The following is a 276,968-nucleotide window of genomic DNA, read 5'->3' on the forward strand; positions in this document are numbered from 1 at the left end:
TAAGCATGATTGATAGAGACTGGAAGAGTAGATATTTACCTGACACTCCTGTCAGATCACTCAATGAAATAATTGGCGATGAAGACGAGTTAAGAGTGTATGCAGTGAACGGTGACGTCCTCCCGTTTGATGGTTGGGTGGCCCTAACAGTAAATTTGATGGGGAATGAAGACCCTAATCTGTCAATCACTGTGCCTTTTCTTGTCAGCAGTCTTGCTCTGGAGAGACCACTGTTGGGTTTCAACGTGCTGGAAGAGATGATACAAGAGCAACCTGAAAAGCTGATTTCAACTCTAGTCGTCCTACTCTGTAATGCCTTGTGTATACCAGCAGAGAAAGCAGAGCTAATGGTGAACTTCATCCAAGCCAGCAAACCCTCTGTGCAGTACGGGCACCTACGGACAGGCAGACAGGACACTGTTATCCCAGCAGGTCAGGTAGCCTGGGTCAAGTGCCAACTTTCTCCTCACATGAGTACATCTAACACAGTCTTCCTATTTGAGCCTGATGACAACAATGTGCAGTTGACAGAACTGGACGTGGGTGAAGGTCTGTTGGAGGTACAAAACCCAAGAAAACCCTATGTAGCTGTACCTGTGGGTAACAATACTAAACATATAGTAACTCTGCCGAGAAAGACAGCACTTGGTAGCATCCACTGTGTTGAAAAAGTGATCGCCATAGACTCACCTGAAACGCCCAAGCCCACAGTGACGGTAAACAGTGCTGTATCAACACCTGTGGACGCCCGTCCATCGTCATGGCAACCTTCCATCGACCTCAGTCACCTTGATCAGACGCAAAGGGAAAAAGTCAACAAAATGCTGTGTGAAGAAGCTGGAGCGTTCGCACGTGACAGTAATGATATTGGATGCTTACCAAGCCTACAAATGTCGATCACCCTCACAGATGAAATTCCCGTGCAGAGAGCATACTCAGCAGTCCCGAAGCCACTGTTTAAAGAGGTAAAGGAATACGTGCAGGAGTTGCTGATGAAAGGCTGGATAGTTAAGTCCAAGTCCCCATATGCTGCCCCGGTTGTCTGTGTTAGGAAGAAAGATGGCAGCCTACGGCTTTGTATTGATTATCGCCTCCTGAACAAAAAGACTGTACCCGATCGACACCCGCTGCCCAGAATACAAGACCTGACAGATACACTGGGGGGCTATACCTGGTTTAGTATACTCGACCAGGGAAAAGCTTACCATCAGGGTTTCATCGCCGATGATCGCCACTGTGACTGTGACATACTAGAACTGCTCCAAGATTCAGCACCCAAGGACGACTTCCTGGAAAACAGCCAGGGAAACCAGGACAGCATATTACAGTCTCCGATAACACCAGAGACCCTCTCACCAGACACGCTATCTCTATCTCCAGCATCTCCACTTCTGTGCTTCTCAGAGAGAATGGAAAAACTGGTCTATGCTGGAACCAAACTATCCCACTCTTTTGCAAGCCCACAGATATCAACCAAAAAACGGCAGGCCCCAAAACCACCAAAGCCTGCGGGCCCCGCTCGCCCTCCCCCTCCTCCTGCAAGAGTTCTTCGGGCTCTGCCACAACGACAGGGCTCACACCCTCCTTCTGCTCGAGGTGAACTAAAAACAACTGATACCAGCTCTCAGTGATATGTGCCGGGTCCCCGCTATGATAACAGTAACTTTCTCAAATGTTTACAGAACAAGCGGGAACCCTGTGTGCCTGTATCTTTCTCTATTGCTGTTCGATTACATGATAGAAAGTCTAAGGCCTTCAAAAGCCGTACAGCAAACCCATCTAATCTGGTGCCTATTACACGCCAAACTAAGACTGCTGTGCGGACAAAAAGTAAGACTGTTAAGTTAGCACTCTTAAACATCTGCTCACTTAAAAATAAATCACTTCTAGTCAATGACTTAATAACCACATACAACCTGGATTTTATGTTTCTAAATGAAACTTGGCTAGAAGACAACTGCAGTGCAACTGTCCTCAATGAAACATCCCCTCCTAACTTTACTTTTATGAGTGTCTGCAGAGCGGGTAGGAGAGGTGGGGGAGTAGCTGCTCTTTTCAAAGATGTCTATCCATGTAAGCAAATATCATTTGGTAATTACCCGTCTTTCGAATATCTGGGTATTGTGTTAAAAGGTGCTCCACGCATTTTAATTATCAATGTTTACAGGCCTCCAAAATACTCTTCAGCTTTTGCTGAGGACTTTACAGAACTGTTATCAACCATTTCCTCAGAGTTTGACTGTTTTGCTATTGCTGGAGATTTCAACATCCACATAGACAATGCAGAAAACAATATGGCAAAAGAAATCAAAACTGTTTTAAAAACTTTTGATCTGACTCAGCATGTACATGGACCGACACACAATCGAGGAAACACTCTAGATTTACTTATCAGTAAGGGTCTAAACATTTCATCGATTGTTATTAAGGATGTAGCACTGTCTGATCATTTCTGTATTTTCTTTGATATATTGATCTCTCCTGCCATTGAAGCTAGATCTGTGTCTGTCAAAAAGAGATGCTTAAATGAGAACACTAGTGTACTATTTATGAAGGCTATATCTTTAACACCAAGCATATCTGCTGACTCTGTTGATTTTCTCCTTGATTCTTTTAACTCAAAAGTTAAAAGTGTAATTGATGATATTGCTCCTGTGAAGGTCAGGAAGAGTGGTAGACAAAAGGCACCTTGGAGAAACTCAACAGCAGTGCAAAATATGAAAAGACAATGCAGAAAAGCAGAGCGCATGTGGCGGAAGACAAAACTTGTAGTCCATTATAACATCTACAAAGACACCATCCATGCTTTCAATATGGAGCTAGGCAAAGCTAGACAGACTTTCTTCTCAAATATTATTAACAGCAACTTAAACAACACACGCACTCTTTTTGCTACTGTAAAGAGACTGACAAACCCCCCGAGCCAGATTCCCAGTGAAATGCTCTCAGACAGCAAGTGCAGTGAGTTCGCTTCTTTCTTCTCTGAGAAAATCAATAATATCAGAAAGGTGATCAGCACATCCTTGAGTTGCACTGGGGTCAGACAGATCAGACCACAACCTGAGAAAGTAGTTACTATGTCTGATTTCAAAGAAATTGATGGCAAAATTTTGGAAGAAACCGTACAGCACCTTAAAACATCAACCTGCGCCCTTGACACACTTCCCACATGTTTCTTCAAAAGTGTGTTAAACAGCTTAGAAGCAGATCTCCTAGAAGTGGTAAATGCCTCACTTCTCTCTGGAAGTTTTCCAAACTCCTTGAAAACTGCAGTTGTCAAACCCCTCCTAAAAAAGAGTAATCTTGATAAGACTATATTAAGCAATTACAGACCGATCTCAAATCTTCCTTTCATAGGCAAGATAATTGAAAAAGTTGTTTTCAATCAGCTGAACAAATTCTTAAGCTCGAATGGATACTTTGACATTTTTCAATCTGGTTTCCGATCGCATCACAGCACAGAGACAGCGCTCATAAAGATAATTAACGATATTCGCTTAAATACTGATACAGGCAAATTATCAGTGCTGGTGCTACTCGACCTCAGTGCTGCTTTTGACACTGTTGATCACAACATACTTCTTGACAGGCTGGAAAACTGGGTGGGGCTTTCTGGGATAGTCCTAAAATGGTTCAGGTCATACTTAGAAGCGAGAGGTTATTATGTGAGTATAGGAGACCATAAGTCTGAGTGGACATCCATGACATGCGGAGTTCCTCAAGGCTCAATTCTTGCGCCACTCCTATTCAACCTGTACATGCTTCCAATGAGCCAAATAATGAGAAAGAACCAAATCTCTTACCACAGCTATGCAGACGACACACAGATCTACTTAGCCCTATCGCCTAACGATTACAGCCCCATTGACTCCCTGTTCCAATGCATTGATGAAGTCAACAGTTGGATGTGCCAAAACTTTCTTCAGTTAAACAAAGACAAAACTGAAGTCATTGCGTTTGGAAACAAAGATGAAGTTCTCAAGGTGAATGCATACCTTCACTCCAGAGGTCAAACAACTAAAAATCAAGTCAGGAATCTTGGTGTGTCTCTAGAGTCAGACCTTAGCTTCAGTAGTCATGTCAAATCAATAACTAAATCAGCATACTATCATCTAAAAAATATTGCAAGAATTAGATGCTTTGTTTCCAGTCAAGACTTAGAGAAAATTGTGCATGCTTTCATCACCAGCAGGGTGGATTATTGTAATGGACTCCTTACTGGCCTTCCCAAAAAGACCATAAGACAGTTGCAGCTCGTACAGAACGCTGCCGCCAGGATTCTGAGCAGAACCAGAAAATTTGAACACATCACACCAGTCCTCAGGTCTTTACACTGGCTCCCAGTCACATTTAGGATTGATTTTAAAGTATTATTACTGGTATATAAATCATTTAATGGCCTAGGACCTCAATACATTGCAGATATGCTCACTGAATATAAACCCAACAGATCACTCAGATCATTAGGATCACATCAACTAGAAATACCAAGGGTTCACTCAAAGCAAGGAGAGTCCGCTTTTAGCTATTATGCTAGCCGCAGCTGGAACCAGCTTCCAGAAGAGATCAGGTGCGCTCCTACAGTAGCCACATTCAAATCCAGACTCAAAACACATCTGTTTAGCTTTGCATTTACTGAATGAGCACTGTGCTACTGTGCGTCCGACTGTTTGCACTGTATTTTATTTTTATTTTTTACTCTAAACTGTTTTAATTATTCTTATTTCTTTTGATTATTTTAATTTCTTCTATGTAAAGCACTTTGAATTACCATTGTGTATGAAATGTGCTATATAAATAAACTTGCCTTGCCTTGCCTTGCCTTGCCGAGGGTTCACGTCACTTGACTGCCTTCATCACCCCGTGGGGCCTCTACGAATGGGTCCGTATCCCATTCGGACTCTCAAACGCCCCAGCAGCATTCCAGCGGAGCATGGAGGAGGTGCTAGGCACACTCAGAGATGAATGCTGCATCCCATATCTTGATGACGTGCTCTGTTACGCCAGAACATTCGATGAGCATGTGGAGGCTCTCCGTAAAGTGCTCCAGGCTCTTCAACAGCACGGAGTAAAACTGAGGCCTGAAAAATGTGAACTGTTCAAACAAGAAGTCAGGTACGTCGGGCGCCTTGTGTCAGCTGATGGTGTCAAGATAGACCCAAGGGATTTTGAGGCAGTAAAAACCTTGACAAGCAAGACACCACAGACAGTGGGTGAGATAAGGAAACTGACGGGCTTCTTAGGATATTATCGCTCCTACATCCAGGACTTTTCCAGGATCGCAAAGCCAATCTATGAGTTGCTCCAAATCAAGCCAGGGAAAGCCCAGAGTCCAAAACGTGGAAGCACCACCAAACGCCCACAGCTGCCTTCCCGTGAGCCTGTTGACTGGACTCCTCAACATCAGGAAGCCTTAGAGCAACTGGTAGATCTCCTTATAACTCCACCTGTTTTAGCCTATCCTGACTTCAACCTACCTTTCACGCTGCATACAGACGCCTCAGACCAGGGCCTGGGGGCTGTCCTCTATCAGCGCCAGAATGGAAAGCTGAGAGTCATTGGCTATGGCTCGAGAACGTTGACACCAGCTGAACGTAACTATCACCTGCACAGCGGAAAACTGGAGTTCCTCGCACTGAAATGGGCTGTGTGTGAAAAGTTCCGGGACTACCTGTACTACGCTCCCCATTTCACGGTGTACACGGACAACAACCCCCTGACCTATATCATGAGTACAGCAAAACTCAACGCTGTTGGTCATCGGTGGGTGGGAGAACTCTCAGACTTCCGGTTCGACATCAGGTATAGGCCTGGAAAGTCAAATGGAGATGCAGACACACTATCTCGGCTCCCGTTGGACATGGGGAAATATGAGGTGGTTTGTACAGAGAAGCTCTCGAACGAGGCAGTACGTGCTACATGGGATGGGAGTCAGGCAGCAGAACGGAAGGATGTGGCCTGGGTTGCAGCACTTAACATGCGTTCCCTGGATCCTCCTCCGCAACCTCATTGTCACCTGCCAACTATCAGCCATGATGATCTTGTTAAAGCTCAAAGAGAGGATCAAGCAATAGGCAAGATTATTGAGTTAAAGGAGTCAAACACAAAACTGACGGATGACATACGCCAAACTGTAAGTGGAGCCACCCGAAAGCTGCTGCATGAGTGGAGTAAGTTGCACCTCGAAGACGGCCTCCTGTACAGAAGGACGACCCAGCACAAGCAGTTAGTCCTCCCTCTGAAACACAGGTCAATAGCGCTGAAGTACCTACACAATGAAATGGGTCATGTAGGCACAGAAAGAGTACTCCATCTTGCTCGGGAAAGGTTTTACTGGCCCTTTATGGCGAAAGAAATTGAAGACCATGTCACCCGAAAATGTCCCTGTATCAGATCTAAGAAACCCACAACACACACTCGAGCTCCGATGGGCAGTATCACATCTAATTTCCCTTTAGAGCTTGTGTGTATTGATTACTTGCATCTGGAAACCAGTTGTGGAGGATATGAATATATCCTAGTAGTAATTGATCAATTCACTAGATTTGCTCAGGCATACCCCACGAAGAACAAGAGCGGGAAAACAGCTGCTGAGCGTATCTTCAATGATTTCATACCCCGGTTGGGATATCCATCCAAACTTCATCATGACCAGGGTTGTGAATTTGAAAACAAGCTATTCCAGTCATTACAGCGGTTGGCAGGGGTTGGCCACTCGCGGACATCGCCCTATCACCCACAAGGCAATCCAGCTGAGCGGTTGAACCGCACCATCCTCCAGATGTTAAGAACATTGACTGATAGTGAAAAACTACGGTGGAAGGACCACCTCCCGCATGTTATTCACGCACACAATTGCACCAGACATGAATCCACCGGCTACTCACCGTTTTCCTCCTCTACGGCCGTCACCCACATCTCCCAGTCGACTTGCTGTTTGGATTGGTTGGAGAAAGGGAATCATACTCCCCTAGAGGATTTGCAGAGAAATGGGCTGAAAAGATGACAGAAGCCTACCGCATTGCTAGCGAGAATAGTAGAAAGTCCAGTGCAAGGGGAAAAGTGACGTATGACAAAAAGACAAGAGGGGTGGGACTGCAACCAGGGGACAGAGTTCTGGTCCGGAACCTTAGTGAACGTGGGGGACCAGGCAAACTAAGGGCATACTGGGAGAAGACTATATACATAGTCGAACGTCAACTTGGCGAGAACCCAGTGTACGTTGTCTGCCCTGAAACTGGAAACAAACAGAAAAGCAGGACACTGCACCGTAATCTACTGTTGCTGGTGAACGACTTACCTGTCGATGTTACTCCATCTGACACCAGATCTATCCCTGAGAAGAAAACGCATAACAGACAAAACCAAGACAGAATGACAGACACTCAAAGACAAGCAGACACGAGTGAGGAGAGTGAAAATGATTCAGATGATGATTCCGGCTCGGGATACTGGTTAAGGAGACCAATCGTAAGAACAGAGGAAAGACCTGTTTTCTACCAGGAGCAACTCACCATATATCCAGAGGTTCGGGGGTCAGGACCAACACCTGTAGGAAGAGAAAGTCATACTGTACCTGAACACTTACCAAACCCTACTGAGACAAGACGCAACGGTGATGAAAATCTACCTTTATGCACTGAACCTGTGGAGGAAGAAGAAAACAATGGACACCAAGACTCTGACTCAGAAGTTCGACCTATGACCCCTCTCGTAGAAAACACTCAGTCAGACGTTAGAAGGTCCGCTCGTGAGAGAAGGCCACGCCGTTTCCTCACATATGAGTCATTAGGTGAACCATCAGTTCAGGCACACACCACAGTTAATTCAATGACTGGTTACACAGCACCTTATGTACCGGTCATAGAAGCATCTCATCACACTACACCTGCGCACTCTCTCTTTCCATACATACCGCCTTATTGTATGCCATATCCGTATCCACTCCATTACCCTCAGACACCATACTTACCGTATCCTTACCAAGCTCCAGCCACATACATTCCACCTACTATGCTTGTTCATTGAATAGAGATTTGAGAATCAAATTTAAGAGTTTAAAGAGTTAAACAGTTTTGAGATAAAGATTTTTTTGAAATGTCAGGAGCCATTTTTTTTTGTCAGGGAGTGTGTGTGATGCCCAGTAAATTGTTATCACATTTGTGGTAGTTTTTGTAATTTTATAAAGTTATGTTTGTGAATTTTGTTCAGGAGTAATTAACCTGTTTCTACCATTCATTTGCACTAATATATTTTAATTAGTGATCAGGAGTAATTGTGGAGTTTGTCAGCAGTGGGCAGTGTGGCGCTTATTGTGCTCTCGGGGCGTTACGTCAGTTTGTCCCGCTTTGCGGTCTTTCTCTTTCTGCTGAGCGAGACGAGAAACGGACGCAGACTTTGCCCTGTCTCATTTATTTCTCCTGTTTCAGGTTGGTAGATTAGTAAATTAAGTTAAATAACTGAAATATAATATGTTTATATGTCGCTGAATATTTCAAGGTCCGTGTAACAGGGCTGTTTAGTGAAAATGTGGACATATATGTATATAGCAGTAGTTGAATGTTCGCGCCGGTGACGTCATCTGTGATAACTAAAGTCACGTCGAACAGAGTTTTATTTTTAGCACTTTGAACATTTCTGTAAAGTCTAAGAGTTTTGAAATGTATGATATTGTGTAATATGTGAAAAGCTAGTGTTAAAACCATACGTTATATATTCTAAAAGTGGTTTAAAAAACAAGTTATAAGTCTGTCAGCTCATGCATTGTGGAAGAGTAAAAAATGATGCTAGTTGAAAATGGAAAATGCATTTAGGAATTATATGCAAGTGTTAACATAAGCTATGTTTTAATTTAAGTGGAAAAGAGACAACTTACAAGGTAACAGTGGTTATTGTCATTTTGATTTATTTGATCATACACAATTTATATCTCAGTAATTGCTGAAAGATGAAAAGAAAACAAATTGTATTTTATTTTTGAAATTTCTATTTCATGAGAAAACATTGTGTGTTTGAAACCAAGTAGGATTTTAATTGTGATTGTGTAATAAATCCTCTTGGCTCTCTTTCTGCTGAGCGAGACGAGAAACGGACGCAGACTTTGCCCTGTCTCATTTATTTCTCCTGTTTCAGAGCGAGAGCATATAAGCTGTTTACATGATATCATCCGGTACCTGTAACATTAACAGCCCTTTTATGCTGATTCCAGGCATACAGCATTGATATGATGCTCTGCCTTTGAATGGACCTTAAACCCAGAATCTTTAAACATAGCTTTTTTCCAGTTACAAAATCCTGACTGGGAAGTGAAGGCAGATTCAGGTGTATTGGGCAGAGAAAAATGCCTACAGGCAAAACAATAAGCTGAATCTTTACTTATAGAATATTCAAGCCATGAATTGTCCTTATACCAGAAGCTGTTCAAAGCCCTTTTCCTAGTACCACACTGACTTCTGGGAAAAGTTTTCAAACATGGCTATACAGGACCCTCTTCTCTGGATCTAGAGATGTCGGAAATGCAAAATAAATAATACTATAATAATATTGTCACGGGGTGACAAAAATCAGAATGGGACTAAGTCCCTTGCGAATGCAGTTGATTGAGAAATCCCCAGTGACATATCCGTTCTATGCACTACCAATCTGTTGCCATGGCAGCAAGGCCAATTGGTCCCTGTAATTGGATCAATTACAGGGAGCGCTGTGAGTGGGACACGCAGCTACATGGGGCTTTAAAACAGAGAGGAAGGAGACTGAAGAGGTGGTTCTCCTCCCCGCCTGGGGTGGTTCTCCTCCCGTGTGGTACTGTGTTTGTCAGCGGGTTGTTCTTTTTATTGAAGCTGGACGTGGAGTGGTGAAGATCGAAGCTGAGGGCGAGAAAGGAAGGAGTGAAGGATTTGTCAGTGAGGACCTAATGAATATCGTCAGCGGTGGGAAGGACGCAAGTGAGGAGTATTGGATCCGTTGTTTATATGCACTAACACTGAAGTGGTGTTGAGAGTTTGGGAGTGTGTGACACGAGTGAATTATTACACCGAGTGAATTGTTGATCTGTCTCCAACTTCAGTCCTCTCTTGCCGAACGTAACAACCGCTGCACCATCCTTCTGCTTTTCCTGGAGCGAAGTCAAGCCCTGGCCGAAGACAAGATTCGACCTGGTGGGAGAAAGACCGGTGGTGTCCAACCAAGTGGAGCGTCTCGCTCCAAGTGTCCTCTCCATCTGGGGGTCTCCACACGTCCTCCATAGGAAGCATCGGCCTGAAAACGGAAAGGAAGAAGGTACCCCAGCTGAGTGTTCATATACTGTCGCACCGTTAATCCTTGTCATATTGTTCCAGTGACCTACCTGGACGGCGCGAGGACCCCCTTGGGCCCCCCTTCAACGAGCCCCCGGCCCGCCACGATCGTTCCTCTCCCTCCATCCCAGGAGGTCCAGCGACGCTCGAACTGCCCTGGCCACAAGAAGAAGTTTTAATTAGGACTTTATTCAATTGACCAATTTTAATACAATAAAGCACTGTCATTCTTTTTATTTCCTTGTCTGTCTGGTCCTTGACACGTTCCTCGAGGTGGTTCCCGGAATCCAGGGGTGGGTGCAGTCTGGCTTGGCCCGCCCCGACCTGTGACAATATATTGTTAAATAATGTGTCACATCTTTATGGAAATGTATAATTAAGGGATCCACAAGAGATACTAACAGCTGCTAACTAAACTGTGTAGTTTAAAGTAATTAAATGTTTGGCCTACCACTGGGTCCTTTTAGAACAGCAAATCTGGTGCTAGATGCAGTTGAGAGGGGCTCCATGACATCTCCTGGCAGCTCTGGCTCACTGTCTTGCTCAGAACCAGAGGTGTCCTCCCTTGATACATCTGTTTACAACACAAGAACCATTAGTGTATAATCACAATATAAATTCCAAAGCCATCAACAACCAGTCCAGAACACACATGAACCAACATTTTAGAAGTCCAAACCTGTATGACCTTCTTCTGCGGAACAAAAAAGAAGATATTTTGAAGCATGTTGGTAACCACACAGTTTTGGTTCCCATCAACATCCATAGTATAGAAAGAAAAAATACAATGGGAACCCAAAACTATTTGGTTACCAACAGACTTTAAAATATATATATATTTGTGTGTTCATTTTTGAGTTTACTATCCTTAATCTGACAAAATCATCTCAACTTAAATTCCTGAATTGGGTATGTGATTGACTGCCTGTGTCTGGTAGATGCTCTGACCTGTTGGTGGTCCTGAAGTCTGACCACACTGACTCTGACTAGCCTTAGGTAGGGAGCTGCTCTGGGATCCAGTTGTGATGCAAGGGCTGGGGTCTGTTTGCACCTGATCTGACTGTTTTTGCTTTTTTTTTTAAATAACTCTGAAATCTCCCCCTTTCTTTTCATGTTTAATTGACCATGTGCAAACATATGACCGCCTATGGTTACATCTAATCATCCAATTACCAACATTTTTATCTTAACTCTTTCCCCGCCAGCATTAAAAAAAAAGAAAAAAAGAAAGTTGTCAGCCACCGCCAGGGTTTTTGGTCATTTTTACAATTTCATGGCACCCCAGAATATTTTGTTGTATTAATATCTGAACATGCAATATATCAAAAAGAAAGAACATACACCCTCTGCTTTTAGACAAAAAAGTTGTACATCCTTTAAGTAAGTTTCATAAAAAAGCAACATGAGCAAAAAGCTGAGAAAATCAAATTTTTTATAATGACTATACATCCAGATCAGATTCAGAATGATGATCAAAACACAGATGAGTAGATAGTCTATCAACAAAGTGATTGCTTGTTTCTGCTTCTTCTTTTCCTGCGTTTTGATCTGGAGGTACTAGTTCAGGAGATGCGTAATAGTGTCCCCTAACTTATAACAGTGAAAACACAGAAAGCCATAAACTCAATGGCGGGGAGAGAGAGAGTAATTGAAATTACATTCATAACTGTAACTTACATTAAAATCAACTAAGTTACCAATTTGATCATTGCTAGCCCTATTCTGAACTGAAGTAACTGAGCTACCTAATCGATTTCAAACTGTCAAATGCTAACTCGCTGAACACTGACAGCTGTAGGCTACTTCCCCACATTAGCTAAACATATGTATACAGGGTTGCCAACTCTCACGCATCTGGCGTGACACTCACGATTTCAGCATCAATCTCACACTCTCACGCACACGCAAGAAATATCACGCCAAAATCCATTTTCTCCCCTTTCAATATCCGTTAATTTGAACATATAACACCCAAAATATATTAACATAAATAGTAGATGTCATTAGCATTGTTCCCTCACCATCACCCAATCTCCAACATATCTATATTTGTTTAAACTTTTTACATTGACCACATACAGTCCAAATCAAAATTCAGTTTGATATAATTCAAGTTGTTTCTTTTTATAACTCTTTTTAAATTCCAAAATATTTTTACGGATTTCATGGAAGGAGAGCTCGATTGCTTGCAGAGAGGCTTTAAAAGCTGCTAGATCTGCTTATTTTTCAACCCTATTAGAAGAAAATAAACATAATCCTAGGTATTTATTTGAAACAGTGGCTAAACTAACGAAAAAGAAAGCTTCAAGCCCAGAAGTTTCCAAGCAACACAGCAGTAATGACTTTATGAACTTCTTCACTTATAAGATCGATAATATCAGGGACAAAATTATAACTAGGAAACCGTCTAATACAGTATCGCATCAGGAAGTGCATTGTAGTCTCCCTGAGGGAAAATTTGATTCATTCGTTGCTATAGGAGAGGAAGAATTTTGCAAACTCAGATTTGAGTTTTTGTCAAATCATCTAAATCGACAACGTGTATGTTAGACCCTATACCGACTAAGCTGCTGAAAGAGATGCTTCCAGATGTCATAGATCCTCTTCTTAATATCATTAATTCATCTTTGACTCTAGGACACGTACCAAAAACCTTTAAGCTAGCTATGATTAAACCGCTTGTTAAAAAACAGCAACTTGATCCTACAAATCTAGTCAATTACAGGCCGATCTCTAATCTGCCATTTCTGTCAAATATATTAGAAAAAGCAGTATCCTCACAACTGTGTTCTTTTCTTGAAAGAAATGATATCTGCGAGGATTTTCAGTCCGGATTTAGACCGTACCATAGTACCGAGACAGCTCTCGTTAGAGTCACAAATGATTTGCTCTTATCATCCAATCGTGGTTGTATCTCTCTATTAGTATTACTTGATCTTAGTGCTGCATTTGACACCATTGACCACAACATCCTTTTAAATAGACTCGAACATTATGTTGGCATTAGTGGAATTGCACTAGCATGGTTTAAATCATACTTATCTGACCGGTATCAGTTTGTAGCAGTAAATTAAGAGATGTCTTATCAATCACAAGTTCATTATGGCGTACCACAAGGCTCAGTACTAGGACCGCTGCTGTTCACTCTGTATATGCTACCATTAGGAGATATCATTAGGAAACATGGAATTAGCTTTCACTGTTATGCCGACGATATATTTCTTCAAAACCTAACGAAACCTACCAATTCACAAAATTAACAGAATGCATAGCTGATATAAAAAATTGGATGACTAGTAATTTCCTACTACTAAATTCAGAAAAAACAGAGATTCTAATCATTGGACAAAAAACTTCCACACGTAATAATATAGAGTACTGTCTAACACTTGATGGCTGCTCTGTTAAGTCTTCGTCGTCGGTTAGGAACCTGGGTGTGCTCGTTGATACCAATCTTTCATTTGAAAGTCATGTGTCTAGTATCTGTAAAACCGCTTTCTTACATCTTAAAAATATATCTAAATTACGTCATATGCTCTCAATGAATAATGCAGAACAATTAGTTCATGCGTTTATGACCTCAAGGCTATTGTACAAGATTATTGTAATCTGGGTGGTTGCCCTGCACGCTTAATAAACAAACTACAGCTGGTCCAAAACGCAGCAGCTCGAGTTCTTACCAGAACCAGGAAGTATGACCATATTAGCCCCGTTCTGTCAACACTGCATTGGCTTTCTATTAAACATTGTATAAATTTTAAAATATTGCTGATCACTTACAAAGCACTAAATGGTTTAGCTCCGCAGTACTTGAGCGAGCTCTTAACACATTATAGTCCTTCACGTCTACTGCAATCTCAAAATTCCGGCCAGTTAATAATACCTAGAATATCAAAAACGACTGCTGGCGGTAGATCGTTTTCCTATTTAGCACCAAAACTTTGGAACAGTCTTCCTAACATTGTCCGGGAAGCAGACACACTCTGTCAGTTCAAATCTAGACTAAAAACACATCTCTTCGGCCTAGCATACACATTATAGACTTCTATAATTCAATGTTAGGCTGCATAGTTTAGAACAGCCGGGACCGGGAACACTTCCCGTAAATCCTGATGTACTTGGTACATCATAAGAAGGATGGCGTCTACGCTAATATTAGTCTCTCTGTCTATCCCGAGGATTACCGCTGTCCACTGGAACCAGGCCGTATCCAGATCTGATGAAGGACCAGTGCCAGGACACGACGACGCCGCTGACCAGAAGTGTCAACCAGTCTCTCCTCCTCTCCACTCCGACTTCAACCAACCGGAACTGGACAAATACTCTGATTCATTCTGAACTTCTGACCTGTAATGCTCCTGAATCATAATCATACACTGTTCACTCATTGGCCAGAGGAGAACTGGCCCCCAACTGAGCCTGGCTTCTCCCAAGGTTTTTTTCTCCATTCTGTCACCTGATGGAGTTTTGGTTCCTTGCCGCTGTTGCCTTACCTTCTGGCTTGCTTAGTTGGGGACATTTAATATTCAACAATATTATAGATCTGCCTTAACCCCCTGGGGTCGGCAATCACGCCGGCGTGATTTGCGCGTTTTTTTTCACATAGCAGCTGAATAAACTTAAAATACTCCGTCATTTGTGGTCATACAGACTTAATAAAAATGAAAAAAGAATCTGTGAGATGTCTACTTTTGTATGTGTCCACTTACAATCAAAACAAAACGTTGTGCTTTTGTAAAATAAAGAAATTAAACAGGGTGTGCTTTCTGCCTCTCCGTCTCGTGAACTTTTTTTTCTTGAGCACGTCTCTAAACATTTAAAAAACTCAGCGAATACTTGTCACACATTTGTGAGCTCTATATATTTATAATCATTTAAGTGTGTAGTTTTAAATTATCTGATTCAAAACGAAAACAAATATTCTCTGTTTAAGTAATTTGTATAAAACCAACAAGATATTCAGTTTCTCTAACCCTTCCTCATTAGTTTTAATGTGACCACACCCACACGCGCAAAACATATAGAGATGCAAATCGTCCATGTGTCGCGCGAACGCCCCCATTACCTCAACAACAAAGCGGCAAACTTTATCAGTCCTCTTCAGTCGTCGAGTTTGGAAGACATGCTGTGAGATTATTGGGTTTACATCTGAAGAAGAAGATCGCGATTTGAAGACAAGAACGATTTTAAGGTAAGAAATAATCCTGAATTATATTAGTTAGTGTTATTGTTGCATAAACTTCATATTGCCATTGAACTGTTGCTCGATGCTTCAGTGAATGTCCCCTGCACGCGCTGTGAGAGTTTGAAAACGCAGTCGCGCGACGTGCGTTTGAAAAGCAAACCATGATTTTACTCCAATCTCATTTCATAACGTCATATCGATGTAAACATTTGAAGTAACATATGATAATCAATATGTTTTTCTCTAGTGTAGTGTTACTGAAGTGTTCCTTTTTAACTATGCCTGCTATACTGTTCTTATTATTTGATTCAGCCCTGCTGCAAAAAATACTTTCTTAGTTAGTATTTTTGTTTTGTTTCCAGTCCAAATATCTAAAAATTCTTAAACCAAGAAGTGTTTACTAGAGAAGTAAAATGACATAAGAAATTCTATTTTGTTTTAAGATAAAAAGAAAGTAATTTAAGTAATTTTTGCTTAAAACGAGCAAAATTATCTGCCAATGGGGTAAGCAAAAAATTCTTGGTTTCCATTTGAATTAAGATTTTTTTTCTTGTTTTCTATTCGAATTCAGATTTTTTTGCTTACCCCATTGGCAGATAATTTTGATCGTTTTAAGCAAAAATTACTTAAATTACTTTATTTTTATCTTAAAACAAAATAGAATTTCTTATGTCATTTTACTTCTCTAGTAAATGCTTCTTGATTTAATAATTTTTAGATATTTGGACTGGAAACAAAACAAAAATACTAAGTAAGAAAATCATTTTTTGCAGTGGGTATATGCCTACAAGGCACACAAATATATATATATATGTATATATATATATATATATATATATATATATATATATATATATATATATGTGTGTGTGTGTGTGTGTGTGTGTGTATTTTGTAAATTTTAAAAAGGAATTTTCACCAGAAATCTAAAATGTATTCCCACAATCATGCAGCCCTGGTTTCTTCTTGATATCAGCATGCTCACAGCTTTTTTATATATATATATATATATTTTTTAGGTAGCTACCCGTCCTGCTGACTTCAACATGAGCATGAGGAGGTAAAGTGAAAAATCAAACACCTTGGAAATGACAGGTATGCACTATGTTTCAGGAAAGGAAAGGTGTGTGACTGGTTAAGTCTCTGTCTTTAGTTCAGTGTGTTAAATAATGTGCTTTTTGCCATTTGTTGTGTATCTTTGGATGATGTTGTGTTGTAAATAAATTCAAACAATCAAAAAGCCATTCTTTATTAAATCTCCTCATTCTTTGTGCAAGGTAATGTAATGATAGTGCCTGAGAGCTCCTAATAGGGCCATTATGGGAGGCTCTTTGTCTCTCTCAGGTGTGAAACACTCAATATTCATGGTGGTTAACGCCTCCTCGCATAAAGCTTTCTTACACAAAACATGTCATACAAATTTTAAATCAATATATTGTCTTATCTGAATGAGTATTCAGGATGATTTTCACATAGTTTTGGAGCAAATATTCTAGGCTACGTGATACAATTTTCAAAAGCCTTGCGACGAAATAATTAGTTTGTCTTTCATGACATTATTTCAGTGACTTTTTTTTGGTCATTTTCACAAACCACGCATAAATGTTATTATCTCAAAACTACAAACTTTTACATACATGCTGCTGACATATTATTGTAGCAGAGTTTGTGCTGAATGCAGTGTAATAATACTTTAGTCATGAAAATGTCACAAGTAACAGAAATAAGCACAAATGTTAGAGCATGTCAGAACACCTCCAGGACCCAGAAAACACCTCAGACCCCTGAGGGTTAAAGGTGGACGATGATGAAATTGTTTTTTGTATTATTTTCATGTTATCACTGTGAAGCTGCTTTGATACAATCTGTATTGTAAAAAGCGCTATATAAATAAAGGTGACTTGACGTGACTTGAATGGTCACTCTGCCTGTGGTAAATGTACTCAAACTGGCCTGTATCTCAAACACCGAATGACCTTTCCTGAAATGAATGCCCCACTTAGGACAGACCATCATCACTTAGATGAAGACCATCATGTTGCCAAGTCTCCTCTAATAGAAACAAACATTGACATGGTTGGTGGTTTTCCTCATGACTACATGCATCTGGTTTGTCTTGGGATGATGCGGAGACTTTTAGATCTTTGGCTGAGTTCAGGGCCACTCCGTGTTCGTTTATCTTCCCGGCTGAGTCAAGTAATTTCAGATTCTCTTGTGGGGTTAAGATTTTACATACCTTGTGATTTTGCACGTAAACCAAGACCACTAACACATAGACTGAGGTGGAAAGCTACAGAACTCAGGCAGTTCTTGTTATACACTGGTCCAGTGGTCCTTTGTAATGTCCTGGCCTCACCAGTGTACAGCCATTTTATGCTTTTGTCAGTTTCTGTTTATATTCTTCTCCGTCGGAAATTTTGCTTTCTGTTAAATGACTTTGCTCATACATGTCTAGTGTCTTTTGTTGAACATTTCGGCGTGTTATATGGTCAGGAATTTCTTTGTTACAATGTGCATGGATTAGTGCACCTCTGTGAGGACGTAAAGCAGCATGGTAATTTAGATGAATTTTCTGCTTTTCCTTTTGAAAATTTCTTGGGCACTCTTAAAAAGCTTGTCAGAAGACCTAGCAATCCTTTGGCCCAAGTCATTCGCAGGCTATCCGAAATAAATGTTTACATGGTGAGTAAACAATGACAGACCTTTCATTTTGTGACTTGCCTAGTTAAATAAAGTTCCCATTGACTTTCCCATCAGTTCCCATTGACTTTCATTGTGTGAAAATTCAAATAAAAGTCATAGAGGTTTGAAATGAAATGAGGATGAGTAAATTATGACAGAATTTCAATTTGTATTAAGCATTTAATGAATTGTTGATAAAAAAATAAAGTACAGTGGTTCTCAATTGGTTTTGCCACAGGACCCCCCTTTTTCTGTGATCACTAAGCCTCGACTTATACTTTAAAAAAAAAAAAAAAAAAAATGTGTGTGTGTATATATATATATATATATAATATATATATATATATATATATATGAGAGTACCAAAATTAGAATATATATTTTATTTATACAATAAATATCTTATTTACATAATTCACATGGTTTATAATGAAAGGATTGTTAAGCGGATTCTGACTTTCTGAGTGTGACGAAGACTCAGGCTGAGTAGGATCCATATGCAGCTTTATTACAATCGGAGCAAGCTCAGTGTACAAACAGGCGTGGGTCAAAATACCAGGGCGAACAACAATATCAGAGACAGAACAACAAACGTGGTCAAGGCTGGCAAAAGTTCAAGGCAGGCAGATAACAGTAGAAGTGGGAGTCCAAGTAAAACAGAGATCAGGGGCAGGCAGAGAAGAGTCGTAAACGGTAAACCAAGGCAGAGTCCAAACACAGGCAGAAGATACAATAATCAGATAATGCTCAGAAATGCAGCCGGGGCAAACAAGACTTCGCAAATTGTGCATGAACAGGCAGGGTTTAAATAGTCTGGTAATGAAGATCAGGTGTGCAGTAATCAGTCCCAGTCTGTGGCTTCTTGGGAAATGTAGTTCAAAGCCCATGCTAATATTCAGGAGAGTGAGACCTCCGGTGGCCGACAGAGGGTTCTTCACTGGCGTTCGTGACAGAGCCCCCCCCCCCTGCGAGCGGCTCCTGACGCGAGAGCACATCCGACGTCGGGGTCTTCCTCGAGGTCGTGGGGCTGGTCTCTCCGGGTGGGTCCTATGAAATTCAACGATGAGATTGGGGTCGAGGATATCATCCTCATTGACCCAGGACCTCTCCTCCGGACCGTACCCCTCCCAGTCTACCAGATACTGGATCTGGCGTCCCCGACGTCTGGAATCTAGCAAATCTCGCACTTGAAATGCCTCCTCGCCATCCACGATCATGGGTGGGGGGCCTGAGTCACCGCCTTCCTCCACCCTCGGACCACCGGCAGGTTTCAGCAGAGAGACATGGAACGTAGGAGAAAAACGATAAGTGGCTGGTAATTCAAGGCGGTATGACACAGGATTGATTTGTCTCACAATTTTGAAAGGACCCACATACCTGGGACTGAGTTTCTTGCAGGGTAAGCGAAGACGGAGGTTTTGGGTTGACAGCCACACCCACTGTCCAGGAGTGTAATTGGGACTGGGGCGGCGATGGCGGTCAGCTTGCTCTTTACCCCTGTTTATGGCACGTTGTAGGTGGACATGCACTTGATTCCAAACCGCCTCACTTCGTTGAAACCAGTCGTTCACAGCAGGTACTTCAGACGGCTCTCCGGACCATGGGAAAAGTGGGGGTTGAAACCCCAGAATGCACTGAAAAGGTGTTAATTTAGTGGAGGGTTTGAGAATTGAGTTCTGTGCATATTCTGCCCAGGGAAGAAAGCGGCTCCAGTCGGATTGATTCTGCTGACAATACATTCTGAGGAATTTGGTGAGCTCTTGGTTTAGTCGTTCTGTTTGTCCGTTGGACTGGGGGTGGTAACCTGACGTGAGACTTATATTGACATTAAGTAATCGAAAGAAGGCTGTCCAAAACCTTGATGTGAACTGGGAACCCCTGTCGGAGACAATGTCTTCCGGAAGACCATAATAGCGAAATACAAAGTGGAAGAGGTGTTCTGCGGTTTCGAAGGCTGATGGGAGCTTAGACAGTGGTATTAGTCGACATGCTTTGGAGAAACGATCAATGACAGTTAGTATGGTGGTGTTACCCTGAGAGACTGGTAGATCGGTGACGAAGTCAATAGCGATGTGGGACCATGGTCGTTGTGGAATGGGTAGGGGTTGTAGTAATCCTGCTGGTAGTTGTCTGGGGGTCTTTGCTGCAGCGCAGGTGTGACAAGAGTTCACGAACGTGCTGGTGTCTGTCTGTAAGGTCTCCCACCAGAACCGGTTTCTTAGTAGTTTAACTGTGGTAGTGATGCCTGGGTGGCCAGAGCTTGTGGAGGAGTGCACCCAGTGGATTACCTTTTCTCGTAGTCCTAGGGGAACAAAGGTTCGGTTGAGAGGGCATTCCGGAGGTGGTGGGTGCTGTGCGTGAGCCTGAGTGATTTCGGACATGATGTCCCACTGGACTGGAGCTATAATTAGAGAGGGTGAGATGATGGGGTCAGGAGAGGGATTTTGAGGATTGGAGTCATATTGGCGGGATAATGAGTCAGCTTTGATGTTCTTTGATCCTGGATGATAAGTGATTGAAAAGTTAAATCGAGTGAAGAACAGGGCCCATCTGGCCTGTCTGGGGTTTAGTCTTTTGGCTGAGCGTAGGTATTCCAGGTTTCGATGATCTGAAAAGAATGTCTAGCCCCCTCTAGCCAGTGACGCCATTCTTCAAGTGCTGCTTTCATAGCTAAGAGTTCACGATTGCCCACATCATAATTCTGTTCAGCGGAGGAGAGTTTTCTAGAGTAGTAGGCACATGGGAAGAGTTTGGGTGGATTACCTTGGCGTTGAGAAAGTATGGCTCCAATGCCAGTGTTGGATGCGTCAACTTCCAACACAAAAGGAATGTTGGGGTCAGGATGATGCAGAATGGGAGCAGAGGTAAACCGATTCTTTAGTTCATTGAAGGCTTGAATGGCATCGGTAGCCCAGCGAAGCTTGGTGATTCCCCCTTTTACCATAGCAGTGAGCGGAGCGGCAACAGAGCTGAAATTTCTGATAAATCTTCTGTAGAAATTGGCAAATCCCAAGAATCTTTGTAGTTCCTTTACTGTAGTAGGTTGAGGCCAATTTAGAACTGCTCGTACCTTCCCCTCGTCCATAGACACTCCTTCAGGACTGATGATGTAACCAAGGAAGGAAGTTGAGGATTGATGGAACTCACACTTTTCTGCCTTGGCATACAGTTGGTGGTTGATGAGACGTTGCAAAACTGCCCGGACCTGCTTGATGTGTTCCTCCATGGTGTCTGAGTAGATCAAGATATCATCAATATATACGATTAGGCACTGGTTTAGCATGTCTCTGAATATGTCATTGATGAAAGATTGGAACACCGATGGACTATTGGACAGACCGAATGGCATAACGAGGTATTCGTAGTGCCCGCTACTGGTTGAGAATGCAGTTTTCCATTCATCCCCTTCTCGAATGCGTATGAGGTTGTAGGCGGAACGTAGATCGAGCTTAGTATAAAATTTGGCAGTTCATAGTTGTTCCAAGGCTGCAGGAACCAGTGGCAATGGATATCTGAATTTGACCGTTATATCATTTAGACCACGATAATCAATGCAAGGACGAAGACCCCCATCCTTTTTTCCCACGAAGAAGAATCCCGCTGCTGCTGGTGAAGTGGATGGACGAATGAAACCCTTAGCCAGTTCTTCTTCAATGTATAATTTCATTGCGTTAGCCTCAGGTTCGGATAGTGGAAATATTCTACCTCTAGGAGGTGTTGTATCAGGCAATAGTTCGATGGCACAGTCACTGGGTCGATGTGGTGGGAGTTGTGAGGCTTTGGTTTTACTGAACACCTCCATCAAGTCAGCATACTCAGGAGGTACATGTGGTGTTGTGTTGAGCTCGTGGGTTGTGGTAGTAGTTTTTACCGGTATCAGGGTGATTGGCTTCAGGCATTTGGAGTAGCAGGTGGGATCCCACAATATGATTTGTTTTTCACGCCAGGAAATTTGTGGATTGTGGTCCTGCAGCCAGGGTAAACCAAGGATGATTGGGTTGTGTGGAGAGTGGATGACGAAGAGACGTGTTGTTTCAGTGTGTAGGGCTCCAACTTGTAGAGTCAGGTCAGTGGTGGTGTACAGTACATGGCCAGTCCCCAGGGGACGCCCGTCTAGTGCGGCCACTGCCAAAGGAGAGTCACAAGGGATTAGTGGTATCTTATACTGTCGAGCTAAACCTTCGTCAATAAAATTGCCAGCAGCCCCAGAGTCTAGTAAAGCCTGAGTGGTGATCGTTTCAGACTGACAGGTTATTTTAACTGGTAACTCGACACAATTATTGGTTTGTATGGCAGAAATCAGCAAACTCACCCTGCGGTTGTGTGTCTGAGAGGGTCGAGTCGGGCAGTCAGCTCTCAGATGTCCTGCTTGGCCACAGTATAGGCAAAGGTGGTTTCTGATGCGGCGTTCACGTTCCTCTGTGGAAAGATGAGTTCTCCCGATTTGCATGGGTTCAGAGTTGTCACTAGGTTGATTAATTTGGCTGAAAGAGCATGTAGGTCGGTTAGGTCTCCGAGAGCGAATAAGGTTGTCAATGCGAATGGCAAGGTCAATGAATTGATCTAGGGTTCTGTCTTCATCACGACATGCAAGTTCTGTCTGCAAATCAGAATTTAATCCTTGGCGGAACAGCAGTTTTAATGTGTCTTCCACCCACGTAGTTTGTGCAGCGAGAGTGCGAAATGTCAGAGCAAATTCAGCTGCAGTATCTCTTCCCTGACGAAGTGCAAGTAGTTGTTCCCCAGGATTCTTCCCTCCTTCAGCATGTTCAAACACTTCTCTTAAACGTTGAATAAAGTTAGTGTAACTGGTGCGCTCTAGTCCCTGGTTGTCCCAGACCGCTGTTGCCCACTCCAGTGCTTTTCCTGTGAGCAAAGAACACACTAAAGAGATCTTACTGTTATCTGTAGAGTAGAACGATGGTTGTTGAGCCAGGAAGATAGAACACTGCATAAGGAAGCCTTTACATTTGTTTGGGGCGCCATCAAACTTCTCTGGAAAGGCTAAACGAGGATTAGCAGACTGTGCACTGTGGGGTATTTCAATCGGTACCTGATTCGGCTGAGGCGTTGGAGCGGGTTGATTGAGACTTTGTACAGCTTTCACCAGCTCCTCAGTCATTGTGGTGAGTCGACTCAGTTGTTGATGGTGAATCGCCAGTTGAGTCGCTTGGGCAGAAAGTTCGCTGAGAACTGCTGGATCTGTAGGTGGCGAAGTCTTCTGTGACGAAGACTCAGGCTGAGTAGGATCCATATGCAGCTTTATTACAATCGGAGCAAGCTCAGTGTACAAACAGGCGTGGGTCAAAATACCAGGGCGAACAACAATATCAGAGACAGAACAACAAACGTGGTCAAGGCTGGCAAAAGTTCAAGGCAGGCAGATAACAGTAGAAGTGGGAGTCCAAGTAAAACAGAGATCAGGGGCAGGCAGAGAAGAGTCGTAAACGGTAAACCAAGGCAGAGTCCAAACACAGGCAGAAGATACAATAATCAGATAATGCTCAGAAATGCAGCCGGGGCAAACAAGACTTCGCAAATTGTGCATGAACAGGCAGGGTTTAAATAGTCTGGTAATGAAGATCAGGTGTGCAGTAATCAGTCCCAGTCTGTGGCTTATTGGGAAATGTAGTTCAAAGCCCATGCTAATATTCAGGAGAGTGAGACCTCCGGTGGCCGACAGAGGGTTCTTCACTGGCGTTCGTGACACTGAGTAGCACTTCTGATTGGCCAAGTCGTTCCAAACCTGTATGATGTACTTCTGTGGAACTCAAATGAACGTGTTTTGGAGCATGTGAACAATATTTTCAGTCTTGACTCATGTTCTTTTTCTTTCTTTTTTTCCATAGGCATGTTCCATATCGTTTCTTTTTTAGAAACAAATGAGGTGGAAGTTGTGCCCAGCGGTTGGGTAGATGGTGACCAATGTGTCTGGCCTCGCCTAAGAGGGGAGAGCCTCACAAAGGCTGTGAAACTTGCAATGAAACCCAAGAAAGAGTGGAAAATCTTTAAAGTAAAGCTTCTCTACACAACAGGTAGTTCTTTAATGTTTAACCCCAATAAATATATTGGATACATAATATTTAAAGTCTCACTATACATTTTGCGCTTTATCAACATAATTAAGAAAAATTATGCAAAAGATAGTGTTGATAGTGTTTAGAATATCTGTGGATTTGATCAATTTTTCTATTCTTATACAATGTTATAAAATTTATAATTTTTTTATAAATTATGCTCACGTTTATTCTGTTTATGTCCCTTTCACACGGTAAACCCGGTAAAATTACAAAATTACAAGTACAACTTTTCCACTAAACACAGAAAGCGTTCTGCGCGTTCAAACACGCAATAGCGTTCTGTCTTTTTACCAGTAAGATACCATTCACACATCAGTACCAGAATACTAGTAACCTCTGATGTCAATCGTTCGAAATGACCTTTAAAGTGTTAGTTCACCCAAAAATGTAAATTGTCATTGATTCCTTGTGTCGTTCTGAACCCGTAAGACAATTTGTTAATTTTTGGAACACAAATGAGGATATTTTTAATAAAATCCGAGAGGTTTCTGAACCATCCATAGGCAGCAACGTCATTGCAACTTTCAAGGTCCAGAAAGGTAGTTAAGTATTTGTTAAAATAGTCCATGTGACTACAGTGGTTCAACTTTAATGTTATGAAGCGACGATAATACTTTTTGTGCGCAGTTTTGGGGTTATTGACATAGCAGTCTACAGGTGGTCAGAAACCTCTTGGATTTTATCAAAAATATCTTCATTTGAAATGAAAGATGAACGAAGGTCTTACAGGTTTGGAACGACATAAGAGTGAGTAATTGATGACAGAATTTAAATTTGTGGGTGAACTATCCCTTGTGGGTAAACACTGAACCGTTTTTTTTAAACACCTAAATGAGAAGTGCTTTAGTGAACAGCTTTTAGTGAAACTTAAAAAATAAATAAAAAACAGACCTTTCCCTACTTCAGGTTGTCTATGAAAGTATCTATTCTGATTTTAACGACTCTTAATCTTAAAATCTTAAGTGTAATTTTAATGAACGTCATCTGTCGACGTGATATCGGCTACTGTTTTGGCCAAGGCTTGCTCGAATCACTATGGATTGCGTGCACGACCGCAAGCACAAGCAATAAGTTCACTTCATGGCCACAGAGCCCATTCACTTCCTAGAGCCCCTTTAAAAAAGCACACATGATGTTCCACATAAAACGGGTTACTTTTGATTAAATTAATAATTATATCTTTCCAGAAAGACCTATTTAAAACCTACACTAAAGTTATTTGTGCCCTCCTGGAAAATGAAAATCACTGGACCCTTTTTGTAAGTATAGGCCAAATTATAACGTTCTGAATACGCCAGGCTTGGTTCAGTAGGAAACCATACCAGACTAAATACAATATAACTAATATTTCTTACAATTGACTGTTAACTGTTACTGTATTAGATCATTCTTTTAATCTCCTTTTTTTATCTTTAATCTCCTAATTTTCTGATCTTATTTTGTAGTTCTGTGACCTCACAAAACAAGAAGTCACATACATGGATCCATTTGGTGAAACCAATGGCAAGAAAAACAGGATTCTGAAGAATTGGAGGTAGTAGATTAACAATAAATAACAGTAAGATTTTGACAGTATCCCTATATTTCAAGGCTGTAAACATTTAGTCCATTTGTCCGTTCTGTTACATGACAACAGCGTTTTGGGAGCCTGAAAACACAAGCTTTTGAAAACGGATTTCAAAGTGCATGGTTTTGAAAATGATACCTTTACTGTCTCATAACAATATTTAATGATGCTTAAAATTCAGAACAAATACCTAAAATTAAGCTTTATTTTTTTCAGTTCTTTTGCCAAAGCTAAAGGATGTGCCCTGAAATGGACATGGAATGATGTGCCCCACCCACGACAAGAGGATGGACATTCTTGTGGGGTCCATGTGCTAATGGTAATTTTTTTCTAATTTTCTAAAATTTGTCGATGTACTTTTATTTTTATGCATTCTGATAAAGTATTTAAAATTCACATTAAAATTAATATATATTTTAGTTTGCTCAGGCCCTGCCTGAGGGAAAAGGTTTCGTGGATGGATATGCAATTCTGTTCTCCTCTTTAGGTGCTCCCTTTCATAAAAACTAAAGCAAAACATACAAATTATACATTTGGGGGGACATGTTCGGTTCACTTAGTTTGTTCGTGACCATGAGTTATTAGATCAAGTCAAGTCACCTTTATTTATATAGCGCTTTTACATTACATTATTTTACAATGCAGATTGTGTCAAAGCAGCTTTACATTGATCGAGGGAACATAATTTTGGCTGCACAGCAGCTCTAGAAGAAAAAAAGTGTACAGCTTGAATAAGATCTGTATTGATTCATTATGTTGTAAAATATCATTAGTTATTAATTTAGTTCATTTATCTATACAGCAGGTCTGGAGAAACAGTGATGTCATCATCCAGCTCACTTCAGTTCTCAAGGCAGGCAGATCAATAATATTGTTTAATATCAAGTGTTCCCATCTAAGCAAACCAGTGGTGAGAAGCGACAGTGGCAAGGGTTAATTAATTAATATTAATTACATAATTAGTGGGAATGTGATATGTCATGACAACAAGATCATGTCTACATTATGTTCAAAGTGAAGCAGCACTGCACAGACTGAACGGTTTTGGATCCTTGCTTCTCCTCTTCCTTGCCAACTCGTGACAATAAGGCCCCGTTTACACGATGGGAAAACGCAGATATTTCTCTGCGTTTTGGCCTGTCATTTACACGAAAACGCCGTTTTTATCCCAGAAAACGATCATTTCTAAAAACTCCGGCCAAAGTGGAGATTTCTGAAAACGCCGGTTATATGTTGCCGTGTCAACTGGGAGAAACGGGGTTTTAGGTTCTCTCTTGTCGATTCTGAGGATTCTGATTGGCTTGCATGGCTTTATCCTTCTCCCTACACTGCCGCCCATAGGTTTAGCATAGTTATAAAGGCGCTCGACGGCGTATTTATGCGGGTTGTGTGCACGATGTTATTATTGAAAACGGAGGGGGAGAAATATTCGTTTCTCTAAATACCCGGCTATGTGTAAATGTGGCCTAAGAATCTCACTACTCATGGACAAATTAATATCTCATGGCCAAGACAAAACTACTCATTTGATTCTCAATATATGATTTGCATATAATATTTGATCATATTTTTTTTGCAGAGAGAGGTGTAAAGTGCACAGTGTCCTGGTGAAAGAGAAGGTAAATAGAATAATCTATTTAATACTGTAATTAATTACAAACAAAACAAGCATTGTTTCACTTTTAGGTGTGCTGTCAGGAATGCGGTGCACACAGCCATTTAAGATGTCAGCGAACACCATGTGGCATCTGTGTAATTTGTAAGTAATTTCAATTCCAAGAACAAACAGCTATTCAACACACTGTATACAATGTATAGGCTAAAAGGGCAAGTTGTGCAAACGGTAGTAAAACTCGCACAAAAATCAAAACAAGTATATAATGTTACATGCTATATATCAAAGCAAATTTAAGGATTTTTTTTTAATGAAATGGGTAGTTTGAATAAGGGTATGTAATGCATGTTATGCAGTGCTGTACATTTTTTTTTTGGAACAGTCTTTTTAATAGTCTAATAGTGCTTCAACTACTGAAGGTATTTGACCTCCGGTGATGCACTTTTTTTCATTACAAATTTTGTGTTTATGTTATCTTTTTACATCATAGCTCTTTACTTAGGGAAAAAAATACAATTATGTATTTAGACTCAGAAAGTCTCAGAAAGTTACAAGTGTATGTTTCGCAGAGGCAAAAGGGGAATGTTATTAGTTAATATGTTTGGGTCTGTTCCTTATGTATGACTTCAGAACTCTTGGTAGAGTCCACAAATTGTAGATGTGCAGTATAGAGGATGATGTATCCCAGTAAAAGTTTAGTTGTACACCCATTTTAATGTTTTCTATAGATGTAATAATTAGTCCTCCTGAGATTAGAATGGCATTGCTGTTTATGCTGATGCTTCAATTAGCAGGTGAGGGAAACAATATCTTCGGTCATCTGCAAAGAGAAAGCAGACAGAGGAAAGAACAAGACCTCCAGATGATGAGAAGAAACAAGAGGAAGAAGAGAAAAGGGAAACTCACAAAACAGAAAAAGTGGAAGGGAGAAAAAAACAATCAAAGGGTACAAAAAGAAAGGCAAGTGATGCATCAGATAGGGAAAAAAAGCAAGACAGCAAGGAAGAAGGACAGCCACAAAATGTTGACACTGACAAGGATGCAGGTTTTAAAAATGAGGAAATTGAGGCAAGAGACAGTGGAGATTGTCCTTTGAATAACTCCACAGACGACATTGAAGGCATCAAAGTGTTTGGACGCTCCCTCACTGGTCAGAGAAAGTCCCTGTATGTCGTCACTAATGAAGAACTTCAGCGCAGAATAGAAGGGGAAAATATGTCCTCTAATGTTTTCAGAGATCTGCTAGGATTAAATTCATTTTTAAATTGATTGGGTCGATATATTAAGTTATCAGTTGTGTTTTATATTTGTTTTCATCTCTCTATTAGTTTTATTTTAGTCCTAATGCACTACTGGTCATTTTTCTTAAGGGGCGCAAAAAAAAATCTGCCTGAATTAGTCTTCATTTTCTTTGGAAGATTGAGGACTAAGACAAGCATTTTTAGTGCACTAACAGAAGGAGAGGCTTCAGACCTAGCCACTGGTTTAACTAAATGCCTGTGTCAAAATGTCAGTCCAAAGTTGGTCCGTAAAGACATAAGTGACCACAATGCAGAAGTAACCAGGTACAGTACTTTTTTTTAATGCAGAGATACTGTATTGGTGATATTTGATGTAATTTTATTAACTGTTTCATCTTTTTCTTTTCATTAAAGGGCAACTCTGGCTAGTGTACGTGCCGACTTGCAATCAAGCCTGGATTCTAGATCGGCTTTCAGTTTATTAACCCACACATTTGGTCCACAGGCAGTGGATGGAGTGTTAGCTTTCATCTCTGACAGTCTAAAATGAAAACAGAACAAAGAAATGTCATGCAGCACCAAACTGTTCGTGAAATGTTTAGGTTGTTAAATCTGACAATAACCTTTTATGTTTGACATTTTGTTTATACAGATGGTTCATCTCTTCAAAATGTACCCAATTAATCGAGAACTAATTGAATCAGGGGCCTTTTATTTCTGTAAAATACTCTTATATTTGTGTTATATTAATAATTTTGTCAAATAAATGCAAATCAATATCCTCATAAGTAAAATAAATTTCTTACATGTTTAATATGTGGAATAATTAAAAATGTTTTATTTGATGAATGGAGTATTATTCCTTCTTAAGAACACAAACATAGCCACATTGCAATGGTACTGTAACGGTAATAATTAATAATAGATCTAAACTATAAAATGTACATTGACTGAATATCTTTTTATCACACAACATGCATCACATTGAAAACAGCTTTGCAGATTCTTCCGAAAACAGTATTGTTTTGAAATTAACATCAAGTTAAACAAAACATTTGGCCACACTAAAACCAACTCTTCGTTTGATCCCAAAATTTCATACAAGATATTCTGCACCCAATCCTGTATTCACATTTTCTTTCATTTTCTTACTTTTTTTGGGTTGTCTCTTTCTTCTTTTAAACCCTCCTGAATTGGTGTCAGAAATGCAGGTTTTCTTGGAAACCTTGGAAGTCTTTTTTCTGTTTTTTTGCATTGCATGGGAAGAGTGGCTGTATCTTCCTTGAAGTGTCATGGTACAATGCCTTTTCACCAAAAGTGTGCCATCTTTTGACAATTTCAAGAACATTGTAAGGTATATGCCTCGGACTCTGGGTCCGTATGAATTAACTCAAATGATCCACAGGGAATTTTAATAACTAATCATGAATATGATTAATATTTTGCATATTACAGTTACATTAAATTATCGAAATTGAGAGGATGGGGCCACGCGCGCCGAAGCACACGCTGAGGTTGTAGAGAGAGAAAGAGAGAATGGTCACGTATGACCATATAACAGCACAAATCACAGACCTTTGAGAGCCATCAAAAATGCATCGAACCTTAAAACATTAAAAACTCGTTAGAGTGGATACTTGCAAAAGGATCGTTGTGTGCGTAATGTGTCTGAGGAGGAACGCGCGTTCTCGTGCTTAGGCGCGTTCTCTGATGAGGCTCGGACAGGGTGCGTGCTCTCGTGTCTCCGGGGCACGCTGGCCTAAACTTGGAGTTTTGAAGAAGGCCTCTTTTGGAAGGGAAGTTGCTGAAGGAATAGTTCACGCTAAATTCGTTCACTCTTAGGTGGAAACGAACAAAGGAGAATTTGAAAATGAAACAAAAGAAACTTTATAAAGAAAATAAAAAAGAGACGGACTCCAGAGAGGAGTCGATCGCGGACTTCACATGATGAAGGCAGGAAGCAAGAGAACAGAGAGCGCTCTGAGGAGGGGCTTGGCTCTTTAAAGAATGTATGGGTCACGCCTTCTTTTGCGCGCGTGGCCAATAATCTGCCGAGATGTGGAAGCGGGAGTTTTTCTTTGTTTGCCGGGAACATCCCTCTGGCTCGGATTACCAAAGCGTTTGACTTAGAACTTTTCGGCCCCAGAAATATGAAATGTGTAAAACAATGTACGTTACTACATTCTGCTATCGGAATTCGACTCCGTTAGATTTAAAGATTTAAAATGGTCTCAAATACATTCAGGTTACGGTTACAGGAATACAACGTTTGATTATTATACATTAGTCTAGACATTTTAAAGTTTGATTCATACATACTGATATTGAAATCAATTCCACATCGGTCGTGACACATAAATAGCAACACAAAAGTATCAAGTCCATTTGTTGAGGTCTTAAGTATGATTCTGTTGAATAAAGTCTCTTGGTGTGTGTGTGCTTCTTTGGGAAAGGAATGTTTTGGTGTCATATTACATGTCTCTTTGTGTGTGTGTGTGTGTGTGTTGTAATGGAGAAAGAGACAACGCTCTCATCTGGTCACACAACGAATGAAGTGTATTAAAGAATCAAGATTCATTGATCGAAAAGCAGCAGTCATTGTTGCTACAACATCTTCTAGTCTCCGGAAGTATGAACTTGTGTCTTGTTTCTCAAAATACACATCAGCATTGTTAGATTGATTCACAGAACAGCAAATGTTTTCATTAATTGTCATGCCAAACAACTGTTGTGCTAAAATAAGGCAGGGACATATGCCATGATATGAGAATGTGCAACAGGTACAAGAATAGGTTTCCAAATCTGTGTGATATGCATACTTGCCAACCTTGAGACCTCAAGGTATATGCATACCTTGAAGTATATGCATACTTGCCAACCTTGAGAGGGGGGGGGGGGGGGGGGGGGGGGGTGTAAGCAATGTTAGATATTCAAACAATGTTAGTTGGGGGGGGGGGGGGTGTAAGCAATGTTAGTTGCTTACATTAACTAAATGAGCCTACAATAACAGACATAAGCCCTTGAAATAAAAAAAGGCCATGTTTTATAAAAAGGTTGACAAAACTAAATAAAAACATAGAAATTATGTAAGATAACGGTTATTTAGTTGTAGATTACATTCTCATATCCATTTTTTTCCTTTTTCTGATGTCACAAGGAATAATCTGTTTTACTGCTTTGCACGATTCTTTTGTAGTGTGGTTTTGGTGTAGCCTACTAAAGTGTACTAAAATAAACATTCACGAGTGTACCTGACTTCTTCTCACCGCTGATTCCTGATGGTTTAGAGGACAATTACACCGAGTCGCACCCTGTCTTTTCAAAGAATAGTACACCGGCGAGCGCGAAGCTCGTGGGGAGGCGCGCGCGCAGTCAGCAGAGGCGCGCGCAGCGGAGGCTCGCAAACATAGACATGTATAGAAAGCTCGCAAACCCATAGACGGCTCTGACCGTTTATATACTGTCTATGGCTCTGACAGCGCATAGACTGCTTCTTTTTCCGTTCTGATTGCCGCGCTTGACTTCTAGGTGTGTAACCTTTATTATTGTTCGGTCTGAAACGGCGCCCAGTGACGGACGGTGTAGCAATATTGTTGTACAGGTGGAAATCGGGAGAAATTCGGGAGAAAGGTCGGTCCGGGAGATTTTAGGGAGGGGCTTTGAAATTCGGGAGTCTCCCGGAAAAATCGGGAGGGTTGGCATGTATGGTGATATGTTCCTCTCCCACAAAGGCTTTCGACGTCGATTTCCATCTTCACCTCAGAACAGACACTGAAGTGACCTTTATCTTGAACAGCTCTTGCGTGAGCTTCCAGCTGAAGAGCACGTTCAGGGAATGCATCATCCTTATTTTTGAGTATATCTAGCAACACCAAATGTTTGCATACTTCACCTTTCAAACCCATAAGGCAACTGCAGAAACACTCTGCTGGGCAGGTTCTGTAGGAAAGTGAGGAGTCTTGTTCGGATGGCACATTATACACATATATTTCCAATGATTCTCTTGTAATGTGGTCAATCCAGCCTTTTACCATCATTCTAGTTGCTTTGTTAAATGTTTCCTCCAACTGCATGGCAACACAGTGTGCCATTCTTCCAGCTGATTGCAAGTGTTTAATCACCTGAAAGTAAGTCTCTGTCTTGCAAAGAAGGACGTCAAGCAAGTCATCCAAACGTCGATTTCTTATCCCAGATAAGAATTGGTATTTCAGTCGATGGAAGAACCTGAATAAAAGAAAAACAATTTAGAAATTCTACTAAAGTAGTTAATATGCTATACCATGTGTCAAAATGATTGATGGCTTCCGGTTGACCTTGACCTTTGACCTTTTCCAGTCCCGCCTCTTCCGGTGTCTATTGTTGTGGTTTGACCTATTGACCCGCACCCCTCCAATCGATCATGTGTTTTGACAGGTTGTGCATCCGGTGGCTATTGATAACGATTGAGCAGTTTACCCCACCTATCCGATCAATCAAATGTTTTGACAGGTTGACCATCCAGCCTCTACTGATAACGGTTGAGCAGTTGACCTATCTATCCGATCAATCAAGTGTTTTGACATATGCTTTGTGCGTTGTTATGGTAGAAAGTTTGAAGCAGTTGTTATAGGCCATGTCTCAACACTCCAGACTGCATTGTGGTTTCCTGTGTAATGTGAGACAAAAAAGTCTGTCACAGGCTCTCCCCCCTCCCTATGCATGCAAGCTCTGACGTTTGAAACATGCTGTTCGCTCACTGTGACGAAACAACGTTACACAAACACACTCTATCCTTTAAAATATCATGTAAATGAAACTCGAGTTGAAAAACGTACAGTTCTTTATAAATGTATAAATGAAATGATTATAAAACAATTTAAGTAAAGTTGAAAACGTATTTAAAAGGTTATAAATGAAATAGTTATAAAATAATTTAACTAAGGTTGAAAAACATTGTTCTTTAAAAGTATAAATGAAATGGTTATAAAATAAAAAACTACTGTTTTAGTTTTAGATAAACAAAATAATATAATATAAAAGCACAGAGTGGCTCTCTCTTACAGCACCGCCTGACGGTCTCTGACTCCTAGGGTTTATTCAGCGATCAGAATGAGACATTGTGTTGGGGGTAAAATTATTTAAAAGTTTAAAAATGTTTTAAAAGTTGTAGTAATGTTATAAATTAAAATTCCTAACCTATAGATGTCCATACATCCTATGAATGAGTTAAAAGTTGTAAAACACTGTTTTTCATGAATGAGTAAAGGAGCTGTCGTACTTTTTACTGTCTCAAAAGTAAAGGAGCGTGCGTCTGTTTTTTCTGTGTGTGTGTGTGTGTCAAAGCAGTAAACAATCATTATCTCTGGTACACAGGGGGTTGTATTTTCTGTGTTTGTGACAGTCATTTGTTTGCAAAAATGTCCAGCATCTGTGTTTTTTTTAGTCCGTTTGACAGGTTGAATTAAATAATAGCTAGTTAGTTAGTTAGCCTACGTCCTGTCTTTCAATATAAATAAACATCTTACTAAAAATCATCTTACACTTTTAGAGAGTTGAACATATGGCCGTCCATACATCCTGTTTCATGTTTTTTCCTGAATGTTTCCTGAAGTCTCTCTCTCTCTCTCTCTCGTGTGTGTTCAGCGATCAGAACGAGACATTGCAAATATTTTGTACAAGTATAAAAAGTTTAAATTAGATCTTTTAAAAAATAAAAAGATTGTTTAAATTCAATTCAATGAACTAATAAAAACAAATATTCTACATCGATGGTCTATGGAAAAACTTGACTTGAGCAAAATATGATAGCGTGCCGCAACTTCCTATTTTTGTTAGACCATCTGTAAATGTCTGTCATTTTCTTTACTACTTCAATGTATGATTGTATAACGTTGAAATAAAAATGTATTTTATAGTCATGTCTGATCTCATTTAAAAATGGTAGGCTATTACATAATCTAAATAGCGTTTGAAATAATTTTTACAAAATTATACACTTACTGCCCCAAAATATAGTCATAAACTAGGATAATATACTATTAAAATGACTCGTGCGAATACCGCGGTTTAATGCATATCAAGGGTTGTATCGCGGGAAAAATGACAAAGTGGGGAGACAAAGGCAAATATTTTCTCTCAATCCATGATATTTTCATTAAAGATTATGAGGGGGTGAATTGTTCGCAACAAGTTCCGTAAAAAACATTTAGAAAGTAAGGCTTTAAGTTAACTTCTACCAAATATTAAGATGTTAAAGTTCAGTTATAGACCTTTAGCGCATTCAAAATATATTGAGTTTAAATTAAAACGCAATATAAATATTGCATAACACACGCCATCGCCAAATGTCTAATAACTTCAATAGTTATTAAGCACCGGCTGATTCAAGTTTTTCTTCAAACGAAAGTAATTTTCTGATAAATCATCTTACACGGACGCACTGTGTTTTGTTGTACGCGCAGATTATGAGGGTCGCTTACAGAAATATGTTTTCTTGTCTTTATTTCGTGGCATTTTTTATTTAATAATACATAATTTAATAATATAAATGTTTTCTTTAGCTGTAGATTAGGCGGTGCAGGCAACACCTACGATCAATGTGTGATAGATGTACGCACGACATTTCTAGCAGCTGACGACATTCTAGGAATACATGGTTGTTTTTCAAAGTGATAAGAATAATATGTTAAAAATGGGTAAACAATTTCAAAACGGTGTGTTTCAGAAGAAATGCAAACAAAATCAAAAATGTCGAAAATGTTACATGCTAATGTGACCTACGGAGATCAAATGACAAAGGTATTGACTCTAGGGTGCTCGACTACGCCACCTGGGGCCTTTCACGCCAAGATGTCTTTTAACTAGACCTCCAGCACCTTGATTTAGACAAGAGGGCTCTCACACACAGATACTAAAGTAATGACAGAGACGTGGTATTTCAGTATAAAAGTATGAAAATATTTATTATTAACCTGTTAGCCTTCAGCGCCACTTTTGAAAAATCCCCAGAAATTGCATTCTCAACCGAAAACAGATTCAGTTCATTGACGCTTTGTACTAAAAGCACAGGCATGATCTCATTTGAAAGCTGACACCTGGCACTTTATTGGAAATGTAGAATGAATTATTGTCATAATGAAAAAAAAAATTATGAATAGCTTCAAAGTTGTGTAAGTTATTAGAAATTTATTTTTATGAAACATCTTCATGAAAATTAAATTGAAGTTGGCCCGTCAGCACTCTAGAAATGCACTCCAGCTAAAGACACATGTCTGACCATGTTATATTTAAAATTTGAAGGTGATAAGTCTAAAACTCTGTATTTTGTTAAATGTTTTTCAAGATCATCTCAAATGACTTTATTTTGAATTGACTCTAAAATGCAAACTTGTGTTTATTGTCATCTATTAGCATCTATTCAGTCTATTGTCTCTATTGTTTTGTGGTGCAAACGAGACCCATTCAGTGACAGTCTCTCTCCTGCTCACATTTACACCTATCCAGCCTGCTTATGGCCATAAATATGCTTTTCCTTTGTCTCCATTATAATGCCTAACGACTGGCTATTCACGGTTTTTCACCCCCTAATTTCTTTCATAATCTTCACTTCACATTTGAAACTGTATCAAATGCCTTTCTTAAATAAAGAAATATTTCAGTAAGCATTCCGATTTAGAAAAAAATCATAAAAAATAACAGCTAGATGGCAGGTGCAACTAGAGAGCTAGCTAGCATGTTAGCTTAGCACACCATCAATACACGACAATTTATGAGATTAAAACCATGTGTGTGCTCCAAACTTACTTTATAGCGCAAGTCGAGTGTTTTAAATAATCTTCTATGATCTTATTTGGCTTCAGAAAAGAAAATCAGACAGAACATATATTATGTTATCGTATTCTGCACAATGCTAAAGTCTATATCGATTAGCATTCCATTATAAATATAATCTTTTATTATAAAAATACCTGACATGACTCGAAGAACACAGGTAAATCAAATATCATTGCAATCATGTTTATTGTCTTCAAAACATCTTTATCTGCATGTTACAGCGATCTCTGATAGCGTTGTTTATGTGAGTGACGTCCTGGAAGGTCACAGGTTATGGTTCTTCTTCGTGAGTGCACTGTGCACCATATTTGGAAAAATTCTGTGCATAGATCGCCCTCAGGCTGCTGGATGGATTGAAAACACAGTACATCAGAGTATCCAGCGCTCTTTATGTTTAGATCGACGCATTTGGATATAAATTCAATAAATATTATTCCTGTCTATAGAAATATGATGTAAACCTATGAGAATCTATCAATATTTCTCCAAATCTGCACATTTTTGAGCCAAAAGCCCTGAGGGACGTTGTTTTGTCACGCGTTCTCATGACAACACGGGAGTTTTTTTTGAATGGACGCGGCTGATGCTCATAATTCATATTAAAGGTATCGACTCATTTTCTCAATACATAAATCCTGACACAAATTAAGACATAACTGTCACTATAAGTTTCTCAGAATACAATAGTGGTCAAATACTGAAACGTGAGACTTATATCTTTTTAATGATGTATAGTTTGTCAAGGTAATAACATTAAATCTGATAGTAACTTTGAACTATATAAAAAAAAAAAACGCTTCAGTGCGTCCTCGCTCTGGTGAAGGCTAACAGGTTAAATAGTTCAGTAAAAAAACAGTCTGGGGTTTATCTCTCAAAATAGTGCGAGGCGATACAGCTTAGGCCCCATAGGCCAGCCAGAGGAGGGTAGTGGCTGCCACCAGGAATATCAAAATACAAACAAATAATGGTTTAAAATGGAGCAGCTGTTCAGGAGAGGTTACCTGTCCTGGAAGAGAAGTGAAACCGACACACCACCCGTGCTGCTGGTTCTGTTGCCTATTCACACAGACACGCGCACACACACACACACACTCATAGGCACAGGAACTACAAAGAGTGATCACTGCAAATAGTGAGGTGCACGTTACCACTACAAATACTGTGTGCAATGCGAGGAGAGGAGGACTCAAATCCAGCGACCAGCCCCACGAACAGCTCCAACACTGGTTCTCCGGAGAAGAGAAGGAAAGATTGGTGTTACTATCAAACTAACTGGCTAGATCCGGAATAAGCAAAGCTAAATGTTAGCCTTACCACCATACCACAGCAAGCTACTGGGGCAGCCAATACCACACCTATTACAGACACACACAAAAACAAATAAAATAAAAAGAACCAAAATAAAGCAAAAGCTACAATCACATTAAATTCACAGGAGGCAAAGCAGCAGTGACAATCTTTCTGAAGGGAGAACAAACACAATTAAAATCCATTGTGTACAGTAAATACAACCTAAACCCGTATCAGTCAATGATAAATGATACAGTTACAATAACCAAGATTTCTTTTTACCTCTAGGAATACAACACTGAACACAAACGGAAATGGGGCTCCCTGGTTACTTCCCCCGTATGCGAACCTACATGAAAACACACACAAGCATAGTTCACATACAAAATAGCTCATTATACATTAAGGCTGTTGATTGGTCACATTCCCAAGGATTTACAGTGAAAGTCATATTTATCGTAGATCAACTTACTGTAAACATACATATATAAACACACTACATGGCGAGCATTGCTCTATTACTGTGAGCCATCCGGCCAATGTTACCTCCACACGTCTTCCAATAGACATGACAGACCACGCGTGCAAAGCGTCTTCCACCCAAGACCTTCGGTAGACCAACAATATGCTACCCGGAAGCGTCTGGTACACAGTCAAACATTGTTATTGTTGTTAAACAGTTCCACTTCACGCACAGCTAGCCAGAATAACACGTTTGCAATAAAAATGGAGTGTTGACACATACCTTTCATAGGCGACAGCACAGTGAACACAGTGTAAAGAAGATGTACGAGCCGAGGGATTCTTAGTTTTCCACCCGATGTGCTGGTTTTATACAAAATGCCATTGACGCTAATGCATGACTAGCCACTTACAAGCTAACTAGAGGGCGTGGCTGAGGGGAAGAGGGCTACGGTGGGAAAACAAGGACAAACTTAATACAGCAGTTACTCTGCCGGTTACACTAATATTTGGTCTCGTTTTAGAGTCGGTTTGCTCGTGTGAGCTTTGATGAGGCCAAGATCACTAGCACTATTGTTCAATAACAATGTTTAATATAACCAAGAATCCAACTCTAATGCGACTGAGCTCGTTTCACGTATAACTGTTGATATGATAGTTAGGTAATTTATCTAACAATTGAAATGTACGAAAACATTTTGGCATTCTGCCGATGAGGCCAAAAACTGCTTGCCACATGTTTTTCATAAAAAGAAGAAAAATTATTAAGATATAAAACACAACATCTGTTTTCTGGATCAGGCCTAAAAGACCGATGCCTACCACTTATCAACTGTAATTCATTAGCTTAGTCATTGTTTAGTGACAATGCACAACTTTAAGTGTAATAGTTAGGCGAGTTTGAAGCGTAATAGTTTTATAGGTAACAGCAATACTCGTCTTTCATGTCGATGTTTCGTAGACATAGCAGAAAGATGTTCTAAGAGAAATATGATTTGTTTAGTCTCTAAACACTCTCATGTAGAAGGACCGTCATTTAATTCTTTATGCTATATTTTTTCATAAATTCCTATACGTTTGACCATGCTCGGCTATAGTTTTTGCAAACTGTACAAAAACAAAAAGAAACGAGATGTAAACGACTAGTATATAAAATGTTAATTACAAACATTCAAACTGATCACAAGTGGCTTTTCTGTATTTGTTTTAAATGGCTCATGTTGTGTGGAACTTTGTTTAACAGCCTCAAGCTTTAATGAATATGCATCTCTCAATGCAATAGTCAGATGTGATTCTGTTGTAATAGTTTAAGTGTAAAACAGCACACGCTTACTTTTCGTGTTAATATACTTTGTGTGATTCCACATCATAGATGAAGGGAAGGTTGCGCTCAACAAAATATCAATTTAGTCAAACAGAAAGACTATCGCTTAAATTCTTAATGGTCATTTATTCCTATAAACATTGCATGTTGACGACTCTCAAAGAAACGTCTTCACCTAAAACACATACAGTCCAACATACAAAATGTGAAACAGTGAAGTAATAAAACCATCATTTGCACACTTTTGTGTATTTATTATATAAATATAAATTCTTTTGAATCTTATATGGGTGTTTTGGACTTTTGAATTCGTGTTTTAAAGTTAGTCCAAAGGCTTTACAAGAGCGTGGAACTATGCATCACTAAATATTTAAGCACAGCTATTTACACATATCTAACTGTATAGATCGTGAACATACCATTATCTGTTTATTCAGAGAACTTCCTTAGCTCATTCATCTCTTTAATTCTGTGCTGGATGTTGAAGTGTTAGTTAATAACAAACAAACAAAACTTTAAATCAATACGCAACCATAATATCGATCAGTAAAATATGGTATAATTACAGTTTGAAAATGACTTCCGTAATGTAATGGTGTGACAAATTCATAATTCATCAAACTTTGTTAAAGAGATGAGTTGCTTCTCAATCAGGTGCAGAGAGAAATTGAGCAAGGGATGATCCATATGTCATTAAAGTGGGGGAGGTTGGAATATTAAATCAACACAGTATGGAAATTGTAATTGTTTTACCCAGCATTTAGTATTTGTGTATATTATAATTACACTACTTTTCTATACTGAATGAGTTTGATTAGAAAGATGTGTTGTGTTCTTTTGTGTTACTGATTTGGTATAAACCCTACCTTTTTCAATCAATGGTATATTCCTCACGTGTTGCACTCTTCAGTTTGCGGGAAGCACTCTGAAGAGAGTTATGTGTCTCCGTTAATGGGCAGCTCAAACAAGGTCTTAGAGCATATTAAATAGAGGTTACATTGAAATCAGAACATATATAGAAATACAGATACAGAAATATGGTGGTAATACTGTTGGTGACTGTTGTGTGTTAAATGGATGTTTTTCCATGTTTAATATAGTGCATAAACTGTATCGCTTTAAACGTGCGATTGTGTCATGTTTTTATGAACGCTATAACATCTGAAGTATCAGTTGATGTCCTATGTTAGTTTTCATGGGTATGAGGATGCCTGTTATTGTTGATCTGAGTTTCACTTAGTTCCGTTTTGATAACACGAGAGGTTAATCTGTGCGGCACAGAATTAAATGCGCGCCATTAATCGGCAGTGCATTTTGGGTAATGTAGTTCATGCCTTAAAGCATATTATGTGTGTTAAAGATACTGAAACTGTGAATTGTTACTTTGATATTGTAAGCTGCCTGCATATTAGGAATATGGGACAATATACTAACTGAATGATTGTATTTGCAGATTGTCAATCCAGAGCAGATGATTGTAACACTGTCCCATTTTATGCTTGCAGGTATGAAGTGTTTTCATTTTTAGGGGCCAAGCACTGAAAGTGCGGAGGCACCTATTGTTTTCGTTCCGGTTCTTATTAGGGGCCAAGCACTGAAGGTGCGGGCACCTATTGTATCTGTTCCCGTTCTTATTCTTCTTTTTCTTCTTCCGACTGGGCGTCTATGGCAGCCTATAGAACCGTTTGCGGGAAACTTATGAAAATTGGCACAGTGATAGAGGACAGCCTGAACTATCACCATAGCAAATTTGGAGTCTCCAACTCATTCCCTCTAGCGCCACCAGCTGTCCAAAGTTTCACTCATGTTTATGCCAATAACTTTTGAACCACAAGGGCTAGAAACAAAATTCTTTTTTCCTCTGATTCCTGAGCTCATGACGATTCGACTGCACCCTATGACGTCAGTTTCCGTCATAATAGTTTTCCCGCCATTTTGAATTTTCCGAAAAACCTACTTTTTCGAACTCCTCCTAGGCCGTTGCTCCGAATTTCACGAAAAATGAACCAGATCATCTCCAGACCTTGACGACCAAAAGTTATGGAATTCAAGTTGATTCGAATTACCGTTCTCGAATACCACGCAAATAAATTTTACGTAGCGCTTGCAAAAACAGACGTAAGGCTGTATCTCCACAACGCTTTATCGGATTCAGACCAAATTTGGTACATGTCATCACAAGCATGACCTGATGCTACATGCTGCGTTTCGGCGCAGCGCCACCTACTGGTCCGGAGATATTAAGAATGTATGTTTTTGCTTATAACTTCTGAACGGTTTGTCCAAAAATCACAAAAGTGGTCTCGTTAGATTCAGGGCGTCGTGCTGAGTTGACTGATATCCAATTTTCCCATATCGGTCATTTTGGCTGTCGGCCATTTTGAATTATGTGCTAAAATGCTGTATTTTATGAACGCATGAACGTATTGTTACGAAACTCAGTATGGGTCATCAGTACAACGCCCTAAAGGTACTCAAAAGATTATGAGACAGCGCCACCTTTTGGTCAAAAGTTATAATGAAATTTCCAAAAATGCTAATAACTTTTGAATAAATTTGCCTATAGTAATGACACTGATCTCAATAGATTCCTTGGGTTATGCTGAAAACATAGATACCAATTTTGCCATAGTCAGCCAAACTTCCTGTCCGCCATCTTTATTTTCTTTTAAAACCTACTTTTTCGAACTCCTCCTAGACCGAACGTCCAATTTTCACCAAAATCGGATCGTGTCATCTCCAGACCGTGCCGAGTAAAAGTTATGGATTTCGTGTTGATAGACGAAACCGTTTTTGTATACCGCAGTGGCAAAGTTGAGGCATGATGCCAAAATGACTATTCAGGCTTTATATCTGCAATGCCTTGACATATTGACACCAAACTTTGTAAGTGTCATTGTCACTTCACTCTGACCACATCACATTAGTTTCGTAATTGCGCCACCTATTGGTCGAAAGTGATAATCCATTAAATCATATTTTTAGTTACTGTATGTGATTTTTCAACAATTTTGCCAAAATTCATCTTTAAATGTCTTCAATTGCTTCTTGCTGCAGTTGGTCTCACGCTCCTAGCCACTTTGGCATGTGTTGTCGTCTTGCTTGCGCTTGGCCCCGGTGATTGCTGCTTGCAGCTATATTTATTAGGGGCCAAGCACTGAAAGTGCGGAGGCACCTATTGTTTTTGTTGGCGTTCTTATTATTATTATTCTTCCGTTTCTTCTTCCGCCATTGAAGTCTATGGCAGCCCTATGAACCGCTTGCGGGAAAGTTGATTTTATTTGACATTCTGATAGAGGACAGTCCCAACATTAAATACACCAATTTTGGTGTCTCCAACTCATTCCCTCTAGCGCCACCAACAGTCCAAAGTTTCACTCATGTCTATGCTGATAACTTTTGAACCGTAAGGGCTAGAATCAAAATTCTTTTTTCCTCTGATTCCTGAGCTCTTGACGATTCGACTGCACCCTATGACGTCATTTTCCGTCATAATAGTTTTCCCGCCATTTTGAATTTTCCAAAAAACCTACTTTTTCGAACTCCTCCTAGGCCGTTGCTCCGAATTTCACGAAAATTGAACCAGATCAACTCCAGACCATGACGACAAAAAGTTATGGAATTCAAGTTGATTCGAATTACCGTTCTCGAATACCGCGCAAATAAATTTTACGTAGCGCTTGCAAAAACAGACGTAAGGCCGTATCTCCACAACGCTTTATCGGATTCAGACCAAATTTGGTACATGTCATCACAAGCATGACCTGAGGCTACATGCTGCGTTTCGGCGCAGCGCCACCTACTGGTCCGGAGATATGAAGAATTTATATTTTTGCTTATAACTTCTGAACGGTTTGTCCAAAAATCACAAAAGTGGTCTCGTTAGATTCAGGGCGTCGTGCTGAGTCGACTGATATCCAATTTTCCCATATCGGCCATTTTGGCTGTCGGCCATTTTGAATTATGTGCTAAAATGCTGTATTTTATGAACGCATGAACGTATCGTTACGAAACTCAGTATGGGTCATCAGTACAACGCCCTAAAAGTACTCAAAAATTTATGAGACAGCGCCACCTTTTGGTCAAAAGTTATAATGAAATTTCCAAAAATGCTAATAACTTTTGAATAAATTTGCCTATAGTAATGACACTGATCTCAATAGATTCCTTGGGTTATGCTGAAAACATAGATACCAATTTTGCCATAGTCAATCAAAGTTCCTGTCCGCCATCTTTATTTTCTTTTAAAACCTACTTTTTCGAACTCCTCCTAGACCGAACGTCCGATTTTCACCAAAATCGGATCGTGTCATCTCCAGACTGTGCCGAGTAAAAGTTATGGATTTCGTGTCGATAGACAAAACCGTTTTCGTATACCGCAGTGGCAAAGTTGAGGCATGATGCCAAAATGACTATTCAGGCTTTATATCTGCAATGCCTTGACATATTGACACCAAACTTTGTATGTGTCATTGTCACTTCACTCTGACCACATCACATCAGTTTCGTAACTGCGCCACCTATTGGTCGAAAGTGATAATCATATTTTTAGTTATTGTATGTGATTTTTCAACCATTTTGCCAAAATTCATCTTCAAATGTCTTTAATTGCTCCTTGCTGCAGTGGGTCTCACACTCCCAGCCACTTTGGCATGTCTTGTCGTCTTGCTTGCGCTTGGCCCCGGTGATTGCTGCTTGCAGCTATATTGTTTCATTATTGTTTTATTAATTTCCAGAGTTTATCAATCTTATTAGTTCTACATAAAAAAAATGCCTTTGGTGTTATGCACTTTATTAAATGGAACAATTTAATATACTGTAAAGAAAATACATCTTGTAATATGAGTTTGCGGGAAGCACTCTGAAGAGAGATTGTCAATCCAGAGCAGATGATTGTAACACTGTCCCATTTTATGCTTGCAGTAAACACACAGAAAAAAAAGGCATTGCTCGTGTTTCTCTTTATTTGGGGCTGATCCTGTGGTGCGTCTTCTCAACCGTTACATTGGTGCCGTGACCCGGATCAGAGATCAGCGGCTGCAGATCACCGGGGACCAGTTGGGACCGATCCTGTTATCCAAAAAAAGAAAAGTGGAAGGTGATTAGGTTGAGAATCAACTCAGCCAAGAACACTAGATACTGTGCTAACACAACGCAAAAGTACAAAGGACATTTATTAAAATTAAATTAAAAAGAGAGACACTATAGACAGAATTTGTAACAAAAATGTCAGTGAATTTTGACTTTCAAGAATGTGATCAGACATTTCAGGGGTGTGTAACTGCTGATTGTGATATTAACAATGGGGAAAATATGGATAGTCGCAGTATTGTTACAGGAATAATGAGCACCCCCCAAACACCTGCTGGGAATATCACAGGGATAGGACGGGGGGGACAGCTGGCTAGTATGATTGAGCATAGGGCCAGGGTTTCTACACTGTCTCCATTAGCAATACATAGACCAGGTGATCGTGTAGGTCAACAAGACGAAGCTGCCCCAAGCTCCAGCCAAGGTCAATCTGAGGATTTAAAACAAACCCTAGTAGATCTAGTCAAACAACTAGGTAGTGAAATAGGAGCACAAGTAGCCTCAAGTTTTGCAAGCCCAAGGACTCAGGAGCCTAATGCTGCAACGACCCCTCCACAGTTTAGTACCACAGGGCAGCACCATGACTGGTCAAGAGTAAATTTGATTCTAAAGCCAGAAATAAAGGAACCACCTTTTTTCCGCGGTGATGCCACAGACAGATGTACCGTGACTGAATGGCAGGAAATTATGCAAATGTACTTGACCAAGAAAGGGTGTAGCATGTCTGACCGAGGTGCAGAGATAATGGACAGACTTCTTGGACGTGCCAAAGACATAGTCCGAATTGGTATTCGCAACAGCCCATTAGTGAACATAAGCAGAGACCCTGAAATCATCTATGACATTCTCAGACAGCACTTTGGAGAGTCCATCTCTACAACAACCCCTCTAGCTGATTTTTACTCAACTCTGCCAAGACAATCAGAAAGCAGCCTTGACTACTGGATAAGACTTAATAAAGCCATTGACCTCGCCAATGAGTGTTTGCAGAGACAAGGAAAAAGGGTCGAGGATCCAGGTCATGAAGCAGCTATGATGTTTATAAAGCACTGTCCTGAACCAGCCCTTTACACTGCTTTTCGGAGCAAACCGGTTGAGAAATGGACTGTCGGAGAAGTTCAAGAGATGGTTGATAGTTATCACAGGGACAAGCTTTCAACTAAATCTTGCAGAGCTCAGCGTGTAGCAAAGGTTGAAGAGGAAGATAATTCTGGTGCATGGTGCATGCCTCAACAGTCTGTTTTCCCAGCACCCCAAGCCTCTAACTCTGAACATGCTACAATGGATAGAGTGGTGTTCCTTCTAGAGAAACTGCTCTCCACTCAAGAGAAGAGCCGAGGGAGAGGGAACAATCGACCATCAACATCTGCTATCTCTAATGATCTCCCATGCAAGGTGTGTAACGAGCAAAGTCACACTACACAGTCACATTGTTTTAGAGATGGTCTGTGTTTCAGCTGTCACAAACCGGGCCACAGGGGGTTTGAGTGTCCAGAGAGGAAACCAGGCACTTCAAAGAAACCCACACCTTCTGGACCGTCTCACAGTTTAAACTAAAACGCCCATACCAGGAGGGGGTCAGTGTGGGCGAAACAGTAACTCCCCCAAAAGCCACAATCTTTGATTATCCATCTCAAATAGAGAGGCCCACTAGCAACAGTAATTTTGTGTATCAGAGAGTTGTTGGCAATGACAGCCTCTTCTATGCTTCAATACTAGTGCAGGGTTCTGTCGAGCTTAAAGCTCTGATCGATAGTGGGTCTATGGCCTGTACCTTAAGTGAAGTAGCCGAATGTAAGCTAATCGATGAAGGGGTCCTACAAAGAGAATCAAGTAAACCCTCTAAGATAATTCTTGTTGGGTGCGGGGGAAAGCAAACATCACCCAAATGTGAATATGAAATAAATGTCGACCTCTTCAAATGCAAAATGACAGTCCCCGTACTTGTAGTTCCTGGTCAAGTAGATGACATGATTGTAGGGTCAAATGCCATAAAGCATGTGATGCAACATCTAAAAAAAACACAGTGGTATTGGGACAACCTTTCTCAACCTGCCACAGATGATTCAGAAGGACTCTTGATGAACTTGTTAGCTAATGTAGATCGGTGGCAAGGCAAGGAAATACCCAAAAGAGTGGGTACAGTAATTCTAAAACAGTGTATTACTTTGGCCCCACGATGTGAGCACCTGGTATGGGGGAGATTGAAAGAGCAAGTACCCTTATCCATTGGCAGCACTGTTGTTGTAGAGCCCACAACGTCCAAATCTGCACCAAGAAATGTACTAGTTGCACGTACAGTGTGTCCCTTATGGGGAGACAAATGGATTCCAATGAAGGTAGTCAATTTACTAGATCGTCCTCTTACGCTTAGGCGAAATGCTAAAGTTGCACAGGTTTACCCTTGCCTAGCATTAGAAGATCTAGACCTAACTTGTGGTAATGATTCAGAGGTGATTCAATCCACATGTGTCATCAATGCAGCAGAGGAGCCAATGGCTGGGTCTGGATACTCAGTAAAGCTTCATGATTTGGGCCTACATCAAATAGATATCCAGTCATGTGATGTGTCTGAGGAATGGAAGAAAAAGCTGACCAACCTTGTGGGTAAATACGAATCAATTTTCTCCCGGGATAGACTTGACTGTGGTGAAGTGAGGGACATAGTACATCGGATTAGACTGAAAGATGAGAAACCCTTCAGGTTACCATACAGGAGAGTCCCACCCTCACAATTTCAGAAACTTAAGCAGACACTTGATGAAATGGAAGAGAAAGGGATCATTAGTAAGTCTAGCAGCGAGTGGGCTTCTCCACTTGTCTTAGTCTGGAAACCTTCAGGTGAACTGAGAATTTGTACGGATTTCAGATGGTTGAACCAGAGAACTGAAAAAGATGCTTACCCTTTACCTCATCAAGCTGATGCCCTTGCTGCCTTAGGTGGCAATTGCTACTTCAGTACCATGGACCTTACATCCGGGTTCTATAATATACCCATCCACGAAGACGACCGCAAATATACAGCGTCTACTACACCTGTAGGGCTTTATGAGTACAATCGAATGGCCCAAGGATTGTGTAATAGTCCAGCTACATTTGCTAGGATGATGACCTCAATATTTGGTGATCAAAATTACATGTCACTCCTGTGTTATTTGGATGACCTCTTGGTTTTTGGCAAGAGTGAACAGGAAGCCCTGGATCGTCTCGAGCTGGTATTCTCACGCTTGAAAGAACATAATCTGAAGCTAGCCCCAAAGAAGTGCTACTTCTTAAGGAAGTCTGTCAAATTCTTAGGCCATATAGTCACAGCAGAAGGCATTGCTGCGGATCCTGCAAAAGTTTCTGCGATTAATGAGATCACAGCAAAGGATCTTATGGGGGAAGATGGGAAAACGCCTTCCTACACCAAAGTCAAATCTTTCTTAGGCATGGCCAATTATTATTCACACTTTATCGAGAATTTTTCACGTCTGGCAAAACCATTATTCCAGTTAACGGCGGGACAGAGGGTTAAGCGCAGAGGTGCAAAGGTCAGTGCCAAGCCATACAGATGTCTCAAGCCAGAAGATTGGACGTCAGATTGTGAAATGTCATTGGAAAAACTTAAGAAGGCTGTTAGCACCACCATAGTTTTGGCTCATCCTGACTTTGACAAGCCATTTCTCTTATTTACTGATGCATCCATGGACGGCTTGGGAGCGGTTCTGAGTCAAACAGTTGATGGTGAGCTCAAACCAAGACCAGTTGCATTCGCAAGCAAATCCTTGTCCCGTTCTCAAGCCAGGTACCCAGCACATCGGTTAGAATTCTTTGCACTTAAATGGGCAGTGTGTGATAAGTTTGCGCATTGGTTAAAGGGGACTCACTTCACAGTACTAACCGATAATAATCCATTAACATACATAATGACCAAGCCCAAGCTAGACGCTTGCGAGCAACGGTGGGTCTCAAAGTTAGCACCTTTCGACTTTGATCTTAAGTACATTCCAGGATCACAGAACATCCCAGCAGATCTCCTTAGTCGTGAGCCGTTTGCAAAAAGGGTTAGAATAACCGAACCAGACAACAAGGCAAATCACATGAGTCTCGAATCTGTTCAGAATGCGTTCAAGCTATCTGTCAATTCTCAAGAGCAACATAATGGCGAGAATGAATGTAGAGTTGAACAAGAAGTGGGAAGGGAGGAGGTGAAAGCTATTATAGAGTCCAGCCTAGACTGGGATTCCACCTTACCAGTGCGCACAGCCCAGTGGTCCCAATTCTCAAGCCATATGTCATGTGGTCTGTCCACCCTCCCAGTGTTCACTGTTGCAGAAATAAGAAAGAAGCAGAGAGAAGATGATGTGGTGGTACGGGTGATTTACTTCCTCGAGAGAAAAAGACGGCCATCACGGAGAGAGAAGGCTCACGAGACAGATCAGGTGCTCCGTATGTTGAAGCATTGGGAAAAGTTGGAGATAAGAGATGGAGTCCTTTATAGGAGATCTAAAGATAAAGTTGGAAAGAGAAGGTTTCAACTTGTGGTGCCTAGCTCTCTGAAGTCAACAGTCTTAAGGGGAACTCATGATGATGTAGGCCATCAGGGCCAGACTAGAACCCTCCATCTAGTTCGTCAACGATTTTTCTGGAGTGGCATGGACGACGAGGTGAGAAAATATGTGACACACTGCAAGCGATGTGTTCTCAGCAAGACGCCCGAGCCAGATGCCAGAGCACCTTTGGAATCAGTAAAAACTTGTGAGCCACTAGAACTGGTGTGCATTGATTTTTGGTCTGCTGAGGGGAGAAATGACGACAAAGTGGATGTACTCGTTCTTACAGACCATTTTACCAAATTGGCACATGCGTTCCCTTGTCCTAACCAGACGGCAAAAGTGGTGGCCCAAAGACTGTGGAACCAATTCTTCTGTGTGTATGGTTTTCCTCGTAGGATCCACTCCGACCAAGGAGCGAATTTTGAAAGCAGACTTATAGCTGAGCTGCTGGAAGTATCCGGAGTAATGAAATCTCACACCACCCCTTACCACCCTATGGGGAATGGCCAAACAGAGAGGTTCAACAGAACACTTGGCAACATGATTCGCTCTCTCCCTGCTAGAGCAAAGGTGAACTGGCCCCAGATGATACAAACATTAACTTTTGCGTACAACTGCACGATACATGAGACTACTGGCTTCGCCCCCTTCTACCTCATGTTCGGCAGAGTTCCAAGACTGCCAGTGGATATCATTTTTGGGAGTGTGCTGAGAGATGATGAAGTGGTGGATTACAATGACTACGTCAATTCATTCAAGAAAGACCTAAAGGAAGCCATCGCGATTGCTCAAAGCAGCACAACACAGGCTCAGAAGAAGCAAGCTGAACAGTACAACAAACGAGTCAAAGGTGTTGCCTTGGAGATTGGAGACAAGGTTCTGTTGGCCAATCGTAGGGAACGGGCAAGAGGGAAATTGGCAGACCTGTGGGATTCAACTGTCTATGTAATCACTTGGAAGGATCCTAATGTGCATGTTTACAGAGTTGAGGATCCTGTCACAAAAAAGAACAAAGTAGTTCACAGGAACTTCATACTGCCTGTAAACTTCCTTCCGATCAGCCAGAATGATGCAGAGTCAACTGTACTTTCAACCTTGTCAAATGATGGAATAGATATAGAATGGACAGAGACAAAAGGGGCACCTGTGTATGCTGATGAAGACTATGATGACCAGAGGACAGCTGCTTGGGTGCTTCAGACCGAGGGCCCAGAGATCCAATCCTTTGAAGTCTCGGGAGTGGATGCACAAAGCAAACCCACACAGGATCCTGTGGGTAGTCAATATCTACCTACTGGTTTTTTTTATGAGGATTCTGAGAATAAAACTGAAACTGTAGACCCAGGTGAACAGTGCAGGGAACACTATCAGTCGGAAGATACTTTGAGCGACACAAGTGAACAGTGCAGGGAACACTATCAGTCGGAAGATACTTTGAGCGACACAACCGCATCAGCCTGCACTCTAAGCAGTATTAGTGCCGGTTTAAGACATTGCTCTAGTGTGGATAGTCCTGAAAGTGTTGAAGAGATTGCCACTAGGGAGGAAGATGACAGTGTAAGATTGAAGGGTGGTACCTTGCATACACGGTCTGGTAGAATGGTAAAGCCAGTTAGGAGATTGATTGAATCCATGAGTATGTTGATGGCTGAACCTGAAAAAAAAGAGACTCTTACTGCTTTGATGCAGATGCTCTCTACCTTTGTTGAAAGCTAAAATGTGATATGAAAAAAAGACATGAGAATGCAGTTAAAAGAAGGTAAATACAGTTTGTAAGAAAAGGGGGAAAAACATTTAACTGATCTGTGGATATATGTATATGGGCATTTATCTACCTGGCAGATTAATCTGCAGTCTTCACAGACGACTTCACGTCACGGTTTTAAGGTCATGTAAGGAAAAATGTGTCCCCTTTCATAACTTTTTCCCTTGTTCCATAAAGTTTGATGAAATTGGGAAGGGTGAATGTAATGGTGTGACAAATTCATAATTCATCAAACTTTGTTAAAGAGATGAGTTGCTTCTCAATCAGGTGCAGAGAGAAATTGAGCAAGGGATGATCCATATGTCATTAAAGTGGGGGAGGTTGGAATATTAAATCAACACAGTATGGAAATTGTAATTGTTTTACCCAGCATTTAGTATTTGTGTATATTATAATTACACTACTTTTCTATACTGAATGAGTTTGATTAGAAAGATGTGTTGTGTTCTTTTGTGTTACTGATTTGGTATAAACCCTACCTTTTTCAATCAATGGTATATTCCTCACGTGTTGCACTCTTCAGTTTGCGGGAAGCACTCTGAAGAGAGGTATGTGTCTCTGTTAATGGGCAGCTCAAACAAGGTCTTAGAGCATATTAAATAGAGGTTACATTGAAATCAGAACATATATAGAAATACAGATACAGAAATATGGTGGTAATACTGTTGGTGACTGTTGTGTGTTAAATGGATGTTTTTCCATGTTTAATATAGTGCATAAACTGTATCGCTTTAAACGTGCGATTGTGTCATGTTTTTATGAACGCTATAACATCTGAAGTATCAGTTGATGTCCTATGTTAGTTTGCATGGGTATGAGGATGCCTGTTATTGTTGATCTGAGTTTCACTTAGTTCCGTTTTGATAACACGAGAGGTTAATCTGTGCGGCACAGAATTAAATGCGCGCCATTAATCGGCAGTGCATTTTGGGTAATGTAGTTCATGCCTTAAAGCATATTATGTGTGTTAAAGATACTGAAACTGTGAATTGTTACTTTGATATTGTAAGCTGCCTGCATATTAGGAATATGGGACAATATACTAACTGAATGATGTATTTGCAGATTGTCAATCCAGAGCAGATGATTGTAACACTGTCCCATTTTATGCTTGCAGGTATGAAGTGTTTTCATTTTGTTTCATTATTGTTTTATTAATTTCCAGAGTTTATCAATCTTATTAGTTCTACATAAAAAAAATGCCTTTGGTGTTATGCACTTTATTAAATGGAACAATTTAATATACTGTAAAGAAAATACATCTTGTAATATGAGTTTGCGGGAAGCACTCTGAAGAGAGATTGTCAATCCAGAGCAGATGATTGTAACACTGTCCCATTTTATGCTTGCAGTAAACACACAGAAAAAAAGGCATTGCTCGTGTTTCTCTTTATTTGGGGCTGATCCTGTGGTGCGTCTTCTCAACCGTTACAGTAATATTTTATTTTAGTAAAACTATGCTTGGATCACCCCAACACAAAGTTTTGTGTTGTGGGTGAGACCTCGCAAAGATTACACCGATATTAGCTTTCTCGAACATTGCGTGGTTGCGCTATGCCTGAAACTTAGAAACCAACACGCATTTCCATAGGTCTGTCAAAAAATAAATCATCTGGTTTAGTTGTATTTTAAAACGCTGCTTTTTCCTAAAAACATTGTGTCCATATTAAGTCATATTTATCGGGGTGATATTTGTAGAAATAAGAAAAGTAAATTGATAAAACAAAAAGAACCAGTTAATGGTCTTGTGTCGGAATACAACAGGTATAAAGATATGTTTGGTTTTAACTTTTTATTCTAACTTTAAAGCTAGATTATCCTTTGAAAAGTGTAATAGAGTATTTGATTTTGGGTAAAATCTGGAAAACTACCTATGATCTATTACACGTTGGGTAAGTGAGGAGCCGTGTTTTCACCCATTGTCTATCCTTAATGATGTCATTGTGTTGAACTGTTTGGAGTATTGCAGTACCTATTTCTTTGCAAAACATAGCATTAGACATATTTTTTTACATTATTGCATGAATTGAAATTGTACCTTTGTAGAAATAAGAAAAGTACATTTTAAAAGAAGATTAAAAGGAAAAAAGTACCAATTAATGACATTGTGTCAGAACACAGCAAATATGAAGGAATGCTTTTCAAACTTTAAAGCAAGATTATCCTTTGAAAAGTGTAATAGAAATCGTATAGAGTATTTGATTTTGGGGCGAATGGTGGAAACTAGTGTCATTTAGCTTAATCTTTGGTTTTAAGTGAAATTAGATATTCTCAGGAGACCCATTGACCCCTGAAGTTATGACTTCTGAAGACCGCTCATGTGTAGATTAGATTGCTGTTTTGTAATTTACACATTTGAAATTAAAAGTACAGTCGTTTAAAATAAAAAGTATTTTATTAGCTAAAATCAATGTCTTGATTCATAAATATGTCCTCATTGGTGTAAAATTACCTCTGCCAATGATTTGGCTTATCCTCGTAAGCAAATAATTTCTTATCTGTATTATACGGGACTGGTAAGTCCATGGAGGGTTCCATGTCGTACCGCCATCTTGAAAAATATATATAATAGCAGAGAGGGGCAAAAAGCACTAGCCTACCTAAACGCGTTTCCAAAACATGTTTTCGTTCGGAGCCGGCTGACTGAAACCAGCTGATGCATACGAGGAGATCAGTGAGAGGCAAATTTGAAGGGCTACAATGCACGGTACTTCATAATACAGGATCATACTTACAGTATGCCGAGCCACAGGAGAAGGTATCCTCGTAGCCAAAAAGCAAAAAATATATATATATATATATATATATTTCAAAGGAAACGTGACCGGTGAACTCAAAACGATGGTAGATATCGCGATAGCTTTTCCCAGGTGGAAAGAGATAATGAAGGGACGCTGCTTTCTTCTCTACAGGCAAGTCAATGTCACGGTCTAAATTACAAGCTTTTTTCATTGCTTGGTTGTGTAATTCATTATATAGGCAGCATAGCATGTCTAGTTAAACTCGATGAAGTGCTATTGGAAGACATGTTGTTATAGCTTCTCGGTACATAACGGCTACCGTAGTTGCATCACGCATTTGAAAAGCGAGGTGCTAGAGAGCACTATTCGTTTGAATGCAAAATACAATTTCACCGCTAGATGGGGGAAATTCCTACACAGCGTACCTTTAAGGACTATCTTTAGGGTCTTTAACAAAAAGCCTACAAAATCGAGGGGGCCAAAGGGCATGCTTCCTGCTATAGTATCATACGGCCAACAGACAAACTGTCGCATCAACAAACGCTAACATTTTAAAATTCTACATATATTTTAGCATGTGTGTTTCCACACTGATTAAGGATAATTCGGGAGATACAAGATAAGTAAAAAATTATATATTCATCTTATACGTGTAATAGATCATAGCTAGCGTAGAAAAGTAAGATCATGCTTTGAATTTGTCATGGGCGAACAAAGCAGGAAGCAATTGCAGGTACTCAAAGTGTTTATTAATGACAAATCTAGTCACAAGAATCCAACAGAATGTAAGGGCGGCGACTCAGGCTCGTGCAGGGACTAGATGGTCTGTAGTGCGCTGGTGCAGTGCATGTGAAGAATCCCAATCCGGAGTTGGAGTGCGGTGAACCCAGTGACGATGAACACGAACGGCAGGAAGACAAGGCAAGGCGAACACAGACACGGCAACTGACAGGGAATACAGACACGGCAACAGACAGGACCTCAACAAACAATCCGACACTGGAACAGAGAATAGAGTGAGTATAAATAGGGAACGGAAATGAACAGCAGCTGTGAACGGTGAACATGATGATAATGATTATCAGCTGGAGCGCTGACGGACACGTGAGCGGGACAACGCCCACTCACACATAAACAAACATAGACACGAGACAAGAAGGAAACAATGTCTTCAACAACCGTGACACAGACTGCCTGATCCAAAACATTAAAAAGAAAAAAGAAAAGAAAAAAAAGGGAACAGACTGTCTGCCAATATATACTGAATGCTGTATTTACAACTTTTATTTCTTAAACTCCCAATATAAGCAAAACAAAAGAAAGTCCATTCCAATAACATTATAAAGATAAATAAATCTCACCATACAACTAAGGGGAATATGCTTCAACTTTTTATCAGCAAGGCAAGGGCTTATATAGGCTAACACAAAAAGAAAAGGGGAGAATTATATCGTTTCTCAACTATTCAATTCAAATTACACCATTTTACAAATTATTCTGCCACAAATACCCTCGAATAAAGTAAGCCCAGTAAAGTCAAGTCAGTCAGCGTTTTACAGCGCCCTGTAGAAAACAGTTTGCTTCTGCTGGAGTTTTGAACAGAAGAGGTTTCCCATTGAAGATAATCCTGAGAGTGGCTGGGTAAATCAGAGAATATTCCAGTTTACGTTGTTTGAGTTGTTTCTTAATGTCATCAAATTGACGTCGCTTGCTAAGCAAAGCAGCACTAAAGTCAGAAAATATATGAATACGAATACCGTTATACTCCAGATGGTTTTTTTCCCGGGAAAGTCGGAGAATTTTATGTCTATCAAGGAGACTAAGACACTTCACCATAATCACCCTTGGTCTAGTGCTGTCCTTGGTCCGATGCATTGGCGAGCGGTGAGCCCTCTCTATAGCTGGGGGAGTAGTAAAGGTTTCTTTCCCGAATAGCTGCTGGATCAGACTGGAAATAAATCCACATGTATCCTTGCCCTCCACCTCCTCGGGAACGTGAACAAAGCGCAGGTTGTAAACCCTGTTACGATTCTCGGCATCATCCACCTTGTCCCGCAGGTGAGCGTTTTCACTTTCAAGTGTTTTGATACGCTTTCCAAGATCAGATATATTATCCTCGTTGCCACCGACTCTTTGTTCAAGCTCCGATATATGTTCTCCCAGATTTGAAAGGGAAAGCTTTATTGTGTCTAAATTCAACTGTAGATTATCCATCTTTACATCGAAATGGGAAACCATTTCGGACTTCAATTGTTGCAGTGCCTCCAATAGGAATTTATTTGATGCAGATTGCTCCATAGTAGCACTTGCACAGATCAAAGCTGACTGCTCAAATTGTAGCGCTTGGTAAACTTTGTTTGTAGATTTTCAGAATCAATATAATACTTGTCGTAAAATTAGTTGAAGGCAGATAATTCCATAATTAGCAGACCAGTCCGCACCAAACACTCACGCCGCCGCCATTTTGTTCATTTGAATGCATGAATGCATGATCACAAGCTTGGATTCCAAATGGCCTGGCTCAGTGCATGACTCACACATTTTCTGTGAGTCTATTTTGTGTCAGCGCTTTGAGGAAGGAAAGTTAAATTTGGTACAGTACACTTTACATTTTTTTATTTTAATTGCAAAACGTACACATTTTTCCCCTTTTCTGTTCTATGACAGGGCTTTTTGATGGCCTGTTGGTAGGAGATAGAGGTTATGCATGCCAGAGGTTTTTGCTAACCCCCTATCCTGACCCCCAGACAGGGCCACAAAACCGCATCGATGTGGCCCTCAGTAAAACCAGGGTCAAGATCGAGATGACCTTTGGCATCCTAAAGGCACGTTTCAACTATCTTAGTCGTTTAAGAGTGTCACCAGAGCGGGCATCACAGATAGTGGCTGCATGTGCCATTCTGCATAATATAGCCACTATCAGAAAGGAGCGAGAACCACCACAAAACCAGCTTCTCCCTGATGAAATTGACCCCATCACACTTGACCACCCAGCTGGGGCAGCTGTCAGAGATGCAATCACAACACAATATTTTACTTAAAAGACACTGCAGATATGACTCAAACTGTTTTATTGGTCATCTGGCTAGGGAGGAAGAAAGAGAGCAAGAAAAATTACATTAATAGACATTCATAGTGTTCATACTAAAGCGTTACTTGGTTAAAAAAAGTTCACATACTGAGATCTGTTTTTCCAGCTGTTTGATTTTTTTTTATTTGGAGCCTCCTCAGCTCACAGTCTAGCTCCTTTAGCTCACAGTCTAGTTCTAGACTCCTTTTGTAAAGGGCGCTGACTGAGTCTGTTTCCACCTGAAACAATTCCACCACAAACATGATCATTACAAGTTGGAGGTTGATCAAAGCACAAAAAGTGGCATGACTTTCTACAAACATAGGACTGACTGTAATTTATGTCAAGGGTTTAAAGCATTACCTTGTTCAAATTCCTTCTGTAGCCCATTGAGGTAGAGGCTTCAGTTTCTGGGGCAGTTTGTGAAAAATCCTACAGTAAAAGAGATGTGTAAGGGCTAGTCACTTAATTATGACATTCAAATGTGTGACATAATAAAAAGCCCAGTGCATTCACCTCAGCAACTGACTCAGAACACACAGACAGAGTGTCTTCATCATTTGGTTCACCCTAATAAATAAAAGGCAAATATAAAGCATAGCTGTTATAAAGCAGATTATGTTTCTGGTGTTCTGTCTGCTGCATATACTGACCTCTGTGTGGGAGACTGTGTGCATGTGTGCTGGCTTCAACAGGGACACTATTTCCCTCTACTGCAGAACAGAGTCAGCCATATTTAACCCTTTTTAAAACATTAGTAATGCATTGCACACACATACCCAGTGTCACTTGCTTAGAGGAGCCAGCACCAGGGTCAGACTGTACAGCACTTGCAATGCCATCCATAATCGGCCGTCCCTTATTATTACTCAGCGCCAACTCCTCCGCCACAGTGTAATTTTGAGGAGGTGGCCCTCCCCCAGTTTTCCTGATTTCACACTTTTTTCTGTTTGCTGCAAACAAGTTTTTATGATTAAATGTTCACAAAAATAATAAAAGGTTGTGGTAAATACTCACCACTTTGAATTATATTTTTATATTTTGTCTTGATCTGCTGCCAAGAACGTTTGGAGTTGGGGTTGCATCTAAAAATCAATGAATAACAATCTTTCTTAGGATGTAATACATTCACATTTTACATACATCTACACACACGTATGTACAGTATGCATGCATGCATGTATATCAACACGAATACACACATGTTTATTTTAGCATTTAATACATTTTTAATATGATTACATCATTTTACATTAATTGTTTAACTTACGCATTAACGCAATCAGCAATCTTCCTCCAAGATTCTTCTCTTGCTTTGGCAGTAGATACAGTGTTACTGCGTGCTTGAAAAACACTTTTATATTCTTCATTTTTTTGAATAATCATCTCTTGCTCCTGCGCGGAAAAATATATAGCTCTCGCTCTATCCATTTCGAACGCGATTGGTTGTTCGGTGCCAACGTCACTTTGGTATGTGCACGTGCGCGTGGAGTAATCCAAAGCCAAAATCCACATAAAACCAGGCACCACACCAATCCTCTGCAAAGCTCGCCCAGTTCCTTACACATTAAAGGAAGCAGTTGAAAAGGAGCTCGACAGGTTGGAGAAAATGAAGGTGATTTCAAAGACTGAAAAGAGTAAGTGGGCCTCTCCGATAGTCACCGTGCCAAAGGCAGATAAAACAATTAGGATTTGTGGCAACAACAAGGTCAGTATTAATCGTGTATAGAAGAGCAGACATACCCACTACCTAACACTGAAGATCTGTTTGCTACCTTAGCAGGAGGAACATCATTCAGTAAGCTTGACCTTTCTCATGCCTACCAGCAGCTGATGTTAGATGAAGAGTCAGAGAAGTATTTGACGGTCAACACTCATAAGGGCCTGTACAAATTTCATCGCCTCAGCTATGGTGTTTCCAGCGCACCTGCCATTTTTCAGTCTGTTATGGACCAGATTTTACAAGGGCTGGACCATGTGACATGTTTTTTGGATGATATTCTCATCACTGCTTCATCTTCGGAGAAGCATTTAAAAAGACTGGATGAAGTGCTCACACGTCTGGAAAAAGGTGGTGTCCGAGTGAAACTGTCTAAATGTCCGTTTTTTTCAGAGCAGTGTGAAGTATCTGGGAAATTGCATTGACCAGGATGGCCTGCACCCCACTGATGAAAAGGTTGCAGCTATAAACAAAGCGCCTGAGCCAACAAATGTCACAGAGCTGAAGTCCTTCTTAGGTCTTCTTAACTACTACAGCCGTTTCCTGCCAAACTCCTCCACCATCCACCACCCTCTACAAAACCTGCTGAGAAAAGAGGCTAAGTGGGTTTGGACTTCAGAGTGTGCTAAGGCATTTGAAGATGCAAAGCAGCTATTACAACAAAATAAGGTGTTGGTGCATTACAACACACATTTGCCACTCCGGATTGTATGTGATTCTTCACCTTATGGAGTAGGGGCGGTAATTTCTCATGTCATGGAAAATGGAGAGGAACGGCCTGTGGCTTTTGCATCAATGACATTAACTGAGGCTGAAAGAAAATATGCCCAAATCGAAAAGGAGGCCCTTGCCATCATCTTTGGAGTAAAGAAATACCATAAATATCTATATGGGAGGAAATTCACACTGAGCACAGATCACAAACCACTGTTAACTATCCTGGGACCAAAATCAGCGATTCCAACTTTAGCACCATTAAGGATGCAACGCTAGGTTCTCATCCTCATGCCATACAGCTATGATATTGAGTACAGGAGATCAGCTGATCATGCAAACGCTGATGCTTTGTCTCACCTACCCATTCGACAACACAGGAGAAGAAGGAGGTATTTTTTACTTCTCACACGTGGAGGAACTACCAGTGGGTGCAAAAGAGAGCTACTTTAAAAGATCCTATACTGAACAAAGTGTGGAGCTACAAAATCAATGGATGGCCCAGTCATGTTCAGGAGGAGTCACTGCGGCCTTATTTCATACGCAGGCAGGAGTTGTCAGCGGAACAAGGATGCGTTCTCTGGGGCCAGGGAGTCATCATACCCCCAGGTTATCGACAGCGCTTACTGGAAGACCTTCATCATGTGCACCCAGGTATCTGCCGCATGAAAGCTCTTGCTCGCAGTTACATGTGGTGGCCTGGCTGTGATGGGGAAATTGAAGAGCTGGTGAAGGGTTGCTCTATCTGCCAAGCTGTTCAGAAAATGCCAGCAGTCGCACCGCTGCACCACTGGAGATGGCCGGAAAGAGTGTGGGAGAGAATTCACAATATATTTTGCTGAGAAGGATAAGCAGTATTTTTTTTTGGTGGTCATTGATAGCCATTCAAAGTGGTTAGAAGTTTTTCCCATGCCTTCCACCACCTCTCACAACACCATTGAAGTGCTGCGAAGCCTGTTCTCTGCGTATGGACTGCCAGAAGAGCTGGTATCAGATACTGGTCCACAGCTGGTGTTGAGGGAGTTTACACAGTTTCTGGAGAGAAACTGTATCAAACACACTGCTGTACCTGCATACCATCCTGCATCAAATGGAGCTGCAGAGAGGTCAGTGCAGATTTTGAAACGTGCGCTGATGAAGGATGTGTTGGAGGCGGAGGGAAAAGCTCCTTTGCCACCCAGTCATAGACTTGCAAATTTCCTGCTCATGTACCGCAGTACATCCCACACCGTGACTGGACGGACACCGGCTGAGTTATTTCTGAAACGCTATTTCTTCCAAACCCGTTTCAGTTTGCTTAAGCCCAAGCTTGCCAGACGGATTGAAGAGAAACAAGCCACACGGAAACATCATCATGACCGTGGTGGCTCATCTCTTCGTTTCTTTCAGGAAGGAGAAGCTGTCCGGGTCCGAAATTTTAGGGGAGGAGTGGAGAAATGGATTCAGGCAAAAGTACTAAAAAGACTGGGAGCTGTCACATACCTGTTACAAGAGGGTCAGAGGCAGCGCACAGTGCATGTTGACCACATGTTGCCATGGCGAGGAAAGGTTGAGACAATTCCACCAAGCTTGCCCTCACCAGTGGTTGAAAATGAGCCACCAGTAACCATGGACTGTGCTTTTCCAGCTGTTTTGCCCAGTGCACCAGTGAAGCTAATACCACCTACTGTTCTCACCAAACAAACTGAACAGGTTGTCGAGGTGCCATCACACACAGCAAACAAAAACTCACCTGAGAAACGGCGATACCCAGAGAGGGTTCGTGTACCACCTCAAAAACTGAATCTATAACTGGCACTATGTTGTATGTAAATGTAATTCTGCACAGTGAATGTAAGCTGCCAAGAGACATTTTTTAGTTGATAATAGAAGGTTCATATTTTGCCAAGATTGAGAACATTTTCAGGGGTAGTAGATTTATTTTGGTTGTGAGATTTAAATGCAAAGTTAGTTGTTTCTAATTAGTGCTAAATTTAAAATGGTTATTGTTCTAAGAAAAAGAAAAAAAAGCTAAAAGGGAAGGAATGTAATAGATTTGTGTGATTGACAGTTTGAGGTTGCCACCTTGTGGGTCATTATTGCAAAGGCAGTTATTGTGTCAAGTTTTGTTTTGACCAACGATTATTGGTGTTTTACCCAGCCAAGCGGCACCTGTAGTTGGCAGTCGGTTCTCAGAAGTAAGACAGTAAAGACGTGGTTCAATAGTGATTCTCGGCCTGTTTATTGTCCCTGCACAATATACTACAGTGCATATTTTAAGTAAATCCAACACATCATTTTCAGGTGTCGGAGAAGGAAGAGGCTGAACAGATTCTTCAGCAAGAAACCATGGCAATGGAGATACACTCGTCATCAGATATGCACAAGCTGTACCCACAAACATTGGCATCATACTTGAGGGACTAAAGGTTCTGAGCGTCTTGCTGTCGCCATTCTCCTGGGCCTTCTTTATGCCTTCAATCTGGAATATCCCAAGACATTGAAACTGATATTTGAATATATCCAGAAAGTCATCATGGAGCTAGACCCAAAAGGCATGACCAACAAAGTCAAGAGGCTCTATGACCAACTCTACATTAGAGCTTAATGCAGGGTTCCCACACATCCCAGTTTACACCTGTAAATGATGTCATGTTTGAGTGACTGGCTATGGTTCAGCGTTCTATAGTAATAGGTTCAGTATTTCAGTAGTCGAACCTGTCATGCCTTGAAGCAGCCCAGTTCAGATAAAATTGTGATGAGACTAGTTGAAACCTGCAACTCCTTGCAGTTTACACCAATGAGACGAGATGGGATGGTGTATTATGGCGTAGTATAGCAACAACTCTGTACTTCCATTCCAATTTCTGACTTTTCAACAAATGTTGTTTTATTTTTACAGTTGGATATCATTTGTAGCAGCATAAAATACAATGAGGACAGAGATAGTGAGATACTTAAAGGGGTCATGACATGAGAAACCAAATTTGCCTTGATCTTTTGGTATATAAGAGGTCTTTGTACCATTAAAACGTCCTGCAAGTTTCATAGCTTAAGACGTCCTCCCCATTATAAACGAATGATTTATTTAATCAAGCTCTAAATACAGCTCGTTCTGGATCCATGGTAAGAAGTGACGTCACGGTACGAAGTGACGTACCAGCGTTTGCATATAGACCGCCTCCAGCGCAAGACAACTACGCTTTAAGCGCAAGGCAACTACGCTCATTTCGTATCATTGTCGCGCCCGCGCGCTGCGCGCCTCACAAGCGTTCAGTCGACGGACAGCGAGTGGGTCTGTGTACAGGGAAATTACGATGCCACGCAGATGTGCTGTTCCTGGCTGTGGACAAACAACATCTTTGAATACGCTGCGAAAGATCCAGTCGTCAGGGAAAAATGGATGCACTTTATTTTTTGCGGACGTCTCAGTCACGGCAGTGTTAGTTTAAGCGTTTGTTCTATACATTTGAAGGATGACTGTTTTGAGAACAAATCCCAAAATGATGCTGCCTTTGCCAGAAAACTGTTGCTCAAAGATAAGTCCGTGCCGACTATTCTGGGCTCAACAACGACGACGCAAACTGTAAGTAATGTATTTAAAACTTTAAACTACTTTTTAAATACGCCAAATCCGCAAATGTTCTGGCTGGGGGCGTTAATAATTGATGCATAGGCACTGACGTTAGCCAATCATAACAGTGGGCGTTAACACTGAACTCTTAAAGGGGAAACACCCCCAAAACAGACTGTTTGAATCAGAGGATGAGAAACAGGGTGGGAAAAGGTCATAAATCACAACATTTTAAAAGTTTTTTGTAAAAAAACCTATAGTAATACTATAATTGCACCTAAGGGAACATAATAATAAAATAAAAAAACCCATGTCATGACCCCTTTAACACAGCTGAAATTCTAGTAGTGATGAAACTGAGAAAGTGTTGCATTTCCCTAATTTACTGCATTGTTCTCGGATAAGGCTGTTTCTAAGGTCAAGGCTGTTAAAAGGTTTTCTAAGGTCAATGTTTGCCAGCTCTTAGAAGTTAAAAGTGTGGAAGTCATGTGTAATAAGTTAAAGCTGCCGTCGGCAAGTTTGGCAGATTGAGTGGACTTAGACAAAATTTTGAATGTTTACAACTCTCATGCCCCTCCCCCACTACTAACGAGCACCCGCCCATCGTCAGTGCGTGTGTACCTGATTTTCTGTGAACGTGTCCGTCTTCAGCATCGATCAACACCATAGACTCAGAGGTAGGCTGCCCTGGCTAATCTATCCATAGATAGCAATAACCGAGGAATTGGAAGCTTGTTATTAGATTTTCTCTCTGCCATCATGCTTCGTACAATCTTCAGGCGAACTTCAGGCGTGTCGTGTGCATGTGATATTGTAACGTCCGCGTCTGCGCGAGGGAGGGGGATCTGTGATTTGTGCACGACCTGTGATTGACAGTCAGATCTCACACCCCCCTGTGCTGATTAGACCCGATGAAATAACACGCTCCAGGTGGAGTTAGAAGCTCAGGGGTTTTCTAAAACCACATTATTTATGTTGTTCTGTCGGATTATAGTGTCAATTTCACTGAATTTGATAAAAAAAAATTAGCCGACGACAGCTTTAATAAATATGAATGAATGAGGCATTTATATAGCGCTTTCATATGTTTTATTAAATCCATATCTATTTTTTGTTTATCTTTTTTTTACATTATTAATAATTGTTTAATAAAATATATATATATATATTTGATTGGAGCAAACAAATAATTTATAATAAGTAGTTCTTAAATGAGAAGTTTTGTTTTGATTAAATCTATATATTTTTGTTCAGATCAAAAATAGAAGAAAATACTGAGGCTGAAAATACAAGAAAAATATACTTTGTACCAAGTTTTATAAAATAGTTTTCATTGACAGAAAATATTGATACGGACAAGTTATTTATTTTTCATTGGCACAAGTTATAAAATATAGATGTGAACCATTATCCAAAAAATGTTAATTGGATGAATGAAAAAGAAAAAATCAGTGTATATCTCAAATATAACAGTAATATTTGTTTTCCTATCCTGTTTTCTAAAATATAAAATTGAGAATTCCTAAAAAAAAATTATTTAAAAAAAAATATATATTAAAAAATATTATTGCAGTAGCCAAAACTTCTGTGCTTGACTGGATCTTTTATATGTTTTTAATGTCCCGTTCTATTTAAATTCTATTTACATTTAAGGAACACTTCACCCAAAAAGTGAAAATTGGCTGAAAATGTACTCAACCTCAGGCCACCCAAGAAGATGTACAACCCCAGATCAATAAAAGTTGGGACATTTTGTAAAGTGCAATTAAGGCCCCGTTTACACGATGGGAAAACGCAGATATTTCTCTGCGTTTTGGCCTGTCATTTACACGAAAACGCCATTTTTATCCCAGAAAACGATTATGGAGATTTCTGAAAACGCCGGTTATATGTTGTCATGTCAACTGGGAGAAACGGGGTTTTAGGTTCTCTTACGTAGAGTTCTCTCCTACTGCGTCGAATCGACGCTGCGGGAAAGATATTTCTTTGTCGAGATTGAATATGTAAAACGCTTTTCTGTAGCATACAACCCTAGGCGGAGCAATACAGCTCGCCCATTGGCTGCTCCGCCAGAAAAGCACAGCCTATGCGAGGCCAGTGACGCTGACCAATGAGGGCGCTTCGCGCCCTTCTGCGTCATCTCCCGCCGAAACAGGCGTGGCCTAGGTCTATAAATACCAAGCATAGCTGCTTCCACTCCGATTTTCTTTACTTCACGAAGCTACACGCATCGTTGGACCGGATTCGAGCCACCACAGCCGTCTGACACAGCACCTCAGCAGGACGAGCCCTTACCTGAAGCCGCTGGTCATCGCCGCCTTCAGCCGCCGTTCCCTGCTGCGCTTCTCCGGCGTGGAATATCCTTTCAGTCTTTGTGTGTGTTTTGTGTGTGTGTTCGCCTACTGCGTCACACATTTTTTCCTCACAAAAGAGCACGAGTGTCTTTTTAAAGATGTCTCGCGTTTCCTGCGGCTCCTGCCGAGCCGCGCTCATCGACGGGGACCACCACGAACTATGTGTTTCCTGCTTGGGCGAGGAACATGCAGCTATCGCTCTCGGTGATGGCGGCTGCCATCACTGCGACATGATGCCAATCGCGACTCTGCGGACTCGCCTGGCATCTTTCGCTGAAGCTGCTCAACCGCCCCCTGTAGCGCCGCGCCGTAAGAAGCGCCGCGCTCAGCGGGTCCCGGAACCTCCCTCCACGAGGAGCTCGCCGCCGCCGCCGCCGCTAGCTCCTCTCAACGTTTCGCTCGAGTCGCTCACCGACGGACAACAGCCGCAGCACGCCGCTTTGTCCGTTATGGAGGACGACCAGCAAGCTGTATCTGAGGGGGATGACGACTGCTGTTCGCTTCTCGCTTCGGAGAGCGAGGGATGGGCGAGCTCTGTGGATCTCCCCTCCCCCGCCGTTCCGGAACGTCGAGGAGGGAAGATCAGCATCGAGACAGAGCTGATGCGTCTGCTCACACAGGCCGTGTCGAGCCTCGGCCTCGAGTGGTCGACGCCCGAACAACCTGCACTCAACCGGCTGGATGGCCGCTTCCTCGCTGGAGACCGCGCTGCGCCCCCCTCCAGACACGCACCATTTCTTCCTGAGCTTCACGAAGAGGTAGCGAAATCGTGGAAGGCGCCTTTTTCAGCCAGAGTGCGTACTTCTGCCTCGCCAGCATTCTCCGTAGTGGACGGTGCTCGAGACAGAGGCTACCACGCTCTCCCTCCGGTCGAGGAGGCCGTAGCGACTCACCTTTGCCCACCCTCTGCTGGACGGCGGGCTAAGGGAGTCCTACCATCGAAAGCTTGCCGCACATCGTCAGCTCTGAACGGCCGCGTGTATTCCGCCGCCGGACAAGCTGCATCGGCGCTGCACACCATGGCGGTGCTCCAAATCCACCAGGCTAACCTCCTCTGCAAGCTAGACGAGGAAGGCCCGGGCGCGATCAGTGTTCCGGACTTACGTAGCGCCACAGACCTAGCTCTTCGCGCTACAAAGTCCGCCGCACACGCCATCGGCAGGATTATGGCCTCAGCTACTGTTTCCGAGAGACATTTGTGGCTGACTCTCTCTGAAATGGCGGAGTCGGAGCGCTCTGCGTTCCTCGACGCTCCCATTTCAACGACGGGCCTCTTCGGATCCTCCGTGAAGGACTTCGCGGACCGATTCGCCGAGGTACAGAAAACTTCGCAGGCCATGAGACATTTTCTGCCAAAGCGCTCCAGTTCCGTAACAGGCCGCCCTAAACAGCCGCCTGCCCGAACTCAGCAGCGCCCCGCGCCCGCCGCACCGGCCCAGCAGCAACAGGCCCGAGAGAGACCACGGTCTCGCTCCGCCGGACGCCGCCCGCCACCGCGTGGTCCTCGGCCCAAGATTTCACTCAAGCCCGAGGCCTCGGCGCCATCCTAGCCCTGCTAGGAAAAAGACGGTGTTCGGGTCCCGCTGCGGCCGGACTTCCACCAAAGATTTTCGCTTGTACAGCCCTAAGTTCCGTGTTTGTACCAGTGTATTTAGCAGCCAACAAACCGGCCGTAAAGCCCGTTTGCCTGCACACAAACGCCGTTTTCACGGCGACCCAGATAAATCTAAAAAAGAGTTTAATTTCTGGTGTTCCGGCCAAGGCCGATGGTGTAATGTGTGTAACTGCAATGCCCACCCAGTGCCCATTCATTCACACAAGCACAGCCCCGTTCAACACAGGGTTTGCACACATAAAATCGGCTCATGCCGATTGTGCTTTGCATGTAGTGAGCGTGCCCACTATCCAGTGCCCACAACCACTACACACTGCACGTTCCGCGGTTTCTGTAAAAACGAAACTAACGAACGGTCAGTCAGTACACAAACACAATGTCCCCGGTGTTATAAATGTGCCCGCCACCAAGCGCCCACGTTTATTCACAAACATATCGAGCCCTACGGGACTCGTCCCGCGCGCTCTCTCTCGACACAGAGAGCCGAGCGCGCGCGGGATGCATACTGTGTTAAACATGCCCCCCACCTCACACGCCACGGCGTCCATGTCACAGCACACGGTTGCTCTCGTGTCGCCGCCATTTCGCGACCAGGGCCCAGATTACATTCAACCCCTAGTCACACGTGCAGATGCATGGGAAAGACTTCCCGGGGTCTCAGAATGGGTGCTAGAGACTATAAAAAGAGGCTATTCGCTACAGTTTCATCGACGCCCTCCCCGTTTCACGGAGAAAGTCGAAACAACGGTAAAAACAGAAGTAGCACATCTACTTCGAGCCGAAATAGCGAAGCTATTGAGCAAAGGGGCCATAGAGCCTTTATCTCAAGCTCAGAGCGAAGGGGGTCTGTACAGCAGATATTTTCTGGTACCGAAAAAAGACGGGGGTCTCAGACCCATTTTAGATCTCAGGCATCTGAACAAAGCGCTGACAAAGCGAAAGTTCAGAATGCTCACGACCAGAGCCATCCTCGCGCAGGTTCGCCGAGGAGACTGGTTTATGGCAATAGATCTGAAAGACGCGTATTTTCACATACAAATTGCGTCACGTCACAGGCGATTTTTGAGATTCGCCTTCGAGGGCCAGGCATATCAGTACACAGTCCTGCCATTCGGCCTGTCTCTAGCACCTCGTACATTTACAGTGTGCATGGACGCGGCGCTGGCACCCCTGAGACTCCGCGGCATTCGAATTCTGAATTATTTGGACGATTGGCTGATTCTAGCTCAATCACCTTCAGAACTCATCCGCCACAAGACCCTAATTCTCGATCACCTCGAGTGCTTGGGTCTGAGAGTCAATTGGGAGAAAAGTTCACTGTTTCCCAGTCAAAGGATCTCCTTTTTAGGACTGGAGCTGAACTCGCTGTCTATGACAGCTCGACTGTCATCACAACGCAGGCGAAATTCCCTGCGGATGGCGAAATCCTTCCGCAGCGGCCACATAGTGCCGCTCAAGAGATTTCAGAAAATGCTAGGCCTCATGGCCGCAGCATCGACAGCTTTACAGTTGGGCCTGCTGCGCATGCGCCCACTGCAGTTCTGGCTAAAAGCGCGTGTACCGCGCCGAGCATGGGTCCACGGTCGTTATCGCCTCAAGGTCAATCAGGAATGCGTTTCAGCCCTGACACCATGGAGAGCGTCAGACTGGTACCGGTCAGGTGTAAGCCTGGGGACTTCTTCGAGCCTGAAGGTGGTGTCCACGGACGCGTCCACCTCAGGCTGGGGAGCACTGCTCGAAGGCAGACCGTTTTTTGGCCAATGGGCAAAACGAGTCGAACTACCGCACATAAACTGCCTAGAAATGATGGCAGTGGACTTAGCGCTGAGGCGCTTCTGTCCTCGGATAAAAGGACACCACGTCCTAGTCCGTTCGGACAACACGTCGGTAGTAGCCTATATAAACCGCCAGGGTGGCGTGAGATCCCGAAACCTTTACAGGCTGACGGAACGCATACTGGTATGGGCCCAGCACAACCTGCGCTCGCTGAGAGCGATCCATGTGCCTGGTCGCCTGAATGTAGGACCAGACAGACTCTCACGGAACAATGTTCCGACAGGAGAATGGTCCCTACACACACAGACAGTGCGTCTGCTGTGGAAAACGTTCGGCAGAGCGGAGATAGACCTGTTTGCAAACCAGGAAAACGCTTACTGCCCGGAATTCTTTTCAAAGAACCCTGGTTCCCAGTCTTGATGCAGCTCAAGAGTACTGCTCCGTGGCCGATCCCGGTGAGGAGGGATCTCCTCTCGCAGGCCAGGGGCTCGATTTTGCATCCTCACCCAGAGCTATGGTCCCTTCATGTGTGGGCCATAAACGGGTACCCGCTAAACTCCCAAGAGGAGTGTTAGACACGATCGAGCAGGCTAGGGCCCCGTCTACTAGACGGCTCTACGCTTCCAAATGGTCGGTGTTCTCTGACTGGTGTTCAGACCAAGGTCTATCACCTCTTCAGTGCGGTGAAACGGAGGTTCTCTCCTTCCTGCAGGAGCTGTTGGATAAGGGTAGGACCCCATCCACGCTCAAAGTCTATGTGGCAGCCATATCAGCGTTCGTCAATCCGACGCTTGGCCATGCACTGGGCAGAAACGACCTGGTGGTACGTTTCCTTAGAGGAGCCAGAAGGTTAAATCCTCCAAGGCCTCCCTCAGTCCCCGTTTGGGACCTTTCTACAGTGTTGAACGCTATGAAAGGGGCCCCTTTCGAGCCTATTCACTCAGTTGACATGAAACATCTGTCTCTCAAGACCATGTTTCTTTTGGCTCTCGCTTCAGTGAAGCGTGTGGGGGATCTGCAAGCGCTCTCAGTAAGAGCCTCTTGTATGGAGTTCGGGCCCAACGACTCTATAGTCGTGTTGAAACCGAAGCACGGGTATGTACCTAAGTCCCTCAACACACCGTTCAGGGCTCAGGTCATCTCCCTGTCGGCTCTGCCGGCCTCTGAGGACGGAAATAGCTTTCTTTGCCCGGTCAGGGCATTAAGAGCTTACGTGTCCCGCTCCGCTGTTTTTCGACAGACGGAGCAGCTCTTCGTTTCGTTCAGTGGGCGCTCTAAAGGGCGTGCTGCGACGAAACAGAGCCTATCTCGATGGGTAGTGGATGCCATTGCGCTAGCCTACGCATCTAGAGGTTTGGAATGCCCCCTGGGCATCAGAGCACATTCTACGAGAGGCATGGCCTCGTCGTGGGCTTGGTATAGCGGAATCTCTTTGCATGATATTTGTATGGCGGCAGGCTGGGCCTCCCCGTCTACATTTATAAGGTTCTATAACCTAGAGGTTCCCGCGTTGCAGGCTAAACTGCTCTCGGTCTAAGACCAGGTATAGTGTTCCTGCCCCGCACTGCGGCCCAGGTCACTAATGTTTAAGCATCACTCACCGACAATGTGTCCCATGAGCATGCTATTTACCCCCCCCATATCTATTATTTACATATATATGTTATTATGCCCCTAGGGGCCCTATTATAAAGGGATGATGCTATCCTAGCCGCTCTCCCTGTATACTCTTGGTGTAGGCTCTGGCATGCCGGGGCGCGTGCGCGCGCCCTCGGGTGTCTGGGTCGGTCCAAGAGCACGCACGGCGTCTTACAGGGGTTCCCGCAGCGTCGATTCGACGCAGTAGGAGAGAACTCTACGTAAGAGAACGTACTCGGTTACTAACGTAACCTCGGTTCTCTCTAGGAGAGGGAACGAGTACTGCGTCTCATGCCGTGCATGCCCACGATGTGTCGCTTCTGTGACAAAAATCGGAGTGGAAGCAGCTATGCTTGGTATTTATAGACCTAGGCCACGCCTGTTTCGGCGGGAGATGACGCAGAAGGGCGCGAAGCGCCCTCATTGGTCAGCGTCACTGGCCTCGCATAGGCTGTGCTTTTCTGGCGGAGCAGCCAATGGGCGAGCTGTATTGCTCCGCCTAGGGTTGTATGCTACAGAAAAGCGTTTTACATATTACAAAATTAAGGATTAATTTTTGGGCTTCAATCTCGACAAAGAAATATCTTTCCCGCAGCGTCGATTCGACGCAGTACTCGTTCCCTCTCCTAGAGAGAACCGAGGTTACGTTAGTAACCGAGTACGTTCTCTCTTGTTGATTCTGAGGATTCTGATTGGCTTGCATGGCTTTATCCTTCTCCCTACACTGCCGCCCATAGGTTTAGCATAGTTATAAAGGCGCTCGACGGCGTATTTATGCGGGTTGTGTGCACGATGTTATTATTGAAAACGGAGGGGGAGAAATATTCGTTTCTCTAAATACCCGGCTATGTGTAAATGTGGCCTAAATCAAGATTCTGAGTACAATGTACTTACCTTGCAGAAAAACCACAGGAATTTCATGTTTTCTACATGTGATCACATGAGTTTCACACATTTACACCATGAAAATGTTCCAAACCCATGTTTCACATATTTGATGTGATTTTAACATGTGATTGCACATTTGAAATTCATGTTTTCCCCTGATTTCATGTAAAAAAAGTTTCATGTTTATTCATTCATTCAAGTCACATACCTTGTGTTCATTTTTATTTCTAGTCTCAAAATGTACAAAACATGTCTTTAAATGCAAAAAAACAAAAAAAACAAATTGAATGCAAGAAACTCTTTTCAATATGTTCTCAATGTTTAATTTCTTTCTGTGCTCATACGTTAATGAAAATAGTAGAACTCCTCAAAGAAACAAAATATAAATCTTCACAGCAACACACTACTTCATGAACTATTACTGACTGTGCCAAAATGTCCTTTGACAAATGATCAAACTTTATCAAATGAACAAATTATACTCTTAAAGTGTATTATTTGTGAGTCATGGATCTGAACTCATTTACACACTTTCGGGCAATGGTTTTTCTTATGAGTCTGTAGAGTGGATAATTTGGTGAATCTCTTACCACATGAAGAGCACTGGTGCGGTTTCTCTCCAGTATGAATTCTCTCATGATCTTTGCAGGTGTCCTAACTGAGAAAAACCCTTTCCACAGTGTGAGCACTTGTACGGTTTCTCTCCAGTATGAACTCTCTGGTGGGTTTTTAAGTCGCTGGATCTAGTGCAGCTCTTCCCACACTCAAAGCATATATAAGGTCTCACACCAGTATGAATACGCTCATGCTCTCGTAAAGTGGGGAGATGCAAAAAACTCTTTCCACAAAAAGAACAAAAGTGAGACTTCACACCAGTATGAACTATACGGTGTGCTCTTAAGCCTGACGCCAAAACAAATGTTTTATCACACTGATCACAGCTGAAGGATCTCACTCCAGAGTGACGACGCAGATGCTCTTTGAGAGAGCTTTTGGATGTGAAACTCTTTCCACACTCAGTGCATGTGAACGGTTTTCTCCAGTGTGAATTCTCATGTGCTTATTTAGGTATATTTTACATATGAAACTCTTTCCACACTGAGTGCATGTGAACGTTTTTTCTCCAGTGTGAGATATCACGTGTCTCTTAAGGTCTGCTTTATTTCTGTAACTTTTTTCACACTCAGAACATGTGAAAGATCCTTTGACTCCGCTTTTTTCTAGCACTTTTCTGTGTGAACAACTCTTCAGTCTTTAAAATGATTCTTCCATCTGCGTTTGTGAATTGATGAGGTTTATGAACCTGGTGCTGTCTGTCTTCGTTCACTTCCATCATGTCTAAAATCAATATTACATTCCCATGGCTCATAAAAAGAACAGAAAGAAAAGATTTTAGGGAGGCCAAAATTACTATTACTACCATTTTACTATTGAGTCTACTAGTATCTAGTTTTCATCTTTATGTTCATCATCAGTCAATAAAGAGAATGAAGGAAAATACCAACCTATTTGTTCCTCTGTATCTTCATGTTTTATTCTGCAGGGTTCTTCCTTAAACTCCATCTTTACAATGTCAGTAGTTTCTCCTGGAGTAATTCCTCCTGCTTGCGTCTTCTTCTTCTCCTGTGGGAAGATGGGAATATTCCCCAGCATTTAACCCTCTGGAGTCTAAGGTGTTTTTGGGGTCCTTGAGATGTTTTGACATGACCTGATATTTGTATTTTTTTCAGTTGCTTATAAACATATTAATGGCAAAGGTGTAATTACACTCTATTTAGCACGAACATGACTATCATAATATGTGAGCAACATGTATGTACATGTTTGCATTTTTGAGAGAATATTATTTATGCGTGGTTATTCAAAAAACTCAAACTTAAATGTTCTGATATAAGACCACAAACGGCCAACTTCACATATTCCAACAATACTTTTGACTAATGGATCTTGTCAGCTAGAGTATTTACTTCAAAATGATCTGAAAATCATCTGGGCTAATCGTTCACATTAAACAATAGATTGATTTAAATTTTGTAAGACACTTTTTGTTTGGAAAGGCAATATGCATGGGGGTGTGAATGATCCAACAAGGTCATGAATAATGTCCTCATTCACACCTGAGGAGACAAAGAGCTGCTAATGCTGCATACTAATGAGCCTTTCACTGAGTGTGTCACTGGCGCACAGAATGCAAAGAATGCAAAGACAACACACATATATATACATATACATATACATATATATATATATATATATATATATATATATATATATATATATATATATATATATACATACATACATACACACACATCTACAGAATTGGTTCAGAGTTGGAAACATCTTGAAAAAAAAGTGTATTTTTCCACAAACTGTGTAGGCCTATGCTTGCAAATTGTATAATATCCAAGGTAAACATTTCTAGTAATTGTGCAGTTAATTCTCATTCGTATTTTCAGAAAGTTTTGGATTATGTAGGCTATCCTCTCCCCAAATTTGTCACTAATAAAACACAAAAATAATTTAAAGAGAAGACATTTTATTTCAACGTATTCAGTCGATTTTTACTCATCTCAGTAGGCAATAGATATTTCATTCACACACACAGACACGCGCGAGCTGTAACGTTAGTAAACAAGCGCATGCACATGTGCCGTTCATTCATCAAACACAGAAACGCGCTAGCTGGAGTAAACAACAGCATGTGCCGTTCATTCATTCAAACACAGAAACGCGCGAGCTGGAGTTACAACAGCATGTGCCGTTCATTCATTCAAACACAGAAACGCGCGAGCTGGAGTTACAACAGCATGTGCCGTTCATTCATTCAAACACAGAAACGCGCGAGCTGGAGTAAACAACAGCATGTGCCGTTCATTCATTCAAACACAGAAACGCGATTCAAATTTAAACAGTCTTTTGCGGATTACAGACACCAGTTCATATCGCGATTAGAACAAAGCACTTACTGATGATCTGCAGCTGGATCCGTTGTTCGGCTACTCCAGCACGTTTGAGGTAAAATTTCCAGGATAATCACGATATTATAAGCAGAGCTATTCCTCACAGCGAGTGTGTTGTCCAGCTGTTGTGGGCGTTGACTGGTTTGCATGTGTTGCTTCAGATTATCTGTGTTTGAATAGCGCGCGCTCTCGATGGGCGTGTCACATTAGCGGAGTAATGAGGTGCCAGAACGATAATGAGCACGACTGATCTCTCGCTCTTTTTATATAGATTACATAAACAGAGAATATTTGTTTTAGATTTGAATTAGATAATTTAAAACTACACACTTAAATTATTATAGAGATATATAGCTCATGTCTGAGTGAATAGTATTCGCTGAGTTTTGTTTGAGTTTAGAGAAGTGCTTCAGAAAAAAAGTTCACGGAGACGGAGAGGCAGAAAGCACTCCCTGTTTACTTTCTTTATTTTACAAAAGCACAATGTTTTATTTCGATTGTAAGTGGACACATAAAAAAGTAGACATTTAACAGCTTATTTTTTCATATTTCTTAAGTCTGTATGACCAAAACCGACGGAGTATTTTACGTCTATTTTGCTGCTATGTAAAAAAAAAAGAGCAAAACGCGCCCGCGCGTTTGCCGACCTCAGGGGGTTAAACACTCATGAACGGCTGTGGGAGCGGCTTCACTGACTAAAGGTGTGAATTGTGGTCATTGTATGCCAGCAACAAGTGTCCCTTGTGAGAGGATTTTTTCAAAGGCTGGAGAAATTATCTGTAAATAAGAAGTAGGCTAAGTCCTTCCACAGCAGAGAAATTCATATTTTTCAATAAAAATCTCTAAAAAAGTGAGACATTGTGGCTTGATTTCCTTTATTAATATTCATTTTGCAGGACCAAAATAACATTATGCACAGTGAGGAGCCTAGGTTACAAGCTTCACATATTAGAAAAATACAATAATAAAAAAACAACAACTTTTAATGGCTCGTCAAGGTTGTTTCAGGTCAACACATGCAAGTGACCACTAGGTGTCACCGATGAGACGGGTGTTAGATTGATTCGAAGCCCAGAAACAATATGGCACATTTGGTTCAACTGTTTCATTGCTTCACGAAGCCTCGATCTGCCCACCACTACAATGCGCCATGTCAAAGGTTACTCTTTCGCCGTAAATCGATGCGTACATCCATCTGCCGGAATTTTATACAGGTATAAAATGAATTAAAAGAGTAAAAAGATGATACATACTGTAGATCAGTGGTTCCCAAACCTGTCCTGAAGCACCCCCAACACTGCACGTTTTCTTTGTCTCCCTAATCAAACACACCTGATTCAACTCATCAGCTCATTAACCCATGTGATAATGAGCTGATGAGTTGAATCAGGTGTGTTTGATTAGGGAGACCAAGAAAACGTGCAGTGTTGGGGGTGCTTCAGGACAGGTTTGGGAACCACTGCTGTAGATAAAACTTCTCATCAGGCAAAACACCAGTGTATCATTATCATATTTTTCACAACTTCCAGTTTTACTCTTGTTAAACTATTGAAGGGTCATGACACCCCAAAACAATTTTTTTGAGAGGTGAACAGATACTGTAGCCTATGCACATCGCTGAAAACACTAAAATAACTAAAATTCGATCAGTAAGTGGAAATTTGTTATTTTTGTGTTATTCTGAGCAATTTCTGAGAATTCAAACAACATGCATGAGAGCGTTTTCTGCCCTGAACGCCACAATGAGTTTAACAACGCTAACCACGTGGATCATATAGGCAAGAGCGAGAGCATTTCAAAGTCATATTTCATATACTCTAGCGCCCTATAAACATGAACCTGCACCGTGTATGCGCACATATTTATTCACGTCTTCTTCAAATGAAATGTAAGTGCACATAAGGACACTGATACAGCCGTACGTCTGATCATGAACGCGACGACACGACAAAAGACAATTATGTAGACCTAAAAATTCAAAGCACAATGGACAAAAAAGTAACTATGCCTTTATTCTTTCTGTGTTAAACTGTCATGTGTCATTTGGTCAGTGTCTGCAGTGCTCTTAAATGTACAGAAAATATTATTAAACATTTTAATGTTGTAAGGCTGGAGAAACTGGTTGGAGAGATAGACTGGTCCATGAAACAAAGGACCTTGCTGGAAATGAACATCTGAACTCCCCCATACAGTCTCACTCCCTCTCACGCCTAAAGACTCACACAAGAATATATATGTGGTTTAATATGAATGATTATTATGTTTAGTATCATTTAAAATGTCTCAGAGTGAGTGGTACAAATGTCTCATTTCCAACTTAGTTAATAAATCAGGTTTTGAGAAATTTAGAGAAACTGGCACACAAAGGAAGGTTGTCTCTAGGCAAATGGTCTCCTACCCCCAAAAGGTGTCAACTCTGAATGTAAATTCCCATTGTTAACATGTGAAAGAGGTTTTGGCTATTTAATGGAATGCGGCAGAGGAATCAGGGCTTTTTCTGTATCTAGACTGGCCCGTGATGGCTGGGAGTGACCGAGATTTCCAGCCTCATGTATTTGCATCAGGTTGGGTTCGCATCTCTTCTTTTTATTCATGTTTTATATTGATTATCTTTGAATTGATTATACAATTGACCTGATACCTGGTTTAATAAATTGTTACATTTGATTATTCAAACTGATTTTGACCTTGTTCATTTAATAGTCTAAAAGTAATAATCAAACATTCGCTCACTTTTAGTGATGCATAGATATTATCAAAACCTTTCATTTATGGAGTCAGATGAAATAACGAGTAAATACATATGAGAAATGTATTGCATTTAACCCAAATTACTTTGAGATGCTGGAAAGACGGAACGCGCAAGAAACCTTCCCCGTGCTATTGGAAACCCCCATTGGACCTATATAGCACGGCTTACAATATTCTATTGTGTTAGTTTTAAAAATCGTTTTTGCAGTTTGTTGTTATATAGGGTTATGTTTTTAAAATGCATCAAGGTGAAGGTGCCCTCAACTCTTTTGTCCTACTATAATCTTGAGTCTGTATAATGAGTTTTGCAGGTCTGTGTTTTATTAGTTGTTGTCTTCCCTCTCCCTCCCTTTGTGTAGTGTTCAATGTTTGTGACACATGACTTGCGCGCTTGTTGTACGAGTTGAGATTGCTGTTAGCCTCGATCGTTTCACTCAGGGGAAAAATGTCAAAAAGACAGGAAAGTTTACTTAACTTTTTCAAATACGCTGGACAGTCAGATCCCAAACAAGCAAAAATCATTTCCGCTGATCAAAAAGGAGACCACGGTATCGATATCTCATTATTTCGACATAATAAGGGGACATCCTAATCTGCATTAAGCCACATTAAGCGTTCTTAGCCTAATGGTTTTCTATGGGAGGAAAATGCTTAACCGTTCATATTATGCACTCATCTGATTTTTTGTACATAGCCTATTTGTTAGGATTTTAGTATCATAATGATTAGGCTAAAAATGCATGCACAATTATCCGTGAACTTTTTTTTGAACAAATGCCTTTCAACTTGTGTGTGCAAAATTCAGAATTAAATTAATGTGCAGAAATTTGTACAAATAGAGAGTAGGCTATGTAGGCCTACTATACTGTTGTAGCCATTAAAAAAAGCGCGTTTCATATTTGTTAAAATATTATAATGTTATTTTTTTTTCCCATTTATGTTGATTTATGAAAAGTGAACAGCACGACCGAGTAAGATGCGCAATGTGAGACATGGAGCGGGTCAGACATGATTTTGACCGTTGAAGTTGTTATAGAAAGCCTTTCTTTAAAGTGAATTTCGTTTTGTATAAATTGTATCTTAATTTTAATACAGTTTTCATCAACCAATTGCCTGTATTTAATGAATAGGCCGACGAAACAAATATAACGGAGGCGCCCGCGCGCTCACTTGCATTGCACGTAAACTAGAGCACATCCTAACTTAACGAAACTCAGTGTATGCCTCACACAGACATGACAAATACATCAAATACACAAAGCTTGAAATGTCTTTAAACTAAATAATTCAAAACGAAAAAAGAAAAAGGCTACTCTCTGATTATATAATTCATTATTAGGCTCATTTATGTGCATTTCTCTCTATAAGCGCGTTCACACGGAGAAGGCGATCGTCAACTTCATCTTTGCAGCCGAGTCGACACTTTTAGAGAAAATACTTGTTTATTAATAAAAATCAATACACGTGTCACCGGATTTACAGATGCACGCACACATATTATTTCTAAATAACGAGATATTGTGTTGAAATAACATTATTATTAATAATAGCCTACATATTTTAGAATAGGCCTATTTGATTGAATGCTGAATGTTGCGCTTGTTCAATTTAATAAAATTAAAACTTTAATTGTGATCATTAACATAACTGAATATTAAATATTTAGTGACCAAGTTTTGTGCAGCTCCCCGTCAATGATCTAGCAGCACCCACTCAGCACATGCTGTCCCTGCAGAGAAGCTACGTAGGCAGTGTAATTTTTTTTTTTGTTCCGTTTCCTCCAACCCCCGTTTTGAGTCGCCGGATCCACCCCCCCTCTGCGCTCCGGGACCTCCCACTTTACAAATTAAGCACTGATAGTACCAGTTTGTAACAATTATTAGTTATCACTAAATTGTCAACCAGGGTTCTCAAGTCTCACGCATTGGCCGTGAGACACATAGCCTGGGAAAACCCAGACCACTCTCAGTTGTAACTGAGTAAGGGTCTGGCAAAGCTCCATAGACAATTCATTTCCACAGGGGCGTCACCAACGGACGTCGGATAGATCTAAAACCAATCAGAGCGATGAATGTCATGACGTATGCAGAGCGACGGAGAAACATCTCGAGACTCTCAGCAATTCTCTGTTTGTGTTAACGAAAATGACAATTTTAAATCGCTTGAAACAGACGCGATAGCTGATTCGAACGAGTGATGTTGTGATGTTCCACGGCGGCATCCATCTTTGTAATGTACAAAATCTGCGTTACCGTCTCTGCTCTGTCGTCATCGTGTAAAGCCCGCCCCAACGTTTCTGATTGGTGCCGCGATTTCGACGGATTGGAAATGGGTTTCAATGGGCTCTTTGCTAGACCCACTTGCAGAGCAAATCTAAATTTGCCGAAAGTGGTCTGGGTTTTCCCAGGCTATGAGACACAAGCAATTCAACCAGTTCACATGCTCACACGCCACACCGTGTATTTCTCACGCTGAGAAAGCAATGCCAACCAAGTTGTCCTGTAAACTTTATATATAACGTTGTATACAAGGCGCAGACACACAAAGTGAAGTTTCCTGCCGCCCGCACGTATTTCGGCCAGATTGCGTTCGTTACTAGGCAACATGGATGCGCGAAGTCGCGAACACACGGAAGTTGACGGAACATTCTCGGCTACCGTACGTTCGTTACTAGGTAACCAACAACATCGCACGAACACACGTGATGGAGAAGGTAAGTTGGAAGAAAGCTTGTGTAACATTTTTAGCCTAGAACATTTAATATATAGCCCATATACATTATTATTGATGCAGTCAAAAGCTCTACAACTACTTTGCAACCTGGCCAGAAGCTTTGGCTCAGTTTGGCTAGCTTACGTTATCTGAAACTAAGGGAAATGTTAAGGAAGAAGTGAATGTATTTCTTCATTTTATTTTAAATTGTATATTATACTGTATTAATAGTCTTTCTAGTTACATTAAGCCAAGGCTACATGTATTAAAGCAGAGTGCTCTGGTTAATATTTTATATCCTGTCAAAATAAGCTGGAGTGTGTACTCTTGTACGTACACACACACACACACACAATGCAAAAATATATATTTTTTTTCCAAACAGTCTGGAGCAATTTGTTATATTTTTGTCATTTTTGTATATTTGTAATTTTGAATATAACATTAAAGAGTATATTTGATGTGATAAATTGCTCTGTCATTTATCAGATTTACCAATTGTTAAAATTTCTATTTGTGCTGGTTAATTATGAACAATGGGTAAAATTGAGTGGTGGGGGCGGGGCTCCATTAGGGCTCCTCCCCTAACCGCATGTGATCTCACTCCAAGCTTTTGATAAAACTTGAGAACCCTGTGTCAACACTTCGAAAAAAAAAATTTGGAAATACCCAAAAACTTTTTCAGCAACAGTGATCGCGCAAGACTTTTACGGGCTTTTCCCAAATCACTGAAGTGACCTCGACGTCCATGTTAGCGGTAGCTACAGCTTTGACACCAAGGCATTACCAACCAACAAGCTGGCCTCATTCGCCAGTGACGGAGCCACAGTAATGATTGGTGAGTTGTCTCTTTGTCTTTTACCTACACTGTTTACGTAAAATCAACAGTAACTTACTGACAACAAATATCCAGCAAGCTTCAGTATTTTATTCGACGGTAAAATGACTGTAAATCTGACTACAATAGTTCACAGCATGCTGTATAATAACTTACATTATATTTATACTGTACAATGAATTACAGTTCTTGTTTTTGCACTGTATTTTAAAATACTGTAAAGTTACTATGCAGTATAACTGATTACGGTAGTTTTTATATTCACATATATACACAATATATAACTAACTACAATCTGTTACACGCTTAAAAAAAGAGTGAAATATGAAGGCTTGTATGCAAAAAAATATTTCACACAGTTATATCACATTTGACACCATTGACCACAACATCCTTAGACTCGAACATTATGTTGGCATTAGTGGAATTGCACTAGCATGGTTTAAATCATACTTATCTGACCGTTATCAGTTTGTAGCAGTAAATAAAGAGATGTATTATCAATCACAAGTTCAGTATGGCGTATCACAAGGCTCAGTACTAGGACCGCTGCTGTTCACTCTGTACATGCTACCATTAGGAGATATCATTAGGAAACATGGAATTAGCTTTCACTGTTATGCCGACGATACTCAGCTGTATATTTCTTCAAAACCTAACGAAACCTACCAATTCACAAAATTAACGGAATGCATAGCTGATATAAAAAATTGGATGACTAGTAATTTCCTACTACTAAATTCAGAAAAAACAGAGATTCTAATTATTGGACAAAAAACTTCCACACGTAATAATCTAGAATACTGTCTAACACTTGATGGCTGCTCTGTTAAGTCTTCATCGTCGGTTAGGAACCTGGGTGTGCTCTTTGATACCAATCTTTCATTTGAAAGTCATGTGTCTAGTATCTATAAAACCGCTTTCTTCCATCTTAAAAATATTGTCTAAATTACGTCATATGCTCTCAATGAATAATGCAGAACAATTAGTTCATGCGTTTATGACCTCAAGGCTAGATTATTGTAATGCTCTACTGGGTGGTTGCCCTGCACGCTTAATAAACAAACTACAGCTGGTCCAAAACGCAGCAGCTCGAGTTCTTACCAGAACCAGGAAGTATGACCATATTAGCCCCGTTCTGTCAACACTGCATTGGCTGCCTATTAAACATCGTATACATTTTTAAATATTGCTGATCACTTACAAAGCACTAAATGGTTTAGCTCCGCAGTACTTGAGCGAGCTCTTAACGCATTATAGTCCTTCACGTCTACTGTGATCTCAAAATTCCGGCCAGTTAATAATACCTAGAATATCAAAATCGACTGCTGGCGGTAGATCCTTTTCCTATTTAGCACCAAAACTTTGGAACAGTCTTCCTAACATTGTCCGGGAAGCAGACACACTCTGTCAGTTCAAATCTAGACTAAAAACACATCTCTTCGGCCTAGCATACACATAACACATTATAGACTTCTATAATTAGGCTGCATAGTTTAGAACAGCCGGGACCGGGAACACTTCCCGTAAATCCTGATGTACTTGGTACATCATAAGAAGGATGGCGTCTACGCTAATATTAGTCTCTCTGTCTATCCCGAGGTTTACCGCTGTCCACCGGAACCAGGCCGTATCCAGATCTGATGAAGGACCAGCGCCAGGACACGACGACGCCGCTGACCTGAAGTGTCAACCAGTCTCTCCTCCTCTTCACTCCGACTTCACCAAACCGAAACTGGACAAATACTCTGATTCATTCTGACTTCTGACCTGTAATGCTCCTGAATCATAATCATACACTGTTCGCTCGTTGGCCAGAGGAGAACTGGCCCCTGACTGAGCCTGGGTTCTCCCAAGGTTTTTTTCTCCATTCTGTCACCTGATGGAGTTTTGGTTCCGCTGTTGCCTTACCTTCTGGCTTGCTTAGTTGGGGACATTTAATATTCAACAATATTATAGATCTGCCTTAAAGGTGGACGATGATGAAATTGTTTTTTGTATTATTTTCATGTTATCACTGTGAAGCTGCTTTGATACAATCTGTATTGTAAAAAGCGCTATATAAATAAAGGTGACTTGACTTGACTTGATTATTAGATGTCACGTCAATTATGACAACACACAGAAGTCCGTTTAAAAACTTTTATTAAAATTCATCAAACTGTAAAAACACTCTCCAGACTTGGAAGGGACAATGCAGATCCCAGATTTTTCCTGCCTATGAAGAACAAAACACAAATATTTAGTTGCACTACAGCTTGACAGACATGAGATAAACATCTTTTGTTTAATTTACAGTATATGGAACCACAATACATTCAACCAGGAGATGTGGCAAAGCTTAAAGCAACACCAAGTAGTTTTTCAACCATCCATAATATATTTCCAAGACCCTTGTGATGGTACATCGACTTACAATAGGTTGAATGGCACATCTGCCATAGCCTGACGGGCTCTGTATCGCTTTTACTGGCACTACGGAACTTTGGGGTTCGGGTAGTAACCCAAGCACAAAAAGAACTACAATATTCGACTGCTTTACGGCATACCTCACTTCCCCCACTTCCTCAAATTCCAACGTGAGAGCCCAAATAGCGTTTGTTTGCCGGCTGGTATAGCGAATGTATGTTGTTGTCATGGCCGAAGCAGCAACTAAACCGAAGGAGGCAAAGGTTTTGTCGGAGGAGACTAGGAAGAGAAAAAGGGAGAGTGATAAAATAAAAGGCCAGACGAGGATCAATATTGGTCCAGCGTTCGCTCGCTGGCGTCAGCTAAAGGAGGAGGAGGGGTGCCCGACTGATGCTGACTTGGCCGTCATGCTGTCGGACTAGTAATAGCTACATGATTAGACGGACAAAATCATCTTTTAGGATAACTATCCAAATGACTGCAGGCTGATAGTCATGTTTGTTTATTTATTTATTTTTCTGGTGAAAGTGTCTTGCCTCAGGCTATAATGCAAATCGATTTTTCAAATTTGCAGATTCATCTATGGTTGCTTGATATTATAATATTGACGATATATGGCTATTACCTACCACACAAACATTGAATTGAATTAGCATATCCATTATGTAAAACAGTAGCCAATAGGCTACTATAATAACGCTGGCTTGTAAACGTGAGCTACGCAATCTTTTGACGTTTGAAAAAAAATAAAACCCATAAAATTATATTCATATGACATGGTGACATATATGTACCTGTGATGAAGACATTTCACACGCAACGCAGGCAGTCTGCCCAAGATGTGAGAACTCCTGCAGAGTTCGGGGGTATCGGCTTGTCAACAAATGCACTTATATCCCCTGGTGTAACCATGACAGATTTTGCAACAGTAGTAGAAGACAATACTGTTTCCTAACTGTAGGGGGACCCCGAGAGCAAAAGCTACTTGGTGTTGCTTTAAAGGTGCATTAAGCAACTTTTCATGTTAAAAATACCCGTTTTCTAACCCATACATGCTTAAACAATTGCCTGATGGGCTGAATGAGCCCTTCTCTGATCACTGAGATTGTCTCTATAATCCTGTAAAGTAAAATAAATAAGAGGGATTCGGGCCGGAATTTGAGACTGGGCGTGACGTCATGCGCGTTCACAGCACGCTCACATAGCTTTGTTTGGCAGGTTTGTGTATTCGCCGGCATTCTCCGTAGAAGATGGATTGTAAGAGACCTGCTTGTATTTCATTTCAAACACCAACGCAAACTCCACGTAAGATAAAAAAAAAAAAACTTTTGTCTAGTGCGTGCACATCTCTGGCTGCAGTTTCGCTTGCCGCCAGAGGTGGCATAGTTCTGCAAAAACTCAGAATCGTGCGCTATGCACCTTTAATACCTTTAAATGAGAATGAAACTATATGAGAGTGAGTCAATTTTTGGGTGTACTATCCCTTTAAACTAAATTCTACGATCCTGATCTACTCGATCCATGTTACTAATCTAAAACTGCTCTAATTTTATGATTTTCAATGCGTTATTCAATAGCTGAAGTTTACTTACCTCTGTGTTAACCGAAAGAGCGATAGTCATCAGCACACTGCAATGTCGAACAACTGTACATACACACTGAAAGAAATGAAAAACATATTCAACACTGCATAGACCTACACAGAGATATTCGTTTCACAATGCATCCCCTTTCAGAATGACCCTGATCTCCTCGATCCATGTTACAAATCTGAAACCGCTCTAATTTTATGAATTTTTATAGTTCTTCAATAGCTGAAGATTAATTACTAGAGCCCTGCACGGGCCTCAAATCTAGGCCCTAGCCCGGCCCTGGCCCGAGACGTTCAGGCCCTAGCCCGGCCCGTGTCCGACAGCTCATCATAATTATCAGCCCGAGTCCGACCCGAGCCCGTTTTTTTTTTTTTTTTTTTTTTTTTTAAATATAGGCTACAAACTAACTATTTGCAGCCATTAAAATAGTTCCGTTTTGTTAGTTATGTTTCTTATCATTTCTTTATTAAGTTAATTTAGACAAATGTTCGGTTTCTTTTTGTTTTTTTTATTGACGACCAAGCAGCCGACAGCGAGTTAAACATGTTTGATCCATTTAGCCTCTCAAATCAACACTTTACTTGGCTACAATAAAATCCATAAAACACCTTAAGCATATCACACATAGACAGTTATAGTTTAAACGTTTATTATCATTTTTTAAAAGCTGAGGCAAACTGCTCTGCTGCTCACAGTCGCAACAGCGCTCGTAAACGAAATGAGCTATAGCCTACACAAATCAAATAAATGGCATTAAATTAAAAACAAACATGCACATTATCTTACCTCAAAAATCAAGTCTTCACTACAGAACATGGCCATTCTTATTTCCAATAGTTTCCAACAGACTGATGAAAATAAAGTCGTTTTCAAACGAAAGCCAACAAGACAGCCCCCTAACATGGCTAAGAACAGTTACAGAGCATCGTGAAGAAAAATCACAGCATCCACAGTGGAAGGTTTTAATCCAGTCAGCCCGAACTATCTTGAACTATTCCAGCTGCGCTTAATCACGCTCGCTATACTTCTGCTGCTGGCGGGGACACTAAAAACAGCGAGCTGGTCGCGCAAATCTTGGGTCGCGCCGCCGGGAAACCTGTGTGCGTGCGTGTGTGTGTGTGTGTGTGTGTGTGTGTGTGCGCGAGCGCGAGCAGACTGTCATGTGTCAGTCATATGTCAGTGTGATAGGTTTAAAACGTCTTTCTATGTTTGTTTTTCCATCGTCAACTTCTCATATTTAATTTTAATACATGTCAAAAATAGGCTATAAAAAGAAGGATAAGCCTAAAACAGGCCCGAGGCCCGGCCCGCGTGTGAACTATGACGTGAAAATTGGCCCGAAGCCCGGCCCTAGGGGCGTAAATAAGTCGGGGCCCGTCGGGCTCGGGCTGAAATGCAGGGCTCTATTAATTACCTCTGTTTTAACCAAAAGAGCGATACTCATCAGCACGTTGCAATGTCGAACAACTGTACATACACACTGAAAGAAATTAAAAACATATTCAACACTGCATAGACCTACACAGAGATATTCGTTTCACAATGCATCCCCTTTCAGAATTTCCTACTTGATACAATTAAGGTAAAAATGCTCCTGATTATGTGGCGAGCGGGACTTTCTCTCTTCTTCTCACTCACCCTTGAGGGCGTGGAACACTTTTTAACCTGTCCAACGTCTTAAACTTTAATAAAACACCGACTACGCCACCCAGGGAGTTTCACCCCGGGAAATAGAATTAGGCTAATTCGATAATTAAACCTCCAAATTTACATTAAAAAAACACACAGTTTCGATTCATGCATGAAGCTAGAGACGTAGTTCCAGTAAAAAACACAATTTTATATATATCATTAAAATAAACATCAAATATAAAGCACCATCCACACTAAATAAAGAAAAGAAAAATAAAGAAAAGGGGAGTGCTGAGGCCTTACCAGTGGAGGAAAACGGGTGTGGGATCTCAGGGGTTTAAAGTCCGCGTGAACCGGAAGTTGCAAACGACTTTTCTCAAGTGTTGTGACGCATTTCCGAGTGAAACGGAATATTGAACAGAGGGCAGGGTTTTACTTTAGCGCTCCTCCTCTCCATCTCTCGCCCATAGCAGAGTAACGGTTTGAGGCGAGGGGAGTGGCTAAGCGTTTAAACAACCCAAGTCGTCAAGCCTACGTCATCAGAAAAATAACCATTCCAGACCCGGAAGTAACTTTTCAGACTTTGATTAAAGATAACTTCGGCAAACAATTTTTTCCCGTGTATTAATTTGCACGGATTAATTGTTCACCACAAGGCTAGTAATATCCGCTAACAAAGTAAATAGGGTCAATTTTGATTTCATGCCGACTTTAAGGATTCCCTAATCACACGTACATACACACACAAAAATAACCAAACTCAAAATACACCAAAAGAGGGAACACAGCACACAGGAGGAAACCACCACCGAGGACACCGACGCCACCACTTCTGGCACTCAGCACTAAAAGAAGAGCATTCAATTAATAACAATAGAAAAATCAAACAATAAATAAATCAAAGAACACAAACATAGAAAAATACTTTTCTTTTCACACTTAAACCAAAGAATATATAAACTAATCAAAAGTCACTTAATCATAATCAAACAACCAAAACCACGCACACACACACACACACACACACACACACACACACACACACACACACACACACACACACGCACACGCACACGCACACGCACACACACGCACATAAACACAGACAGGCCACAGAAAGGCAAAGTTAGTATTTATGTCCCAGTCACTGAGATACAGACTGGTCAAACTCCCAATTTGCGCGACGAATCCCGCGCTGTAAAGTGCATAAAGGCGTTCAGAACCCGGAGTGAGCTCCTATAGCTTTCCCCAGTTAACAGTCTGTCGTTAAACAGAAATCAGTTGAGACAAACAATCCATAGAAACAAAACAGCAGCATGGCGGGAAGGGAGAGTCTCGTGCAGATAACGGCGCCAGCAAGTGCTTCACAGTCCCGTCAGGGAGCTGCACATCTATAAACCCATCGTGTCGTTAATACAGCTGCATGAAGCCAGTAAGCACAACACCACCCGGTTCCGTTACAGGGACGATCGGATTTATGACAGGAGAAACACTATCCAATAACCGCGACTGCACCACGAACGCGAGAGGACCCACAGCGGAAGTGCGCCTCTGACGCTAACAACATAGAGTGTCACGAGGGCCCACCCTCTGCCCATATAGCATGCAGTTCCGTCCTGATTGGTCCAGAGAGCGTGATTTGACACCACTACAATCAATCAACCTGCTACAATCACATTTAAATGTAATGCTTGAATTTCCCATTAAAAGTAATTTTAAACCAGTACTCACCATGATCTGCTCATGCCAAACAGTATGAAATTGTATGGGTTCATCAATAGTTACCTCTGGATGGATTCCAGGGTTGATGCAGCCTCAGGTTGGTACTCCAGGTTGAATATATAGAAAGAAGCGAAGAAGAGGGTTAACTGACTGGATGACCACTGGATGACCACCTTTCCTTCTACGCAGAGCATCTATTTTTTCGATGTCAGGATGGAATCTCCTAAAAAACAAATTTGATAACTTGACCTTATAGGGCCGAATTATCTCTTAGAACCAAATCAGAAACTGTTATAAGCACATCAACTGGTATAAGTCTGAATGACAACCTCACCCAGCATGATTATTCTTGGTGTAGTGGGAAGAGACAACTGAGCTTCAGCATCTGCATGGATACTGGTGACCTGCATGCAAAAGGTCAAACAGAAGGAGTGCTTATGTGGGAGGCAGCAATAAATCTTTATACATCTAAAAATATATATTCATTGGCCATTATATGAATCCAGTATAATAATTACATCAGCAAGAAGGAAAATGGCATCATCTTTCTCTCTAAAGAAGGTCATCATCAGCAATATGACAGCGATTGTTGAGTCCATGTTTTCGCCTTGGAGACGTTCAATGTCGGCAAGAACAGTCTTCACTTCTTTTGTCCAGCGAAGAAGCTGAAATTTTAAGAACTGGAGCACCCTCCTTCCTTTTCCAGCAATGCATTCTCTCAGCCTTTCGTCAAGCTCGATCCCAGTCAGTGAAGTGAAGTGCTGCATTAAAAACTTCTTCATAAACAGGAAAGGCCATTCTCTTTTCAATTCATGTACACTAGTGAAGGTGTGGAGTTTATTGCACTGCGCTTTACTTGCATAAGTTAAGACCATCAAATCATTCACTCTTGCACGGTCTGCTCCACTTGGTCCTTCCTGAGAGAAAATTTATTTAAAGGTGCATAGCATTCTGAGTTTTTGCAGAACTATGCCACCTCTGGCGGCAAGCGAAACTGCAGCCAGAGATGTACACGCACTAAACAAAAGTTTTCTTTTTTTTATCTTACGTGGAGTTTGCGTTGGTGTTTGAAATGAACTACAAGCAGGTCTCTTACAATCCATCTTCTACGGAGAATGCCGGCGAATACACAAACCTGCCAGACATAGCTATGTGAGCGTGCTGTGAACGCGCATGACGTCACGCCCAGTCTCAAATTCCGGCCCGAATCCCTCTTATTTATTTTACTTTACAGGATTATAGAGACAATCTCAGTGATCAGAGAAGGGCTCATTCAGCCCATCAGGCAATTGTTTAAGCATGTATGGGTTAGAAAAACGGGTATTTTTAACATGAAAAGTTGCTTAATGCACCTTTAAGTTCTTCTTTTTTATGATGTAGAGAGTCTATTGTCTCTCCTTCTGGTAATTGAGATGGCTGCCAGTTTATACATCCATAACTGTCAGTTTTAGCAACTTTGTCTGGCTGTGCTGGGTGGACATCATTAGTATCAGCAGGTCTTTTTGGCTTTCTGAGACGGGCAAGGGTGTTGTTTCGGTTAAGGTTATCCACTCTATTTTTCAGTCGTGAGGACAACGTGAAGTATCCATTGCCCATTCTGTCACCTTCATCTGTTCACCTTCATCTGTCATCAAAGCTACCAGGCTATTTGTCAACTACACTTTTAGCAATTACTGTACATTGACTCCATGTTGGGTTTAAGCATTTTTCTCTCATGGCATCTACATTTATTCTAACCATTCCATGTCTGTGTCTTCTGGGATTGTGTTCTGAGCGAGACATCTTTGTAGAGTGGGCCTAGTCTTCTCCCATGGAATTTTAAATGTCGAAGTCCATATTTTATTTTGCAAAGGAACGCTGCACTGTGGTGAAGTCATTATTGAGGAGACTTCGAATTCAGTTACTGGAGTTAATGTCAGTGTAATTGTGTCGCTTGCTGCATTGTCACTTGGCTGACTGTGCTGTGTACCACCACCACCTAAAAATAAAAACATAAAAAAGACCAAAAAAGGGGAAAGCACAGACAGAGTCTAATAAAGACAGAGTACAAATTTAAATGAGACAAATAAAGTTACCATAATAAAAGAACACGAACTTAGATTTTTTTTTATTACAAAACAACTATGCAAAACTTCAAGTAACATTTGAACTCTGAAAAGCAAGGCAATACATTTTTTTATTTTTTATTTACAACATTTAGAGAATACATTTGCAAAATGTTTTACCTCTGTTGTTAAATGCATGTAGAAGTTTTCTGTTATCAATCAATGAAATCATTTGTTTTAAATAATCCTCTGTTGTCATCTGAGGTCCTTATGCCAATGTTAGAGAGATGTTCAAGAAGACATGTCAGCGTCTCCTCATTCAAGTGGGCAAGTGTGCCCTTCATGATTGTCTCCATGTTGTCTTGCGATCTAAACAGATACAATGGTGAAGCACAACAAGTTTGTGATCCAAATGTATATCTATAAACAAATCTATAAACAGACACTGGTTGATAGTCTGCAAGCCTGTCGACACAAACACACACATAACGAGTCTCGCTGTCGTGCTGTACACAGTGCACACCAAGATCCAACACTGGCACTGACTGATATCTCTCTGAAACAAAATACACCTTTTCCTGGCAGACTATTATCAGAGCAATCTTCCCTAGCACAGATCCACCATCACTAACATCAAGTACAACACCCATTCCCTTCTTATATGTTGTACGTTTGTATGTGGTAGAAAGTGACAGATCCGCACACCGAATAAGCTCCCATTCAAACGAAATTTATTGGTGACGTTTCGGGCCTACATGGCCCTTCCTCAGACTAACAGGAAGTATGCAAACAGTTACCTTTTTTAAAGTCTATATCACGTGATCACACCATCACACAAATTGGATACACCCATCAACATACATTGATAAATACACATTTAAACATCGTGTCCAACACAGAGTAAGAATTAAACATTTACATATTTTTACATATTGATTCCCCCTATTAAATTGTCAAACATATATATTTTTTAACCATATATCTTATTCCAGTGTAAAACAAACACATTACAGATGGTATATCATTTAATCAGAAAATGACATCATTTAATCAAGGCAGCTGTTATTTCAACATTACATTATTAGTACAGAAAACATTAAAAAATTCAAAGAGACTATATGTATTACCATTCAAAAAGACTTTCCGTACGTCAAGAAAAACATCTATGAAAAAACCATCTATGAAAGGACAGAGAATCAAACACATTATTCAAAAATCCATACTAGGGTAAAAGTCAGATGGGGATTCGGACAATTTTTAAACTTGATCAGACAAGTAAAAAAGCATCTGTTATAAACTCAGCATTTCATTATTTATATACAGAGGAACAGCTTATTCAAAGAGACTATACCTACAAAAATAGAGACTATAGAGTTACTAGAAAAATAGAAATATAAATATAGAAAAATAGAGAATCTAAAAAACCACATAGATTATTCAAATCATCCATTAATTTAGAAACGGTCTAATATCAAAATCCTCATTGAGGCCTCTGGGCGCTAAAGTATTTAATGTATGAATCCAGAAAAGTTCCCTCTTCAAAAGTAAATTATCCACATTACCACCCCTTCGAGGACATTTGATATTCTCAATTCCCACATATTTTAAACTAGCTATATTGTGTTTGGCATTCATGAAATGTACAGCCACAGGGCTAGATGTCACACCATTTCTAATCGCACTCCGATGTTCTGAAATTCTAGTTTTTAATGCTCTAGTGGTCTTACCTATGTATGACAGTCCACAAGGGCATGTCAACATATAAATTACATTTGTAGTAGAGCATGTGATTATCTCTTTTATCTTATATTTACTGCCATTATGTGGATGGTTAAATGTATTAGTTTTATAAGTAAAATGGCATTGTTGGCATCTTCCACAAGGGTAGTTACCTGTAGGTAGATCGTTTAAGAAATGAGGTGTAGTCAAAGAAGGTACATCAGCTCGTACTAATCTATTACGTAGGTTAGCTGGTTTTTTAAATATCACTCGAGGAGGATGTTGAAAACAGGATTGTAATGTTGGATCTGAATTAAGAATGTGCCAATGTTGTTTAATGGTACCCTCTATAGCTTTAGCTACCGGTGAGTACTGGATGGCACATACTATTCTATTCTCATCTTTCCTGATCATTTTCTTTTTCAAACAGTCTGATTGTGATACATTTTCAAAACGTGTTGATGCCTCATCTATCCAGGATTCCTTATATCCCCTTTCTGTAAACCGTTTTTTCAAAATCGATCCCTGACGCATAAAATCATCATCAGAACTACAGATTCGTCTGATCCTATTGAATTGAGAGATGGGTAAATTTCTTTTAAGGTGAATAGGATGGTATGACTCACCATGTAGGATGGAATTTCTGTCTGTGGGTTTTCGATAGAGATCAGTTTTCAACCTGTTATTCTCCTTAACAATCAAAATGTCCAGAAAGTTCATTTTTTCTTTATCCGATGCAATAGTGAATTTCAAATGATCATTCTTGGAATTGACAAAGGAAAAAAATTCTTCTAACAGTTTTTCAGATCCTGTCCATAAGAAAAATATATCGTCGAGGTACCTCCTCCAGACTGATATGTAGTCCAGGTAGGGATTTTCTTGAGCGTTGTAAATATTTTCCTGTTCAAATAGTCCAACATATAAAGAAGCAAAGCTGGGTGACATTTTTGATCCCATCGCGACACCCGAGATCTGGAGAAAAAAGTCGTTGTCATATAAAAAGGCATTAGATGTCAGGACCTCTTTAGTCAACTCCAACAGACATTGGGTACTAGGAGTAGTCTCAGATCTGGAATTTAAAAAAGTCTGTGTAGCCCGTAATCCCTCTTCAAAAGGCACATTGGTATACAGGGATTCGATATCCATTGTCACTAGTAGATCGGATTCAGTAACTTTTTCGATTGACTTGATTACTTTTAAAAAATCCATAGAGTCTCTTGTATATGAGGGTAATGTCATAACCAAAGGTTGTAGAGAATGGTCAATGAAGGCAGATATCTTTTCGGTCAGTGAGCCCATGGCTGATATAATAGGTCTTCCTGGAGGTATATCTGTGAATGTTTTATGAATTTTTGGTAGAATATAGAGTACTGGCATAATCGGAAATTCAACCTTCATGAAAGCATGTTCCTGTTTGGTAATCATATCCCTTTTTAAACAGCTATCCAGGAGATTATGGATTCGTTTTTTAAATTCATTGGTTGGATTAGAGTTCAATTGTTGATAAAAAGTTGGATTAGCCAGTTGTCTTCGTATTTCTTGATCATATGTATCCCGATCCAGTACAACAATTGCCCCTCCTTTATCAGCACTTTGAATCACCACAGATTTGTCATCTTGTAATATTTTAAGTGCATCTCTTTGTTCTTTATTTAAATTATCTGCTACTTTATATTCTCTCTTGTTCTTTAAAATTGTGGTAACATCCCTTTCCACCAACCTACAATAGGTGTCTAGTGAAGAATTCCTGTATTTTGGTGGAATGAAGGTCGATTTACCTTTAAAATGGTAGGTTTTTCTAGAGGCAAACGTCTCGGGGATGTGTTCAACACAAGCAAGAGTGGGGTCCGTCTCCATATTTCGCACAGTAATCTCCGGTATTGATGGGCTTTTGAACCATTCTTTCAGTCTTAGGTTTCGGTAAAATTTCTGTAGATCAATAACAGTATTAAATTCATTTACTCCAGTAGTTGGTACAAAAGAGAGACCTCTACTCAATGCTTCGTATGTGGTAGGAGATAAGGGCTTACTGGATAAATTAATCACATTTTGTACCTGGGGTTCCGTCTGCTTCTCAGGAGCCGGCTTCCGTATTCCACGTCTGCACTTCCTCTTGTATTCTTTTTTCTTACATGTGTTTCGTTCGTGCCTCCTAAAAAACTCTCCGAGTTAGTGCTTGTGTAATCCGTATCCAATGATGATGAGCTAGCATACGTTCGATCTTGTTTGTGATAACGTTATTGCCATGACAGTTTTGGTCTCGTACTCGGCCGGTCCGTCGCAGGTGATCGCCATCTATAGACAGTGCCCCTCTGGTAATCTCCCATATCTCTCTCAAATTTTTTCTTTTTAAATTCTTTAATCTCCTTCTCCAATGTCTGTCTTATATTTTCACATTCGTTCAGCATTTCCTTCCGTCTTTCTTCATTTGTGATTTTCTCCTCTAGATCAAGTTTAAAACGTTGTATTTCCTCTTTTATCTTCTGTAGTTGGAGGGAGGTTTCTTGTATAGTTAAAGCCATCAAATCCAAAGAACATTTGTTTAAGATTTCACACCAACGTTCACAGAAAGTCTCATTTTCCTTACCCAGCATCGGAATTTTGATGATCCGTAATCCTCTCGGAATTTTTTTCAGTCTCAGATAATCACTCAATGTACGTTTGTATGTGACCATGGCTGTCTCCATGATGCTACCAGTCAAATTACTGAGTCGTACAGCTTCTTGAATGGCGAAATTATACATGTGGGCATTAAACTCATTAGCCTGACCTACTTGAAGAACAAGAGGAAAGACATTACCAGCATGAAGATACGCCTGAAGCAACTGGTGCCTTTCTGCCAGAGTACTGGAGAGGTTTTTGAAGTTGTGAAGCGTCCGTGCACACTGCTTAAAATATGTGTGCTTACTCTCAAACCGCATTGTCCAAAGACGAATGAGAGGACCAAATTTAAGGATTAGGTCTGGATAGTGGAGAAAGAAGTAGTGTTTTGGTTTGATAGGGTGTCTCTACAATTTCCCTGAGCCTTAAACACAACTGCCACACTTGGTCTTTAAAGGCATTTTTGATCCTTCACCGATCAGCTTGTTATTGGTAGTGTGATGTGGACTCGTAGGAGACGGTTAATTCTTGGAAAGATATCGCATGGGCATGCATCGAGCACCTCCACAAGTGATGGAAATGCCCTGCCATTTGATACTTTTCTTTCTAGCTGCTGAACAAACACCTCATGTTCAGAATCATCAACAGCGATGTTAAAGTGTGCACCGGCTGGCCAAAGTCTTTTTGCCGAAGGTGTTCGACTGAGGCAAGAAGCAGCGGCTGCTCTCATTAACCCGTACGTGTCAGCCTTAAAACGGGTGTTCAGTTCCATGATCTGCCTGTCTAGTATATCATTCCACAATTGTTTCAGGTCATAGTTTTCCTTGACAGGTGATGCTTTGCCCATGGTAGACTCAATCAACATATCGCCCAACTTAGCCCAACTCTTTCGTGCCCCAGTCGCGCCCCAGTACTCCTCCTTTATTGCCGGACATAACCGATGCCCCATCGAACCCAAATCCAACGCTCAAAGCTGGATCCAGTTGCAATGGCTCCAGTACTTCCAGGATTTTTGCTTATATAGCACTTGCGCTCATGTTCCCTGTCTCTACAAACCCCACAGCCCTTTCCTTCAGCAGGCCTTTATGTATGTATCGGATACAGACTGCCACAAGCTCTTTTTTTGATAAGTCTTTACATTCGTCTGCTAAAATTGCATAATGTGTGTCTGTCTCATCGTGCAAATCCGCCTTTATTTTGCGGATAATTAATGATGCGGCGATTTCCAGGATTGCATTTTGAATATCAGGGCTAGTGAGTTTCGCGTTTCTAGGCAATTCGTCCAGTCGCCCTTTTATATCTGGGTGATAGTTGGAGATCAGTTGAAATAATTTTAAGAAGTTGCCTTTGTTCAGTGCCTCTTCAGTTTCACGGTGCCCACGCAAGGGAATGTCTTGTTTTGCACAAAATAAAACGAGGTCTATTACAACTTTAACATGTTCTCTGTTGCTTTCCACAAACAAATTGTTGACAGCATATTTGGTGCAGCTGGTTAATTATATTTCCCCGTCCTGGTTTATGGCTTTGTCTGCATGTGCCCTGCTAGCCTCGTGTTTAACACAACACTGGGAGAGATGCTTCCAGTCTCTAAAGCCATTTTTTTATAAATCGGCTCTCAGTGGCTGCTTCAGGAAAATGGCGACATGGCATACAAAACACTGCGTCTCTCGAAATACTGTACTCTAGCCATGGGAACTTTTCATACCACCGGACATTAAAACTTCTTCCTTTGCCTGCTATAGTGGTGACTGGAAATGAACTGAGTTTGGGCTGGGTACCAGGGTCATCAATGGTGGATAAGTCGGATGGGGCTGTTACATCCTCAGTGCTGGCCCTAGGCTTAGCCGAGTCTGAAACAATGAACGCACATAACGCTGCCATAGTAAATCATGATTCATTCGTGTTCATTATTGCACATTTGTATATAGGCCTATTAATTAGCCTAATACATGGCTGTATGTACCTGTACACTGGTGTGTAGGTGAGGTAGACGTTAGAGAATGGAGCACTGCTGGTGATGGAGAAATTACTGAATTAATGTAATCACTAGCAGAGCTGTTCAGCTCCTTACTACTCGAGACTGATGGCTGAGGAGGCTCCTGAACATCTGCATTATCCCACCTCTTCCTCATGCGGTGGCCGTGGTCTTTTTGACCTGAACTTTAGTAAGTTGGTCTGTTAAATTTTAGTTTAACATAATTAGATAAACTTCAGTGTCCTTCTGTGAAATGTGCTCGTCGTTGCCAAAAACAGCCCAAAAGATGGGCTGTTCGCAATCTGACTGCGAAATCAAATGCGGTACGTGGGCATTTTGTCATCACCATGACAACCAAACAAGAATCAAGAAACATTAAGATTTATTTTTATAGATAAAGTATTGTGATAATCGCAACAGAATTCCCTCCTAATGCCTGGCTCACACTAAAGGAGTTTTAGGTCGATTTATGCCCGATTTCCCCCTCACGAGAATCAGAGAAAAAAATCTTGTCGAGGACCTCGATCGGTTACGATGTTCGGCGCAGATTATCTGGTAATGTGAGGCGTTCACAGATCGAATCTTGCCCCTCCTGATCTGCTCTCACACAAATCGGGCTCGCCCCGATCATATCAAACATGTTTGATATTTATCGGGATGAGCAAGATTGTGATTACGTCAGTACTGTCACAATAGCCACCAGCTATTTAACGTACCAGTAGACAGATTTCTTCCAAATAGCACCAATTGTATTTTCATTTTACAGCACAGATCTACACTGTAACAGGTGCCAATATCGCTTTTGACCTAGGCAGCCAATATTATAATGGTAAAAATTCTAGCACACTACAATAGTAATAAGGTCAATTAAATTCTTACCTGCATTTCTCGCTGAAGAACTGACAATCCATGTTGAGCCCGTCTCCCCAACCATTTTCTGATCCACACTCGTTTATTCTTCCGCTTTTGTTTTTTCTCACAACAAACGATCATTATTAATACAGCAAGTTTTCGTGTTACAGTATCCATTTTGTTTACATCTGCTTTACCGTTTCCGATCTGCTGCGTAGATCGCGTGAGGCGCTTCCTCTGGCACGATAATTTTAGTAACATTTTGTAGTGTGTGATGCGCCAGTTTCCCCCGAGAAACTTTGCGTTCCCCGCGCAAAGATATTTGCGTTCCCACGCAAAACTTTTGCGTTCCCACGCAAAGATACCTGTTGTGTTCTCGCGAGAGACTTCTGCGCGGCAGTTTGCGGCTCGCGCTTGTATCACAGCATCACTTGAGTGATCTGGTGCACGCACATTACAGGTGTTATGTTATTACTTTCTCTATAATAATTCCATGATCACACTCGGCACAAAGCTGTAACAATTAACTGCTCTGCAATGGAGGACGATCTTCAGCAGTTTATAAGGTCACGAGATGTTCCAGAAGAGGACATCATCCTCATGAAAAGGGACAAGGTGAGTAATGTTTCATGGAAGGTTTATGGGCCTATTAGCTTATATGTAAATGAAAGCTATTTTTAATGAGGCAACCAAAGGTGTTGACATGTATCCCTAGTGCAGCGGTTCTCAAAGTGTGGTACGCGTACCACTATTTGTACGCGGGCTCTCTCTAGTGGTACGCAGAGGTACTAAATTTCGATGAGTAGAACGTGATCAACTGCTAAATTCTTATTTAAAAAATAAAATAAAATAATGTAATCATCATAAATATCATCATATCAATGCTATAGCTAACACATTTGTGATTATTTTTAATAAAAAAATAAAAGCAGATAATCAGTCATTGAGTGTTTGTGTTCGCATGACACGCTTCACCATGGAAACGAATATATATAACGGTCGCCTTGAAACACGCTCTTTTTTTGTGAACAGGTTAAATATAAATGAATGTTAGGTGGATTAAACTTTAAACTATGAAAAGTTCAAAACTGTTATTGTGGCTTCAATCTGGCAAGAAAAGTTTCGATCAGGAGGAGAATGTTTCAAGTACAAGTACAAGAACTGAAGAGAATGAGTGAACCGAGCACAAGTGCTTACAGCAAGCGCTACAAAACAGTGAGAAAATACGACCCGAATTATATCAAGTTTGGATTTATTTGGAGCGGAAGAGAGGAAGAGCCCAGGCCACAGTGTGTGGTATGTGGCAAAGTTCTTAGCAATGAATGCATGAAACCATCGCATCTCAAACGGCATCTTGTAACTAAACACACGGAGCTTAAGGACAAACCAGTGGATTTTTTTTTGTTGCGAAAACGTGATGAACTGAAGCAGTCAAAATCCATCATTCAATCCTGTGGTACACCTATACTCAAAGCACAGGAAGCTTCATATCGTGCCAGCCTCCGGATCGCCAAAGCTGGTAAGCCGCACACAATAGGGGAACAACTGTGTCTACCTTTAGCAAAAGAAATGATGCGCATTATGTGTGGAGAGAAAGCTGCAAAAGAGTTAAACTTGGTGCCGCTTTCAAATGACACGGTGTCACGGAGAATAAAAGACATGGCTGACGATGTTAAAAAGACACTGATTGAGCGCATTCAAAGCAGTCAATATTTTGCCATCCAGCTTGACGAGACTACGGATGTCGCAGATTTGGCCAATTTATTGGTTTATGTGAGATATGAAAAGGATGGTTCAGCTCAGGAGGACTTTATGTTCTGCCAGTCACTTGGGACCAGAACTACAGCAGAGCACATATTCCAGGTACTGGACGCGTTTATCCAAGAGAACGGACTGGACTGGAAAAAGTGTGTGGGAGTGTGTACTGACGGCGCGAGGGCTATGACAGGTCGTCACAGTGGAGACGCGGCTCGCATCCGAGAGGTAGCACCTGAGATGCGCTGGACTCACTGCAGCATCCATCGTGAGGCGCTAGCAGTGAAGAAGATGCCTGGTGACCTGAAGTCCGTGCTGGACTCTGCTGTGAAAACTGTGAACTTCATTAAGGCCAGGCCGATGAATTCTCGTTTATTTTGTGTGCTCTGCGAGGAAATGGGCAGTGAGCATGTCCAACTCTTGCTTCATACTGAAGTGCGGTGGCTTTCAAGAGGAAAGGTGCTTTCAAGGCTTTTTGAATTGCATAAAGAGGTCCATATGTTCTTACAGGACACAACTTTCCCCTTGTCAGACATTTTCGAGGATACTTTGTGGCTCAGTCAGCTGGCATATTTGTCTGACATTTTTTCACGTTTAAATGAACTGAATTTGGGACTACAGGGACTCTCCATCAATGTTTTTGATGTGCAGGACAAAATCAATGCACTGCTTAAGAAGTTGGAATTATTTGAAATAAAAATCAAGACAGGTGATGTTTCAGCTTTCCCTGCTTTGGAAAGTTTTCTGTCTGACAATGACCTGACGCTTGATGGAAGACTCAGGGAGAACATCACTGCACACCTCGTGTCACTCAGACAACAGTTCCTTGATTATTTCCCAGTGATGCTTGAAGCTGAAGCTAGCCGCTGGATGAGAAACCCTTTCAGCATCGACACCTCTCAGATGGCTTCACAGGACTTAACTGTTGGTGAGCAGGAGAGTTTAATAGAGTTGTCTTGTGACGAAACATTGAAGGCAGCTTTCAGAACGCAGACACTGCTGGACTTTTGGATAAAGCAGCACAGTGAATACCCTGTGCTTTCTGACAAGGCAGTGCGTTTTCTCCTTCCTTTTGTGACCACGTATCTTTGCGAGAAAGGATTGTCTTCACTAGTTGTCATAAAAACAAAGTACAGAAGCAGGGTGGATGCTGAGCCAAACCTGAGACTGAAGCTGACCTCCATTGACCCAGACATCTCAGGACATGCGCACCCATCACATTAAGCTCATGTTTTGAAACAAAAATTGACGTAGTTTTAAACAACATGTACTTGTTTTAAGTACAATACATTTTCATTTAATCTGTACACTTTTTATTTCACTTTTAAGTACAATACATTTTCACTTAATCTGTTAGTACAGTTTATTATTTCACTTTTAGGTGCAATGCATTTTAATTTAATAATTAAAAAACTACCTGTATGTAGGCAGCACACAGTGCAGTGTTGATGTTAAAACTGTGTTGCAACAATATGTTTAAAGTGGCTGACAATAAATATTCTTAAATAAAACTACCTGTTTTTTGAGCTGTGCATAAATGTAGCTGAATAGTTAGGCCTACTATTTTACTGTATTTTAATATTGGTCATTATGGTGGTACTTGGAGAGCCAAATATTTTCTGAGGTGGTACTTGGTGTAAAAAGTTTGAGAACCACTGCCCTAGTGTAAACATGTCATGTCAGAATATCACCACAGACTAATTAATTTCACCTTTGTTGTTGAATCAGAATTGGTGTACAGTGCCGTAAGTGCAATTCACTAGTAATTATAGTATAGTACAGTTTGCACTCCCTTGCAAAAATAAGAGGGATCATTACAATTGCAATGTTTTTATACAGGGCTGTCCTGATAAAGCTGTTTTATGTAACAGAACATACTTGCACTATTCCACAATAACTTAAATGACACAAATAAGCATGTTAAAAATATGTGCATGATGTGTAAGATGGTTGACTTCAAACATGATCAGTGACTGTATTTTTTTGTGAGTTCATGAGGGTAGGAGAGTGCTTTTAGTGACAGTCCTAAAGGTCAGCGTAAAAGCTTTAAATTTGATGCAAGCAGCTACAGGTAGCCAGTGGACGGGTACAAGTAGGGGTGTGACACGTACAACTATCACAGAGGATACAAACAGTCAATGATCATCAACAAGCAACATATCAAAGTAACCAAAGATGATGTGAATTTATGAACTCTTTATAATTCAGTTTTTATTTTGTTCATATACATTTTTAGACATTGTTATTATGTATGTGGAATAGATGTAAACATAACTCACATGAAATATCGTTATCAGGGCAGTACTAAATAAAATGTAATAATTTTTTGCAATTTTTTGATCCCTCTTATTTTTTAAATGCTAAATTTTGTAAATTCTGCAGGGGTGGGTACCAACATATTCACTCAACTGTAATTACCAGTAGCTACAAGCTACATTAACTATACCCTGAATGTTAATATTGAGCCCCGTTTTAGAACCAGGATGGCATATAGATAACGAGACTTTTACTGTAAAAAAAAAAAAAAACATTCATAAATCTAGACTGTGTTAACATATTATGAGTTCATGAGTGCATTTATATTCTTTCAAGAAGCAATCTATAAAATTAGATCTTCTCTGCACTTTCAGATTGACAAGTCTGTGCTCTCTGTCATGACCAATGGGCAAATGGGAAAGTATATTCATTCATATGGTGACCGACTGGCTGTCCTCTCCTTCTGTCAACAAACAGCGGCCTGTTCGGATAAAGAATCTCTGTTACAGAATTTGAGAGATAAAATTGAAGCAAGGAAACTGGGATCAAAGTCAGCTAAAACTTTGAATGTTAAAGCATGTGTCTTCCCTAAGGAAAAAAATTGATTGGCAAGACACAAAAATGTATCTGCAGAAAAATCCTCCAGAAGAATTGAAATTGGATGGCTTCACTTCTGCCGTAATGGATACCAACAAGTGAGGACCAATAATGGTGGTGGCACTAGACATGTGACGGTTGAAAAAAAAACCAACTGTTTTACAAATCATGGAAATGGGAAGGAACCTTTTTTTCCCAAATGGGCAGTCTCCAAAGGGTGCAGAAATAGACTTCACTTTTCATGTTTGTGATTTTAAAAGAAACCAAATTCCCTTGGATAGCACTGTCGGATATCTGTATGAACAAACCAAGCTGAACATTTTGAGATTCTACATTTGCACTAAGCAGGAGGTGTGTCTCACAGATGTAGATTCCTTATCTGATGGAGAAGAGGAAAACAATGAACACTCAACATTAGACAGTGATACTGAGAGGCCTGCTGCAAAACTGTTGGCATGGATGTGACAGTGATTCTGAGGATTCAATCACACATTTATTGAATGACGGACTTGCATCTAAAAGAGACACCAAGAGGAAGGTTAGTAAAATCACCAAGACTTTGACTTTAAGTTATTTAATGTATTTTGGGCTTCATTTTTAAATACAGTGACAGAATTGTTGTAAATGTGTTTAATTTAGCTGAGTGGCTATTAATATTATTAAAGGGTTAGTTCACCCAAAAATGTAAATTCTGTCAGTAATTACTCTCCCTCATGTTGTCCAACCCTGTAAGACCTTCGTTCAAGACTTTTGTTAATCTTCAAAACACAAATTAAGATATTGTGATTAAATCTGAGAGCTGTCTCACTATTGGCCAGCATCACACACATGATCAGCGTCAGCCAATAGTGAGCCGGCGTTTTGATGTACAACCCAGAAGTGCTGCACTGTTACACTACGTGAACTCACTCAGAGGCACACACAGAAGAAAATTAATAGTTGAATAAAGTCGTTCTTTTTGTTCTTTTTTGCGCACAAAAAGTATTCTTGTCGCTTGATAAACTTATGGTTGAGCCACTGTAGTCACTATTTTAAACATCGTCTTACTAACTTTCTGGGCCGGCTTGTACCATAGAAGCCTATGGAGGAGTGAGACAGCTCTCAGATTTAATCAAAATATCTTAATTTGTGTTCTGAAGATGAACAAAAGTCTTACGGGGAACAACATGAGGGAGAGTAACTCCTGACAGAGTTGACATTTTTGGGTGAACTAACCCTTTATTTTAACCCTTTAAAGGTTGTGTAGGTAAGAATTGTCTAAAGAACTTTTTTTCAAATTGGCTTAAACTGTCTTTATATACCAATACATAATTAAAATGTAAGTACTTTGAAAAAGAGAGTATAAAAATTGAGTTACTCTAGTTAAATACACTAGAGTCATTCAGTTTTTTATACTCTCTATTTCAGAGTACTTGCATTTTAATTATGTATTGGTATATAAAGACAGTTTAAACAAATTTGAATAAAAGTTTTTTTAGACAATTCTGACCTACCCTACCTTTAATTTAGCTGAGTTAATCATTGAATGTTATATTGCATGTTCTTCAGAGAACTAGAGGAATGGAGGATGTTCCACAGAGTGGTTTGACTTTTGAGACCATGGGAGTAGAGACACCCAGCACTTCACACAGCAAAGGTAGGGTAGGTCAGAATTGTCTAAAAAAACTTTTATTCAAATTTGTTTATTGTTTTGTACATTTTTGTACAAATTTGTACATTTATCTGTAAATGTACCTAAAAAGGTACGTACAATACATAATTAAAATGCAAGTACTCTGAAATAGAGAGTATAAAAAACTGAGTGACTCTAGTGTATTTAATCTTCAATAAACACAGCACATCACAGCACATCACCAAATGTTACCAAAAGAACATGCACAGTCCAAAGACTAACAAGCACCTCAAGTGACAAGGAGACTGATGAATTGGGGAATCAAAGTGTGCTGCAACCGAAGAGTCCACAGTATTCACATGAGCTCTGTGATATACAACGAGGCTATGAATTCATTGACTTGACCAACCAGATTCCTCCACTACACAACAACATATTTGAAACCCTTGTAGATGATGATAAGGAAGACACAGTTGAGTGGAATGACGGTGATGAACTTGGACAAACAGATGAAGACCAAGCAATTGTGATGACATGGAATCTAAACGAGAACTTCATACTGGTAAATGTGGTTCTAATGTACCAAATGTCTCAGTATAGATGTGAAAAAGGGACATATTCAGACTAAAAGCATTAAATTGGAGTTATAACCTTAAAACTATATGTATCCTAATTATAATAGAAAATAAATCCAGGGGGCTTTTAAGATCACAGTACAGTCAATGTCCCCAGCTTTGTTCTTCTCACTCATCATAGGCAACTGTTACATTATCTACAGTGACACTTTATGTTTTTGTAACAATATTGCATGTTTATTGATCCTCCAGAATGCAGAGCTGAATGAAGCTGAAACTGTGGTACCATCACCACTCTCAAGTAATCCTGTACAGCTGGTAAGAGTCAAGTCAAGTCAAGTCATCTTTATTTATATAGCGCTTTTTACAATACAGATTGTATCAAAGCAGCTTCACAGTGATAACATGAAAATAATACAAAAAAAACAATTTCATCATCATCCACCTTTAAGGCAGATCTATAATATTGTTGAATATTAAATGTCCCCAACTAAGCAAGCCAGAAGGTAAGGCAACAGCGGCAAGGAACCAAAACTCCATCAGGTGACAGAATGGAGGAAAAAACCTTGGGAGAACCCAGGCTCAGTCGGGGGCCAGTTCTCCTCTGGCCAATGAGTGAACAGTGTATGAAGTTCAGAATGAATCAGAGTATTTGTCCAGTTCCGGTTGGTTGAAGTCGGAGTGGAGAGGAGGAGAGACTGGTTGACACTTCAGGTCAGCGGCGTCGTCGTCGTGTCCTGGCGCTGGTCCTTCATCAGATCTGGATACGGCCTGGTTCCGGTGGACAGCAGTAAACCTCGGGATAGACAGAGAGACTAATATTAGCGTAGACGCCATCCTTATTATGATGTACCAAGTACATCAGGATTTACGGGAAGTGTTCCCGGTCCCGGCTGTTCTAAACTATGCAGCCTAACATTGAATTATATAAGTCTATAATGTGTTATGTGTATGCTAGGCCGAAGAGATGTGTTTTTAGTCTAGATTTGAACTGACAGAGTGTGTCTGCTTCCCGGACAATGGTAGGAAGACTGTTCCAAAGTTTTGGTGCTAAGTAGGAAAAGGATCTACCGCCAGCAGTCGATTTTGATATTCTAGGTATTATTAACTGGCCGGAATTTTGAGATCGCAGTAGACGTGAAGGACTATAATAAGTTAAGAGCTCGCTCAAGTACTGCGGAGCTAAACCATTTAGTGCTTTGTAAGTGATCAGCAATATTTTAAAATGTATACGATGTTTAATAGGCAGCCAATGCAGTGTTGACAGAACGGGGCTAATATGGTCATACTTCCTGGTTCTAGTAAGAACTCGAGCTGCTGCGTTTTGAACTAGCTGTAGTTTGTTTATTAAGCGTGCAGGGCAGCCACCCAGTAGAGCATTACAATAATCTAGCCTTGAGGTCATAAACGCATGAACTAATTGTTCTGCATTATTCATTGAGAGTATATGACGTAATTTAGATATATTTTTAAGATGGAAGAAAGCGGTTTTACAGATACTACTGTAGACACATGACTTTCAAATGAAAGATTGGTATCAAAGAGCACACCCAGGTTCCTAACCGACGACGAAGACTTAACAGAGCAGCCATCAAGTGTTAGACAGTACTCTAGGTTATTACGTGTGGAAGTTTTTTGTCCAATAATTAGAATCTCTGTTTTTTCTGAATTTAGTAGTAGGAAATTACTAGTCATCCAATTTTTTATATCAGCTATGCATTCCGTTAATTTTGTGAATTGGTAGGTTTCGTTAGGTTTTGAAGAAATATACAGCTGAGTATCGTCGGCATAACAGTGAAAGCTAATTCCATGTTTCCTAATGATATCTCCTAATGGTAGCATATACAGAGTGAACAGCAGCGGTCCTAGTACTGAGCCTTGTGGTACGCCATACTGAACTTGTGATTGATAAGACATCTCTTCATTTACTGCTACAAACTGATAACGGTCAGATAAGTATGATTTAAACCATGCTAGTGCAATTCCACTAATGCCAACATAATGTTCGAGTCTATTTAAAAGGATGTTGTGGTCAATGGTGTCAAATGCAGCACTAAGATCCAGTAATACTAATAGAGAGATACAACCACGATCGGATGATAAGAGCAAATCATTTGTGACTCTAACGAGAGCTGTCTCGGTACTATGGTACGGTCTAAATCCGGACTGAAAATCCTCGCAGATATCATTTCTTTCAAGAAAGGAACACAGTTGTGAGGATACTGCTTTTTCTAATATCTTTGACAGAAATGGCAGATTAGAGATCAGCCTGTAATTGACTAGTTTTGTAGGATCAAGTTGCTGTTTTTTAACAAGCGGTTTAATCATAGCTAGCTTAAAGGTTTTTGGTACGTATCCTAGAGACAAAGATGAATTAATGATATTAAGAAGAGGATCTATGACATCTGGAAGCATCTCTTTCAGCAGCTTAGTCGGTATAGGGTCTAACATGCACGTTGTGGATTTAGATGATTTGACGAGTTTGCAAAATTCTTCCTCTCCTATAGCAATGAATGAATCAAATTTTCCCTCAGGGAGACTACAATGCACTTCCTGATGCGATACTGTATTAGACGGTTGCATAGTTATAATTTTGTCCCTGATATTATCGATCTTATAAGTGAAGAAGTTCATAAAGTCATTACTGCTGTGTTTCTTGGAAGCTTCTGGGCTTGAAGCTTTCTTTTTCGTTAGTTTAGCCACTGTTTCAAATAAATACCTAGGATTATGTTTATTTTCTTCTAATAGGGTTGAAAAATAAGCAGATCTAGCAGCTTTTGAAGCCTCTCTGTAAGCAATCGAGCTCTCCTTCCATGAAATCCGAAACACCTCTAGTTTTGTTTTCTTCCAGTTGCGCTCCATTTTTCTGGCTGCTCTCTTAAGGGCCTGAGTGTGCTCGTTGTGCCACGGCGTTGGACTATGTTCTTTAATCTTCTTTAAGCGCAGCGGAGCAACTGTGTCTAAAGTGCTGGAAAAGAGAGAGTTAAAAGTTTCTGTTGCAATATCAAGTTCTTCTAAGCTATCCGGGATGCTGAGATGATGAAACTGATTAGGAAGATTATTGATAAAGCAATCTTTAGTAGCAGAAGTAATCGGTCTAACATATTTATAACACGGAGTCGGCTTTGCAGCCTTGGCTAAATGTAATTTACACGAGACTAGATAGTGATCTGAGATGTCATCACTCTGTTGCAGTATTTCAACGGCATCAACATCTATTCCATGTGATAGTATTAGATCTAGAGTATGATTACGACAATGAGTCGGTCCTGACACGTGTTGTCTAACTCCAATTGAGTTTATAATGTCTTTAAATGCCAATCCCAATGCATCTTTTTCATTATCTATGTGTATATTAAAGTCACCAACAATTAGTACTTTATCTGCAGCCAATACTAATTCTGATAGAAAGTCCGCAAATTCTTTGATAAAGTCTGTATGGTGCCCTGGTGGCCTGTATACAGTAGCCAGCAGAATTTTCAAACGTGATTTATCGTTTACACTATATATTTTTACATTAAGCACCAACACTTCAAAAGAATTATATTTACAACTAGATTTCTTAGTGGTTTTGAAAATATTACTATAAATTACAGCAACACCTCCTCCTTTGCGTTTCAGACGAGGTTCATGTTTATAACCGTAATCTTGTGGGGTTGACTCATTTAAAGCAATGTAATCGTTTGGTTTTAGCCAGGTTTCTGTTAAACACAGCACATCTAGGTTATAATCTGTAATCATATCATTAACTATTAGCGCTTTTGAAGTAAGAGATCGAATATTCAGCAACCCAAGCTTTATCATTTGCTCATTTGTATTATATCTATTTTTTATTTGTTGAAGATCAATAAAATTTTTAACCTTAGATGGGTTTGAACGTATTTTTGATTTCCAAGTTCGGGAAACAGACACAGTCTCTATATGATGATATCTAGGTGAAAGAGGCTCTATGTGATGGGATTTATCTGACCTTGGTGACGTGAGGCCGCTAGCAGACGGTCGGTTAAGCCAGTCTGTCTGCTTCCTGACCTGAGGCCCAGATTGTCATGTTTTATCTCTAAGACTATGAGCCAAATTACTAGAGAGAAGAGCAGCACCATCCCAGGAGGGATGAATACCATCTCTTTTCAACAGGTCAGGTTTGCCCCAAAAACTTTTCCAATTGTCTATGAATTCTATATTATTTCGTGGACACCACCCAGACAGCCAGCCATTGAGTGAACACAATCTACTAACTATCTCATCATTCCGGCGAACAGTCAAAAACATTGCATGTCATGTGAAAGCCCTTTACATAATAGATAATCAGTCCTAATATACCTGCACTGTCAATTCAAAATACACAGAATTGCATATTTTTTGTAAGATTCTACTTTTGTTTGTTTAGATTTTTTTTTTAAAGATTACACAATAAGGAACAAAGAATAGACAAAGACTATAGATCATACACACAATATATAAGAACAAACTGTAACACTTTACAATACGGTTCACATGAACAATACAAAGAATGAACAATACTTTTTCAGCATTTATTAATCTTAGTTAATATTCATTTTTAAATGTACTAATACGTTATTAAAATCAAAGGTTGTATTTGTTAACATTAGTTAATGCACTGTGAACTAACATGAACAAACAATGAACAGCTGGATTTTTATTAACTAACATTAACAAAGATTAATAAATACTATAACAAATGTATTGCTCATTGTTAGTTCATGATAGTACATACATTAACTAATGTTAACTAATTAACCTTATTGTAAAGTTTTTTTAAAGTACATTTCTGAACAAACCATATAGGCATGTTTTACAGGAACAGTTTTAAATGAAAATTCTGTTGTCATTCTATGCAATTCCATGAAATTACGAAGAATGGAGCACTTTGCAGAAAATATACAGTGCCTTGCGAAAGCATTCGGCCCCCTTTAACTTTTCAACCTTTTGCCACATTTCAGGCTTCAAACATAAAGATATAAAACTGTATTTTTTTGTGAAGAATCAACAACAAGTGGGACACAATCATGAAGTGGAACGAAATTTATTGGATATTTCAAACTTTTTTAACAAATAAAAAACTGAAAAATTGAGCGTGCAAAATTATTCGGCCCCCTTAAGTTAATACTTTGTAGCGCCACCTTTTGCTGCGATTACAGCTGTAAGTCGCTTGGGGTATGTCTCTATCAGTTTTGCACATCGAGAGACTGAAATTTTTGCCCATTCCTCCTTGCAAAACAGCTCGAGCTCAGTGAGGTTGGATGGAGAGCGTTTGTGAACAGCAGTTTTCAGTTCTTTCCACAGATTCTCGATTGGATTCAGGTCTGGACTTTGACTTGGCCATTCTAACACCTGGATATGTTTATTTGTGAACCATTCCATTGTAGATTTTGCTTTATGTTTTGGATCATCGTCTTGTTGGAAGACAAATCTCCGTCCCAGTCTCAGGTCTTTTGCAGACTCCATCAGGTTTTCTTCCAGAATGGTCCTGTATTTGGCTCCATCCATCTTCCCATCAATTTTAACCATCTTCCCTGTCCCTGCTGAAGAAAAGCAGGCCCAAACCATGATGCTGCCACCACCATGTTTGACAGTGGGGATGGTGTGTTCAGGGTGATGAGCTGTGTTGCTTTTACGCCAAACATAACGTTTTGCATTGTTGCCAAAAAGTTCCATTTTGGTTTCATCTGACCAGAGCACCTTCTTCCACATGTTTGGTGTGTCTCCCAGGTGGCTTGTGGCATACTTTAAACGACACTTTTTATGGATATCTTTAAGAAATGGCTTTCTTCTTGCCACTCTTCCATAAAGGCCAGATTTGTGCATTATACGACTGATTGTTGTCCTATGGACAGAGTCTCCCACCTCAGCTGTAGATCTCTGCAGTTCATCCAGAGTGATCATGGGCCTCTTGGCTGCATCTCTGAACAGTCTTCTCCTTGTATGAGCTGAAATTTAGAGGGACGGCTGGGTCTTGGTAGATTTGCAGTGGTCTGATACTCCTTCCATTTCAATATTATCGCTTGCACAGTGCTCCTTGGGATGTTTAAAGCTAGGGAAATCTTTCTGTATCCAAATCCAGCTTTAAACTTCTCCACAACAGTATCTCAGACCTGCCTGGTGTGTTCCTTTTTCGTCATGATGCTCTCTTTGCTTTAAACGGACCTCTGAGACTATCACAGAGAAGGTGCATGTATACGGAGACTTGATTACACACAAGTGGATTCTATTTATCATCATTAGTCATTTAGGTCAACATTGGATCATTCAGAGATCCTCACTGAACTTCTGGAGAGAGTTTGCTGCGCTGAAAGTAAAGAGGCTGAATAATTTTGCACGCCCAATTTTTCAGTTTTTTATTTGTTAAAAAAGTTTGAAATATCCAATAAATTTCATTTCACTTCATGATTGTGTCCCACTTGTTGTTGATTATTCACAAAAAATTACAGATTTATATCTTTATGTTTGAAGCCTGAAATGTGGCAAAAGGTCGAAAAGTTCAAGGGGGCCGAATACTTTCGCAAGGCACTGTATCTTATGTCATTACTCAATTGTCAACTCCAGTGTCCCGTTGTTAACAGAAAATACATACAAATATTTTATTATATTGTTACGACTAGCTCGTTTTAAAGCCGCAACATAAAAGAGGAACCAATCAAACACTGACGTTTGAATAATGAAGATATTTTTATTTATCTTCAATTAGAATTATTACCATTCATACAAACATAAGTCTAGGGAAAATAAAACAAACATAAACTACAACAAAACAAACATTAAAGTTACATGACATAAAGCAAGTATAAGCAAAAGATCAATAAGAATGAGCTGTTCCTGTGAGAAGTCATCCCACAGAGAGTGCTAAACCAAATGAAAACTCAAACACTTAAATACTAAATTCTTAACAAGCAATCAATTAACAATTAACATGGGGGAGTGACTCAAAACTCCCACAGACTGCCACCATCAGGGAAGGAATCACTCAGGGTCGTTACAATATACAGTACTGTGCAAACGTCTTAGGCACGTTAGTATTTTCAGTAAAACAATGGTTTTAAGCCAGTTATTTATATATTTTGCTGTAGTGCGTTAGTATTGATAATATATAAATAAAATTAACATTTGTATTCATACAATACATTTATCTGTAAATGTACCTAAAAAGGTACATTTTGTATCTGTATCTAAAAAGCTCTGTGTGATACACAAGAGAATTCAACCAACCGGAACTGGACAAATTCTCTGATTCATTCTGAACTTCTGACCTGTAATGCTGCTGAATCATAATCATACACTGTTCACTCATTGGCCAGAGGAGAACTGGCCCCTGACTGAGCCTGGGTTCTCCCTGTGATGTGGAGAGAAGAATGACCCAATAGCGAGATGCGGAATAACAGTCTTTTAATAACAGAAAGTGGCTGTCCAGAGGATGAGAACAAATATCTTCAGCGATAAGGAATAACGAAAGATCTTCCAGAGGAATATAGACAGAACAAAACTTGATCCTCCGATGAGACAGCAGTGCGATCTCGGAGACCGAAAAACACCGAGGCGATGCCAGGCAATCAGGTAACTCACAGGAGGTCAGATCTCAGCAGGCGGAGACGAGCAGGTATTCTGTAACAAGCACAGCTTAGTCGCACATGTAGAGAGGTAGAACAATCTCCCAAGGAAACACAGGACAAGACAAGACAGGAACGAGAGGTTAGAATACTGACGACTCATACGTATTACTCATGAAATAATCTGGCAACGAGACAGGGAGAAACAGGGCTAAAAGAAGCAGACATAATTAGAGAAAGAGAGAACAGGTGTGGAAAGAATGACATAGTAATGAGTAGAGAGTGGACACAGCTGGGGGTGATGAGAGAAATGTGTGTGTGTAATGAGAGGTATGATAATCAGCGAGAGTGCATGAGTGTGTGTGACCAAAAGGGGAAGACAGAGTAAAGGGAAAGAGAGCCAGGATCATGACAGTACCCTCTTCTCAACGAGCGCCTCCTGGCGCTCCCGAGGCAGGAGACTGACGGGACCGGAGGAAATCATCAATGAGCGAGGGGTCCAGGATGTCCCGAGCCGAAACCCAACTCCTCTCCTCAGGACCGTACCCCTCCCAGTCCACTAAATATTGATGCCCACGACCTCGGCGTCGCATATCCAAAAGCTTGCGGACCTGGTAAACCGGCGTCCCCTCAACACGAATGGGCGGAATAGAAGGGCGAGAGGGCGCGCGAACGGTCGGTTTTATGCAGGAGACGTGAAAAACGGGGTGGACACGACGAAGACTAGGAGGAAGGGCGAGCTTAACAACGACAGGACTGATGACCTTATCGATACGAAACGGCCCGACGAAACGAGGAGCTAGTTTACGAGATTCTGATTGGAGAGGTAAATTGGACGTGGAAAGCCAGACCCGTTGGCCACAAACGTAGCGAGGGCTTTTGACGCGACGTTTGTTAGCGGTGTTGCTCATGCGCCTCCTCGAGCGACAAAGTGATGATCTCACCCCTCTCCAAGTGCGCTTGCAGCGATCGATGAACGCTTGTACAGAAGGAACATTAGATTCGGCATTCTGCGAGGAGAACAATGGGGGTTGATAACCCAGGCAACAATTAAATGGTGAGAGACCCGTGGCGGAACTGGGAAGCGAATTGTGCGCGTATTCTGCCCAGGCAAGTTGCTCTGACCAAGACGAGGGATTACGGTGTGCAAGACTGCGGAGACTGCGGGTGACAATTTGATTGGCTCGTTCGGCCTGACCGTTAGTTTGGGGATGAAACCCGGACGAAAGGCTAGCGGTAGCTCCGATAAGACGACAGAACTCTCTCCAAAATTGAGAGGCGAACTGTGGTCCCCTATCAGAAACCACGTCGGTGGGAAGACCGTGTAACTTAAAAACATGATCAACCATGATCTGGGCCGTCTCTTTGGCAGAGGGAAGCTTGACGAGCGGAATGAAGTGCGCGGATTTAGAGAAGCGGTCAACGACAGTTAAAATGACCGTGTTCCCTGCAGACGGAGGGAGACCGGTGATAAAATCGAGTCCAATGTGGGACCAGGGACGTGAAGGAACCGGTAAGGGACGAAGTAGACCTGCAGGTGGCGAATTACCGGCCTTGGTCTGGGCACAAACAGGACAGGAGGCGACAAAACGACGCGCGTCACGTTCCAACCTAGGCCACCAAAAGCGTTGACGGATAGAGGCGAGAGTGCCCCGCACGCCGGGATGGGCGGACAATTTAGAGGAGTGGCCCCACTGAAGGGTTGCTAAGCGCGCAGGAGTAGGAACAAACAGAAGATGCTTAGGACAGGCGCGCGGAACGGTAGCGTGAGTGAGGGCGCGCTTTACCAGTCTCTCGACTCCCCAGACTGCCGCACCCACTACACAGTTAGAAGGAATAATCTCCTCCTGTGCAGTGGTGGAAGTCGAGGAGTCGAAGAGACGGGAAAGAGCGTCTGGTTTAACGTTCTTCGACCCGGGACGATAAGAGATGGAAAAATCAAAACGCGTGAAAAACAGAGCCCAACGAGCCTGGCGAGCGTTCAATCTTTTGGCGGAACGAATATACTCCAGGTTTCTGTGGTCCGTCCAAACAATGAACGGAACTGGAGCCCCTTCTAACCATTGACGCCACTCTCCCAGTGCCAAGCGTATGGCGAGTAATTCACGGTTCCCGACGTCATAATTACGCTCCGCGGGAGAGACGATGCGAAAAGAAGGCACAGGGGTGTACCTTCTCATCGACCGACGAGCGCTGAGAGAGAACCGCCCCGACCCCCACCTCAGAAGCGTCGACCTCGACGATAAACTGTCTCGCGACGTCAGGGGTGAGCAGAATGGGGGCGGTAGTGAAAAGGGATTTAAGACGATCGAAAGCGCGCTGAGCAGGAACTGACCACACGAATTTAGACTTGACTGAGGTCAAGGCGGTGAGCGGGGCGGCCACCTGACTAAAGTTGCGTATAAAGCGGCGATAAAAATTAGCGAAACCGAGAAATCGCTGCAGCGCGACACGAGAGTCAGGAACGGGCCAATCAATAACCGCCTGGACCTTAGAAGGGTCCATACCGATCCCCTCCGCAGAAATGATCGAGCCGAGAAACGTAACAGAGGGAGCGTGAAAGGTGCACTTCTCAGCTTTGACAAAGAGTCGATTCTCTAATAACCGCTGGAGAACCCGACGAACGTGTAGGACGTGCACTTCGAGAGAGGGTGAAAAAATCTAAATGTCATCGAGATAAACAAAGACAAAAATATTAAGCATATCCCGCAGGACATCGTTGACGAGGGCTTGAAAAACGGCAGGAGCATTGACCAGACCGAACGGAAGAACCCGGTATTCAAAGTGACCGAGGGGCGTGTTAAAGGCGGTCTTCCACTCATCGCCCTCCTTGATGCGCACGAGATGATAAGCATTACGAAGGTCAAGATTAGTAAAAAACTTTGCTCCCTGCAGTAGTTCAAAGGCTGAAGACATCAGTGGCAAGGGATAACGATTCTTGACAGTGATCTCATTCAGCCCTCTATAATCTATGCAGGGACGCAAAGAACCGTCCTTCTTTTTAACGAAAAAAAAACCAGCGCCGGCAGGAGACGAAGAGGGTACAATGGTACCTGCATTAAGGGAGTCGGAAAGGTAATTCTCGAGCGCTTCGCGTTCGGGGGCTGACAAAGAATAAAGTCTTCCCCGCGGGGGCATAGTACCCGGGAGGAGATCGATGCCACAGTCGTACGGTCGATGAGGAGGAAGAGAAGTGGCACGGGAACGACTGAACACCTCCCGCAGATCGTGATATTCCTCCGGTACCCCAGACAAATCACCCGGCCCGTCCTGAGAAACAGAGACAGAAGACACAGGAGGAATAGCAGAGGTTAAACATTCGACATGACAAGACAATTTCCAAGACAACACAGAATTATTAGACCAATTGATCTGAGGATTATGCTGAACCAGCCAGGGGTGTCCTAAAACCACCGGACTAAAAGGTGAACAAAAAACAAAAAAAGAAATGGTCTCGCTGTGGTTCCCCGAGACAGTTAGAGCGAGAGGAACGGTCCTCCTCCGAATCCGAGGAAGGGCACTACCGTCTAGGGCATAAAGTGGGGTGGAGTCTCTTAAGTCAATGAGGGGAATACCTTGCTCTTGAGCCCACGCCTCGTCGACGAAATTCCCCTCCGCACCAGAGTCTATCAAGGCTGCGCAGGCGACAGAAGACCCAGGCCAGCGGAGAGAAATGGAGAGAGTGGTACATGACCTCGATGGAGAGTCCCTGGAAGAAGCGCTCGCCAGTAGCCCTCCGCTTACTGGCGAGCTCTGGCTTTTACCGGGCAATTATTAACAAAGTGATCAGGGGAAGCACAGTACATGCAGAGGCGATTGGTCACTCTCCTCTCTCGTTCCCTAGCAGAGATGCGTAATCCTCCGAGCTGCATCGCCTCCGGCTCCGTACCAATGGGAGACGAAGAAGGAACGGAGGGTGAAGGAGAGAGCAGAGAAAACTCAAGGTTGCGTGAGCGGCGGCGCAGGTCGAACCGCTTCTCTATCCGGATCGCCAGGTCGATCAGATCATCAAGATGAGTCGGCACCCCTCGAGCGCAGATCTCATCCTTTAGCTCGGAATTAAGCCCCTCCTGGAAGCGGGCCACCAAAGCCGGCTCATTCCAACCACTGGTGGTCGCTAGAGTACGGAATTCAATCGAGAAATCCGCAGCGGAGCGTCTGCCCTGGCGAAGGGAGGAGAGTAAACGTGAAGCCTCCTCTCCATACGCAGAGTGGTCGAAGACACGAATCATCTCGGCCTTAAACAGAGAAAAGTCAAGAGTACAGGCCGCTTCAGTCTCCCAGTTGGCTGCTCCCCATTCACGGGCTCGTCCAGCAAGGAGAGAAATTACAAAGGCAACTCTGGCTCGATCCGAAGCATAGGTCGAGGGTTGAAGAGAGAAGACAACTTCACATTGAGTCAAGAAGGCGCGACATTGAGTGGGCTCACCCGAGAAGCACGGAGGGTTGTTGACTCGTGGTTCCGGGGTCTCGCGGTGATCTTGAGAAACGGAAGCTTCATGGCGCAGATGATGGAGCTGTGCGGAGAGACCTGAAACCTGGGAGACTAAGGACTCGACGGCTTGTCTCGCGGCGGTAAGCTCCTCCTCATGCCGGCCCAGCATAGCACCTTGGAGTTCGACAGCAGATTGAAACTGGTTACCGCTCGCTGGGTCCATCGTGGCCAGATTATTCTGTGATGTGGAGAGAAGAATGACCCAATAGCGAGATGCGGAATAACAGTCTTTTAATAACAGAAAGTGGCTGTCCAGAGGATGAGAACAAATATCTTCAGCGATAAGGAATAACGAAAGATCTTCCAGAGGAATATAGACAGAACAAAACTTGATCCTCCGATGAGACAGCAGTGCGATCTCGGAGACCGAAAAACACAGAGGCGATGCCAGGCAATCAGGTAACTCACAGGAGGTCAGATCTCAGCAGGCGGAGACGAGCAGGTATTCTGTAACAAGCACAGCTTAGTCGCACATGTAGAGAGGTAGAACAATCTCCCAAGGAAACACAGGACAAGACAAGACAGGAACGAGAGGTTAGAATACTGACGACTCATACGTATTACTCATGAAATAATCTGGCAACGAGACAGGGAGAAACAGGGCTAAAAGAAGCAGACATAATTAGAGAAAGAGAGAACAGGTGTGGAAAGAATGACATAGTAATGAGTAGAGAGTGGACACAGCTGGGGGTGATGAGAGAAATGTGTGTGTGTAATGAGAGGTATGATAATCAGCGAGAGTGCATGAGTGTGTGTGACCAAAAGGGGGAGACAGAGTAAAGGGAAAGAGAGCCAGGATCATGACACTCCCAAGGTTTTTTTCTCCATTCTGTCACCTGATGGAGTTTTGGTTCCTTGCCGCTGTTGCCTTGCCTTCTGGCTTGCTTAGTTGGGGACATTTAATATTCAACAATATTATAGATCTGCCTTAAAGGTGGACGATGATGAAATTGAATTTTTTTTTTCTGTATTATTTTCATGTTATCACTGTGAAGCTGCTTTGATACAATCTGTATTGTAAAAACCGCTATATAAATAAAGGTGACTTGACTTGACTTGACAAGAACATTCAGCTAGACAAAACTAACATTATTGTATAGTATAAAAAGCTGTCATGACAATAAAAAATAGATAGAAAAAGAAATATACTGTATATAATCAAATATTTATGTATATAATGTTTATAACAAATAAAAAAAACATCTAAACATTTTGACCAGTGTGGCTCACATAATGACAAACACTTAAAAAAAAAATGTATGCATGCTTTGCTTTCTCGAGCACCAGGCACTTGTTGTGTGAATGAGCAGCCGGAGCACGTTAAGGGTTTTCAGATAGAACGGTGTCGTGTTAGCGGCCCCTAAGTTAATAACTAATGGTCTTTGCAATGGAAGTGAATCGATCAAAACTAACTTTATCTGGACAATAACTTTATTCTAGATCTGCTGTAAAGCCAAAACAATCTCTGTCACTGTAATCTTAAACTGCTTTGAACTCAGGTGGTGCTACACACTGGTGGTGGTTGAGGAGATTCCCCCTTCCATGTAAAGCACTTTGAGTACCCAGAAAAGCACTATATAAATGTAATTAATTATCAGTTTTGATGAACAAGCCATTGTTTTGTTTGAATAAGCCATCTTATTGTTTTGAGGGGAAAAAAGTCTGATTTGTGAATTGAGCCAAAGCGATTGAGAAAAACTGTAAATTAAATGTTTTGGGTAAGAAACTACATTTTAAAGACATACAATATACTGTTCTGATGGTCCAGCAAACAGTTATGACAATTGAAAGGACAGTTTAGAGAATGTTAAGTCTGTTTTGTCCAAAGCGATACCAAAGCGATTGAGAACAAGTGTAATTATAATTTTGATACACAGTATATTTTAAAAGTTGATTACTTTGTAATTTGTCGTAATTATATATAAATGTGCCACTTTACAGTGACACAAAATAAAATCTTGTTCAGATGAACTGAAATAATTGTTTGAAAATGTAATAATGTAATTATTCATTTATAAATAATAATTTAATAATACAAATAATAGTTCTAAATGGTCTTTACTTTTTTCTAGATGGGTAGCGAAATGCCTTCAGCACCAGAAGATTTGCCATCACATTCAAGAAACCATCTTTCTCCTACAATTTCATCTGGAAACTCAGCAAATCCAAAAGATGTGCATGCTTTAAGGGTAAAGGTTGTAGAAGATCTTTTGGCTGTGTTCATGGATAGCAGCATAATTAAATCTACTCTGAAGATGGAATTTGTAAATGAGAATGCTGTAGATGATGCTGGAGTCTCCAGAGAAGTTTATACTGCTCGTCAAGGCACACTGGAGGAATGTGATGAAGAGGATTTGCTTGACCTCTTCACAAGAATGGGCTCTCATTGCATCCCTCCAACAAACACCATGGAAGTTGCCATACAAACAATGGCTCATAAAGCAATTCTTCAAGAGCCCAAATATATAATAGATTGCTTCTCCAAAACCATGCCATTTGCACTGCTGAATATACCAGACAAAGTCTCCTGTCTCTCTATGACACAAAGAAGGCCACTGGCAAAAAAGTGGCACAGCTACTTCAAACAACACAGGTGATTCACTCTCAGAAAGAACAGATTGTATTCAATCATCTGCAACGTTATATCAGAAATGCTGACCAAAGCAAAGCAGAAAAATTTATACGCTTCTGTTCTGGTTCTTCTGTCATATGTGTTGATCAAATCAAGGTAAGCTTCAATGCAGAATCTGGCCTCAGCGGAAGACCAGTTGCTCATACTTGTGGAGCTACTCTTGATTTACCATATACTTACAGTTCTTACCCAGACCTCCGCACAGTTTGATAATATTCTGTCCAGTGAATACTTTGAAATGGACATTCTGTGAATTTGATGCTGCTCAGGAAGTTCATAGTCATTATAATCAGTTTTTGGAACTTATCAGTCTGTAGTTATTATAAACTTGTTGATAACAATCTGTGTGATTATTTATTTATTTGTTCCATGGGGAAAAGAACAGCATGCTACATTCAACAGCAGTCTTTGGATAACATTCCATTTAAATGGCCCCTATATTATTAATGTTTTACATTTGATTTTCATAACATTTAATTTACTTTTCAAATAAATTCGTAGTTTTCTAATAAGTGGTCAGATTTTCTCATTTAAAGCACATCACCAGAGCTGTTAGTACAGTTTTATTGTTATTTGTTAGTGTCTTATTGTTGCATGCATTTTGTTTACACAAAAAGAAAATACATTTTGCAAAGTTGCTGCAAAGAGCTGAATTGAAACAGATGGCTGATCTGTTTTTCATCTTATGCACTTTTGTTATTAGTACAGAAATACTACAGAAAAAAATACTCTGAACAATCAACTTTTTCTGTTAATTACATAAAATTCAACCACAGAAAAGTGGTCAGGTTTTTCTTTGAAAGTACATCACTGCAGCCATTAACACTGCTAAATTCTTATTTGATTTTTATGTCATTCCAGTCTTATATATATTGTGTTTGCACAAGAAAGAAACGTTAGTTAGTTACACAAAGAAATGTTAGTGTAATGGTTGAATTGAAAATATACTGGGAATGTTAACAAATGGTTGTAATGTTTTCCATTCTATGCAATACCACATTGATTGTTGTTAAAGGGTTAGTTCACCAAAAAATGAAAATAATGTCATTAATGACTCACCCTCATGTCGTTCTAAGCCCGTAAGACCTCCGTTCATCTTCGTAACACAGTTTAAGATATTTTAGATTTAGTCCGAGAGCTTTCTGTCCCTCCATTGAAAATGTATACACGGTATACTGTCCATGTCCAGAAAGGTAGTACAAACATCATCACAGTAGTCCATGTGACATCAGTGGGTTAGTTAGAAGTTTTTGAAGCATCGAAAATACTTTTTGGTCCAAAAATAACACAAAATAAGACTTTATTCAGCATTGTATTCTCTCCCGGGTCTGTTGTCAATCCTTCACAGTTACGCTGATGGCGTAAGACGCTGATGACGCGTTATCTGGTGCGCCCGAGCTTCATTTATAGACTGAGGGAAACGCACGCTGTAAAAGTGTCTCATCCGCGACATGCACATTTATGCACCATTAAAAAAATGATATCCACGCAAACAATGTAGAATAGCTTGAATATAGCGTGCGTCTCCCTCAGACTGTAAACGAAGCTCGGGCACACCAGATAACACGTCATCAGCGTCACTGTGGAGTCCTGAACGCAGATTCACAACAGACCCGGGAGAGAATACAATGCTGAATAAAGTCTAATTTTGAGTTATTTTTGGACCAAAAAGTATTTTCGATGCTTCAAAAACTTCTAACTAACCCACTGATGTCACATGGACTACTGTGATGATGTTTGTATTACCTTTCTGGACATCGACAGTATACCGTATATACATTTTCAATGGAGGGACAGAAAGCTCTCGGACTAAATCTAAAATATCTTAAACTGTGTTCCGAAGATGAACGGAGGTCTTACGGGCTTAGAACGACATGAGGGTGAGTCATTAATGACATTATTTTCATTTTTGGGTGAACTAACCCTTTAAAGGATAATTCCGGTATTTAACACCTTAAGTCTATATTGTAGTTTGTTTTGGATGAACAAGAGTGGTGGACAACATTTTTTTGACAATGGTTCCTCTCTCGAGTTTTTGACTATAAAAGAATTGGCCATGGACCCATTTAACATTGGAGTCAATGGCCATGTCCGAAAATGTAATTAAAACAACCTTTAACATTAGTTTTCAAAACTGTGCAACTCACCGAGTGATTAGTGATGTTAGTTGATGTTCCAGAAACAAAAAGTGTTGCGAAATACAGTTTCTGTGCTCCGGGAGAGTGAGCGAAATAAACAAACAAAACCTTGAAAATATTGAAAGACGTGACCACTGACCAGTGCAATATTGTCAGGGTTTGAAACACGGAGAGAGATGACGTAAGTTGTAAACACACTTTTATTGAACAATGCAGTTGCGGACACACAGTGGAATGGTAAGTGAGACAGTCTATGGCAAATATGGAGAGTCTTAGCTGAATGATTGATTCCGTGATGTGTATTCAGGTGTGGATCCAGGAGAGGGAGTTGAAGAGAAGGAGCCTTGATGACTGGACTGAGACGAGACGATGGGATCCGAGGAGGAATGCAGGTAAGCTCGGGTAAGTAGCGGGTTAGCATAGGAGAGTGTTCACGGTGGGTCTGTGGTCAAGTAATGACGAGATCAGACAACGGAGGTGAGGTGAATGCTGGGTTATAAAGGGAACTGGTGATGAGTCACAGGTGATGGGAATCAGTAATCAGGGGACTGTGAACGGGTGATTGAAGGAGTGGGAGGAGTCAGTGATGATCTGGGAGGTAATGGAGAGTGATGTGAAGGTGGAATCCTGACAGTACCCCCCCCTCCCGAAGCGGCTCTTGACGCCTGTGAAGGATGCTGTCGGCGGCGAGGTCTACCCCGACCTCTGGGTGCTGGACGATTGGGATGTTCCTCGTGAAACTGGGAAAGGAGAGTGGGATCCATTACGTCGTCGCGCAGCACCCAAGAACGTTCCTCCGGCCCGTAATCCTCCCAGTCAATGAGGTACTCGAGACGGGGACCTCGCCGCCTGGAGTCCAAGATGGAACGGATCCTATAGATGGGCTCATCCTCCACAGGCACCGGAGGAGGAGGAGGTACGTCAATGGCAGGTGTATCTGAAGGAAGAGGAAGGACAGGGTCAACGTAGGGTTTTAACAATGACACATGGAAGGATGGTGAGATGCGATACTGCCTTGGGAGTGTAAGTCTGTAGGTGACCTCGTTCAACTGCCTCTCGATGGGGAAAGGTCCAATGAATCGAGGACTCAGCTTACGACATGGCAACTTGAGACGAATGTCCCTGGTGGACAACCACACCTTCTGCCCAGGCTGATAAGCGGGAGTTGGTAGTCTTCGACGATCAGCCTGGGTCTTGTGTCTCCTTATTGCCTGTTGGAGATGAACGTGAGCTGAGTCCCATACCCCCTCGCTCTGCTGGAACCAGAAGTCGACAGCTGGAACCTCAGATAACTCCCCAGACCAGGGGAACAGAGGAGGTTGGTAACCGAGAATGCATTGGAAGGGAGTAAGACCAGTGGTGCTTTGTCGGAGAGAGTTTTGAGCATACTCAGCCCAGGGAAGGTAACGGTTCCAGCTGTCCTGGTACTGGTGGCAGTAGGTCCTTAGGAAGCGACCGATTTCCTGGATTTTGCGCTCAGTCTGGCCATTGGTCTGAGGATGGTATCCGGAAGAGAGACTGACAGTGACCCCGAGGAGCTGAAAGAAGGCACGCCAAACTCTGGAGATGAATTGGGGACCTCTGTCAGAGACGATGTCCTCCGGGATTCCGAAGTTACGAAAGACTCCCTGGAAGAGGGCTTCGGCGGTTTCCAGAGCAGTCGGCAGTCCTGGTAGAGGGATTAATTTACAGCCCTTAGAGAAACGATCAACGACTACAAGTACCGTGGTGAAACCATCAGATGGAGGAAGGTCGGTCATGAAGTCGATACCGATATGGGACCAAGGACGCTGAGGAATCGGAAGGGGCACCAATTTACCCTCTGGCAGTCTCCTCGGGGTGTTGACAATGGCGCAGACTGAACAACCCTTGACGAACCTTGTTACATCCTCGGAGATGGTTGGCCACCAGTACCGTTGACTGAGAAGCGAGAGGGTACGCTTGCTACCCGGATGTCCAGAGCCCGGTACGGAGTGAGCTGAGTCCAGAAGAGGAGTTCTTAGATGTTCCGGTACAAAAGTACTCCCTTCTGGACCTCCCGGCGGAGCAGGATGGAGACGGTTTTCTTGGTGGATCTGATTGTCAATGTCCCACACAATCGGACTGAGAAATAAGGCTGGAGGGAGGATAGGCACAGGTTCACTATCTTCGTGAGGGACTTGATGAATTCTGGGAAAGAGCATCAGCTCTACAATTCTTGCTGCCCGGACGATATGACACCTTGAAGTCTAATCGAGTGAAGAAGAGGGCCCAACGGGCTTGTCTCGGATTTAGTCTACGAGCTTCTCGTAGATACTCCAGGTTTCGATGATCCGTGATGACCTCAAACGGATGGTTAGCTCCCTCCAGCCAGTGTCTCCATTCCTCCAGGGCTAACTTAATAGCCAGTAGCTCACGATTCCCGATATCGTAGTTTAACTCCGCCGGGGCAAGCTTTTTGGAGAAGAAGGCACATGGATGAAGTACGGAGAGATCCCCCTGCCGCTGAGACAAAACGGCCCCCACTCCTGAGGATGAAGCATCGACTTCCACGATGAATGGTAGATCAGGATTAGGGTGAGTGAGTATTGGAGCAGAAGAGAAGGCTTCCTTGAGCGACTGAAAGGCCTGTAGAGCCGCAGGTGATAAGGACAGAGACTTGGGCCGACCCTTCAGAGCAGTGGTAAGTGGAGAGCTGAGTTGACTGTAATCTTGAATGAAACGTCGATAGAAGTTGGCAAATCCTAGGAAGCGCTGGAGTTCCTTTACAGTAGATGGTAAGGGCCAGTTTAGAATGGTCTCCACCTTCCTCTGGTCCATCTGGATTCCATCTTGGCTGATGATATAACCGAGGAATTGAACAGTAGTGATGTTAAACTCACACTTCTCCAGTTTGAGAAAAAGCTGATGCTTGCGTAGTTTCTGGAGCACTTGAACGACATGATGATGATGTTCAGCCTGGGAAGATGAGTATATAAGTATATCGTCGATGTAGACGATCACGAAGCGATTGAGGAAGGGGCGAAGGATCTCATTCATATACCCCTGGAATACTGCTGGAGCATTTGACAGTCCGAAGGGCATCACCTGATATTCATAGTGACCGGAGGGAGTCACGAAGGCGGTCTTCCATTCATCTCCGTGGCGGATACGGATGAGGTTATAGGCGCTTCGAAGGTCTAACTTGGAGAAGATTTGGGCGCCTCGGAGCTGTTCCAGAGCAGCCGGGACCAAAGGAAGAGGATACCGAAACTTCACTGTCTGAGAGTTAAGCTGACGGTAATCGATGCACGGCCGTAAGCCTCCGTCCTTCTTGGCCACGAAGAAGAAGCTCGAAGCGGCAGGGGAGATAGATGGTCGGATGAACTCTTGCTGTAATGCCTCTTCTACGTACTCCTCCATGGCCTTCTGTTCCGGGATGGACAAGGGATAGATCCGGCCCTTAGGTAGAGTTGGATCGGGTAGCAAGTCGATTGCGCAGTCCCATGGTCGATGTGGTGGTAATTTGGTGGCCAGCGCCTTACTAAATACGTCCTGGAACGCCCGGTACTCCACTGGAATTTCATACTGACGTTGAGTCTCAGGGCTCTCCACAGAAGTGGAATGCAGTGACACTTCGGAGACATCAGACGAGGATGGAGGGATAATATCCGAAGAAACTTCTGAGGAAGGACTCTCTATTTCAGCGGATGACGGAGAAGGGGTAACCTTGGTGATAGTGACTAGACAGGAAGAATGACAGTCCGAACCCCATTGGAGGATTTCACCGGTCTTCCAGTGGAGATGGGGTTGATGTTGTATTAACCACGGGCGTCCCAGGATGATTTCGGCTGTAGACTCCTCCAGCACCATAAAAGAGATCTCCTCAGTGTGTAAGCATCCAATCTGCAGAGTTAACATGGGAGAACTGTAACGGATTCGACCCCTTCCTAGCGGTTTACCTTGGATGGTATGAATAGCGAGGTCGTACTCAAGTCGTTTCTTGTTCAGATTCATCTTCTGGAGACATTGGGAGGAGATGAAGTTTCCCGCGGAACCGGAGTCAATGAGGGCTTGTACTGGGAAACAGACTTTAGGGGTTATTAGATGGACTTGAGTTTTGATAAGATGTTCAACGCTAGGAGGATGGTAGATTGAGCTTACCGCAAGGCGCGGAGGTCGAATGGGGCAGCTGTTGAGTAGATGTTTGTCAGAAGCACAATATAGACAGAGATGGGCTTGCATTCTTCGTTGTCGTTCAGAACGGGTTAGTCGAGAAGAATCAATTTCCATAGGAATAGGTGCTGGAGGAGTAAGATGAGCAGGTTGGGACGCCGGGGGCGGAGGAAGTGCAGTGGGTATATTGACGTCACAAGCAGTTAGTAGTTGAGAGACTCTGATAGTTTTCTGAATGAGCGCTTCTATGCCCATGACGTCATCGTAAACCACGACCAGCTGACGGATCTTCGGAGTTAATCCTTGACGATATGCAGTAATTAAAGCGGGTTCGTTCCATCCACTAGCAGCAGCGAGGGTTCTGAATCGAAGGGAATATTCAGTCACCGAAGAACGGCCTTGTTTTAGATGGAACAGCTGATCGTGGATAGAGAGGGAAGCCACGGACTGTCCAAACACATCCCTAAAGTGTTGAACAAAATCCTTGCATACACGAATGGTCGGAGAATTGGAATTCCAAAGAGATTGAGCCCACTGGAGGGCGGAACCGGTGAGTAACGAGATGATGAAAGCCACGCGGGCGGCGTCATTATGGAATTGTTGTTCATTCATAGTGAAATATAAAGATACCTGGAGGAGGAACCCACTGCAATCCTCCGCCTCGCCGGAGTAAGGCGCTGGTTTGGCCATGGGACTGGAAGAGGCAGTGAACGAAGCAGCGGGTGAATGCGGAAGTGGATCCGGGGATGGACTGGTTGAAGCAGACGCTGATGCGGTGGGCACTGGGTGAGGAACAGCGTCTCGTGTATCCGATTGCATGTTGTGGGTCTGATCTTCTGTCAGGGTTTGAAACACGGAGAGAGATGACGTAAGTTGTAAACACACTTTTATTGAACAATGCAGTTGCGGACACACAGTGGAATGGTAAGTGAGACAGTCTATGGCAAATATGGAGAGTCTTAGCTGAATGATTGATTCCGTGATGTGTATTCAGGTGTGGATCCAGGAGAGGGAGTTGAAGAGAAGGAGCCTTGATGACTGGACTGAGACGAGACGATGGGATCCGAGGAGGAATGCAGGTAAGCTCGGGTAAGTAGCGGGTTAGCATAGGAGAGTGTTCACGGTGGGTCTGTGGTCAAGTAATGACGAGATCAGACAACGGAGGTGAGGTGAATGCTGGGTTATAAAGGGAACTGGTGATGAGTCACAGGTGATGGGAATCAGTAATCAGGGGACTGTGAACGGGTGATTGAAGGAGTGGGAGGAGTCAGTGATGATCTGGGAGGTAATGGAGAGTGATGTGAAGGTGGAATCCTGACAAATATGAAGTTGAACTCGACTGTGACCGTGAGTGTCCCGCGAGACATAAACATCGGTTATCGCCATCAAGTGGTCGGGAGTGTGCTAACGCTTCAGATTCAAATATTGAGCGGAAGTTACACGGTTGTGAAGTGTCTGAAAAAATAGTTCCACTATAGCAAAATAAACGGATTGGAATCATATATTGCGACGATATATTGTTTATAATCATCAACGAACACCACTAACCACTCGGTGAGTTTAACAGTTTTGTAAACGAACATTATTGGCTGTTTTAATGACATTTTCGGACATGGCCATTGACTCCAATGTTAAATGGGTCCATGGCCAATTCTATTATAGTCAAAAACTCGAGAGAGGAACCATTGTCAAAAAAATGTTGTCCACCACTCTTGTTCATCCAAAACAAACTACAATATAGACTCAAGGTGTTAAATACCGGAATTATCCTTTAAGGAAAGTTCTCTGAATCTTTAACCTCTTTTTTATTGCATAAAGTTTTCATGGTGCTACAAATTTGTCTGAAATAAACAAACAGATTTCCTCAGTAGCTTTTTTGTCCATTTATAAACAACTTTGTAAAACAATTTTGCACATGTTGGTTTCTTTTTTTATGAAATTCTTGTATTGTAATTCTTTATATAAACTCTCTACAACATTTCATGATGCCCCTGGGGACAGTATTGTCTACAATGTAAGCTCACTACAATACAATGAAAGTCAGACTATAGAAACACGTTTCAAATAAGAAGGACCTTGTAGATTTTACAGTAATGCCCTGATCACATCTCTTAAATACATGTATAAGTTCACAGCTTGATATGGGTCACTTGGAAGGTTCAAATGAGAGTCAGAAATTATAATGTTGTACAGTTCATTTACATCTGGATCGCATGGTATGGGGCGTCAGAAAGTGCACTCATTCTTGCAAAATGTAATACTTTCAGTGTCAGCTGAGGTAAGGAAGTCTCTGGTGAGGTAGAGTTCAGGCAGTCCATACATCACACTGGGCCGACCACTGGGGCTGCTGTTGTTCTTTGATGGCCTAATGGTGTGTGCATTCCAAACCTGTGCAGTGTCATCCAGCTCATCCTATAAAACATTACAATAATAAAAAAAGAAATTAGGCAAAACTCTTATTAGAATAATTGACTTAAAGAAATTATGCCCTCATTTAGCCAGTGTCTCATTGTTTCAAACATCTAAGGAAAACAAAATGGTGGATTCTGCACTGAATATCCACAAAAAAAAATAAGTTTAGTCATACTGTATGCATTGTATGTGTAGCCTACTGTTTGGAACAATGTGAAGCGAATAATGACATAACTCTCTCTCTCTCACACACGCACGCACACACACACACGCACGCACGCACGCACGCACGCACACACACACACACACACACACAGAAGCAAGCATCAAAACATAATTTCCATTGCACTCACTTGGATGAGTCCCATGCAGCAGAACTGGAGCAAACTTTTGTCCAAGAATTCTCCATTGAAGTATCCGTTGTCTCTGAGATGAGCAAACAGGGAAATCCAGAATTCCATGCATTCCTTGCGCAGAAACCCCCACCAGTACTCGATTCTTTGGTTGGCAGTACTTGCACCATCCAAATAGCTGTCAAGAGTTTCATCTGCGTGAGTGATGTGAAAGAAACGCTGAAAGTCTCTAACATGACCATTTTCGGGTTCCAAGATCCCCCCCTAACAACTCTTGGGCATCCTCCCAAACGCTCCACCGCTTCAATATAGTAACCGCCTATTAGCTTTGGATCGATACTAGTTGTGTATGCATTAAGCCAGATCATCTTTCTCGAAAAGCCATCAATGCAACCATTAATACAAATGCCATATGGTTTTAACTTATCGTATGAGTCCAAATGCCAAATAAAGTTGGGTCCCTTAGCAAAGTAGTTGCGCCGTCTGAGACGTCTGGCTCTCCTCACTGTAACTCCTGTAGGGTCCAGTTCCTTCAGCACCAAACGCACATCCTCTTTTCTCACACGCAGACCCTTCTCTCTGCATTTGGCGTACATCCATCGGTACCCATGAAGTTGCCCAGAGAACTGCAGCTGATTACGGATAAAATCAACAAGGTCCACTAAGCTCGAGTAATTTTTTCGTCGAAACAATCCTCTTTCGCGTAATATCCTTTTCAGGTGTCTTTCACTTATGTCTAAACCGTGCCTCGAACTAAGCACTGACTGGATTTCTTTGTATTTGAGTCCAAGTTCAAAATAAACCTCTATAAACCGCTCCATTGTGAGCGTACGTACGCTGTCCACTGCCAACTGGATATTAAAGTGTCTGTCCGAGCTCACGTCAGTTTTTGCGTGGGAACGCAAAAGTCTTTGCGTGGGAACGCAAAAGTCTTTGCGTGGGAATGCAAATGTCTTTGTGTGGGAACGCAAATATCTTTGTGTGGGAACGCAAATATCTTTGCGAGGGAACGCAAAGTTTCTCGGGGGAACGCAAAAGTTTCGCGTGGGTTTGTGACAAAATCTGGCAACCATAAAGACACGCAATTAAAATACACCCACATAAAATATTTAACTTTTTTTAAGCTATATGCTAAATGCCTTAATATTATGGGTTACCTTATGAAACAATGTATTATAAAATTCCTAAACTGAAATTACCTCAATAAACCAAAAAAGGTCCTCTGTCAGGCTTGTCTGTTGGAATATTACTGTCATCAATTTAACAGTAATATAAGGATTACTGTAATTATTTTCCCACTCTGTTTTTTTTCTCCAAAGAATAGCGTAATTGACAGCAACTTTCCTGTAAATAGTTTCTACAGTAAGACAAAGCTGGAAATACAGCAACAATACTGTAAAAGCTATAAAATTGACAGCAACTTACTGTAAACTGTTTCTACGGTAAACTTTCACTGATAATACAGCAATAATACTGTGAACACAACAGAAATCATACAGTGTAGTTTAGGTAAATTGATGAGATTGTCAAAGTGATCATTTTGAATTAATTTAGGGAGAAAAACAGGAGTCAGTAAAAAGAGAATCAAGGACTCTTTCCCTAGCCTGATAACTGTGCAATGTGTGGCACATCGCCTTGATCTGGCTGTGTCAGACTGCAGGGACACCCATACCTCATCAAATATGTCAGGACTGTTGAAATTATCTTCTGGTTCTACCAGGCCTCCAGCAACACAGCAACAGGATCAGCAGTCTTAACCCAGTGTCGGCCCAGATCCGGGCTACAACTGGTACATGTCGATTCAATGTGTACCAGATGTGGGCCGGTATCTGCGTCGACATGTTGCTGTCTGGGAAGGAAATGGAGAGGCCGTTTGAACTTCCCCAAATCAAACTGCAGGTTAGCAGTATTCAGTGATAGATTATTCAAAGATTTGCTTTTCTGTCATTCATGAAACTCAATAATTAATTTTGTATGGAGGAAACACTGGAGCCAAATAAGAAAGAAACAGATGTGATGCACCAGATTCTCACGCTGCTCTCATTGCAGACCTCTCGATCCAAGCCCAGACACACACACACACACACACACACACACACACACACACACACACACACACACACACACACACACACACACACACGGCGAGCGGAAGCTCATTCAGACCCGCACAGTATTGAGTAGCATGTGAGTTTTTGTCAGGTTGGTTTTGGATAAGCTTGGCTCCCTTTGATTTTATAAAAGTATCTTTTGAAACCGATATGGTAGAGATAATATTCTTTTTTTAAATGAATCTCGCCTTCTTTGCTGCCATCTGGTGGATTAAAAAACTTGAAAAAGTATCCGAGAGCAAACAGAGCCTTACAGGGCCGGAGTGGGGCCACTTTTCAGCCCGGGAGATTCAGGCCCAAGACCAGCCCACTTTTTCCATGGTGGAATTCAAATTATCATTTTTTCCAAATTGGATAAATAAAGCAACAGTTCAGCTCTAACAATTGTGTAGTTTGTATTAATACCATGGTTCAACAAATAATGTAAAGGTTAAATAATAATTCACAGAAGAAGTTAACAAAAAATATTCCACTATTCCAGAAGAATAGGTTGATAAATTAACAAAAGCAGAAAGAAAGATAGAAAGAAAGAAAGAAAGAAAGAAAGAAAGAAAGAAAGAAAGAAAGAAAGAAAGAAAGAAAGAAAGCATTTGAAATGTATCCCACTCTTCCACAAAGCGGCATATTGAACTAATGTTACAGTTCTGCTGCTCAGAAGCAACAATAATTAAGAGGTCATTTTACTGCATACACAGATCAAGCATGAGTTTTGTTATCAATATTAAATTGCATAATATTTGCAAAGTCTATGAATCGCCATGACATGTATTGAGTGATACAAAAAGGCTAATATTTTAATTAAATTTTATATTTTGCTTGTGAATAGTGTAACAAGTAGAATTAGGTACTGCGCCTTTAAGGTGCAACGCACCCTGTTGATCCCTCTCTCAGAGTGGGCAGGCGTTATGAGGAGCGCGAGCTGTGAACATCGCATGTATGCGTGCAAGCTCGTTTATTATTTCTGATGTCCTTATCCTGCTTTTATTTCTAATAAGTAACGCAGTTGTTGTTAGCAGTGTTTTGCAAACTGTCCATGTGTGCGTGGGGTCGACGACGACGCTGATAATAAATCACCACTGTGGAATATCATTCTTCTTACGTGCGTCTTTGCTTACAGCTGACTACAACCATTTGGGCAAGCTATCCGGCCCCTTTTAAAAACAAAAGCGTTACAATAGGTTGACAACGATACAACGGTATTAGCCGAATAATTACGTTGCAGCGTTGCTATTACTAGGCCTATCTCTCTTTACCTGCTTGCCACTTGTGTTTGTCCTCTTGAAAATAAATCTGTAAGCTTGGCACATTTGGCAGCATCCTCCTCCAATGCCTTTCTTTTTTTCAACCTGGCTTTTTCAGCCCCTCCTGGCCTCTTCATCCCATACTCCCTGACGCGTACCGTTACGGTAGGGCCGGTGCCTCACATGGAACAACCCATGCAGAGGCTGCGCGCTGCGGTGTCCGAATGCGGAACGCGTGTAGCCTAATATTGTAACTAACGTGACAAATGTAAAAAAAAAAAAAAAAGATCGACCGGCCCAAAAGTGAAGCGGCCCACCGGGAATTCTCCCGATTCTCCCGATTACCCACTCCGGGCCTGGAGCCTTAGTTATAACAGTCTCTCCCAACCTGGATGCCACGTGTAAAACATCCTTTAAACATTTTTAAATTGCTAAAAACTGAAAAAAGCTTTATATTCCATCAATCTCTGATGTCTCATATAACACTCACACATTCATAATATAAATGCAAACCGTAAGATATGTTGGTCTGAATTTCGGCGTGGGATTGCGCATTATTTTCATTCTTGTGTGAGTGTCTTTCTTTTTCGTAGCTTGTTGCTCTTAACCCCTTAAGCTCTTAAGCTTATTTAGCTTATTTTCAGCCTGAAATTTACAAACAATTTGAAACCTTCCCCTTACCCACATACAATTAAGCAAATAAATATACACAGACGCGAGTTTTTGTTTTTGAATCGTGTCTTTTAAAGCAGTGTTTCCCAATCTTTCAGTCATGGCACCCTTTGACCTACATTAGTGTAGACGACCTTGAATTTTTAAAAAGACAAGAAAACAGTCAGTAATAGAATAAGAACAAATGAAAAATGTACTAAAGATAGCACAAATAAAGAAAATGGAATAAAAATACAAATTAAATCAATTGCTTTAACTTTTTCAGGTAGGTCTAAGAGTAGGGCTGTTTAAGAAATACTATAGAAATTTAATAAATTAATTAAATGTAAAATTATCTTGGATTGTTTTCATTGTAAAAATTAAATAAAGATTAATCAATTAAAGTTAGAAAAGTTATTTAGTCAAAAGCAGTGAGTGACTTTCTCAATATTTATGTGTGTATTTGACCGTTTAAGTGAACATAAACAGTTTTCAAAATAGTCGCATATGTATCAGTATATTGGATCCGTAACACCGGTCTTAAAGTGACATCAGCCTAATATTCCTGCTGTCGTCTGTGTCATTAATGTTAATCAAACATGAAAAGACAAAGAGAAAATCAATCTCTGCTCTTTAGATTAATCTATATTTAAATATATACAGTAAAGACTATGCAGTGCTGTTTAACATATACTCTCCGTTGATATAGACTGTTCTGTTTTTTTTTGTTTTGTAAAAAAAAATTTATCACAGGAATGCTATATTTGTTAAGCTCTAAGCTGTTCCTAATCACCTTTAAGAGAGGGAATGGAAAATGTTACACATGTTGCTTGCCAATGGACCACTTGCACTGAAATTCGTGACGCATTCCGTTTGGAAACAATACATATCACTTATTTACGGTTATGTTTACTTTCAATGTGGTCAATGAGTTGAACAAACGCCACCTAAAATGAGTGTCTGCAATAAGATTTAAAAATTTGGAAATTTTTATTGACAGAAGAAGGGATATTCTGATGTTTACTGTGTGCAGAATTTTCCAAACTCATCGGAACATGAAGTTTTAATCCAAACCAAACCACTCTGAGAAAGCTGCGGCTGTTAAAAATACGCATTATTTCACCACAGGGTGTCAGTGTTCATCTACACTAGTGACCGCAACGCTGAAGTGTGTGAAAACCATAGACTGTAAAAAAATATGGACGTAGTGTCCGTGACGTCACCCGTAGGTTTCTGAAGAGCATTTTTGAAGCCTAAAGTGGGCGGAGTCGGCCATCGCCATCTTGGCCTCGTGGATAACAGAATATGGGCAAAGAGGCGGAGCTGAGGAGCCTGGAACCTGAAACCGCTCAGGCTTGGGAGCTAATGAAGTTCAAGTAAATGCGCTAGAAATCCGCGCTCATTCAAGGATGTGCATTTATTGCATGGACGGAGAAAGCACGACACCTGCAGGATTTCATCTGACGGTACATAAGCATATTGATATAATCTGTTCTAGAGCAACGGTACCGCAGAACGAGTGTAGCCTTAGACGTTTTTAAATCTGAAAACTCCAAAAAGCAACGCAATTGTCAGACATCCAGTGCATGTTCACAGACGAAAACAACTGGAATACAGCGCTGGTTGTTCTCTCGAAAGATGGAATCCAAAGGCGTGGGCGAGGTAATGGGTGTATTAAATTATATGAAATAATCCCGAAAAAAAGCACAAACACAGCAGAGATGGCATGTTCAGCAGCTGGAATTTGCTGAGGTGAAGTGACGGCTAATCGGCTAGCATTGACATCATCGGGAATCCACCTGTCACTCAAAAGTTGACACACCCTTAATTTTGCAGAACTTTAAATATTAATCAACTAAACGGATGAGTTATAAAAAAAATCACCCCCCTCACAGGTTTCATGAAGGGCAAAATTAGCTGTATAGACCAAAGCCACGTAGAGAACCAGGCTGTAAACCTGTTTTTTTCTGCTGTAAAGTTGGGCATTTTAACATGGGGGAGATACAGATTTGACTCACTTTTGCAGCCAGCCTCAAGCGGCCAGTCGATGAATTGCCGTTTAATTCACTTCCGTGTTGGTTTCAAGAGAGAGACAGGGAGGTTTCCGCTTGGTGAAAAACAGATGAATAACACCAGTACGAACCACAAACATTTATTTATTTGGATTAAATATTTTAATCATTCTTTACATGTTCATGCCCAAAATGCTTAATTAATATTCAAAGAAGTTGACTGTCATTCTCCTCTACGCTGTGTGCGTTACTGTTGGAAGATTAATTAAATAGCCTAGTCTATTTAACATCGTTACAGGCTCCTCGCGAGCATTCATTCATTCATTCAACTATTTCAAAAAGACTGGAATAAAGCACCAGTGCACACAAGCAATCCTTTTTATTAGTCTAATTCATTATAAAATATAAACTGAACAGGTATAAAATATAAGTAGGCTAAGAGAAAAACGCTGTTAATGAGAAGACATATAGGACTGCTGCAGTTTAGTGGATAAATACATTTAGCCTATATTTATTATTCAGAATGAACAGTTGGAAAGAAATATTAATAGGAACATTTCAGCAGATCAAGATAATTAGATAATTAATACAGAGATCATTATTCATTGTTTTAATCAATTTGCATCCATAAAACGTAGTGATAGGCTAATCTGCATTCTCATGTATGGAGGTGCACTGAACACTCTAACCGGAAACTCCCGATATGCAATAGAACGCGGAAGTAGTTGTACAAGTAGTCCATAAATAAAGAGTTGTCAATTCATGATACTTCCTCATCTCTTAATCTTTTTAAATAGGTAGGGGCCTACTTAAAATACATAGTTGTTAAGAATAGTATTATTGACCTATTTTTCTTTGTGATCGTCTTGGTGACTGTATTGGAAAATACTTCTTCCAGTGATTGGTAATCGGTTATCAGCCCCAAAAATCCTGATTGGGGCACCCTTAGGTGAAATGGTTTTGAGCCGATTGTTTGATTTTGCCTGAAAAGAAAGGGGTTTTGTGAATGTAGTTTGAAGATTTGGCTTTGTCTTTCATGTTGTAAGAAAATGGGTTAAGGTTTCAAAAAATGTGTCTTAGCCGGGCCAGACTTTGGACACCGTATACATCTCACTCCTGAGAGACCTCATTGTGAACCAGTGAAGATTTGAGGTGTTATGCCGAATTATGTTACCCAACGAATTATGTGACCCTATAGTATTTTATTGTATATTTTATTTTATTATTCAGTGCAGTACCAGAAAGGTATAAAGTGAAGACAATAATTTAGTGGCATAAATGGGCAAAAATGCCCTGTCACGAGCTCCTATTGTTTTTTCTGGTTTGTGATTGACCCTCCAAGTAAGAGGCTGGATTATTGGTATAATCTCATTACAGTGAGGTGATTTAACTGAGAATTAGTCAGGGGGTCAGTTGAAACCGGTTCAAACTGTGTACAACATGTACACACACACACACACACACACACACACACACACACACACACACACACACACACACACACACACACACACACACACACACACACACACACACACACACACACAGAGACAGACAGAGAGAGAGAGAGAGAGAGAGCTCTGTGACATTAGCAATGGTACATCCTATTTGACATAATTATACAGGTAGGCTACGCTTAAGTATATTTTATTTTATAATTGTTTGTTGTCTATTAAATCCAAATGTTTTATTTATTTATAGCACAACAGACAGCATAATGTCTCAAACTTGTTTTTTTCACTTTGTGCTTGCCATGTCGCAAATTAGTGATGTTATTTAAACTATTTTGTCTATACACCGATAACAGTGTAATCGTTTGGCTCAAGAGAATATATTATGTACTAATTTATTAAAATATACTATGGAGTTTTAACTTGTTTAAATATATCACACTTTCTGTTTTGCAAGCTAAAACAAGTATTTTGTTACAAGTTTATAGGCTACAGTTAGGTAGCTAGTTCCAGTCATTTAATATGATTGGTCACCAGTAGGTGGCGCCAAGTCTTTTTATGTGTGTATTATACGGTAATAAAATTGAATCATTCATTCTAAACCGATTCGTTCACTAATTCATTTAGCAACGCCGTGATTCAGTTGTGCTCCTCGGATCTCCTTTGGCTGAGAAAAATAGACGACATAACTGACAATATTGTACAATGTAAGTTACTCAATATTAACTTATTGTTTAATGAAGTGTAGTATAGAATAAAAGCAAGATCCACACTGACTAGCAGTCGTGCTGTTGTGATGGATGATATTTCTGAAATGGAGACATTTCGTTCAGCAAAATCACATTGAAATCGCAAAATTAATTATAAATAAAAACGGGAACAGCTTCTTTTTTTTTTTGTATAGTGTGTGGTTGGTTCCATACTATTTTATTATTAAATTGTTTGCGAACTGCATGATCCTAGCTGCATGGTTTTAATGCAATTAACCAAAAATCATACTAGGAAAAATAGTAATAGCAAAAGCAATGTAGGCCTACTCAAGCGTGTAACGTAGTGTATGACCTTTATAGGGTTACTTCGTAGTGAAAGCTGTGACTTGATGTCGTGCAATGTGTCCAACATTCCACACTTCTGCTGCGTCCTAATTCGCAATACAATGTACTAAAAGTATGTACTGTTTTTGTGAAGAAAAAGTACACTTTTGAGTGTGTAGCAGAAGAGTAGGCAAGCTTTGGCATATTTAGGCTACTACTTCGTCATGTGCATGTCTTCAACGGACTACTCTAGGTCCGTGCATCCTGTCACAGTTTAAACTGTCCTGTCAGTCAACAGTCAGTTAAAATCAACATTCAATTTAATTTAATTTCCTACCGTTTCGGAGAGAAATGTAGTAGCAAGTTTATCTGCCAGTTGTGGGTCTTTCATGCGGAGACTCTCATGTGTTTGTAATTTGTGCGTTTAAAAGTTAATGACCAATCTTTTCAAAAGTTCACAATGCTGTTGCAGATATAATGTGGATAATATTTAATAACTTTTCGTCAGGTTATATGCTGATTATTAATCATTCAAACCCCTTTATCTAAACCTCTCTACTTAACCGTCGGTCTCGCACATCCGTCATGTTTGTAGATTTTTTTTTAACACGTTTTACTCATGTTTGTTGTTCTAATCCAATTTTTGTCCAACGTGCAATGGGTTGTGGGCAATATTAACCATAGAGTGTGTACGGATCTGCACTACGGAAAAAAAATCCATATGGAAAATTTGACCTAGAAGTATACTTGAAATGTAGTGGTCAGGTTACTGAAATGAAGCAGCCTGATGTATGCGGCCGACAAAAGCGACCGCAGCCTTCGAAATGAGACACAGTTAGAGTGTGCATAGATCTGCGCCTCAGATTCTAACCGGAAAAAGTAATCCAATCGGGTATCTTTGGAATACTCTTTTCAACATACTATGATTTGGGACACACTAATTCTAATTTTAAGTACTATTTAGGACAGACAGTATGCAAGTTGGGACGTATGCTTTAGTTTTTTTTCCTTCTTCAGTTTAAATAAGTGCATCATCTGAGTATTTAAAGAACTTTTTTTTTTGTTGACATTTGTAGTGTGTACTGTGAACAAAACGGCATAAAATAGTGCATGAGAACGCAAATTGGGACGCACCTAATACGTACGATATTTAGATAAAAATATCCCAAAACCACTAAAATAATGTTACATATTTTGACTTGTGCCCTTACATTTTCCCAGCAATGGTTACATCCAGACAAATCAGCTATTTTTACCAGTGTAACGGCCCGTGTCATTGCATCATCTATCAATGACATCACATCCGCACTACACTTGATTTCCGGTTTTACTTCCTTAGTAACCATAGAAACACTAAAGACGCTTTAATATATAATGCATTTTATTAGACAGGCGAGCAACTTTTTGGATACTTTTAGCGACAGAAAACTAATCATTAGCTGTGTTTCTATTACAGATTTGCGCAAAACTTTTGCGATATTTTCTAAATGTCAATAAAAAACGATTGCGAAATGACGCCGTTTCCATTTACCGTTGTTAAGCGACTAAAACTTAATTTTTACCGGCCCCGCGTTTCCCGCTCTTCCTCTCCCTTTGCTTGAGCCGTGCAAATAGCGCGCACACAAAGGATGCCAGAGAGGACGGACACGAGCGATGTTCGCCGCTTGCGCTCGCGGCTAGCTCTCTTTATGTTTAAGAGAGCTACCCCGCCCTCGCGACTCCGTTTCGCACGTCATGCAGAGCCCTTTCGAGCTCTCTGCTTGACCCAGACAGACCCTGTGAGTGAGTTTCTACGAAACGTGAGCTAACTGTCTTACGTCATTCAGTGGTAGAATCTAAGAATCCCGGCTCTGGTAGCAGGTGAAATTTCTATGAACACTTTAGTCCGTTTTGCGCGTCAAGAACTGTCTCAACTTTGTGCAAAACTTTGACCCCATCTAAGCCCAGCATAAGTGCGATTGGACGAAGCATGGCCAGTTTAGTCATGTTAATGTGCCATCTCTGGCGTACAAGGCGTAGTGAATACTCTAGCTCAAGCTGGAGGTATTTTAATGCAGGTTTGAGTCCACTGTAATGTACGCTCCCTTGCAAACATACACTGTTCCAACAGCGACTCTAACGGAGAAAGAGCGCTTTCTAACAGTTTCCCCCTCTGGCTCACGCTGGAGCCTGATGTAGGCTGTGTGCCCACTATTAAGTATGCACCCCTGCACACAAGCACTGTGCCAATAGCACACAAGCATAAAAACAACTGGGTGGCCGTGTCTCTATCATGAAGCGGTCTGGCCCCAGATTTCATTCAGCCCACGAGTCAGTTCATAAGCATTTTATGGTTTCATTTGAGAAAAACTATCGTCATATCATAACGTTACACACACAGAAACTCAAAAGTCTTCACGGCAACCTGTCAAAAAAGTTTGGTTTAACTTGAAGAAATTTACAAAAATAATTATATTACGCTACTGTACAGTAGATTTAGCTACGTCTACATGTATTAAAAATACTATTACTACTACTATATAATGTGTGCATAGAAGGTTGCTTATTTTTCACTATAAGCAATAAAAAAACAGCATGTAGCCTTCAATGCTTATATGTATTATTTATGATTACCGTCATAAATAATAAAGTCATTGATTTGAATTTAATATTTTTTTCAAATAGTTAAATAAAATAGAAAAATAGTTCCAACAGATTTTGCTGTGGTACCGAAATTTGTACCGAGAACCGTACATTTTTAATGGTATCGGTACCGACTACTGGAATTTTGGTATCGTGACATCCCTACTTACACATAAACACTGTCACCACAGTATCAGTTCTCCCCCCAGCTTGTGCAGGAGATGTAATAAATGTAGGTTGTGTGCCCACTATTAAGTGTGCACCCCTACACACAGAAAATCTTCCCACAGTATCAGTTCTTCCTCCAGCTTGTGCTGAAGATGTGATGAGAGGTGTGCCCGCTGTAAAGCACGCGCCCATGAACATAAGCGCTGTTCACACAGCAGTACAAATACAAGAAGGCGGGGCGGCCGGGTCCCTGTCACAGAGTGACCCGCCCCCAGTCTTTATCCAACCCTTAGCTATGCGGGCCAAGGCCTGGGAGGCCATCCCAGGAATATCAGAATGGGTGTTGAATATAATAAAACGAGGCTTCTCGCTACAGTTTGCTCGCAGACTTCCGCGCTTTTCAGCCGTGGTCGAGCCGACAGTGAGAAGAGATGTGGCTCACATCCCCCGAAGTGTCAAAACTGTTAGAAAAGGGAGCTGTCGAACCAGTCCCTCTTTCACAAAGCGAGTCGGGCTTTTACAGTCGCTACTTCCTCGTTCCAAAAAAGGATGGCGGCCTCAGGCCCATCCTAGACCTCAAACACCTGAACACGCTTATGCGCCCGTTCAGAATGCCGACAACCAAACAAATCCTTGCGCTGATTTGGGTCTCAGGATCAATACTGCCAAGAGCACACTGTCTCCCAGCCAGATAATTTCTTTCCTGGGAACAGTGATAGACTCTAAACAAATGAGGGTGCACCTTACGTCAGAGCACGCACTCACAATTCAACGCCTAGCGGCATCTTTCAGAGCAGGCGCTTGCGCGCCTCTCAAGAGATTTCAGAGGATGTTGTGTACCAAGTGTACTCCCCTTCTTGCAAGAACTCTTGGACGCGAGTCGTACCACCTCTACGCTCAAAGTGTGGCGGCCATAACAGCATCTCACGCTCTTGTGGCCGGGCAATCACTAGGAGGAAACGACCTGGTCGTGCGCTTCTTTAAAGGGGCAAGGAGGCTGAACCCTCCGCGACCTTTTTCGCTAGCAGCTCTGCCCTCGCCAGAGGACGAAAGAGACGCAAACTTACTCTGGGCCGTCAGGGCTCTCAGAGCTTATCTGGAGCGATCTACCTCACTCAGACAGTCGGAACAGCTCTTTGTATGCTTTGGCGGCCTCACCAAAGGGCTAGCCATCACAAGCAGAGATTATTGCACTGGATAGTGGACGCTATCGCGCTGGCTTATGAGTCTAAGGGCCTTCATTGCCCTTTAGGCGTCAGAGCTCATTCCACGAGAGGTATGGCCTCGTCATGGGCTTGGTCAAGTGGAATACCTATTGAGGATATCTGTGCGGCGGCCGGCTGGGCCTCGCCGTTCACATTTATGAGGTTTTATAACCTGGAAGTCCCCACTTTGCAAGCGATATAAATAAATATATAAAATTTCTTTCTATATAAAATGTGTTAAGCACATTCCCCCTAAGCCATAGGGCCGGATAAGTATCTGGTCCTGGTTAAACTTGAACTATGGTTCCATATATATATACATATATACCTTGGATCCCTATATGGAGTTAATCATTTACCGGCTTCTATTAGGACTTTACTCTTTTATGAGCCTCAGGCACCCTGCCCTGGGCTATAGTATGGAGCGAAGTTTTAAGCACGCACAGCATTTTGAAGGGGGTTTCCAATTCCATAACGTAAGCTAGACTTACGCAATACGAGAGACCTCTCGCAAGGGAACGTCTCAGTTACTAACGTAACCTCGGTTCCCTGAGATGAGGGAACGAGTATTGCGTAACCGTGCTTCTGTGCTTTGATCAGAGGATTGCTTCAGTCGATTAAACCTGAATACCTTTGCTGAATACCTCTGATGCGCCTGGGCGCGAAGCGCACTGATTGGTCTGTGCGCCTGAGCCGCCTCGCCATAGGTTCATGCAGTTGCCGCAGCACAGTCAATGACCGCGCTAGTCGCTCATCTGTGTCTGCTGTGCACCTACACTGCGTTTTAAAAAGTTTGCTTCAATATTCTCGAGAAAAGGAGTTGTCCCATAGCGTAAGCTAGACTTACGCAATACTCGTTCTCTCATCTCAGGGAACCGAGGTTACGTTAGTAACCAAGACGTTTTCTTGATTTACAAGTTCAAATTACTTTATTTATTTACGTCGGTGTATGAATGGGTGAATGTGAGGCAACATGTAAAGCGCTTTGGTGGCCATTGGGTCTGTGAAAGCGCTATATAAATGCAGTTCATTTACCATTTACCATTTATTTATACCCGGAGGTAGATTTTGTTTGCAGTAGAGTCCTCATACACACATATGGAAAAACAAAGGAGCACATATCACACATCATTCAACTTAAGACAATAACAATTAGGAAATGACAAAAAATTTAAAAATAAAAAAATGTAAGTTATAAATAAAAATGTTCTTACCGGTCCAGAATAAGTTAAATACATTTATCAAATCAATAATAATAGAATAAATAAAACCTGTGCCAAGTATAGCTAAGATTTAGATAGACAAAAAAGATAGCTTTTGTTCTACACCTAGGGATTATAAACCTACGCCCAGAGGGTAGAAGTTGAAACTCTGTGTGCAATTGATGGGAACTGTCGTTTAAGATTGAACCAGTTATGCACTGTAACTGTTTTGTGTACAAGGTCTTCACATTGAGCTGTGGCTCACCAATCAGCCTGCTAGACAACTTTACTATTTGGTTAAGTTAGTTTTTATTTTTCAAAGAGAGGTTCCCAAACCATCCTGCTAGCGCAAATGATAAAACTGATTTCGTGGTAAAAGAGGGTCATGATGGATTTTTCAATGTGAAAGTGACTCCGTTTCCTCAAAAAGAACAGGCGCTGATGCCCTTTTTTAACTTCACAGTTAGTTTCAAATGTGAGCTTTGAGTCTATTATCATACCCAGGTATTTATACGATTGCACACATTTAACAGTTTGACCTTTGATTGATGTCATTTCTTGTGTTTGAATTTTTTCCCCTAAAACCAATTAGCATGTCCTTTTTTTTGGCTACATTTAGTTGAACGTGAGATGCCTCACACCATTCAACAAAGTCATTGATGACTGGACCATGACCGGTTTCATTGTCTTGGAGCAGGCTAACAATTACTGAGTCATCTGTGTAGCAAATTAGCTCTATGATATATTAATAATAAATAATAACTTGTTATAACTGATTATGAATATTTGGATCAGTTAATCAGATTAACTTGATGTAGCTACATTAACATTACAACCAATTACTTAGTTCATCCTGTGAACCCTTAATATTGGTTATTAATTGATTAATAGAAATGTACATTTCCGGGGCATGGGAAATGTCTTTCTTACTTAGTACTACTAAGAGCAACTTGCCAAAATCGATATGATTAGTGACTCCAGATATGAGCTTGAGACACGGACAACTTTACGTGTGATATGAACAAGACTTTATTAACTAGACTAAACATTTAAACTACTCTAACATACACATTCATATGCATACAGTTTACCAAGGGAAAGAGAGCTGAATGCAGAATACAGGAAAGCAAGAAGTTATTGCAATGTTTGAATTATCAGCAGATCGACAGCCTTGAGCAAACCATCAGTTTAGTTCTAACACGCCCTTCTTTAAAAGGGGTAAGGGTACTTAATGTATCAAATATTGAGACTAAGTTCGATACTTGCATGTCTCGCCCATTTGAATGAAACTGTCCTGATGCAATTTGTTGAGGCTCCAATTGATCTTGGTTGATGTTGTCTTGATGAGAGAGAACCAGTGGGAGTCAGAGGATCTTTGGTGAATGGAAAGACAAGGCCGAAGCCTGGCACAAGCTTGCGGGTCCTTGGGGGACTTCTACTTCAGCATTATCTTCACATTAGGACTTCTCAGGAAGGACCACGAGAGAAAGAGCAGGAAGCAAGAGAGAGGCTGATCTTGTGATCAGTGATTTTTAAAGCGTGAAGATGTCACACCCTCTGGGGGTCTGTGAGCCGATAAGAAGTGTCTCATTGCTAAAATCAAAAGTATTAAAACAATTGTAAAATTGGTTAAGAGCATTGGCCAGCTCAGTACCTGAGCTGAAACTATCCAGGGCTGCTGCTCTTTAGATTCTGGAGGCCTGCTATGGTTTTCATACTGTCTCAGGCTGATCCAAGGTTGTTTGTTGCCATCTTGTTTTCCAGATTTATAGTCTCGTTTTGCCTTGAGAATTCCTACTTTTAGATCCTTTTGTGCTATTAGTTCAGCAATGGCACCAGACTTTTTTTCTGTAATCTATCCTTAAAGGACAAGTTCCATATTTTATGCTTAAAGCCCTGTTTTCAGATCGTTTCTGATGAAATAGAACGGTTAAGTGAAAAATTTGGACACATGCTGCTGTCCCGAGAATTTTCGTTTTATTTTGCTTTCCCCCCCACTTCCACAATGGCTGCATAGGTGCACAGGAATAATCCTTCCTAAAACGCATTAAACTTTCGTTTACAAAGATGTGAAACTCACTGAGTGGTCAGGGGTGTTCACTGATATGCTCACACAAAAATCGCTGCAAAAGATGCTTTCCAACTGGTTTTATCGTAGTTTTTGTCCAACTCTGTTGGAAAGCATCTTTTGCAGCGATTTTTGTGTGAGCATATCAGTGAACACCCCTGACCACTTGGTGAGTTTCACCTCTTTGTAAACGAAAGTTTAATGCGTTTTAGGAAGGATATTTCCAGTGCACCTATGCAGCCATTGAGGAGGTGGGGGGGTGCTACCACAGAAACCGAAAATTCTCGGGCCAGCAGCATGTGTCCAAATTTCAATCTTAGCCGTTCTATTTCATCAGAAACTATCTGAAAACAGGGCTTTAAGTGTAAAATACCGAACTTGTCCTTTAACAGTTTTAGTTATCCATGGTTTGTTGTTGGGATAAATTTTCACCCGCTTGCATGGAACAATCATGTCTCAACAAAAAGCAATATATGAGCATGTCACATCAGTCCACTCATTTATGTAATCTCCACAAGACTGTTTAAACATTTCCCAGTCTGTGCAATCAAAGCAATCTTGCAAGCATATTACAGATTCATCAGTACAGTCTTTAATTACTCTAGTTTGAGCTTTCTGTCTTTTTAGGACAGTTTTATATGTTGGCAGAAAATGCACACAGTTATGGTCTGCTGAACCCAGCAGTGGTAATGGCAGTGATTTGTAAGCGTCCTTTATAGATCCATAGCAGAGGTCCAGGGTTTTATCCCGTCTGGTAGGACAGGAGACATACTGGTAAAAGTTTGTCAGTGTTTTCTTGAGACATACATGGTTAAAATCGCCCAGTATGAAATTTGGCGCCTCGGATGAGAGTGATTGCATTTTCTGCACGGCTTCAAAGATGGTGTTAGAAGCTGACGCAGCGTTCGCCGTTAGGTGAATGTAGACTGTTGTTATAAAAAGTTGTGTAAATTCACGGGGTAGGTAAAAAGGTTGTAGTGATACTGATAACAGTTTGACATCTGGTGTACAGATACGTTCTCTTACAGTCACAGAAGTGCAGTATCGTTTGTTGCAATATAAACATACCCCGCCACCTTGAGATTTCCCCGTTACCTCTCCCTCTCGGTCAAGTCGGTAAGGTGCCCCGAATCCATCAATTGACAAGTCGGTGTCCTGATCATTCTCCGTCAGCCAGGTCTCTGTGAAAGCCAGGACACAACAATCCCTGAAGTCCTTCAGAAAGCTGACGTTTCCCTGGAGCTCATCCATTTTGCTCCTCAGGGACTGTACGTTCCCGAGGATCATGGAGGGTAGAGGAATAGGAGAAAGCCGCAGTTTTCGGAAGTGTTGCCTGACGCCTCCCCGCTTGCCTCGCTTCCTCTTCGTTGCCGCTGTTTTCCCCCCTGGGTCTTTTAGGATAAAATCAGGCAGTTGTGGCGAGATGTCTGTCACGCACGTTATCCCACAGTTCAGTTGCAGCAGTGTGGTTCTGGTGTACTGTAGCCTTCCATGGCTAACAGCTCCGTTGACAAAGTCGGAGATAATTAGTCCAAAGAAGAGCGTCCAGAGGGCAGAAAAGGTTATAATGTCCATTGTATATAAGCACAACAGAGTGGACCCATAAGAACTTTACCAAAATAAATAAAAAAGGAAACACAAACACTAGGGCTCCAAACTTCCACGCCAAACTTTCACTCACTCTAACTGCCGGTCGCAGCACACGCATGCGCATATAATGAAATATTAACGTGAATTTAACTGACTAAACTTAACTGTAAGTCAAGTCACCTTCATTTATATAGAGCTTTTAACAATAGCTATAGATTGTTTCAAAGCACCTTCACAGTGATAATAGGAAATTAAAGTAACATTGTGTAACAAAGTTCAGGGAAGAAGGAGACGGACGTTAAACATAACTTTAAGGCCGTGTGTCCACCAAAGCGTTTTTAGCCAGCTGGCGCTCCCATTGAAAACAATTGAAAAATAAAGCCAGCCGCGTGAAAAAACGCTTTGGTGGACACACGGCCTAATCGTAAAATAAACATAAAGAACAAAACAAAAGGAGCGGCAGCGGGATACAAGCATAATAAAACAGCAACATAAAATATCCCAGGCTCTCGCCATCGCTCTTCGTAACGTTGATTAAAATTAATACATTATCTCATCCATGAACATCCATGAATTTCTGCCCGAGTCTAGAGGAATTGCTTACCATCGGCTGTGGAGGTAAAGTTGACACTCGCCTTTGGTATTCATTTGAATAAGCAATATCTAGTGCCTTTAAAGGCACACTATGTAGAAAGTGCACCTTAATATAACAGCTTACAAAGAAATTTCAGTGGTAAACAAACTCATAGTAGGGCGAATCATCCTGGTAGTAAAGCTTGGGGGGGACCCCGCTGGAAAAACCAGCAATGCAAGTTTGAGAGGAGCGCCCCCGACAAATCTCGCGAGAATCACGCTTTACGGCAACGACGTCACACACATTAACAACATATGAAGCATGAAGACACTTGCGCGCATTTCATACGTGATACTCGACAATGGAAAAAGCAAAGAAAACGCGGTCGGAAGAGACTAGGAAAAGGAAAAGAGAATCTGACCGCGTGAGAAACCGGACAAGAGTCCCACTCGGTCAGGCTTTCACCCGTTGGCGCGAGCTAAAAAGCAGCACTGGATGCAACAGCGATGCTGACCTGGCGATCTTGTTGATGGACTAGTAAATAAATCTCTTATTTGTAAACTTGTTTGCGTTCTATGTTGTTTGTTGTTGTGCTTGCTTGTACTAGTATGTAATTTTTTTTACGATGCTGTTCATTCATCCATTATATCAGACGACGCTGTTGACGTTGATTCCTGCGATTATCATGAGAACAGTTGTCAATATCTCATATAATTATCAGGACATAAATACACCTAGAGGTTGTAAATAATGTAAACGAGCACAATTTGCTAACTATTATGATAAATTGCAATAATCATGTCTAATGACATCATAACTGTCAATGTTATGAAATAATGCGACGTACATTTAACTTTATTGAAGTCATCTGGCATTTTGTAATGTTTACATTACAATCAAAAAGCAGAAATTGAAATTATATAGCAGGCCTATTCTATAGGCTAATTACTTGTGATTTAGCTGCAATCATGTAAAAACGTAAAACGCGGTAGGCTACTTTATTATTATAAAGTAGGGGTGTAACGGTACGCAAAAATCACGGTTCGGTACGTACCTCGGTTTTAAAGTCACGGTTCGGTTAATTTTCGGTACAGTAAGGGAAAGAAATGCAAAACATTAAACTGCTGGTTGTTTATTATAAACTTTTTTTTAAACAATTTGTTTACACTTTTTTAAACACACTTTTTAATAAAATATAACGTTAGGCAAATACATAAAAAAGATATATATATATAAAAAAAAAAAGAATAAGAAATAAAATACTGCTGCAAAGTTCTCCACTAAATAAAATACTCTCAAACCAATATTGGCCATGACGCTAGCTAGCGAGAGGCTGGGCTAAAGCGAGCGTGCCGTGTATGTGGTGATCTTTATTTATGCGATATTTATGTCCGAGCCCGACCCGAGAGTTAAAATCAAAAAAAAAATTCTCATACTAATGACACATGTACGTTTGTTTGTGTGGAAAGCCCGCTTTTAACAGAAAGGCATTCGGAAATGTCCACAGATGAGCGCATCAGCGCTCTTAACACAGGCGCGCTTGCACGTGTTTCGTTGTCATAGCAACATAAACAAATTTCCGCACACAGGAAGACAGATGTTATGGTAATATTTTACATGTATTTGAATCACAAAAACGATTAATCAGATTTAATCAGTGCAACGCGGAGACTTCCGACACTTAATATGTTCGTGTGGAAACTCGGAATTGATGTATGTTCCACACAGAAAACTAGCCTAATATGTGAAAGATTGCATTCGGTGCACATGTGCATCGTACCGAAAGTCCTGTACCGAAACGGTCCGGTACGAATACATGTACCGTTACACCCCTATTATAAAGTAGTCGAACACTTGACATAAACATATTATTATCCTATTACCATCATCAGTAGTTCAGTAGACTATGCAGTAGCCTAATATTTGTATGAAATCGTGAAACACCTGGTCAATATCTTCGGAGTCTATCTGTGCCTGTTCCATGCCCGACGCTTCTTACGACAGTGCAAGTATTCCACAGCGACACTAGGGGTCGCTGTTTGACAAAAACGGAAAGCTGCATAGTATTCCTTTAACAAACACTGTGCCTTTAACAAATATATATTTTGAACATTTTATAATTGTATTTCTTATTATAATTTTCACAAACTTAATTTATTTAGCTTTTTTTTTTTTTTTTGCTGTGAATTGGCAGGGGTGTTATGAAAAACTGGGAAAGTTCATGAGACAAGACACCAAAAAGCAGGACTGTCCCCAGAAAATAGGGACATCTGGTCATCCTAATATTATGATTTACTGCGGTCCAGCACTCTTGTTTGTGTGATTTTGTTAAAAAATAAAGCATATATATAATTATATATAATGCAAAACATCTGATAACATTTGAGTGAAATCCATGCTAACATGCTAGGATTGACATTGTCCTTTTCCACAGTGGCCTTGTTTTTGGGATGCAAGCAGAAAAGGTCAGTTTTGGGGTGAGTAACGAGTAAATATTTAACTTATCTTTTCCAGAGGTGCCTGTGTACATGACCAGGGGCAGCTTCTAATATCGACAGCACAACAGAGATCACAAATAGAAGGACTGTGGGAACACATCCACACATGAGTGTATTATAAACCACTGGAAACATCTCACCCGTTAACATATGTAGTGTAAGTACATTCACATTACACTTTAGCATACTTTCAAAAAGAGTACTTGATATGGAAATAATAAAAGAATATAGGCTACTTAAATGTGTATTGAATGTAATGTGTTTGCAATTTAAGAGTGCTTTTTAAAGTAGGGCTTATGTACAACTTTATATGTGATTTCTTAATTACTTCTGTTGTCTTTGAAATTGAAAAGTGTACTGATGAATGTTCAGACAAGCATTGGAACTTGTATGTCATGTAGAAATATACTTGAAATGACACATTTGTAATTAAATTAAATTCGATTTCACTTTATTAATGGAATTGCCTTCCAAAAATGTTTTCCCATCCCACAGCGTTTACTGTCTCATACCCGTTTACACATCCACATCAAGTAACGAAACGCAATACAATAAACGCCATTTAAAACAAATACAACACAAGTATGTAAATACATAACTGGCTGCAGTGCATTGATTCAGTCCTTTCTATTTTTCAGAACCCTGAGGCTTACTTGGATCCCCAATTCTGATTTATTAATTTTACAGACTGATGAACAAAAGATTTCCGTAATCTGTTAATTCTGTTTGATAGCAAAAGTTGATCATCCTCATACAAAATATAAGAAGGGACAAACATTTAATGATGTTTAAATTTTATACATTTTAAATGGACTAACTTTAAATGTAATATTGACACTACAGTTAAATTAAAAAGCTAAAGTGAGTTTGTTTTCATTTACAGTGATCAAGCGGAAGTGTGTCTGACTTTTGGAGAACACGTTCATCCAGTGGGAGACATGGCGATAGCAGCGCTGGAGTTGATGGGTTTCTTTTTTGGCCTTTTTGGCATGCTTGGGACCCTGGTAGCCACTCTTCTGCCATATTGGGAGACGTCCGCACACGTTGGCCCCAACATCGTGACGGCGGTGGTCAGCATGAAAGGTCTGTGGATGGAGTGTGTGTACCAGAGCACTGGAGCCTTCCAGTGTGAGACCTACAACACCCTTCTGGGACTCTCCACTGATCTACAAACAGCCAGAGCCATGATGGTCATCTCGTCCATCTTCTCAGTCATGGCCTGTGCCGTGTCCACCATCGGCATGCAGTGCACCGTCTGCATGGACGGCTCTTCGGTCAAGACCAAGGTGGCTGGGGCAGGTGGTTCCCTGTTTCTCCTGGCAGGGCTTTTGGCGTTGATCCCCGTGTCTTGGAAGACCCATGAGGTGGTGCAAACCTTCTACATGCAGAACATGCCAGCCGGGCTTAAGTTTGAGATTGGCGACTGCCTGTATGTGGGTTTGGCTTCTTCGCTCTTGTCCATGCTTGGTGGAGGGGTGTTGAGTGCATCCTGTTGTGATGATTTAGACGGTAGTAGGGGAACCAGACGCCATTACCCCTACCCTGACCGCACCGTCCCGCGCGGACAGCCCCTTTCCATGCCTTACCATCCAGTTGCTCTACATTCCACCACTAACCCTAACTTTACCAACAAGAACCAGACCCTTAACAGCCATACAAGCACTAGTACTCACTCCAATACGGCCGCCCAGGATCCCAGGAAATCGGCTCGGCAGAACACAGCAGCCGGGTATGACGTCACCGGCTACGTTTGAGGATTTGAGCTAATCTGTGCAGTCATTTTGTACCGTTTCTCCTAAAAGCCCTAAAGTGATTAATACTTGAACCATCAAAAGACTCTTATAATAGGTTGGATTGTTGGATTAAGGCGCAAACAGAGCGGACACATTCCCTGAGAATTTGATTGAACACAATATGAGGTGCTTTTTGGTTTCACGTCTCACATGGACATTGCTGTTCTTTGTTTGGAGGTTCAAAAACACAAAATAAAAAGATGATTTTCAATATGAATCGACAGGATCATATGCTAACATGCAGAGCTAATATCCGACTTTTGAATGACTTTTCTGCTGCCCTCTTTTATAAAGCACTGGATCATAAGTGCACTTAAACATACAAAATGTTTTTGTAGTCATATGTTTTTTGCAACATTGACTGTTTTACACAGTTTGTTTGAATATTTTAATATGACAGTAATGTTCACTAATCTATATGCACTCACTTTGAGCTCTAAATGATCATATTCACTTTGTAAATAAAGTTTTGGGTTGTTTGTTAGTCTTTGGCTCCAGACTCTAGGCCAGAGAGGCTAGCAGCTCAAAAACAATATGTTCCTCTTCTCCTAGAAACTACGAGAGAATTTTAGAATAAAATGTGAAAGGAAGACTGGTATACTTTGTAGTCTGAGTTTTAAGTCAAATAAAAGTGGGCAGGAGTTTTCAAACTGGGGTCCTGGGATCTCCAGGTCTCAAGTCTCTGTAAGAGTTTAGAGAAAAACGGTTTTATTTTTATTAAAATAAATAAATGTTAAAAATATTAAAATAATAAACAAATCATTCAGAAATGAACCTTTACTGTACATTACTATTGAGTGGATATGTAATGTAATAGTGTAACATAATAGTAAAAATTAAATTAAATTCCAAATAATATTTTACACATTTATATTTTTGACTTTTTAATAGATGAAAATAGCTTTCTTTTACGTTTTGGGACAGAGGTCCCTCGCACAAGGATGATCAAATTTGGCATTTAAAAGAGTGAAAACCAGAGGCTATGATTTTCTCAGGGTAGAATATTAGAAATTCTTGATACAAAATCATTTTTAATTCAGCATCAAGACTCAGGTTAAAATTACATATTTGTGTGAAAGAAATATATATCTTGGGTCCTGTAAGTGGTCGTCATTTTCCCTTTAGTTGTTCAATTTAAATGGTCTTGCATTGTGATTAATTAATTTTTTTTAAATAAAAATGTATTTTGTAGTATTACTGAACTATTTGTTGTTCTTCAAATGAAAGAAGGGGTTATTTTTGTTTCATTACCTACCCAAATATGTCCTTAGACACGTACAAAACAGTATACTACTGAAGCCTGTGTGTTACATTAATGCTACGTGATGCTATCATATAAACAAGTGATTTACAGTAAAATCACTCCAACTGAAACTCGAGTGCATTGATTTTAACTCCATTTTAATGTGTAACTATGTGGGAAAGATAGCATAGCAAACATGGCACTGAAATGTAATTGGTTCTTTTGGTGAGTCCTGTACTTGCAGGGTTCATTGACTGCGAGCACAACCTTGCATATATTTTACAGAAGCAAAAGTAAAACATCTACACATAGCAACAGCAGATAGCAGTATCTAGATAGTGTCACTCTGCTTCTGCTGGTGACTGTTGGAGACTGCTGGAAACTGTTCATTTTGTGTTTATGGTGATTTTAGTAATGGAGAAAGAGTGGCATCTGCTGGTCAACAAAAGAATTACAATTATACTTCGAGACGTTTGTTTTGGGATTTAATTTAAGAGATTCACAATGTGACCTTATTTCCAAATAAACAGCATATACAATTTATTATTTACAAAAACAGGATGAAAAAGCCACTTAAATACATTTAGGCGGGTTTCTCGTTGCAGGACTGTTCATCTTTTTGTATTGAAGAAAAAGGGGTGTTGGGATCTACAGAGGATCCGTCCGTCTCTTTATTTCTCTCTCTGCCAAACTCAATGATCAGAGGCTTTTCAAGCAGCTTGTAGCCATTTAACAAGTCTAGAGCAGCTTGGGCGCTTTTGACATCTGTAAAACACAGAAGGCAGTTAATCCAGATGTTACATAGCATACTGTACCAGCAACTGTATACTTATGTGCCCAGATGCGTTATATGAAGTTCAGCATTAAAGGGATGGTTCACCTAAAAATGTAAATTCTGTCATCAAGTTGTTTCAAACCTGTATGAATTTCTTCTCATTTCAACCACTAGCTGTCAACATTATTTAGAGGTCGACCGATAGTGGATTTTACTGATACCGTTAACGAGGTTGGACCGCACTGGCTGATAACCGATTAATCAACTGATCATTTTTAAAATTGATTCCAAATGAAAACAAACAGAAGACATAAAATAGTGCTGAACTTTATTACAAAAATGTAAAACAGTACTGAACCATGAAAATGTACTGAACTTTTTAAATCTAAAAAATATGAATATATTAAAGGGGTCATGACATGAGAAACCAAATTTGCCTTGATCTTTTGGTATATAAGAGGTCTTTGTACCATTAAAACGTCCTGCAAGTTTCATAGCTTAAGACGTCCTCCCCATTATAAACGAATCATTTATTTAATCAAGCTCTAAATACAGCTCGTTCTGGATCCATGGTAAGAAGTGACGTCACGGTGCGAAGTGACGTACCAGCGTTTGCATATGACCGCCTCCAGCACAAGATAACTACGCTTTAAGCGCAAGGCAACTACACGATTTCGTACCGTTGTCGCCCCGCGCGCAGCGCGCCTCACAAGTGTTCAGTCGACGGACAGCGAGTGGGTCTGACTCCGTGTACAGGAAAATTACGATGCCACGCAGATGTGCTGTTCCTGGCTGTGGACAAACAACATATTTGAATACGCTGCCGAAAGATCCAGACGTCAGGGAAAAATGGATGCACTTTATTTTTTGCGGACGTCCCAGTCACGGCAGTGTTAGTTTAAGCGTTTGTTCTATACATTTTAAGGATGACTGTTTTGAGAAAAAAATCCCAATATGATGCTGCCTTTGCCAGAAAACTGTTGCTCAAAGATAAGTCCGTGCCGACTATTCTGGGCTCAACAACGACGACGCAAACTTACTTTTTATCATGGCTAATATAAACACATTTGTATAAGAGAATCTTGAAAATATGTCGCCTTTCTAGTAGGCCTACATGTGATAGAAAATTTAAATGTTGCCTTATCAATGCTGCATCTTCAAAGATGGCCTGTGCATGCATTTCCGTCCGTAGTACACCCTATCATTTCATTGAAATTAGTTAAATAATGTTAAACTGTTAGCATAATTATGCAACAATAATCCGTTTTCAAGTGTCTCGGGTTACAATTTTTTTATTAATTCAAAATAGTTTCACTTTCCATGTGGACACGGGCTGATCCAGTCTTCGTTGTTGTGGTGATGGTTCATTTTCCTCTGATTCCGGCTCAAACATATAAGGTTTTATCATTGCAAGAGCCATCGCTTCGCATGCATCACCCGCTACTAAACAGTTGCGCCGAATCCGCAAATGTTCTGGCTGGGGGCGTTAATAATTGATGCATAGGCACTGATGTTAGCCAATCATAACAGTGGGCGTTAACACTGAACTCTTAAAGGGGAAACACCCCCAAAACAGACTGTTTGAATCAGAGGATGAGAAACAGGGTGGGAAAAGGTCATAAATCACTACATTTTAAACGTTTTTTGTAAAAAAAACTATAGTAATACTATAATTGCACCTAAGGGAACATAATAATAAAATAAAATAAACCATGGCATGACCCCTTTAATTATACCTTGATCATTCATGTTAGCTCATGGTGCATTAACTAATGTTAAAGGTACAATATGTAGGATTTTTCACCGCCAGGGGTCGCTAACCTCTTACAATAACAAAGGCGTATATTGATGACGCAAAGCATTAAGTGGAATTATGGATCTTGTCATCAAGCTGATGGATCTTTTATGGATGAGTGAATACATTGATGTTTTTAACATGACTGTGGTATGAAGCAGGGCGCGATTGCTAATGAGAGACGTAGCCTATACCAGCGCCACACGCAACGCGAGTCCCGCGGATATAAAGGAATATGGACATTTCATTCAACCGAACTACACGCAAGTGCTGAATTAATACTTACACAGATAAGTTTATTAAACAAATTAAACTTGTGAGGTAACGCATCGCTGTTTCATTTGCTCTAACAGTTATAACAGTTACACTATCACACTAAACGGCATTTGAGTGTGTTGAATGTTAAAGGAACACTCCGACTTTTTGGGACTTTAGCCTATTCACCTTATCCCCCAGAGTTAGATAAGTCCATACATACCTTTTTCATCTCCGTGCGTGCTATAAGTCTGTTTGACGCACCCACCGCTAGCCTAGCTTAGCACAAAGACACTTATTTGGATTAGTATGCTAGCTGCAACCTATGCTAGCTGGTATGTATGGACTTATCTAACTCAGGGGGATAAGGTGAATAGGCTAAAGTCCCAAAAAGTCGGAGTGTTCCTTTAAGAAATGTCAAAATGCTAAATGTTAGTTAGGTTGCTTGTTGGCTATATGAGACTAGCAGTAAGCTAGATCAACATTAAAATAACATACAGATCATATTCTAACATTTCATCATGTTGAACCAAATAACATTGATTAGTTGTATGTACATTTGCTCACTTGTCTAATAAAGTACATGCAACATTTGCGTTTGTCAAGTCGAAGTTAGTCGCGGAGCTCTCGGCATCTCGAAAGATGTGGATCTTCGTTTTAGTCTTCTTTTTGTCTCAAAGTCTGCTTGCCATGGTCCATAATGTTTGAACAAAACAACAACAGCGTGAGCGTCCTGCTAGGCATAACCCAGTTGTCCACGTCTGTCACCATGGTTACTATGGCAGTACGAGCGGAAACCGAGGGTAATGCGGATATGCGCATTGACTGGCGACTCCCTCACCCCTGCTCACACGCCCCGTTTCCTTGGTTAAAATCGCAATTTTCTCACGATTTACAAATAGTTGGAAACATTTGGGATATTCTAAGTAATCAACTAAACAAAATATATAACATTGGCCTAGTGGTTGGTTTTTGGATATTTTACTGCAAAAATCCTACATATTGTACCTTTAAGAGATACAACTTTAAAATATAATTAACAATGTGCAATACTTTTATTAACCTTAGTTATTGTTACAAATTGACTTTTGTTGTAATGCGTTACCATTTCATAGAAATCCAAACAGTCACGCTTACAGACGGCCATCTTTAAATATCTACACAAAGGCCATAGCATTGAAATTAGACATATGTATACTTTATTTGCCTCTATTTTAGTACACTTGATTATCTAATCAAAATATGTATTACAGTGACGATAAAAAAGGTGGGTCGAAACTGAAATCGAATGCTGAGATCTGATTCGTTTATAAGTTTCTGTCGGCTGCATGACGATTAAGTTTGCTTTCTCATGACAAGCTTAAAATATTCAACTTCGCTGCATTACAAATGAATAAAAGCAATCAGCCAGACATAAACTAATGCAAATAGATGGTAACAACCGTGACATTAAACATTTGGGTCAGACGCTCGAGGTACTGCTAATGTTAGTGTCCTCAACAAATTAATTACTTTATAATGATAAGAAAACATGTACTGTAGTGTACTGTATATACCGTTTCATTGTCTGTTTTAAATCCGCATTGGAAATGTCCCTCTCTGTGCATCGCGCAGCCTCACGTGTCAAAACAAACTACAAAACAAAAGGCACCAGTGATATTTTATTTCGCCTCTAGATGTCGCTCTCGTACTGTATAATGACAGCAGACCCTTCTCAGTCGCTCCAGTAACGGACGCAACCTGGAAAAACTATCACTATGAATTTTTGCAGATAACCATTGGTTCCAGCAATCAGTTATCAGTGTCTATTAATCGGCAAAGCTGATCAATCGGTCGAGTTCTAGTCTATATTACATACTGCACCTTTAAGCCTGTATGGTTGTTTGTTATAAGAAATAATATAGCACAATGGAGTCTTTCTCTTACCAGAGAGCGTAATGAAAGCCTGGCCCTTGAGTCGGCCAGTCAGCAGGCGGTACAGAATGGGCTGTTTGTCGTCCTTCTGAAACCTTGAAAAAAGAGAAACCAGCTGAGCCACGGTTGCCCGTGGACTCATGTTCTTCACACACAGGACCTACGCACACAAGAGAGACACACAAATGTACTCGGATGTATAGAAACATCTTTGTATACACTACCATCAAAAAAAAAAAAAAAATAATACTTTTAGTCAGCAAGGATGCGTTAAATTGATCAAATGTGGCAGTGGAGACTTTTTACATTGTTAAAAAGATTTCTATTTCAAATAAATGCTGAGGGGTTTTTTTGCATCAAGGTTTCCATAAAAAATTAAGCATAAATCAAATCAGCATATTAGAATGATTTCTGGAGGATCATGTGCCACTGAAGACAGGAGTAATGATGCTGAAAATTCAGCTTTGCATCACTGGAATAATTTATATTTGAATTAATATTAAAATAGAAAACGGTTATTTTAAATTGTAATAACATTTCACAATAATACTGTTTTACTGTATTTTTGATCAAATAAATGCATCCTTGGCGAGATTTTGTCCAAAAACATTTTTTTAAATCTTACCAACCCCAAACATTTGAATATAATATAATATATAATACAGCACAACCTTTAAATGGTTTAATAAAGATTTCTTACTCACTCAATATTTCTTTCGTAAACATTTTGTGACATTTCTAAAGCAGGTGTGTTGCTATTATCCACACTTACGTTGGATGGATTTCCTCTCTGGTAGTTCTTAAATCTGGGAATATTCCGTATATCCTCTTCTGTCTCACGATTTTTCTTGATCTCTTCATCTGAAATGTCCTCTATCCTTCCACTTACTGTAACGGGCCCATCATGCCCTTGGACAAAAGCTGCACTCAGTGAGCCAATGGACTGACTAACTGTCATTTTCATAGTTTTAACTCTTTTTTCATAAGACTGTGGTTGGAGGACAGTGTCTGTTACAGGGCTTGAATCCTGGGATACGTGTTGGTCTTTGGATGGGCTGGAATCACAGACCGCGCGAGTTGATTGGTCAGTTTTAGAGCTTGAAGTTTTACCTTGGATATTAGTGACATTGTTCGGTTGAGGAAAAAACTCTGAAGTACTAGCAACATTTTTGTTCTGGCCTTCAAGAAAGTCTTTATAGAAATGGTCCATTGTGATGGCAGATGTCGCCCCCTGCTGGCTGACGAGTGACTCTTCTTCTGTGAATAGAAAAGACAGCTAAGATTAAAACAAAAAAAGCTCCTGCCTACATGTGCTATTAAGTATTACTAAATTCTCTAACCTCGATGGTAAAGGGCAGTGAGGAAGCTGCAGCGGTCACTGCCGTGGAAAAGAGCCTTTTCGATCTCCATCTCCCTACGGGAAAGCGGCCGACTGCTCGAGAAACGCTGAGGTCGGGCCAGCAGCTCTGCATGTGCCACCATTTTATCCCGGATGGCCTGTAGGCGCATATTCCTTGCCTCTGGTGCCACACAAACCCCTCTGTCCTGTAAAATAGTGAATTGGGTGACATTGCATTGAGAGACCTAGCGCCTTTACATTTCTCACGCTCCTTACAGTTCAAAATCATTCGGTTTAGAATCCACGTAATGTAAAAACTGAAAAACGACCTTCCAAGAGCTCTCCGGCTGGTCCCTGCATCTCCACAGCTCTATTTCAGCTTCTGTAAGACCCAACTCTCTTAGAGCGGCCAGTTCCTGATCCCCGTCCTGCAAAGCCTGGAACTGGGACAGACTCCTCACACCGGCTGCCTGTTCCCCAAAAGGCCTGTATACTGCTGCTGGAGCAAAGCATTTCTTCTTAGCGACACACCTACAACAATGACGTGTTTGAGGAAATATTTCATGTATTATGTGTTTGTACCAAATTAAAATAAATTATAAAGCCATGCTTAGTTATGAGAAACTGACCGCTCAATGTTTACATCTGTATCCAGTTGCTGCAGCAGCAGATTGTGTAGTTGTCTCTGGCCCTCGGTCTCCTGTTCTTCAGGGATGGGCACATCCTCACAGGCATGACGTGTAACCCTGAAAATCACAAAACACATTTCTGTCAACTGTTTTTCACCTCAAATACAATTACTTTAAACTCTACCCTCCACAAATGCATCCTTATTTTTTTGTGTGCAAATCTAATTATTCTTGTTTTTTAAACCAGCATAAAATAAAGACAGTACATGATAACACTATCATGATGTGCAAGTAGAATATTTTTATTATAATATCTATTTTTTTTTTGTATTCGTTTTTCTTTTATTTAATCCTGCGTTCATGAGGAAGAAAGCTGAAAATTATTCAGCTTTTTTTTTTTTTTATTAATTTTTAAATATTAAAGATGCTTGAGATATTCTATATATATATATATATATATATATATATATAGAGAGAGAGAGAGAGTGTGTGTTATGAGTTTTAGATAACGTACGTTTATTTCCTGTCTCAGAAAACGGCACACTTAGCCACCATCCAACAGATATACGCGTGTTTTCTCATCATTAACCCTTCACAAATGTAGCAATCAGCTAGTAATGTAGCTTGCTTTATCAATACAAGATAACTCTGCTCATATTTAATATGGCTCTGGGAATATTTATCATAATGCGGTCACGTTTTAGACCCAATAAACTTGAAAACATAAAAAAAATAGCCTTTCGCTTACCGCTTCATGTTTACACCAGAATCACACTTCCTGTTTCAACAGAAATGAAACGTCGGTTGAAAGGATCATGGGAAATGTAGTTTAAATCAAAGGACCAGTCGAGCAAATCTCATTCTTGCTCTGCAAATACGCACATCTGTGTCAAGAGTAGACCTAACGGGATGCAGAACAGTTATGTAGTATCAACTTCAATTAAATTTGGACGTATATTGATCATATCAAAGCCAATATTCATAAACCAATTTAATTTAAATAGCAAAAAATTATGTTTTATTTATGTATATGTGTATATATATGTATATATATATATATATATATATATATATATATATATATATATATATATATATTAGTATATATTGTCAGTGGCGATATATTAGTATAAGTTTATAGCCTACTCTTATACTTATACTATCATTTTCTAGTTCCTAGCACACCAAAGAAAGAGGTTTCTGATTGCTGGATTACTGTGATGAATATGAAACTAAACATTTATAATCACAAGATTATTAATGCATGCCTTGTTTTACAAACTTTTTTCATAATTAAAAACAAAAACAAATATTACATGTTTATACAGTAAAAGAAAATTGCTCAACAATTTGCCATTTATAAATTTGATTTACATGTTTGTTTGTTTTTGTATACTGACAATGCCAGAAAATATGAGGTAGTTTCTGGTTGCAATAAACAAAATTAGGCTAACAGACATCCTTGTCTTGGTTAAACCTGGATAGAAAGTGCGTAGCATGGAAAAAACGTGTGCAATATCTTAAAAATGAAATAAACATCTTATTTGTAATGATATATAACAGCCAAACATTTCTCCTATTAAAATTATTGAGAGAAAAATAAACCTTGACAAATAGGAAAAGACATATGGTTTGCTAAACATCTTTTTGAATAGAGAACATATAGCTTTAGCTGCAAAAATAAATCTCTGCTTGCATAAATCTTTTTTTTTTCCAAGGCTCATAACTTGTGTCAGTAACATAAAAACATAGATAGGTCTAATTTGATAACAACAATTAAGACTGTCCCACTGACTAACTGCTACTGCATACTAGACACTGACTTCACATAGCTATGTTTATGCAACTTTTTATTATTTTTATGCTTATGCAACTGACCCCTCACTCACTAAGAACCCGTCGTGGTACTGACGTCACAGCCATGAGCACTTAACATATGATCGCCCACACTAATGGCCCGCCCATGGTGAAACCACAAGGAGATTAATATTGTTTATTTAAAAAAAAAGAAAAGAAAAGAAGAACCCGCTGTTATTTGTGTGGATCTAGATGTGGGGGAAATCTGTCAAACGTTGTGCTATTCCCGGCTGTAGGATCGAGCCCGCGTCTCTGCACAGCCTCCCAAAAGATCCCAACATCAGAAACGAATGGCTGAAGTTTCTCTTTACCGACATTCCCGATCGTTACAGTCCGACATTAACGATCTGTTCAGCGCATTTCAGTCCGGACTCTTTTGTGAACCTGTCACAGTTTAATGCAGGATATGCAAGTAAACTCTTATTGAAGGAAGGGAGAGTGCCGACTATATTTGACCCGACACCAAACCCGCAACCCGTAAGCAAGATTTCTTACTCTCTTTTTTTCTTTCTTTCTTTTTTAACATGTGAAGAAGTTAGCAGGTGATAACAGGTGTAATCAGCATACAGAACCCGTACGTACGTTTAAACACCTTGTAAAGTGATTTGCTCATAGACAGTATAAGAGGCTTTGCTCCGTATCGCTTCATGTTTCCCATAGTACAAGAACTTCCTGTTTCTATAGGAAGTGAGTGTAAGTGAAGAGGATTGTGGGGAATGTGGTTAAAACCAACGTAAAAGGTAAAAGTTTGAGTGATAGCCTAACATTCTATTAGGCTATATAGAAGCCCTTAATCAATACTAAACAATATATATATTTTTAAATCATATGGTATTCAAACGAAGAAAAAAAACAAAAACAAAAAACACAACTGACAGGTTTTTCAGACACTATAGGAATGTTTTAGTGATGACCCTTAAGTTTTTTTGGCTTTGTTTTTTTTGTATCACATTTGTTGCTATGTTTTCTTCTTTATTTAAAATATTTTATGCTGATTTAAAACCAGAATAGACCAAATAAGTACCCGGTTGAACAGTATAGCCTATAGACCCCTTCACGGTTGACGTCATCGCCTATATCGCTATATAAAACCGTCTGGACATGACCACAGACAGACTACATAATTATAAGCGTCTTTTTTTAAGCGTCTAGCGATTTGTAGGCTCTTAGTTTTTCTCGCGTGTAAACACTCGGCTTGTCCACCAGATAGCTGTATATGGCGGGCCAGTGAATATCTGGCCACTTGCTGACGTTGTCTACCCAGATCGGGATCAGGCAGACAATCGCCATTAACTAAAACAAGTTTGTTATGGTACTGTTCCCGTTCCTGTGGTGGCAAAGACAGCGCATAAGTTGACACAATATGCCGGTCTATTAGCCGCGCCATTTTTCTGACCCCTTGCTGCGCGCGCACCTAACCGACCATTCGAATGTTTACAAACATTGAAGGGGTCTATACATGGATTTCTCGGCGACGTCATCACTGCTTGCGCACGCAGCCAAGAGGCAGAAAGAAGAGACCTCTCGTGTTGTAGGTTAGTAGCGGAGTGTCTGTAAGTCAAAATGCCAAGGAGTTGCTGCGTGGTTAATTGTACCAACAGAGCCAGTGCTGGGTGCCTGATGTTTAACATACCTAGGGGGAAGCATGCGTTTGCCAAAAACCGGCGGAGGTTATGGCTTCAAGCCATAAGAAGGGCAGATTGGGGTTCGGATGGTCCGAAAGGAGGCGAGACTGTCTGCAGTGCACACTTCATAACTGGTAAGTGTTTTTTTCTAGCTATCTTAATTATCTATCTATGAGTTTGAGTTAGCACTACATGCTCGTCCATGTTCACGTTCATTCATCAATTATCATTAAACAAAGTGAGTGAGATTCAGTGAATCTGGTAACCGCTAACGTTAGGTGCTAACTTGTTTGGTTCTCTTACGTAGAGTTCTCTCGTACTGCGTCGAAAGAACGCTACGGGAAAGTATTTCTTTGTCGAGATTGAAGCCTAAAAATTAATCCTTAATTTTGTAAACATGTAAAACGCTTTTCTGTAGCATACAACCCTAGGCGGAGCAATATCGCTCACCCATTGGCTGCTCCGCCAGAAAAGCACAGCCTATGCGAGGCCAGAGACGCTGACCAATGAGGGCGCTTCGCGCCCATTCTGCGTCATCTCCCGCCGAAACAGGCGTGGCCTAGGTCTATAAATACGAGCATAGCTGTCTAACACACCGATTTTTCTTAATTCACGAAGCTGCACGCATCGTTGGATTGGATTCGAGCCGCCACAGCCGTCTGAAACAAGCACCTCAGCAGGACGCGCCTCTTACCTGAAGCCGCTGGTCATCGCCGCCTTCAGCCGCCGTTCCCTGCTGCGCTTCTCCGGCGTGGAATATCCTTTACATTATGTGTGTGTGTTTTGTGTGTGTGTTCGCCGTCGCGACACACAGTTTTTCCACCACTAAAAGAGCCGAGCGTCTTTTTCAAGATGCCTCGCACCTCCTGTGGCTCGTGTAGAGCCCCGCTCAGCGACGGGGACCACGTGCTTGTGTTTCCTGCCTGTAAGGATCACGCAGCTTCAGCTCTCGTCGATGGCGGCTGCCATCACTGTGATTGGATGCCTACGGTGACTCTGCGGACTCGCCTGGGGTTCATTACTGAAGCTGCATCTTTCCGCCCGCTGCAGTGCCGCGCCGTGAAAAGCGCCGTGCTCAGCGGAGCCCGGAACCTATCTCCACCACGAGGTGCTCGCCGCTGCTGCCGCCAGCTTCTCCGCCCGCTTCGCTGGACTCTCTGACCGACGGACAAGGGCCGCTGTGTGCCGCCGCGTCCGTCATGGACGAGGAAGGTGAAACCGCGTCTGTGTAGGAGGACTGCTATTCTCTCCTCGCTTCGGGTAGCAAGGGATGGGCGAGCTCCGAGGATCTCCCCTCCCCCGCCGCTCGTGAGCGTCGACGGAGAAAGACCAGCATCGATGCGCTTACCGGCTGGATGGCTGCTTTTCTGCAGAGGAACGTACGTTACCGTCCTCAAGACCCGCGCCTTTTTCTTCCTGAATTCACGAAGAAATCGCGGAGTCCCGGAAAGCCCCGTTTTCAGCCAGGATGCGCACTTCTGCTTCGAGGAAAGCTAACGTTACAGTGTTAAAATCCCGCCGCGGCCGGATTTCACTAAAATGTCTCGCTCGCACAGTCCCAACATACGCGACCGTGCCAGTGTATTTTGCAGTCACCAAATCGGCATCATGGCCCGTTTGCCTGCACACAAACGCCGTTTTCACGACGCCCCAGGTAAATCTGAAAATGTATTTTCTGGTGTCCCGGCCACGGCCGATGGTGTAATGTGTGTATCCGTAATGCCCACGACTCAGTGCCCATTCGTACACACAAGCACAGCCCTACACAACAGGGCTTGCACACATAAAATCGACTCTGTCGATTGTGCGTCACATGTAAGTTAGTGAACGTGCCCGCTTTTCAGTGCCCACAATCACTACACACTGTATGTCCCGTGGTTTCTGTAAAAACGAAACGAATGCACGGTCAGTCGGTTCTGATAGACAGTACTCTCTGTGCTACACGGTGTCCCGGCCACAGCCGATGATGTAATGTGTGTAACTGTATGCCCACGACCAGTGCCCATTCGTACACACAATACAGGGCTTGCACACATAAAATCGACTTTTTCGATTGTGCATCATATGTAGTGAGCGTGCCCGCTTTCAAGTGCCCACAATCACTACAAGCTACATGTCACACGTTTTCTATGAAACGAAACCGATGCACGGTCAGTCAGTTCTAATAGACAGTACTCCCCAGTGCTATAAATGTACCCGCGTTCACGCACCCACATTTATTCTCAAACATGCCGAGCCGTACGGGGCTCGCACCGCGCGCTCTCTCTCTCAGCTGAGAGAGCTGAGCGCGCGCGGGCTGCCCGCTCGATTAAGCGCGCCCCCGCATCACGCTGCAATGGCGCCCATGTTACAGCACACGACTGCTCTCGTGTCGCCGCCATTTCGCGACCAGAGCCCGGTTTTTCAACCCGTGCAAGCACAGCCCCGTACAACACAGGGTCTGCACACATAAAATCGACTCATGCCGATTGTGCTTTACATGTAGTGCCCACAACCACTACACACTGCACGTTCCGCGTTTTCTGTAAAAACGAAACTAACGAACGGTCAGTCAGTACACAAACACAGTGTCCCCGGTGTTATAAATGTGCCCGCCACCAAGCGCCCACGTTTATTCACAATTATAACGAGCTTTACGGGGCTCGCCCCGCGCGCTCTCTCTCAACTCAGAGAGCCGAGCGCGCGCGGGATGCATACTGTGTTAAACATGCCCCCCGCCTCACACGCCACGGCGTCCATGTTACAGCACACGGTTGCTCTCGTGTCGCCGCCATTTCGCGACCAGGGCCCAGATTACATTCAACCCCTAGTCACACGTGCAGATGCATGGGAAAGACTTCCCGGGGTCTCAGAATGGGTGCTAGAGACTATAAAAAGAGGCTATTCGCTACAGTTTCATCGACGCCCTCCCCGTTTCACGGAGAAAGTCGAAACCACGGTAAAAACAGAAGTAGCACACCTACTTCGAGCCGAAATAGCGAAGCTATTGAGCAAAGGGGCCATAGAGCCTTTATCTCAAGCTCAAAGCGAAGGGGGTTGGTACAGCAGATATTTCCTGGTACCCAAGAAAGACGGGGGTCTCAGACCCATTTTGGATCTAAGACGTCTGAACAAAGCGCTAGCAAGGCGAAAGTTCAGAATGCTCACGACCAGAAAAATCCTCGCGCAGATTCGCCGAGGAGACTGGTTTATGGCGATAGATTTGAAAGACGCGTATTTTCACATACAAATTGCGTCACGTCACAGGCGATTTTTGAGATTCGCCTTCGAGGGCCGGGCATATCAGTACACAGTCCTGCCATTCGGCCTATCCCTAGCACCTCGTACATTTACAGTGTGCATGGACGCGGCGCTGGCGCCCCTGAGACTCCGAGGCATTCGAGTTCTGAACTATTTGGACGATTGGCTGATTCTGGCTCAATCGCCTTCAGAACTCGCTCACCACAAGACACTAATACTCGATCACCTCGAGTGCTTAGGTCTGAGAGTCAATTGGGAGAAAAGTTCACTGTTTCCCAGTCAAAGGGTCTCCTTTTTAGGACTGGATCTGAACTCGCTGTCTATGACAGCACAGCTGTCATCACAGCGCAGGCAGGACACCCTGCAAATGGCGAAATCCTTCTGCAGCGGCCATTTAGTGCCGCTCAAGAGATTTCAGAAAATGCTAGGCCTCATGGCCTCAGCCTCAGTGGTACTGCAGCTGGGCCTGCTGCGCATGCGCCCACTGCAGTTCTGGTTGAAAGCGCGCGTACCGCGCCGAGCATGGTTGCACGGTCGTTATCGCCTCAAGGTCAATCAGGAATGCATTTCAGCCCTGACACCATGGAGAGCGTCAGACTGGTACCGGTCAGGTGTAAGCCTGGGGACTTCCTCGAGCCTGAAGGTGGTGTCCACGGACGCGTCCACCTCAGGCTGGGGAGCACTGCTCGACGGCAGACCGTTCTTTGCCCAGTGGCCAGAACGAGCCAAACTACCGCACATAAACTGCCTGGAAATGATGGCGGTGGACTTTGCGCTGAGGCGTTTTTTGTCCCCGGATAAAAGGGCACCACGTCCTGGTCCGTTCGGACAACATGTCGGTAGTAGCCTACATAAACCGCCAGGGGGGCGTGAAATCCCGAAACCTATTCAGGTTAGCGGAACGCATACTGGTATGGGCCCAGCACAACCTGCGCTCGTTGAGAGCAATGCATGTGCCAGGCCACCTGAATGTAGGCCCAGACAGACTCTCTTGGAACAATGTTCCGACGGGAGAGTGGTCTCTACACACACAGACAGTGCGTCTGCTGTGGAAAACGTTCGGCAGAGCAGAAATAGACCTGTTTGCAAACCAGGAAAACGCTCACTGCCCAGAATTTTTTTCGAAGAGCACGAACGCGCTGGCCAGTGTCTGGCCTCGCCGTCCGCTCTATGCTTTTCCCCCTGTCTCACTCCTGCCTCAAGTGCTGGAGCGGATCAAGGAAAGCGGATGCTCGGTGCTACTAGTCGCTCCATACTGGACGAATCAACCAGGTTCCCAGTTTTGATGCGACTGAAGAGTACTGCCCCGTGGCCGGTTCCAGTGAGGAGAGACCTCCTCTCGCAGGCCAAGGGCTCGATTTTGCATCCTCGCCCGGAGCTCTGGTCCCTACACGTATGGGCCATAAACGGGTACCCGCTAACCTCCCAAAGGGAGTGTTAGACACGATCGAACAGGCTAGGGCTCCGTTCTACTAGACGGCTCTACGCTTCCAAATGGTCGGTGTTCTCTGGCTGGTGCTCAGACCAAGGTCTGTCACCGCTTCAGTGCGGGGAAACGGAGATTCTCTCCTTCCTCCAAGAACTGTTGGATAAGGGAAGAACCCCATCCACGCTCAAAGTCTATGTGGCTGCCATATCAGCGTTCGTTAATCCAACGCTTGGCCATTCACTGGGCAGAAACGACCTGGTGGTCCGTTTCCTTAGAGGAGCCAGGAGGTTAAACCCTCCAAGGCCTCCTTCAGTCCCCGTTTGGGACCTTTCTACAGTGTTAAACGCTATGAAAGGGGCCCCTTTCGAGCCTATTCACTCAGTTGACATGAAACACCTGTCTTTCAAGACCGTGTTTCTTCTGGCTCTCGCTTCAGTGAAGCGTGTGGGGGATTTGCAAGCGCTCTCAGTTAGAGCTTCTTGTATGGAGTTCGGGCCAAACGACTCTGTAGTCGTGTTGAAACCCAAGCATGGGTACGTACCTAAGTCCCTCAACACACCGTTCAGGGCTCAGGTCATCTCCCTGTCGGCCCTGCCGGCCTCGGAGGACGGAAATAGCTCCCTTTGCCCGGTCAGGGCATTGAGAGCTTATGTGTCCCGCTCTGCTGTTTTTCGACAGACGGAGCAGCTCTTTGTTTCGTTCAGTGGGCGCTCTAAAGGGCGAGCCGCGACGAAACAGAGTCTATCTCGATGGGTAGTGGATGCCATTGCGCTAGCCTACGCATCTAGAGGTTTGGAATGCCCCCTGGGCATCAGAGCACATTCTACGAGAGGCATGGCCTCTTCGTGGGCTTGGTATAGTGGAATCTCGCTACAAGATATCTGTATGGCGGCAGGCTGGGCCTCCCCGTCTACATTTATACGGTTCTATAACCTAGAGGTTCCTGCGCTGCAGGCTAAACTGCTCTCGGTCTAGAAGACTATGTTTTAGTGTTCCTGCCCCGCGTTGCGGCCCAGGTCACTTCAATGTTTAAGCATCACTCACTGACATGGTGTCCCATGAGCATGCTATTACCCCTCATATATATATTTAATATTTTCATATATATGTTATTATGCCCTTAGAGGCACTACTATAAAGGGATGATGCTATTTTAGCCGCTCTCCCTATACTTCTTGGGGTAGGCACTTGTATGCCAGGGCGCGCGCGCCCTTAGGTGTCTGTGTCGGTCCAAGAGCACGCACGGCGTTTTACATGGGGTTCCCGTAGCGTTCTTTCGACGCAGTACGAGAGAACTCTACGTAAGAGAACGTACTCGGTTACTAACGTAACCTCGGTTCTCTCTAGGAGAGGGAACGAGTACTGCGTCTCATGCCGTGCGTGCCCACGCTGCGTCGCTTTCGTGACGAAAATCGGTGTGTTAGACAGCTATGCTCGTATTTATAGACCTAGGCCACGCCTGTTTCGGCGGGAGATGACGCAGAATGGGCGCGAAGCGCCCTCATTGGTCAGCGTCTCTGGCCTCGCATAGGCTGTGCTTTTCTGGCGGAGCAGCCAATGGGTGAGCGATATTGCTCCGCCTAGGGTTGTATGCTACAGAAAAGCGTTTTACATGTTTACAAAATTAAGGATTAATTTTTAGGCTTCAATCTCGACAAAGAAATACTTTCCCGTAGCGTTCTTTCGACGCAGTACTCGTTCCCTCTCCTAGAGAGAACCGAGGTTACGTTAGTAACCGAGTACGATTTCTGTCTCACTCTGTCATTGAGTAAATGTTAATATAAAACATTAAGAAAGTAATTATTGTTAATCTGTCATGTTTTTTTTTTCTATTAGGGGAGCCATCATTTGACTATGATAGTCCAGACTTTGTACCCTCCATATTCCCTCATAGCAGCACCAGAGACGGTAGCGTTACTGGAAAGTTGGCAAGGTCTGTCTGTTTTTATTATTTATTATTTGTCATTTTTACTATTCAAAATTTTTCATATTTTGATCTCATTTGTTTCACTTTTTTTCTGCCAGTTTCTGTGCCCTGTTTGTATATATTGTTTGCTCTCAAAAACAACCTAGATTGTAGTAGTTTGCTGATATTTTTATTTTGATATGCCTTCCTCTGCTGTTTGTCATAGGTATGAACGACAGAGAAGACGGGAGGAGTCTAGGACTCCTGATGAGAGACCTAGTGTCATGCATTTAAAAGTAGAGTATTGTTTTATATATAATTTTAATGTTACTCTTTTTTTGGGTTATGCAAACTAGCTTTTTGTAGTGTAGATTTCATAAATTGGGGCAGAATAAGTTTGTCTTCTATTTCAAAAGAAAGCGAATATAGGAATATGCTGCTGGAAAAAACAAAACAAAACAAAACATAGATTGTAAAAAGCACCACAAATAAAATAACGAAGTGTGTTAAGCCTATTTTTTTTAATGATAGGGAAGTCATGCATTGTCATGAACTGCTTTTTGACAGAAGGGGATTCTGATTAAATTTAGATCATGCATAATGTTTGATACCATTAACCCGTTAAGAAAAAGAAAAACGTTTTTATATATTTAAAGTAGGCCTATATTCAATCACTAAAGTATTCTGTGTTAAACAGTATCAACAAATAAATTCAGCAGGATATATTTGTGGGGGATATTCATCAAACAATATGTGCAACATATTCCATTCCCTCTCTTAGAGGTGACAGCTTAGAGCTTAACAAATATACCATTCCTGTTTAATAAATAATAATAATAATAAAAAAACAGTCTATATCAACAGAAAGCAATTATATGTGAAACCACACTGCATTGGTCTTCACTGTATAAATTAAATATGGTCGAGGTGCCATAGAATGGGAAACTGTATTTACCTTGGCATAGTCGAATAATAAGAGTTCTGTACATTGAACTGATATACCGTGAGCCTCAAACACCATTGTTTCCTCCTTCATACGTAAATCTCGTGTTTGCATAACACCGACTGTGACGTTGCAGTCGGGATCATTAATATTTACGCCCCCAAAATTAGCATATACCAGCCCATGTTCTATGCCAGGCAGTATTTACGTGGACCTGCACAGCCGAATCATCAGAAGTTGTGCATGTATTGTGAAGAAGCAAGCAAGGACAATTGGGAAAATGGCAGATCACGGATATAAATGTAATGTTCCAGGCTGTGCAGGATGTGAGGATGTGAGCACTTTTCATACCCTTCCCACAGAACAGAACTGTAAAACAGACATGGATGATTTTTATCTACAACAGAATACCGCAACATTTTAATTCAAAGTTGTTAGTTTGCTCTGCCCATTTCACCACTGACAGTTTTTCTAACCTGAGACAATATCAAGCAGGCTTGATACGCTCAGCGTTTGATACTGAAGAAGGGGGCGATTCCAACAATATCCCCATTACAACCCCTACCGCAAGCAGTAAGTAACGTCAGTGATTTTATCCACTTCTTGACTGTTGAAACCATTTCTGTTTAATTTGAAAGTTTCTTAGTGTACGAACAACATAACGATAATATAACCTGTATTGTCGAGATTGAATGCAAGATGCGAGTACAGTAATCTTAGCTAACTAGCAAGCTCCAAGTAACAAGCATAGATAACGTAACCTTGGTTCCCTGAGAGATAATGGAACAAGTATTGTGTAGCTATACGCTATGGGAAAAATCCTTTTTCTCGAGAATATTGAAGCCTTTATTTTAAAACGCAGTGCAGGTCCCCAGCGAGCACAGTGCAGGCTGTCTAAGCACGTTTATTGGCTGGGCTGCGGCAACTAACCTATGGCGAAGCAGCGAGGACGCGCAAACCTATTAAACCTCGAATGGGCGTGGCTGCTGACTATATAAGCGGCCCATTTCACCATAGAAATCAGGTTAAATCGACTGAAGCGACAGCACCTGGACGTGCAGCAGTGATCGGGAACTGTCTCGACAGCCCCTTTCGCTAGTAAATTTAACACTTCGGTGCAGTGGACGTGAGCCACATTGCTCCTAACCGATGTCTCGACAACAGTGTGAAAGTTCGGGGGTCTGCGAGCGAATTGAAGCGAGTAACCTCGTTTTATTGTGCTCAATACCCATTTTGACACGTAGGGTATGGCTTCCCAGGCCTTGGCCCGAGTGACTAGGGGTTGAATGAAGTTTCTCAGTTTCTCATACCCGTTTTCCTCTGCGCCGTCAAGTGTTGAGAGTGTAGCTGAGGTTGAAGTACGCAGACGGGCCAAGTAGGGCGCGTGCCATGACTTTGTGAGCTCCTCACGGACCTCGGGAAAAAATGGAGCTGGGCGCTGGCGATTAACCACTCATCGAGGCGGCTTCTAGCAGGCTCTTCTGGTGTAGACCAGTCGAGACCCAGCTCTTCGACGGCCCGGGTGAGGACTCGATGCTCGCCCTGGTGCTGCCTTTGTCTGACTGAGACGGAGAGATGGGGTCAACAGTTGAGCCCGACCAATCCTCGCCTTCAGACGCCACCACTCAGAAGAAACGCTTGATAGAGGTCCGAGTTCAGTCTGAGACCCAGGTAAATTATCTCTTGTGTAGGCACCAAGCAGCTTTTTGTCTTGTTTATCTTGAAACCCAAGCTCTCCAAATGAGACACGAGCATTTTTGTCTCTCTTTCTGCCTGTTGCCATGACTGCGCACATAGCAGCAGATCTTCCAAATATGCTGACACTCTTAGACCCATTACTCTCAGCGGTGTGAGCGCTGCTTCCACACATTTGCTTAAAACCCTGGGAGCTAAAGACAGACCGGACGGGACTGTCAAAAACTCGTAGGCTGTGTCTCGATAGGCAAACATGAGGAATTTACTTTGTGCCGGGTAGATGCTTATGTGAAAATATGCATCTTTCAGATCGACTGACGTAAGCCAGTCCTTGGGACGAATAATTTGAGATAACGTCTTTAAGGTCAACATTTTGAACTTGTATTTTCTGAGGTGTTTGTTGAGGTTCCGTAAATCCAGAATAGGATGGAGACCCCCCTCTCTTGGGAATGACAAAGTGCCGGGAGTAAAAACCCTGATGGCTCTCCTCCGGCGGCACAACTCGAATAGCTCTTTTGCTCAATAAAGAGGTTATTTCTTCCTCTACAATCTAAGCTGACTCCCCTTCTGCTGCCGACATTAACACACTGTTGAAAAGTGGAGGTTTTACAGCAAATTGCAGACGATAACCCCGGCTTATTGTGGATAAAACCCAGGGGTGTACTGCATGAGCAGCAAGCGGACCGCAGCAGCTCTCGTCCACTAGTGACGTGGCATCTAGTGACGCGCCATCTAGCGGTGGAGCTGGGGACTGCAGCTCTGATCTGGACAATTTTGTTTTTGTGTGTGTTTTTATTTTCAAACATTGCTGTGCCCTCTGCCCACTGCCTAGATGCACAGGGAACATGTTTATTATTTTCACACCACACATGTCTTTCAGAAAACAGCCCTCTGCCCTCTGTTGTAACCCTCTGTTGGGTGGAGGGAGGGTACTTCTCTGTGAGGCACTGGGGGAACTGGTGCAAACTTCACAAATTTCACAAATCTGTGAACAATTCCCGTGTCCGACGCCTTCTCTTAGCAGGAGGGGGAGAAAATGACCACTCTCTTTGAGGGAGGATAACAACAGATACTCCGTGAGTGCTGTTGCTCATCCCTTTGTCCTGAACATAATGGATTATTAGGTTGCTCGCCTTTTTCTTCCCTCCCTGAGGGTTTACTGGTCGGTGTCTGGCTGCAGCCGCTGCGAAGGAAGGTTTTCCCCTCGGCTGAGCTGGCTTAGACTGTGGCTCAGCCTGCTGAGGCTGAGAAGGTCTAGGGCCTCTGAAGTCTGACCGACCACTCCGCTGGGGGGCTTCAAAGCTGGACCCGTGGTGGTTGAGAAACCCTAATGGTGGATCTGCAAGGGAGGCAAGATTGGAAAGCCTCACCCTCCTTCTTCTTTGGATCACACCGTTGTCGCATAGCAGTGACCAATGCCCCGAAAAGGGCTTTGGGCTCAACTGGAGCATCCAAGAAGTCTGATTTTTCTCTGTCTGACAGCCCTGACAGTCCCAGCCAGAGAGCTCACTCGCTGACCACTGCCAGGCCCATGTTGCGACCACAGCTCTGGCCCGCACCTCTGGAAGTTCTCAGGTTGAGATCTGCAATAACACAAATCTCTTCCCAGAGGGCTGGGTATGGTGTCCCAGCATCCATTTTCATTTGCCTCCTTATCTCTTCCATAAGCTCTGCTTGATAAGCAGTGAGGAGAGAGGTGGCATTAAGAGCCCTCACTGCCAGTGCAAAAGAACGATAAATCTTCTGAAAAACTGAGGCTGGTAGATGGTCAGTGCGTCCTGGTAGTGAAGCTGAAGCCGAGGAAAAGGCTGACCTGCGGTTAGGGTGAAGATGATGTGCAACTGACAGCTCGACAGGAGGGGAATTTGACATCCCTAACTCCTCCATTTTATCAACATCCAGCCTAGAAAATCCCTTTAGAGGAACCCTGTGTGAAAAGGGCTTATCCCAGAAACGTTTCATCTCTGAAACACACGCGGGGACCGCTGGAATGAGCTGTTTAGCTGGTGGGGCACGTGACGGCAGTCTCTTGCCGTCATAGTGATCTCTCTCCATCCCCTGGCCCCTCTGTTGCGACGGCCAGTCTATGGAGAGTTTTGCCGCCACCCTCCGTTACATTTCCAGTAGGCTGAGTTCCGCCTGAGCCGGGGAGGGTGAAACTTCGCTTAACGTGCTGCCTGGCTGGGAAGGATCCTTGCCTGATATCATTGAACCGCAAGCACACGGATGTGAAGTTTCTGCTTTCGGTCCGCCGCTTGCAGAACTTGTAGTTGCCATAATAATAATAGTATCCAAGCTCACCACAACGTGCAACTCAGAAAAATAAATATCTACGAGAATTCGCCGTAACACGTTAATTCTTTTAGCATTTCCAGTAGGTCGAGCTCCGCCTGTTCGGGGAGGGAGAACCTTCGTTTAACGCGCTGCCTGGCCGGGAGGGATTTGGCGGGAGAATCACGTCGTCATCATCCTCCTCACCATCGTCCTCCAACAGACGAGCGATGGCCTCTCTTACATCCGTAAAGGATCCAAAGAGGGGAGGTAGTTGGGGGGAGACTTCGTCCATAAATTTGCCCCAGCTGCATGACGCAAAGGGCAGTTTAGTCTCCTCCGTGGATGGCGGAGAAAAGCAGGGATCTCCCTTGTTAGTGGCTGCGACCCGCACTCTTCTCTCTAGCACCCTCGACGGGAAGAGAGAACAGTAAGGACAGCCCTCAGGGTTAGCAAGGGCTGCTTGAGCGTGTCTCACCCCCAGGTATGTGATGCACAAAGGATGAGGATTCTTGCCTGATATTGTTGAACCGCACGCACGAAAAGTTTCTGCTTTTGGTCCGCCGCTTGCAGAACTTGTAGTTGCCATAATAATAATAGTATCCAAGCTCACCATAACATGCAACTCAGAAAAAAGAATATCTAAGAGAATTCGCTGTAACACGTTAATTCTTTTAGTTTACCAGAATCAAATAAAATCACTGTTACGCCCGTTTCACACATACTCCGTTTGCGGTGCGTATTTTTTTCCGTACCCATGTTAACAGGTTAGAGCTTTCACACTGCACACAGATGCAGTCCGGCGATCCGTTCCAGTTGCGGTGCGTATACAGCAGTGCAGAGATCGTTTCCGCACCGAGTCTATTTTTGCTGTGCTGCACGCGCTGAATTAAAGTGACAGCGCATGTTTCGTGGTCAAAATGAACACAAATTGACATGAAAATGTAGTAATTTAATAAATGCACTTAATTAAATTGAATGTAGTAATCTCACCATAAATGCATTTAATTAAATACTACTATTTTTCACAGTATCTGTTTACTTCATAATTATTTCAACAAGATCATAATGAACGACACTCGTCTCATTCGTGGAGGTGGAAAAGCAAGTTCTTTGTGACATGCAAGATTTATTGTATAAGGATTTAAATTATGCAAAAGAAAAAGGTATGAGTCTGCCGTTTTTGTCAATTTTAAGTTTTAATTTAAAATGTCTGCTATTTTAATATACAAGTAAGGTTAAATATGTTACCACTTGCTTAAGCAACATATTATATAATCTATATAGAAGTAATGCATTGAATAACACGTTGTTTAAATTGTGTTTAAAAGTGAATACACCTATTAAAGAGTGTATATGTGTACAAAGAGAATCGCAATGCTGACAACTTTTTTTTGTTAAATAAAAGTTGCTGATAACTTTGAAATACAATTTGAAATACAAATAGTGTGAGTAAATGTGTTTGTGGTACAGCCGCGGATCAGTTGCGCACTGCAAACGCACGCAGCATATGTGAAAGCACTATAGCGCGTGCTGCTCCCGTACTGCATACGCACCGCAACACGCACCGCATACGCACTGCACACGGAGTATGTGTGAAACGGGCGTTACAGGGGAAAAAAGACCCGCTAACAAAAACAGCTGCGTTCGGTGACGTACCTTGATGGCTAGTCTTAGAACAGTTAAACAACTATTTTGAAGACAGGTCCTACTGAAGGATAGCTTCCAATTTTGATCTTCACGGGGAAGAAATCGAAGTAGGGATCACTGGCAGTGGTATATAGGGAGGTGGGACTCCCGCATCACTGTCGTGATTGGTCTGTCAACTGGGACTTCCAGATCTGTTACGCCGAGAGGCATTTGCATAGTGAGATACCGAACGAATGTTTGAAAGAGAACACGATATGAGAGTCTTAAAATCAAACATTTTAAAAGAGATCAATAGGCCTACATCACGGTTGTTTAAACCAATGAGCATTAAGCTGTGTCGTCAGCAAGTCGTTTCCCATCGTGCTTTTGATCAGTCGGTGGAGATCAACTGCGTGCGACTGCAGAATCCGAGGCTGCGTTCCAGTCCAAAATTGTCATGCCCTTCACTTGCTAACTTCCCTCCGCCTCAATCACTCGGATGTACGTCATTGCGTACATTGCATGCGTGCCCACTACAGGCAGAAACTGCAATGTTCTGAACTGGAACGTCCTAAGCCCTTGATCACCTGGTATCAGCTATGGATTTGATTTATTATTTAAAAATGTTCCCCTTTAAGAATTCGTTTAATGCAGCATCCAAATGTATATAGGTGTGCTTGGGTTGTTTTAAATAAAAAAAAATTATAATTGATATATCATAGAGTTGTTTGTTGTGGTGGTGATTAGAGAGATCTGTGGTGACGTCACAGTCGTACTGCATTGTGGGACATATAGGTGCCAGAAGTGTACATATGAAGTATGTCAAAATCGAGGGAACGAGGGACTGTCCATATAAGCTTCCCTCGTCCACTTCACGAAGTGGAACACACTTCAAAATGGCAGCAGGGATTCCCCCGAGGGGAAGTGCTTGAAGTTTGCAAGAGTGTGTCTAAAAGTGGACTGGAATGCAGCCCGACAAGTCCGCCTTGCGGTCGCGAGAGTTTTTTGACATATGTCAGCATAACATCAGAGTAAGTCGGACCTGACATATTTCTAACCGGCATGCATCTCGCGGTGATCACCGCGGTAATCGGTTCTGCGCAGATTTAACTAATCTCAAAAAAGCTGAATATAATTTAACCTATATTTAATCAACAACACAAAACTCAGGAGCTAACTAGGTTAGTTTGGTTGCTTACAGATCGCTCGCTCCTTCTAGCTAATGTGACCTTCTCCACCACTTAAATTGAAACGATTGTCATTTGACAATTCATAGGCCTATAGTCAATTTGTTAAAATATTTAAGAACTGATGATTATTTTGCACGTGTGTATTTCATAGTACATCACAGCTCCTGTGTACAAATCGAGTAACCTCAGTGTCGCCCCGCCCACAACCAATTTCATTAGTTTATAAAACAGCAAACTTATTGGCATATGATTGAGGCATGAGCATGCGCTTTCCTTTATGTACGAGTTTATGATTGATCTACTACGCTGTTTGGCCGTAGGCTACTACAGAAATATTAAGTGATATCCAGTAACGATCAAACAATTGCTTCAGGTAGAACGCCGTGTTATACGTGCTGCTAAAAATGCAGAACGAATTATTAATTCATGGCCACGATAGGCTAGTCTATTTAGATCTAGGTCTAGGCCTAGCCTCAAGTGAAGCCTCAATTCACATAGTTTCAAAGCAGCTTAAAAAAAAGCATAAACTTACACAAATTATGAGAATTCACTGTATTTCAGTAAGACATCGGATAAATCCGAAAGTGTGTTTTTACGCTTTAAAACAAAACCACGGTAACAGATAAGACAGTTGGCTACCAAATAGCCTACAAGCCCTGGCAATTGGGTTTTGTACAATGGGAATAAAATCACATTAGCTCTCTACTGCATAGCGTTGCTCTCAGGCAACGGAAAGTGTTTTTAAGTTTAATTTCCAGTACATGTTTCTTTAAATAATTGCAACCAATCAAAATGGTCAAATGATTGCTATAGAATGGTCCAATAAGGTGTGGGAGTCACTATCAAGCATCATTTGAAGGCGGGACTTCCTTTTCTTACATGTGGTCACAGGAGCACATGGTGTGAGAAGAATGTAAGATTATTTGCTTCAGTAATCTTATTTACAATGACATGAACTGTAAATAAAAAATATATGTATGTGCATGAAGGTGTAGAGAAGCAGTTTGTCAAGTTTTATTAACTTTTTTTAATTTAGCATGTTTAGAAATTCAGTTTTTCTTCTTGTTGCCTCAGGGCAACGTTATGCGATAAGGGGTACTTTTTATGAGGTCTTTGCTGACAATGTGTTTGGATGTTATCACACATCATTACATGTTATTTGTGCACAATATGGTAAAATAATAATAATAATAATAATTAAATTGTACTTTTACAGGATAGTGTTCAGTGCAATAGCAATGCTAATGGTAGATGTGTCTTTCTTGAAGGCCAAAATCAGTGTTTTTGCTTTTTCTGCACTGATGTTTTACAGGAAAATGGATGCAGGGACATTTTATGGTAGAAAGGAGCGATCAGTCAGAATCATACCCAACAATGGATTTATTAGTGAGTACAGTGAGCTTGAGGAAAGTGACAGTGATGAAGAATGGACCCCAGAAAGAGGTTTGAGAGGCAGAAAAATACATGTTTAAAGCCCTTTTCTTATATTTAGTAAATTCTAAATAAAAGGCATTTTCAAATCTCTTGATTTTCCTAATAAACGTTGAGACAATATTACATTTTTCTCTGTGATTTACTACCTATACTGCATAGCGTTGCCCTGAGGCAACAAAATAAAATCTGCTAAGGGGGTGGGTTTTTTTTTTTTTTTTTTTTTGTTAATCTGTTATCTTAAATCTTCAAATAAGAAAATAAGATTTAAAAAAAAAAAATTATGCAAAAACATAATTCATGCATTAGAGGGTTAGGCTATAGCCCAGATTTACAGCAGTGATTTTTTTTTATAGTTATGCAGCTATTTTATCCCGTACATACCCAGATTATAACAAGAACACGTCACATCACCCTGAAGAATCAGCAGCCATATCACCCTGTAGCCCAAGACTGGTTTCCCACTGAAGCTAAGCGGGGCTGAGCCTGGTTAGTACTTGGATGGGAGACCTCCTGAGAAAACCAGGTTGCTGCTGGAAGAGGTGTTAGTGAGGCCAGCAGGGGGCGCTCACCCTGTGGTCTGTGTGGGTCCTAATGCCCCAGTATAGTGATGGGGACACTATACTGACAAAGAGCGCCGTCCTTCGGATGAGACGTTAAACCGAGGTCCTGACTCTCTGTGGTCATTAAAAATCCCAGGATGTCTTTCGAAAGAGTAGGGGTGTAACCCCGGTGTCCTGGCCAAATTTGCCCAGTGGCCCCTGTCCATCATGGCCTCCTAATCATCCTCCTATATATATACTAATTGGCTTCATCACTGTCTCCTCTCCACCAGTAAGCTGGTGTGTGGTGGGCGTTCCCCTTCTATGTAAAGCGCTTTGAGTGTCTAGAAAAGCGCTATATAAATGTAATGAATTATTATAAGAACACGCAATGTGGGGGTGTATAAATACACAATTTTCAATTCCTGATGTCACAGTCACAGATAGTCATGTTAACCGGTTGACACTTATTTAGGCCTAATAGAAAATAGGAACCTTTATAACATAGGCCTATAGGCTACAGAACCGGCCCTCCTATTTTATTGACAGGTAAATAAGGAAACAAGTTTGCCATTAAACATTTTATTTGCTCTTTGTACCAAATAATGCAACCATTGGAAAACAATTTGTGTAAAAAAAAAAAAAACGTTAGTGCCTTAAAATGTAAATCAGCTGCTTGCGTTCGGGTTTGTCCGAAGTCTTAATTTAATACAGTGAATTATCATCATTTGCGTAAAATCTTGAGTTTGTGCTGATCCACCGATCCTGATGGAAATGAAGAAGCCAAGTGAATTATGCACTAATGTAAAACAGCTCTATGTAGCCTGAAGTACACTGAGGTGCTGACACCAAGCGTTTTTAAACAATAACTTCCTCTATTCTGTGTCTTAAATACAATAAAAATTTGCCAATCGATCCTAAAATTACCATGTTAAACAGATAATAAGATACGATTAGAGTTAGCACTTCATATTTCTTAATACAGCCAAATCAGTCACAAAATCGTACACAAAGGAATGGCATGCTCAGGCTTGAAGCGTATTTGCCAATAAGATTGCTGTATTATAAACCAATCAAATTGGACAGGTGTCGCCCCGCCCCATCGTCCAGTCTGCATCGGGTAGCTTACTACTACAAATCTGTGAACCAGCCAATCGGAACAGAGCTCAACATTATTATTCATGACCCTTCCAAATAAGGTAATAACAGGCCATTTCATTCTTGAGACAAATCTTAAGGTTGTAAATGAACATGTAAAACCGTATCTGGAGAATTTTCGCCCTAATTTTGACCTAAGCCACATACCTTCTATGTACACTGTAGATATCAAAGAACAATTTCAAATATTGTATCAATGCATTCTATGGCACCTTTAATCATACCATATCTACTAAAGAGCAGTGAGTGATTTCCTCTTTGTCTTATGTTGTTTGATTAACATTAATGACACAGAATATTAGGCTGCTGTCACTTTAAGACCGGTTGTACAGATCCAATAACAATACATATGGGACTATTTCCCAAATGTTTATGTTCATTTAAGACATAACCAACTGTATTTAAGCGAATATCACCAAGCTGGAGATTTTTTTTCTTTTTTTTCTTTATAGCCGTTTAGCTGCAAGGTGTGATGTTATCGTTGCATTCGGACCAAATTTATATATATGGTAGGCTATATATATATAGCCTACTATATAAATGAATTGGCTGGGGGAATTAACAAGTTAATCTTTGTGATTAATTTGAGATGTTTAACGCATAAAAAAGAACGCAATTGACGCAGCACTTTTTTTTTTGCCTCGTTTTAATGACTTCCTGTTGCAGCTGCTATTGTGATATGGCATTTTCGGTTTTTGACCGAAAGAGAAAAAAGGCCCGAAATATGGAAAATTCTGTTTGCAATAGCCTACTGAGCTGGTAGCCATGCTGGGCAACAATGGTAAAATTAACTGCTTTGATCACATGCTCTGGTAATAAGAGCTTTGTAGGACTATACTTTATTTTGATAATTAGTAAAAAAAAAAAAAAAAAAACTATGTTGCATAGAACTGAATGAAGATTAATATATTGATGTTTAATATTATTTGAAAATAGGGCTATTTTCTGTTCCTTTTCTTTCTGTGTTTAATTAGGTGATTCTATGTTTAAATATTGATGATTACAAGCTTGGGGAAAATATATATGCATAATATAAATACAATTTAGACCACTTAACTTAATGATTGCTATCAGAATGTGAAGAACCTTTTACCAGGATAACAAAAAACGTTTCTTGTGCAAATAACCTACTCTGCCTTTAACACTGAGAATTAGAATAGGCCTAATTGTAATGTGACGGTTGGGTGCAGATGATTTATTTTTAACAGCAGAGTCAGATGACTTTAGAGCTGATCCAAGCATCTCTATGAAGTGGGTTTTCATGAAAAAAAGAAAAAGAAAACCTAAATAAAATCAGACCTGCAAACAAACACTGGATGAAAAAGAAAATACTCCCAATAAATGTCCAGTGATTCTAGCATAGCATTTACTGTTATAATATAAGCCTATTGTGCATCATTTACATTATCTATTGCATTTGATAGGAAACATAATTGCAAGTGCTCCAGTTGAAATAATCTTAAATGCATCTTAAGTATTTGACATATGACATAATAACATTTAACTTAGATAAATCGTTCAGAGGAGTTTGATCTGCTTTATGCATTTGATTAGCTTATTTATATTCATATTATTTTTAAATTGAACTGTCACTTTCAGATTTGTCCCTTACCGCTTCATGTTTCCTGTTGTAAGGAGAGTTCTGGTTATCACAGGAAGTGTAGGTTGAAAGGATTATGGGAAACGTAGTTAAGAACCAATAAACAAGACTCCTCAATCCTCTGCCAATAAATTCTGTAAAAATAACTAGTGCAAAATAAAAAAAGACATTTCCTAAATCTAAAAATTATTGAATAAATAGTAAATAAACAATATTTGCACTTAAACCCAAAAAGAAAGAGATCTTATCTGAAATATATTTTGTTTTTAAATTAAGCAGATGCAGAATGAAATGGTAACTGTGCCAAGTTTGGTGAGTGGTAATATATGTTTTAAAGACCCCTTCTGGGCCTCTGCACCCGTTTGAAAAATCTTGATAGGCTACAGAGTGGCATATGGCGTACATTTGTAGGCCAGAACACGGAAGCGAGGTAGCATTTTAGCATTTCCAGTTTCATCGTCCAGAAGTCAAAGGGTTTTTTGAATGGGTTCTTGGATAAATAGCTGAAATATGGTCTGTGGAGAACACAAGCTCAATTCATGTTTTATTCTAAGACATAAAGCATCAGTATCACCCAACTGATTTTTTTTAAAGCTGTTATGTGTCTTGAAATGGTGTAGTGTGAGCGACATTATTAAGTTAATAACTAATGATCTTTGTAACGGAAGTGAATAAATCAAAACTAACTTTAGCTGGACAGTAACTTTATTCTAGAGCTGCTGTAAAGCCAAAACAATCTCTGATATTTGAATGTCCTATTGTCACTGTAAAGCTGCTTTGAATCAATCAATGTTAAAAGCGCTATAAATGAAGATGACTTGACTTGAAAATGGCGGTTGCTAACAAGTGGCTAAATGTGACTTCAGCTTGTCGAGGAGATTAAACGTCATCGCAGAAAAGGTAAACTCAGTCCGCTTTTATAGCCTCGTATGCTTATAAATGTGCTACAAACTATTCTTACTCCAACGTTTTAGACAAATGTTTTTTAGGTAAACACTGAAAGAGTTGTTGGAAGCTTAGTGGTGGTGAGGTTGAACGCGCGGGACCGTGGTGTAGTTCGTTTATAGCATTTTACTTCAGGTGACCGCATCTATAGGCTTAAAAAAATCATAAGTTATGCTCATCTGTGAAAATTATATTGATGGACAAAATATGATATCATAAACTTTTGTTGGTCACAAGGCTTTTTTTTTTTGGCGATAGTTTAAAAGCCTATGGAAAAATCCTATTGGGTTTTTGTGGAGGAAACCAGTGTGATGCTGACTGCCAATTAGCCTTCAAAGTGATGATGTCATACCTGAACCACTCTATAGACTTCAATTATTGTATAATTATATTTAGTATATTTTAATTTTAAGTCCTAATCCTACCACTTTTCTGCATTTTAGAAAGAAAAAAAACTTAGGCTAATTGTTTTATTTGAGGACATTGTCCCTGAAGCAAGCAAAATCAGATAAAATAAAAATACAAATTTATTTTGGGGCCCTAAATGTCTAAGTGCCCTAAATTTTGCTTAAACTTTAGGGGCAAACTTGTGTCTCCAAACCTCCATACAGCAATGAATGCACATATGAGGCATCATCTTTAGCAAAACGAGCACAAGTAGCTCCGAACATCCGGTGCAACTTGACGTCATTAGGTGAGGTGACACGAGTTCGGTTGTGTGATGATGATGATGATTCTGAAGTCCTATTATCATAGTGGCGCGTCGAGCGCCGCTGCTGGTTCGGGCTACACACACACACACACACACACAACGGCTGTGATTGACACAGCGAAGGGGTGGGGACGCAGGGTGGGGTCAGCAGCAGGGAGAGGCGGAGGAGAGACTCACAGCTCGAGCCCAACCCTGAAACACGGCAACAAACACACACTGAAAGACGACCGGGGCGACGGAAAGAGGGTTTATTTCTCGACGCCGGGGATATGATTTCTGTGATCCGCCGAGGCAAAGAGAGCACCCTTCTCCTCTAATACTGAGGTGGAATAACTGACATCGACTGTAATTCAAATATCACCCCGCCCGATCCGATCGACCCCCCCCCTCCACTCCACCCCTCCGCCGCCGCTTAGATACCGAGATGCACACGGAGACTCGGAACAAAAAAGTAAGTCCGTTTATCGTTCGCTATAGACTCATTTGCAACGTATGCGGTAGCTTTAGACGGCAGCCGCTGTCCTATTTCCATTCAGCAGTAGTTCCTCATCTATGAGCAGTTACCCGGTTTCGGTTTGGTCGCCGTTAACCGTAACGAGCCTTTAATAGCTGTCTGAGCTGCTGGGTGATTACTTCACTCCTGTGCATGCGCCTCTGAGCCAGCCCGTTATCCGAAAGCCTCCTAACGATAATGCTGGTGCATTTGAAATACTTGTGCAACTTGTGAGAAAGTCAGTGTGTCACATCCGTCAGGGTCGTCTTATCTGCAGTGCTGTTTTAAAGCTGTGAACGCAGGAAGGAAGCGCGCCGAGTGCCGCTTGCTGGAGAGACACCATCTTAGCTGATTTCTTAAAGGGACAGCAGCCTTGAATTTGCATGCGATGTGGAAATTGTTGTTGCTGCTGTCTACTTATATGTTATATCGTCTTTTGTCATCCGCTCTCAGTTATTAAAGGGCTAAATATGAATGTGTTGCCGGCAATGCATTGCCTAATTAGAGACTGCAGCTTGTACTCAACTAGGACTAACGTTACTGAAAACTGTCATGAACATCCCATGACAAGGAGGGGGTCACATTTGTTGTGTGCATTTGTAACTGTCTGTTTATTTGTTACTGTTGCACGAAAGTATGTTCTGAAACTTTTAAAGGGTAATATTGATATCTAAAGACTAGCTGCTATAATTCCTGTCACTATCACAAAATAACAGCCTAAAGAAAAACAGGATGTTTAGCATCCCAGCACACAGCAAAGAGGTTATTTAGGGGTTTTTTGGGGAAATGGTTTACCAAATTAACATTTATATGTGATGGCCTGGACAACGATCATTGTTCAAAAATATAAAATATATTTCACAGCAGAATGCAGTGATTGGTCAATCACAATCAAGTATTTTAGGGAGCTGTGAGTGTGAAATTATATGTATTAGACTTATTATTGCAAGATACTTGGACACTTTTAGATGTTTTATATATATGTATATGTATATATATGTGTATATATATATATATATATATATATATATATATATATTAGAATAATCAGCCTGGCCAATATATTCATCTGTCACAAAGATGCATTGTTGTTAAGGTAAATTAATGGTCAGTTATAGCAAAGCCTTGGACAACAGTCATTATTCCAAAAGATTTGACTGCAGAATGCAGTGATTGGCCAATCAGAATCAAGTAGAGGGTCTCATTTATTAAAAGAAAAACAAAAACCATCCAGCTTATTGGATGTGATCATCCCAATATGCCTAAATGTCTTGCCGATATAGCCTATTGATCCATCTCTATAAAGACGCATTACGGTGTTGCACATTTGAAGCTACTCTGTAGAGCAATCTGTAAGTTTAAAAGACATAATTCATATAATGTACACCACTTTTTGCCTTTAATATCTTCTGTTGGTGTGTTCTGCACTTGAGCTCATTTCTTTGGAGCAGCGTCTCCTGCAGGAGCAGTTACTGAAGGAGTCAGGGAGGTGAGTGGACTGAGGCGTTATCATTGGAGGAACAGAGAGTGCTCTGGGCGTGCCAGACAGCTGGTAATCATTAACATCTGTGGACAAACTTTGGTCAAAGTGGTTTAACACTCATCTAACCCTCTGTAGGTCTCAGCCTTTGGGTTCTGTCAGGGTGACATCGCTTCAGGAGGGTGTTCTAGGTTGAGGCATCCATTGGCAGCCTAATCAAGCCTGCTAGCCAGGGGGTGATGTAAAGTGTATCTGTTTTTAGGAGTTGAGACAGTTAGGGACTGTCACGGTCCAAGAGCACAGTTATTTTTAGGAGAAGGGTGCAGTCGGCCCTGGGTGTGACTGAGGTTGTGTTTTTGCAGGGCGGCAATGGTGCACGCCTAGCAGTTCCTCTCACTCCCTGTCTTAAATTGCCTCTCGTGTTTTTGACTGCACTTCAGTCACACCCTTAACCTGTCCTAAAGCTTAGCTCTAAAATTGCAACACCAATTAGTCAGTGTTCAGGTTTGTGTAAACTTGATTCAGTATCACTCTTCCTCCCTTAGATATTTCAGGTAAGTCAACAATATTGTGTAGTGCCTCAACAAACATCACATGCTTTGTTGACCATTGCCCCCTCTTAAAAAGCCCATTGTCTGCCCTATTGTCAAGAATGTTAACCATATGAAGTTGGAGCTTCTGACACCTTTTTAGGCCTTATTCTGAATACAGTGCAGTGTGTGAATACAGATACAGGTGGAAAAAGTCCAGCATGTCTTTTATGATCCACTAATACAAGGTCATAAAAGACTCTCACACTGTCAGGTGTAAAATCCCTTTATATTCTTAACACCCTGCAGACTGGGGTCAACATTACACCTGCTGATCTGAAGGTCTTCCTGTTGTTCACTGGTTTGCTGTTGTGGTGGATGAGTAGTAATCATTGGTATAATATAAATAGTCTTTTTGCAGTTTTAATTAGTCATAAGTGAAAACCTTTTTTTTGTGAAGCTTGTATTTCAGTAAATATTCAGCATTTCAAGATAGGTTGAACATAAACATTAAAGTCCCCCTGTCATTAATTCTATCCCTTAAAACTCATCTTTGATCACCAAAATGACATTTCAATGTTTTTTTCCTGTGAAAAAAATTATTCATGCCTTAAAATAGCTTGAATGTAACTCTACACCCTTGTTTCATTTAGTAGCCTATACCACAAATATGCAAATTAGCCCCGCCTCCACTCACCCAGCTTAGAGATCCACTCGCTCAACTTTTACTCAAGTTACTGTAAACTCTGCTCAAAGGTATCGCTCTATACAATTTTGGGCACATAACGCCGGTAATATGATTAGCCTTTTTGCTTGACTATGTTATCAAACGGCTAATAATGTGTTGCTAATGTTACACAAACCATGTTCCCGTTTGCCGTCTCATAGAGTCTCAGTCTGCCTTCTAAAAATCAGCATCCTTTGAAACGCTTTGAACATCATAGAATGTCAGTGGAGAAAGGCATAGTTAATCATAACATCATAATATACATAATTCACTCGCTATATTGTTAAATGTACATGAGAAGAAAGAAACACCAGCGATTTCAAACCGCGTTTTTGAGACTGTCTTTGGTTCACTGCAGTTTTAAGGAGAAAATACTCTGCAATGGTGTTGACTTATGCATTTGCACATGGTTTGTCTGAAAGCATATAAACAACAATAAAAACTTGATTTTCACCACAGGCGGTCTTTAAGTTGAATGAATGTAGTATTTTAAGCCCGAAGTACGCACAGTTGAATGCACAGCCTTTCAAAGTATACTTTTCGTTTTTTGTATGCTATTTGTTTGGAGGTCAACACATGCACACTAGAAAGTTTCATCCTTGTCCAGTGTATTTTTCTCCAAAATTCTGAGTGTTAAAAAATGTCTTTGTACTTGTTTAAACTAGAGTTGCCAGTGTCTTTTAACCCTCACACAACACAAGTGCTCTTCAACTTCTACTATAGCAATAGTTTTTCCATGTTGCGTCCGTTACTGGAGCGGCTGAGAAGTGTCCGCTGATTATACAGTACGAGAGCGACCTTATGGAGTTTGTTTTGACACGTGAGACTTCGCTGCACAGATTGGTACACTTCAGATGCAGATTTAAAACAGTCAATGAAACGATACAGTACTACACTACAGTACATGTTGTCATGCCATTATGAAGCAATTAATTTGTTGACTAGATGTAGCATTAGTAGAGAAAGAACTGCAGTATGTTTGCCATCGAGACTGAGAGGACACTAGCATTACTTCAAGCGGTTAAAGGGGTGTGACAGAAACACATGGACGTCTAAACCAAATGTTTAATGTCACGATTGTTACCATTTATTTGCATTAGTTTATGTCCAGCTGGTGACTTTTATGCATTTGTTAGCCAGCCAAGTTGTATATCTAAAGCTTTGTAATGTGAGAAAGTAAATAGACAGAAACATAAACAAATCAGAAATATGTACGATTTCAGTTCTTTAAAATTGTAACACATTTTGAATGTACACACCGACGGCGGCTAGCTATGACTCAGTAGGTGGTTCAAAATCCTGCCGCGCCATTCATATGGTTTACCATTAAATTACATAATATTTGTTCCAAATCATTGTTAATGTGTGCACTGCATAATGACTGGAATATTGTGCATTAAGCTAAACGTTTGTCTTTCTGTGGCTTTAATAAATTGCAATATAGGCTGTCATATATATGTATATATAAATTAAATATAAATTTTAATATTTGTGTTCTTCATTTTAGAAGTACATTAAATGTTTATGGTTCAGTACAATTTTTTTTATTTTTTTATTTTTTTGCAATACAGTTCAGCAGTATTTTCATTTGAGTGTTGTTTATTTTAATTTAGCATCCAAATAAAAAATTATCGGTTGATTCATTGGTTATTGACCAGTGCGGACCTACCTAGTTATCGAGTCACAAAATTCTTTAGCCTGCTGACAGGTTTTATGAGGGTTTTAGGCTTTCATGTTTTTTTTTTTTATGTTCTTAAGAAAAAGAAACCTTAAATTCTCAAGGAAATCACAAATGATTGAATCCATTTCAATGTCATCGGTAGAAATGACAGTTCGTTAAATGCAATAAGTCCTTGCTTGAGCTCCAAAAATGAAATTTAGGACCATTGACTTCAATATTACCATCTGCCCCTCCATTTAGTTCGGTTTCTCAGGATCTTGGTTTCTAATAATCTATATTTTACACTAATATCCACCGTTTTCAGCTCACTGATTGTGCACACGGTACATTATTCGACTGAAAGGCCTCAGTATTGAGTTAATGAACAAAGTGGACACATTTGAGCTCGTGTTTTTGGTCCTCTACTTTTAACATCAATGAAGCAGAGTTCACAACCCTTTTTACATCTATAGTGTGACATTTTCAAGTGATGAAAAATTATGTATGTGAAAAATACATTTGTTGATGTCAGCCAAAGAGTAAAGTCCTTTCAGAGTTGGGAAATTTATTACTTTTTTCCAATAACAAAATATGACCAGAAACATGAACTAATAAATTAGGCCTATATAAGGATGAACTGGTACCGATACTATTACAGATAGTTGTATTAGTACATCTATTAACTAAGCGAATTAAGCCATCTAATATAATTTTTATTCTTTTGGTCTCTCAACCCAATATTTGTAACAATTACAAATGCAATGAAAATACAAGTTTCTGTATTGCAAAGTACATAAAATGAAAACTGGTACCCGTTCTGGAAAAAGAGGTATTGGTGCATCCCTAAAAGTAAATGAGATACATTTTAATTAAATTTATTTTTTAAATAAAAACAAGATCAAGTTCAGCTAAAGCCTTGATATTGTTCTGACTTCTTTTTTAGAGGTTGTGTAGGCTATATTGCTGGTGGCGAAAGAAACAAACGTACCTTTGATGTAACCAAAGAAGGTTTTTTTTGTTTGACTTTGGGAGCTGTCTGAAGAGGATTCGGTTGTCCGAGAGAGCAGAGGAAGTGAGACACCAGCATACTGGCTGCAGGAAAAATAAGACTTGTAAGAAAGAGGTTAAAGGGGACTTGCAGCATTATGTAGTTTAGCTCCCAGACCTAAAAGATGTAAACCAAGTTTGAGGTTAGGTTTTGGATGAGTGGGGGCTCTGGGGTGTGTTTGTGTGTATGGTATGGGACTGTAAGGACATTGTCCATGTCTCCCCAGATTAGAGCCGATGTGACAGAATGACCCCCTACCATTGCAGCACAATCATTAACCAGGGAAAGAATCCCGTCCCCATAGCAACCCCTGCAGTTCTGCCAAACTGTCTGCAGTGAAAAAGAGGGAGCGGGGGTGGGGTGCTCAGGGTGGGGAGGGTGTGTCTCAATGTGTGTGTGTGTGTGACTATTGATGCAAGCCATTGCTCAGAATGTGAAAATTACGTGATTTGGAAAACTAGCTGCGAAGCTTTGTTTGTGTAACCGCCTCTAAACAAATGCAAATGATGGACATTTGCATTAGTCTTTTTACTGTAGCATAATTATAAGGAGCGAGGTGAAAATGTGTCTTTCTCGACCACGTTCTTCCAGGGAAGTGAAGGCTATCCGCTCAGGTATGAGCTTTGGGAATTGCAGCTTGCCCCTATACCTTTAAAGTTGACATCACCAGCTCTTTCTTGCTTTGTTTTTCTATATCGGTGCAGCTCTGCAGCAGAGATGAGCTGCCTTACAGAAAGATAGAAACTTCTTCCTTCCTGTCTTCGGTGCTCGTCTGCTACACAGACATTTAATGGCTTGAGACGAGGTGAAACATTGAGGTTTACCCATTGGCACATTTGAGTGATTGGCGTCATGTGAAGAAACTTTATTTCTGCTGGTATGCAGAACAGACCTTTCTTTTTTGAGGAAACGAACTGGAGGTAGAGGAATGAGGTTTGGACTATTGTGCGTGTGTGTGTTTTAGGGTGGGGAGGGCTATGAGAAGTAGCAGCAGAGTTTGCGTCAGAAGGGTGTGGTGAGATAAGGGCAAGTTCACTGCTATGTGACTGTGCCAACCATGAAGAGAAAGTCCTACTTGTGCACTTGTTTGAATATATGTGTAGCTAATATATTCACCCAGCCATCACTGGTAAAAAAAAACAGTAGACCCCAAAAAAACAATTATGTCATTATTTACTCTTTATCATGTTGTTCCGAAATCCAAACCCTTATGATGTTAGTTTTTTAGAGGAACACAAAGACGAATTCTGAAAAACGTTCAACCACTCTGTCAAGCTCCAAATAAGACCAAAAAGAAGGATCTTAAGGTCCTGTTTACACCTGGTATAAGATACGTTTTGGTTGATCGGATCCCAAGTGGATGATGCTAAATACAGGTGTAAATGGGGTGTAATATTTGTCCACTTTCAACTACTTCCAGGGCTATTCAAAAACGCATTAGACTGGATTGCTTTCGTAGTGTAAACGCTAAAGCACTGTTAAAAAATATCCTTTTTAATTTACGGTTACAAAGACTGGCAACTGTTGTTTCCATAATTTACCATAAAAATACTTATTACTTATAACCGTATATTTTATTAAATATGTTAATATGACAACTTAAACTACCAAATTCTGCCTTTTTACCTTTAGCTGTTCATGAAACATGGTCAATACTTGTATATAGCCTAGGTGCTGCACAGAGTCAAAAGACTAAACACCATCAATAACATGCATAAGGTAAAATATTGCAATAAACATGAACTAAATAACATAAAATGTAGCACACACTGACAACAAAAATAAGAAACAAAATGGTTACAAAATGCAATCATATTTGGTGTAATGCAGGGGCTTAAATGTCCTTTTACTGTAAATTATATGATAATAGTTTAATTATAATTCATAGTTTTTACTTGCAAAAACCATAAATTTGACAGTATGTTAAACCATTTGCAGTTTTTCACCGTAAGGCAACTTACCGTTAACCAATTAACATGTTTTTTATTTTTCTGTAAAAAATAAAATGTACAATGTGTGGTCGAATTCATTCAAACAGCCACAAAAGATCGCCTACTGACCCTACATAAACAGTATGGGAAGCGTGCTAGCCAGACAGGATTTAAACTATGTTGGCTGAAGACGCTAGTTTGGTTTGAAGATGGAAAACGAACCAATAGGCTATACTATTGTGTAATAGTATAATGGATGCATGCATTCGGTCTTAAAGTGACAGCAGCCAAATATTCCTGCTACCATCCTGTGTCATTACAGATAATCAAAGAACAAAGGAAAATCGCTCACTGATCTTGACAAATAACTTTTGTAACTAAGTATTAATCTATATTTTATTTTATATATATATATAAAAAAAAACTATGCAGTGTTTTTTTACATTTGATTTCAATTTCTGATCTTTGTTCAGTTGTATTTATTTGTGCTATATTGATAATTTGTTATTGTATTAGCAACTGACTGTACACTTGTCTTAAATAATGTTTGAAATGTATATTAGTTTAGTTTATTAGTTAGTTGTTCTTTAGGCTGCTGATTTTTTTTTCATAGTAGGCCTGTTCAGCTGCAACAGAACATTTTGCAAAAAGACACAGAATAAATATGTTTGATATCTATGTTTGCCTCTTTTTTTTTTTTTACCATATTGGAATCAACTGTGAATCGATAAGCATAATTGGATAAGGAATTGGAAACTAAATCTAAATCGCTAAAATTCACAATTGATACTTAACCCTAATTAGAGCAGAAAAGAAAGCTGTTCTCCGAATGCTTTTCCTTTACCCATACATTTACCCGCCCAAAGACACTCTCCTTGAAGAAATCAGGAAATAGCTGGTTGAAAGTGGACAAAAGAGAAACACCAGGTGTAAATGGGTCTATAGACCAAAACGCATCTTAATACCAGGTGTAAACCAGGCCTAAAAGTAGCACTGTGTTCCAAGTCTTCTGAAGCCAAATAATAATTTTGTATGATAAACGCACTTTCCCTTCTGCCAAATTAACCGCACAAGTCTAGATTGCAAAATGGAGTGCTAATGCTATTTAACACCCTTTGGAATTATTTTTTAACATGTTTTGTGGCCAAACCTCATTAACATCAATGACGCCGTGTTTGATTTGAGAACTACTGTGGAGATGCTCAGTAAATAATTAATTTTAAATTGTGGTCTGTTCATTACAAATATCTATCAAATGGCTTCAAAACACGTTAGTGTACAAGTCCTGAGCTTTCAAAGTAGTAAATAATGACAGAATAATTTTTTTGCAAGAACTATTCCTTGAAATGCTTTTTGCTATTAGAATTCTCTGAAATGCATTGTTTTAGGGTGATATGTGTTGAAATGGAGTCGGTTGCCCCTCTTTTAGACCTTTTGTAGCCCAGATGCTCCTACTTCAGTCATCCAGTCGGCCTTGACTTAATCAGGTGATTCTCTATTGGTCTCGACTCTCACCTCAAAAACTCCTTAGTTTCTCTTTTCGGTGCTCACTTCCTCTGATTTCATCCCTCAGTAGACTCCTCTGAGGCAGGGCCTCAGTTGCACACAGCCCTTTTGTTCCAGCACGACTTCTGTGCGTGAGGGTGACATGACTCTGTCTCACACATCTTGCAGTAGAGGAAGGGTGGAGTTGTAGGCAGCCAAGAGAAGAGACTTCCCTCAAGGCCAGCTTCTACGGTCTCTTTTTTGGGACGACACAGGCCTAAAGAAACCTCATACTGAATCTAACGACTTCCTATTTTGTAATCAAAACATGCGCTGGTCCAAAAGGAATTGGCTGACTTTTTTGTTGTTGCATTTTCTATGATGTTTTTGCTCTACAAAGTTTTGCAGAATAGATTTAACATGCACCGTTGGTCACTTGACATAGAGGTCAAACAACCTCATTCGGTCCTTAACCTCCTGTCCTTAAGGTGCAATCGCATTTACCATTGTTTTGTGAATTTCTGCATACAAAATCCAGTCATTTCAATAAGAATCCACACAATAAAGAGTCCTGATCGTGTCAGGGCAAATCATTTGCCCATTTTTTGGGGGGGATTTTGGCGATTTTGCCAAAATGTAACAGCACCTTTAGTGGGAAGTGTTGTCTAAAATAAGCTGCAAAGTGGACCAGACTTTATGACAATTTTCAAAAGTCTGGCTTTATGAGACTAATTTCAAAGTACTGTGGTATTACCATCTGAAACCATCACCGGTACCACAACTGTACTTTGAAAGGGCATAGTGCTGTAAAGGAGAGAAGCCCGACACACAGGGTGGTCTTTGGCCAAAGGGAGGCGATGTATCTTTAAGAGGGTAAAGGAAAGAACCAGAGGGTAGGACAGAGTCCTTGCAACATAGTGTGTGTCACAGAAACCTCTGCCTGACTACACACCCTACGCAGCTGTGACCTTACATGTGTAACCTCCCCTTCTGCCTCTTTTCTCTTTCCCTGTCTCTCTCACTCTTTTTCTTTCTCTTCTTTCGCTCTTGGACCGATGAGTTGATTACATGGAGGGACGCAGTGACAGCACTGGCTGGTACACAGAACAAGATGTGCCCCAGGCCCCAACAGACTGCATTAAAATTACACTGTTCTGACATATTTAAACGGCAGCGGAAAACATGTACACGTACACACAGATCTGTACATGCAAATACAACCATAGATCTTGTTTTCTTGACAAAAGAGTAGTATTCCCCCCCCCCCCAGTGATGTACAGGCTGTCTTCTCCAATGAACACTAAAGGAACATCTCATTTGTTTTCGTAGTTGATCCTCGAGCACCTTATTTGGCAGTGCATGGAGTTAGTGGAGCGACTCTGAGAAAAGCAATATCAAAGTAAGTTTACTTGTCAGTCAGTTACTCTCTTAGAGGTTGGTTCATTTCACACTCATGCCACAACTTATTTGACAGAATTCAAGAATTACAACATATAGCTTTACATCATGTCAAAAATGACAACTGCTCAAAGTTCTTGCATGTAAGAAGAGCTTGCATCCTAGCAAATAAAGCTAGTATGGAGACTTATATACTGTTTCTTTGCATGCAGATGACAGTGGAGAAAGGTATAACGGTGCAAGACCGAGAGTGAGCACATAAAACAGTTCACATAAGCTTTTTATAGAAACAAGAGAGGAATTTAGATGTAGATGTTTGACATTTTAAAGGCCTGATGAAATTGCTCATAAGCAAAGTTTACTATGCGGACATATTTCCAATTGAAACAAATAATCAGGGTGGAACATTGGAGGGTTTTTATATAAGAAAATAGCCTTTAGCCCATGTAACAGCTGTGAACCACGGTGTGCTACTTGCTATTGCTAATTTTACTTGACAGAAATGTGTATACTCCACTGAGTGCAAGATGAGTCATCATTATTTTTGGTCTAGAAGAGAAAGACATGCATTTTAAATGTGTATATGTAATAAGTTAAAAGAAATCAAGATATATTAAAAAAATATATATATCTGTTAAATGTTCATTTACATTAGCTTATAGGTGCATCAAAGCAAAAATTTATAAATTTTGATGTTTTTACATAGCAACATTCTTTGGCAGATTAAACATAACCTGTTGGTAAATTTACATATCGGAAAATCAATCTTGTCCTGTTATATAGTGTAAGTAACAGTCTTTAGGGAAAGATCTTGCTGAATGGAAATGAAGTAGATTTAGAATTTATCTTGATTTTCATATTTTTCAAATATGAATATGTGAGAACATTCTTTGTTCAAACCAGATTCATACACCTCCAGCTTGCTCCCGAAACACTAAAGTGTGTCACATCAATCAACCAAGCATTTTACTTGACTTCCTTTAGAAGAGCTAATATTAAAAAAGCACTGTCAGTGGAACTGTGCAAACTAACAATTGGAAAGAAACATGCAAACTAGTGTATACCAAAATGTATATGCAAAAAAAAAAAATGTGCATAGTTGGGTGAATTTATACAATAATACTAGTTAGAGCAGTGATATGTCTTTGGTAAAATGTCGGGAGATGGTGGTTATGCCATATCCTGTTTTATTTAGATACCCGTTTATCAAAACTGAAAAGTAGTCTTGGATTGAATTAAATTTCGGACATGGATTTAACAAATCTCCTCTTAAACTCGGAATGGGTTCACTCTTAAATTCACTCTTAAACTCCACCTCCACTTGCCTCCATTATCAAGAGAAAGAGTGGGGCAGCTCTTGCACTTTGGAATTTGGGCAAAGGTTTTGCTTGTGTACAGTGGTCAGAGAAACTTGTAACACAACAGCAGGGTAGATGGAGAGGCCCTGCCTTCCCTCCCCGCTGTTAGGAAAACTGTCCCACACCACTCAAGAGAACAACACACACCTCCCTACCCCCTCTGTATGTACTACTTCTGCACCCTCTCAACCACTCCTCACAGGGGGGTCCAGTCGGGCCTAGTCGTGGAATGGAGCATGAGCCAGCGTCCAATCTCTGGTTACATGATTGTGCAACATGCGGCTTTGAACACCCTGTCAGCCCTTCAGAGCTGAAGTCCTTTAACTTCCTTCTCAGGGCCTCATGCTAGGACCAGCCCCTTTTGGTCCTAGTAAGCCTCATGGTTTTCTGTTATCAGATTCATCATTCTCAAATAGAAATAGGGTTTATAAGGTTCTGCTGACCTTAGATCCTCTGACATGCCTCAGTTGATGGTCAAGTTTGGAGAACTGGGATTCAAGGTTTGGAAGCTCCTGATATTTTTCTGGAAGTGCCCAAGAGATAATGTTCCTTAGCACTAGGGCTGGGCATGTGCTGCTAACTATTTCTTCAACAACAACTGGTTTATGCCATGTAGATTATAGGTTACTTCTTCACCCAACCAAGTTTCAGCACTTCCTTTTAAGATCCTTAAAATCCCCCTGTAATCAATAATTTTATCCCTCAAAACTCATCTTTGATCACCAAAATTATATACTTGAAAGTGTTTTCCTTGTTTTTTTTTCATGCCTTAAATTAGCTTGAATGTTACTCTGCGCCCAGCCTCATTTAGTATATAAAAAAGGCAAATTAGCCCCACCTCCACTCACTCGCACCAGCTCAGAGATCCACTCGTTGACTATCACACGTTGATCTGATTGGTTACAAGGCAGTTTGTGATGTCAGAAACACCAGCGATTTCAAACCGTGATTTTGAGACTGTCTTTGGCTCACTTAAGTTTTAAGGACAAAATACTCAGCAATGGTGTTGACTTATGAATTTGCACATGGTTTGTCTTAAAGAATTTTAAAAACGCCACATAGACATATAAACCACAGTTAAAGCTTGATTTTCACCACACGGGGACTTTAAGAAGAGGAGGATTGTTTAAGGTAGAATTTCTAAAGTTGTTCAAGAAAGCCAATAAATCCTAAATATGAGTACTAAATAATGACTTTCTTTGGAGAAGGAGGGGTGGACAAAAGGGTGTGTGTGGTGAGCAATGCAGTCCCAGGCGGCCACTCTACCCACGCTGCACTGAGGCGGGGACTGGTTTGCCACGGGGGCTTGGGAGCAACTGAGTGAGAGAGAACGCCATGACCCAGATTGTGATGGTTCTCTCCTCCTCTCCCCCTCCACCCCCATTCATTCTCTCGCTTCTTCACATCTTTTTCGTTCTTTCATTTTTTTAACTTGATTCTCTGCCTCTGCTATCCTCTCTACTTTGTGCTTTCCTCTCTCTAATCCTTGATGTTCCCTCTCGGTAATGAGAGCCCCCTCCTCTCTCCATAACTTCCTGCTGGGGTATAGAGGGACTGGGGTCACACCCACCCCACCCTCTTTTATTCCTGGAACTACCCTCAGCACAAGCTCCCTGGGGAGGATTTACACACATGTATACGCACACATACTCTGGTAATGCTTCCTCACCGATATACATCATCATCTCTCCAAAGGGTTTGCCAGTGGACAAGTACTACTCTCAATCATTGAAGTGCTCACATAGTTTTATATTGCCGGAGCCAGTCTTGTGTGTATAACTTGCAGACAGTGTCCAAAAGCTACTTTTTGCCAATAGAATAGCATTGAGAGAGAAAAAACTTACTGGCCATGAAATTGATTTTACATTATTTTCTTTTAGGAATTTTTTTTTTTTTTACAAATATTTTTATCCTTTGGGATTGGTATTATTTAGCTGTGTTCTTCCTTGCATATTAGTGACAGTGCAGCTCATTGTGACTCTTGAGATGAGCCATTCTCTGTCATCTAGTCTAGCTGCAACTAAAACAAAAACATAAAGACATTATATTTTCATCTTGGTGGCTCTATGTGTGGAATATTTCTTGTTCAAAAGGAGTTTGAAAAAAGAAAACCTTAATAATTTGATAAATTGACACATAAATTGATGATAAAATCTTTAAGACAAGGGTCATCAAGGGTTCCATGATGGATGGAAAGATGTGTTGTGCAAGACCCTATGCCCTGCAGAGACCCATTCCCCTTGGACAGCAAACCGATTTCATTGGCTTAGACAACTTTTTATGGGTACATTATTCAGTGCCTAATTAGAAATAATAGAACATTTACTGTGTATTTAGGTTTAATCTTAAAAACTATTTTCCCTTTCGTTGTGGTTCTAGTTTACTTAAGCAAAGGACAGCCTATCATTCATAACATTTGTCTTAAATGTGCCAATTAAAGTCACTGGCCATGTGCAAGCACCACAATTTTATTTACTCACCAAAAGCCACTTAGTGAGTACCTTTCGGACCCTGTTTACAGACATTCTGCTCTCGTTCCGTTTGAATGAAGCATTTGTTTTCCAGCTATCTCAGACAACATTAGCCATCAGAAGACATTTTGTTCACCGTGCATGTGTTTGCTGTGTGTCCGTGCCAGGTTGAGAGGAGGGGCACATTGAGGACGGCCACACCCCAGCTTATGGGGGGCCACACCTCTTTGTGGAATCCACTGCAGCTGGGTCACATGACCCCCACTCCCACCCCCATGCCTAAGCATTACCACATTTCTCCCTCTCTCTCCACTAATACTGCTGCTCTACTCTGTGAGACAGACCTCTTTCCCTTGCTATTCAGTCTTAAAGAACTGGGTGTGACTGCTCTGCTCGAAGAGGGAGGCGACACAGGATTGCTGACTACTCCCTGCTTGTTCAGTTGTTCTTTCTCTCATCTTGTCCTTCTCCAGCTGGTCAGTCTTTAGAACCATCTCTTAAACCATTAGAACCATTTTTTTTTTTTGCATTTCTCTTCCTTGAGGTCTTCCCATTTCTGTGATTCTCCCTCCATTTTCAGACATCCCCCCACATCTGATTGACCTGTACTTGATTTCCAATCATCTCTTTTGTTCCTTGATGTCTCTGTGTCCTCCTCCCCCAACTACCTTTAGCTTAAGAGAGAGTAACTGTCTTCTAACTCTTCTCACATCAGTCTGTTGAGGCTAATGGATTATCTCTCTATATAGCCTCTGTGACCTCCTGCTAACTTTTATTTCTTTTTGGATAACTCAGGTAATTTTGTTCAAACAAATTGTAGGTTTTTACAAATCTGTTCAGAGGTTAGCATTCTGCTAACTTCTCAGACTGTTGGTAAAACTACACCTCAATGCTCTGATTAGCCCTTAAATATTCTCTGTTTTTCCTTTGCAGTGTCAGACGAGTCCGAAGAAATCCACTGCAGCCACTTCTGAGCCTGTTGAGGAGATGCCATCCATACAAATCAAGTCTGAGCCAGAGGAGGTGGAGTGTATGGTGGTGAGTGAGCTTTTGTAATGTTTATGTATGTGTGCAGGGTTTGAACTTCCTAGTGGGAGAGTCCTGGGAGAGTATGAAGCCTAGAGTTATTGGAAAGGGGTGTGGTTGCAGTGTCATGAGAATGAAGTCAGTGGTCCTCAGGGTTCCTCTAGACTGGGAGAACTTGGATCTTCTCTCTCAAGATAAGGCCGGGCATAATCTAAATGTTAGGCCAATGTGTACTTTCTACTACAGATGCATTTAATATTAGTTTCACATAATGATTGTCTAGATTCTTTGATTAGTACATTCAGTAGTTGAAGTCACAATGAAATGGAAGATTTATGAAATACGAGTGAAACAGAATAATAAAAAAGAAAGGCAGGGCGGGGTTCTATTGATCAATTGTTGATTGGATGGAGGCTAGGGATGCGCATAATTAACTGGTTAACTGTTAATCGACAGACTAATTAATGCTATCAGTTAAAGGATTTTTTCACCCAAAAATTAAAATGATCATAATGATCTGCCTCATACAATGATGACATTATAAAAATAAAATGCAGTTCATGACCCCTTTAAGTGAAATATATATATATATTTCCTCATGCTCTGAATTTTTTTTTGGGTATTTTTAATGGGTCACAGACTCGAATCCATAATTATTTAATTAAATTATAATTGAACAAAATCTTGTTGGTTAACAGTTAATGATCGGTTAAGGAGCATTGGTATAAAAAACGGAAAAAAAACATCCCCTATTGAGACAGATCTGAATGCAAGCATGGAATCGATTGTAGGAAAGGAGGTTTGGAGGATAAAAGGTTTATGCGGACTAAATGATTGGTATTAAAGTCTGGTATACGTCACTAGAGGGAAGTTGTTTCACCATATTTTTTTATTAAATTAATCATTCACAATAAAATCAATGATATGCGTTGAGACAATATAGGAACATTTTTATTTTTTTAAAATATAGCTTTTAGCCATCTTTTGACCAGCCATAGATTTTTGTGTGATGTTTACTTTCTACCATGAACCTTGCAAACTTTAACTCTTGACTTTCTCGGAAAAGCTCATACTAGCTTCCTTGCAACATTACACAACTTTGTTTTCCCTGTAGACCAATACAAACCCGTGCACCCTGACTCCCGGAAATTGTGCGAAGTCAACGAATCAAATTGAAGTTTGTGTTTTTGTAAAGCACTTCCTGTTTTGCGTTCAAAATGCAGCAGAAATGCATACCATAGACTAGCAAGAGAGTAGGAAAGACCTAAATACAGCTCCACCTGTATTCCTTAGAACAATGTTTGGGAACTTGGAAAGTCTTCCATTACTAAATATACAAGAGAGCATGAGGAAATGAAAGAGTGATCATTAACTGGCATTCCCTCTGCTGTGTGGTATCTTATAGACCAAAGTTCCACATAAGGGAAGCATTACCTAATATTTTTACATGCCAGTTCCCTTACCCACTTTTTGGTGGTTTCTTTCTGTACCTTTGCGTTTCTGTCCTTCTATCTTTTCTTCCAAGTCTCGCCAAAGCCCTAATAGGATATATCGAGGGAGGCTTCCGTTCTACTGTAGTCATGGCAACGAGGCTCTGGCGGGAGTTGGAACGACTGTGATGTAGCCTCCCCAATACCCCTTCGCCTGAACACACACACTGACACACTACCCCACCCCCTCACAACACTCCCACTCCCGCACAATACACTCCTTAAGCCGTAAGACACACATGGAACACCACATACCTGCAGGGGTACAGACATGCTCACATCCACATACGCCATACATGCCCGACATGCACACGCTCATTCTGGAACTAACGGGAGCACTCATGCAAAAAGATGTGCTCCACACCCTTTTATCCTCATCCTCTTCACACACACATACACACACAGCCTTCTCTGTGTCTAATGCGCTTTTACCCAGCCAACACTTCATAAAGACTCGACTCACTACCAGTGTTTATTATAGAACAGCTTTGCCACTGGTGAAAAATCTGTGAAAAAAATCCAATGGGGAAAAGTCCAAGTTGCTGATCTTGATTGAGTCTTTCAGTTTGACCAAAAAGTACCTTGTAGCTTCCGTTAAGATCTATTGTCCATTTCACATGCGCTATCTGATACGCCATGCGGTTGTGAAAGGGAAGTTAGGGGCTTGCAGTCGGTTGCCAGGTATTTCAGGTAGTCTTGTGCTCAAACACATAACCGTTTGTCTATCAAATAAATCTCCGTAAACAGCATAATATTGTAACCCGGTAGGCTGGTTAGGCCCTGGGTGGGTAGTATTGTTTGTGGGAGTTAGGGATGTCAATTTACATAAATTCCCATAATCGATTGCTGTTTAAATTAAAGGGTTAGTTCAACCAGAAATGTCGTTCCAAACCCAGAAGACCTTTGTTCATCTTTGAAACACAAACAGATATTTTTGCTTTCTGCTCCCTCCATAGACAGCAACGGCACTGCAACTTTCAAGGCCCAGAATGGTAGTAAAGACATTGTTAAAATAGTCCATGTGACTACAGTGGTTCAAATGTAGTGAAGCAACGAGAATTCTTTTTGTGCACAAAAAACTAACAAAAATAAAGACTTTATTCAACAATTTCTTCTCTTCTGTGTCAGATCTCCTACGCTATTCGCATAGTAAATATAGTGCAGGGCTTCCGGGTTCTACACCAGAACGTCTCCTCACTATTGGCCGCCACTGGTCACATGAGCACCACGACACATGCGTGTGATACTGAAACGAGCTAGCCAATAACGAGCTGGCTTTCTGACATAGAACTCGGAACTCGGAAGAACACTGTTTACACTACGTCAACAGAGTAGGAAAATGACGTGGAAGAGAAGAAATTGTTGAATAAAGTCGTATTTTGTTTTTTCTAGCGCAAAAAAAGTATTCTCGTCACTTCATAACATTACATTTGAACCACTGTAGTCACATAGACTATTTTAATGATGTCTGTACCTTTCTGGGCCTTGAAATTTGCAATGATGTTGCTGTTTATCGAGGGGTCAACGGATTTCTTCAAAAATATCTTCATTAGGATTTTGAAGATGAACGAAGGTCTTATGGGTTTGGAACGACATGAGGGTGAGTAATTAATGACAGAATTTTCAATTTTGGGAGAACTAACCCTTTAATGATCAATTAATCGAATAAACGTTAACCATAACCACTTCAATTCGAAGCAGGAAGCGCTTCTAAGTTATCATGTTACTTAACAACTACTTGCTTAAGGCGAGACACGGCAGGCAAAAACATCGTTTTTTTTCTTCACTGGTCAATTTTGAGATTTTGGGCTATTTGTCTTCAATAACATGTCTTCTTTCAGACTTGTGGTGAAAAAAAGTCCAAAATACACATTTAGGTCTTTATTTTACTACACTTTGTCTATTTGCGTCTGTAGATTTCTCCGAAATTCAACAAAAGTTGGCGTTCTAAATCAACACGCTGCTCCGCGATCTCTGTGTTCTTCCTTTAATCACGCACACGTTTGTGAAAAGCTCTCTCTCTGCTGTACAATGCTGTCGGATCCAAATATGGTCATTTCCTTTTAATCAGCAACCAATTGTGAAAGTAAAATGGGCATTTAACCCTAAAAGCGAAATCTCATTGGCTGATGTCAATTTCTGACAACGTGATTGGTTCAGATGCATCATGTGATGCGCTCTGACATTTAGATGTGTGTTTTTGACTGTTTTTCTGCTCAGTTAAAGGATTTTGTGCTCAGTTAAAGTTTTGATGTGATTTAGGTGGTTTGTATTGTTGTTGCTAATTATTTGATAAGATATTGTGTCAGTAAATAGTTGTTTCTACTAAAAAAGTATGATTTTTTACATTACAAATCTTTAAATGCCTTTTTCTCAAAATGGGTTTTTTGTCACCCTCCAGTAGAAACATCTCAGCCTATGTAGCACCCATGTACACCAAATTTTCCAGTTATACACTTAGCAGTATTCTGAAGATATGTTCAGAGGGATTTGTTAATAAATCATTCCTGGCCTGATTTATGGGACATTTTAATCCAAAAAATATGGTGAAAATCTATTTTTTAAGGCTATGGACAGTATATTTTGATTTAGGTAATGAAAGCATATATTCTGAAATCCCTCTGAACATCTTTTTTCATCTTGTGTGTAAACAAAATGAAAAAAGAATTTTGCACCTGGCTTTATCATATGTCCAGATCTATCCACCGAAAATATATGCAAAAGTGTGCATATTTAATGAGAATACCTAATTTGCATAATTAAACATACAAATTTCAAAAACTTGTAATACATTTTTTTTTATGAACTTGTGTAAGTAATCAACTGAGGAAGTTTCATGGTGATATCTATTATTTTTAAATTTTACCCTATTCACCTGTAGTGTCTCGCCTTAACCAACACAAAATTGTTTCAAAGCTTAGAAGCTTGACTTTATAGTGATTATATGGAATATGATCAACACTTCACATTTGCTGAATTTTAGAAGTGCTCTAAAAATAACTGCTTTACATGAAAATTTGATATGTAATACTGAGATTAATGACCCTATTTGGTGGTGCAGCTTTGATTTTATGCCTAAAAAACTTGGCATAGTGCAACATCAACGGTCATGTTTGCCTTTGTTTTTGTTTCGTTTCTTATTGGACTTTTAGTTTGCTTGTCTTTGTTCTCGCTCATCATTAGTTACTATGGTTTTTAAATAAGTTCTCACACTTGTTTGATATTGAGTTTATCTTGTGTATACAGTATATACCCTCTGTTTCAGTTCCTCATTATCTGATGTTGGTTGGTTGGTTTCACACTGTTACTTTGATTCTCTCTTTTGTGTTGTTGTATTTAAGCTACTCTACTATTTGAATGGATACCTTTCTTTTCGTCATCCTTTGTGGACCTAATTTTGACATCATCATGTCTTTGAATTTTAGTAGTAGTGGCTGCCCCTCTCTACTGCTGTTTTTGTAACTTTAGCTGTTTTTATTAAAAAAGAGAAAAAAGGCTATTAATACATACAACTAGGGCTGGATTTTTTCAATCGATTAATCTTTTGATTGTTTTGTTTCGATTAATCGAATAATCTAATGATTCTAATAATTAGATAATCTAATGATTCTAATAATTTGATAGTCTAATGATTCTAGATCTATAATCTAATACCCTCTTACGTCACAGGGCCCCACAACTTCCAATTGGAAGCCACCGTTAGCCACCGTTCAACCTGAAGAGGGCAGCACTCAGGCGTTTTTACACCATATATTGTAGAATTAAAACACTTTATACCCAAATGTCAAAAAAAAAATACTTGAATCAATGAACAGCATTAATAAAGCCCCAGTCTTACAGATTATTAAAGCAGGGCTATGCAGTTTCGGGAATTTCTTCGCTGTATTCTCGCTTTTTGCTCGCAGGTTTCTCTATAGAGCTCCCCCTACAGCTTCGGAATAGATATTTGACAACACTGTCGAGAAACTTGTTGGCGACTCTAGGGGTGTGACGGTTAGTATATAACCGTGAGACCGACGGTTATAGTTAAACACCGTCATTAGAACTCTATAACCGCCAAAACCGTGTTATTAAAATATTTTTTACAAACATAAAAAAAAAAAAAAAAAAAAAAAAATTTTTAGATAGGATCATAATATGCGCAATACATCGGGAGACATGGTTTTTACCACTTAATGAAGTTTTGTTTTGTAAATCGTCAGAAATGATTTTTACCACTTCATATAAGTTTTGCTTTGTAAGCCTTTCCTTAAAGCGAATTTCGTTTTGTACAAATTGTACCTTAATTTTAATAAATGTTTCATCAACCATGAATTTCATGTATTTAATAATATAGCAGACAATATAATAACCGTGACATTGAGGCGCCGGCGCGCCGCGTTCACTTGCATTGCGTTGTGAACTAGAGCGCATCTCATCGTAAATGAATGAAACTATGCCTATGCCTCATGCATTAGCATTAAATATCTTTGCTACATCCTTTCTAGACGGGTGCGGCATTGAGAAATCTTGGAGATCTCCCTAATAAACGGAGGTCTGAAATATCTGCCCCTTTACCGATCAGAGCGCACGCTGACACGGAGTTAACCCGCTATCTCCAAGAAGAACCAATTGACTCTACGGCTAATCCACTAGCATGGTGGGGAGACACACGCTATCCGCTCTTAGCAAAATTGGCACGTAAATACATGTGTATTTGTGCTACAAGCACAGCATCAGAGCGAGTTTTTAGCACTGCGGGTAACATAGCTACCCCTGTCAGATCGTCACTAAAACCGAGTAAAGTGAACATGTTGGTGTTCCTGTCACGGAACTTTGAAGTCGAAAAAGATTAGGAATTTAAAATGTCATTGCACTTTTTTTGTTTCCTGTATTTAGTTAGTTTAATTAAGGTATTATCACAACAATCGTTGTTCGACTTTTTTTTTCTTTGATAAAGGTATGTAGATTTTATCATTTGTAATTTAGGCCTACTCATTCATTTTTATGCAGCTCTTATATAATTTAAGCAGCCTACGTTTTTAAAAGGATTTGTTTAGGGTGTGTGATTTATTTAAAACAAAGCATGTTCATTGCTTTTTTTTTTAAGGATTTAAAAAAAAAAACCGACGGTTATGTTACGAACCGTCACATTTGACTCACATCATAACCGTCATCACCAATTCTGAAACCGGCACACCCCTAGGCGACTCTCAGATACCAGAGGCTAGTAGATCAACGACATCAAAGCAGACGGGACATTCTTTAAAACGTCTTCTTCATTAGGGTTCGAACATCGTGAGGAAGCGCAATAATGACAGAATTTTAGCAGATTTTTTTGCTGTAAAGCAATTTGTTACATCCCGAGACTTGATATCAAGCAATACTTCCTGACGCTGCGGCCCGCCGGCTCAAAGTTGCAGGGGTATTTTTTCCGCTCACAGGCGATAGGGGGGTGCGAGACGACCACCAGTCAACCCGAAAAAAGTAATATAACCATTCCAATGACTCTGAAGCTCTTCAGTTAAGGTAAAAAACCTGCATAGTTCACCTTTATCTAAAAAAAAGTTGTTTTAGGGTTTAGTTACCCTTTAATATATATTTATTCAGCTGTATGACCCAACAGCTGAAGTCACAACCACATTCTAACTTAACGCAACAGTGTCAAACATGGCGGCGGTGTCCATAAAACCGCAAAGTTTTGCCATTACCGACAGTGCGTAATTAAATAAATTAGTCCAATCGATGTGCGTACTTTAGATATTTTCAATAACCAACAACATCATTTGATGCTTTGTATTTAGTTGCAGAGAGTACGTTTGAGTCTCGCAGCCACTGCAGCTCGTAAAAAAAACAATGCTGTTTGTAAAACAATTCACACATTAGATGGGGCTCGATATTTTTGTAATAACGGCTCATTTTAGCATGCCCTCGAGCCGTCATCATTGGGGGACATAATTATCTTGACGAATCGACGCATTCCATGCAAACCGATTAATTTACTTACTCTACATAATTCATTACGTTGACGCGTCGTTCCAGCCTTACATACAACTTCATTTTCCGAGACAGGAATGCAAATCGTTGCTTTAACATGCTAGATAACTGATAATTGATTAGTAACCGAAACAGCTTTTTACTCTCTCATTTCTGCGGTGGAATGTAAATTTGGTGCACTCCCTTGGGAATATAATTAATGGCCAATTTCCCCATTAATGGTCATCAGTAAGGTCAGCAGAGGGCCATGCTGCCATCAGTTCATCATTCCTAACAATATTAAACGGAAGCTTTTTTCACCAGAAACTCATATTTACAGTTTCAGCCTCTCTTTAGCTCTACTAGTTTGTTCTGCTTTTCTACACTGTGAGAAACATGGATCAATGTTCTCTGCGCTGCCAGCCTTTACCATAAGCAGTCCCTCTGCTGTCCTCGTTCATATGCTTTCAATACTTTCTTACTGGACTACTCGGTTCACTTTGGATCTTTGTGTGTCCTTGATATGTTAAAAGTTGGCTGTTAATGTTTTTTGATTTGTTGATTTGATTTCCATGGCCAGATTTTACAAATCTGACACCCAGCAGAAAATTATTGCATACACTTAAAAGTGTGTAATTTATGGACACTTTCATTGTAGTCAGCTTTGTTGATTATAATGGTAACAATTTAGTTTTGACACGTCATGCCAGTTGTTTACTGGTGCCAGTTATGTTGCGACTTGGCACATTAATATGGAGTGTGTGACAGAGTATTACGTGAATAATAAGTGATATTCAGAATATCTACTCTGTCTGATTTTCATAATATATTACTGTTTTTAAGTCGCTAGATAAAAATAAAAAAACTAACGGTCCAGCTAAAATAATGGTTTGTATACAGTTAACACGATACCAAAAAAATCCTGGTATAAATCATTTTAGATTTTGGTCATATACATACCATAATTATTATTACACTTGGGACCTTAACCTAATGTCTCTGTGAAGTTGTCTGTTTAATTTATATTTATATTTTAAGTGTTTTGTAAGAATGTTGATTTGTGAAGAACCCGTATGATGTTTGTTTGTTTCTCACAATTAGTTTACGTTTTTGTCTGTTTCTGGTTAACGCGATCCAAACGTATAACTAATATGAAATAGTAAAAACATCACACACAGGTCAAACACAATTGGTTTTGATAATGACAGCCACAAGGCTTGTCTTTATCACAACACTCACTTGCCGCCTCAGGCCGATACCGTTTCCTACAACTGTTAATAGATATTGAACACACTCAATTATCATCCCACACAGCGCTAGTGATAATTGGGTCACTACCGTCACTTATGGATGTCGTTCACCTGACTCCAGCGACACATCTTTATGGGATTTCTTTAGGTTTGAGCAATGGAAAACAACAACAAGAAAGGTGGAGTGGATGAAGGGTGGGGATGCAGCGAGGTGGCAGGGTGGAGAACCATAGAGAGACTGAGAGAGAGGTGGGCGGGATCGGGAGAGGGAAAATGAGTCAGCTGATGATATACCTCCCAGTTTCCATGACAACCGGAGGCCTTTCCCACCCACTCTCCCCTTATTCTGTTTCGCTCCCACCCTGGCCCACTCGCTCTCGTTTTCTCTCACTCGTTTCCTCCCAACACCTCCAGTTACACAACTCAGCTGTACAACCTCTGTCTGGACCTGGGTGGATGACATGACATGCAATTCTACCTGTCCATCTTGTCATATACTAATAAAAATAAAAATGTACCTTTATGTTGATCCTCTGACAAGATATTATTACAGCATATCATAGCTGTAGTTGGTGTATAAAGACCTCTACTTAATTTTTTTAATCTAAACATCAAAATTGTCATATGGTGTGACTGTCCGGCCTATGTGTGAACTTACTAATATGACAATATATCTCAGCAAAGTATAAATAATTGGTAGATTTACAGTTTAAGTAACAGAATTGGGCATTTTTAATGGACACAGAAAGTGTTTTTGATGTCTGTGCATGATTTTAAAGCAAGTTCTGGCCAAATACATTTACATTTACATTTATTCATTTAGCTGACGCTTTTATCCAAAGCGACTTACAAATGAGAAACAATAGAAGCAATTAAACTAGCAGTAGGACAACAATATGTAAGTGCTATGACCCTTCACAGTACAATCCAACGCAATTTTTTTTTTTTTTTTTTTTTTTTTTTAAGATAAGAAAGTGTTAGTAGTACTGGATTAAGTGCTCAAGTGCTGCCGAAAAAGATACGTCTTCAGCAGTTTCTTAAAGATGGCTACAGACTCAGCAGCTCTGGCTGAGTTAGGCAGATCATTCCACCAGCAGGGAACAGTCATGGTAAAGGTCCGAGAGAGAGATTTCGTGCCTCTTTGGGATGGCACCACCAGACGCCGCTCACTTGCAGAGCGCAAGTTTCTGGATGGCACATAAGTCTGTAGTAATGAGTTCAGGTACAAGGGAGCAGTGCCAGTGGTTGTTCTGTAGGCAAACGTCAGTGACTTGAATTTGATGCGAGCGGCAACCAGTGCAGTTTCGTGAGGAGAGGAGTGACGTGTGCTCTCTTCGGCTCGTTGAAGACCACTCTAGCTGCAGCATTCTGGATCAGTTGCAGAGGTTTGACAGTGCAAGCTGGGAGACCAGCCAGGAGAGCATTACAATAGTCCAGTCTGGATAGAACAAGCGCCTGAACAAGGAGTTGTGTAGCATGCTCTGATAGGAAGGGCCTGATCCTTCTGATGTTGTACAAGGAAAATCTGCATGACCGGGCAGTGCTAGCAATGTGGTCTGTGAAATTCAATTGGTCATCAATTACAACTCCAAGGTTCCTGGCTGATCTTGATGGAGTTATGGATGAAGAGCCTAGCTGGATGGTGAAGTTGTGATTAAGTGCTGGGTTAGCCGGGATTACAAGTAGCTCTGTCTTCGCAAGGTTTAGTTGAAGGTGGTGGTCCTTCATCCAGCCAGAGATGTCTGTCAGGCAGGCTGAGATGCGAGCGGCTACCGTCGGATCATCAGGCTGGAATGAGAGGTAGAGTTGTGTGTCATCAGCGTAGCAGTGGTAGGAAAAGCCATGTTTCTGAATCACAGATCCTAGTGATGTCATGTAGATGGAGAAGAGAAGTGGTCCAAGCACTGAGCCCTGAGGCACACCAGTAGCTAGATGTAGGGTTTTAGACACCTCACCCCTCCACGACACCCTAAAGGACCTACCTGAGAGGTAAGACTTGAACCACAGGAGTGCAGTTCCCGAGATGCCCTTCCTCTTTAGGATTGACAGGAGGATCTGGTGGTTAACTGTGTCAAAGGCAGCAGACAGATCCAGCAGGATGAGAACTGAGGATTTGGAAGCGGCTCTTGCAAGTCTTAGTGCTTCGATTACTGAGAGCAGAGCAGTCTCAGTTGAGTGTCCGCTTTTGAAGCCAGACTGATTGTTGTCCAAGAGGTTGTTCTGCGTAAGAAAGGAGGAGATCTGGTTGAAAACGACTCGTTCAAGTGTCTTTGCGACAAATGGAAGGAGGGATACCGGTCTGTAGTTTTCTAGATGTGCTGGATTTAGAGTGGGTTTCTTAAGCAGTGGGGTAACCCGCTAAATACATTTTGTTCGTAAAATGGGTGTCATATGGTGTGACACTGCAATCTATAATTTGAACGGGCATCGTTATGATGAAGAGGTCCAGACTCCACCAGAAACTTGCAGTGTCATCTCTGGAGTGGTTTGGAAGGTCAAGCGGTGAGTTCTGACTTTTTAATTTTCATTAAAACGCTCTGTATCTGATATGCTCATTAGTGGTCAATGTTTCGTCTTATGGTGTGACATTATTTACATAAACATGAAACACTTTTTTACTAATTGTACTTATTAATTCTTAAAAATCATTGCTGCCATGTGGCAATTTACATGCTAAGCATAAGCTAGATGTTTTTAGTTAACCAAGTGTGTGAGTGTGACACTGTATCATATGGTGTGACCGTTTTTCCGAGTAACACCATATGATATATTTGTCACACAATATTACATACACCTTTTTTAATGTTAAATAGATAAATAATCAAAACTTATTGAATTAATTTAACATTAAATATACAATTAAGTGAACATTAAATTACCCATACAATGAATGCATTTCCTTTTCGATTTTATACTTAATTCAACCTTGTTTCACCATGTTTGCCATGCTTTGCATATTAAAAGAATCTATTTTTTTTGTCTGTGTCAGGCAGAAATGTCAAGTAAAGAGAGGACACAAAAATACAGGGAAAGACTCAATGCTGACCATGCAAGGAGAGAGGAGGTCCTGAGGGAAAGGAAGAAAAAGTAAAGAGATCATGCCAGTTCACACAGAACAGACACCTTCTATAGGGATTGAAATCTGATCTAAATTATTAACTGTCCATACTGAGTATCACAACTGTTCATATCCAGATTTGTGTCAGATTTGATATTCAATTGGAGCAAATATATTTTACAGTGAAGATTGGTCATTGTTTTTCTTATCCAGCACCTATCACCAGTGGGGTTCCACAAGGGTCCATTTTGGGCCCTGTCTTGTTTTCATCATTATATATGCTTCCCTTGGGAATTATTATTTTTTAAATATGGTATTTCTTACCATCTATTTGCCTTTAAGACCTAATTGTAATGTTTCTGGTTTTTCGTAGGTTGTTTTGTTATTTTTTATTATTGCTTTATGTACTTGGGATGTACAGCACTTTAGAGTTACTGTGTAGCCTGTAAAGTGCTCTATAAATAAATAAATACAATAGAATGTGTGACCCGTGTCATCTTCTGTAATATCTGCGTTGGTTTCTATGGGTATACGCCAAAAACAACAACAGCAACAACATGGAGGGGTTTGTAATAGTTTGCTAAATGTTTTTTTTGTCTTATATACAACTGTTGTATTACAACATGAAAGTAGCTGTGTTTCCATTACCCTTCAAATTTAGCTAATTGAAATTGCGAATTGAAAATGCGTCCAATGGAAAGACTTCAATTTAGCAAAAACTCCTATTGCAAAAAATAACTATATTCATAGCCTTATAAATTTTTATAAAGTCAAAAACACGTGTTCACACTGTCAGTTCAAATCCGATCACCTCAGTATTGTCTTAATTTACATCTCTTCCTTCACCCCTCTTCCCCGATCTTTTCTCTCCACATGTTGAAACGACCTGAAATTCACCCAAAACTATCATACAACACTACATGTTTGGTATCATTAGAAATATCTCCAACATTTGACTATTGTAGATTGATAATAGTTTTACTGTTTAACAATTATAATTGTTGTATAATTGTTGAGTTTCTTAAATATCATTTTAAAAGTTTAAAACGATGTTAGTATGTTTGATGATTTTTATTCTTATTAATGTTAACTGGATTGAAGTAGGCTAATTGAATGTTGAATTTTTATTTTATATATAATAACTGTTATGTCACACCATATGACAATTTTAGGCCAGATGCAACAAATTGGTGAATAAATCCAATTTGCAACACAAAATCTAAAAGTCCACATATATTTTTGGAAATTCAAGAGTCAGTACAACACAACTCAAAAAATTGTATGCCTAATATTTGAAATAATAAAAAAAAATATATATTGTTGGACATCACGACACATTGGTCTTTTAGAATGAGTACATGATAATGCTGTATGGTACTGAAGCGTCCATTGTAGTGCGTTGGATTGCAATACCCCATTTCCTTTGACATTTTCCAAATCTGTTTAATTTTAGTTTGCACTTCTGTAACCAAAGTTGAATGTATTTTCCCATGTAATGCATCAGCTTTGGTCCCACACCAGCTAAACACCCTCTGGCTCTTCCTGCTATAGTAACCAAGCCTCAAACTGAAATTGGTTGAGCTGGAAAGAGATTGACAGATCTGAGCAGACCGCTCTTATTGTGTTTGGGAGGCTCAATGTTTACACTTTTGGGGGAGATAAGCCCATACTAAAAGTAGTCAATGAACAATAAACTGGGTTAAGAGAATGCATTTTAACATAAAAAGTCTTACATGCATCACCTTTAAATTACAACAAATTGACAAAAACATTATTATTAAGTAGGGATGCACGATATATCGGCCACCATATCTGTATCGGCCGATATTTAAATTTTTGATGTTATCACTAACTGCCCGATTAGACAATTTGTAAGATTTATAACAGCCGATAAATATGGTTTATTTCCGCCGGTTCGCCATCATGGATTTGGAATCACTTGAATATAAGATACAACATGTCCAGCGCAAGTCTATCATATAGGCTATATGAAATTTCGAAATGGGAATATTATAATTGTGTGCTTGGTACATGGCTTTTAATGGTGAGACTTTTGTTTTTGTAATCAGGCTCTCAAGGATAATGTAAAAATGTGTATTTCGATTTGTCTGATACACAATGACGAAGTGACGTTTCACTCATAGTTACCACAGGCAGAAAACAAAAGAATAGAAAGTATCATTAGCAAAACTTGAAATGAAAAGTAGACGGCTGCCATTGGGGAAAATATTAGGCTGAGAAATGTTGAATTAATGCCTGTTAAAATAAAAACTATTTTGAATAGTGTTTTTGCCTATTTACATCCCTAGAATCGCCATAGACATACATTTGAAGAAGGGAACTGAGCCATGTCTAGAGACCAGAATCATATAGACCCAGAAACTGCAAAACAGTGTGCTAACATCCACTCAGAACACCTTAGCAACCACATAGCAATGCCCTGACAACCACATACAAATTCCTAGCATTATGGCAGTAAGTTCTGCACAAACAAGCACCACAAGTTTAGCGTTTTTAAGTTGACTGTTCCCTTGCTGGTGCTAAAAACACACTAACATCTCTGTTTGCATGAGGCTTCATTCAAGAATTGCTTTCAAACGTTCCATTTGTTTTATTACCTTTACCAAAAGAGGTTTGTTATGAGTCTTACTGCAGAGGGAGTTTAGTGGCTGTAACTTGTGCACATACACACTCAGATCTTTACTTTGACTGTGTATAAATGGGACTGTGTTGAGCTGGCCTCGTGCCAGTTTCAGGCCTTCTCCTCTGCCCAATCTGGCCAGCCATTGTCCCTGTGTTTTGTGGAGCTTCTGCTCTGTACCCTCCCTTTCCTTGCCGTCCCTCCTAATCTCCTTCCTCAACCGTTTGCTCTTCCATATGCCTTCCTTATCTCCCTTATACCCTCGTTTTCTTCAAATGTTCTTCTATTTTTCTGCCTCTACAGAAAGAAGAGCCATTAGACGATTATCCTGAGCCCACAGACCTCAAAATCAAATCCTCCCCCCCTCCGCTCTGTGAAATCAGCGCCCGACACAACGATGACGACCAGACGGAACCCGTGGACCTGTCTCTCAACAAGCCCCGCCCCTCTCTCCCGGTAGCCACGACGACCTCCACCCCTGTAAACCCAACTCTCCAGAACATAAGCGCCACCATCCCAGCGGTGCTGTCGGCGGGCTCCATACTGGCGTCCACGCAAGGGGTCGGAGGTCAGCAGATCCTCCATGTCATCCACACCATACCCTCCGTGAGCATGCCCAGTAAGATGGGGCAGCTGCAGACCATCCCCGTGGTGGTGCAATCCTTACCGGTGGTCTATACAACCGTACCCACGGATGGAATGGCCACCGCCGCCATCACTGTACCTCTCATCGGGAGCGACGGCCGGTCGGAGGGATCAGGTGAGATGACCTTTGAACTGAAAGAGATATAGAATGAGCTTAAAACCTCATACATCTATACCATAGCTACAGTAGTAGTACAGTGATAGCTTATAAGTAAGACTCATTAATGGTAAAGGTCAGTGTAAAAACCTTTTCATGTGTGCATCCAAAATAAAAGTTTGTGTTATATATGCATTTTAATGTATGTGTGTGTACTGTGTATAATTATTTTGTATTTATGATTATACACACATGCATGTATATATTAAATGTTATTTTTATATAAAATATTTATATATATTATATATATATAGGCCTATACAGTATATAAATGCAAATATTTCTCAAAAATATAAATACGTGTGTGTATTTATATATACAAAATAATTATATACAGTAGCCTACACACAATACATTTATATTACGTAAACACAAACTTTTATTTTGTATGCGATTAATCACGATTAATTGTTGCACAGTCCTAGTATGTGTTGCTTTGCTGATGACATGCCTTGAAATCTGAGCTAAGTTTAATAATAGATGTGAGTTAGTAATATTCTTTTTTTTTTTACTTGTTTGTTACCAGAACTGTTAATCGATCAAATATTTAATTAAATTGAAATATACAAAATATAATATTATTAAATATTTACATTTTATCGATCATAATATTTTCATAGTTTAAACATTTCAGTTAATTTTTTAGGGAAAAACAATATGCACTCTGCCATAATAAAATAAAAGTTATTTAATTGTAATAATATTTCACAATATTCATGTTAAGAAAACAAAACGCATAAAAGGACCCCAAACTTTTTAACAGCTGTGTATACTGTAATTAAATCTGCATTAATAATTCAACGATAAAACTTTCCCTACAATTTATAGATGTAATCTTACATCAGTTCCAATCATCTCTGAAGGTTTTTAGAAACCAGAACAGAATCCAGAAGTTATAATGTCAAATTTAATGAATCTGTTAATGCTGGTAAAAATTGTGTTAAAGGGATAGTTCCCTCAAAAATGAAGTAAAAAAATCTGTCATCAATGACTCACCCTCATGTTGTTCCAAACCTGCATGAAAGATTTTCATTTTTGGGTGAACTATCCCTTTAATTACCATTTTAACTGCATCATTAACTTTAACAGCTCTCGTTCTTGCTGTTTTGTTGACATCTTAAATAAAAAATCGAATCATTTGACAGGCTCCTATAAGTCTTATTTTCCAATCATTATACATTTTTTTAAATCCTCAAAACTACTAAAGGACCAGTTAAGAAATCCAAATCACGTTCATTCCTATTCAGTAGAGTGACATGCTCTCGCAAGTACAAACTTTTTTGTAGTCATACGTTAAGTGGCATTTTGAAGTTGGTCTAAAGTAATAATGCAAATATGAGCCTGGGGCGAATCTTGTCTCCTTTATTTAAAACTGTTCATATATACTGCTGATCTTCCCTCCTTTAGCTCTACCGTTTCCTTTAGGTGGCCACACCTTGGTCTCGCCCTCTTACAGTTGCGTGCCATTGCCGTTTAGTTATCTGTGTTCAGACGCAGCTTCTTCCCACACATATGGATGTGCGTATAAAAGATACAAAAGACTATTTCAGGGTGAGGCAGAAACAAGCTTAAACTTTTAATTAAAGGCGATAATGAAACAAAATGTTTTGACCTTTATTTAAAAGGAATATAAATTGTATACAAGTACAGGCCGTGTTACAGTTTCACTCACAAAAAGGGTTTTTTGAGGTTTCAGATTGAACAAAGATTTTTTGTTTAAAAGAAACATTTGAACACGGACTTGTTTCATCATCTTTTGACATAGCATGAGCGGGACAAATTATAAAACTTTACCACAGTTTCCCCTCAAATTCCATAGTTACAATGGTAATTAGTGGTCTTGTATATTACAATTATTCATACTTGGGCTTATCGATTTGAAGGGATAGTTCACTTTAAAATGAAAATTCTGTCATCATATACTCACCCTCAAGTTGTTTCAAACCTGTATGAATATATTTCTTCTGCTGAACACAAAGGAAGATATTTTGAAAAACGTCAGTAACAAAACAGTTACCAGGTCCCATTGACTTCCATAGTATTTTTTTTCCTATTATGGAAGTCAATGGGACCTGGTAACTGTTTGGTTACTGACATTTTTCAAAATATCTTCCTTTGTGTTCAGCAGAAGAAAGAAATTAATACAGGTTTGAAACAACTTGAGGGTGAGTACATGATGACAGAATTTTCATTTTAAAGTGAACTATCCCTTTAAGGCAAGTCATTTCTCTCTTTGGCAAACTTTGAAACAGCTCCTATCTTTTTTAAATGGGAAACATTAAATTCTCTAAAGCTGCTCACTTAGCTGATGAATAAATGTCATATTTTAAATCGGCAATGACATCTGACAACGGTCTCATACATTTAGTTTATAAATGCTCAAATCATGACCAAAAACTGGATTTTTCAGAATGGTCCAGTCAATGCACATGTGCGTCTCAGAACACGGTTTGTTTTTATAGAACCAAAAGCAATAACTTTACCAAATGCCGACTGTTTTTTAATTTATTTAGAAGGCGGGATTTTCCCATATTGCGCATTGCACAATCTCCATTCATAGTGATATGAGTGCACTGTCTTTGTATCAATAAAATCTTTGGGGATTTCAAACAAATCACTTAGACTAAGTATTAAACCGTAATATATTTTTGAAAGAACCTATGCTTCACCCCTCTTTTTGACATGATGTAGGCCAAGTATGGTAACCTGAATTAAACCCATTCAAGTTAGTGTACAGTACACACATTTGAAGCAGTGAGTAGTGAACAAACACACACTGAGCAGTGGCCATTTTACTTCTGCGATTGGGGGTTAGGTACCTCAGACATTTCCTGCCGGTACTGAGAATCGAACTCGCAATCTTCGGATTTCCAGTCTGACTCTTTAACCATTAGGCAACAACTGCCCCAAAAGTGAAATGGTTTGGTCCACTTGAGTCTTTTTCTTCCCATTGCTCTTTTAATCTCACGACTTTCAGTCTCCCCTGAAAGACACCATGCAGGCCTTGGATCGTAATAAGAACATTAAAACACACCAAAAATGAATAAAATTTGCTGAATGATTTTTAATGGGAGAACCCCACCCAAATAACACTATGGAAAAAAAATGCTAATGCTTATTTAACACACTGATTCAACCCCAAAAGTTTAAACTCAGGGAGGAGCTGTGTTTGGCTCCTTTTGTTTTCGGGTTATTAACTTTGTATGTAGCTCTTTGAAACCAAGTAATGTAATGGAGACATTATGAAGGTCAGTAAATTGTGTTATTTGGGTGGGGATCATCTTCAAAGAAACCATAATGTAGATCAGTTTCTTTTGGATTCAATTTATGAGAAAACTACCGAGGTGAAGGACTCAGCATGCTTTATTGAACAGGCCCATAGCACCACATGTTGTCTCCAATGAGAGGCTGTAGATTAAGTATCTCTGTAGATGTTTTTTCTTTCTTTCTTTTTGAGTAACTTGGGACAATTGGGTTTTGGGAGAGTCGACATTTAATGAATGGGCAGCACCCTTCCCCCTTTCATTTAGAAGATAATCTTTGCAAACTCCTGGGCATTTCCAAATCATCTCCTCTGTCGGTGGTTAAAGGTCACGTCAAGAGATATCAACCCAGTACTCAACGAATTGAACTTGTATTCTTTTTTTTATCCATTTCTTCATCCTGTGGACTCAAGAACCGTCTGGTTGCCAAAAAACACAAAGAAGATGTTAGATTCTGGAAGTGATGTTGTTTGAATAAAATTTTCGGCAGGAATGCTTTTCTGTATTTGATTGAATTGCTTGTCCCAGTGCTTGACTCGCTCCTCATTTCAGTGGGAGGCTTTTTAAACAACCCAAACATGTGAACAGAACCGATAGATAAAGTTAAAGTTACAGCGGGAGCCCGCGCCAAGCCCATTGAGTTTTAACAGACACCCTAAAGCGTATGGTGGGTTTGATGGGGTGTAATTGGGAATGAATAGGGGAAAGTCACGTGAGAGGAGACAATGCCTCCATCACACTATAATTGGATGCGATTGGATTTAATTGGTTCGAGAAATAAATCCCGCCTCTTCGTTCACGTTAGTGAATCAGTCTGAAGAACAAAATGATGTTAAAAGATTAGTTTACTTCAGAATTAAAATTTCCTTATAATTTACTCACCCTCTTATCATCCAAGATGTTTATGTCTTTCTTTCATCAGTCGAAAAGAAATTAAGGTTTTTTGAGGAAAAGATTCCACAATTTTTTCCATAGTGGACTTCAATGGCAACCAGTGGATTGAAGGTCCAAATTGCATTTTCAATGCAGCTTCAAAGGGCTCTATACGATCCCAGCAGAGGAATAGGGGTCTTATCTAGAGACATTTCAATGAAACTAATAAGTAAGGCCAGTTTATGCTACCTCTTTTGTATATAGGTTTACACAATGTCCACCTATGGTCTTCATTGGCTGCCCGTGAAACGCGTCTACTTTGACCCGTCCTCAAACACCGCTGTCGTAGGTGAAGCCTGAAAGAGTTTGGTCGACATGTCATTCATGTTGTCGACATGTCATTCAAGAAGACACTGTTTTTCGTGCTGTGAAAGCTAAACAATTGACACTGTAAAACTGACACCATTGTTACTGTTTGTATCACTGTGTAAACAAGTATTGAGAAAGAGCAGATATGGATAGAGATGTGTTTTGTTTCAGACATGTGCTGTAAGCGGTCGACCAATCATACAGACTGGGCCATCTGACCAATAAGAGCAGAGTAGGCTCTTGGAAAGGAGGGGTTTAGAGAGACCGAATCATTTATCGAACGTTTCAGACACTGTGAGAACAGTGGTGATGCTGCAATGTATTTTATGAGAAACTTAAACTGTTTTTTTGACCTTGGATGCATGTAAACGTATTGTTGGAGAAAACAAAATTAGGAACCTTTAAAATGGTATAATAGTGGCACTTTAATAAAATACAATTATTGTCATTTAAGGGTTAAATACTTTTCATAAATTCATGTTGATTTTCCAATTCAGCATTTCACTCCAATTTCTTTTTTCTTTTATACCATGTAATTTCAGTGCGTATAAAGCCAGGATCAACCTCTCCAGTGGAGTTTCAGTCTGACAGTGATGCTGAAAGCGGCACAGAGTCTGGATCGGCCTCGTTCAGCACGCAAGGGATGGATCCCAGGTGAGAGAGATATCCCATATACATCTGAATATCTCGATCCTGGGATATGTACAGTATCTGACATCCTGGTCTAATGGCATCACTGCACCACTCCTCTGGATGATTACGTAACCTTCAACACACTGGAGGCCCATGGCTCTTCTTTGCGTTGATTTCAAGCTGGATGCGTGTGTGTGTGTGTGTGTGTGTGTGTGTGTGTGTGTGTGTGTTGCTGGGCAGGGTTCTCTCCAAACTGGGTGTAAACAATGTTACATAACTTGCAATGTCGTCACACCTTTAAAAGAGGGAGTAAAATGCAAAGAAGGACAAATAGAAGTGGCAGGGTGACAGGGCAGGATGGAGAACAAGAGGGTCTTTTGCCAGTGTGTGTATAATTGTTCGGACATGCGGTCAGGTGATTGCTGGGAGAGAGAAATCCGATGGAAATGAGTTGGGGGGGTGGGGGGGGGGAACTGGTTTGCAGCCAGGGAGGGGAAAGGAAGAGGCTGAGAAAGAGAGAGGAAGGAAAGGAGGGGAGAAAGAGATGGGCTGAAAAAAAACCATGGCAGGGGGAGGGGGATTGGAGCAGGAAGGGAAAGGGAGAGAGATCGGCATTGAACTGGAAGCTCTCCAGCTGTATGGAATTCACACACACACACACACACACACACACACACGCTTGCTCTTTAGCTCTCCCTGCTGGCCAGTTAGTATAGTTGCACTAGGGGTTGTAATAGTGCTATTTACATATAATTCTGGGATGCAAGAATCATTTTAGGTAGTGTTTTTATACAGCTAGGTTATTTTATGCATGCATATAAATTAGAGGCACATATTTGATTACATCACTATTGGTTTTATCAAACCCCTTCTATAGTTGTCAGATAAATGTGAAGTTTGGGGGGGCTTTGAGCCCTTGTTTTCTGTTAGAGCCGAGTCTATATAGAAGAAGTAGAAGGGGAAAGCGCCACAGGTCAAAAACACTGCAGCTTGAAATGTTACTTAAAACTGGTGAAATGTCAAGTTGATCAAAATTTTGCCATGTAATGCAAAAGAGGGGGTGATTATTCTGGAGACTTGGTATTACCTTTCTGTGACACTCACCCTCCAGTTTCTTGTGACCAATTTGTAATTAATTTCTGTAATTACAGCTGTAATAACACTGTTGTCCCTTGATTCGACTCGCATTTCAACATAGGTTTACTTGGGTTATTGTGTGCACATCCCAACTTCTGGCAAGTGCTGGACAAAAAGGAATATTAAAATGAAAGGATTGTAATGTCCGCAACACGGCTACTTACTCCCATATTTAATAAATAAATGATTAAATATGGGAGTAAGTAGCAGTGTTGCGGACATTACAATCCTTTCATTACTTGATTATAAATACATAAATTAAGGCGTCTGTCCAGAAAATGTTCATCTTAGAAAAAATAACTAACAATATTAAAGTTATACTTACATTTACTTTATAAAATCAGTAGAGATTTTACAGTAAAAACCCCCCCAAAAGAACACGTGTGCCGTAACCTAAAGGAGGATGTATTTAGAAATATACTAAAAAGCCTTTTAAAGCAGCACTAGGTTACTTTTCTTTTTTTTGCTCTCGGGGTCCCCCTACAGTTGGGAAACAGTATTGTCCTCTACTACTGTCGTAAACTCTGTCATACATGCACGTCCATTTGTTGACAACCATGATAGCCCTGAACACTGTAGGAGTTCACATGCAGGTGTTCTGCTTGTGTCGCGTGTGAAATGTCTTCATCCAGGTACAGTGGCATATATTTCAGCATGTCATATGAATATAATTTCATGGGTTTTATTTTTTTCAAACGACAAATGATCGTGATGCTTACGTTTACAAGCCAGCGTCATTATAGTAGCCTAGTCTATTGGTTACCGTTTTACTGAATCTATATGATACTTCAATGCAATGTTTGAGTGGTAGATATAATAACCATATATCGTCAATATTATAATATCAAGCTACCATAGATGAATCTGCAAATTTTACAAATCGATTTATTATAGCTTGAGGCAAGACAAATAAACAAATATCACAGACATGTTAGGTATCCTAAAATATTATTTTGTACATCTTATATATTTACTTGAAAGAATGTAGCCCCTACCAAACTTGTACACGCCCTTTAGACATAGGCTTTCATTTGATATTTGAAAGTCCGCATCGGTCGAGCATAGGGTTGCCACCTTTGAAGTGTGAAAAACCGGGACACAGATTATTATTATTTTTTGTGGTCTGAGTCTGAGTTGTAGGTTGTAAATAGTATTTTCTTTGACACTGGTGGCTCATCCGACTTTGTTGTGTTATCCTCATAGACAGTGGTTATCCTCCTCGTCCGTCTCTCTCCCCATTTCACACAATAGATGTAAATAGACATATTTTAAAAAGCTATCTAGCAACTAAACTCACACTGTATCATCTTGGATGTGTGTTGATGCGCGCGCGCGACCGACCGACAGCACAGGCAGTTGCTAGGCGATAAGTTGAGCTTCCAATCAAATAAAAGTAAACGCCTGGCATTTGCCAATCCACTGTTTTACCCGTTTTTACCATGTTTTTTACCCGTTTACGGACACAGGATTGGATGTACTGTACACAACTATGAAGAAAACACAGTAACAGTAGACGGAAACGGTTTAATTTGAAACCAGGAAATTCTACTTTAGAAGTACATTTTCACAAAAAAACGGGACAATTCGTGTCCCGGGAAAGAATATGAATTTTCTGGGACTGTCGCTCAAAAAAGAGAATAATCCCTGGAAAACCGGGACGGGTGGCATCGGGCACCCCTCCTCCTCCTTCAGCTCACGCCAGCGAGGAAACGCTGGCCCAATGTAGATCCTCGTTTTGCCTTTAATACGATCACTTTCTCGTTTCCTCTTTTTGCTTTCCTCCGACAAAACCTTTGCTTTCTTGCTTTTCTGTGCTGCTTCGGCCATGACTATAACATTTGGCAAACAAACGCTAGTTTGGCTCGCACGTCCGATTTTAAGGAAGTGGGGGTGGTGGTGGAAGTGACGTATATGCCGTAAAGCAGTCGAATTTTGTAGTTCTCTTTGTTCGCCGGTTACTACCCGAAACCCGAAGTTTAAAAGTACGATTAAAAACTATACAGACCCCGTCAGGCTATGGCAGACGTGTCATTCAACCTAGTGTAAGTCGATGTACCATCACAAGAGACTTGGAAATATATTATTAAGGTTGAAAAGTTACCTGGTGCTGCTTTAACTTGCTAAAAAGTATATACAATTAGACAAAGGCATGTAGTAGATTGTGAACAACAGGTTTTTGATCATGTTGATAATTTAGAGGCCTTAAAAAATGGAGTATTGAAAATCATACTATTGGCTTTATAGGGTTAAGAGTGTTGCAATAAAAGTTTCCATTGTATCACTGATCTAATTTGATCACCGTAATCCAAGTGATGGATTAATCTGTTTTATTCATGAAGATCATGCTGAATGTTTGCACCTGCCTTCACATGCTCAAATGCGCTCGTAATCTTTATGTAATCCAGGGATGGGTTTGGTATGACTTGAATTGAGCGCCACACCCTAATAGCGAAAACGTTTCACTTTTTGTTCCTAGTATGAATACGGATGTGGACATCCAAGTTGACCCCGACTCGCCGGACATGAAGAGAAGACGTGTGCACATGTGCGATTATGACGGCTGCAACAAAGTCTACACCAAGAGCTCGCATCTGAAAGCCCACCGGAGAATACACACAGGTGTGCCTTTTTTCTGCTGTTATTTTTGGCACAATTGTAATTTATTTATAAAAATGATAGAAATGATTTATATATTAAATTATTATATGGTGATGCCTTTACAGGTGAAAAGCCGTACCAGTGCACATGGGAGGGCTGTACCTGGCGCTTTGCCCGTTCGGACGAGCTGACGCGACACTTTCGGAAGCACACCGGCATCAAACCCTTTCGCTGCACCGACTGTGACCGCAGCTTCTCCCGCTCGGACCACCTGGCACTTCATCGACGGCGCCACGTCATGATGTGAAACACTTTTCCCGCCACCCTCCCCAGCCCTCACCTCCCTGCCTGCTCCTCAGGAGACATGCGCGCCCATCCGGGGAGTCCAAACGCTGTTGACGTCACCTCCCCAGTCTCCGGATAAGAACATGTGTTGGATATGGAGAAAGGGTGGCGCAATCATATTGGTTACCCCTCCTGGTCAGAACATGACTGCAGTTTTCAGCTAAGCTTCTAAAAGCCACAAACCACCCGTCCACTGGTGACCTCCACCTTCATCTAGTACAGATGTCTAGATGCATGCCTGATCATTAGCCGTTACTTGAAGTGACTACAAGAAAGGCAAACCGCACGCAGAACTGCTATAAGCAGAGAGTGAAGATTGGGGAAGGTACCCCTTATTGAGAGTTGTTGAAAGTTAGAAAAATATGAAAGTAAAGGATTTTATGCAAGATGGTTTGGAAAAAGTCAAGTTATGTAATAAATGTAGTCATTTTAATGAGATAGGAGGGTTGGAGATACATCTACAGCTGCCTTGTTGAATTCTTACGTTTTATCCAAACTTTTTCTTGTCCTAAATTTGTATACACAAGCTCTACATGCATCTTAGGGCCTGTACATTTCTGTGTGGATGGAAGTTAACGTAGAGCGCATTGTAAAGACAGCTGAAGATGTACCCTGTTTTACAGTTTTTATTTTATTTTATTTAACAAATAAGTTTTTATATCTACCCTAACCCAAATGAGAAGTCGAGGCAGGGGGCTGACAAGACTGTGAATTTTTGTAAAATATTTTTCTTGATTAGTATCTGCTGTCTAAGCATCTTCCCAAAAGTAGTTTGGCGCAAAAAAAACAGTATTTCTTTTTGTTTTTTAAAAGACATTTTTATTGCCAATAATGGCATCTAACATAAATAACACCTTTTGATGGGTGTTAATCTAACCTTCAGATATTATTTCATAAGGCTGTGAAAATAAACGTTTAAAAAAAAAGCAACATAGCTGGCAGGGAAAGGGGGGGGCTTACTAAAATCGGTATGTATGTGTGTGTGTATGTCTGTGTATAAGCACACTTGTTTGCATATTTGTAAAAAAAATAAAAAGACATAATCAGAGATATAATAGTACAGATGTCTAGATGCATTGTTACTTCTAGCCCATCAGAGCCTTAATTGAAGTAAACGTGCAAATCTGATTTGCGCAAGGTTTTCGGAGTTCCTCAGGGTTCGATACTGGGACCCCTATTTTTGTGAGGCACCCTGAAAATCCCTATTTGCACCTAGTTCACAGTGACAAACATGTCTTAACAGCTCCTGCCCTGATATGCATGATATGCAAAAATACCCCCTCAACCCCCCAAAATATGTTGAAGTTATTGGACAGAGATATTATGAAAATGTTGGGCTGAGTCCATGTAAATCTGTGAGGAGAGGGTATCCTGGACACTTCTTCCCTCTAACTAGCACTCATTGCCATGGTCATAATTTCAATCGCTAGCAGCTGATTAAGTGCGCATTATGCCTTTTTTCAGAAGAAACGCTTGTTCGATTCCAGCCTTTGAGAGTCAAGTGCATGTCTGCAGCAGCTGCACGATATTTGGTCCAGAGAGCAATGTAGTCGTAAGATTTTGTATTGTTCTCTTGCTTCAACTCAAAGTTACTAAGCACATCTTTCTAGAAGAGTATATGCATTTGATTGCGATCCCTTTCTTTTTTTAAAAGCTGTTCATAGACTTACAGACAATGAATAATTAAAGAGTTAATGTACATACTGTATATAATCTACAAAGTTCTTGAATAAATGTAACGGGTGGATTTCTATTTTTAACACTGACTAGATAATGTGAAATACTCGTTTTCTTTCTCTTTTTTGTTGTTTCTTTGAATCTTCTTTTTTTTTTTTATCCCTTGAAATGAGTCCCTAATGTGTTGTACGCCCCTAAAGTGTTGCATGGAGAGTAGAGTTTTCTTTGTGAAGTCGGTGAGCATGTCAAAGCGTTGGTGCCCTGACAGATGTGGCCTATAAGCACTGATAATCCACATGAAATGTGTGCAACCATGGCCATTCGTAGCATATGCATGGCCTATTTATAACTACTACAAAACATGCTGGTAAAACATGTACCTTCATACCATCCTAAATTGAAATTATTGTAATCCAAGATGGCGTAATGTTAGGAGTCAGCCTCTTATCAATGTTGAAGTGCCCACGACTGAATTTTGTGACATGCTTGTCTATCTAAAAGTATGTTTGCTTTCATTACTTGCATATGATTTGTTTAAAATAGTGTGCGACCTTGTGCTCAAATCATGAAAGAGTTTGGGTTTCGTGTGAGTGTATGTGTATGTGTGCAAGTGTGGTTATCATTAAATTCTCTTTTAAACTTTCAGAATCATAGGTATTTTATATTGAATGCAGTAACTTATGGGCCAGTACTATATTACTCAGTGCAATGCAGTTATCATTATAACAAAACAAGTAATTAATGTTATTTCTTTTGTATTTGTACAGAACAAGTGTAAAGATCAGCGAGGAAAACACATTTTGATACTGTGAGAAATGGTGTTAAAAGTCAGTTTCCCTTGTACAGTTGTGATTACCCACTCCTTTTATAGAATAAAATGTTTTGGTGCAACACGGTGCGTTGTGTATTATAATTCAGGTGCTGTCTATTTTTTTTCCTAATAGTTTCATAACCCCATGCCCATTTCATTATGATCTGTCTCTTAAAAATCACCCAATAATGAAAATACTGTCATCATTTACTCACCCTCAAGTTGTTCCAAACCTGTATGAGTTTCTTTCTTCTGTTAAACCCAAAAGTAGATATTTTGTAGAATGTTGGTGACCACGAACCAGACAGTTGACGGTACCCCTCGACTTCCATATTATAATTTTTTTCCTACTATGGAAGCCTATGGAGTGGTTCAGGTATGACGTCACTTTGTAGGCCAACTGGCAGTTAGCATCACGCTGGTTCCCTCGACAAAAACCCAATAGGATTTGCCCATAGGCTTGTGGATTATCACTAAAAAAAAGCTGTGGTCAACAAAAGTTTATGACACTTGCACATTTTGTCCATCAAGATTACATGAAAACACAACAGTTATGAATTTTGAAGCCCAAATGCAGTCGCCAGAAGTAAAAAGCTTAAGGCAGTGTATAAACAAAATACACCACGGTCCCACAAATTCAACGTCACCACCGCTAAGCTTCCGACAAATCTTTCAGTTTTTATCTACAAACATTTTCTCAGAAAGTTTGACTAAGAATAGTTTGTAAGAGCAAAATTATATAAGCATAACGATGCTGTAAAAGAGGACTGAGCTTACCTTTTCAGCATGACACGTAACAGCTTTAAAAAAAAATCACGAGTGGGGTAATATTGATGTATTTTATTTTTCTTGAGTTTGAGTTCTCCACAGATCTTTTTTCAGCCATTTAACCAAACCCTCATTCAAATTTTTTTTTTTAATTCAGGACATGGAACCGGAAGTGCTAAAATGCTAACTCGCTTCCACGTTTTGGCCTCCAAAGTGATGTCATCATACCTACGCCATGCACTCTGTGGCTCAACTGTCTGGTTCCCAACATTTTTTTAAATATCTTCTTTTGTGTCCAGCAGAATAAAGAAACTCATACAGGTTTGGAACAACATGAGGGTGAGTAAATGATGACAAAATATTCATTTTTGGGTGAACTACCCCTTTAAATGTGACTAATTTATTAAAACGAGAGTATGACTTTCTGGATCAACATCCTTGATTTAGGATTATGACTGTTTGGCAAAACCCTGAGGGTTTATGGGATGTAATGTGAATGGCCTTAATAAATCAATCCAGCTGTCAACATCTTCAAGAAATTTGCTGTGTAATCATGAGACGGTGCAGAGATCTGCTGTAGTTTCGGGTTCAGCGACTGCAGCGGTGTGGCGCCCTCTAGTGGTGCAGATGTGTAACGGCTCATGTCAAAGCATTGTGCGGTGGCCTCTTTTAAAGTCTTATCATTCCACTAGTATCAAATAGGTAAATATGTATTATGAAGAAATATTTTATCATTTTGTCAATAAAATTGCCCGCCATGTCTAGCCATTAAAGTCAAAGTCCAACACTAACTTGGTCAGGACTTTAGTTCATAAGAAGTGGTAGGCCTACTCTTCCTTTGTTTGTTCCTAAGAAGATTATATTACTCTAGTGTCTGGGAGGATAAATTATGGTCAAAACACAATCTTTATGACACTCACTTCTCAACTGGTGCAATAATGATTAACACAGACCCTGAGATAGGCTACACAATAGTACATTTCTATTTGTTAACTTTACTTGGAAAAAATCTTGTCGTAGTAAAGTTTATCGATATATTCAAGTTTTTATAATTTATTAAATTAAGTCAGTAAAACTCCAAGTAACAGTGTACTCCCAGAGTTCATTGCAAAAAAAAAGCAATTGCTTTTTTATTTATTTGACCATTTTATTTGCTGTATTGTGTTACTACAATAAAGACAGGAAATACAATTGTTTTGTAATGGTCAGTCTTATTGATTTACAGATTCATTTATTGGTTTTTATTTGCACGTTGAATGTTGTGTGACTCAAGCGAGATTGATTGTAAGAAACTGGCACAAACCACAAATAACTGATTTGTTTTTGCATAAAGGAAAAATAATTTGTCATAAATGAAGGGAACAACCAAATCCACATATTTGGTTACAAAACCATTTTAGGAAATCAACATCAATTTATGAAGTGCTTTTCTCGCAAAATACTCGGTTGTATTGACAATCCAACATTCAAGATGACTGGAAAATGAGCAAAGGCAGCTAGGGAGAAAGACTAGCGCAGAAGTGGAGGAATACTCTATGAAGAATTTCCCCAACTTCAACTATTTTGCTTGCAAAATAGAAGTACACAAATCAGTCAAGTAATCTCAACCTGGATTTTCTGAGTTACGGCATAGTATGTGAATAGTATATTACTCAATTTTAAGTAAAGCTAACTAAAAAAGGGTTAGTAGGCCTACGAGGTCTTGGTTTTTTAGCGATGCGCATTAATTGATCCTTCAGTATTTTAGCAAACAAAAGTAAAACAGATGACATTAAACCTTTTTTTTTTTTTTTTTTCAAGACATGTGAAAGTCTATCTTTGGTCTCTTCATGTGTTATAAGCGGTATAAGAAGCGGGGCAAGTTTTAACTGGATTCTCACTGCCTCGATAAGCACAGTTAACACCTCAGGAATGAGCGAGGCTTAAAGGCCTCATAGATGTTTAGGAATACTACAGGTATTCTCAACAATGAAGACAGTTTTACTTTTACTCCGGGCAGTATCGCTCACTGTTTTGAAATGGTTTACATATTTTCATCTTTTCATGTCCACAGAATACACTGTAAATGGGTGTTCCCCTCATCAGTCATCGTCTTTTGTTGTAGGCTGGATTTCATTCTGTAAATTATCTTGTCAGACTGTAATTATTAGTTTACTGTTTCAGAAAGCTCTTCCCCACCCTATTTTAGTCCTTCGTTAACTACAACTGTTTTTGTTTTACAAGCTGACTCATTGTTTTAACAATACAGCGTTTAACAATATACATTTAAAGCAGTGGAAGGCCTGGCTCCAGCGTGGCTCCAAAGTGACTCATTTAACATTATTTAAAAAAAATACCCCGTAAAAGATTTTGTCACTTTATTTTATAACAAAAGGAGCAGGTCTTAAAAGATACTCTATATACAAACACAGGGCTCACTGATCAGGAGTTTGGTTACTTGGCCTGCCAACATTTTCACTGCCCCACCACAAAAATAAATAAATAGTAATTTATTAAATAATGTTCAATAAAGACACTTTTACAAATTACTAGCAATAAGCACAAATACAATACAACAAAGTCGAAACAAACATATTTCATGTAGGTCTAACAATTACAAAACACTATAATGTATAATTAAATATAAATCCTTATTAAAGTTTTAAAGCTACTAAAGAGCAAAGTTTTAACCTGCACTGTAAAAAAAATTCTAACGTCCCCAACTAAAAGTGTTCTTAGGCCAATTGAAAAATTTAGATGTGACCAGTCACTTGAAAATTTTGAGTTGGAGTGGTTCGAATTTTTTAAAGTGTACTGTCGCTTTAAGAACAAATGCATAGATCTGACACATCAGATTTTCTTCCAACTGTTTCGGTTCAAGACTTTTTATTTTAACTTAGTTAAGACTGCATGTTACGAGGATACTTGCCAAAACTGGCATTTTAACGTCATTTTCAGTGTATCTGTCCGTTTAGCGTGATAAAACTTTTCTTAAACTCAAGATAACTTGAATTTCTTTTGCGTTTTGCGCGTGAACAATTTGAATTCGGTTGAATGTTTATGAAGACTGTGGTCACGGTCTGTGTTCTAGTTTTTATATTACAAGTGGAATATTGATACGGGCAAAAAATATGATCTACCTGAAGATCTCGGGAGCTCAATTGAACATCACACCAATTTTGCAATCAGTTTTGTAAAAAAAATTATTGTTTTAAAAGTAGATTCCACTTGTCTCATACAATATGATGCATAGATGCAAAATCCGGTTGCTTGACCCAGCACTGAGTTAATGCATAAAACCCAACAAGCTGGGTCAGAATTACCTAGCAGTTGTTATTTTTAACCCAGCATTTATTAGAGAGTAAGTAAAAGTCCACCTTATATAGTTCCAAGAACTATTGCCCCTCATAAATATAACATGGAAATGTCTCCATAGCCAAAGTATTAACCAAGTACTATTCAAATGTCATTCCACTCATCCAGAGTCAATTAAGGAAGCAAGTTAACATACAGAACACTTTGAAAAGACACTAGCTATGAAATATGATTATTCTTTTATTTTCAAAATTCCGTATTCAAACTAGTACATACAAAATGTTAAACCGATCACTTAGTATGCAAGACCTACACACTCAATTCACCCACATTCAAGACAAACGTAGCAAAATCCCATTTGTTCATAATAAAAACAATCAGCTTCAAAGAGAAAAGTATTTACATGTAGTTAAACTTTAACAACAGCATATGTACAGTACCTTTTGATCCATCAGAGTTCCCTTCATAAGAGCAGGACATGTACAAAGGGAACTGGAGAACTTTTAAGACCCGTCTTGGAGCCCATTACAAAAGCAAATGCTACGATGTCCACAACAAATACAAATTTGTTCTTGGGAAAAGACAGGGATTGTTGTGAAGTTTCAAAACGGTCCACATATCGCACTCGCTTCACTTATTTTCTTTAAAGTTTCTTACCTTTATAAAACAATCAACTGTTGTGTGAAATACAAATTTGGCACACTCTGGTGAGCTCATTTTTCACATTCATCACAGTCATACAAAGAGCCGAAATGTCAAACAGTCGACTGATCTGAGCGCTACTTTTTTTACAATCTCATAAAGATTTGTATCCATGGATACACAACTGTGAGAACAGCAAACATTTATTTTTTATCGCAGGATCTTACCCAAAAGCAAACAACTTTTTGTGAGTGGGAAATTCCATATAAATAGTATAGACTAGCGTCGTCTAAAATGAACAGTTAACTATCACCTTGGAATTAATAAATCAAACTTTACATTTCAAGTTATTAGGAAGACACTATATGGTCCCGAAAGAACCTTTCCAAAATTTAGTCAGACAAAGTGGATGGAGGTCAAGTATAAAATTCATAACATCTTTTCACATTAATCTACAGACATAAACACATAGAAAACATATATACATTAGTATACATCCCGTTGGAGCTCTTTGCTGTGATGTCCAGTCCTCTTCATGACAAAATGTGTGGAGAGCTTTCATTAGTTTGATCTTCGTATACGTGAATGACTGTGAAATATTTAGAACAATAAAACTGTTATGAAAGTTGATGTGAAATCCGTTAGTTTTGGTGGCGCTTCATGTGCAGTGCCAGGTGGTCTGAACGGGAGAAGCAGCGACTGCAGGCGATGCATTTGAAGGGTTTTGCGCCGGTGTGTTTGCGGTAATGCCGCGTCAGTTCATCCGAGCGGGCGAAACGCCAGTCACATCCTTCCCAACTGCATCGGTATGGCTTCTCACCTACACACAAAAAGAAAAGAAAACAGAGTTAAATCACATTCACTGAAAAAAAGAGGTAAAATTTACTTTTCTTTCGCATGTTTTTGCACACAGATTTAAGTCAATTTCACATATGGAATTAAGTAAACTCTACTTAACTAAGTTAAGTAAAATTAACAAAAAAAAATTAACTTGGCCAGAAAAAGTTTGTTGAGTAATTTCTACTTAGTTGAAGCTTACTTTGTTGTTACTATGTTGTTTAAGTAAAAATTAACACTGAATTAAACCACACTTTGAAGTGTATGCTTCGAAACATCTACGTAAATAATATTGTGTAGATACCATATCAACATAATAGAAGTAACGTGGCATCTGAACACAGAGACCGCAATACTTGGTACACAATACACAATGACGGTATAATTTAATTCTTCTTTTTGAGTAGAAAATGAACTCCATATGTCACAAAATGACAAGTTACTAAACCTAACAACAAAAGCAATGGTAAAACAGTATAAATACAGCTGGAAAACCGCAAAAAATCAACCTTACTAATTATTCATGCCCCAGTGCATGATGGGAACACCAGTATCAGAAAAGCTGCAGTCCGTAACTTTTGGCGCTCTAGCGGTTAATAAGCAGAACTGCGGAAGAACATTGTAGCCGGAGCTACTTCTCTTTGTTTATGTCTATGACGAGTCACGCAAGTACTCGGTTAGTCCGCGGCGGTTGACGTCTAAAATAGTCAGAATATAAACACTTGTTATTGGCGTACCGTACTGATTCAGGATAAGACAAAAACACGGTTTGGAAAATGGATTCATGATGTATTTGCTTATTATATACAGTTTGACTACAGTTTTAAGTACACTGTAAAAAATGTGGCTGCAATTAGTTATAACAACTTAAAATTTGTTGAGATAACTTAAATTTCCAACTTAACTAAACTTAATATTTTGAGTCAAACATGAACACATGCTTTTTAAAGTTGAAACAATGTTGGATTTTAATTTGTGATAAATAATCACAGCAAATTTTTTTACAGTGTAGTTTTAATTTAATTTTATATCGTTGATATATACACTTTAACTTCTTGTATTGAGTACTAATACATAATTTACTTTTTCATGTAGAAATTATGTATTTACTGTTTTTCCTGTAGTATTTACTTCACCACAGAATTATTTTAATCATTGTTGATTTAGCTTTAAAAGACCATGTTACATGTTACAAAAACGACGAAACTTTGAAGAAAATATTATATATATATATATATATATATATATATATTGCTTCAAAATTAGCAAACAGAAAACTCAAAACAACCGGCCGTCATTTATGTTATTTCAAGGCAACGTTTCGTAGTCCAGGCTCATAAAGTCCAGCTTGAACATGTTACTGTGACATTTTTAAATGGCAGTTATAGAGGCATTAGACATGCATGTGCTTGAGGTTTGGAGAGTAATACAACTCCCATGTGTAAACACGGAAGTCATTTCCATGGCGCTTAACACACACTGATAACATCTGACATTGTGAGGTTTGCCACAGCACTGAATCCTGAAAAGCCACGTTCAGTGTGAAAAGATAATGCTCATTCAACACATTTTTGATACTACCACCACAAAATTCACACCAGATCACTTTATGTTAAGAATAGACTAAATAACGTGTATCTGTATGTTTGTGCATGATGGAGAGAACAAGTGTGAAAGAAAGAGTTTGTTTATTATAAATTTTTATGTTAGACTTCAAATCCTATATGTGTTCCATTAGCAGCTGTCAAACCAAAGTCCCACCCTTTATTTTGGTTAACGTGTTATTTCATGACAACTGGAGTTTGACTGACAGATCTAAGTAGGTGATTTTGTGTTTCTAAAAAAATCTTTATTTAGCACAGGTATGTTGTTGTGCATTACCCGAATTACTGTGAGCAAGGTCCAAAACTTTTTTTAACCACACCTAACAAAAGTGTGTATATTTTTTTATTATTATCCATACATACGTATAACTGGCCATGGTTTTATTTTATTTGCTCACCACGGCGGCATTTATTTGATCAAAAATACAGTAAAACATTAATATTGTGAAATATTATTACAATACATTTTTTTTAAATATATTAAAACATTTAATTATTCAAAGAAAAAAAGATCAGCATCATTACTGTGTCACACCATCCTTCAAAAATCATTCTAATATGCTTTATTTGAATTTATTATTATTAACAATATGTTTTGCTTAATATTTTTCTTAACTTTTTTCAAGGTTCTCAAGGACTTCATTTTAAATTAAAATCTTTAGTAACATTATAAATGCCTTAACTGTCAAAAACCTTTCCTTTGTCACTTTGGAACCTTATTATAGTCCAACACACACTAGTTTTCTATAAGAGTTGTTTAACCGCATAACATCAAACAATAATTGTTCTGGAATATCATGTTTCAGTTCAGCTACTAACTTTACCACAGTGAAACTGCACAGCTCTCAGATATGGGAAATAACTTAGAGAGCACAAATTCATCTCTTTGACTGGCTGTGTGAATGGTGCTGAAAGCTCTTTAAGCTTAGCGCTCATCCCTCCTCTTTTTCTAAACATGAAACCAGAATTCAAAAGGAGATGAACAAATGCCCTTCTGACAAAAGACTCCAATAGCTCAGGGTCTTGAACAAGGTAATGCCCCCTATCAAACACTTCAGCTTGTGGAATCTGTGTTTAAGGGCCAACAAGCTCAAACAACAGAGATATTATTTGGCTAGCTGGAGGTTGTGCAACGGCTAATTTGTTATCGCTAAAGCATTTTACTGCGCACACACAACCATTATAAAGACATAAAAATGTGGAGGTTGAATATGGCTAACCACGTAAATCGACATAAAAAATGCTAATTTTAGCATTAATTCGGATTCACTTAAAGAGAACAGTATTACAACACCATCATTAGCTTATAACCTCCACAACTCACAGGGATAGCCATAAAATCGCCATTGTGAGGTGTTTATCAGTGGCTTCTGTTTGAGGAAGGTGGGCAACAAGTTCCATTACTAAGATAATACAGGCTTTCACAAACGCACCAATTACCCTCAAAGTAATTAGGGTACATTAACTCCAGAACGATGTACTGAAAACAGACAAGTTTTCCCTTTGCGCCTTTCACGTACAACGTCGCTAAAACAATCCCCGTTTACACGGATTCGCGAAAATGACTAAAAACGAGGCCAATAGTTGGCGGACGTCACTTTGTAAAGAAATACTATCTGCATATAGACTGAACACGTAATATGCATGCCCATGACTTCATGTTTCACAGATTTACGCTTTTGTTTACACTGTATCATTTCCAAAAACGTGTACTTCGAAACCCGTTTTCAAAAGTCGCGTTTTCAGGCCCCAAAACGCTGTTGTCGTGTAAGTGAATGGCCAAAACACAAGGTTTTTAGTTAAAAATGGTTTTGTGTAAACTGCCCCTGTGAAAGTGTTGCATTGTGAAAGCTGTTATGGCTAGCACTTTATATACAGGATAATGCTGCTAGAATATATTCTGTACAATTCCTGTGAAGCATGTTTAGATTTGCTCCACCATACTGGCAAAGTATTCTTTTTTTTTGAAGAGCCGTTAGCATAACCCAAGCTAACTGCTTAAATTACTACTAAGGTTACAAAGCTAACAACAAGTTTTGCAGGCGTGTATTTAATTGCTTAGTCAGAGCACATCTAGTACATCCTGACATAGTTTTTTTTGATCTTATGAAAAGAACACATCATTCCCGAAGACATTAAAATGATCCATGTTATAGACCTGTTCTCACTTTCATCTGTCAGCACAGAATGTTCTAGAGCTCTTAACTGTTGTTTGACAGCTTTCAGTGCGGCGGGATCTTTCCCAACCCCCGACATCTTTTGAAATACAACTCCACAGCATATGTCCACCTGAGGAATGATGACCTGACGTGAACAACAGAAACATACCATGCTGAAGGACAGAGGGTTAAACAACCCAGACGGCATTTCCTCAAAATTATTATGTCGCTTCTTGTATATTGTTCAGTTTTATCCAAAACAGATGAAAGTGAATCTAGCAATATTTTATCATGTTGGTAGTAGCATCACGGCAGTTCGACAATGAAATGTCCGGTTGAGCGGTGCTAAAAGGTTAATGCAATATTCCATTTGAAAATAATGTGAAAATTCTAAATAGATAAATAGTTATGACTCCAACTTACTCTACATTCTATATTAAAACTCAAACTCATGTGCTGCTGGGCAACCGTTTACAGACTACATGCTATTTGATTCAACTTTTCTTCTCCCAGATAATTTATTTAGTGTCATAATTAATTTATGTGTCAGTTTAGTGGAATTAATTTTTGTTTTTTTAAGAACCCATTATGTTTTTTTTGTTAAATATCTTAAAATGCATTTTTCTCTTAAATTACCTTGATTTAGGGGCTTTTCTCAGCAAATATTTACATATGCGAATAACCGATTAATTTACTGTGATTATTAATAATGTAATACTTTGATATTTTTTAAAATCATATATTTTTTTGACAGGCCAAATTATTAAAATACATTTTCTATTTATTAAACATTGGTGTGTTTTATTATAATGCAAAAATCCACTCAAGGCTGTTTTTGTGGTACATTTTGTGGAATTAATGATTAAAAAAATAAACTATAAAAAAATAAAAAAATATCAAAACACATTTTTAAATATTGAATTCTTCATGGTCTGAGAAGAAAAGCAGTGAGATGTGACATATTCAATGATTTTGTTTGCCAAAATAATGCAATAAACCACACAAGGCCATGTTTTTACCACAATTAAGGTAGTTTTAGGCACTCATTTGAATCATGCACAAGGAGTGACCCTTAACTGTAGTAAAATACATAGTAAGGCACAATCTCAAGTGGCTAAGTGCTTTACTTTCATCCATGCTAATACTTGATTTCCTAATGTACCACATGGGAGCATTCGAATAAGCTTAAACGCGAGTTACGAAGATACCTCTAGGGCACCAGTGAGTCAGAGTACAGCAATAATGATACCTCAGGCTACAGGGAATCCCTCTGCATTCACGGTGACCACCCCGAAATGGTTAGAAAAAAGAAAAAGAGGTAACCAGGCGGAAAAGGTGCTTTTATCAGCTTAACAGCGTGTTTGAAAAAATATTGCACCCATTGGTGTTGGGAGGGAAGATTTCGGTTTAATTCTAAAGTGTGCTGGGATTGCAGTGGGTTTCATCTTACACAGAGTTGAACACACTGAAACTGCCAACTTCTTTTCTCCCGGCGACTCACTCCCCCCATCCCCGAACACAGACAGAAAAAGCAGGAGGAACAGGTTTTTCCTCCGCCACTTGCCGATTCCCCCCTCGGGAAAGCATGCAGGGCTTGTACAGGCATGCAGACACAATGTGTATAAAAGCATGAAAAGAGAGTCAATTAATCTCTCCCTCCACCCTGTTCTCTGTCTCTCTACATCGCTTGTCCTTAGGCTGTTATCTTCTCTGCAAGCTGTTGCTGTATTTGTAGCTTTTGTGTTGATGGTACATTGCATCTGGTCAAGCAGTAACAACTGCTTCTAACTTTAGAAGAATAGTAAACCGCCCTCATGTTATTCCAAACCTGTATGACTTTCTTTCTTCTCTGGAACACAATAATAAGACGTTTTGAATAATGGATCTGTTGATCTTTAACATGCCGTTACAAATAATAAAAGTATCAAAAAGGTGATTCAAAAGAACTATGAATCACTAGTAATAGTAATATTCCAAGTCTTCTGAAGGCAATATGACTGCTTTGTGTAAGAAACAGACCAAATGTAAGGCACTATTCACAGGTAATCTTCCCTTCCAGTGAGCTTTTAACCGATGCAACTGCATCACCAGCTAAGTTTACATGCATCCAAATAATCAGTTTATTATCAGATTGATGGCTCAACTGGACTGAAAAGCCTTCATGTAAGCACTTCAATCGATCCGATTGAGCTTAATCCTTGATTCGAATGAAAGAGATGGTGTAGTACTGGATAAATCTGATCAATAGGGAAATTATAAGCATTGAAATGCTTAAAGGTGCAGTAAGCAATTTCTAAGAAGCATTGTTGAACACTGTTGATATATGAAATGAATCCAAACCAACACTCCCCCTCCCTTCATTGCTCCGCCCCCAAAATGCATAAAACTCACAATTCAAGAGTTTATGTCTCTATCATAGCAGAAGCAAAGCAAAATAAAGCTTTGCGAAAAATGAAGCGAAGATGATAAATGAACGACAAGAGAGAACAAAAAATGTACACAAGTTGCACACACTCAAAACCAATGCTACTCACATATGGAGCAGATAAAACACAACCTCGGCGTCCGTTTTCAGGCCTTCCCGCTGAGGTCTCTCCAGTGCTGGGAAGCTCCTATTATTAACACGGGTCCTAAAGCTCTCGCCTGATCAGAACTCTTCTTTTTCCAGTGATATTACTCTGCTTTTCTCTTTTGAAATGTCTCTCAGCCATCTCTTTCAACAGTCTTTCTTCAAATCTCCCTCTTGCTCACTCTCATGAGTGGACACGCCGCCTCTTGCTGATTGGCTTACTCTCTCTCCTCCCCCCATCATGAGTGGACACGCCCCCTTCTGCTGACTGGCTACAAGTTTGTTGTGGTACTCGGGCTGATCCACTTCCAACAGTGTCTCAGAAATCGCTTACTGCACCTTTAAATCCAACTTTTTTCTCAGTTAGATTAAAAAACATCTTGTGCACATGCTCAGTGCCGTGATGCGTATGCTTGCATGTTTATGTCTGTATTGTTCATGAACTTGTCAGTGGAGGAGACAATATATTCACTAAATATTAGCTTGTTCTTGTGACATAGGGCAGCTTTCTTTTTACATTTGTCATCGAGGCAAAAATGACAATGCTTGCAGTAGCTCAGGTTCTGAGCGCACTGACTGGACACTTTTTGACTGACGGTTTGTTCAGAAAACAAGTAATGCACATGTAATATGTGAATGGGATTGAAATGTTTAAGGTTCATATAAACAAAACTTTCGGAATCTTAGATTGGATTCACTCCAATTGAGGAAAATTGACAAGGGGCGGATGTCAAGATTACGACTTACATTTTGTTTGTTCCTCACACAAAGCAATTGTATGACTTCAGAAGACTTGTGGGATACTTTTAAATTGCTTTTGCACCGTTTATGAAGCTTTGAAAATCCTCAGTCTCCATAAACTGTAATTGGATGGAAACGTTCTAAGAAACGAGTTAAAAGAAAACCATATGCCATTGAAACGACATGTGGGTGAATAAATAATTGCATCATTTTAATTGGGTGTCTGTGTTTGGTTTCTTACCTGTATGAGTCCTTTGGTGTGCTTTCAAGTGAGAGCTCTTTGTGTAAACTTTAGTGCATCCTGGTACAGAGAAAATTGCCCAAATGTTAGTTCACAAAAGTTCCTGATAATCTCTGCTCATCTTCAGGAAGGCAAGGCACATCATGTAATCCAAACTATTTACTTGGAAAGGCACACTAACCTGGGAAGTCACAATGGTGAATTCTTCTCTTCTCCAGCTCAGGGTTGTTCCGTCGGTTGTATCTGGGCCCCGTGAGGATGCCCTGACCGTGGGCCATTAGCATGGAGTGAGGGGTCATCTGTCCAACCTTCATTCCCATTCTACCCTGGTACGGGGGAGGGGAGGTAATGAGATCTGCCTGGTCGTCCGGACTGCCGGGCTGGGAGTTGGGAGGCGATGGAGGCAAACTGTGCGGCTGGGGTGAAGTGAAGAACGGCTCGGGCATTACAAATTCACCAGATTGCGCTGTCAAGGCCACAGTGTTCAGGTTGAGCATGGTCCTGCCGGACGAGCCGATCCCGTTCATGGATTGACTCTGGGAGAAGGTCATTGTGGTGAGGTCGCTGCTGCTGACGGGCATCTGGTAGACTGACGGCTGCGGAGGGCCGATGTGAAGCTCGTCTGCGACAGACATGTCGGGTTTGATGAAGAGGCTGTTGACCGTCTGGGGCACACTGAAGACGGAGGTGAATTCGGGGAGCGCCTGAATGCCGCAAGGTTCGTCCACGCCAGGCTCGATTTTGATCTGATGCACCGGAGGTTTATTTGGACGGTAAAGGCCAGTGCGAAGATGTGTGGTATTGGGCAGGATAACGTTGATGTTGAGACTGTAAGGGGCAGGCTTCTCATCTGCAAAATACTCATCCACCACTGAGGCACTTTCCCGACGGTACTTCTTATCCATCATGTTTAGTGTAAGCACCGGGCCGCTCTGGGGCAAATATTTATCCATCTCCATCCGTGTCTGAAATGAACAGAAGATGATATTTATGATACAGTACACTATTAGAAATAAAGCTAGGCTACTTTATTTAGAACTTTTAACATTCATGGAATCGTTCCATTGCACAAAAGGTTCTTTATAGTGGAAAAAAGGTTCTTTAGATTATTAAAATGTTCTTCACACTAAGAAAAAAATATTATTTTGAGAACTGCTCACTGAAAGGTTCTTTAGGGAACCCGAAAACCCCCTTTTGGAACCCATATTTTTAAGAGTAGGCCTATGCCAATAAAACTCTGTTACATCAAAAGATTTGCACATAATAATAGTGATAATATAGTAATAATAGGCTATTTTTTATAATAGCAATACACTTTTTAAGCTTTAACTAAATATTTTATAAAAAATAAATTTTGTTGAGTGCAATCAAACTAAATTTGTAAAATGAAAGTCCGTTTTAATATAAATCTGTTTTAATAACCAGATGTACAGAAATCCAGACTGACAACTGAGAGGAAATGTATATTTTTTTTCAAATGTAGTTCATTTAATTTAGCACTGAAATTTAAATACAGTAATTTATTTATGACTTGTTCAATGCCAGAAAATAGCCAACGACTTTCTCTATTTTGAAGAAAAGACGACCAAAAAAAAATCGTAATTTTCATTGTATATAGTAGGTATAACTTAATTATTTTAAGTTGTATAAGAAGACCAGAACTGAAGCTGAAACGGATTTATGAAAAGCATAAATTGAATTGGAAAGTTTATTGAATGTAATTTTTATTTATTTGTTTGCATGCAGTCCAGGTATACGTCTGTGTGTGTGTGTCTTGGTAATTGGATTAGCTGGCATCAAACTGAGATATCTGTTCTGCCATTTTACTCCATTCACTTCACCGCAGCTGTTCAAAAAGTTTGTTTTGAGCAAAGAGATTTGGCTAGAATATACTATGTATTGTCTTTCACTAGATTAAGTTGATTTGTGATCACAGTGCCTGGCACAAGCAGTGGGAGATCAGTCCCTGCTTTAACCGTGCACACAAAACCAAGAGCTCTGCGTAGTGCTCTAATGCAGCACAGAGTAAACAGAAACCTCATAGGTGTGGCGGCCATGACGGACTATAGAACACAAAGCAAAACCAAAACAGTGACATGTGATAGCAAGAGGAGATATGGGCACAAACAATGTACAAAAATAGCTCTCTAAAAAACGAGTGCACCCTGGAGAGCCATTCAGGTGCAACGGTGCTGTAAACCCCCGAGACTGATAAATGAGGGTATGTTTGCGATTATAAAGAACCAGATTTACCAAACCAGTCAATTGACAAGTCAAATGTGCGATGATGAAATGGTTAGCACATGCAAAAACCTGAACAACGTAAATACCTCTCTTGAACAAAACGTTCCAGGTTTGTACAGTCCATAGTGCTTGCAGCGTGTAACCAAAATAAAGACCAGTGAGGAATGCTTCTATTTTTCATATTTCTCTAATATGTTTCATAATAAATTATATTTATATTATTTTATAAGAAAAAAATTATACATTTCAGGATGATTATTTATGTCATCTTTTTGCTTAAAAGGACAGCAGCACTCAAGTTTCAAGTTCTTTGAAACATAACTACTCTTTGTAGTCATGTTGGTTGCATCTGGTTTTCAAAAATTTTCAAGGAAAGCTTCAATTCAATAACTCTACACTTTTTTTTTACGATACCATGACGTTTTATCTTATCAATATAATTTTGATTAAGAATATATATTTGTATAGATACAGTCAATCCAAAATTTATTCAGACACCTTCAACATTTCTCACATTATCACAGTTTATTCTCTATAGTGTAGAAAATGGTAATACAATATGACAAGAACTCAGTTATCAAATATCAGTTGATATTTCTCTGGTTTTGGCCATTCTTCTGTTAGACTGTCTCACAAATTAATTAGATTGTAAATTTAAGTACACTATTAGATAAGATAATACCAATTTAGGTCACCAATTACCAAGCAATGCTTCATTTTGTTCAGTCTGTGGTGTAAAAAGGTCACATTCGCAAAAAAAAAAAAAAAACACTTAAGCAAAACATGGTCAGGTCAAAGTGTCTGAATAATTTTTGGTCCCAAATTTGTATACATTTTACTGGTAGTCCACTGTATGAAGAATTTGTGGGTATAATATATCACAGTTTACTTTATTTTGCTATCCTCACTAGCATAAATTAACTATAGTGTCCTGCACCCACTAGTAAAATTTTTTTTTTAATTATATCTGCCGTCTGAATTTTTAGTTTGACTATATATAGTCTAGACTATATACTATAAAATAGTTTTGTAAACAATACAATGCTAAACTACTTATAGTTTTCTTTTTAAGTCTATTAATGTGAGACATTTGGACCCCACATTAAATACACAACTGCCTTTATTGTTGTCCTCGCTGGAGTCATTATATTAGACAATAAACATTTCAAAAGCACTGCAATGTCCAGCTGTCTGAAGTGGCAGCTATGTCAACAATAAGGCATGTATTGTCAAAACGCATTTCCTTGGCAACACACTGATGTGGTTTCATGTACAAATATCTTCATCCTTTCAGGTAACTCATACCCTAACGTGTGAGGTCATGTACTCTCTGGGAATGTACAATGAATGCTGACGCTTCTGCAGCTTTTCACGTAGCTGCGGACAGCCATTAACTGCAGACGATTGTACTACTCTCAGTGTTAACCTCAACAATTCCACCTTCATCCCCATCAGGCCAGCTTTGGAAAGTTAAAACCCAGGTAATTAATGGAAAATAGCTTTCGCTTTATCTCCAGACCTGGCAAGCGTACTGCCCCTGCTCTTAGTCCTGGGCACAAACGGGCCTTGTGTTGTGGTGGCACTGGCAGAGAGGCGAGTGCACTTGGCCATGGCCTCCGCTGGCCTTGGAGACCCGGTTCTGTTCACTGGGTATGTGCGAGGAGAATGAACAGCAGCTGAACCCTGGCCCAAGAACTGAGTTAATGATTGGAGAACATTTACAACTGCTCAGTTATGTATTTTAGGGACCGATAACGACTGGGAGCCGAGTTAGGCATAAAAATTATCTTTGAGATAAATAAGATGGAGGTTTTCGTGCTGCTCAGTATCAACGTTCTTTAAAAATACGGCTCAATTTCTTGAAAAAAAAACACATCCGCTCTTCATCCAAGACAAGAAGAAAAATTGTGTTTTCACCCACATGCTGTTCCAAAGTTGCAAAGTTGTATGACTTATGACACACACACACACACACACACACTCACATACACACTCACACACACACAGACACACACACACACACTCGTGAAGAAAGCTTTGTCCATACAATGAAAGTCAATAGGACCCAAAACAACATTTTACTGCGTAGATCAAACACACACACACACACACACACACACACACACACACACACACACACACATGAAGAAAGCTTTGTCCATACAATGAAAGTCAATAGGACCCAAAACAACATTTTACTGCGTAGATCAAACACACACACACTCACACACACACACACACACACACAACACAGACACACACACACACACACACAAAAGGCTCAGTAGCCTCAGAAACCCAGACAGGGGTTAATTTCCCAAAGCCAACTATGGTCGCAAGTTCTGTCATTACCAGTAGAGTTCAATGGAAATTGCGATCATAGTTGGCCAAATGTTGCTTTTGGGAACGTATGTGTCGTTCTCAAAGTTTCCCAGCCTATTTCAGGGTCCAAGTAGCCGGTTAGCCCAAAGACCTTTTTCCGAATTACAACACAAAAGGTCTTTCCCTTTGAAATAATTGCCTTTTATAGCCCAAAAGGAATTCAAAAAGATGGAGATTTCCACAGATCCCAATAAACCAGAACTGATAGGCTTCGTGTCTGTTTACTAGAGCCATAACAGCACAAATCATTCGAGGGCAGAAGCAAGAGAAAACAAAACCTTTGAGACGAAAATGATGTTTTATGGCTTTGTGGGGAAATAGATAACAGTTGTTTTGGCTTTTCAGGCCAATGAATAGTGAAGGAACCATCTTGACTGCTCTCCAATGCAGTGGATATGACAAGTGACTTCTGGATTTGTTAAATGCTGTGAAGAAACCAGACCGAAAATTTAAGTAAATGACTGCAAGAGAGCTGCAGATGGACGTATCACTCAGAGATGGACGGATCTTTTGATTAGATGTGAAAAATCAATCAGTAATTAAGATAATCTTAACTTAAAAGGATTATTTAAGCAATTTTATTTCATTTAGAGTAATTATGGGTAATTATGACTCTTTTAATAGCAGTTTTTTTTCCAACAATTACTCAAATTCTTGAAAGCACACGACACGAGGTCAGTGCTTCTCATCACCAACACAATACGGGCGTCAACAAGCTAACAAGGCAAAAGCGAAGGCCCAGGCGGTTTCCTTCAGTGAAGCTGACAACCTACATGAGCCCTGTGGCCATTTCAGCTTTTGAAGGAGTGCAACGAGGTCCTCAGTCATTGGCTAAGCCAGTCATAAACACTGGTGTTCTAGTTAGGATCCCATACGATCCAACAGAGCACATTCGGTATGCCATTCAGACCCATCCATTTCCAGGTGTCATTGTGGACTCCGAATACGATCATTAAAACAGAAAATACAACATCACAGAAATGTGTAGTAGATATGGATGGCCATGACCAAAGCCAAAGAGCAAACTATAGAGAAACAGAAATATGATATTACCTCTAAACTTGTGGATTAATCATAATTTTCTAAGTGGGGGAACTGATACCTTAAACTTCTCACTATCACTATATACTATCACTATATTAACCCAGTGTTAAATTGTCACCATGATCTTATACATAACTTATAACATGTTTCTGAGCATTTGTGTATTCCTGTACCCCAGTAAACATCAAGGTAATAAATGTACATGTTTCTATTTTGATTATTTATTTTGCTTTCCAATACGCTCTACAAAACTTAGATTTCACACTCATAAAGAAGGTTATGTTGAGGGCCAAACTTGTGCATTAAACTTGTGCATTTACTAGCAAGTTAAGTATTAATGTCATAGTGCCCTTGTAAAGCAAGTTGAGCTCCCATTTATCTGGAATAATATATTCATGACCAAGTATATTATATTCAAGCCAAGTCACAGTCAAGTATAAGCTACACCATTTATGAGAATAATATGACGTCAATGTTTAGTGCAAAACCTAGATGCAAATTTAAAGAGAAATGTGTTTTTAGGTAAAATGAACAATTTAAAGTAAAACATTAAGGGCATCTACAACTGCACTGTAGTAAAAAAATAAATCATAAAATTAAAAATATGAGATTAATTGTTATCGGTGTTAATAATAATTGTATTGTTTGTAAGTAACTTTTCATACAAATCCTGCTAAATGAATAAATGTAAAAGCAATGCGAGACAAATAAACAGTAATTTAGTGGCCTCTTATGTGAGGATGTAACATGCACACTGCAACGAGAACACAGGTTACACAGCCTCAAAAAGATGCCTGTAAGTAATACATTCAATATTTTATAACAACGTTTAATTTATTTTCTTTTTTTAAATAGACAAATACTTGCATTGCAGGAAGCCTTTCATAACTATTATTTTATATTACTGATCAGGTGCTTTCTCTTACACTGCATCTGCTCTATCTTTATTGGGATGTTTAGATATTGAAATATAGAAAGTCTTGACACCACAGAGCGCATGTCATACCTGAGCCATTTCAACATGGTTTGTTGCGATTCTAACCGCGGGTTTGACGTCCTCAAACACGGACGAGTCCTCCGGCCCATCCGCGCCACACATCCGCACGGGTTTAAGCTGCGTGAAAACGGCTCTCTCTTCTGTATTCGGAGCGCTAACGACCAGTCCTGCCATTTCTATATGCAAACGACGAATATTATATTACAAACTTATTCTCAATTACGATTACACATATACGGGGTTATTATAAACGTCCTTGTCGGTACATCCAGACGCGCGGTGTATCCAAAAGCCCTCCCTGTGTCCCTCAGGTAGCCTTACCTGTTGTAAAGTATCACACTTAGAACACGTAGGACATGAGTGACAGCTGCCTCGGCCATTCAGAGCGAAGGAAAGAGCGCATTCTCCAATCACAGTGCAGGAGGGCGTGGCTCACCTGAGAGGTGTTTAACATGGAGGCTTTATCCATCAAGAAAATGATACCGATGCTATCGTATTGTAAACAGCCTACATATATCTACATATAGGCTATAAACGATTTATATTTGAGGTGAACCATGTTTAGTTTATAAACCAAAATATTGTGCTTTTATATGCCACAGTCTCAGTCTACAATGTCTGTCTCTCAATCAATCATTGTAACAACATAATTCCATTGTGTTGTGTGGATTGGAACCCGCACAGACATTACATAAGGCATTAGTGCATATTGTAACATGCCTATTTATTACAACTGAAACTCTGTAAATCCCACTTCACCTGTTAAGCTGTTATTGTTTTGTCTGAAGCATATCTCGGACTCAAACACATCTGAACATGAATCTGTTTCCCCCAGATACCTCACAGGAAGCACCAAACCAACCAGTTTTAATTATTTATCTTGATGTAAAGATTTAGAGCAGCTATTCCATTGCTCCGTGCATTTTCTAGACTTTACACAGCAACGTGGACGGAGGATAAGAAAAAGTGATGGGGCGGAAACTGGATCATCTGCATTCCTCCTGTTTTATCAAAGAGCCCGAGGACAGACGGGTCAGTCAAAAACAGATGTGGCCACTGCAGGTGTTACTGTTTAGGGCCAATTCAAAGTGAACTGCCGCTGTGAGGAAGGTCAGACAAGGTGAAAACACCTGTTCATGGGTTGAAATGGGGTTGCTATACCTTACAAATGCTATATCATGGAAAGATTACTGAATGCCAAAAATGCTTTGTGAAATGTGCACATTGTGTACATTTTATAATGCAAAAGGCAAATAATGCTTAATTTGATTTGAAATCTTGTCAAGAGAACACACGAGTGCTACAACAAACCTCTGATTTTTTAAAATGAAAGACTCTTTGTTTTATTTGAATGTTCTTTGTTCATGGATGTTATGGGCATACAAAGTGGGAAAGGAACGACCTTGGTGACAGTACAGGCTGTGATAGACTTTAATTATAATAATTTGCTGCAAAATTATGGTTGTTAGGAGTCAACACCTCCCAGTTCAGAACATAAAGTATTCCGCGTCCATCAATCTTACATCACTTCAAACATCCCAGAGCATTCTGGAGAGATCTTTGCACGATGTGAACTTATATTTGGAAAGTTATTCATTTAAGAGAAGTGAATTATTTTCTGTTTTTCTTTTGTTGTTTGATTCATATAAACAGCATATATAGCAGTAGGTATTGCATATTAAGCTGTTTTCACTTTAATGCACAGATCTGATACGCACAAGCGATTTCTTTACTTGCTGTTTATGTTCACAGACATAACTGACTGTGTTTATGTGCACTTTGTGTATTTTTTACATAACCTTATTTTACAGTTAAGCGCAATAAGACGTGAAAGGGAACTTAGTTTAATTCTCACTTAAGTCGGTGCGACTGACATCCAGCTTTCTGTGCGCGAGCTTCGGATGTGTGCGCTCAGAAAACCCAACCCGATCTTACGGCAATTCGTACAAATTTTATGAGGAGGCTAATTTGTACAAATTCATACGACCTCACTCGTACGATTTTTGCTAAATATGTTTTTACGAAAATTTTCTGTATAGATAGATAGATATTCATTCATTCCTTCCTGCACCTTACAAATCCTTTACAGTTTGACATATAACCTTTTTCTTCTTCTAAGAGTGCCAGTGCCATGACAACATTTGGAGAAAGAATCAGTGGGAGACAGGATGTGTACTTATGCAGAATTAAGTACACTAACTATTAAAGAATCTCACCTGAGCACCTTGAGAGCGGCATGTGCGCTTGTGTAATCAACAGACCTGACTTTGCCTGGTTCGTATCAGATTTGCATGGGCAATTGGTTGATGGATTGTGGTGTGTGGTTACTAGCGCTCTGCCTGCAATTGCTCACCTTCCTGAGGTCAAATTACAGCAGCAGCTCTCGCACACTCACTCCTGAACACGTGCGCTATGGGGCAATACACGCTTCCACTCACGCTGTGTTTCGATGCCATTTTGCGTCATTGTTCAATCGCCGTGTCAGACAGTGTGACAGATATGCTAACATTTAGCATCTTACTTTTCACTGCTGGAAAACTTACCTCAGTACACTTTCACAGCGAACAGCTTAAAGTGGCCACACAACAACTCTGTAAATGAATATCTGAGCATTGAAAGTAACTGATGCATTCCGGGGGCCAGAGAGCCAGTGCCGGCTATGGATTTGAGAGCCAAATGTTGACTGAGGGAGGGTGTCCTTCAGCCCTGAATAGGCCCTGATTGTTCTCCGCTATTACAGCACTGCAGCTAAAATGTGTACTTTTCAATACGGTAAGAATCAGCATTGATCTAAGCAAACCGTGCAGCGCCAACCAACCGTGCACACGCCTAGACTCTCATTGTGAAATGACAGAATGAGTAGTGAGACAAAAGGTGAAAAATTGATTTTTTTTGTTCTTCCAGTGAATACAAACTATGGCCACTTTCTAAAACACAATGCTTATATGTAAAAAAAAAAAAAAAATTCATCACAGTACTCTATAATTCACTGTTGGGTTATTATGCTGTCTGCTAAGAGCCTTTACAGAAATTATCAGCACATAAGTTGTATCTCTCTCTCTCTCTCTCTCTCTCTCTCTCTCTCTCTCTCTCTCTCTCTCTCTCTCTCTCTCTCTCTCTCTCTCTCTTTCATGCTGTCGCATATATTCATACATATACAAATTTGAAATATGACTTCCTATTGCTTCTGGCTTTAAAGGTCCTGAGCGACTGATTTAGAGCGAAAACAGCTCAAATGAAAGCTAACAACACACCTGTGAACAATATGTTCTTGGAACCATTCCTAGGTTTGAAAACATTATTTCAGAATGTTCTCTGAACGTTTTCTTTTTGTGAACGTTATGGGAACATTCCATTTTATCATTCTTCAAACATAATGGGAACATTACTTTTGAATGTTCTCTAAATGTTCTGAAACAAGTAGCAACATTTAAAAAACATTAGACGAACATTCGATTAAAACGTATCAGGAAAAATGTTTCACAAACGATCTATAAATTATGTTTTTGTGCCGACGTTTTGAGAACATTATTAACTCTTTCACTGACCGAATTTTCCGGCAATCCATGTTTTCACTGTTGTACGGTGGGGGGCGCTATTACGCATCTTCTGAAAGAGTACAGAATCTCCAGATCAAAACACAGGTAAAGAAGAAGCAGAAACAAGCAATAGGAGATTTGCTTATGCACGTTAGTCTTTGAAAGAAAGAAAAAATTCTCAGCTTTTTGTTCAAAATGTTGGTAACACTTTATAATAACTGCATGAATCATTAGTTAATAAGTAAATTAATTCATAATTTTTAAAGCATTGTGCCAACATTAATATAGACATTAGTAAGCAGTTTATAAATACAGCTATAAAGGGTTATTCTTGATTTATAAGCATATCTATAATGTGTTTAATAATTGTATTTTCATACGTTACTAGTGATCAATTTATAATTTCTAAATTATTACATTATTTACAATTGTCAGTTGTAAATTGGAGTTGTCAGTGATCATTTAGATAATTTGTGACCCTGTATTACAAAACCAGTCACAAGTCGCATGGGCATATTTGTGGCAATAGCCAACAATACACTGTATGGGTCAAAATTATAGATTTTTCTTTTATGTCAAAAATCATTAGGGTATTAAGTAAATATCATGTTCCATGAAGATAATTTGTCAATTTCCTACCGTAAATATATAAAACATTTATTTTTGTGAGTGAATGCAGCACAATCGTGAACATAAATGGACAACTTTAAAGGCGATTTTTTCAATGTTTCGATTTTTTGGCACCCTCAGATTCCAGATTTTCAAATAGTTGTATGAGTTGTAAAAATCTCAATTTCAAAAATGTGACTGGTTTTGTGGTCCATGGTCACATTTAGAAAGTTTAAGTAAATGATTAATAAACTATTTAAAAATACATTTATACATCTTATTATTTAGACATAGTAATAGTTACTCAGTGTGTTAATAGATGCTTTATTAACATGTATTCCTATTGTAATTCATGATGAATTCAGGTTAGTAGTGGTCAGTTAACTATTTTTGTGATCTCATCTAAAGTGAGGACTATTTATGCCTTGTAAAGCTTTTACAAAGGAGATTTAAAGGCTCAGTTATCTTCTAAACAGAAAAAGGAAACAAACACAACACAGTGACAACATAGAATTCATAACCCACATTCAAGTGTTGATAAAAAAGAATGCACAAAGTTAGAATACAATTTTTTTTGTTTAAAAGCAGAGGCTCAGTTCTTTCTTTAGATGTATTGTAGACTGTATAAATGACATGATTAACAAGTCATATGACAACATTTTTACATTACTTCAACTCATCCTTAATCCTTAATCCTCATCCCCAAAAATAATCTTATTTTTAAGTCAGTGTATTGAAAGTTGATTGTACTTCATATTTTTACTTAAAATTTAAGCAATTATTTTTTTTACAGTGTATGTCCAGAAATTCATGCAACAAAATATTCTGTTAAAATTAATGCAAAAATTCTGGCAGTGGCTGGCAACTTTTTCTTTTTTTAAAAAAATACGGTTGCTATGTTTTCTATATGTTCACTGATCAATGTTTATATGTTAATAAAAGCCCACATTTCTCCATATAAAGTGAGCGTGTCTGTCTCCAGAAAATTTAGGACTAAACCGCTCAATCCGTATGGATTCATTTTACGATCTCTTTATGAATTTTTTGAAACGTCAAAGTGGTCGTTGGACTGTCAATAGAGGGACAGAAATGTCTCAGATTTAATCAAAAAGTCTTCATTAAGAACACAGACAACTTTTCACATAATTTGCAGTTCTGAAAAGAGACACCTGGATAAACAAAATGGGCAAAATCACAATAGTGCAGAAGGCCAAACTTCACATGGGTCATTTGAAACTTCACAAATACACTGCGAACAATGTGAGCTGTTGTAACGCTTGAAATGAAAGCATTTGTTGTTACATAAAAGTCAAGAAATTTAGTATAATTTTTGAACCTTGATTATCTTTAGAAAACAGTTTTATTGTCAGACTTTCAAATACCACTGTGATTTTTAAACAGACTGTTCACCCAAGATCTATTGTTAAATTTTTCAAACCTATATTGTTTGAAAGAGAAAGACAGAATAACAACGCACAGAAATCTATCAGCTTCCCACAGACCTTACTGTATATTAATACCTGTTATTTGAATCACTAAGGAAACGGGTTAAAGGTGACATCTGCAATGTTTGCTTTATAACTACATGACATATTTGCGTGTCCATTAAAGCGTCTTTGAGATCAAGATCAGGATGTTGCATGTAACTTTTAGAGCGTAGTTGCACAATTCTGAGCACCGGAATTCAGTGGGAAGTGGCCATATATGGGCTCAGGAAATGCTGGAATTCCTTCAGGTGAGACAGAGAATGACGTTTCAGTGGAATGAGGTCAGAGAACATGGAGTTAGGCCATTTCTGCGTAGGCTACTATCTAGAAAATATGCAATTGGAAGTCATTCACTGTTGATACGCCTATCTGCAGTACGCAAATGACCTTGCGTGAGAAAAAGCGGCAGTCGTTGCTGTCGACATGTTTCAAAACTAAGACTTGTGATGTTGGATGATGTAATTTGTGTTTTTTGAAGCCTAACCAACTTAATTTTATATGGGGCGTAAAAGTTTGAGAAAACTAATGCTTCAAATTTGCATTATTCAAATGTAATATTTTTTCATTACTTATAATATGTACACTACCATTAACACGTTTGGGTCAGTAAGATTTAAAAACATTTTTGAAATAAATAAATGTATTTTATTCAGCCAGAACTTCTATTAATCAAAGAAACCTGAAAAAGTATCACGGTTTCAACAAAAATATCAGGCAGCACAACTGGTTTCAAAAATGATAATAATATCATGAGCAGCAAATCATAATATTTCTGGAGGATCACGTGACTCTGAAGACTGGAGTAATGATGCTGAAAATTCAACTTTGAATCAATTGAATAAATTGTATTTGAATTGTATGTATTAAAGTTTATATGTATTATAAAATAGAAAACAGTTGTTTTGAATCATAATAATATTTCACAATATTACTGTTTTACTGTTTTTGATCAAATAAATGCAACCTTGGGGAGCATAAGAGACTTTTTCCCAAAAAAAATATTTAAGTTACCAAGAAAACTTTTCAAATGAGGTATATTTTTAACTTTATAAACTTATATTATTAATATTGTTAATATTCTGTAATCTTCAATATTTCCAATTCACTTAAACCTTCAGGAAGTTAAACTTTTTTTTAAACTTCCTGATAGGTTTAAATTACATTTTGAATCCCATGCTTTCAACATGATCTCAGCCCACTGTGTGTCCCCTGTTCTAGCGACTGCCTTGTTTGCTGAGGTTTTTAAAACAGTGTTCTGTTCCTGCACAGCTACTAACCATCTGTTGTATGTCGCCGCATGGTACGTTTTTATGGCATGACTGATCAATAATCTGATACTTAAACTAAAAACCTGCTTTGCAAGGACCAAAGGAGAACAGTTACATGTTTTACAATGCCGTTACTGCAATACCTATAAATAACATATATTTAGATATAGACATTTAGATTTTACAGTTGGTTAGTGAAATTGGAGCACAACAGGAAGTGGGAAGTTTGTCATATTGATTGACTAATGTGATAATTATATTTTCGTTAGAAAGTGATCAGTTACAATCTCATCTCAAGTGTCTGTTTGCGCATCAAAATGGTGGTAGGTATCTTATGATTCTTATTCACTTTCTTGAAAAGACATGGCCCTGGTAAACCCGTTATATGGGGACAACATTTGTAGGTCCCCATGATGAAAACAGCTTATAAATTATGTAGAATGATGTTTTTTGAAAATGTAAAAATGGATAATTTTTTCAGTGATGGGTAGGTTTAAGGTTAGGGGATAGAATATACAGTGTGTCCCTATAAAAATCATCCTTATAAAACATGAAAACCTACGTGTGTGTGTGTGTGTGTGTGTGTGTGTGTGTGTGTGTGTGTGTGTGTGTGTCTGCATTTGCTTTTTTTTTGGTCCCACAGTGTCAGGTTACCTTAAGTCCAGAGAGAAGTCTCTGGGATCAACTATCTATTGTTCCTCCATAAACTAATAACAATTGTCCCAGGAGATTCCCACACTCTGTGTCTTACAGAGCTCGTTTATTTCCCTTTTCACCTGTTGTCTTTCCTCCCACATCAACTGGACGACATTCCATTTCTCTGGATCCAGACAGTTCTGAATCGCATCAACAGAAAAGAACAATATCTCTAACTGTAATGAGTGTGGTTCATTGTCTTCATGCTGGGCTGGTTTTGTATTGTTAAGATTTCAAGGAAGTCTTGAAATCATACTATATGGCCCACTGCAGATGAGTAGCTGAATGTCTCTTCAGCAAACTACCACAAGAGAAACTAAAAGAGCGGTGTCACGCCATCGTCTTCATTAAAAGTAGTGAGACTAAGGGTCACTTCACACTTGGCATGTTTGGTTCGATTAAAGCGAACTCTAGTGCGATTGCTCTGGGGGCTTTCACACTGGCAGTTTAGTTCGGAACGGGGCACGGTTCACATGAAAAATCGCTAATGTGAACACTGTCATGCGAACCCGGGTGCGCACTGGGGCACCGAACCCGAGACCTGGAGGAGGTGGTCTGAGTTCGGTTGCTCCCGAACCGTGCCGCGGTTTGCGATAATGTGAAATAAACACGGACTCGGGTGCGCACTTGTTCAAGAAGTAAAGAGACCTTCGCATGCGTTTTAGCTTATTTTGATGTATTCAGTTAAATAAAACACATGTAAGGGATGATAGTGTTGATGAATTACCTTGTATACAAGCGAGAGTGAGCCTGCAGTGTATTTGCGCATTGCGCGTGGAATCAGGGCAACAAATTTGGAAATCCACTGTCTCCTCAAAAGAGTCCGTTTGCAAGCAGCAGAAGTCCACCTTATGCGACACACGCACCGTAAACCTGTGTTGCTCACTCAACTGCACATAATATAGCACTGAGTTAATAAAAAACACAATATATTGATCCATGCTCTGTTTCTATCATGCGCCGTGCAAGTTTGCGATGATAATATGCACGCAAACGCAACACAGTTTGATAGAATCAAGTTGAGTGTGAAACCAGACCAACACCCCGGGGGGCGCCGGGAACAATCGCGCTCGGGCTCGGACCGCAGCAAACGAGCCCAGTGTGAAAGCCCCCTTAGTGCGGTTCATTTGTAGAAGTGTGAACGCTGCCATCCGAACCCTGGTGCGCACCAAACAAGCAGACCGAGACCTCTGAGGGTGTGTTCACACTGGGCTTTATGCACAGCTGCACTACTTCCTGAACTTTAGTCAGCTCCTTTGTTTCCTGTCTGCCATTATTGGACAAACTGATTAATCCAGGTGTGCCTGACCAACAACAATTATCAGACACACCTGGATTAATCAGTTTGTCCAAAAATGGCAGACAGGAAACAAAGGAGCTGGCTAAAGTTCAGGAAGTAGTGCAGCTGTGCATAAAGTCCCTTGTAGCTCGGTTCGCTTGGTTCATTTGGTCCTGACCCACCCAAAAAATAATAATTTAGTTCTGGTCCGCTTAGCGTTCAAATTGGTATTTTAACACTGAACGTAAAGATGTCAAACCTAAAGCCATAGGGATAGGTTCACAACCTGATTGGTTGGCTTTTATGACATATTGCCTATTTTGAGATGGAACTTCCCGAACATCCAAAACAATGCTATGTGCTGGGATAAATGTGCTCGTTGTATGTGCGTAGTCTACATATGATGGTATTTTGACCAACTGAGAACTCGTGAAGAGCTTATAAAATGTGAATCAAAACAGCGGCAGGAATCCCTCCGTCACACACAGATATCTGCTGCGAGGAGACAAGGTTCTGATGCCTGTACTAAACTGTGATGGAAGAAAAAAAACAGGTATGCTTGAGCATTGTGTGCTTTTTAGGGTCACATCTTGTGACATCATGTCCCGTTTTTGGTGCGTTTACATGTCTCCGGTTTGTGTTGCGTTCATATCATTCGAACCGAAAGTTCGTTTAGAAGCGGACCGAGACCCATCTTTTCAGCTTTCTCTGTCTGCTTGTTTGGATGGTGTTCACACTTATTAAAATGAACCGTACTAACAGAGCAATCGCACCAGGGTTCGCTTTAATCGAACCAAACATGCCAAGTGTGAACACCCCCTGAGAAGATGGGTCTCAGCCCGCTTCCAAACAAACTCTTTTTATAAGCTCTTCATGAGCTCTTCACAGCCAGTCAAAATACCATATGTAGGCTGCACACATACAACAAGCGAATTTAGCCCAGAACACAGCATTGTTCCCAATGTTCTGTCTCAAAATATATGTAGTGAAAGCTGACTAATCAGGTTGTGAACATATCTATGCCTTTAGGTTCGCTATATCGTTATGTTTGGTGTTTAAAATTAGACCCCATTCAAGTCAATAGGGTGCAAATTTTAAAAAGAGGATAACACGGTGTAGGCAACACCGATTTTTGTCGTTGTTCTCTGTATTGACAGCACTCAAAATTTACTAAAAATTGAGCTCAATGTTAAAATTGACCGAAGTTCTCCTTTAAGTGCAACTAAATGTATAGTATCTGATTGTGCTAAAGTGTAACTATTGCAAGTATACTTTAGGTACACTTTAAACATGTTGCATTTAAAGACTGATATTATACAGAGATCATACTCTCCTTGCTAATAATGATATTAAACACATTTTAGGCTTAATATTAAGAAATGTGCATTGTGCAATACAGAAGTACTCCACATAAAGTTTTTTTTCACAAGGGTTGTTAAGACTTATTGTCTTTTCACAAGATCTGGTGAGGTTTGTGAATAAAACAAACAACAACAAAGACCAGTGGCATAAGAAAGAAACTTATTTTCACATATAAACTCAATGAATCTCATGCAGTTTATAATAAAACAAATACTGATTAAGAAAATTGCAGTGCAGGCGGACGTCCCGCAAATGACCATTTGAAAAGACTTTCTTTTGGTTCCTGTTGAGACTTGGAATTAAAGGGTCTAGAAAGTTCTTGCAAAATGACAGGACATGTGGACTTTCCACTGAACAAAGAGCGGTCTGTTGTTTAAGTATGAATCATGACTGAAGGTAAACGATTACAGTAAGAGTATATCATTCGGCCAGATCTCCAGTACCTGAGAAATCAATCAAGCTTTAAAAAAATGTTTCCCGTCATGGTACCTCAAATTTTTTCTTGATATGATATTACAGTAAGAACAATGATAAGCATTATAAAACAGTAAACCATATAGTTCTGGTGCCAGTTGGTGTAGTGTTAGTCTTGCTAAAACACACATAAGTGTTACAGGTATGACGCAAACTCCTTTTCTCCTCGTTACTGTGTATATCACTACACAGCAACCATACAGGCCAAATATTGACTTTAGTTCACGTATTAAAAACTATATCTTTAAGTGGAGTGATGGCACTTGATGAATGTGCCTCATAACGATTTAATGAAAGCCATGTTTTATAATAAAGACAATCCAGTCAAGTCAAGTCACGTCACCTTTATTTATACAGCGCTTTATACAACCAGAAACAGATTGTTTCAATGCAGCTTTGCAGTGATAACAGAGAAATGATTCAATGATGCAACAGAGTTCATTTCGCCTGCAAAGCAGATCTAAAAGAAAATAGTGCCATTGTTCAGCTGAAGTCAGTTCAGTGTTGATTCAGCTCTGTTGTAAAGATCATCTATTATTTAATTAGTTCGTTTAATCTATAAAGCATTTCTGTGATGTCATTGTGCATTGCAGATCAGTTCTCATCCAATAGCATCAGTGCAGTCAGATCAATAATATTGGGGGGGGGGGGGTTCTTCTCTGGCCAATGAACGAACAATAAGGAAAAGTGTGTGAGTGGGGAGACATATGAATATGGAAAGTGATTATGCATGGTTCTACTCTGGTAACACATGATTAACATAACTATCCTATACTAAACCTAAACTAATCTTGCAGTGTCTAGTTTTCATATTTGGTGACTTATTTTCAAAATAAATTACTGAGAAGCTGTAATTTATCAATTTGCAACAAGAATATTTTCATACTCCTAAGGCGTGTTCAGACCTTTATTTTGAAATAATGATAAATGAAAAATCATGAAAGAATGGTAGACACCTCAGTTTGTTTTCATGCCAAGAGTTCAAAAGATAACATCCATTCAATTATTTTAGAAAAAAAAGGTCTGACATTTTTTTTACATATAAAGAAAAACCACATATGGAAATAGAGGCGCCCTTATATGGGCAGTAATGGAGTCTAGTGAAAAAGTTGCGCCCAAACAAAATCTTACTAAAAGCTAATTTTTTGAGATATCAACCTAAAATTTGAAACACAACTTGTTCAGATTTTTTGGCTCTGATTGTTTTGCAGTTTTAGAGTTACCCAGGTTTTGAAAAAATATATTTTATATAAAATATGATTAATTAATTTTTTTTATATTGTACATTTTCATAAACTCAAACTTCTATAACTTCTATAACTGTTTCACTTTCTTAATTTATTTCACTTCTTCAAAAAATCTGCCAAATGTCTTCTTTAAAACAAGACCAATCTTATGTCTATATTCCAAAGCATTCTTGAATTACAAACATTTAAGTTCGGAATGTGCATTTTCATGTCTGTTCAAAAAAAGGGGGGTGACAGTTAACAGTGTTACATACTTGCATTCAACAACATTTTTGACTGTCACATAGTAAGACTGCAGTATCAGCATACAAAACAGGCCATTCCACTCACACACGATTTTATTATATTTAATTGTATTTTATTTTACAGGTTAGCCATAGCAGTGGTGCAATACAATGACTCACTCTCATTGAAGGAGTTTTGTGTCAATCACAGCTTTTTTCACAGAAGTTTCTCACAGCTGGAGGTATGATGGTCCGCCTACTGGTTTTCTGCTCCAGAACAGACTTACGTCAGGAGACTCCATTCAGACTTAATAGTAGTGGGCGGGAGCAGTTGTACATTCTTGCGGTTTTAGTTTTGCGTGTGATTTAAATGTTAGGATGTCCTTTTTCATGGTTGCCCGGCAACGTGAGAAACACAGGCTCAATGACAGTGTCAACAGACGACTTGCTGAGCAAATGGAAAAAATAACTTGACGTGAGAAGAGTGCTGTGGTGTTTGTTCTGGTCAAATTTAGCTGGAAATGTTTATGAAACAAAATAAATAAAACAATAATGAAAAAATGTACAGTTATTAAAAACACACCCAAGCTAATTTTATAATTATAAATTTGTAAGGTTGCAACAGACATGTTAAAACAAGTCTCAGCACATTTGATGAATTGTTTGAGTATAAAAAAATAAAAATAAAAACAAAACACAATGATGTCATCATCTTTTCCGCTTGAACATGGCTACCTCTACAGTACGTCATCTTGATATGGTAACATCACGCTACACTGCCTAAGAACATCCGAATGAACACGAAACGCACAAAACGTGAGGTAAACCGAGGCGACAGGCAACGTGTGACAGCCAAACAGCGTTTACTCAAGCGGCAGGACCTCTGGGAGCTGCATGCGTGGTAACATAGTCAAGTAAGCGGTAACTAGTGTGGAATTTCACCTGTGCTGTTGTCTCGCAGCACGAGTGGCGAGATGCTGTTTCCTCACTTAGAGCCTCGGGTCATTGTGATTCTGCCACGAGGTGCCAGAAGTGATAAATTATTTCGGCACCTGCATCTGTGGGGTCAGCTTTCCCATAGGTGCCACACAAAACACGGTAAAACAAAAGAATGCGACACAAAAGCAAACTGAAAATGAGAAGGGTCTGAAGAAGCTTTTGATTTGGGGTATCAATTTTCACCTTTGGGATTTGGTGGGATTTCAAGATGAATAAACTGAAAGGATCATGGTGAACCGGTCAGCTAATCCTACCAAATCTTGGCTATGATTAATACTAATTTGTAAGATTCTATCTATCTATCTATCTATCTATCTATCTATCTATCTATCTATCTATCTATCTATCTATCTATCTATCAAGCTAAGCTTAAGAATACTAGCATCCCATTTTGTGAACAAGCATTGAAACACAAGATACAGTAGCGGCCAAAAGTGATGTCTGAAGGCATTATTTGTTTTTATTGACACTACAATATCAAATAAAGCATGAAAATATGAGGAAAACATTTTAGATGTTTTAAATATTGCAATAATGTGAGTAAAAAAATAGGGAATATGAGGGAAGGAAAACTTGATTGAGGTAAATCAAATATTTACAGTTTTTCTCAATTGCTTTGGCTCAGTTCTCAAATGTTTTTTTTTTATTTCCCAAAACATTAAGTTCAGATCTCTGAACAAGTCGCTTCTTTTTCACATCAGATTGGAATTTCTTATTGATTTGAGCAAATTGCAAATGCTTTGGCAAATGTGTGCAAAGAGTACATACAACTGTCTGCAGTTTGGGCAACAAATAATTGCATATGGCTTGTTGATCAAAACTGAAGACTCGATTCTCACTTACACTGTCAAACACTTCAGAACTTCTCAGACATTTTTTATTGTGTAAACCATCACATTCAAAACGATCTATTCAATTATCATAATTACTATACATGAATGTATATTCTAAAATATATCTGACATTGACATTGTTTGTAATGTCTGCTAAATTGGCACATGACCTCTAATTGCATTCGCAATCTAATTGCAAATTACCTCTAATATGAATCAACCATTTAACCATTTAACCAATCAACTTTGGGAGTATATATATATATATATATATATATATATATATATATATATATATATATATATATATATATATATATATATATATATATAGATTGCCCATAGCACAATCACTGCTGTAGAAGTTTTTGAGAATGGAGGACGTTCACAACCCTGAACTGCAGCAACATGCTCGTGGAAGAGCAATTGGAAGGCGTGTAAGAATACGTGGTGATGGTAGAGGAAGAAATAATCGAGGAAGAGGTGGAAATAGAAGAGTCAGAGTCTCTGATGAAATCAGAGCCACACTTGTCGATCATGTCAAAAAATCGTGGTTTAAGAATGGAAGAGGCTGGTCGAAGAGTATGCCTAATGTAAACAGGTCCACAGAGTCATCAATTGTGCAAACCTTTCGTAGGGAAAACAGGTAAATATGTTTATTTTTACAGTATAAACAACAATATTGTAAAGGTAAATGCAAGTCTATTTGTTTATTCTATAGAACTGCACGACAACCTCGCGCTGGTGGCAGAGCAGCAGTATTTAACCAACTGCAAGAACAAGAAATTTGCAACATGGTCATAGCCAACAATTCCATCAGGCTAAGAGAGATCCAAAGTGCAATCATAAATGACAATAATGTCTTTGCAAATATAAATTCTGTCAGCATTTCCACCATAGACAGAGTTTTAAAAAGACATCAGATGACTATGAAACAGCTCTATAAGGTGCCATTTGAGAGGAACAGTGAAAGAGTCAAGGCGTTGCGGTACCAGTATGTCCAGGTAAACCATTGGTGTGCACTTAGTGAGTTTTCCTGTTTTTCTAAGATGCCTGTATGTATTACTTTACTGTAAGTTTCAGGAACCCATAGGAAAAAAAACATTTACTGTTACATTTTTTTCTGTGTTTCTTCATAGAGAATCATGGAGTTAGAAGTATGAAACGACCCACATTCTTGTTTTTGTGGACGAGGTTAACAGTAACTAACGTTAACAAAGATTAACTAATGCATTAATTAATGTTAACTAATGAACCTTATTGTAAAGTGGTACCATAATTTCTTTGTCTGACAGCTTGACCAAAAATTATGTCCGCACAATTTGGCATGTTTGATTGCATTATCACAAATAAAACAACTGACTACAAGCACAATACGTATTATGCTTACACATTTTTTGACACGTGGTAACACTTTATTTTGATGGTCCGTTTTGAACATTCTGTTGAGTAACTTTGCAACTACAAGTCATACTCTCATAGTATCAGTAGACTGTCTGCTTAATATCTACTAACACTTTATTGTGATGCTCCCCAAAAGACATTCTACTGACTGTAAGTAACTTTGCAACTACGTGTCAACTTATTCTAACCCTAACCCTAACCCTAACCTTGCCAGTCTACTAATAATACCAACACTCTAATGAGAGTTAGTAGACATGTAGGTGCAAAGTTACTCATAGTCAACAGAATGTGTTAAAAGGACAATCAAAATAAAGTGAAACACACATTTGCAATGATATTTTAATTAAGGTTGAACATGTCAAAGCCCCCCCCCCCCAAACAAAAACAAAAACTTAAGTAAAACCTTAAGTTAAAAAAATCATTTAAATTGGGTAACACTTTAGTTTAGGGTCTAATTCTCACTATTAGCTTGTTAGAATGCATATTACTTGAATATTGGCTGTTTATTAGTACTTATAAAGCACATATTAATGCCTCATTCTGCATGATCATATCCCCTAATCCAACCCAATACCTAAACTTAACAACTACCTTACGAACTATTAATAAGCAGTAATTAGAAGTTTATTGAGGAAAAAGTTGTAGGTAATAGTTAGTTAGGGAAGGGAATAGTGAGAATTGGACTCTAATCAAAAGTGACCTTAAATTGTCATATACATCTATTAAGCATTTGTCATTTCCCTTTTCATTTTTTTAATGCTCATTGATCATGTGGTATACAGGAAGATTTTGATTAAAATATAAATTGGCTGCCTTGCTGGACATGATGGTCTTACCACAGAAACACATTCACATTCACAAGTCTGATTTATGACTTTTTAGACAAACCATCCTGTGTTGATAGATCATGGCAAGAGAGTTAAAGACAATTCAGGCCTGCTGTATGAAAATGCACTTTCCTGAAGGAAGGAGCTGTTACTAGTTTGGACACGAGGTTCATTATTTCTTTTCTGGATCAAAGAAACCACAGCAGTCTGTGATTATGTTGTTTCATTGTGTAGACTTTTGTCGGGTACTACAGGCACATTGGATGCGTTGGTACAAGTAACAGGTTTCCCTCTTGCCAACAGACTTAATACTGTGCAAAAATGAATAAAATTAGGTTTTTTTAATTAGGCATAACTCTTTGAGAGGTGATTAGTGTCACAGTGTCTGGTTTGTGCTTCCTGGGTACCACTAGAGGTCGTCTTCCCGCACGGTGTCCTACACTCTGTTACTACATTTCCCATGATCCTGTCTGTCACTGAGTGTTCATTGTGTTCAGCTGTTTCTCGTCACCTCGTTAGCACTTGTGTATATATACCCTGTCAGTTTCAGTGTTTGTCACGGAGTCCTTGTTTTATGTCACCACACTTCGTTGTCTGCCAGTTTGTGTCTGTTTCTTGTTTTCTTGGACTGCCTTGTTGGATGTATGACCTTTGCCTGGACTGATGTGAGTACGGATTACCCATTAAAGAATTACTGCTATTGGATCTCTCTCTCCTGTGTGTGTTCCGTGACAGAAGGACTCCGTCACAAACATAGATCCAGCGGTATGTTTTTAAATATCTCTTCCCCAGCCACCGAGCGGGAGAAGAGACATTTTTTTGAGGGGACCAGATTGGTCAGATTTCGGGGAACCCGTGGAGGCCGCAATGGAGGAGGCGGTCGAGAGGAATCTCGACACCATTCCTCACTCTGGCCCTTCTTTGACCATGGGCTGGTGAATTCCAGTCCAGAGATCTGTTCGCCGCAGTTTCCGTCCAGTCCAGAACCGGCACTTCGCTGTCAGAAAAGGCGGAGGAGGAGGAAGTCCTCCAGTCTCCCTAAGAACTCGGAGGTCGTCCTCGAGTAGCCCACTGCTGTCGTCCGGAGGGTCGTCCCCGTGCAGTCCGCTGTCGCCAAGAAGGCCGTCCCCGTGCAGCCCGCTGTCGCCCCGGAGGCCGTCCCCGTGCAGCCCGCTGTCGCCCCGGAGGCCGTCCCCGTGCAGCCCGCTGTCGTCCGGGGGGTCGTCCCCGTGCAGCCCGCTGTCGCCCGGGGGGTCGTCCCCGTGCAGCCCGCTGTCGTCCGGGGGGTCGTCCCCGTGCAGCCCGCTGTCGTCCCGGGGGTCGTGCCCAAGCTGCTCGCCCTGCCGGTCCCGCCCCAGCGTCACGTCACGCCTGCCGAGCCGGAGCTTCACGTCCCGTCTGCCCAGTCAGAGACTGTTCACGTCCCGTCTGCCCAGTCAGAGACTGTTCACGTCCCGTCTGCCCAGTCAGAGACTGTTCACGTCCCGTCTGCCCAGTCAGAGACTGTTCACATCCCGTTTGCCCAGTTTGAGACGGGTCTAGAGATACCCATTTGTGGGGCCGCCAAGGCAATGATGGACTATTTGGAGCGTCTGGCTCGGATCCTGGACATGCCAGGGTCTGCTGTTCCAGAGCCGGAGCCAGTGTCTGCTGTTCCAGAGCCGGAGCCAGTGTCTGCTGTTCCGGAGCCGGTGTCGTCTGTTGCAGTTCCTGAGCCGGTGTCGTCTGTTCCAGTTCCTGAGCCGGTGTCGTCTGTTCCAGTTCCTGAGCCGGTGTCGTCTGTTCCAGTTCCTGAGCCGGTGTCGTCTGTTCCAGTTCCTGAGCCGGTGTCGTCTGTTCCAGTTCCTGAGCCGGTGTCGTCTGTTGCAGTTCCTGAGCCGGTGTCGTCTGTTGCAGTTCCTGAACCGCTGTCGTCTGCTGCAGTTCCAAGTGAAACGTGCTCTGTGGGGGCCCAGTGGGGCAATACTGGTGTGGTACACCACCCCAGCAGAGGACGTCCCTGGATTAGGTCCAGTGGCACCGCAAACCTGCTCAATCGCTTCCATCTCAGATAGGGGTGATTATTAATTATCAGGGCTGTCTGATTGGAAGAGATTTTGAAGGGGAACGGGAGAGCTTCACTCCGACGAGGCGAGTGAAGATTATCTATACTACGGAGAGTATAGAGGTTCGCTGTTAGTTTAAAACAGCAAAAGTGAAACGTGCTCTGTGGGGGCCCAGTGGGGCAATACTGGTGTGGTACACCACCCCAGCAGAGGACGTCCCTGGATTGTAGGTCCAGTGGCACCGCGAACCTGCTCAATCACTTCCATCTCAGACACGGTTTTAATTATTCTTATTTCTTTTGATTATTTTAATTTCTTCTATGTAAAGCACTTTGAATTACCACTGCTTAGCCTTGCATTTACTGAATGAGCACTGTGCCACTGTTCGTCCGACTGTTTGCACCGTATTTTATTTTCTAAACTGTTTTAATTATTCTTATTTCCTTTATTATCTATGTAATTATTTTTATTTTTATTTCTTCTATGTAAAGCACTTTGAATTACCACTGTGTATGAAATGTGCTATATAAATAAACTTGCCTTGCCTTGCCTTGCCTTGCCCTTGAGCCGGTGTCGTCTGTTGCAGTTCCTGAGCCGGTGTCGTCTGTTGCAGTTCCTGAGCCGGTGTCGTCTGTTGCAGTTCCTGAGCCGGTGTCGTCTGTTGCAGTTCCTGAGCCGGTGTCGTCTGTTGCAGTTCCTGAGCCGGTGTCGTCTGTTGCAGTTCCTGAGCCGGTGTCGTCTGTTGCAGTTCCTGAGCCGGTGGTGTCTGTTGCAGTTCCTGAGCCGGTGGTGTCTGTTGCAGTTCCTGAGCCGGTGGTGTCTGTTGCAGTTCCTGAGCCGGTGGTGTCTGTTGCAGTTCCTGAGCCGGTGGTGTCTGTTGCAGTTCCTGAGCCGGTGGTGTCTGTTGCAGTTCCTGAGCCGGTGGTGTCTGTTGCAGTTCCTGAGCCGGTGGTGTCTGTTGCAGTTCCTGAGCCGGTGGTGTCTGTGACTGTTCCTGAACCAGGGTCTGTCTCTGTTCCGCCTTGGTCTTCGCCGCCGTGGCCGCCCGAGGGGTCTTCGCCGCCGTGGCCGCCCGAGGGGTCTTCGCCGCCGTGGCCGCCCGAGGGGTCTTCACCGCCGTGGCCGCCAGAGTGGTCGTCTGCTTCACCTGGGCCGCCCCGATGGACTGTCTGCTTCGCCTTGGCCACCCGATGGACTGTCTGCTTCGTCCTGGCCGCCGGCTACACAGTCACCCCTTGTTCTTGTTCCCCTTCATGGACCTGGCCCACCATCCCTCCCCCTGATCCTCCACAATTCCACCTTCCTCCTGAACTCTTGTGTTGTGTGTTAGTCATGTCTTGGAGCGTCTGGTAGCCGCTCCGTAGAGGGGGGGTCATGTCACAGTGTCTGGTTTGTGCTTCCTGGGTACCACTAGAGGTCGTCTTCCCGCACGGTGTCCTACACTCTGTTACTACATTTCCCATGATCCTGTCTGTCACTGAGTGTTCATTGTGTTCAGCTGTTTCTCGTCACCTCGTTAGCACTTGTGTATATATACCCTGTCAGTTTCAGTGTTTGTCACGGAGTCCTTGTTTTATGTCACCACACTTCGTTGTCTGCCAGTTTGTGTCTGTTTCTTGTTTTCTTGGACTGCCTTGTTGGATGTATGACCTTTGCCTGGACTGATGTGAGTACGGATTACCCATTAAAGAATTACTGCTATTGGATCTCTCTCTCCTGTGTGTGTTCCGTGACAATTAGATAATTTATAGATTTTGGTAATTTATACAATATATCTTCTATATATATATATATATATAGCGGACAAATTCTTTCTACCCACACAGGAATACTGCAACGGTCACAATATGACGTCACACTTTGCACATATGTATAAAAAAACATAATTTAACATATAAATAACACTTTTTAATAGCCCACTTAAAGTATTTATTACAAATAAATTACTATAGATTTATAGATGTAAATGAAAAGAAAATGTCAATTACAATCCTGTGAAAACAGGGGGTACGGCACCCCTACTCCCCGCACCCCTGGTTCCATACTACAAAAATATTTGAACATCTATGGAATCTTTCCACAAAACGTTCTTTAATAAAAAGTTCTTCATATTATTAAAATGTTCTTCACAGTAAGAAAAAATGGTTTGAAGAGTTTTTACTTTCAAATGGTACTAGTTCTTGTAGATGTAGATAAAATAGGCGTAGATAAAATACTTACATTAATTAATTCATAAGGCAGCATAGGAACTAAACGAGCCAATGCACTTTGGTGTGCGAGATTTGCATCGTGAACTCAGCCTCGCGAAGTGGGGATGTAAGGAAGAGCGCGTGCAACGCACATTCAGGTTTGCGCTGAGGAGTCGAGTTGGCGACCCGGTCGCTCAGTGGTGGTGCAGCAGTCGGGGCGACGGGACGTATGTAGCATCTTTTTTTGCGTGAGGCATGCCAGAGTCCGACTCCATACTGAGAAAAGAGATCCTCTGCACAGGGGAGAGTTTGTTCTTTTCCCAGTTGACATGAAGTCCCAGATGGCTGAGGTGTCTAATCACCATGTCCCTGCGTTCGCTCAACTGCTCTCGCGAGTGGGCCAGTATGAGATAGTTGAGATAATCGAGGATGCGAACACCCTGCCTCATCGGAACGAGGGCCGCCTCCACGACCTTAGTAAAGATGTGAGGCAACAGGGGCAGCCCGAAGGGGAGGACTTTGTACTGGTATGCTCGACCCTTGAACGCAGAGTAGGAACGGTCTGTGTCGAGGGACAATCGAGACATGAAAGTATACGTTACTTCAGTGCGATCTTTGCAAACCAATCTCAAGGATGGATGCGTTCGAAAATGCATTTCTGCATTAGCATTTTGAGCGGGAGCATGTGAAGGGCCCAATTCAAAACGCGCAGGTCCAAGATTACTAACCCGTAACCCACAGCCTTTCTTGGGCACAATGAAGTAGGGGCTGTAGAACCCTGACTTCATCGGCTGGAGGGACCGGCTCTATCACGTCCTTCGCCAGTAGGACGTCTCAGGGCCGCTTGCTCTTACGCTTGACGGGTTTGGCGGGGGCTGCGTTTCTTTCCTGTGGCTGGGGCTCCATGCTGTGGACCAGCAATCTCACCCGGAAGCTCTGCAGCTTGGGGTGCGCTAGAGGAGTGGGGTGTGAGAGTGGTCATCTTCCTGCAGTGGGTATATGACTCGTCCACGAATGCCACCTCACCGTGCATTAAGCCCAGACATGGGAGGCAGTGATCGTGACTGTCAGACGGGGCCAGGTAACGACTGCATCCAGAAACACATGGGTGGAAATTCCTTATATACCCGCTTCGCGAAGCGGAGTTCACAATTTAAATCTCGCACGCCAATATGCATTGGCCCGTTCAGTTTACACTCAAAGATGATTGGGCTTTCAGCCGAGATCCCAATTTGTCAGTTCAGTTCTGATGTAATGTCGAAAGTAACTGACTGAAAGGGAACTCTAAATATTCCGTCTTACTTTGACATGTTGGATTACGTCTAATGCTGTAATCAGAATATACGGAATTACATAATTAGCCTATATGTGCCTTTTCATACCTTAACTCAGCCCATAAATGATGTAAAAGACTGAAAAACAGAATCAGCACTTAAAGACAATAATGAAGAGAAAACGATAACAATCAGCCAGATAAACTTTCTTTCTGGGAACTTAGTTTCTGGTTATGAAAAATACAACCTGAACCCCCCCCCCCCCCAAAAAAAAAACCCATTGGTGGTTCTTATTAGGGTGTCACAAAAAAAAAAAACTATTGCAAATTAGTGTGTAAAAAAGATAATAATAATAATAATTGGGAAAGGCTTCTACAGCATCCTTTGTGGAAGGCATTATTTTGTTGATGTTTACAATGTGTATATGTTCTCATGTGCATGTGGGCTTGTGTCCACCTTGGATTTGACCACAAAGATGTAGAGTGAATATTCAGGTAATGAAAATATCCTTAGCAGGATATTTCAGGGTGTGGTTTTGGTTGGGTCACCATAAGACTGTAGCTGTCAGTAAAGAGGACATTTCTTTTTTGCCAAAGATTAACACAATTCTGTTGACACAGAGCCAACATGGAAATCATAGAGCCGACTTTAGAGTCAAGTCAAGTCAAGTCATCTTTATTTATATAGCGCGTTTTACAATACAGATTGTATCAAAGCAGCTTCACAGTGATAACATGGAAATAATACAAAAAAACAATTTCATCATCATCCACCTTTAAGGCAGATCTATAATATTGTTGAATATTAAATGTCCCCAACTAAGCAAGCCAGAAGGTAAGGCAACAGCGGCAAGGAACCAAAACTCCATCAGGTGACAGAATGGAGAAAAAAACCTTGGGAGAACCCAGGCTCAGTCGGGGGCCAGTTCTCCTCTGGCCAATGAGTGAACAGTGTATGAAGTTCAGAATGAATCAGAGTATTTGTCCAGTTCCGGTTGGTTGAAGTCGGAGTGGAGAGGAGGAGAGACTGGTTGACACTTCAGGTCAGCGGCGTCGTCGTCGTGTCCTGGCGCTGGTCCTTCATCAGATCTGGATACGGCCTGGTTCCGGTGGACAGCAGTAAACCTCGGGATAGACAGAGAGACTAATATTAGCGTAGACGCCATCCTTTTTATGATGTACCAAGTACATCAGGATTTACGGGAAGTGTTCCCGGTCCCGGCTGTTCTAAACTATGCAGCCTAATTATATAAGTCTATAATGTGTTATGTGTATGCTAGGCCGAAGAGATGTGTTTTTAGTCTAGATTTGAACTGACAGAGTGTGTCTGCTTCCCGGACAATGGTAGGAAGACTGTTCCAAAGTTTTGGTGCTAAGTAGGAAAAGGATCTACCGCCAGCAGTCGATTTTGATATTCTAGGTATTATTAACTGGCCGGAATTTTGAGATCGCAGTAGACGTGAAGGACTATAATAAGTGAAGAGCTCGCTCAAGTACTGCGGAGCTAAACCATTTAGTGCTTTGTAAGTGATCAGCAATATTTTAAAATGTATACGATGTTTCAGCCCGGTCTCACCCCAAAACGTCACATACTGACGCGTCTTGACCATTCGGCAACATACGACGAAAAAGGTACCCTTTAACGTCCATATGAGACGCAGACATAAGCGCACCAGCAGCGCCCTCTAGCGGTACCCTACCGCATACCTAAACCCAACCATTCCCGAATCGTCACATATGGACGTTAAAGGGTACCCTTTTCGTCGTATGTTGCCGAATGGTCAAGACGCGTCAGTATGTGACGTTTTGGGGTGAGACTGTGTTAGATGTTTAATAGGCAGCCAATGCAGTGTTGACAGAACGGGGCTAATATGGTCATACTTACTGGTTCTAGTAAGAACTCGAGCTGCTGCGTTTTGAACTAGCTGTAGTTTGTTTATTAAGCGTGCAGGGCAGCCACCCAGTAGAGCATTACAATAATCTAGCCTTGAGGTCATAAACGCATGAACTAATTGTTCTGCATTATTCATTGAGAGCATATGACGTAATTTAGATATATTTTTAAGATGGAAGAAAGCGGTTTTACAGATACTAGACACATGACTTTCAAATGAAAGATTGGTATCAAAGAGCACACCCAGGTTCCTAACCGACGATGAAGACTTAACAGAGCAGCCATCAAGTGTTAGACAGTACTCTAGGTTATTACGTGTGGAAGTTTTTTGTCCAATAATTAGAATCTCTGTTTTTTCTGAATTTAGTAGTAGGAAATTACTAGTCATCCAATTTTTTATATCAGCTATGCATTCCGTTAATTTTGTGAATTGGTAGGTTTCGTTAGGTTTTGAAGAAATATACAGCTGAGTATCGTCGGCATAACAGTGAAAGCTAATTCCATGTTTCCTAATGATATCTCCTAATGGTAGCATATACAGAGTGAACAGCACCGGTCCTAGTACTGAGCCTTGTGGTACGCCATACTGAACTTGTGATTGATAAGACATCTCTTCATTTACTGCTACAAACTGATAACGGTCAGATAAGTATGATGCATGCTAGTGCAATTCCACTAATGCCAACATAATGTTCGAGTCTATTTAAAAGGATGTTGTGGTCAACGGTGTCAAATGCAGCACTAAGATCCAGTAATACTAATAGAGAGATACAACCACGATCGGATGATGAGCAAATCATTTGTGACTCTAACGAGAGCTGTCTCGGTACTATGGTACGGTCTAAATCCGGACTGAAAATCCTCGCAGATATCATTTCTTTCAAGAAAGGAACAGTTGTGAGGATACTGCTTTTTCTAATATCTTTGACAGGAATGGCAGATTAGAGATCGGCCTGTAATTGACTAGTTTTGTAGGATCAAGTTGCTGTTTTTTAACAAGCGGTTTAATCATAGCTAGCTTAAAGGTTTTTGGTACGTATCCTAGAGACAAAGATGAATTAATGATATTAAGAAGAGGATCTATGACATCTGGAAGCATCTCTTTCAGCAGCTTAGTCGGTATAGGGTCTAACATGCACGTTGTGGATTTAGATGATTTGACGAGTTTGCAAAATTCTTCCTCTCCTATAGCAATGAATGAATCAAATTTTCCCTCAGGGAGACTACAATGCACTTCCTGATGCGATACTGTATTAGACGGTTGCATAGTTATAATTTTGTCCCTGATACTATCGATCTTATAAGTGAAGAAGTTCATAAAGTCATTACTGCTGTGTTTCTTGGAAGCTTCTGGGCTTGAAGCTTTCTTTTTCGTTAGTTTAGCCACTGTTTCAAATAAATACCTAGGATTATGTTTATTTTCTTCTAATAGGGTTGAAAAATAAGCAGATCTAGCAGCTTTTAAAGCCTCTCTGTAAGCAATCGAGCTCTCCTTCCATGAAATCCGAAACACCTCTAGTTTTGTTTTCTTCCAGTTGCGCTCCATTTTTCTGGCTGCTCTCTTAAGGGCCTGAGTGTGCTCGTTGTGCCACGGCGTTGGACTATGTTTTTTAATCTTCTTTAAGCGCAGCGGAGCAACTGTGTCTAAAGTGCTGGAAAAGAGAGAGTTAAAAGTTTCTGTTGCAATATCAAGTTCTTCTAAGCTATCCGGGATGCTGAGATGATGAAACTGATTAGGAAGATTATTGATAAAGCAATCTTTAGTAGCAGAAGTAATCGGTCTAACATATTTATAACACGGAGTCGGCTTTGCAGCCTTGGCTAAATGTAATTTACACGAGACTAGATAGTGATCTGAGATGTCATCGCTCTGCTGCAGTATTTCAACGGCATCAACATCTATTCCATGTGATAGTATTAGATCTAGAGTATGATTACGACAATGAGTCGGTCCTGACACGTGTTGTCTAACTCCAATTGAGTTTATAATGTCTTTAAATGCCAATCCCAATGCATCTTTTTCATTATCTATGTGTATATTAAAGTCACCAACAATTAGTACTTTATCTGCAGCCAATACTAATTCTGATAGAAAGTCCGAGAAAGATGACCTGTGCTAAACTCTGTGGAAACATTGTTCTGTGTGTATGCAGCTAAAATGAATATGTAAACAATGTGAATAGCCGACAAAGAACTAAGACTATAACTCAAACTGTTGTATTATTTATATATATATATATATATATATATATATATATATATATATATATATATATATATATATATGTATGTAACTGTCAAAGGACAAGTTTTTTGTTGATATGTGTATTTATGTTTTTTGTTATGAATGAATGAATGTCAATTTGAGTTTTGAATTTAAAAACAATTGTGATCATTCAGAAGCTGATATTTATAATGTATGTCCTTTGTTTAAAGTTAGGGGTTCTTTAATATTTACGTAGAGAACGTAATGTGTCACATGACATGGTTCAGTTTGGAGCGGGTCTGCGTCATTCTTGGGTCAGAACAAATATGATTGCAGAGAAACGACATGTAGTCGGGAAAATAATTGCTTAATCTGCATGGTTTGAGAGGCGCACACGGTAATTTACCTTTATATTTGTTTCATAATGTTTATAATGTTGTTTATATTACTTTACGTGCACGATGTGATGTGCTATTCATGATGTTGATTGGATTTGTCGTATTTCTGTTGCCACATTCATTTGCATATCATCGGACATTGTCACGAGAGAGTTGTAAAGGACTGAGAAATGCATATTTTGAATATATGTTTCCATTTCTTGTAGTTTTCACGGTGTCGACGGTGTCTACAGAAAAGAGAGAGAGATAAAAAATAAACAACAAAAGACATCTGTATGAAGCGTGGCCCTTATTCATCAAACCAGTGCAGCTATAGTGAAAACGTGACGCCATTGCAGTCGACAGCTTAAAGAGTGGAATGGCATCGGCTGGATGAGAAGAGGAAACGAGATCGCGGGCGCATCATGTACAGAAGAGACGTCGGATACGAAGAGAAAGCACGATCGCGGGACTATCGCGTGGAGAGAGAAAGCGTCAGAGACGAGGCTTGCCGTTATGCACGCAGTTGTCACCGCCGGGGAAGTACCGCGTCCCGACCAGTAGAGGGCGACATTTAACCGCGTAGACTACAGCTTTGCAAATATCCTTTCTACAGGCTTCAGAGAACAGTGTTTGTTTACTCCATCACTGTTACAAGCAGAAGAGTGCTGCTCTGCAATTAACAGCAGGTTAGACTGTGCTACTTTTACACATTTATGGACAAAAGGAAAGAAAAGGAAGAAAGTAAAGAGAATTTATTTGTATTTTTTATATTGTTTGATTTTACAGCCTAACTGGTGTGCATGTCTTACAATTAACATAGTGGTGAATAGTTACAAGGTTTTTTGATCTGAGAGTAGTAAAGTAACACTAAAGTGTTTTGCTAAAAACCTTTGTAATGTCAGTTCATGGAGAAAAATCGCAATATGATGAATCAAGTGAGCAAACTGAGTCCCTTCAGGCAGAGTTGACTAGCTTATCTGAACAGTTAAGATCTCAAACTGATGATGCTGAAAAGGAAAGATTAGAGTCACTCATAGCTGATATTCATGCTAAAATACAGTCACTTCAAATAGCAAAACCCACTGCTTCCACTTCAAGAAGAGATGAACCCAGGAAATCTTCACGAGAGAGAAAATTAACTCCGAAAATGCAAGAGCTTAAGGAGCAAGAAGTTTCTCAGAAGGAGAGTAAATTCATCAAGTTGTATGAAAGCTGGAAAGAACAAGTAAGAACTACACGTACCAAACTTAAGGATGAGTGCTCTGACCAAGACTTGGGTGACATGATGGATAGTGTTGAAGGGCTGGAAACTCAAGTGAAAAATGTGTATGAACTTATACGATCTCAATCAGTACCTTCAACTGAGATTAGAAGAAAAATTGATTCCTGTACAGCAGTAACAACAGATTTGATGGGGCTGATGAAAGTACGAATGAGTGAAGGGGGGCAGGAGGAATTTGATGCTAGTGCAGAAGAGGCAAGGATTCGTATGTTGCTTGACAAAGAGTATGCTAAGTCAATCTTTTCAGCTACAAGCTCCAAGTCTTCTATTCGTAGTCACCATTCAAGCTGCTCATCAGAACAGCAAAGCATCTCCGCAAAAAGAGCAGAGTTTGCCTCACAGTTGGCTGCAAAGCAGGCAGAGATAAAGATGGAGCAGGCTATTGCTGCGCAAAGACAAGAACTTAAAATATTGGAAAACGAGCGAGATCTTCAAGTAATAGCTGCAAAGCTCAAAGCATACTCTGAAGCTGACTCAGAGTCCATTAACGAAAGTAGAACAGCACGCAGTGAGGTAGCTAATTGTCCTCCAGTATCTTTTAAGGAAATTAAAGAGGAACGAACAACCCATTCAGATAGGGAAGCCTCAGTAGTACAAGCCCTACATGACACAATGGTTCTCAGCAGACTTCCTGCACCTGAGCCCTCAGTTTTCTCAGGGAACCCACTTAAGTTCTTAGAGTGGAGAACAAGCTTCAAGGCATTGATAGAACAGCGATGCACAAATTCAGCTGATAAGTTGTTCTATCTACAAAAATATGTCAGTGGTGAGGCACGATCTGTATTGGAAGGAAGCTTCTACAGAAAGGACGATAAAGCCTATGATCAAGCATGGGAAGCACTGAATTCTCGGTATGGTCATCCATTTGTAATTCAGCGTGCTTTTAGAGAAAAACTGAATAACTGGCCAAAGATTGGCTCAAGAGAATCAGTTAAACTGAGAGAGTTAAGTGATTTTCTGACTGCCTGCAGCAATGCCATGCCACACATCAAAGGGCTTCAAGTGTTAAATGACTGTGAAGAGAATAGAAAAATGCTACAAAAACTCCCTGATTGGGTGACATCTCGATGGAATCGCCATGTTACAATGCAGTTGAGACAAACGGAGGAATACCCTAATTTCAAAGAGTTTGCTGAATTTCTGGCACAAGAAGCAGAAATAGCCTGCAACCCTGTAACATCCTTTCACGCCTTGAAGCTCTCCGAAGAACAGCCATCTAGAGAAGTTAAGCGCTCAAAGGTGAATGCATTCATCACAAATGTGAAAGCATCAGACAAACCAAGCACAGTGCCGAAAACATACAGTGTTGGGGTAAGCAACTCAGTGGTTTCAAACAGATCCAATAAAGAAAGCGCAGCGCCTTTAGGTTCATACCTAGTCACTTGCAGATGTTGTGGGGAAAGTCACTCCATTCACAAATGTCAAACGTTTGCCAGTAAGTCTGTGGAGGACAAGAGAAAGTTCATATTTGACAATAACCTTTGCTTTGGCTGTCTTAGGAAAGGACACAATTCAAAGGATTGCAAGAGTAAAGCTACTTGTAGTATATGCAAGAAACATCATCCAACATCACTTCATGAAGACCGTCCGTTTTCTGCTGCACTTTCTCATGTTATGCAAACAGAAGAAAACACATCTTCCCTTTCCTGTTGCGTAGACAGTGGTAACGGTGGGAGCACATCAATGATAGTGCCTGTATGGATTTCTTCAATTGACAATCCTGAAAGAGAGGCCTTAGTTTATGCCCTACAAGATACCCAGAGTAGCAACACCTTTGTAGACCAAGAGTTATGTGAGAGGATGGGGGTAGTTTCAGAGCCTGTCAAGTTAAAGCTCACTACAATGATGGGAACGGATTCTGTCATTCAAAGTGAAAGAGTTAGTGGGCTCAGAGTTAGGGGGTTTTCCTCTCATGGCCTAATTCATTTGCCACCTTCCTATACCAGAGATTTCATTCCACTTGAACGTTCCCACATTCCTACCTCTGAAACTGCAAGAAGGTGGATACATCTGAATAACATAGCACAGGAAATACCAGAGCTGTTGGATTGTAAGGTTGGACTTCTGATCGGTTATGACTGCTCAAGAGCTTTAGCACCTCGACAAGTCATCACAGGAGGTGACAATGAGCCGTATGCCATCAGGACTGACCTGGGTTGGAGTATTGTTGGTAGCTCACCACAGGTTGTAAAGTCGACAGAAGTCACAGGTCTGTGTCATCGTGTATCTGTTAAGGAACTTCCAATACTTACTCCTGTTGCTGTCATCAGAGCCCTTGAATCAGACTTTAGAGATACAAGCCCAAAGGAAAAGAGCATATCGCAAGACGATATACAGTTCATGCAACTACTGAATGAAAAAATTCACCAGAATGCAGAGGGACACCTGGAGATGCCCCTCCCCTTCAAGACACGCCCACAATTACCAGAAAATAAGCGGCTGGCTCTTGTGCGGCTGAAACGTTTGAAAGGAAAATTTGAGAAAAACCCCAAATTCAAGAATGACTATGTTAAGTTTATGGAAAGTGTCTTCAATGATGGTGATGCGGAGAGAGCTGAACATCAACCCAAGGCAGGAAACGTCTGGTATATTCCTCACCAAGGGGTATACCACCCTAGAAAGCCAGAGAAGATTAGAGTTGTGTTCGACTGCTCTGCCAAATATGATGGCACCGCTTTAAATGATCACTTGCTAACTGGACCTGATCTCACTAATGGGCTTACAGGGGTACTCTGCAGGTTTCGCAAACATCCAGTCACAGTTATTTGTGATGTGGAAAGGATGTTCCACAGATTCCATGTGAGCCAGGAAGATAGAGATTACTTGCGGTTCCTGTGGTGGGAAAACGGTGATACAAAGTTAGAGCCAAAGGAGTATCGCATGAAAGTCCATCTTTTCGGGGCAGCATCCTCACCTGGCTGCGCGAATTATGGAATGAAGTACCTTGCATTTCAAAATGAAAGAGAGTATCCTGCAGCAGCCAGCTTCATCAAAAAGAATTTCTATGTTGATGATGGGCTCATTAGTGTAGAAAATGTGGATGCAGCTATCAAACTAATCAAAGAAGCCCGAAATGTGTGTGCAAAAGGGAAATTGCGTCTACACAAGTTCATGTCCAACAACAGAACGGTTTTAGAGTCAATTCCTGTCAGCGAAAGAGCCAGCGAAGTTCAGGATGTGGACCTTGGTTCTGATGAACTCCCAGTTCAGACCGTGCTCGGAGTGAAATGCAGTGTAAATAGTGACACCTTTTCCTTTAAAGTGTCCCTGGATGAGAAACCAGCAACACGGCGAGGAATCCTCTCCACTGTGGCATCTGTGTTTGATCCGCTAGGCTTCCTGGCTCCCTTCCTTCTGTAACATTATGTTAATGATTCTTTAATAGCATTACTTAGTTCCCTTTAACAGGTATCTTAGAGGATTCAAAAAAAGAGGGAAAGACTGGTGTACAAAAATAGTATTTCAGTTTATTATCACCACTAATGTGGTTAAAATATTGAAGGTCGACAAATAATACTGTCCAGAGGCACACAAATGGCCAACAGCAAGGCCTCGCTATCACACAGAAACACAGTGCATTAAATACCTCAATCTCACTTAGCACAGCACCCCCAATAGGAAAACTCTGTACACAGCAAGCTCAAAAACACGTGTGAAACCACACCACATCTAAGTTAGAGACTGGCTTAGGGCAAGTGCTGCACAATGTTACAGTAATGCTCGTCAGACCCTTCAAAGAAAAAGGCAAAAAGAAAAGAACAAAACAAATAAACAAAATACACAATAAACCTTGGAGGTACAGTATAATTGATACGATTACAATAGGGGGGGAAAAGCGGCAATTACACCCAGAAGCACTCCGTTTCTGTAACACAACACAAACATACCATAAGCAAGCAAACATAGCATCAAATCAACTGTACAAGTTTCTTTCTATTAAATCAACTGTACAAGTTTCTTTCTATTTATGTTGTCCTTCCCTGAGTTACAACATAGTATTTCACACGGAATAATATCACACCAAATAAATATCTAAAATCTATTTTTACCCACGGCAATAATTCAACACGTTTAAGCAGGGAAACCACAAACCAATCGCACAGTATATCCCACACTTATGAGTTAAATCATTATATAATTACATTAATGAATTACCTTGCACTAAGGATGCCCGCTCTTAGTTGTATTAACTACTAGTGCTCTGCTCGGCTACTAATCTTCCCGTTTGAGACCAAGGGGGCTGAGAATGAGGAGGATAGCTCCGTTAAAGTGCATCTTCAAATAACGAGCTTTCTAAATTTCATGCAACAGTCAACAACAGATGCTTACCGTCCCCGTTTACCGCTACAACAGCAATACGTCGCCAGTGTGACGAAAAAGCTCTCGTTGCTCCAGCTCACAGCTGAGAACAAGGAGAGAGACGTTTTAACGTGACTTAACTACATCGGTAGGCATCATGCTTTGTATATAAAATAAAACGCTTACCGTCCCTGCTTTCAGCTGCGAACAAAGGCGATGCGCCGACCAGTGTGAATTAATTACTCCCGTCCAACTTTTAACAAGTTGTGCTTGACGCAGAAGAATGAGAGTTCTGATTTCCAATGTGACAAACGTTTACCAGCTCGCACTTGACGCACGCTAACCAGGCCAACTAAAAACAATCCCTCAACTCTGCACGCAGCTTTTAACCACTTCCTAGATCCAACCACGCCCTATAGGACCCGAGTGGGAAACTAAGCAAAGGAGGTTAGCCTGCATAGGTGTCTAGATCCTAACAAAACCACTTCATCTGGTCACACTTCTATTAGGTAAAAGGGTACTGCAGGAGATGTGCCAAAAGGGCATTGGATGGGATGAACCCATCAAGAGCCCTGAAGAGTTAATGAGTTAATGCCACAATGGACAAGCTGGCTGAACGAACTGAAAAACCTGCAAAATCTCCAGATTATGAGATGTTTTGTTCCTGAACACCTAGGGAATGTTCAGAGGATTGAACTCCATCACTTTTCAGATGCGAGTAATTACGGCTATGGTCAGTGCTCATATATCCGAGTATTGAGTGAAGACAAAGTGCACTGCTCCTTTGTTATTGGCAAGGCAAGAGTTGCACCCACAAAGGTTGTGACCATACCAAGGCTTGAGTTGACAGCTGCAGTGATCTCTTCAGCAGTAAGGAGGAGCTGGAGCTCAAAATTGACCAAGAATATTTCTGGACAGACTCAAATGTAGTCTTAGGCTACATTAACAATGAAGCCCGCAGGTTTCACGTTTTTGTGGCAAATCGAGTTCAAAGAATTTGTGAAACAACTGACTCTGCGCAATGGCATTATATAAAATCGGATCAAAATCCAGCGGATCATGCCTCCAGGGGCCTCAAGGTGTCAGATCTGATTCACTCAAACTGGCTAACGGGACCCAAGTTTCTTTGGGAAAAGGATATTATTACACCAAAGACAATTCCAGAGCTGCTTGTTGGTGATCCTGAAATCAGAACGACACAAGTACTACAAACAAAGGTAGTAGAAGATGAGAACTTTTTGGAGAGGTTTAAGCGGTTTTCAAAATGGCAAACAGCATTGAAAGTTGTCGCTCAAATCCAGAAATTAGCAAGATACAAAATCGCTCAACCCATAAATGTTGAAGACATGAGAAAGGCCAGTATCGTACTTGTAAGATTGGCACAAAAGGATGCCTTCAAAGATGAGATGCAAAAACTGAGTCATGGCAAA

At 40.5% G+C, this 276,968-nt stretch overlaps 6 protein-coding genes and 1 long non-coding RNA gene across 23 annotated transcripts; 4 read left to right on the forward strand and 3 right to left on the reverse strand.

The window, feature by feature from the left end:
• Positions 1-87,727: 87,727 nt before the first annotated feature.
• Positions 87,728-88,300, reverse strand: LOC306984648. Its single transcript, XR_013794589.1, has 3 exons — positions 88,154-88,300; positions 87,970-88,039; positions 87,728-87,739 (listed from the first exon to the last, which is right to left on the reverse strand). It is a non-coding gene; the product is annotated as an uncharacterized lncRNA (long non-coding RNA).
• A 10,108-nt stretch (positions 88,301-98,408) lies between these two features.
• LOC306984506 (zinc finger BED domain-containing protein 5) lies at positions 98,409-99,806 on the forward strand (the record flags this gene model as incomplete). Its single annotated transcript, XM_079585951.1, has 1 exon — positions 98,409-99,806. One exon carries the CDS (start codon positions 98,409-98,411, stop codon positions 99,804-99,806), a length of 1,398 nt encoding a protein of 465 aa, XP_079442077.1.
• Positions 99,807-102,995: 3,189 nt separating this feature from the next.
• Positions 102,996-118,582, forward strand: LOC306984507 (uncharacterized protein; the record flags this gene model as incomplete). Its single annotated transcript, XM_079585952.1, has 4 exons — positions 102,996-103,071; positions 103,272-103,609; positions 103,875-103,940; positions 117,752-118,582. The coding sequence occupies 4 exons, from the start codon at positions 102,996-102,998 to the stop codon at positions 118,274-118,276; spliced, it is 1,005 nt and encodes a 334-aa protein (XP_079442078.1). The 3' UTR covers positions 118,277-118,582.
• Positions 118,583-134,811: 16,229 nt separating this feature from the next.
• Positions 134,812-150,765, forward strand: cldn2 (claudin 2). Of its 6 annotated transcripts, XM_079585560.1 has the most exons (4): positions 134,910-134,988; positions 135,442-135,521; positions 147,712-147,754; positions 148,659-150,765. In XM_079585560.1, the coding sequence occupies exon 4, from the start codon at positions 148,714-148,716 to the stop codon at positions 149,527-149,529; it is 816 nt and encodes a 271-aa protein (XP_079441686.1). In that variant the 5' UTR covers positions 134,910-134,988; positions 135,442-135,521; positions 147,712-147,754; positions 148,659-148,713; the 3' UTR covers positions 149,530-150,765. The 6 variants fall into 6 exon arrangements, with proteins under 6 accessions (XP_079441684.1, XP_079441685.1, XP_079441688.1 ...); XM_079585558.1 differs by lacking the exons at positions 135,442-135,521; positions 147,712-147,754 and adding an exon at positions 147,792-147,932 and having other exon boundaries at positions 134,812-134,988; XM_079585559.1 differs by lacking the exon at positions 135,442-135,521 and having other exon boundaries at positions 134,898-134,988; positions 147,712-147,932.
• Positions 150,766-150,864: 99 nt separating this feature from the next.
• rbm41 (RNA binding motif protein 41) lies at positions 150,865-161,133 on the reverse strand (the record flags this gene model as incomplete). 8 transcript variants are annotated; one of them, XM_079585552.1, is made up of 8 exons in its annotated part: positions 150,865-151,576; positions 155,563-155,710; positions 156,323-156,807; positions 156,891-157,095; positions 157,219-157,420; positions 157,519-157,635; positions 158,267-158,419; positions 161,009-161,133. In XM_079585552.1, the coding sequence occupies 7 exons, from the start codon at positions 158,272-158,274 to the stop codon at positions 151,395-151,397; spliced, it is 1,347 nt and encodes a 448-aa protein (XP_079441678.1). In that variant the 3' UTR covers positions 150,865-151,394. The 8 variants fall into 8 exon arrangements, with proteins under 8 accessions (XP_079441678.1, XP_079441676.1, XP_079441677.1 ...); XM_079585550.1 differs by lacking the exon at positions 161,009-161,133 and adding an exon at positions 159,958-160,051; XM_079585551.1 differs by lacking the exon at positions 161,009-161,133 and adding an exon at positions 159,871-160,034.
• klf8 (Kruppel like factor 8) lies at positions 159,359-224,298 on the forward strand. Of its 5 annotated transcripts, none has more exons than XM_079585548.1 (9): positions 159,359-159,852; positions 161,013-161,134; positions 167,506-167,602; positions 167,802-167,871; positions 197,206-197,310; positions 211,996-212,452; positions 217,542-217,653; positions 221,246-221,388; positions 221,493-224,298. In XM_079585548.1, exons 4-9 carry the CDS (start codon positions 167,860-167,862, stop codon positions 221,672-221,674), a joined length of 1,011 nt encoding a protein of 336 aa, XP_079441674.1. In that variant the 5' UTR covers positions 159,359-159,852; positions 161,013-161,134; positions 167,506-167,602; positions 167,802-167,859; the 3' UTR covers positions 221,675-224,298. The 5 variants fall into 5 exon arrangements, with proteins under 5 accessions (XP_079441674.1, XP_079441670.1, XP_079441673.1 ...); XM_079585547.1 differs by lacking the exon at positions 159,359-159,852 and adding an exon at positions 160,685-160,910; XM_079585544.1 differs by lacking the exon at positions 159,359-159,852 and having other exon boundaries at positions 160,674-161,134.
• Positions 224,299-227,449: 3,151 nt separating this feature from the next.
• On the reverse strand, positions 227,450-244,052 carry klf5l (Kruppel like factor 5 like). The gene is made up of 4 exons (XM_079586067.1): positions 243,732-244,052; positions 237,237-238,020; positions 237,056-237,115; positions 227,450-229,724 (listed from the first exon to the last, which is right to left on the reverse strand). Exons 1-4 carry the CDS (start codon positions 243,894-243,896, stop codon positions 229,546-229,548), a joined length of 1,188 nt encoding a protein of 395 aa, XP_079442193.1. The 5' UTR covers positions 243,897-244,052; the 3' UTR covers positions 227,450-229,545.
• Between the last annotated feature and the right edge of the window lie 32,916 nt (positions 244,053-276,968).

This window comes from Phoxinus phoxinus (genome assembly GCF_949152265.1).
Source record: "Phoxinus phoxinus genome assembly, chromosome: 17".
NCBI classification, from domain to species: Eukaryota; Metazoa; Chordata; class Actinopteri; order Cypriniformes; family Leuciscidae; genus Phoxinus; species Phoxinus phoxinus.

Bases quoted from the DNA above. Each gene is read 5' to 3' on its own strand.
- cldn2 (XM_079585558.1), top strand. From the start codon at position 148,714: ATGGCGATAGCAGCGCTGGAGTTGATGGGTTTCTTTTTTGGCCTTTTT.
- klf8 (XM_079585544.1), top strand. From the start codon at position 160,939: ATGCCAAGGAGTTGCTGCGTGGTTAATTGTACCAACAGAGCCAGTGCT. The intron at 167,603-167,801 runs GTCTGTCTGTTT...TGTTTGTCATAG, and splicing joins GTTACTGGAAAGTTGGCAAG to GTATGAACGACAGAGAAGAC. The intron at 167,872-197,205 runs GTAGAGTATTGT...TTTCCTTTGCAG, and splicing joins CTAGTGTCATGCATTTAAAA to TGTCAGACGAGTCCGAAGAA.
- klf5l (XM_079586067.1), bottom strand. From the start codon at position 243,896: ATGGCAGGACTGGTCGTTAGCGCTCCGAATACAGAAGAGAGAGCCGTT. The intron at 238,021-243,731 runs GTATGACATGCG...TGTTCATTTCAG, and splicing joins ACCATGTTGAAATGGCTCAG to ACACGGATGGAGATGGATAA. The intron at 237,116-237,236 runs GTTAGTGTGCCT...TCTCTGTACCAG, and splicing joins TCACCATTGTGACTTCCCAG to GATGCACTAAAGTTTACACA.